At 37.8% G+C, this 288,358-nt stretch overlaps 3 protein-coding genes and 2 long non-coding RNA genes across 8 annotated transcripts; 1 reads left to right on the forward strand and 4 right to left on the reverse strand.

Annotated features, from left to right (window-relative positions):
• Positions 1-15,055: 15,055 nt before the first annotated feature.
• LOC113057242 (uncharacterized) lies at positions 15,056-27,077 on the reverse strand. The gene is made up of 3 exons (XR_003277786.1): positions 26,994-27,077; positions 17,196-17,283; positions 15,056-15,927 (listed from the first exon to the last, which is right to left on the reverse strand). It is a non-coding gene; the product is annotated as an uncharacterized LOC113057242 (long non-coding RNA).
• On the forward strand, positions 24,171-28,121 carry LOC113057241 (peripherin-2-like). Its single transcript, XM_026224484.1, has 3 exons — positions 24,171-25,138; positions 25,985-26,231; positions 26,967-28,121. Exons 1-3 carry the CDS (start codon positions 24,558-24,560, stop codon positions 27,165-27,167), a joined length of 1,029 nt encoding a protein of 342 aa, XP_026080269.1. The 5' UTR covers positions 24,171-24,557; the 3' UTR covers positions 27,168-28,121.
• LOC113057243 (uncharacterized) lies at positions 27,145-29,830 on the reverse strand. Its single transcript, XR_003277787.1, has 3 exons — positions 29,562-29,830; positions 28,381-28,458; positions 27,145-27,220 (listed from the first exon to the last, which is right to left on the reverse strand). It is a non-coding gene; the product is annotated as an uncharacterized LOC113057243 (long non-coding RNA).
• A 1,298-nt stretch (positions 29,831-31,128) lies between these two features.
• On the reverse strand, positions 31,129-68,532 carry LOC113057244 (E3 ubiquitin-protein ligase UBR2-like). 3 transcript variants are annotated; one of them, XM_026224485.1, is made up of 47 exons: positions 68,389-68,532; positions 66,175-66,434; positions 61,364-61,442; positions 59,919-60,029; positions 59,551-59,681; positions 57,344-57,482; positions 54,944-55,006; positions 54,427-54,547; positions 54,068-54,175; positions 53,420-53,508; positions 52,289-52,387; positions 52,107-52,205; positions 50,341-50,504; positions 50,133-50,232; positions 49,920-50,048; positions 49,654-49,837; positions 49,460-49,521; positions 49,267-49,377; positions 49,077-49,142; positions 48,104-48,226; positions 47,929-47,992; positions 47,683-47,807; positions 47,397-47,449; positions 47,214-47,316; positions 47,079-47,127; positions 44,640-44,794; positions 44,326-44,428; positions 44,145-44,254; positions 43,685-43,765; positions 43,420-43,601; positions 43,138-43,343; positions 42,961-43,054; positions 38,833-38,991; positions 38,584-38,754; positions 38,336-38,484; positions 37,045-37,100; positions 36,794-36,890; positions 36,634-36,701; positions 36,330-36,465; positions 36,153-36,249; positions 35,003-35,133; positions 34,811-34,919; positions 34,660-34,716; positions 34,502-34,579; positions 34,210-34,380; positions 32,604-32,705; positions 31,129-32,518 (listed from the first exon to the last, which is right to left on the reverse strand). In XM_026224485.1, the coding sequence occupies exons 1-47, from the start codon at positions 68,470-68,472 to the stop codon at positions 32,377-32,379; spliced, it is 5,370 nt and encodes a 1,789-aa protein (XP_026080270.1). In that variant the 5' UTR covers positions 68,473-68,532; the 3' UTR covers positions 31,129-32,376. The 3 variants fall into 3 exon arrangements, with proteins under 3 accessions (XP_026080270.1, XP_026080271.1, XP_026080272.1); XM_026224486.1 differs by lacking the exon at positions 52,289-52,387; XM_026224487.1 differs by lacking the exon at positions 52,107-52,205.
• An 8,010-nt stretch (positions 68,533-76,542) lies between these two features.
• Positions 76,543-200,320, reverse strand: prkn (parkin RBR E3 ubiquitin protein ligase). Of its 2 annotated transcripts, XM_026224488.1 has the most exons (12): positions 200,244-200,320; positions 165,350-165,513; positions 152,593-152,812; positions 148,644-148,762; positions 128,631-128,714; positions 127,877-127,992; positions 124,204-124,340; positions 90,711-90,772; positions 88,280-88,429; positions 79,215-79,301; positions 78,818-78,935; positions 76,543-76,837 (listed from the first exon to the last, which is right to left on the reverse strand). In XM_026224488.1, exons 1-12 carry the CDS (start codon positions 200,248-200,250, stop codon positions 76,728-76,730), a joined length of 1,374 nt encoding a protein of 457 aa, XP_026080273.1. In that variant the 5' UTR covers positions 200,251-200,320; the 3' UTR covers positions 76,543-76,727. The 2 variants fall into 2 exon arrangements, with proteins under 2 accessions (XP_026080273.1, XP_026080274.1); XM_026224489.1 differs by lacking the exons at positions 76,543-76,837; positions 78,818-78,935; positions 79,215-79,301; positions 88,280-88,429 and adding an exon at positions 90,040-90,504.
• Positions 200,321-288,358: the final 88,038 nt, after the last annotated feature.

The following is a 288,358-nucleotide window of genomic DNA, read 5'->3' on the forward strand; positions in this document are numbered from 1 at the left end:
TACAAGCAGCTCTAAGCAGTGTTGCCATTTAAACATGTTAATTACAAAAACAAAACGTTCGTTGTACTGTCTCTGGAAAAATCAACAGTGATTGATCAGCCTTTATTTATGTACAGTACTGTAGACATTATTACCTAGGCTAAGCAAAATTTGCTGAAATATAGGCCCCAGTAAGAGCGCCTGCATGGTTGTCCATCAGATGCCTGTCAAATTTGAGTTCGTTACTATAGCAACAGTAAAACTGTCATGTCGTTATAACGAGAAAACAAACATTCGTTATGTCGAGATAACGAGAAAAATAAGTCGTTATAACGAGAAAACGAACTTCGTTATGTCGAGATAACGAGAAAATTAAGTCGATATAACGAGAAAACAAAAAGGAAAAAAAATTATAATGCATGGCCGCTTAGAACTTCCATAAGTTTCACATTTTACAAATATACAATATTTTTGAACTTTAAAAAGGACACTTTTAAAAACAACAATGGAAAAATGCAAACAAAATAAATATTGAATTCTAACTGCTACTCAGGTTTTTTATATCAACAGGTTGTAGCTACAGTACAGCAGCATCTCAAATAATTTGAATATCATGGAAAAGTTCTTTATTTTTTGTAATCTAATTCAAAAACGTGAAATTTCTTATATTCTAGATTCATTGCACACAAACTGAATTATTTCAAGAGTTTTTTGTTTTAATTATGATGGTTATGACCTACACCTTAAAATTCAGTATCTCAAAAAATTTAAATATTTTCTCAAAGATCAATCAAAAAAAGATTTACAAAACAGAAATGTTCAAGATCTCCAAAGCAGGTTAAATTATGGCCTCAATACTTGCTTGTGGCTCCTTTTGCGTGAATTGCTGCTTTAATATTGAGTCCAACTCGGTATATTATTTACTACTACTGCCCGATCACTTTTGCCCAGGCCCTCCTGAAAATAAAATTCTGCCTACATCACTGAGTTGACCTCAGAGAACAGTAAAAAATTTGTAAAAAATTTAAAAAGGCAGTTCATGACCACTTTAATGTGCTAATATGAACCATTTAGGGCTAGATAGTACAAAGGTGTGTTTTTTTTTTTCAAGTATACCACCCCGTGAGATCTATCGTACCTGTATTTCTGAGAGAGCAGCTTTCTCCACAAAAAGAAAAGATGAAACAAGTAGATTGAAACAAGAAGAAAATGTGAATGGTAATCTAAAACCTATAACCTCTAGTCAAAACCTTTAGTCTAAGCTTAATTATTAAAATTATTAATATATACCTTAAGCAAGCAGCAGTAAAAACAGTAGCACTGAATATGGCTCTGATAGCTTGTGGCTGAGAGTGTGCGATTGTTTTGCGCTTACATGTGCAGGCCATATGTACATGTCATAAGTGAATGCTGCTTTCACTCTGCACTGTCAGGCAATAAAGCTCAAGTCTAAAAGCTGCTTTTTAATAAATGTGACAGACTGCTAGAGTGTGCATTGTATTGCATACAACATGTATTTATTTAAGTGTGAGGACTCTGTGAAGCTTGGCAGTGCATTTTCTAATGTGTGTGTTTGTGTGTGTTTATGTTCCTAGTCTGAGCCGCTTCCGATCCCAGTCACTTTCCCAGGATGTGGACCGAGCCAGCGCTGGCTGTTCACATAAACTCTAAGTGATGATAGAATTTTGAGTCTACACCATGTAGACGAAGTGTATGCACACGAACGCTGATATACACTCACACACGCTTAAGCCAAGAAAAACAAAAGTCCAACCCGCATATAAACAAAGCATCCAGAGGTGCTACACACTGGCCGCACACAACAAAAATAGATGTGGCTGTAAATGACCCATGCAATCGTGTGCGTATGTTTTCTGTCAAACTTTTCCAAGCATAGTGGTGCAACATGCAAAATCCCCTCAAAAACCACTGAAAATGGATTTGACAGAGAAAGATTAATTTAATTCATCTAACAAAAGCCTTAAAACAAGTAATGATATGACCATGGATGCAGAAAGTGCCAAAAACATGGTTTATAAAAGGCACGTTTACAATGCAGAGATCAGACTGCTCTGTGCCTGCTCAAAACTGACTATGGTGCAGTACGCTTAATTACGGTGGCCCAGTAGTGCACAACACAACAAAATCTCCACTTCACATCAAAAACTCCACAACATAACGGAAACAAGAGAAACACAATAAAATTAGCACAACACAATGGAAAAAGGCACAACACAATGAAATTAGCACAGTACAACAGAAACAGCCCACAATACAACGAAAACAAGTGCAACACAACATAATTAACACAACACAATGGAAACAAGTCACAACACAATGAAAACAAGTGCAACACAGCGAAATAAACACAACACAACAGAAACAAGTCACAACACCATGGAAATTAGCTGCAACACATTGGAAACAAGTTACACCACAATGTAAACAAGTCACAACACAATGGAAACAAGACACAAAACCACAGAACTGCGCTGCAACACCACAGAAACAAGATACAACCAAACAGCATCCCCCCTGTGAAACCACCATCCCCCCAACCATTTACTTCAGATTAATAATGTTGTGTATTATGTACAATTTATCATGCAAATTAAAAGTTAAAATGCTCTACTTATGATAATTCATTAACTAAATAATGGTGATTGGCCAATCAGAACTCAGTGTTGCAACAAGCTGCTACAAGCTGCTACAAGCTGAGGCTGAAGAAGTTTAAGTGCAAATTTTGAAGTTCTTTAAAAGTCCCCTTCTTCGTGATTCCATGTTTTAAACTTTAGTTAGTGTGTAATGTTGTTGTTAGAGTATAAATAATATCTGTAAAATTCTAAAGCTCAAAGTTCAATGCCAAGCGAGATATTTGATTTAACAGAATTCGCCTACAAAAAACGACCCGTTTGGACTACAGCCCTCTAGTTCCTGTAGTAATGACGTCACTAAAACAGTTTTTTTGACTAACCACCGCCCACATGAATTCACAAACAGGGGGGCGTGGCCCTGTTGCGCTCCGATGGAGAAGAAGGAAGAGCTGTTTGTTTTTGTCGCCATGTCGTTGAAATGCTGTTTTTTCATCTCTGAGTCCAATCACCTTTGTTTGGGCTTCCCAGGAACGCTGTACTTTGAGATTAATGGTTACAATTTATGTTTAACTCGGTTCCCGAAAATTATAATGCACATGTAAAACTATGTGCAGCTCATTTTGCTGAGGACAGTTTGCTGAGGACAACTTTCTCAATCTCAATCAGTTTAATGCTGGATTTGCACAAAGATTATTCTTGAAAGATGGAGCAGTTCCCTCTTTGTCTGGAGAAGGCGTTGTTTATGGACCACAACTGGTAAGTGTATTTTATTATTTAAGTTGGTGCGTTTAACAGTTTCTGTAACTTATTACACAAAGGGCAATGCTGTTTAGCTTTGTTAACTTGATGTTAGGGCTGTGCAAAAAAAACAAATGCGGTTTTCATGCGCATCTCGTCAGTAGAAACGCTCCTCCTCTGACTATAAATACATCTCCAGCACGTGCGTTCTAGTCCAATCACGTTACCAGGAGGTCAGCCTGCTCTCAGCTGCTGTCGAATCACAGCACAGCTACCGCTGACCCAATCAGAACTCGTTACGTATTTCTGAAGGAGAGGCTTCATAGAACAAGGAAGTCATCAGCCCGTTTTTGTGACAGTGAAAACAGCAGTATACAGATAGGTGAACTGTGTGAAAAATACTGGGTTTTTTTACACGCGAAACATGAACACATGTTATATTGCACATTGTAAACACAATCAAAGCTTCAAAAAAGCGCGTAAAACGGGACCTTTAAAAGAAGACAACAGGTATGATTTTACCTTCATTCGATTTTAAAGACATTGCCCTGACATAATATCAATGTGCTGTATGTGTGACTGTGAGGGACTGAGAGATGATAGTAGAGCTGACATTATCGAGTCACTGACTTTGCAAATCAGATGTTTTGAACTGATAATTTGATCTGAATGATTCAATAAATAATTTATTAAAACAGGAATTTGCTGCCACCTATGGGCAGTTTTAATTGTCTTTTTTTCATTTATCCATGACAGTCCTATACCAGCCAAGGTACCAGCACAAAAACACCATTAGCAAAATACTGTTTAATTAGCAGTAGTGATCCAAATTCCTTAATTTCAGGCCCCAAAGAGAGAGAAAAAAAGCTTATTAATGATTTTTCATTAAATAAAAACCTTTTTAGACAAACTTAGGTAAATTAGCTATGGGACAACCCCAAACCCCCCACCCCCCAAAAAAGTAACAATTCGATCACTGTTTACAACACAATGGAAACAATTTACAACGCCACGGGAATGAGCCGCTACACAACAGAAACAGGCCACAACACCGCAGAAATGAGCTGCAACACAACGGAAAGGAAACAAGCCACAACACCACGGAAATGAGCAGCAACACAACGGAAATGAGCCGCAACACAACGGAAATGAGCAGCAACACAACGGAAACAAGCCACAACACCACGGAAATGAGCCGCAACACAACAGAAACAAGCCAGAACCCAACAAAATTAGCACAACACAACTGAAACAAGTCAAAACCATAGACTGTATAAAATCATGGACGTGGTGTCCGTGATGTCACCCATTGGTTACTAAACAGCGCTTTTGAAGCCAAAAGTGGATGGAGGCGGCTGTCGCCATCTTGGGCTGCAACACAACAGAAACAGGCCACAACACCACAGAAATGAGCTGCAACACAACGGAAACAAGCCACAACATCACAGAAATGAGCTGCAACACAACGGAAACAAGCCACAACATCACAGAAATGAGCTGCAACACAACGGAAACAAGCCACAACATCACAGAAATGAGCCGCAACACAACACAATGGAAACAAGCCACAACACCACGGAAATGAGCCGCAACACAATGGAAACAAGCCACAACACCACGGAAATGAGACGCAACACAACAGAAACAAGCCACAACACCACGGAAATGAGCCGCAACACAACGGAAACAAGCCACAACACCACGGAAATGAGCCGCAACACAACGGAAACAAGCCACAACACCACAGAAATGAGCCGCAACACAACATCACGGAAATGAGCCGCAACACAACGGAAACAAGTCACAACACCACGGAAATGAGCCACAACACAATGGAAACAAGCCACAACACCACAGAAATGAGCCACAACACAACGGAAACAAGTCACAACACCACGGAAATGAGCCGCAACACAACGGAAACAAGCCACAACACCACGGAAATGAGCCGCAACACAACGGAAACAAGTCACAACACCACGGAAATGAGCCGCAACACAATGGAAACAAGCCACAACCCAACAAAATTAGCACAACACAACTGAAACAAGTCAAAACCATAGACTGTATAAAATCATGGACGTGGTGTCCGTGATGTCACCCATTGGTTTCTAAACAGCGCTTTTGAAGCCAAAAGTGGATGGAGGCGGCTGTCGCCATCTTGGGCTGCAACACAACAGAAACAGGCCACAACACCACAGAAATGAGCTGCAACACAACGGAAACAAGCCACAACATCACAGAAATCAGCTGCAACACAACGGAAACAAGCCACAACATCACAGAAATGAGCTGCAACACAACGGAAACAAGCCACAACATCACAGAAATGAGCCGCAACACAATGGAAACAAGCCACAACACCACGGAAATGAGACGCAACACAACAGAAACAAGCCACAACACCACGGAAATGAGCCGCAACACAACGGAAACAAGCCACAACACCACGGAAATGAGCCGCAACACAACGGAAACAAGCCACAACACCACAGAAATGAGCTGCAACACAACGGAAACAAGCCACAACACCACAGAAATGAGCCGCAACACAACATCACGGAAATGAGCCGCAACACAACGGAAACAAGTCACAACACCACGGAAATGAGCCACAACACAATGGAAACAAGCCACAACACCACAGAAATGAGCCACAACACAACGGAAACAAGTCACAACACCACGGAAATGAGCCGCAACACAACGGAAACAAGTCACAACACCACGGAAATGAGCCGCAACACAACGGAAACAAGCCACAACACCACGGAAATGAGCCGCAACACAACGGAAACAAGCCAAAAACACCACGGAAATGAGCCGCAACACAACGGAAACAAGCCACAACACCACGGAAATGAGCCGCAACACAACGGAAACAAGTCACAACACCACGGAAATGAGCCGCAACACAACGGAAACAAGCCACAACACCACGGAAATGAGCCGCAACACAACGGAAACAAGCCACAACACCACGGAAATGAGCCGCAACACAACACAACAGAAACAAGCCACAACACCACGGAAATGAGCCGCAACACCACGGAAATGAGCCGCAACACAACGGAAACAAGCCACAACACCACGGAAATGAGCCGCAACACAACACAACAGAAACAAGCCACAACACCACGGAAATGAGCCGCAACACAACGGAAACAAGCCACAACACCACGGAAATGAGCTGCAACACAACGGAAACAAGCCACAACACCACAGAAATGAGCCGCAACACAATGTAAACAAGCCACAACATCACGGAAATGAGCCGCAACACAACGGAAACAAGTCACAACACCACGGAAATGAGCCGCAACACAACGGAAACAAGCCACAACACCACGGAAATGAGCCGCAACACAACGGAAACAAGTCACAACACCACGGAAATGAGCCGCAACACAACGGAAACAAGCCACAACACCACGGAAATGAGCCGCAACACAACGGAAACAAGTCACAACACCACGGAAATGAGCCGCAACACAACGGAAACAAGCCACAACACCACGGAAATGAGCCGCAACACAACGGAAACAAGCCACAACACCACGGAAATGAGCTGCAACACAACACAATGGAAACAAGCCACAACACCACAGAAATGAGCCGCAACACAACAGAAACAAGCCACAACACCACGGAAAAGAGCCGCAACACAACGGAAACAAGCCACAACACCACGGAAATGAGCCGCAACACAACGGAAATGAGCCGCAACACAACGGAAATGAGCCGCAACACAACGGAAACAAGCCACAACACCACGGAAATGAGCCGCAACACAACAGAAATGAGCCGCAACACAACGGAAATGAGTCACAACACAACGAAATTAGCACAACACAATGGAAACAAGCCACAACACAACACAATTAGCAAAACACAAAGGAAACAAGCCACAACACAATGAAATTAGTCCTTTGTGGTTTTCATACAAAAAGGCACATTTTTGTCATAATTTTATCAATGTCATGTCATTTCAAACCTTTATCCCTTCAACTGTTTTTGAAACGCATGCCACTATAAGCTGTATAGTGGAATTGTGTTACTGAGTGTAGAACGGAGGGAAGGAGAGAAAATTGTGAAAGGAAGACCATTATCCAGCAATCCATATGAAAACACAGTGCTCATTATGTCCTGAACAGCCAATGCTGGCTGCGGATTTATGTACTATTTATGTTTTTTGGGAAGAATTAAGATTCCAATGTGGACAAGACTCACCACACTATCCACATCTCAATACACACATGCGAACCAAACACAGAGCAGCACAGTCTGCAAACACTCATTTCAGGTTGTCTGGGCCTGACAAAAACACATGTACAAACACACACAGCCTAAACTTCAGCAACCTAAACACAAAATGGATTGCGACATTAGCATGAGTGCACTGATCACTGACACACAGAGGTGTTCATACTGTAACTGTAAGGAGTTCTTGAATATGGCTTCATCTGCAGAATATGTAATTCTAATGCTGATGTGAAATAACATCTGCAACTTTAACTGCCAGAGAAAGAATGTGTGGAGTTGTTGATTCTGTTGTCGTTTGTATGTCCGCAGTTTGTGTATGTGTGTGTGTGTGTGTGTGTGTGTGTGTGTGTGAGAGAGAGAGAGAGAGAAAGATTTTATGGAGTGTGCTCTTTGGAGCCAGCATGCATATGTGACACATGTGACTGTGATGTCATGTTTTCACCATTCAGACTGAGATCTGTCTTTTATTTTAAACACTCTCCTCTTAAGAGCTGCTGTTAAGAGAGACGCTCATGTTCACTGTTACCTCATTCAAGGAGCAGGTGAGATCAAGTTATTATGCTAGACTTAGTCTGACATTTCCTGCAGTGATTCTGTTTGTTTAGCATTTACATTTTTACATAAACTAAGCATCACTTTTTCACATCTACAGTGGTAATTTAGACTGTATATACAATCCAGCAACATTTGCAGATTTGCAGTGTTTAAATAAAGCAGCCATACAGTTATCTTAACATGAAAAAGAGTGAATGAAGCAGAGTGTCTGATGTGTGTACAAAATACTGTATATCTTAACCTTAATATTGTGTTAGTAACACATCCTGATATATATCACTACTGTTTGTCACAATTAGATATATGATTTTACTGCAGTCTGAACTTTTCTTCACAAGTGATTGTGTGCTTTATTTGACCAATCAATTGCCTGTGAGGTGGGATTTATACTTTAATACTTAACTGCTTTGAGGGAAAAACACACATTATTAACCAAGGTAAAATGACTATAACAGGGCTCATTCAATACAAACTGAGAGTTGTAATTACTGGTTTAATAAATGCCCCATTGTTTCTGAGCATTGATATATTATTGATATCACTGGTAATCTTTTGTTATTAATCTATTAATGTAAATACCATTTGTGAAAAATCCATCCATCCATTCTCCAAACTGCCTGTCTCATACAAGCGAGTGATTTGTCATTCATTACCTCCTAAATACTCTTTGGCTGCATTATATTGATTTCCTAATTCAGAATATGTTCAAGATTGCTTTAGTGGATCTGATCTTGGACTTGTTATATGGCGACATGATGTTTCTGTAGCCTTCAAGGTATACCATGACACAATTTGTTGCCAATAAGCACATTACCATTAACTTTGAAAATTTTATTTTCATGATATGTGTCACATGTTTTGACTTTCTTCCCGCTCAGTCCAAGCATGGCTGCATTAAGTGTGGAGTTTCATTGACTGTGTGTGCTGAAAATCACAGACTGGAAGTCACAGACTCAATTTTAACCCATATCTAGGTGAATGGCTAAGTGTGAGACTTATAAAGTTCTTGTCAGTTTGGATCTGATCCATGATCAGCTGTGTAGCTGGACTGAAATGACTTCATCACTGTAGTTAGCGTTGTAATGTCTATAAACAGAGAAGGGAAAAGGGCCCGAGGCTTGTGTTAAACGCTCCTGTAGGTATCATCTTGTGACTGAAGTGTGTTTTACTCCCACACACACAGATGTGCTCGAAACCCACCCAGGAGTGCCCACCCAGAGATTGGCACGAGAAAGGTGCTTGAGGTTTTGGGATTAGATTTCGTCAGGCTGGCACGGGTTTCCCTGGCATCCCTGTGTGGCACACTCATGTGTTTCTCTCGGCTGCTGAATAATGGCCTGTTGAACTTGGCCGGCATTTATCCTAATATCCTTGAGCTATCTCGGGATGCTAGTATGGGAAATAAAGGATAATATTTCTTTCTTGCTTCATCAATATGCATACTTTACTAGTGCCTGCCAAAGCAACACTAGAAAAATATGCGTAAGTATTTTTAATTTGGGGGGCAAATTATGCCTCTAAGGATGGCCCTGTGATGGATTGGCTATCAGTCCAGTGTGTTTTTTCTGCCGATGACCCAAGAAGCTGAGGTGAGCTCCTGTGTCCCCCCAATCCTACACAGAACAAGCAGTTTGGAAAACTGAAGGATGGATTTAAGAATAGGCTCTTTTGACTTACCAAGCACCTAGAACATAATAGCAACCACCTAACTACAACCTGTTAACCACCCACTGTTAAAATCCTTGGCAACCTGATAAACTTTGCAGTAAAGTCAAGTTCTTATCAGTTAAGGCTTTAAACTAAAGTTAAGACTTTTTTGTCAGTTAATGATTCTTAAAGGCTTATATACTTTTTTTTAACAGACTATTGTAATGCCTTCTATGTTGGTCTCAACCAAGCATCTCTCTCACGCTTGCAGTTAATGCTGCAGCTCGACTTTTAACTCCAACGTGTAAACGGGAACACATTTCCACCATATTGGCTTCCCTACATTGGCTTCCGGTCTGTTTTAGAATTGATTTTACGCTTTTAGTGCTTGCTTATAGATACTTAAATGGCCTAGCCCCATCCTACCATTCTGATCTTATACAACACCACATTCCATCCATGTCTCTGAAGTCTGCTGACCTTATGTTGCTGGTAGTCCCTTGAGTAAGCCTGAAGCACAGGGGAGATCGTGGTTTTGCAGGAGCTTCCTCTAAACTCTGGAATGCACTACCATTGTCAGTGAGGATGGCCCCAACTGCTTTTAAAACCAGTCTTAAAACACTTTTTTAGTAATTGTCATTTAATTCAGTTTGGGAGCTGTGGTTTTTGATTCATGACCCTTTATGTACATCACTTTTGTCAATTACTGCTGTTTATAAATGTGCTAGAAATAAACTAAACTAAACTTGAAACCCAAAGCACACCATTGTGCAAGGCAATGAGATCTGCATGACTAATATCAATCGCATTTTCTTTAGAAAACATAAAAAACCATAAACATAAGCTATACAAATTATTTCAAAACAGTATAATTGAAACTTCTTTTGAACATTTATAAGAAGTACATGTGCACATTATGGTAAATTACCGTAAAAGTGAATAGTCTTTTCCAGCAAATACATAACCAGCAAATACATAAAGTATATGTCATGTTTGTTCTGTATTTCTGTTTTGCTTGAATTAGACTTTGTTTAATTTTGCTCTGTTCCCAGTTCAGTTTCATGTGTTAATTCATCTGATGCCATCAAGTGTAAATAGTAACTGAAAACCATAAAAAAAAAAAAAAGTAGATATCGTACAGTGGAAATTACTCCACTACACTTTACAAGTCATCAATTCCAATAACCACTACTTATGTATGCTGATTATAATAAATATAGACTCAAAGATGCACTGGTCAACGAGACATGCCTGTGAAAATTGTAACATTGTGGAGAGGAGAGGGAAAACAGGCAGAGGCAAGGATCTATGTGCTGGTATTTAATGGGAAAACTACAACAATCAATAAACCAAAAACCACAGGAGTTTAATATAGAATGATGGGCAAACATACAACCACTGCCTTCGACAACTTACAAGGAGCTAAAGAAACACTAGGGCTATATATATATATATATATATATATATATATATATATATATATATATATATATATATATATATATACAAACACACACACACACTTAACAAGATAACAAGACACACCTGGGGAGACTTACCAGGGGGATCTCCTAAAAGTGTAATTTGGAGAATTTGGACAACTTTGATGAACTTTGTTTGATCCACTTCAAATGTTGACTACTATATACACCCCTCACAAATAAATCTAGCAGTTTTATTTGTTTTTGCAACCCACCGCTGACAATATGCTGTTCACACAAGCAATGGCATTCTGTCTTTTTTCTGGTAAGATACCATTTACACACAAAATACCGGTATGTGATATAAATTATGAGAAATTGAATTTAAACACTGTGCCATTTTTTTACCCACCTTTATTAATGAATATATATATATATATATATATATATATATATATATATATATATATATATATATATATATATATATATATATTTGTTTTACTTTTGGGTGACAGATGCATGGGGATAATCACAGAACACAATGAAAAAAAAAAGGCTTGAGCAACTCTTGAGCGTGAGACACTGAAAATGCTGTGATAACGGTCAACCGCCTGTCTATCATTACAGTAATTTACTGGTTATTTAAGAACTTCTCAAATAATAATAAAAAATTAAATAGTAAAAAAAAAACAGTCAAGGCATCAGTAGTAGGATGATGGTGAGATGGTCTCCATTTTCCTAAATATACTTTCTTGACTTCATGCTATGATTCAAAATTTGTGAGGCTATCACGTAAATATCCACACTCCAGCATATTCTAGCGTTCATCTTTCCTCCGAGTCTCGCCATTATCTCCACTTCCTCTCCAGACAGTGACCTTCCAGCTTTCTGTCTTTCTATTTTCCTCACTCTCTCTCCCCCACTTCATTTTTCTGTTCCCATTTTTCTTGGCAGATGACATCTGCTGATGATCTAATGCAGCCGCTCATGTCCAAATTCAACAGAATAAAAGCAGAAGTGCTCACGCCGAACGTCTTTTCTCCTCATTCGTTTCAAGACAGACAGCCTGCCTGGCCTTTAAAACCTCACTTCAGTCATTTTCATTGCTCTCTAAATATTGCTGATGATGCGCGTTGGATGTGGGATCCAAAGATGAATTTTCCACTGAGTCAAGAGATCTAGTGCAAAGAAACACGTTTATGTGTGGGTACACTGCCTTCGATGCAGTAATACCCAGCACAAATGAAGCATCTCAGTTTATATGTTCATTTATAAACTGTGCTAAAGAGAAAATTGGATGCATTGCTAAATGTGTGTGTGTACCCGTAGACTTGTTCTCACTCACCTTCCACAACAAAAGAGAGCATTGTTATCCTGTAGTCCCTTACCCCACCCCCTCCGGCTGGTCCCAGTGCAGTTCAATTGGGAGCACTCCGCTGGGACCACACTTGTTTACTTTTCTGGGATCAGTTAAAATCATGCATGTAATAAGGAGAAAATGGCTTTTAAGCCTGCCTGTAGGAAACGGTGCCCGATGAACCATTATCCCTTATTAAAGACAGAGCCCGCAGTTGGAGGAGAGACAGGAGGACACAGCTGCCCACAGATGGAGGGTCTTACTGCCCTGCTGATCTCTGTTCAGTCTGACGGATTACAAAAAATGTGAAAAAAAAAAAAAAAAAAAAAAACATGCCAGGAGAGCAAGTTACTACTGAGGTCCAGGGATGTGTTTCATTCAGAACTTAAAATGGTGCTGTATGTGACTGTTTGACTGTATTAAAACATAAAAAAAAAACATGTTTGCTGATATTTATTCAACTTTGAAATGTGCTTTCCATGTAAGAATATGCTTTTGTCCATGTGATTCCGCCTACTGCAATTTAGCCAATAATATTTTACCACCCTGGGTTTCCAGTTGCTGGACAACACAGGGTATTGCAGCCACAGAAGCCAAAGAATTAACTGGGTCAGAAAGAAATGACAGATTCTACCCGACAGATTCTCTGCCTCAGCATCCATTTAAAAATCTTTAGACCTCAGGCATATTAAAAAGCTATATAAACTCATCAACTTAAGTTTAAAGGGGACATTAGATGCTAAATTCACTTTTACATAGTGTCTAAACATCAATGTGTGTTGGCAGTGTGTAGTTTTGCAGTGTAAGTTTTTTTTTTTTCTTTTAATGAATCTTTGCAAATCTTAATAATGTGCTAGTTTACAAATGGGGCTAAAGTTTACAGTCTCTCAAAGGACTGCTAGTTACCCCACTGAAGAGAGGGGCGGGGTGAGCAGAGCTCATTAGCATTTACAGGGACATGCACCGAAACTGATCATACTGGTTTTAACAATGTAAAAAGGGTGTTGTTTTACACTATCATTAGCATCATACCAACTTGTGGAATATTGGCATCTGATGTCCGCTTTAAGGCTCATCACCTTTTATTGTCAGTTGTGCTTTCTTCCTGTTTCAGGTCCTCAATCTGGCAACCCACGAGAGTGATGAATCTAAGGCGGGGTGGGAGAAACAACTCTCTCCAGAATTTAGAATTTGGACTGTTTCAAATGCATGCTGTCATTTACTGCATTACAGCGCCTTCAACTAAATACCAATTACTGAATATCCAAAAATGAAAATTCCACTTTTTCACTTATCTTAATGTTGTTTGAAACTGTATGACTTACTGTCTTTCTAGGAACACAAAGTGAGACATTTTAATACAATGACGATAAACTAATTCAAAATCCTTACATGTAAAATCACCATCAAAATATCATAAAAGACATCTATATGACTTGAGCTCTGTTTACCAAGTCTTCTGAAGCCATCTAATGGCTAAGAGAAGCACAAACTAAAATTGAAGTAGTCATGAACATACGTACTATCTCTAGGAGCCATATTTAAAAGAGAAGCAGCTTTTCTTATTTGTGAACAAATTTCACATGAATCATTTTACAATGAATCAGTTGATGTGGTCCACAAAATCAGTCTAATTGAATCTCAGTCCTTATAGAAAGGAGATTTCTGACTGACATGCACTGAGATAAAGATCGGCTCTACAGCAGGACACTGTATCAGCTGAGTGCTTGATTGACAGCCTAATAAAGCCTCTTTTGATAAGACATTATACTCGGAATGCTTGTAATACTTCTTTCAAGGTAATATCTTCTGAGCCCAGTTTGACAGATTTTTCAATTAAGATGTATTTCAAGAATAGAAACAAAAAGCTGTCTAGGGTGGACGCCTGCTGATTTTCCTGTATTTAAACTATTATGAAAATGTGATTGGATTAGACTTAAATGACTGTTCTGTGTCTTTCCAAAAGAAGTACAAACTTATGAATCTCTGAATTTTCTTTTAACAGACAACTTGATTTGCTCAAATTTTAAAGACAAACATCACATTTATTTGAATTATTAGTCTATAGATTTTAGTTACAATGCATATCTTTAAAAATTATTTTCTTAAAATGTGATTTTTTTTCTCCCGCACTAAGCCAGAAATCTCCACATCAGAACCACTTATAATTCAGTTTTATTCCAATCCAACCTTTGAATCAAAAATGTCAACAACAAAAAAAAAAAAGATTTTGAACCTGGCTTTGTCCAGTGATGAGTTTATGCTCAAATGCATGCACATTAGTGCACATTTAATTAGATAGTGACTAATCTGCATATTTAAACCAAATTCAAGTAAACATAAAAAAATAAAATAGTATGTCTACTTTGTAACACATGCAAAATTTTCTGAATACATGGAACACCTGGATAACCTACTACAATCTAAAATATGCTAGTGCATATGTAAATGTGCATTTCTGAAACACAGACTAAATCTACTGTGCAACAAAGCGGACCTGAGCTACTGCCTGCACAACTGAAAAACAGTTTACTACTTTCACTTAGTTATTCCCGACCCCTGCCTTGTGCATGTGTGACAGGTCTGAGATAAGACCGCTCAGCCCTGCTGCTCATTAGAGCTTAATAAAGAGCAGAGGTCAGCCCGGGGGAGTGAACGCATCATCAGAAAGCGCCCCGTGCTCCTGCTGTCACAATGAAGCCTTTTTTCCCTTTATTAAACAATGTGCTGAATCCTCGCACACACCGTTTTGAGCGGGTCGAGTTGGCTGAGCAGGTCTGTAGGGCTCCACAATCCAAATATGTGTGTGTGTGTGTGTGTGTGAAATGTTAGGATCAGCCAGGGGAGACAATTCGGAAGGATGATTTGGTGGGAATGATTTATCAAAAATATGCAGAGCAGAACTTGGCCTCATACACCATACAGTACATCTTTATTGGATTAAAACAGGAGAAAAAAAAAAACATATCCTGAGAACAATTTTATGAATATATCATACTCTGTTATTCCACGCAGTTCAACGCCCTGCTTGTTGTAGAGACGCCATTTTTAGCTTTGTGATTCATTGGGGTCAAAGGTGCAAAGCCAAAGATCAAGAGCGGCCATGTTGTTTCCTGCCCAAGTAAAACCAGGCCAAAGCACGCACAACAGGTTTAGGTCTCTTCTCAGATAAAGTCTGTCAGATTTATTGCTGCTCATTTTCACCTTCGCTCGAGGCCAGACATTCAGCTGTAGAGTGCTCGCTCTCATTTGGTTTCTCTTGAGGGAAGTGTTCAGTGCCTGCTCTCATCATTTCAGTCCACAATCTATTTCTTGTCTCATCTCTGCTCCTCTGCATCTCCTTCAAGTCTCGTTTGGCTGCACACGGAATCTTGGAACGGAGACAAAGAATATAATCTGAGGCCCAAAGGTGGCTCCCCTTCCAAGGCCCCTTCTGGCAATTGAGAGGATATATTCTCAAAGCAGGAGTGTAACTCAGAATGTAACAAATCTCTTGGAAGGCACTCAAGTGCAACAGTCAGGTCTCCTTTCAGCTCAAGATAAGGAGTCTGGAGGCTAAAACAGACTGCTTTCCATGTTTTTTTTTCTCTCTAATATTTTAGGACTGATGTCTTCTTCTGTTATTCTCCATTTTCGTTCAAGCCTTTTCCCAGCCAGTCTTAGAGAACATGTTGGACATTCTACCATATACTGCATTGCTAGCATCCATATCATATGGATAACAAAATACCAATATAAGAGACCAGATCTAATGCTAGATTTTTGATAGACTGAACTTTCTCAGCCGCTTTGACATGACTTTTAAGCAAAAACTTTCAAGGTGATTTTTTGGAGGATGTGATTTTGCAAAGTAAGACATGTTCTTGGATCAACATTAATGCCCAAAAATATAGATTTAACCCACACTTACTCATGTTGCTTCAAACCCGTAAGACCTTTGTTCATCTTTGGAACACAAATGAAAACATTTTTGTTTAAATCCGAGAGCTTTCTGACCCTGCATAGACAGCAAGGGAACTACCATGGTCAAGGCACAGAAACATACTAAGGACATCATTAAAATAGTCCATGTGACATCAGTGGTTCAACTGTAATTTTATAAAGCTACAAGAATACTTTGTGCTCGAAGAAAATAAAAATAATGACTATATTTTCGACAATTTATTTTCTGCCGGGACAGTCGTCCGCCATTATTGAATACCACCACGATACCTTTGCTTTCTATGGAGGGTCAGAAAGCTCTCAGATTTCATCAAAAATACCTTAATTTGGGTTTCAAAGATGAATGGAGGTCTTACAGGTTTGGAAAGACATGAGGGTGAGTAATTACAGAATTTTCATTTTTAGGGTGAACTATCCGTTTAAATATTGTGATAATATTGTGTACTGCCTTTTAAAATTTTTGCTAAAAAAAATAAAATAATAATAATAAAAATATATACGTACACACACACAGTAATACAGCAATTATAATTCAATTATAATTCAATTAATTATAATTAATACTGAGAATAATGAAAGTCTCAAACTCAAACTCACACACATACAAAAATAATAATAATAATAATAAAAAGTAATAATAGTAATTCTTAAAAGATCCTAAAATAGGCTTAATTTTCTTTAAGCAAAATAAATTACCTGTAGGTTTCTCAAGCGTTTCTGTCTCCTGCTCTTCATTCATGCTTTCTGCACTCCTTCCAGACAGCCAACAATCCACTGAGTGATCCTACAAAGACGCGTTTGTGAGTGTCATGGATGGTATTAAAATCTGTTCTATATGTTGTTGCAGCTGTATGGGAACAGCAGGAGGCTACAGTGAGTCACTCTGTCTCTGATCAGGAAGGCACGAGGAATGTGCTCTGACCTTGTGTAGAAACATTTAATCCATCTTACAAGGAGCGCTTTCATCATATAAACTGATTCTCTTGTATCTGTGCATCCTTAATTCTTGGAATGTGAATTTATAGGAGAGAGTTTTCACAAGTTTCACTAGATTTACGTGACCATATCCTAGTATCTATGAGGTGTGTTGAGAATGTTTGCTGTGGCAGGCCCCCAATAGCTGGGTCGAGAGTGATAGACAGTAAAGTGCTGGGCCCATTAACAGCTTTATTCCACCCCTGACATAAAACTGCCTGACGGGGCTCGGCTTCACACAGCACTTTTTGCCGCCTATTTGAGCAGTTCATTGTCAGAAACAAGGTGAGAGGTGTTCTCCAATGACATTTCTTCACCCTTTCCTTGAATCAACTTATTCTTGGCTCATCTTTGTTCACTGGAATGTTCACACATTCTCAGAAATGTGTATTACAACTTATGGCATTTCAGAATTTTGCTTTTTCCAATGTTCTACAAATGTTTAAAATTGTTTTAAAAGGCAACTGTAAAAATCAAGGTTCCAAAAGGTCTCTTTTTTGCAGTTATGTCATAGAAAAACCATTCTGGGTTCCAAAAAGAACCTTTCAGTGAGCAATTCTTAAAATAACCAACTTTAAAAGAACATTTTAATTATCCTTTTGTGAAATGGAAAGGTTCCATGGATGTTAAAGGTATATTATATATATATTTATTTAAAAGAGTCTAGGTGTTAGGGTTAGGTGTCAAATGTTACCCAAACCATGAATATATTACAGTTGTGCTAAATTAGTCGTGTTGCGACTTGATTCCATTGTGTTGTGAAGATTTCGTTGTGTTGCGGCTTGTTTTCTTTGTGTTGTGCCGATTTTATTGCGTTGCGGCTTGTTTCCGTAGATTTAAATGTGTAGTCAAGATTTTGTTGTGTTGTGGCTTGTTTTGTTGTGTTGTGTAGATTTTGTTATATTGTTAGATTTTGGGCCACTGGAACATTTCCATCGTACAGCAAAAAAATAAAAATAAAAATAAAAAAGAAAACCATTAAAGGGTCAGTTGTTTTGAAATTTTCTGCCTATGAGATGTTTTCTACAGAAGTCACATTCTTAGTCACAATTGGTAATGTCCACCCCCCCACACAACCTCTTAACCTTCTAGGGTTAACTTAATGTCACTCACGCTGACATCAACTCGACGACCCGCTGGATATTTACAAGCAGGGGTCACGACAGGAATGAGCAGGTAGACCTTGAAACAGATTGACAGGCCAGAGTGACGATTCAATATGTACCCGAGCGGCAGCCATGTTTGGACACTGCAAAGATATTCACAGGCACAGATACACACCCTGAGAAACCCTTCTCACATGTACGCTCTGAGTCACGCTAAAGAAAAATCTGCCTCTTTGCTGGACTGGCTGTTCGTTTGTTTTCACTGGACACAAATTTTCCCCAAATTGATGCAATTCTATTGATTAAATAATGATCCGTTTCCTCCCATCAGACTGTCACTCTAAACGCTCCAGTCTTTCACATGTGTCAGCCAGTCTGGGGGAAGGACTGAGGGCTGGATGTCCATCTAGAACACAGATGCCTTTTTAACTCCTTATATATTTCTCTTTCAGTGTAATATCTATCAAAGAATCTATTGTACACCTTCAACGAAAGTTGCTTTTCTTTTGAAGGTCATAAAAATGAACCTTTAAAGAGTCTGGAAGGTTAAAATGTTAAAATGCACATACATTTCAATGTCACAGTCGCCATCTAGTGGACATGAAAAATGTGAAACTAAAAAAAAAAAAAAAAAAAAAAAAAAAAACAGAAGAGAAGAACAAATTTATATATATAATATATATATATATATATATATATATATATATATATATATATATATATATATATATATATATATATATATATATATATATATATATATTATTTTTTATTTTTTAAGATCTTTTAGTTTTATAAGCAAATATAATGTTATTAAAGCTATATATAGTCCATTATTACCATAATCCATTGTTTGCATAGTTTTGATTAATTTGAAATGCTATGTGAAACATTATAAACTATTGTGTACCAAAACATGTGGTTGGAGTGTATTTAATATGTAACGTAAATATACACAGGACAGCAAACACAGTAGCAGATTTCAGTATGAGAGAAAAACAAGCAATATACAGCGATAGGCTGTGGGTTTATAGCAGAGGAAGACGAGGTGAGCGAGGAAAGGGGCTGCAAGAATAGCTTCAATGCCTGTTACAACAACCCAAACTACCAGCCTGTAAAAATAAATCACACATCTGCTTCCAATGAACCCCTGACATATTAATGCCCTTGTGCTTGTTATGAAATTCTTGTAATGCCCCCACTACCCCCACCCCACCGCTCCACGTCCAGGGCACAATGTGCATGTGTCACCAATCCTTCTCTTCAGCTTCCTCTGTCTGTTCATCATTACCTCCCACTTTTTCACTCTCTGTCATAAAGTTACAGACACAGACCATCTATATCTCTAATGTACTATCTATCTATCTATCTATCTATCTATCTATCTATCTATTTATTTATCATGTGTAAGAATAATAGGCAGTGTGGGCTGGCAGAGAAATATTTGAAAGCTCATGAAAGCAAGCGGTGTTGCCTTCATGCATAAAAAGGGCTTTCAGTGCAATAAGATTATGAGTAAACAGATTATGCAGTCTGTTCTTAGCTCTCAGCATTATCTTCTGGATAGCAATCCAGAGCAACATGTGGCCCTTGTTAAAAGAAAAATATCTAAATGAAACACAATAGCAGGAAAAATGAAGCTGCAGCCCTTTGAAGTGAGCGTGAATCTGAACTCCGCAGCTAATTGTCCACAGACAAACTGACAGGCCCTGTTTATTTATCTGAGAAAGAACGGTGTCCTGCGAGGAAGAGTGGAGTCATGTGCTCCTCTCTCAGGAAGAGACACAGCTCAAAACTACTCAAATGCCCAAACTTGTATTTCTTCATATGTTAAGTTTTCATATTTTATAACAGAGTTTTTAATCCATTTACAGAAATTGACAGTCTGAACTGATTCACATTCTGCAAGTAATTTACCAACACTACAAGCATTTTTGCTACTGAAATCAGCGATGTTATTAAAGCATTAAAGCATCATTTACAATTTTCAAGAAACTAAGGACTTAATTTCACTTTTTTTGGAAAATTGATGGCCAAATACAGGTCCTTCTCAAAAAGTTAGCATATAGCGATAAAAGTTATTTATTTTCCATAATGTAATGATAAAAATTTAACTTTCATATATTTTAGATTCATTGAACACCAACTGAAATATTTCAGGTCTTTTATTGTTTTAATACTGATGATTTTGGCATACAGCTCATGAAAACCCAAAATTCCTATCTCAAAAAATTAGCATATTTCATCCGACCAATAAAAGAAAAGTGTTTTTTTAATACAAAAAAGTCAACCTTCAAATAATTATGTTCAGTTATGCACTCAATACTTGGTTTGGGAATCCTTTTGCAGAAATGACTGCTTCAATGCGGCGTGGCATGGAGGCAATCAGCCTGTGGCACTGCTGAGGTGTTATGGAGGCCCAGGATGCTTCGATAGCGGCCTTAAGCTCATCCAGAGTGTTGCGTCTCTCAACTTTATCTTCACAATATCCTGCAGATTCTCTAAGGGGTTCAGGTCAGGAGGGTTGGCAGGCCAATTGAGCACAGTAATACCATGGTCAGTAAACCATTTACCAGTGGTTTTGGCACTGTGAGCAGGTGCCAGGTCGTGCTGAAAAACGAAATCCTTATCTCCATAAAGCTTTTCAGCAGATGGAAGCATGAAGTGCTCCAAAATCTCCTGATAACTAGCTGCATTGAACCTGCCCTTGATAAAACACAGTGGACCAACACCAGCAGCTGACATGGCACCCCAGACCATCACTGACTGTGGGTACTTGACACTGGACTTCAGGCATTTTGGCATTTCCTTCTCCCCAGTCTTCCTCCAGACTCTGGCACCATGATTTCTGAATGACATGCAAAATTTGCTTTCATCCGAAAAAAGTACTTTGGACCCACTGAGCAACAGTCCAGTGCTGCTTCTCTGTAGCCCATTTCCTGCACACGCCTGTGCACGGTGGCTCTGGACGTTTCTACTCCAGACTCAGTCCACTGCTTCCGCAGGTCCCCCAAGGTCTGGAATCAGTCCTTCTCCACAATCTTCCTCAGGGTCCGGTCACCTCTTCTCGTTGTGAAGCACTTTTTCCTTCCCACGGACTTCCCACTGAGGTGCCTTGATACAGCACTCTGGGAACAGCCTGTTTGTTCAGAAATGTCTTTCTGTGTCTTATCCTCTCGCTTGAGGGTGTCAATGATGGCCTTCTGGAAAGCAGTCAGGTCGGCAGTCTTACCCATGATTGTGTTTTTGAGTAATGAACCAGGCTGGGAGTTTTTAAAGCCTCAGGAATCTTTTGCAGGTGTTTAGAGTTAATTAGTTGATTCAGATGATTAGGTTAATAGCTTGTTTAGAGAACCTTTTCTAGATATGCTAATTTTTTGAGATAGGAATTTTGGGTTTTCATGAGCTGTATGCCAAAATCATCAGTATTAAAACAATAAAAGACCTGAAATATTTCAGTTGGTGTGCAATGAATCTAAAATATATGAAAGTTAAATTTTTATCATTAGATTATGGAAAATAATGAACTTTTGTCACAATATGCTAATTTTTTTAGAAGGACCTGTAAAAGGGCTAATTACTATCATTACAATAGTCAATCAAAATGCTGTTTTGTTATAATCTCTGTGAAACAACAAATGGAGAAGTTTCTAGAACCTGGGCCACTGAAAAAGTTGTGAGAGAAACTTTAAGAGCTTTGAATATGAACCTCTCATATCATCAGTCATTACAACTATATACTGTAGTACTCTCTCTAGTATATATAAGAAATTACAGCAATGTACAGTTTAAAAGAAAAGGTTGTTTTACACATTTGAAAGGCACTTTTGGAAGGGGGTACTATTTGTATTCATATTTATCCCTTTAACAGTATAATAAAAATGAACTCCCATTGTTAAAACAACTCATGCGGTGATTAAAGCCCCTCTGCATTGTCATGGTAACATTTCAGGTGAGGATAGTGAGGGAATTATGTTGTCTTTCATTGCTGCCTTTGCCAAGGGCGATCCAAATGGCTACACTGACACGCAAGTGCCCTGCTTCCTCCAAGGTGCCCACTTCATGGGTTCTGCCTTTCAGTGCGAGTAGGGCATAATAATGTTCACCTCCATTGGAATTTGCCCACTATACAAGAGGTCATCACAAAAAGGAAAACCGTTTATGCTGCTCATGGCATATATGTTGAGTTCAGAATGCCTCAGATTAACATCAGACAACCAAAAGAGTCTCCCCGGCTCACCTACAAACAGGAATACACATGCACCCTTAAGCCTCAATATAACAAGCTACTCCAACATTTCAGTTGCTGAGGTAGAAACATTGCGTGCTATTCATCCAGTGCCTACGTGTCCCTCTAAATAGATCGGACAGTAAGTCACTCAAATACTAACGGTACTTCTAATCTTGTCACATGTGACCAATGCACGCTAATTACAGTGGTGATGCCCACCCTTTGGGTTCTCTTATAGACACAGCTGCAAGACAACTCTACCACTCAACAAATGAGCTCTTAGCCTAAAGTCAGGTCAACTGCTCTTACAAGAGACCCTACAAGAGACTTGGGGTCAATCCAGCAAAAGTCTTAATCGTCACTTACTGCCGCTGAGCCAGAATGTTTAGGTATTTGATTAGGCTTACGCAAAGTGGCGAAGAACTTAAAGTTCACTACTAATTAGAAGAGCTTGTGATTGCTTCAAATAGGGTTAGTTACAAGCATAGAACATTGATTTTCTCTTCACGGCAAATGAGCTCATTGCTCTTTGATAAAGTACGTCAGATTGACATGGGGGCAAAATCGGTCTGGATGGGTTTTACAACTGGAAGCTTCAGTCTTCCCATGAATTGTTGAGAATTAAAAATGAGCAAACTACTGACATCAAAAATGTGGCTTGATCACAGTTCATCATGTAAAAACCACCTCTAAGGGAAGAAGAGATGCTTCTGTCCATAGCTTTAAATTTTATACGAGAGGCTTGACCAGGCATAAGGATTTTTCAATTACAATTCTGGGTGATAGAAATCTTAGGAGACCTATACAACTTTGTGTGGATTTAGGATAAACATTAGGATAAACGCATCAGTCAGGTGAGGGTCAGATAAATTCTTTGATACAATCTTCTAACCTTGCAATTGATTTGGTTTGTTTACATTTAGCAGAAGTACAGTATCGTGGCAATTAAATGTCCCCCTTTTAGTATTTCAGCAAAGTGGATTAAAAAATAATAATAATAATAGTGCATTTGATGATTAAATGTATGATCATTATAAGTTTTAAAAGTTCTTCTAAAATAAAGCGGCAGAAATTACCCATGTTTAAATGTGTTATTTGCGTAATGAGTATACTAATATAATAATCACAGACCCCCAACGCGTGATTGGAGTTACTTCCAGTCTGAAGACTACCCAGAGATACCCCAGAGCCAGGCAATACCAGCAAGTAAAAGAGGAAACTGATGCTAAAGTAACTAACCAATTACAGAGTAAGATAAGGGATTAGAGTCCTCAGCTCATCTGCAAATGGGATCAGCGCTGATTAGTGGGTTTTAGGATGACGTAGAGGAACTTGATTCTACAATCACACAGCTCCTTAGCCGGCCACCCCCTTTTGCAGGGAAGGAACCATCAGGAAAAGCCACGTAGCCCCCCAGCTGGTCAATTTGGGTGGATTTATGTGAAATCTCAAAGGAAAAGGGCAACAGCATGTACTTTCTTGAATTGTGGGTGGTCAGAATGGATAAGGAAAGGGGAATTCTTGCTACTGCACATTCCACGCTTGATGACGGATTACTAAACTAAACTTCTGGACTACAACGTTTCTGTTCAAGGTCTTCGAGAATTTCCACAAGGGAAAGACAAGTTGAATCATAGGACAACTTGAATCATACCTCTGAAACAAAGGTAATCATACTAAAGAAGAATAACTCTGAATATATTGTTCTGACTCATTGAATCACAGAGAACAAAAAATAAATACAAAATGGCTTTGATGCCTATAAAATTTGACTTGGCCAAGCGGGTCAAGCTGGCCCAAGGACTGTGGCTCCTGTACTGGCTCTGTGTGATGGCTGGGATCCTCATCTTCAGCATGGGGATTTTCTTCAAGATCGAGCTACGCAAAAGAAGCGAGATGATGGATAACAACGAGAGCCATTTTGTGCCCAACCTACTCATCATGGTGGGACTCGTGGCCTGTGTTATCAACGCTTTTGGGGGCAAAGTGTGCCATGACTCCCTTGATACAATCAAATTCACCAAGTGGAAACCAATGTTGAAGACCTACATGAGTGGGTGTGTGGTTTTCTGCGTCGCCCTTTTTGTCACGGCTCTGCTGTGTTTCTTGATGCAGATCTCTCTGCATTTCGCCCTGGCTGAAGGCCTGAAGAATGGAATGAAGTACTACAAAGATACCGACACGCCAGGACGATGCTTCATGAAGAGAACCCTAGATATGACCCAGATTGAGTTCCGCTGCTGTGGCAACAACAACTACAGGGACTGGTTTGAGATCCAGTGGATTAGCAACCGCTACCTGGACTTCAGCAATGATGAGGTTAAAGAGTGAGTACTGACTTTAGTACTGAGTACTAGTGGAAATGTGTATAAGATGTGGAAGAGATTCTTGATCATTTATATACATTTTCTCTTTCATCTGTTGGCTCGTGACATCTGAATTTCAGTCTATCATTATCATAGCAAAATGTGTAAAATAATAACTGTTACCATAGATGTAGTCAAATTCAAAAGGCATCAGTCACTGGACATTATTGGGAGGAGGTAATGAAGCCTGATATTCACTGGGTTTTGAGGAAGTTTAAGCTTGATTGAGAAAGTAAGGCACCTAAACGGATAGAGATCAATTGATGCATATTTTACTCTGACCAAGAGACACTTTATTATGCAATAATTTTATGATAACCAAGACAAAAAAAAGTATATAACAAATGTTCTAACAATGTTTTCAAAGTCTCACAGCAGACCCCCTGGAAACTGGAATCAAATTTCAGAGTTTGTTTTGAGAGATTCCTAAGTAGATTATTGGCTGGTGGGTTTTATAAAGAGGGAAAGGGTTAGAGGGGGCACATGGGTCCATAGATTAGATAACATGTCAGGATCCTGTTCCCAAGTCCTTTAAGCTTACCTTCCACACCAATCATAGAATTGTGCAATCTACTGCCTCCCATAGAGTTGGTCTCAATTGTTACCTCCCATTTAATTTAAAAGAGGTCTTCTTATTATTATCAGAATGGAGTCCTGAAGTTAATATGGATATACAAATTTGTTGAGTTATGTTTCTAAGCCTGCAACTTTTGAAATCTTAATTGCTACCACAAAGAATATGTCCCAGTCAATATAAATCAAATATCTGCCTGACCGTTCAATCTTTCAATCTTCGCAATTTCTTAGCCGGGTCCAGAGCAACGTGGAAGGCAAATACTTGATGGAAAGCGTTCCCTTCAGCTGCTGCAACCCTGGCTCTCCTCGCCCTTGTATCCAACATCACCTGACCAACAACTCCGCTCACTACAGCTATGACCACCACACTGAGGATCTAAACATCTGGACCAGAGGCTGCCGTGAGGCCCTGGTGTCCTACTATGGGGGCATGATGAACAGTATTGGTGCTTTTGTGCTGTTGTTCATTATTATGCAGGTGGGTGTGGGAGAGGGAATTGAACCCAAAGTTGAACACAGCTACCTCATGACATTTGACTTTTTCACTAGATTACACTCTTGGTGGGTAACGAGTGTGCTGCTAGATTATAAAGTGAGCCGCTAGATTATAAGGTCAGTTGGTTCGTAAAGCGTAATATAAATAGGTCTGAACGAATCAGATTAATTATCTACTTAATTGATTTGATTAACACACTGCGTTGATGGCACGACATGATATAGGTGACAAAGCAAGTAAGAAGTTTACAAATAACATGCACTCGACATATTTACATTTTCCTTTACAGAACTTGTCTACATTACTACTACCTCCAAATACACTGAAACCATTTAACAATGCATACATAGTTTAGTAGATGGGCACAGCAAACTGTTGTTGATTGCATAATGGGACACAACACCAAATGTGCAAAAAAAAAAAAAGTAGTTCAAGAGAGTTAACCTTAGCTTGAACCGAAGGTGTAAATCCTAAGATCTTGTTGCCAAACTGGATATTTCCTGGAACTCATGTGGGTCAAAACATCAGAAGCACACAACAATGATGCTGTATTGAGCATATGAGAAATTTCTAAACATTCATCAACCTAAGGAAACCCTCATGTGGGCATAATATATTCCAAAGACGTAATCACTTCCAAACGGAAATAATATATGTTAAACATGTTTAGTTCAACTGTGAAACGAAGTTAAGTTAACCCTGAATGTTTTGCCACAGGCTGTCGTGACTGTTGGTTTGCAGTACCTGAGCACCTCACTGGAAACCCTGGCAGACCCAGAGAATCCTGAGAGCGAAAGTGAGGGATGGCTGCTGGAAAAGAGTGTGAAGGAGACACTTTCTGACATCATGACCAAGATCACGTCGCTGTTTAAAGGCAACCAGGTACAGGAGGCAGATGCAGAAGCGGCTCCAACATAAATCTGAGAGAGCCATGCCCCCTCCGTCCCCATCATGTCTGTGGATACTCCCACCTTTGGAAGAAGGAATGCATGAAAGTACACCTACATTTGAAGGAGATTCCAATCGATGTGGATGTACACACTACAATGTAAATACAAATAAAATGTATGTTTATTTTTTAATATTTTAAGAAATATATCTGTAAATGTTCTGATATTATCATCTAACCATATCTGATATTCCGGCCAAATAAGCCTCACTTGTCCACGTCTGTCTGTAGCAGTATAGAGTTTGATCCTTATATTTCCAGTTTATTGGTTAAGCGGATGTTTAACCCGACAGCCTCACACATACAATAAGACATTTCAGCATAAAGCCAGCAGGCGCTATTATAAATCACTTTTCAGTAAGAAATCAGTTTTCTTGAAGGGGTCACACGGCAGCTTTTTAACCGGCAGCTGAGGAAAATGTGTGTTTTTGTAAACGTTCAGTCACCTCCGAGACCTTAAAGTGATGGAAACAGTGGCACACCTTGCTTTGTACACAACGCTGCCTTTAACAGGCCTTAGGTTGTCTGACGATTTTCAAAAGCACGTTGATGGTGATCTACTGGAGAGCAGAACTCTGTAACAATGGGGAAACTATTCTGTAACAATAGAATATTGTACTCAACATGTTCACCATTAATGTGTGTAGGTCTCGGGTTAAATATCTGCCTCACAAACAGGCTTTGTGCTTCAACTTCAGTGCTCTGTTGGACATACAGTTGTGGGACAACTAGCTTGTAAAAGATTTTAGTCAGTTGTGTGTGATTTGTTAATCTAAGTCAGACAACCCAATCAGTTGTATTCTTTCTTTCTCTCTTTTTTTCATATAATTTGTGTGAATTTTTAATTTTCACAGGCAACTCTTTCTGTATATTCGATCTTGACTTTGCATTAATGTCAGTTTTTGTGGATTGAGCAGATCATGTAGGAAACTCCGTTTGTGAGATAAAGATGTTTAATTAGATTCTGTGTTAGTTATTTTTCGCAATATATATATATATATATATACTATATACTATATACTACATATACTGCCATTTACTTTGGTGTTTAAAATACTTAAAAGAGTATATAAAAGATTTAAATATGAGGGGTGAATGTAGGGTAAGGTAATAAGTGGCTGTAGAGCTGGTCACAGGTGAATGATGTTTGGACAGCAGTGGCCCAGCGGGACACAGCTTTACCTGATTGGATGAAGAGAAGGAAATGGATTTCTCTAAATGAGGCTTTTGTCCTGCTCAGAACACCCATCCTCAGAATACCTTTGGACAAAAATACAACATTAACTCAAATGCTTTTTCAACATTCATATTTTAGTTAACCTGTATAAATATGTATAAGGGAACATGAATTATTTAGAAACATTCTGTTTGATGAAGTGCAGAATGGCACACTACAGTCAATGCTTTTCAATGACCTCGTTACATTTATATATTTTGAGTGCGTAGGGAGACTGACACGATTTACATAATTCGCAGTTCTTCATGACAAAGGGCAATTTCTGTACAGCAATATTTATATATTGTATTATTTAACATAACCAATTCCACTTTTAAAAAACTGCTAATAAGTGACAGAGGTCTTCTACAAGATAGCAAGATATGCATATATCAGCATCTTTAAAGAGATATTCCACCCACAAATTGAAAAATTCATTTACTCACCCTCGTGTTGTTCCAAATCTGTATGAGTTTCTTTCTTATGTTGAACATAAAAGATATTTTGATGAATGCTGGTAATCAAACAGTTATTAAAATCGTATTTCTTTCCCTATGGAAGGAAGTGGGGAGCAACAACTGTTTGGTTCTTCAGAATTGTTCAAAATATCTTCTTTTGTGTTCAACATAAGAAAGAATCTTATATTGGTTTGGAACGACAGGAGGGTGAGAAAATGATGGCAGAATTTGTTATTTTTGGGGGGTAAAATATTCCACTAAATAAAATTCTTGTTAAAACATTACTTTCCGTTTGGAGAAAAAATGAATGGAGGTTGGGAACCCCGATGGTTACACATTGGTAAATTTCACAAAACCGGTTTAGAACGCGACATAATTAAAAACCCAGTCAAGATTTTTTTTTTATTTAATTTTATTTTAAAGACAATTTATTTATTACATTGAGACTTTGTTTTCATCATAATTCCACACAAATAGGCTACTCAATTCAGTAAAATTAATCCATCCATTCTAGGAGAAATGGACTAAATTGGATATTAATATTTAGCACTACTTAACATTAAAGTTAAGTAAAATTAAATAGGGTGAAAACGTCTAACTTTGGGTACAGTTAGTGAGCACTAACAGGACATGCGTCACCTCACACCTGGTATTTTCTCCAGTCCTGAAGTCCATAAAGTGTGACTGACCTGATAAGAGCAGTTAATCAGCTTTGCAGAGCAGCTTACCCTCCCAGGTGAAGCTCTGGGACAGGTGGGTCTCACACAGGAGCAGAAAAGAAGCACTACTGGAGCATACATGTAACCCTAGCCTCTTGTACAGGAAGTTGTTTTTGAACTTCCCAAGATTAGCAGCAAAGACCAGCCAAAAGATTAATGACACAAACCACTGTCAGTTTTCTGAACTTTGACGGGTGGCAAAGGAACCGGGTCAGTTTTAGGAAAATTTAGACTAGGGGTGTCAAACTCAATTCCTGGAGGGCTGGAGCCCTGCATAGTTTAGATTCAACCCTAATTAAAGACACATGATCCAACTAATCAAGTCTTTCAGGCTTACTTCAAAGCTACGTGGTATTTGTGTTGAAGCAGAGTTTGACACCCCTGATTTAAAGCTTCATCTTCAGAATCTAAAGTTATAATCTGCAAAAATGAAATTCCCTTCATCAGTTGCAGCCAGCATTTCATTTTCTATCTTGCTAGTCAAAACACATAATGTGGCAAAAAGGACCAATAAAGAAACAGTAGATTTTCAAAGGCGAACATTCTTTATCTGTAAATTTCTTTAAACATGAGATTAAAGATGTAAACTTAAATGTTCTAATTGTATGAGAATAGGTAAGTTTACAACTAACGATAAAAACACAGAGAAACAATATTAGAATGATTTCCCCTAGATGATTAACCATGATCTACTACACTGATGGTCATGCAAAATCTGACAAGACGTTAACAAGCGAATGTAGTAGCTAAGTCCATTGTTTTTTTGCATAGTTTTTTTTTTTTTTTTTTTTTGTAAATTTTTGCATAATTGGCAATATTTCAACTTTTGACGCAGGTTTGGCATAAAGCATGCATTATAATATTTGACTGAAATGTTTGTATTGCTCCGTTAGCCAATTTACAAAGATGTTACATTTTGTGAGGAAGGGGTACTGGATGTAAGATTATTACTGGTCTATTGGTTTTCTGTTCAGTTAAACTGTGTTACGCATAACAGTTACTGTAAAATCAATTTCAGTTATGAAAGTGGCATATTTTGATATTGGGCCTAGTTTTGTAAATCAGATCTGGCAAACATGATTAAAAGAGCAATTGTTCCTGACGTGAACGGGCAAACATCCTTTGCTCACCCAAATAGATCATAGTGTGTTGGTGAAATATATGCAGAGATAATTGTTTATTCTGGTTAATTATGCCACCAAATAATAATTCAGTAGTTCACAATTTATAGTTTCAGTTCGAACACAATTACTTTTGAGGAACTGACTTAGTCAAAACCTGGTCTAAGACTCAGCGACTCCACGCCGTCAGTGAGCTGGAAAGATCTAATCCTCTTTATTGCAGCGTTCCTGGATGCACAAGAGATTTAGATAGAACTGGAGCACAGTTAAGAAGAATTGTAGTCAGCAAAATGGGTCACACATTAGCTTGCATGAGGCCACTAAATCTACCTGTTCTGGAACACAAAGAACTGACTTTACAGCATTAAAACACTGACAGGTAATCAGCTTATTAATAACTCACAACTCATTCATTGTGTTTCATTCACAACACAGCACAGAGTCTTTTTCTTTTTTTATTTCATTAATGTTTTACAATATAGTACAGTGTACCCATTTATACAAGCATTCACATATTAACAAGTCAGTTCGTGATGTGATACACTTGCTGCAGCCACTGGAAGTGTCTCAGGAAATATGCTCACCGCATCAGAAACAGGCTTTTCATCGGAATTGCATGAGACTTGAAAACTTGTTTCTGAAAGAAGCAACGGTGTGTTTTAATCAGTTTCTGCGTCTGACAAATCAAACTTTTGATTTGGAATAAAGCCCCAAGCTAAGGCCACTATAAAGGAAAAAAAAAAGAAGTCTAAAGCAGACCAAAGTCGAAACTGAAAATGTGCAGCAGTGTCAAGAAACAAATTGTCCAAAATCACAACACGCGTCAAAATCATGTTTAAGAGTGGAACTCAAGTTCAGTTTGTGGAAAGCATGATTCCATAGATCAAGGTCGTATACAACACACAGCCGCGAGAAACACATAAATTACATGAGTCACAAAAGAACGAGAAAACAAACAGTCATAAAAATGGACCACCTTAGAAATCCATCATATTAGAAACATACAAACTAAACCCGTACGTAAAAACTCACTCGCGCAAACACATACAAAACTCAAACAAACAGAAACCAGGCATTCAAGGACATATTCATGAGCTCCCGGATCGGCTTGCAATTGTATGAACATGAGAACATTAATTACGTGGCCTTAACAAATGTATTGCAGCATGCCAGATGACGGGGGCAGAGAGGATGCTGTGTATTCTACAGGTGCCACTATCACTGCATGGGCGTTCAGGGACATCTGTGCTTACTTCAAGAGCAGCACCACCAGTCAATTCCCAAGTGATAAGAGAAACCTTCATATTTAAACAAAATACTTTGAAAATAATTTAATATTACTTGGAGAAGAAATTAAATAGCATTCCTATTAAGAATATCTGTGTTTTGCGAGGGAACCCATATTGATGGGGTTCAATACCTTGGCTATATGTCTTTTTAAATATGTATTTATATCATATTTAAAAGAAAATGGAAAGAGAAATCCCCCCCCCCCAAAAAAAATGCAAAGAAACTTCATGCATTCATCCACTGTCAGAAAGATGGAGAAAGGGGTGGAGGAAGAGCAAGAGGCCTTGGTGACATCGTGGCAACCCCTAGCTCTGCTGTGCGGGTCCCCTTATGTGTTAAGGGTGGGCGAAGGTGTGAGAAAGCATCACGTGACTTCACAGGTGCTGCCAGTCGATGCCCACCAGAGTCTGATTGGCCTCCTGAGCGTGGCCGATCTCCTCCGTGATGCTGTGCTGGCGCCACAGCTTCTGGATCTTCCTGTAGCGCTCTTGGCACAAGTGTAATGGGTTTCCCCGCCTGAAAAATGGAAGAACACAACAACCGATCTCACACGTCTGTCAGAAATAATCACATGCATGAAATATCAGCGATAGAGGCATACCTTAGCCCTTGGTCTGTTTCCCCATAGTCGTCCAGGTATGGGGGAGCATAAAAACAGCCCTTAGTTCTGCCAGCCAGGAACAGGACCTGGCTTTCCCGCACCCTGACAAGAAACACATTCAAATGAAATGCAAAAATCCACAAGGTTGAGATGCAGCGATTTGACCACAGTTGAAGAGCATGACAAAGTGATGGTCTAAAATAATCAATGCTAAAACCACTGTAACTGTAATGCATTTATGAAACCGCAGCAACAGCAATATGGCCAATAAAGCCTGCTTTGAAAAGAACTGGTGTAAGATTTACACTGAAACCATTTTTTACAAAAAGGTTCAATTTGTTAACAGTTAACAAACTTACAATGAAAAATACTTTTAAAGCATTTACTACCTGTAGTTAATGCTGATTACAACATGACTAATACATTATTAAAATCAAAGGCTTTATCTATGAATGTTACTTGAAGTATTTAGAAAATGCGTATAGTAATAAATACTTAAAAAATACGGTAAAAATGTATTGCTCATTGTTAAAGTTGGTTAATGTGTTAAATAAAATATCAAATGGAACCTTTTTGTAAAGAGTGACAGTGAATTTTTACAAAGTAGCAGCACTGCCTTGCCGAATTTAGACAGTATTTTGCAAAAACCATTCAAAACACAGAGTGTACACTTACATTGCGCGAATTCTGGACTACTGTGTGTTTAGAGTGTGTTCTTTCACTGCATGATTCAGTGACAGTCTATTAAAATGCATTTAGAATGATCACAGATTCAAGACAGGCTGAAGATCTAAATTTATACCACTTCATATAGTTAATCATTATCACAATTTTCTCCAAATATTACCGTATTTTTCGGACTATAAGTCGCACCCGAGTATAAGTCGCATCAATCCAAAAATACGTCATGATGAGGAAAAAAACATATTCAAGTCGCACTGGACTATAAGTCGCATTTATTTAGAACCAATAGAAAACATTACCGTCTCCAGCCGCGAGAGGGCGCTCTATGTCTTCTATGCTGCTCAGTTCTCCTGTAGTCTACACTGAAGACATAGAGCGCCCTCTCGCGGCTGGAGACGGTAATGTTTTCTATTGGTTCATTTCTCTTGGTTCATGTCAATTTAATTTTGATAAATAAGTCGCACCAGACTATAAGTCGCAGGACCAGCCAAACTATGAAAAAAAGTGCGACTTATAGTCCGGAAAATACGGTACCATGATTATAAATGTGATCTGGATTTTTTTTACGACAGTTCAAGAAACAATTTTTACTCTATTTCACCAACAAAAATAATTCTAAACAAGCACAACACTGTTTCACGTGTCTGAGCATCATGACGATGTTTCGTTCCTGAATGAATCACCTGTTTAAATGACTCGGTTATTAACAGTGACTTGCTGCCCACCTACTGGCAGTCTGAAATTAACATTCAAGTATATTTTATTATTTAAATAATTTCAAATATCAGAATTCAACATTTAGGTTTTAATATATCAAAATATTATTTATGCATTTGTAGCCACAAAATACATCAGGACCCAGACACAAAAGGGTAACCCAATAATCGTTTTACCTTATCCTTTACACAACAGATGCACAAACCTGAGGAAGATGCCGACTCCGGCTCCGCAGGCGAAAGTGTGTGCGGTGCATGCGCCCACATCCTCTCCTTCCAGCTCGGTCTGACAGCAGTAGCTCTGAGAGCACAGCATAGCACCACACACCAGACACAGAGTAGGAGCGCGAGACTTATCCCCTCCAGATTTAGGACACCTAGATGCCACCAGGATCAATAGATCATCGTCTTCACAGAACTAGGAGCGCATGACTCCGTAGAGAGCCGGCAGGTCTTAGCTAGTAATCGCATCTGATTCATAAAACGGAGGTGACTCACGTGAAGCTGGAGGCCTGGTTTATTAGGGCGCTGTAGTCGCCCGGCAGCTCTATGAGATTATTAGACTCTCTAGGAAACCTTAAATAGGAAATGGAATAATAGTGAACACTTGAGCATCGGCTGCAGTAAATTCTTGAGCGTTGAGGAGCGGGACAGACCTGATGAGAGCCACGCTGCTCTGAAGACCCTGCAGCACACCTGGATGAGAGCACCACCTGCAGAGCACCATCACACCACGATTCATTAAACTAACATCTGATCATCATGTTACAGTTTTCAGAGATGCTTTACTAGATTAGTGACGGTTACCCGTGCAGCAGAGGTTCCATGAGCTCCCGATTGTTGTAGAAGAGCTGGAGCAGGTTGGAGGGCAGACACAGGTATCCACACAGAGCCTCCCATTCACCCGCACCTAGAGCTGAACACACAGTCAGCATTAGATATTATCCCGCGAATGGAAGAGCGAGCCGGTAAAATGTCTGTATTGTCTGAGTCCTTTACTATGTAATTCGGGTGGTGTTGGAGCTCCGTTGAGATGGTGGAAGAAGAGAGCGGCTGCCCTCAGATAAGGCAGGATTCCAGCTTTCACACAGCGCCACAGATGCCAGCCTGAGCTCACCTCATGCAGGCCACTGAAACACACATACAGCACCACAGATTAGGCTCATACAAACCTACCGTATTTTTCGGACTATAAGTCGCACCTGAGTATAAGTCGCATCAGTCCAAAAATACGTCATGATGAGGAAAAAAAACATAAGTCGCATTTATTTAGAACCAAGAACCAAGAGAAAACATTACCGTCTACAGCCGCAAGAGGGCGCCCTGTGTTTTCAGTGTAGGCTACAGGAACACTGAGCAGCACAGAGCGCCCTCTGGCGGCTGGAGACGGTAATGTTTTCTCTTAGTTTATTTCTCTTGGTTCATGTCAAATTAATTTTGATAAATAAGTCGCACCTGACTATAAGTTGCAGGACCAGCCAAACTATGAAAAAAGTGTGACTTACAGTCCAGAAAATACAGTAGTAGAGGTGAAACAGTTGCCCTAAAAAACTAATCAAAGCCTCTGACAGTGGCAATATTTATAAAACAGACATCACACGTCATCATCATCATCATAATAAACATGGCTAACAATGCAAAACGTCTTGATTTTTGTCAAATGGGACTCATTAAGTATTGGTTTCATTTGATTATGTCATGAAATGATATAGCTACCGTAATTTTTGGACTATAAGTCGCACCTGAGTATAAGTCGCATCAGTCCAAAAATACATCATGATGAGGAAAAAAATATAAGTCGCACTGGACTATAAGTCGCATTCATTTATAACCAAGAGAAAACATTACCGTCTCCAGCCGCGAGAGGGCGCTCTATGTCTTCAGTGAAGGCTACAGGAGCACTGAGCAGCATAGAGCGCCCTCTCGCGGTTGTAGACGGTAATGTTTTCTATTGGTTCATTTCTCTTAGTTCATTTCTCTTGGTTCATGTCAAATTTATTTTGATAAATAAGTCGCACCTGACCATAAGTCACAGGACCAGCCAAACTATGAAAAAAAGTGCGACTTTTTGCATCTGGAAAATACGGTATATGAATTATAAAGTTGGTCGCACTGTGGCTGAAGTGTGTGTGTGTGTGTGTGCTTTCACCTTCCCAGATGTGACCTGAGTGTGTTGTAGAGCATACACACTTTCTCCTCCTCTTCCCTCTCTGCTCCTCCACTCTCCTGCTCCATCTGCACCTCCTCTGATGGAGTCAACGAAATCATTTATGAAGTCTCTATGAACATGTGGCTGCTTTGAGAAGGGGAAGGATGAGGCTCTCACCTGGTACGGAGCTTAGGAGGATCTGGACGACGTGAGCTGCTGTGACGAGATGCAGGAAGTGCAGCTGCGCAGTGTCTGCGCTCAGCCCTGAGGAATCCAGGGAGAAAACCGCTGGATGGGACAGCACCAAGCTCACCTGTCACACACGTTAACTGAGGTCAGAGGTCTTTCCCAAACAACGGGCTGAGTCCGAGTAGGCTCTTTTACACATGCAGTTTTTGTTGTTTGAAGTTGTGAACAAGATGTGTTGAAGAAATGCTGTCAATTTGCCAACTTAAATTGAGTTATCACATTTTGTACCTACCAGCAAATGAAACATGTCTATGTCCAGAATACATGGTGTATTCTCCACCCGAGGATCAGGAACAAGGGCTGAATCAACACAGATGTTCATATGAACGAGGTGGGAGTTGTCATTGATTTCTCCTAATAATTGATTCAGAGACTGTAGCGCTTCTTGTTACCTGTTAAGAGCCTAATAAAGTGATTCTGTACAGTGGCCTGAGAGGAGACGGTCCAGCAGGCCGAGCCGAACCGAGTCAGAGAATTCAAACAGTCATCCTGCATGCACAATACATTTGGGTTATCAGACAAATCAAACTCAAGATTCAAGATTTGAAGAATTCAGAGGCTACTCGATTAGGACTAGCTATTTATTGATTTCCATTAGAGATTCAAAGAAATGTTCAATGGCGTGCATAATGAGTTTGATTACCTGTCTGCATGGTAAACTTCCAAACAAAGGCTTCTCTTCATCCACCAGCAGTCTCTCTGTTTGAGACCACAATTTTAATATACTTTGAGTATTTCCCATTAAGCATTTTTACAATTTTAATTTTATTTCCCATTAATTAAAATTTTCATATGATTTTTGCACATCCGTGGGTCCATTTGGACTGACTGGAATATACATTTAAATTAATATTTTTTTAACTAAAGCTGAACAATAACTTTTGAAAAGAGTGAATGGGCAGAAAATTCAAAGTTAGTTATAACCATGTCATTACTACATTCTACCGATTTGACTAATGATACTATTCTGAAATTTCTAATTTAGCATAAATCAAAAAAAAAGTATAGCAAAAACTTTTTTTCAATATTTCTCCATATTTAGTTATATCGTTTCATGAAATATGTACGTAAGAACATAACATTTGAAAGTTACTATTATTGGGACTGAAATCAATGGACCTAATTACATTCCATTAAAATGATTAAATATTCCTTTGTCAAAACATAAATACTATTGATATTTTATTTTAGTTGTTTAAATTCACTTTTAGATGTAAAAGATAATGAATTTTTAAGCTATAATGGTTCATCAATATGCACACATATTCATAAACAATTCGGTGTATGCAAGTATGTGAGACATGAGAAAGAGGCTAAATATATATTTTTTAGATAAATCTAACCTATGTGTGTTAAAAATAAATAAATAAAAAAAATAAATCGGCATAATGCATTAGGTGACCCTTTTAAGCTTTTCATTTGCAAAATTTGGTTCTTGTTTTAAAAATGTTACCTTTTTTCCCTAAAAATGTGTCCATGGACAACGAAATCAGTCATAATTAAAACAGGGATATTTGTAGCAATAGCCAACAACACATTGTATGGGTAAAAATGATTGATTCTTCTTTTATGCAAAAAATCATTAGGATAATACGTAAAGATCATGTTCCACAAAGATATTTTGTAAATTTCCTGCCATAAATATATCAAAACAAAAAAATGTTTTTGCTCACTCAAAGATTCCTGATTTTCTCAGTTAAATATTGTCCGATCCGAACAAAACATATATCAATGGAAAGCTTATTTTTCTAAATTTACCCTAATGGTTTACCTGACTGGTTTTGTGGTCCAGTGTCACATATGTGTCTCCAGATCAAAACAGACAGCAAATATTATAATTATAAAGGTAATAATCACAATTTTAGAAACTACTTGATAATTCCGGGTTTTCTATGATTATCAAAGGAAATGGTTCAACACTTTCTTGGACTGACCTATGGACTGAATGGTGTAGGCACAGCTGCCCCAGCACATGATTGGCACCCGGGGGTCCTGCTCATTTGGGTGCACTTTAAGACCCACTTTATATGTGGCTGTCCCAAACGTGGTCAACATCTCCTTTATGGTGCTGGAGTACGGGTTCCTGCCAGAAACAAAAGCCTTTCATTAGTGATGATTTTTAACAAGGAAGCTTAAGTGCAGTGGAACTACAAATCGCTGGCAGTTTTTTAAGTGGTTTTACTTTGGAGTGTAGTCCAGTTTGAAGCCTTCAGGTGGAGGACAGTCATTAACACCATCCATATCATCAACACCATCAGCATCTGCAGCCTTGGCCTTCCTGTGAGCAGAGAGCAGGGCCTTCATCTGCAGAGAGGTGATGTTCAACCACCGGCTCAGATCAGGCTGCTCAGAGCTGCAACAAACACAAACGCTCAATCAAATCCATCCAATGCCCCATATTTGAATAGGAAGTGTGTGTTTGTTGCAGTACCTGCAGCTGGTCTTTGTAAGAGGCAGCAGAGGAATGACAGTGTTACTCAGACATTCACAGAGTGGACACAAGAACTCTCCGTTCTCCACGTCGTAACTGGTGTGCACACGTAGCCTCTGCTGCCTGCGCTGCTCTTTAGCCTGCACCGCTTCAAAATACCTGCAGGGGTGACATTAGATACAGTTACCGAACAAACCAATGCTAACACAACAAAAAATACACAACACTAGCACTTCAGGGTTTTACTGTACTGGAAAAAACCTGACACTGATGTCATTTTGTAGGTGTGTGCATCGGAGTAGAAAAAACGAGCTGGGGGGGGGGGGGCTTTTTGCACTAACCATCCTTTAACCCTCTGGAGTCTAAGGGTATTTTTGGGGCCTTGAGAAGTTTTGTCATGCCCTGACATTTGTGCTTTTTTCAGTTTCTTATAAATATCTAAATGGGTAAAGTCTAATATCACTGTAATCAGCACAAACTGGGCTATAATAATATGTGAAATGCATGCATGTACATGATTGTATTTTTGAGAAAAAAAATGTTATGCATGGTTAGTGAAAAACTAAAAATGTTAAATCACTTGAATAAGGCAATAAAACACATACATAAAATTGGTTGCCGGAAAAGTTGAGAACTGGAGCTTGTAGCCTAGAATTTTTCTTTCTGAATGATGTGAAAATCATCTTGTTTACTCACTCACAGAAAACAATATATTGATTTAAATTTTCTAAAACACTTTTTGTTTGTAAAAGTCATATGCGAGTAGGCGTCAACTATCATGAATATCATTGTGATTTACACCTGAGAAGACAAAGGCCTGCATAATGAGCTGCATAATGAGCCTCCCATTCAACTGTGCCACTGAGGGAGGACTTACAAGAAAGAATGTGAGAACAAAATAAAAGTATATAATTTTATGTTTGTAGTTTATTAAGAATATATTTAATTATCCCACAACATAATTTGATATCCACTTGGGGGAGCAGTTAAACAGTTTATTAGGGACAATCAAAGCTGACTATAAAAAATTTTTGGCATCCTTTCTCTAGTCACACAATCCTTCAGAAATCGTTTTAACAATCTTATTTTCTACCAAATAAACCCCATTTATTATCATCATCATTATTATTATTATTATTATTATTAATGTTGAAAAGAGCTGATAATATTTTCAGTTTTTTTTAGGGGGAATAAATCGAAAGAACTGCATTGTTTTTACATTTGTTAGAGTTATCTCTATTTGTCACATTTATATTATATACATCAAGCTTTTGAATGGTATAGTATTGTATATTGTTATTGAAACTTCATAATGTTTCACTTGATTATACATTTAGTCAGGAATTATAGTTTGGAAAAAGTATTTGGAAAAAGTCTAACTAGTAAAATGTTTACACGTTATGTGAAAACTAGTACAAATAAATAAAAAGAGACTTACTCATGTTTATGATCTCTGCTGAATAAAGTGGTTCATTCTTTTTTCTGAGGAAATCCATTTCTCAAATCCTCAACCACATCACATCTTTTTGGGGTGAATTATGTCTTAGTCCTCTCATCGCGAAGCAAACAGTAAAATAAAATAAAAACTTGAAGAATAGTCTCGCTGCTTTTTCTTCTGTGTGGGCGTATTCAAGCCGCGCGCTTCATTTTGAATCTGAATAGCGCGTTAAGCGCGGGGGCGTGGTCACATTAGATATAATGAGCGGAGATATGAAAAATAGACATTGCGTTGTTTTCATATGGATTACTTTATCTCAGAATATTTGTTTTCGGCAGCACTTGTTTAGTTTAAAAGTAGACATTCCAGGCTTTCTATAGATATCTCTCTCATGTCTCTTCGTTGAGTATTCACGGAGTTACAGTTCATTTTAATGAAATGTTTGTACATGACGATCAGCGGAGACAAAGACTGTAGACAGCGCACCTTGTTTGTTATCTTTATTTTATAAGTGCACAAAGGTTTTTTGTTATTATGTCTGTATCCAAAAAAAACTAGACCCTTTACAGATTCGATTGATGTATTGCTCTTATCTGTACGATTAAAACTGAGAGTGTAATTTAAGTTATTTTCGGGGTTATCAGGTGAAAATGACTCAAAACGCATATATGCGTTAATCGACTCGAAAGGGTTAAAGGTTTAAACGATAAAAAATAAATACAAATAAAAAGATTAGGAAAAAAATCAGGGATTTCGCCCTTGGGGATACGCTTTAAAATAACCAAATAACCCAGAAAATAATTATAGATACCCAATTTAATTTCATGTAATGTTGTCAAAATGTCTATAACTAGAAAAATGGTTGGCACTGCTGATGCACGTTACAATCCCAAATAAAAAAAAATCCTAAATAGTTTATCTACAATTAAATGACTTCTATATCACTAGGGATGCATGATCATGATTTTTCATGGCCGATTCCGATACCGATTTTTTTAGAAGCAAACTGTCCGATTCCGATACCTGACATTTTTTTTTCTTTAAGCAACAAACAAGAAAGAAGGAAAGTATGCATAAACAAGATGTTTATTTGGTATTTAATAGGCCAAACTGGCTTTTAGCTATTGAAAACAATAACCGTAACAATCTAAGATTAACGGCAGTATCTGCACAGTAAGTAGACTACATTCAATACTAACATAGATGATACAGACATCAGCATTTAGCTTTTGTTTTTGAATTGGGTTGAAACTACATAGAACTGGCCTTTAATTAAAAGATTAACTTTAACCATGTGAAATTAAAATGCAATAACTGCATAGTTCTACAATCCAAACAACACAATCAACACACATTCAATAAGATGTTTCTTGATCAGCATGCAGTATTTGTTTTTACATTTGGTTTAAAAAAAAAAAAAAAAAAAAGGATTTACCAGTGAGGCTAAATAAAACTATGCTATATAAATTAATTATTTAAAAAAATGTTAAAATCAAATAAATGTTGGTTTGAATAAAACAAAGATGCAAAGTGTTTCATTTGTCCATTTAAAATAAAATTAGGGTAATGATTCACATCTATATTTTTTTACTTGAGCCAATGAAAAATAATTTGTAAAAATTTGTCAGTGCGCTACAGCAGGTGATTTTTAAACCAAATTAAGTCAATGTAATTTTAAGGTAAAATAAAAACAATCATCCTATACAGAACCAACATTTACTTCTGGCTTTTCAAACATGTATGCAAGTTCTACTTTACAAAAAAAAATAAAAAATTCATTTTTTTCCGTTTCGTTTCTCATCCAACACGTGAGAAGTTGAGCTGAACACCCTTCTCTGTCTCTGCTTGTGCAGGGCGGGACAAGTACAGTACGCTCGCGCAGCTTTAGTGAGCAGGAAAGGCTCTCATTTGTTTGCAACTTCAGTGAGCGCAGGAAAGGGACTCTTATTTGTTCACTTCCTGCTATCTGTGCCTCAGACATCGGCTGCCCGTGTCCTGCGAAATACTTCCACACAAATGACATGATAGTGAATGATTACAATGTAGTCTGTGCACGCGGATGCAGTTCCGGAAAAATCAGCAGAAAAAAAAAAAAGAACAAAAACCGGCCGATTGCGATCGCGTATTTTTAGCAAAAAACGGCTGGTTCAGATTTATGGCCGGTCAACCGGTGCATCCCTAGATATTTCAATACTTTATTTTATACTTCTGATATGGTATGTTACAGTTCTACAGAATAACTTTGTATGACTGCGATAGAAAAACAGTATACTGATTTAATAGTAAAAAATAAAATAACAGAGTTATGACCTCTGGGATAAGAGTTAGACGAGCCTTTGTAAACTACTGTTAGAGAACAGACCTTGAGGAGTTAATTAACAAATCTATTTAAATATTAACAGAGGGGTGTCAAGAGTTTACTGCATGTTTTATAGTATCACTTTTATGCAACTGCTAAACACTCTAAAATGCCAAAAACTTTTTAAAGGATGATGCTCTTTTAAGCACTAGATGATCTAAATCTTACAACAGGTGGAAACAATTTAATAATAAATGAGAAAAATAATCCTGAAACCAAGGCTGCTGAAAAGCAGGCAATTATAGTTACATTCTTTTGCTCCTCTGATAGGAAGAGCACATTTTTCTGCATATGGAAGCATGTGTTTCTCATTTTTCATGATGATTCTTACCTCTGCCAGCAGTGCGAGTGCATGATGTGTCCGCAGCTGCCTGTGTGCGTGCCGAACGACAGGTCAGGGTGCATGAAGAGAGGGTCATACTTATCTGCAACAAACACAATGCATTCATTAAAGCAAATGTGGACTCATATGCTGCGATGACCAAAAGACACACAAATAAAGACATGCCTGGGTTGTGGGGAGGTCTCTTGCGGTTTTTGGACATGACTGTGGAGCGCTGGACAAAAGCAGCGAGCACCATGGCTTTGCCGTCAGTCCTGATTTCCTGCTCCTCCTGACACAGGATACACGTGACCACCTGCCTCCTGTCACTGCCGCCTGCACGCCACCGCCGCGGTCCCACACAGAACAGTGTACTATCACTCGAACTGGGGCTATGAAGTAAAGAGAGAGAAATGAGAGGAAACTCGTGTCTGATCTGTGACATTTTCAGGCGGGAAGCCTGTGTACCTGTGTTCCAGTGAGGAGGATGTGGAGGCATCGAGCTCCTCCAGGCTCTGCTGGAACAACTCTTTGTTCTCGTTGATGAAGTGTCTTTGCATCTCTGACATCTGAGCCATGATCTTCTCCCTTCGGAGACGCGCCATCTCTGCTTTCCTCTTCCGCTCCGCCTTATCTTTATCCCGCACCGTCTACACAGACACATACATCCAGTCTGACAACAATGCAACTTCAACAGATCATGATGCAAGTGTGTTACGCTTCCGATGCTCACCTCCTCTTGACTGTGCCCTGAGCTGTCACTAGGGGGCGCACTGGCCGTGCACTCCCGCGTGGTTGTGATGCTGGCCACAGTCTGCAAATACACGAGTAATATTAAATATGAACACCTTTTTCATGTTTAGATTTAAATTACAGACAAATATAGCAAGAAATACAATTAAAATAAAAACAAAAAAAGACTAAAATAAATGAACAACATGATAATCTTACACAAATAAATACATTAATATAAGATATATCAATATTTAACTAATAAAAATGTTAGTATTGTATCAAAATAAATAAATATTATACAAAAGGACATTTTTAAAATACCAAACAAGTCAAATAAACTAATAAAATAAATAAACAAATAAAAAGTTATTTTTGCTGCCCCCTTTTGGATAGCGGAGACACTTACACATTCATTCTAGTGACAGGTGGCTTTGTAATGAGATTTGGATCCGCTTTACCTTGAGGATCCAGCGGATCATGTCCTTGTGCACCTCCAGATGAGGAGCGTTCTGCAGGGTTTCCAACAGAGCCAAGATACTGGGAGTGTTAGCAGGAGCCTCACCTGGTCCTACAATGAAGAGATTCGATCAGCTCAACTCGAGAGGTGTGTGTGGTTTCTGAGACAGAAGACAGACATACTGGAGATTTTGAGAGTGAAGTTGAAGTTGGTATCATTATCTTCTGCGCTGCCGATGAGATGCTGCTCTTCTTCCACCAGGCCCATGCCTATGAGATGCAGCACCTGCAGGACATGTTCATACTGAGCTCTGACTTGGGTGCGAGGCAAGAACATTGTCCAACATCACGGTAAATCCAGTGACTTAAACACTTTAAGTTAACAGTACTCAAAGAATGCTTATTATCAATTTATTCTCTATCAATCTATTATGCTCTTTTATTAAAGAGAGGTCCAGCTTGTGGAGGTTCTCGCTGCCCCTCAAACACAGACGTACCCTCTGAAGCATGGACTCAGACCAGTGGCCCCCGCTGGGCTCCATCGCCCACTGCAGCACAGCTCCCAGAATCCCGAGCAGCACGTCACACTGCAGTATGTTCACCAGGCTGGCAAACAGCGGACAGAACCGAGGCAGAACAGGTGGAGGCAGAACTATAGCAAACACACATGAAAATCAGTTTTAACACTGCCACTGTAAATCGCATAACAATTAATCAGAGTTAGCCAAAACACATTATTTAATTAAATTCATGTCAGGGCTCCACACTAACATTTGAGAGCAGCGGCACCAGTGTCACTGAGTTCTACAAATGATGGCACCAGGAGCAGATTCGGTAGGGCTGGGAGTGGTGTGTGGGGGTATTCCAAATAAAGATAATTTAATCATAAAATGACAATCGTTTTGCATTAATAAGTGCAGTTTAGAGGTCGACCGATATTGGATTTTGCCGATACCAAGTTTGGACCACACTGGCCGATACCGATTAACCGATAGTTTGTTACTGGAGAAAAAAAAAAAAAAAAAAAATTTTTAAAAAAAAAAAAACGTACTGAACCTGTTACCAAATTCTGTCTTAGCATGTCTAATTATTTGAATGCATAACACAACATAATTATTTTTTTCTTAAAGAAGCCTAATGATTTTTTCCCCTCAAAAATTCTGTACGTATTTACATTTTTATTGTCAAATCAAGGTAAGGAACATTAATTGTATTTGTCTTTTAATTACTTAAAATTAAGCTAACTTTTTTTTTGGCAAACAAAGGGGATTTACTATTAAAATTAAAACATTGAAAAAATGTTGTGTGATTATTCCTTTAAAAATCATGTTTGTTTCATTTTAGTAGTAGTAGGCTATGTACATTCTACTGACTTCAAAACGGCTTTTATTTTGACAGGATGCAAAATAAATGAATACCTTTACAATTCTGTGCATGTGATATGATGCTTTTGCTCAAATCAAACTGTCAAATGCTCATGAAGTGACTCTCAGAGCAGTTCTGGAGATGTTCTTCATGTGTTTTCGTCTTCATTTAGTGAGAGGACGGACGCTGAATTCACCATTGATTTTGAAATAGAATTCCATTTTTATGAATGGATTCTAAGACTCCGTCCGCGTTTTCTGCATCGCGGGAAACATAGAGCCATACAATTATACCAGCACAAGGTTTACTCTCACACTCTAACTGCTTCTATTATTGAGCATTTAATGATTGTCTAATCAATATAAAAGGACGGTGCTGAGTGTAGGCTAGGACTCTGAGAACTCACCTGGAAATCCATGCCGATAACAGATTGTTCCGGCAATCAACTATCGCTGCCGATTAATCTGTAAAACCGATAAATCGGTTGACCTCTAGTGCAGTTACTAATAATATTACATGTTCATTTCTTGTTTATTGTTTATACAGATTTGACAGCAAGATGAGTTAAGGTGCATACAAAATGTTATTTTATTAACAACAGTAACAGATTCAAAATCGACTTTTTATATACAGAAAACGTATACATCATACTCTTATTAAAAGTACCATTATTTTTCTAGCATATAAAACTGACCAACTTCAGTATGTGGGATTTAGTAGCAGATTGAAGAAAAGTTTGCGACTTATCTTACTTCATACACAAAACGAGTGTAAAATTCTGACAAAATCTGATTTCTTGATTTAATATTTTATAATAAGGAAAAGTAGAAGTTAACTAACAAGCCAAAAATTGCTCTGCTGCTGTCTACTGGTTATAATTGTGATTTGATGTATTTTTTCAATTTTACATAAGTGTTTGTTTATCACAAAGTAGGCTATATTTTGTTGATCACATTAAAAATAAAATTCAAACCGGATCATCTTAGAGCTTTTAAGTGCTGGAAATAGTTGAAAGTCATTGAAAAGTGCTTGAATTTCTCTCAAAAGGTTGTACAAACACTGAAATGAATTATATAATGCATTCGATTATTTCTACAATACCATGGTTACAGTTAGTGTTACAGCTTCTGGTTTCCAGACGTATGTCAGCGCAGTTTATAACACTGTGCAGAATTTAAATGATTCTCACAAGATCTCGCAGTAACCTTATCATTGTGCGGCAAAAGTCAAACGCTTCTAACTGGATCTTGCAGCACTGGTGCATCTGTGCAGTAACAGTGTCACAAAATCAACTCTGGCTCCTGTGTAAAGCTGTCCTGAGCTCGGACAAGTTTGTTTGCATCACACACCGAGCTAAAAAACGGTCTGTGCTGCACAGCTGAAATGTAGCGCGGTTTAGTTTCGCTTTCGTTTGCCGTTTCTCAATTGCACTAGTTCTGAGATGAGTTGGACAACGTGGTAATTGTGCCACCGGCAGAAGAAATAGTTGCAGCCTGGAGCCCTGCATGTGTAAGCAGCTAAAGAGATTATGAGCAAAAGAGATGCTTTTAAGTAGGGATGTCATTTTATACCTGAATCTTCCCCATTTTGCCTCTTTATTCTTCTCTGGGCCTCTTCAGCCTGGGGGACAAAAACAAATAAATAAAGAAAATAGATTTTTAAAATATTGTTCTTTGTGAGTTTCAATTTCGATCATGCAGCATTACCTTAGACTGGTCAGCTCTGGAGTAATGGTGGAAGTAAAGGTTGAACATCTTGGCACACTCTGGCCTGAGTTTATAAAGTCCTCTTCCAGTCACACCAGGCTTCCTGTAAGACACAATTCACACAGGCTTACACACAGGCAAATTCAACTCTTTGGACAACACTTTATTAGTCAAGACACTCACTTAAACAAAGCCACACTGTCGATGACCCTCTCCATGCCGGTTTCTTTATTATCCTGTGTGCAGAAGGGTGTGCAAAATTCATTAGCAGAAACAACCACTAGGGGGCAGTCAAAAAAGTTCTGCTCATCTGTGCTGCTTTAGATCTACGGGAACTTTACAACATTATCGATCCTTAGTTTGTAAGTTCTTATACGAGCACAGAGATTTATTGTAAAGCTATTCTCTGTTTAATACAGACCATGATCAGGGACGGGATTTGCACATAATTTAATGATGGCTGACTTACATTCTCAGGCAGGGCTTTGACCAGCTCGCTGTGGGCCATGGGTCGAATGCATAGCTGCTGGACGATCTCCCGCCTCGTCTCATCAGAGCTCTCCACCTGACCTACACCTGCTGTGTATCGCTCCCCTGCAGGAAACACACAAACAAAGCAGGAAAGACATTTTTGAAACTTTCTTTGGTGTCAAATGAGTTGAATACATCCGTATGACAACTTTTGAAAGATGCGTTTTGAGAAATATTCTCTCACCCACGATCATAATGACCAGATGCAGCATCTCTTCGATTAGTGTGTTATTCTGATGAACCACATCCTGAGAGACAGAGAGAGAAACACGTCACTGGCAAAAGAAATGAGTGCAAGCAGAGAGAAATCAAGGAAAGAAAAGAAATGGGGACAAAAAGTGGTTTGGAGGCAAGCAGACCTTGCTAGCGTTCTCTCTGCCGTATCTCTTTCTGCAGTCTGCTGAGCTGAAGATATGAAAGAGCTCAAAACGGCTCAACACGATCATCAGAAAGTGGTTTGGGTCCATCATAGAAGCTCCAGCCTAGATCCAAAAACAACAGGAATAAGAACTTGCATTTTACCTTAGAGAAAATTAATCAAATTCTTATACTTAGCTTTCATAATAAACAAGCATGTTTTCCTGCTAAACTGTCATTACTGCAATGCATCCAGATGTCTGATATTCTCCAGAGATTCTTGATTCTCTACCATTGCTACAATTTTAATAATATGAGTGTTTCAGCACTTTATCCAATGAATTACAATTTCCATAGTTAACTAATGGCATATTTTGGAGAGATATATCGATCAAATTAGTGTTTGAGCATTAACATTCTTATTTAAAAAACAAATTGTACAAAGCAATTCATTTCTAATAAAATTAGCTAACTCCCATTCCTAATTATGATCTATATTAAGCAGAGCTTTATCTATGTGCTGAATTAGCAGCTTACATATACACAATGATATTTGTGCAATATTTTCAAATATAACAAAGGACTCAACACGTCCTGAAAGCCCTTTTGGTATTTGACTTAACTAGAAAAAATGCTTACTGACTACAGACATTTATATAGCTTAAGGCAGAAGAAAAATAACTTGATTTAATCAAGGTTTTCATCACTGTGGACTATTTTGCACATTTTTTGCACATAACAAAAAAGTTATGATAACTTTAGGACATTTTCAAAAATATATTTTCTGTATTGCAACATTTTTAACTCATCACACTGAAGCAAAACTATTTGAAATCATAAATCAAAATGAATACAATCCATTAAAAAAAATAAAAAAAATAAAATAGATTTCCTCAATTATAAATAAATGTTTTTGTATTAATTCTGGAATTAAATACTCTTTGGTTAGTAATTTTGGAATTCTTCCCCACTGACCTGAAGCATGCTGAGGTCTTTATCGAACATCTCCACTCTACACTTCACATTATGATAATAATAGATCTGCAAAAACAATCCAAGAAAAAGCACAATATATTTTATGAAAAGGCATTAACACTAGTGACCACACTGCTAATGTATTGACTATTTAAAAAAAAATAACAACACCCATTTATAAGCTTCTTACCTGATTGACTAAAGAGAATCCATTTCTTCTCCACATCCCAGCATGCACCTGGGCACAGAGTACAAGGCAGCGAAGCGGATGCTCGATCAACATGGGTGGACTCAGTTCACTCTGTGAAAGACAACAATTCCACCCATGAAATCACCAAGACTGTTTAGCAACAATTCTCAGGAACCCAAACCCGCACGCTTACCAGTGGCAGCTGCTCAGGGAATCGATAGGCAACCTCAGTTTTGCTCAGCAGAGCATGTAAACCTTACAGGAAGAGAGAGTTGCGGCTCAGTTAATTTGCGGTTACTTCCATCAACCACTGCAGTTCCAAAAGAGAACTCTTGTATTCCATACACACACAATGCTAATTCAAGGGAGCAACCATGTTGGACTGACCTGCTAAAAGCCGGGACACAGGCAGGTGTATGCTGACTTTCTCCTGAGAGACGCAGAAGCGGATGGTGTCGACGGAGTGGCCGCACATGCTGAGGGTTATGGGCTGCTCCCCATCTGTGAAACCACTGTGGCAGTGAGTCAGCGCGCTCAGGCACTTCTTATAGGCTTCGATCAGCACTCGCTCCTGTATATGCGACAAATAACACACACTTCTATCAAGGACCCATGATGCATTATGGGTACTAAGGTGACTAACCTGCACTTACATCACTGGAACACCATTCCTGGATCATAGAGATGATATGTGTGAGCTTCATCTGTAAGGTAAACGCTGCCTCCCATTCTGGCTCCATCTCTATGTGCTGCCCCACCTGACGCACTACTGGGTCCATTCCCTGCAAAGAGGACACACAGCGTTGTTTCAGTGCCCAGTTTCAAATACCACTGACACAATCTTAAAATCAGATTGGTATAGTCACCTGCATGCATTTTAACAACTCCAAGAAAGCATCGAAACCTTCCAGATACTTTTCCCTGAGTTGGTCGGTCCACTCTGTTGGACGGCTTATCAGGACGTACCTGCATCCCAGAGAAGAACATCATGATATGCCTCTCGAGGAATAGGAATTTTAGACAAAAAGATGAAGTCCTTCCTGTGTAAATGGGCGGACATGCTCAGTGTCTTACTTGAGGTCTCCTATGAGGCTCTGGACTCGGCGGAATTTGAAGGCCTGTTGTGCGGTGTAGCGTTCGAACTGAAAGTGGCCCTGAAGGTCTCGGTGTCTGAGGTGGTCCATGAAGGTGCGGATGATGGCGGTCATCAGGTTCTCTTCTGTGATCAACATCCGCGCCTGGAAAATATCACATACACTACTGCAACATCTGACAGACCGCTGGAGGTTTGGGTGAAAATTCACATTTACTGAGAGGAGAAGATGAGACAGAAGAGAACACAAAAACAAAGGCAAGGGAAAGGAAGAAAGAAAGGGAGGGAGGAGAAAGCAGATGTGGAAGTGCAGAGGAATATTAAAGAGGATGTAAACAAGAAGAGTAGTGAAGCAACCGAAAATACATTTTTGGTTTTGGCAAACCTAAATTATTTACTGATGTTTTTATTGGTACTTCTCCAATGATGCATTTTGACTATGTCAAGCTACAACAGAAACCTGCCAGCTGTTAGGACAATACTGATATCTTCATTTTAACGGATCTACAATATTGGTTTGATGTATGAACAAAACTTCTCTAAAATAGTATTTGTCGCGTGCATACCATCCAATAATCTCAAATTCTATAATAACTTAATAAAAAAAGAAATAAAAAAGAAAATCAAATAAAAAAAACTTGTAAACTGTGTCAAGTAACTTTACATTTACCTCAAGAAAGCCATTCAATGTCCATATCTTATTTGTCAGCTACAAAAAATAATCCTAGAGGAGTTTTTTGCTAAATATATGCACTTCATTACACATTCGATATATTCTTTACCTATTAGTCGTGTTTATTGTATGTTTCAGTACATTTGTCATGAGTTATTACAGCAAATTTAAATAATTGTATTTCAACAATTGTATAATCAAAAAATTTGACTTCAGTTATGTGCAACTTTATATTTGCATAGAACTAATTTAAAACTTTGTATTTGCATTTAGTTTATGTGTGTTCATTACTAAGTGCATAGATTTTTAAATAATATTTATGCTTTTTTGTGTATTTTCACATTTTTCAGAAGGTGGTCAAAAAAAATGGTGTCAAATACATATTTCATAACAATACGTCAATGTGTTCATAAAATACAGCATTTTATAACAAAATTCAAAATGGCTGATGCCCAAAATGGCCATTTTTGTGCTTGTTATAACGCACACCAAGTTTGGTCTCAATACGCCTAACAGTTGCAGAGAAATAGCCTCACATCCATTTTTTCCTTTTCATAGAATTGGTTTGTGCATTATTCGAGTACAGTTTGACTAATCAACTTGATTTCCATAACTTAATTCCAGAACCATAAAAAAGGGGGGTTTCCTTCTGTGCCTCACAGTTCAAAAGATATTTCCATAAACATGACTGAAATTTTGGACAAGTCTTGGCGCTAGAGAGTTTGAGTTAGAGACTCCAAACTTGCTGTGGTCATCGTTGAGACAGTCCTCTATCCGTGTGCCAAATTTCACAACTTTCCCACAAGCAGTTCAATGGGCTGCCATAGATTTCCAGAGCGGAAGAATAATAATAAAAAGAATGCAAACGGATACAAAAGGTGTATCTAATTTCAGTGCTTAACAGTAAAGAGGAAAGAGAAAGGAACCAAGAGAAAGGAAAGAGGAATTAACTATTGTAAAAAGGAACAGGAAAAATGGAAAGGGAAGAGAAAAAGGAAATGGAAGAACAGACCAAAAACCCAAAATGACAAGCCTGTTCCTCACAGCAGGCCGTCTCTCCCTGCACATACTTACCAGAGAAGGCACGGTGAATATTTGCACAGAAAGATCAGTGACTGAGAACTCCCTGTCATGGTCGTCCTTCACGTAGTCACTCTGCAAGCGCTCATAGTTCTGCAGGAAGTAGTGAAGGAGGCAGAGGAGAGAAGAAAGAGGCAGAAGAGAGAGGAGAGGTGTGTGGGATTGGCAGTACTCACCACAGTAGGGGCGGTGAAGAGCTGCACTGACAGAGAGGTCACTGACACTACACGCTCGTGATCGTCCTCCATAAAATCTGTCTGGAGGCGCCGGTAATTCTAAGGGAAGGGGGCAGATTCACCTTCCAGGTCAGAGGTCAGGGGCATCTGCAGTTACGTCCCCCGACTCGGCTCTGTATCTGGCGCATATAAAGTTACACTGAGGCAGTGGGGCACAAATAGAGCCAGGGGACTCGAGCTAAAGCTAAACTCTACACACTGACTTTCTAGAGCTGTTTATGCTAACTGAGTTAGGGCCCTATGGTTTCTGCAATGTGAAAAATGCAAACAGAATTGTGGAATAGAGTCATAAAAAAATAACATAACGTGGAGTATCACTGAGTACCAACAACACAGAACTTCTTAAATATAAAAAAATAAAACATGTTTCAGGGTCAAATTATTAAATAAAAAAATAATAATTTTATAGATGTATTTAATTATTATTAACACAATCACAAATTATGAATTATTTGTAATAAATTAAGTAGAAAGAAAATGTAATCCAGACATATTCAAATGAACAAATTTGAGGGAAAAAAAATAAAATAAAAATCACTCAAACAGATTTCACAGGGCCCTACATCAGAGTGCACTCTAAGAGAAAGATTTCCTGCGGTCACATGACTCGGTCGGTTGGAGGACTGCAGCTGGCAGCGAATCACAGACAGCAAGAGCAGCTCCGCTAACTCATAGTATTACCCTAGTATAGAGATATATTACACATGCTCTCTCCCTGAGACGATAGCCCTCACTGAGCAGCGAACGGCTGCTCAAACTCTCTTATCCTCCCAGATCAGCTCAATCAAACTGAGTGTGAAGTGAAAGTGAACTGGATATTCAAGTGTCAACCTCCGCACAATCTAACAGTAATTCAGTTTCATATAATGATGCAGCAATTTTAATCTACAACATTTTGAAGATAATTGTGAGATAAAGTCACAACCACACTGTTTTTGATCCCATTACTCAGTTATCATGAGAACGCAAACTTCAGTGGGTAACTGTGCAAAATCTTCTCCACTTTTTGAGCCTTGGTGTGGTTAACTGTCAATATAAAGACATTTCTGCCATAGCAAAGTGAAGTCTTACCTTTGCAAACTGAATTGCAAAAAGTTTCTTGTACTTTGTATCCATGAGTAAGCTGCTCATAAAGAGCTGGTGGTAAACATTTCTCGCTCCTGCAGGAAACACAAGATTAGATACTTAAATTAGAACTTAACTTGGAGAATCTCACAAAACCCATCAAGGATATGCTCCGGTCATAATTCACCCCGAAAACAAAAGAATCAAACAAGAAATTATGGTTACACTTAATTTTAAGAATATAATACTTTTAAGTATATAATTAAGTATTGAGCGATATTAATTAACAACATGTACTTATATATAGGGTAAGTTGCTTTTAATTAGATACAGTTTACTGTAATGTGTAAAAAGAACACCAAGAATGAAAAGACATTCAATTAAAAATAATGGAAATAAAATGTAAAATGTACAGACACATGACAGTAATGAGCCGTGTTAGCTATGAAATGCAATAATAGTTGGAAAATGAAGTATATTTTAGGACAAGTGAAATTTATTTGGAGCATTTATCCAAGAAAACTAATCAGTTTTTCTTTTGGTTTTGGGGTAAAGTGTGATATGAACATGCTTCCGTGGCATTCACTGGGCTGTGGGTTTGTCCAGTGCTGCAGAATCTCAGTAGAGCTGAAGTCTGTACATTCATTCATTCACCTTTCCACATCTTGGAGTCGCAGAGCATGAGCGTGTCCACTAGAGAAGAGCTCTCCCCCTCCGGTCCTTGCTGCAGACCCACCTGACACAGGATCCTCCTCAGAGCATCTGATAGGAACAGCAATAAACTCAGACACTGATTCTTCACAAACACTGACGCAAGGCACACTGCTACAAAAGAGGTCATGACAAAAATCTAATTTGCCTCCACATTATGTGCATGTGTGTGTGTGAGAGAAATGGCTGACACTAGCCAACACTGATGCATGCACCGTGCATGCAAGGGGGGACTGAAATGTCATTACCCATTTAAACACCGAAAACTGGTGGTAGCGTTTGGTAAACTGATAATAACTGACCTGAGTATCTGATGATTTGGCCGAGCCAGGTGAGGGCTTTAAGTGCGAAACACTGATGAGCCACTACTGATGAGTGCATGACTTGAACCCGCAGAGGTTTTGTCTGTCGACTTGTGTTCCTCTGCAAAACAAGTGTCCAAACAAACAAACTACATTTACAGAAACATTTTAATGATGCATTAATATCCTTCCTTGAATGTCAGTCAATGGGTCTGAATGCTTAGAGGTTTTAAGTCACATGTATGTAGCAAAACAAAGCGAGGACACTCAAGAAACCAAAGTTTGGTATTTATGTCAATAATGATAGTAAGATAGTGATGTTTGTTTAACCAAACACATCTAACAATCTTGTTTGTGTACTTTTATTATTGCCTGATGCTGAAACTGCTGTATGCAAATTGGGGAGCATTTCTGCATAAAACTTGATGAGTGTCCTAGTTAACCAGACCTTTCGGCACAAAGAGTAAAAAACAAATCTGAGGTAAACAGATGGGATATGTGATTGTTTAGGACTCACCACAATAACGGATTTGGCCTGCTCACAAAACTGGAAGTCCCCAAAGCGTACAGACTTCCTGCCCTGAATACAGTGAACAGAAGTAATCAATGGCCAAAAGCACAAACAAGCTGTGCTTAACATTCAGGGTGAATCGTGGCACTGTGGAAATAGTCTCGCGTAGCCAGACTTTCAGACTGACAGCTGAAGGTCTGGAATCCTTGGCATCCAAGGCCCACCCCTTAAGGCCGTTTGACTGACATGTCTAACGACCAATCACAGTTCGTTTCATTCAGCGTCACGTTTAGAAAACTTTGAAACCAGCGTGGAAATGTCGCCACAATAACAGACCGATGTCTAAAACTCTGGGACATATTTTAAAGATTCTATGCGTGAACTTTGAATTCTTCACATTAGTGCTGACAAAAGATTCATCGCAATTAGTCACATCCATAATAAAAGTTGTTGTTTACATAATGTGTGTATACTTATGTATATATAAATACATGCATGTATGCATTTAAGAAAAATATGTTATGTTTTTATATTAAATATAAGAATATATAAATGTAAATATTTTCAAAATATGTGCATTTATATACACACACATTACACATACATAATGTAAACAAAAACTTATTATGGATACGATTAATCTAGGGCTGGGACAACGCGTCGAGGTCATCGATGACGTCGACGCAAAAAATATGTCGATGAAAAATATGCACATTGATTCGTCGACCTGTTTTTATTTCTCTAAAAAACGTTTGCAAAACTTTTACCTTATGTGTGCTGAATATACGCGATGGCCGGATCAACATTCTGTCCAACGTTATATAACCAATCCAGGGGTTTTTCTGCATTGATCTCTTTTTTTGGCGGCTGTCAAAGCCATATTTGATCGGTGAGTGATGTAGAATAGAATGACTGACAGGGCGCGTACGAGAAAGAGCCCCGGCTGCGCGAGCACACTTACGGTCTTCAAACAACACGAGCGCTTCTTGCTCTCTCCCTTGTGCATATTAATCAAAATCATTAAACACGATAGAAAAAGGGCGAAACACCAGAGTTTCACGCGCGCTCGCGCACTCACAGTCTTCAAACTACACGAGTGTGGTCTTTTCTGAAAGAAGAACTTTTTTTCAGTAAGCTAGGCCCTATGTGTTCAGTAAGCTATGTGTTTAAGGCTTCAAGGTTTTATTGAATGCCATCTCTATACAAGTGCAAAGTAATGCATTCTTAGTCAGTCTTTTATTTTGTAACTTTAAGAGCAATAAACATATATTGCAATGTTAAGGAATTCATGTTTTTTTCATTCAGATATGTAAATCAACATGTATAAATTGTTAGTAGTCATTTAATGGGGAGATAATCGGAATCGAATCGGTCTGGAAAAAATTAATCGTTAGATTATTCGATGCATCGAAAAAATAATCGCTACATTAATCGTTTAAAAAGTAATCGTTTATCCCAGCCCTAGATTAATCGTTAGACTAGAAGTACTATTTCACATACTTTTGAAGATCCAGCACTCGTCCTCACAGTTGTAAACACGACGGCTTAGGTCGATTTGGCATCACAGCATTTTTGTTTCCAGGCAAAACGTTAACTCTTTCCCCGCCATTGACGAGTTATCTCATCATTTAGAAGACAACACTGACAAGTTTTTACGGCTTTTCGTGTTTTCACTGTTGTAAACTCAGGGGTGATATTACACATCTTCTGAAAGAGTACAAAACCTCCCGAACAAAAACACGTGAACAGGATAAAGAAAGATCTCTCTTATGTAAACAGCAAAAGACAGCATATAAAATGAAAACTGCATAATGTTACAGAGCAAAATGTTGATCCAGGAAATGGTATGTGTCTGTGCAAGCCTTGGAGGTATTGATGGAAGCGATTTACTGGATTTATGCTTTAATAATCCTACTGAATATTGTCCAGATGTAGTTTTTGACAAAAATGCGATTTTCTCAGCTTTTTGCTCAAAATTATGCATTTTTATGAAACCTTCCTATATTCAAATGTTGTTCAAAAAAGAATGCTTTAAGCTAGAATAAAAAAAAAAAAAAATATATTTAAAAGTATAGGCTCTGATCTTTATTTTAGTGTATTGCATATTAAAATATTCATACAGCAAAATATACTGGAGTCCATCAAATTTGAGTGAAAATCGTCAAAATCACTGGCGATGGCTGGCAACTTTTTTTTTTTTAAATGCATGCGGTGAAAGAATTAAAGAACGTGACACACACAGGTCTCCCGGAAATCCTGTATAATTCAACCAATCAAATTATGACTTCGAAACTCCTGAACTGTTTCCACTTTTGTTTGCCCTACACATCAGATGTTCAGCCAGCAGTCCGTGGTCGTGACATCGGAGGCGGAGACTACTGTGGAGCTAACAGCAAGTGAACTTACATCTCTGTCCACGATGGTGGCGAAACTGACGGCTTCTTTCTGAGTGCAGTTCACAGCTTTCTGTAGTGTATAGATGACCTGCTCGTACGTGTGGACCTCATCATTGAACAGCATGCAGTAGTACGTGTCTCCACGTGCCCTTGACAACAAAATAAGCAAGTTACATTTCTCCCAATATACAAACATGCAGTAGTCAAAAGCAATCATACAACCAAGCAGTGAGACTCACACCTAACCATGCACAGACAGAGATCGAGCAAAAAGAATGTATATGACTGTAAGCAATACTTAAAAAATAACACTTCAAAATGAACTTTGACAAATGATAGTTAGATAATAGACATTTTCAAAGCATAAAATCAAGAATTCTTGTGCAGCATTTGGATGCATAGTGTAACAGAAATGAGTAAAACCAGACAAATTAAAGAGTCTATCAAAGCTGTATGCATTGAAACACGAGAGCCGAATTCCTCAGGAAGTCATAAATCAGTTCTAGTGCCACAAGAACCAAGCAAGATGACCAACCAACTTGTTCACACAACAGCTTTCAACATGAACACCACTAGAGCAATTATTTACAATTTCAATTCGAATAAGAGATTGTCAAATTTGTTGTTCATAATTGAAATGCAACGCTGGACATCACATGAGAGTTTCCATGAGAGTACTGCACAAGTCCCATTGATCATATCCAAAATTAGACCCTGCCAGAGCAGGAACATTGCTTGGTAAGATAAACATATGATTTATGATACCCCCCGAGCCAAGACAATATCTGATTGGTCAAGACAACATTTGAGGTGTGGCCAACAGGCCAGTTTAAATACCTAGGACATCGTAAAATCTTTGCTTTTAGTTCTAGCATTGCTTGTGCTATCAGTCATGCCTTGCTTTCAGTCTGCTTTTTAGTTTCTGCTATTAGTCATGCCTGCTCTTAGCTTTTAGCTTGTAGCTTTGCTACCTAGCTTTAGCTTGTAGCTCCTAGCCATGCTGTGTAGTCATCACTGTTCTTTGAGCGCGGTTCCAGTGTGCCTGCCTGCTGCTACTATGCCACGATGAGAAGGAACACAACCTAGTCTCGTCAAACTTTATTTCTTTTCTTTTCCGTTTGAGAGTGTCGTGTTCTGAGTTAAGTTTTGTAACGTCGAGTCTCCGACGCCTGACCTCGGGTGCCCGTTCAACTTCGACCAGCGCACACGACTCTGCACTTTCAGCCAACGCCCAACAACCACAGGCTTCCCAAGACGTCACCTCACTACTGAACTTCCAGCCAATCAGCGACACCGGGATACCCCTTTCAACAGGAGTCCCTTTCACAGGAAACGAAGGCAACGTATCCCCAGATATTTGTTGTGCTGGTGTATCTAATATAATTTTAGTCACATTGAGGAACTCAATGCGAGGGCTAATTACGTGATTGATGGTTGTTCATGTCTATGCAATTTAACGTATTGCTGTAAACTTGGGATTCCATATTTCCATTCTCTTAAACTCATCTTTCCCTAACTTTCTATCTTCCTGCAACTTGTGTGAATGTGTGAGTGCTTGCGTTTATGTGTTAGATTAGTTTATATGTCTTAGATTTATCTAATAAAGCCTTATTCATATTGAAAAGAGAAGTATCTTGTGTTTTGTGCTTACAAGTTAATGTCTTAAACTGCCGATCTTGTTACTGTGCTAATTGATAGTGTTTTCACTATAGTTTGGATATTAATATCCAGCGCAGATTTGATGTTAAACGACTCGTTCAGTGAATCGCAGTGATCAGCCGTGAAACAGTGATTCTGTTCAAATTCCCTTTAAAATCTTAAATGATTCCCTTTGAGCTAAATTGACCTGTTTCCCTTACAATAGAAAACCTCAGCCATCTACTGGCAATTAGTGGAATTTATTTATTTTAGCCAGATGGCAGTAATCTGGCCAAAATTAATGATAAATTCATATATTTTCTTTGTTAAACTTAAAGAAGTTTTGAGTTTAGGGCCCTAAATCTAAAGAGCTAAGCGACCAAAAATCACAACAGAAGTAACTTCAGTGAAATTAGTTTTACGTAATTTCATAAAAAAAATAAAATAAAAAAAAAAAAAAAAAAAAACTAACACTCTTACTGTTTCTGGTCAAAAATGATAACGAACCACCAATATGTGACCCTTCTTCAAACACTAAAGAGGGTTCAGAGACCTGGTATGAGTGCTAATGTGTCTTACGGTGGCTCAAGGCCTTCAGGTAGCTCGTCCTCTTTTTCCCAGGTGAGCATGTCCACAGCATATTTGAGGATGATGGAGAAAACATTATATGTGCGAGCAATCATCTCATCAGACAGATTAGCCAATGGATCCTGCCAAACAAAACAGGGAACACAAGGGTTGGTTTCCAATTAAACTCATGTTCTGTTCTAATAATCCTCAAGATTTAGTTAATAGGATGTAATGTTGTGCCTATGACTATTACATCATGCTGAAGTATTGAGATATTGTGATTGAGAATTAAGAAGTATTTCTAATAATTTGCATTTAAACCAGATTCATTAAATTCCTTATTAATTCCCATTCCTCTTGTTGAAGAGGTGTGTTACCTTCTGGGAAGAGTCACTGATATTGGGCTCGTGTTTCTGGCAGTAAGGGCCCTTCTTCCAGGCCTCTGTGTCGCCACAGTCGCAGAAGCCTCCTCCTCCTGAGGTGGTCATCTACAGAGAGCACAAAGAGCCACTTACTCACAAAGACAGCAGCACATGACAACTCAGAGCTGATCTCAAGCCTATTACATCTGTGCCTTAGAAATAACAGACCTGTCATTGTCAGGAAGGCATTAGTCAAGAGACTCATGACTGTCTGATTTAGTGTTCCTTAAAACAAACTCACTTTCTTGCACACGCTGAGAGGGTTAAATCACAGAGACGCCACAAACTTTGGGACACATTATACACTTAACCCTATGAGCCAAATAATATTGCCTGACATTTCAAACAAATCTCTATTCTGATTTTTGCAAAAGGTAAGAGTCATTTTTATATTGTCTCTAATATATGGACACTTACTGGACTGAAGCAACTTACTTGATTATCCATACATCATTAAAAAAATCATGTTAAATTGTGAGCATCAAATATGATCCGGCTTGTGGTTAATGCTTATTTGTTCACCTTATTTGTTATTTTATTGCACTGCATTATATGTTTTGCCACCACAATAAAAACTACAGAGACTTAATGATTAAATTAAAAATATCACCTTAGTAAGACAATACAGAGATATAGAGTGAAAACCAATATTACTCTGCATTTTTGTCAGTAGTCTGCTATAAAGATCTCACTGACCTACATTACAAGCTATAAAAGTGTCATCTTTCTTTTTGGCTTTAAAAATATTAGCAACTGCACCAAATTGAATTTTTCCTCAGTTTGGTAGACATGTTTTTTTTTTTTTTGTATGAGCCAATAAAGCTTGATGCATCAAATATGATACTCCACAGAGAAATGCAGAACTAACCTTTTCCAGTCATTTTTCCAACTACCTTTATGATTTTTTTTTTTTAACTTTTTTTTTTTTAACTTTTTTTGTATGACATCAACAACATCTCAAACAAAGCTGCTACTAAAATCTGAGTCGGGGTAAAACTGAAACAGCACTTAAATTACAAAGAAAGCTGTTCATTTAGTTTGATCTTCACAAATAAAACAGCTTCATCTGTCCTGTAACCTTTACAAAGATGTGCAAGCGTGAGTCACAGCCCTCAGTTTAGAAAATTGTTTTTAATTCATCATTTTGGTTGAGCCATAATGACTTCTCTGACTTAGTTTGGTTGGACAAATGTGACCAAGAATGTTTTGTTAGGAAGTGGTCAGGGTCCACGTGGCACTAGTGCAGCCAGCTTCTACTGCTCCAAATAGGACTGACCCAACTCTTGGTATTTGACACTTTCTCTGCAGTTGTCACACCAACACAACATGCCGTTACATACCTGACTGAGATGTTTAAGAGCAGTAAAGTGACTACTGTGTATGTCTCCATTTCCTCTTACCCTGTAGCGATGCTCTTTGTGAACGCTGCCTAGGAAGCACTGCATACACAGCACGCAGGTCGGATCGGCTGCACACTCCCTGAAAAAGGAAAAAAAATCTAAATGAATTACTCCCGGAGTAGAACTGAAGCTGAACCTCATTTTGGGCCAACTCTAAGGCAGCATGGCACTGAAATAAGTATCTTAAAGGTACCCAGACAGTTTACAATTTACTATATAATATATTTTATTTATTTCCATACAAGGGCTTTCTACACAGCCTTTTATCATTTTTGTGTAGTTTCAGTTGTTTGCAAATTTAGAAGAAAAACTAAATAAAAATAGCATGAAAGCTACACATGAATCATGATTTGTTTCATCAATAACTGTTGAATAAAATTAGTAGAGAGATTTCACTCAGATGTACACATTTAGTGAATGAGAGCCAATGACTCCTCCAAATAAAATAAATAAAGCCATCTCAGAGCAAATACCAAAAAAACTAGGAGAACTAGGGGTTTGGATCGGAGACACATTACATGACAGGATGGAAATGAACACCTGCACAAATTCTCAGGATGCAAGATATTTTTCACACAGCATTCACATCAGCCAGATCAGATTCAAATCTGATAATACCAGCATGATGAAGCATTCAGGATGTGTGTGAGCCCTTTTAATTGTTTCTCGAAGAAACAGAGCAGAACAGTACATGCTCCAGTCATCTCCGGCCTCTTAGCCGGCTTACAGTGATCTTGCCTAAAGGACTTAACCTCACAGCAAGCTGACCTAATTCAGCCAAGACTTCCATGTCTGTGGGAACACACTGACCAACAGTATCCCAGGTCAGACGGCTACAACAACTTCAACAGCATACACGCATGGCTAAAGACTTGCATAGAGAAATTCATTGTCACTTTAAGAGACAATGAATGCATCCAATATAATACACATACAATTTTTTTCTCACCCGTTTACTTAATACATAACTGACAGTTTTTTCGAACATACTATCCAAGGCGGGTATTTTCACATTTTTTGTGTATTTGTCAGTACAAGAGCAAAAACAGACAAATTCGGTGTTCAAGTGTTTTGAGACGTCTGTCTCTTCGTGAGCCCTGAACACCAGAACACCGCGGTGCTGAAGTGGGCTCTTACACATCCTTTTCTGTTTGTTTAAACTGAGATTTGTTTTGTTCGTTGAGGTGCAGGAGGAACTTAAAGGAGAACTTTGCAAACGAGAGGTCGGTTCAGTGTTGCTGTCTGTGAGACGCAGCTCTCTCTCCGCGTGCGCACCGAGCACAGTGCGCGAATAACCAGCTACTCACTTCAGCTTTTCCGCATCTTGTGTTGAATGCTTTAAAGTCTTTCGAATGGTTACATTTGCAAGTGGCAAGGCTTAAGGCTGGTTCACACGGCAGGATAATTAGGCCGATTTTAGCCCCGATTCACCCCTTCCGACAATCTTAGGATGCTCCGATTATCGTAAAATAATCTGATCAAATATTCCTGCCGTGTGTGGTGTGTTAAGACCGCTCTCCTCTGCTCGGAAGAACGTCCGGACCGCTCCGATCTCAAATCGGGGATATCCAACATGTTGGATTTATTTGGCCCGATTTCTTCTCGTGTGTGGTGTCCCGCGAGGACAAACAATCACGCAGCCTGTGGACTGTGGCGTGTAGCCAATCAGAAAGCGAGGTGACGAGGCGGTGAGTAAGTACCGGGAAACAAAATCAAAACAGCCGGCGTATATAATATAACAAATACAAATAAAGTCGATGGACATAACTACATCCACAACTGCAGTCCACCAGAGTACATGGAAACGAATATATGAACGTTTATTTCAATGGATATTAATCTGTGTAGTACGTCTTAACATTTCTATGAGATAAAACAACAACTTATCTCCATATCCTGATGTAGCAAGAATAGTCCATGCTCGCGTTGTCTCCACCTCTTGGACCATTGCCTTTTCTTGTTTTTCTTATGTTTTATTTCCGTTAAAAACAAAGCACAAACTACGGCCATTGCATCCTCTTCGTCCGCCATGATAGTTTACTCTGAAATCACGTTTGATCTCAAATCGGTTCGTGTGTGGTGTGTTGATATTGCCGTGTGACTGCACACCACACACTGAACGACCAAAACTGTTAGACCCGTGATTTTTTATCGCCATGTGTGGGGTCTCTCAGGTTTGGAAAATCGGCCGACAATTTTAAAATCATCCCGTGTGAACCAGGCCTTAATAACACGTGAAAATGTGAAATGTGTTGAACTGGCGTTCACCTCCGCCTTTTGCTTTAATGCCACTGACTGGCAGAATCATGTGGCTACACACGCTTTTAAGGGGGAAGTATTAACAGGAATTAACCGACATGGGAAAATTAGGTCAGTTAGAGGTTCTAAATATTGGTTTTCGATTACTTTTCGATTAATCGTCCAGCCCTATTACAATTTAAAAGGAAATATTCAAACAGAAAACCAGTTCCAGTGATGCAAAGCTGAATTTCCAGCATCATTCTTCCAGTCTTCAGTGTCATAGGATTCTTCAGAAATCACTCTAATATGCTGATCTGCTGCTCAATTAATGCTGATGCTCATTTTTAATAATGGTTCTTAATTAGGGATGTCAACAATTAATCGATGATCGATTAATTGTCGATAAGAGATGCAATCGATTAAGGCTATCGATGGTCGGTTAACCGATTCAATGTTGGGCTGCGTGTGGCTCATGCACACTCAACACGTGCGAGCGGCTGTGAGTGACGGTGACGATATATAAAAGCATCATCATTCATTCACAATGTACAAATTAAGCTTTTAATGTGATTTAAACTTTAAAGTACATTAAAATAGAAACAACATAAAAGTTCTTCAACATTAAATGCAATAGAAATGTAGTTACTAATCATTTCATCAGATAACTGTTTTATATCGTGCGCTTTGCAGGGCTGCGGGACACAGTGACAGGACAGGTAGTCTATTCATTCCTACAACTTGTTAATTCATTCCTACGAATTATTAATGTGGCAAGTGTCCATGTTTCATTAATTTTGTTCCCTAAATAACCCATGATTTAAGTGAAATAAGGGAACAAATTAATAAATCGAACGAATTCTTAATTCATGAAATCTTTAATTTCCCTTCCCATGTTTACCACAGTAAGAGATGCGAAAACAGTTATTAAAAGCGAAAGATAATAAAATAAACCTGGGAAATTAGAGGGTTAGACTATGAAGATTTAGGAAAAGAAACAATGCCTAAATATAGCCTACTGAATTTGTGGAAATTCGTGACCAACCGGCAAACCAGAACAAAGCCGCGTAAATGAAGACTATGGGGTCCAGTTAACCTATTATTCCTCTAATAAACAAAGCTTTTATACCACACTTGTCATAATCAGATCTTATCATTTCTAAATAAATAATTGCTGGATTCAAAACAGCGATTAATAGGCGCTGTGACCGACACATTCCTGGAGCATTCACTGCTGTCACTAAACGATGACGCCGAGCATCGTTCACAAGTTTCTGCATGGACCTGACTAGGGCACAGATTCTAAGCCCTGGGACAAAATGGGATGCTTAAAGGAAAATGTATAGCCTACTAAGTAATAGGCCCAAAATAAAAATAACAATTTGTTTTCATGTTTTTTTTTTTTTTTCTTTTTTTAAATCGGCTATGCGAAATATATCCGACTTAAATAGGCTAATTAAGATTAACGGATTTAAAACAGAAGTGTGGGCGCGTTTTTGCTCATATGAAGAGGATCATCTTTTCCGTCTATATGCGAATGCGTGTTAAGTACAAGCCTAGTTTACATTATAAATAATAGTTTAACATTCAAATACATTGCGAATATGGAAACATTTCTATTTGTGCCGAATGAGACATGAGCAATAACCTCCAAATAAATCTAGCCAAAGCCGCGCTCGCTCATCCTCGTCTGCACGCATGCACTGTCACGATCTAATGCGCTGTATGCCGGATTTTTAAAAATCTGACATTTTCTAGGACAGAATCCAGCAGGATCAAATTAATGTGAGCAACTGTGTTTTGGTGCAGCAGCGCCGATGTAGTTCACTTAATGTGCAGCGCAGTCACACGTGCTCCACATTTTGGATAATTTTATACAATAATGTCAGTTGAAAACATTGCAATTGTGCTTTAAAATACAACAACGAGCACCACAAAACCATTTAAAGAGGCGCGTTCAGCGTTCTCCGTGTGGGATTGGAAACTGTCAACAAAGTAAAATGACCTCAAAAGTATATAGACGCAATAGACGCATTTTACAGTATTATGGTTAACGATTAATCGATTAATTGATCGTTAATTTAAACGACGATCGATCATGAAAATAATCGAAATTTGACATCCCTATTCTTAATATTAGCTTTTACTGCTTAATATCTATGTGGAAAACGTGACTTTTCTCAGGATTCTTTGATGAATAGAAAATTCAACAGAACATAATTTATTTGAAAATGATTTCTAAAGGATCACGTGACACCGAAGACTGGAGTAATGATGCTGAAAATATATTGTATTAGAAAACAGTTCTTGGAAATGGTAATAACATTTCTTTATTTTTGATCAAATAAATGCAGCCTTGTTAAGCACATGTGACTTCTTTCGAAACAAATATGCCAAACTTTTGACTGGTTCCAAAACCTATTAAATCTTGAACGAGCAGCTCACTACGTTTTGGAACAACGTCTTGTCTCTCCTGCCTTTTGAAATCAAACAAATGAAGAATCATTGTGAAGTCTAGACGGGAATCAACCCTTCTTTGGATGGATCAGAAAGAGATGAAGCATTGACTGTACCTGCAGGAGTACGTTGGCTCTCCCACTTTAAACACATGGCCACAGAGCTGTGAGGGCTGGTTGTTCTGTTCCAGCTTGGCCAATCCCACGGACGGCTCTTCCCCGCACAGGTACCACTCCAGCGGGCTCTGAAGCAGCAGCGGAGCCAGCAGGTCCTCATTCTGAGGGTTCAGGTTGGGGCCCAGGCAGTAGATCTTGGGGACGTAGCAGGCCAAATGTTGGTACACCTCTTTGGGCAGGTTGCTCACCTGCAGCCATTTCTACACACACACAAAATAAATAATTAATCATCTGCTAATCAGTGCTATAGAGGAAAAGCAGACACAGAGAGCCCAAAAAATAAATTAATACGATAATTAGCAAAGTAAACAGGTCAGCTGGACAAAGGTCAGGTTTGAAAAGAGCACTAGTGCTCAGGTGGCAGGTCTCTGATTGCACTGCTGTTTTATATTTGCATGTCCTGGAACATGGTCAACTTCTATTTCCCACACAAGTGGGACAATGACACAAAGATCATTCTAGAGGTTTGTGGTATGACCAAAACCTTATTTCACAATAACAGTATTCTTTTTGTGGGTAAAAAAAAAAAAAAGTTGCAAATAATATTAAATATACACATTAGTTACAAAACCATGTGTTACAGCTTATTTCCAGATAATTTAATGGGAAACAAAATTACTCTCCTTTTCTTTTTCAAAATGTACTGAAGTTCAAGCATCAACCTTCACATTATCTCTTGAATTAGACACAAAAGTATAATAATAAAAAAATAAATACATACACAATATTCAAATAATCTTACCACAAACTTCAGCAGTACAGCTTAGGTTTTTTTTTTTTTTTGTGGGGGGGGGGGGGGGGGGTTAGATTTTGTTTTAAAGGAGCTTAATTATTTAATAACACTCAGCTTTTAACCATCATGGCCATGAAAAAAGGAAACAAGGTTGCATTAAAAAAAAATATATATTATATATATATATATATATATACATATACATATATATATATATATATATATATATATATACATATATATATATACATATACATATATATATATATACATATACATATACATATATATATATATAAAACTGAATTAGACATTTTATAACAGAATAAAATATTTTGAATTGAGAATTACAAACCCAGAATGCGCTAGGGGAGAGAAATATAAATAAATAAATAAATAAATATATATATATATATATATATATATATATATATATATATATATATATATATATATACAGAAATATATCACGCATGCAGGAACTTGTTTTCCTTTCTCTTCATGTAGAGTGTTTTATCAGTTAAGATGCCGCATGCTTTAGAAGACAGTCTTAGGAAGCACAATATGTTATTCCTAAAGGAAATACTGTAACCTAGCTGATTTCCAACAGCATGTATGTGCCACAACACCCACCTGCTGTGAGGAAACAGGGATTACTAATGCACAGCCAGCAGAACCTGGCAGTCTTTGTCACTGTCTACATCGCCCTACTAACCTGGAGTTACTGCTAGGGTTCATTGATAAACAATCCAGCATCTGTAAAAACATACTACTTATGTGTTTGAGACAAATGTGGCATGTAAATGTAGCGGCTTAGCCAATTTACAAAATGAAAAACTTGTAACGTTAACTGGGCTATAAAATTAATGTCTAGTTTGTAAAGCACAACACCTGATATACCAAGAAAGAAACCACAAATACAGCTTACACCAATTTTTTTACAGGAATGCAGAAAAACGACACAGATTTCCAAGCTCTGTTCTATTGTTTGCTTTCCTAAATCATTTTTTTTTTTTTATTATAAAAGAGCTGTTTGTGAGGCAATATTAATTACACCGTAAACTACATGACGTAAAGACTATGGACAAAGCTGCCCAGTTGTTTTTATCTAACGTTAACTCTTGACAGATCTCTTTGAACGTCTATATCTTTGTCAGCAACACCAAAAGTTCAAATCAAAACGCGAGAAACGAAAGGATGTTTTACTTGCAACTATATTAAATACATAATCTCGTAAACAGGGTGTCAATCTCACAAGGCTAGCTGTTAGCGCGTTAGCAGAACGACACTGAGCAAAACAATCCGAGACGAGGAGCGAGAAAAACAGAAAATTCATCGCCAACGCATCGATTACGGAAAACAAATGCATATAATTCAGCAGGAGAGACATTTTAGAGAGTCTTTTTGAAACTGTCGCCTACCGCAGCGGTGTCCTTTGCTGAGAAATGGAGGAATTGGCTGCAAAGAGCGGACGGTGCATCACGATCTGGCTCGACCGCCGCCATCTTTACTTCAGTGACCAGCAGAAGCAGCAGAGGAGGAAGCGGAAATCAGCAGCGCGCTCTGCTTCCGTCAGAACAGCTGACTCATGGAAAGTGTCCCAGCTGTTTCCCTGGTGACGAGGCACAACGATAACCGCGCCCTCTCACATTAGACATTCTCTGCATGTATTTTAAAAGAATTGCTCACGTAATAATTGAATTGTCCCTCACAACCCTGTGTTGTTATTTCTGTATTTTCCTACATATACAGTATTTTAAGGTGTGAAGGCTTTGAAGCAGCTGTTTTTCATTCCACTGCCGTTATTTATATGTGTATGTATGTTATCCTTTAAACGACACATACAGGGTAACAAAGGATAAAAGAGAAGAGAAAAAAAGGCAAAAATAAAAATCATATATATATAATCATATATATATAACATTATCTATATATCTATACCTATATCTATCTATCTATCTATCTATCTATCTATATATATATATATATATATATATATATATCTATATATAATTTAAAATAACTGTTTTGTATTTGAATATGTAAATGTGAATTTTCAGCATCATTACTCCAGCCTTCAGTGGCACATGATCCTTCAGAAATCATTCTAATATGATGATTTGGTGCTCAAGACACATTACAGTTTTTACAGTGGTAAAAAGCAAAACAACAACTGTTGGTTGCAAAATTATGACATCCTTTCCTAGTCTTGCTCCTTGTGGATTAAATGTTTATTGCTGTAGTTCATTCGTTAGTTGCAGTGTTTTTACCGTCTGCTGTTGGTTGCATTGTCACTGAGGGTTTCTTGTCATCATCAGTAGCTGCAGAAACACCATTGACAGTCATTTTATATCAATGGCAGTGTCAATAAAAATGAACAAATATTTACAATGAACCCATGCATATTTGCAAATGTTTTCACAGATGTTCATTATATGTGCAGAGGTCAGAAAGCAGAGCAATCAGTAAATTGACACAGAGAATAGAAGAGAGAGCCAGAAAATGATCAACAGAGCAGGTAGGCCATCACTGAATCCACATCAAGCATGGCATCACACTCATTCTGGTCCACCAGCCTTCAGAAGTGACTGAGCAGAGGGTGTGCAAACCCCTGCGTCCTTATGTTTCTATGATTACCGTAACACTGTCCATGTGATTTCATTTACATTTTACAGACAAGGCTGCAAAATTTTATCAAATAAATGTGGACACATATAATGTTTACATTTTATTTTTAGATTTTAAACGTTCCTTTATATATATATATATATATATATATATATATATATATATATATATATATATATATATATATATATATATTAAATAAAGTAGCAATACTTGTATTGTGTCTGTCTTGGATTGGTTTTGCTAGTATTTTAAAGTCATGTTGGAAGTATCTGCTAAGTGAATACATGTACCATAAATGCTGCTGATTAACTTGTTCTGAAATAAATTACAATCCTTGATTCCTCACCACGGGGGTCATTTTAGCAGTCATGGCAGTAATGCAGAGCTGTCTATCTGAGTCCTGGACCCCAGCATCTGCTCCAAACTCTGATCTGTACATAACACACAGAAGTCGAAACATGTCTTAGACAGCAGTCATGGTTTGTTCACTGTTAGAGCTGGAGAGCATACACAGATCAGGCCTGACTTATAGAATTATAAAAACCTTACCAAAGTCAGCAGCCGTCTGTAGAGGCGTTCTCTCTTTGTAGTCTTGCAAAATGATGTCCGCCCCATTCTGCAGTAAAATCCTCACTGCCCCGACAGCGTCATTCTTAGCAGCAAAGTATACAGACGGCTGATTAAAAAAAAAAAAAAAAAAATTTCAAGGAAAATATACCGGTCAAAAGTTTGGAACCATTAATATATTTATTTTAATGTATTAAAATAATTAATTTTTTAAAGTATCTTAGAAGTCACATTTGTTTTGATCAAAAATACAGTAAAAACAACAATATTGTGAAATATTATTACAATTTAAAATAATTAAAAACTTAAATTACTTTAATCTGATATTTCAAATATTTTAATACATTTTGAAATGTTATTAATTCCTGTCATGGCAAGGGCTGATTAAAGGACTAAACCCGAAGTACCGAATAAAGGTTAAATTCTAAATCACAATCATGAATGTACAGTGCATACACACTCAGAAAAAGCACACAAAAGCTGTCACTGGGGTACACCTTTTCAAAAGGTATATTTTAGTACTTTATTTATCCCTAAAAGATGCATATTAGTACCTCAAAGGTACATATTAATACCTAAAGAGTACATTAAATAAGAGTACATTTAATACCTAAACAGCCTCTTTGACAACTTTTGTACTTTTTACTTCTTTGATTGTAAAGCCAGTTCTGAATTTTTCTGAATTGGTAACACTTTAAAATAATGGTCCATTAGTTAATGTTAGTTAATGTATTAATGAACATGAACAAACAATGAAAAATACATTTATTACTGTATTTATTCATCTTTGTTAATGTTAATGAAAATACAGTTATTCATTGTTAGTTCATGCTAATTCACAGTGCATTAACTAATGTTAACAAGCACAACTTTTGATTTGAATAATGCATCAGTAAATGTTGAAATTAACATTAACTAATATCGATATAATGTAAGCATCAACTGAACATTTAAATCCCAGAATGACATTTTTAATGTCATATATGTCTTAGATAAACAGTCAAACATTAACCTCATGCAGGGCCATTTACCCATATTTATCTGCTGAGTTTGAGTCCGCTCCATTCGTGAGAACATCATTCAGAAAAAAGAAAGAAAGAAAAAATCAATATCATTGTGTGATACTGACAAATACAACATCATGTTCTCCCAAAGTTCACCAAAGTGGAGCCACATCATTTGTTTCACATTACCTCATCTGTTTCTTTACTGCGGGACACCAGGACTCAAAAGTGATCCAGAAGCCTTTTAATCAGCTAGATCTTCCTCTTCTTCTGTCCAACAACAGTGTCTTCATCTGTTGCTGGACCCTTATATTTGGTGCTTACATATTCCTCTAAAAACACAATGATTTAGATTTAGGACTGATATTAAACTCACAACACGTGTATCATTATAACTTCAGTTTTAGTACAATCTAAATATATCTCGATATAATCTTGTGATTGCTTGCTCTGATTTAAATAGTCAGGTAGACTAAACAATATCCATCATTTTTAACGTAAGAACATGTACGACCATTTGTAATTAGAATGTGATTCTGAAATTCAGTTTATTTTAGCTGTCCAAAATAAATAAATAAATAAATAAATAAATAAAACACTCCGTGATGTTGCTTAATATTTGTTATCATCATATAATTATTTTAATATATTACAGTAATCATATTTATGTCTGTGTTGCAAAATAAGGTAGATGAGCTGGTCCTGCAGCACTATTAGTGTTTCTCTGAAACCCTCCACCTCCACCAGCTCCACCTGTCTAGATCTGTGACAGGATGTCATGTATGCCTATTAATGCAGCAGTTTTTTTTTGTTTTTCTTAAAGGCACGAGAAATCACATTTTTGTGGCATAAGAAATCAAATTTGCCTTGATCTGTTGGCATATAAGAGGTCTTTGGCCCATTAAAACATCCATGGCTGCAAATGTCCTTCTCATTATAAACAAAGCATTTATTTTATCAAATTAAATGGTTTGATTTCAAGGTGACGTCACCAGGGCACAGTCGTTCACATAAACACAGTCTCCAGGGCAAGACATTAACAGAGTCTTCTTCTCAACATAGGCCCCACCCACCAGCATTCAGCCGCTTAACATCTTCAAACATGATTCAGGTCATTTTAGACAGAGGGCCAGAATGAAAATAATATTTTTCCACATATTTATTTATTTATTTATTTTATTTTGTAAAAAAAAAAAAAAAAAAAATACAGTATGTAATTATACGCAAGTAAACATATTAAAACATATCAACCTATTAAAATAAAAATCCATGTCATGACCCCTTTAATGCACTACAGTATGTGTGGTCTGTGCATGTAAATACCTGTGAATGTGAACCTGTGAACTGTATCAGCATGTCTGCGTATTCATTGACAGTAAAAAGTCAATACTTTCTCTGGTGCATTAGTAAATTGTATATGTACCACTGTAAAACATTCATAGTCATATGAAGGATGAGGCGGGAACCAACGAACATTCAAATAAACTTTAATAATAAAATAAACACAAAACAGCGCGACAGCCCCTCACGGACGACTGCCGCACACAAACCCAAAATAAAACCCATGCCTGGTCCTCTCTCATCCTTCACTGTTGTTACTCCTCCCTTTATCCTTCCGGAGTTCTGTCCCCATGGCTCACGGCCCTGTCCCACTAATCACAGTATATTATTTCAAATTAGGCAAACCAAAGTATTGCCCTCTCATACCATCAGTATATATTGGTACAGCTACAATACCTTTTTCTAAGGGTAATCAAATCTAAATACTAATAATTTTTAAAGAGTAGGCTATTTTTATCAATACCGTCTTCAAAATCACATGTTACAATGCAGGTATAGTGTTTATTTGCATGGCATTTTGAAGGGCATATAATATGCAATGATAATAAATATCTGTGGGTTTCTGACAGACCTGTGGGCAGCATGTTTCCAGCAGCTTCAGATGCCACAGATACTGGAGAAGCCATGACTGGCTACACGGACTACAGCAAAACATACAAAAGAGTTAAAACCACCAAGTGGCACTGGCACAATAGTTTACAATAGTTACAATGGCAAAAGAGTGTAAAAAAATACTAAGGTAAAATCACATGGTAATTTATTAACAGTAAGTGGTTCATAGTTTTTGGAAGTGAAAGAAAAAAAAACTCATTTTGTAATTTACAGTGAAAAACCATAAACTGACATTCTCAGAATGCTCTTTGTGTGTAATGACGAGTCAGTGGAGTGAGGATCCATTTGTAGCTTTTAATAAAAGTAAACACAGTCGTACAGGCAATGGTCAATGAATGATAACAGGGTTATCAGAGACTAGACAACAGCAGAGTAACAAGACAGGCGAGTGATCAGGGCTGGCGGCAAGCAGAGTAAACAGCAGTCCAAAAAAAATAAAAAAAAATAAAACAAGGCAAAAAAAAACAAGGCAAAAGAGTCAAAAGGCAGGCAGCAGGGAATCCAAAAACAAAAGAACACAGTATTCCAATAGAGAAGATGATAACTTTTAGAAATGTCAGCTGGGGCAAAACAAGACTTCACAAAGAGTGAGTGTGAGGCAGAGGCTTAAGTAGTTTCATAAACAAGCATCAGGTGAGCTTGTAATGAAAGTCAAGTACGGGATGATGGGAAATGGAGTTTCATGGGAAAAGTCAATACTAAGCTGATTCAGGTGGTGACGATCAAGGGGAGTCCTCTGTGGTGTGGGCGTATTCGTTACCCTCCCTGCGAGCTGCTCCTGACTTAAAAAGGCAAACAACACAGGGGTCTTCTGCGAGGACGGGGTGCTGGCTTATCCAGATGGGTCCCGTGAAAGTCAGTGGTAAGTGATGGGTCAAGAACATCCTTGGATTCGACCCAGGAACTTTCCTCTGGCCCATTCCCCTTCCAGTCCACGAGGTATTGCAGAGCTCCACAATACACTCAGGCATCCTGAGTAGAATAGTCTCCCAATTCATAATCAGAACATCAACTCCTCCGGCCCCACTTTGGCCTCCTGACCTACCTCTGTTTCTAGACCTTTCTCTGAATAGACCTGGACCTGGCCCACCATCCCTCCCCGTGGTCCGCCTCTATCTGGGGTTAACTGACTTTTAGCTTCTGGTATTCTCTCATTAGAAGAGAGGTAATGTCATAGCGTCTAGTTGGTGTGCCCATATATAGCCACTAGAGGCCACACTTCTTAGTTTTATTTGTTTCCCTGGACTTCAGTTCCCATCAGCCCTTGCCAATCCTTATTACTTTAACCTGTGTCCCATTTACCTTGTTAACTCATCCATATAAGCCTGGTTTTCCTTGTCTTTGGTTGCTGGTTTATTGTTTACTGTTACATGTTTTCTGTTGCTTTATTTTGCCCTTATGTGAATTACTCTTTGTTTTATGAACTCACATATAAATGCTGCATTTTGATCTTCTCGTTTTGGAGCATTCCGTGACAGAGGGATCATGCAGAAGGCATGTAATTGTTTTGGTACTGACCTGAATAAGAGATTTCACATAAAATATGTTTACGTACATATAGTCCACAAGAGAAAATAATAGTTGAATTCATAAAATGTATTCCGTTCAAAAGTTTACATACACGTGCTTCTTAATACTGTGTTACCAGAATGGTCCACAGTTGTTTTATTTATTTATTTTTTTTTTTTAACAATTTTTAAGTGATATTTGTTCATGAATCTCGTCTGTCCTGAACCGTTAAACTGCCTGCTGCTCTTCAGAAATAAAATCTCTCTGGTCCTCAAAATTCATTGTTCTTCCAACATTTTCGTGTATTTGAACCTTTTCCAACAATGACTATGAATTTGAGATCCATCTTTTCACACAGAAGACTACTGAGTGACATGTGTGTGTGTATATATATAAATTCAACTATTTTCTCTTGCTGACAATTATGTGAACGTCTATTATGTGAAATACCTTATTTAGGTCAGTACTGCTAAATAAACAACATACTTTTTTTTATAATCCCTTGGTAAAATGATTAACATTTTGCAGATTCTGCAAGGTGCATGAAAACTTGGCTTCAACTGTGTGCACAATAAATTAAGAACCATCAGACACAGCTGTTTGGTGTTTTACCGTACATTATTATTGTTAGTTTTTTTTTTTTTTTTTTTTGAACACCGAACAATTCAGGGAAAAAATATAGCAGATTCGAGCAAAGACAGAGAGCTGTTTCCTCACCTGACTAGAGACTCCATCGGTCAGTTCAAGCTCAAGGTTTTCAAGTCTGTCAGGTTTAGCTCCCCCGAATCTCTTCGTTCTTCTGCTGTGTTCAGCTGAGAGCTCCTGAAGATCTTCTCTTCCTTCTTAAGTTGCTAGAAGAGTGAACTTACAGCTCAAAACATGAACTAAGCAGAAGTGCAATGCAGCCAGTAGAGCAGAAAATCAGCAGTAATGGACCGTGTTTGTCTACAGATGATTTGTTTGTTACTCTTTTCTGTGAGTCATTAATCACATGTGTGTTAGACATCCAGTGACACCCTCCCATAAATCATAATGAACTAACATTTATCTCATAATGTTCAGCTAGAGGTCACAGGGCACAGCAGAGGATTATGTTTAGGGTCCGTTTATGGCACCAGTACTGAGTGTCCTGTTTAACAGATAATAACCATCAAGGGCCATCTAATCATCATATAAACCAGAAAACACACAGACAGGCTTGTGTGGACTTGTTCTGAAACATAGCTAGCATCGTAACAAGAATCACCAGTGACAGATTTATAATGGTCTTCATTACCAGCATCTATTTTAAGTAGCATAAACTAGTTATTGATTTTTTTTCAGCCTTGGAGTGGATTTGAGGGCCTTGGTGTTCATTTTCTCTGGACACTGGCCCCGCTGGTTCGGTTCATGAGCAGACAACAGCGAGAGACTGCAGCGGTAAAGGACTGACATGACAGGAATGCAGTGACATCATGCAGTAACAGATGTCAAATGACATCAGCAATGGAAAACAACACAAGCAGACAAGCTGAACTTCATGCAAGTAAACATACACCGAGAACAGGTGGATGCCTTATGTTTTTTCTACATACAGTTCTTAAGCATGAAGCCAATTTTTCCCATTTTGGTCATGAATCATAATGAAGTTCTAAAATCAATATTTCTTGAGCAGCAAATCGTCATATTAGAATGATTTCTGAAGGATCATGTGACACTGAAGACTGGAGTAATGATGCTGAAAATTCAGCTTTAACATCAACAAAAATAAATGACATTTCCAAACCAAAAATAAAATACAATAAAAAATCTAGATTAGGGTGAAAATAAAACGTGAAACATTTCATTGCGATTATAAGGTGCAGTCAGTAATACTCCTGTCAGCAAATCAATGTTGGAATTCGATGACTTAAAAGAAAACATGACTCAGTATTTCATTAAAACATTTTAATAAGACTACAGTTTTATTCCATCAGATACTTGTGAATGGCAGCAGCATGATATGTACCTCACAACAGTGCTAATGTTTCGACAGTGCTAATGATTGGCTAGAGTCCTGCCAGGTTTCCATTTGGCTTCATTTCCTGAGTTTAGTTCATGGTGAGAGTGTATCTGGCTCATCCGAACCAGTGGTTGCCCATGCATTCTCTGTTCCACTCCACACGACAGAGCCAGCACCATTCAAACTTACACTGCGGACGCGGACACACCATGTGCATACAGCCACCTGAGCAACACAAGAGAGGACGAGATCACAAACTGGATCTTTACAGTGCACTTTTCAAGCTAAAGGATAAAAACAAAGATAACTTATCAATGGCATACACAGTATTACACCAAAATTTTTTAAATAGTGCACTCCCTTGAATATAAGATACAAGAGGGGTTTTCACAGTGATTAAAAAAAAAAAAACGTTACTGATTGGAATAAATGGTTCCATTTAATATTTATGCACAAACTGGGAATTAACATTTAAAAACTAAAATTGTTATCGCACAAAGGGTTCTTTATTGTGGCGCAATTTTTTTTTTTTTTTTTTTTTTTTATGATTATTAATATTTTCTTCACATTAAGATTTATTTTTAAAGAACTGTTCACTGAAAGGGTCTTTGGGGAAACAAAAATGTTCTATGACAATGTTGAGAAAAATATAGACCAAATAAACATTCCTCATTATGCATGTTTAATTAATTATTATTATTATTATATAATACATTTTTATTACAATGAATATTTTTTAAAGGTGAATTATATTTCAAAATATTAAAGTAAAATAATAATGAAGAATCAGATTTCCCAGAATATAATGTAAAAATCGCTGATATTTTTCCAGGTTTATTTGTCACAATGGAAAAGCAAGATTTATATAAGCGCACTGCATTGTGGGATACAGTTTTTCACATGGTGAGTTCGGTATACTGCTCATTGTGGATAATGAATTAGATTAAGGGTTAGATTAGGTATTATATTCTTTGTTACCAACAACATGAATTGTATTAAACATGACATTTTGTCAGGGTTTCTCAAGTTCATGAAGGAACTAACAAGGGGTTCGTACATTGAAAAAACACTAACAATCATTTAAAGGGACAGTTCACCCAAATATTATCATCATTTAGTCATCCTCATGTTAATCCTAACCTGTATAACCTGTTTCTTTCTTCTGCTGAACACAAAAAAATATATTTATAAGAAAGTTGATAACCAATTAACAGTAGCCATCGACTTCGATAATCTGGGCAATAAAGAAAGAAAGAAAGAAATACTATGGAACTCAATGGCTACCATTCAATTTTTGGTTGATATCTTTTGTTTTCAACAGAAGACAGACACACATACTGGTTTGGATCAACATGAGAGGAGTAAATTATGACAGTTTATTTTTTGGTGGGTGAGTGGGTGAACTGTCACTTTAAATCACAAAAATGTAAGATAAAAAAAAAATAAAAATAAAAATAGAACAATTAATTATTTACCTGCATGTCATGTGACCATTAACTGACCGTGAACATGCAAATGTGTTTTCAAATTCCATAAATCAGGAAGACTTTTCAAACACAAATTAGCCATAGGCATTTTTAAAAAAGGACAATTTTAAAAATAAAAAGTCTCTGAGGGGTAGGCATGATAATGTATATGACAATGTTAATGCAGTTGGTTTAGGTGGAATAGATCTGCTACACTGCTGCTGCTACAGAGCAAGTAGTGAGACTTGCTACTGACAATACATCCACAATATGCTGCTGTGAGCATGTAAGAAATACTGCTGCTGCACATATAACATGAATAACCCCCGCAGCATATGATCACCCTTAGCAGATCTATACAGGTGGAGTTGGGGAAGGTGAAGGGTTTCTGAAGCATGCTGCAACTGTTACAGCAAGCATTAGTCATATAATTGAATGCTGAGCAGCAAGCTCATTGGCTACAGTTACAGGAGAGAACCAATCAGCTGTGCCATGTGATGATGTCATTATGTGGGATTGAGTTAGACCTATGGGGCTGCGCCATCTAGAGTTTCATGCCAGAACTTTGTTTTTATTAATAATTTACTGCCATTGTGTCAATATTATGCAATCATGTAATAAAAGTAAGTGACTCTTAAAATATAATCTAATTAAAAGCACTTTCAGAATCTGATTATGTAATCCAGATTATGCGAATCAGTTACTAATAGTACGATAAAAGGTAAAAAAATATTCATACCATTTTTTTCCACAGGAACTTGGCATTTGGGGCAGGGGAGAGTAGTTTGGGCTATAGTCTCCTGTGAGGCCTGTTCCCAGCGAGCACGAAGAGCTGCCTCTTCATCTACAATATAACCCTGAAACACACACACACACAGCACATTGAGAAAGACAGATTTGATCTTCAAGAGCTTTAAATTCCTCTCTTATTTGATTCTTTTATGAATCAGGTGATTTGTGAATGGCTTGTAGGCATTGTCCTGCACCGACACCATTACGACTAGAATCTCTGGGCTGTTCCAGAATATTTAAGCAGATCTTCACCTTGTGGGATAACTGATGATATCTAGCCAATGTAAATTGAACTGTGTCCATGCATATGTGATGAACTAATATTAAAAGTGTGAAGTCCTCACCTGTAGGGCACTTCCTGTTGCCGTGTGTGTCCTCTGTCTGCAGGGGCCCTCGTGATACTCTGCCTTACACTCCCTGCAAAACACAAACTGACACAAACAGCAAACCACTTACTAGTACTGACCGCTACAAGTCACAGCTTGTTAATGGTAAAGTGTATGCTATTTAGCATTTTATAATTATGGTAACACTTAAATGTGAAGCCTTTACGCATAATGACCTATACAGATATCCTAATGCAAGTTAATAGCCATTACATCTTTTCATAAATAGTTGTTAAATTAAAGCATTTGTACAGTCCATCTTACATCTGAAATTGGATGTTAGCCATGTGTTTCCATGCATTATTCTTTAGAAAGGTGTAACTCTGAATATATAAGTATTATAATGCATTACAACTAAGCTCATGCTAATACAACATATAATTAATGCATTCAAATTCAATATTTGTATATTTCTTTAAATTTAAAGGCTTAAAGTCAAGCGTTATCTTAATGACTACTTTTCATTATGTGCATTTTTAACCTTTAACAGTCTGATCAAATATTAAAAGATTGATGCTAAATAAAATATATATATATATACATAAACACATACACGCTGTGAGATGTTATGTTGTCTTTACAGGTAAAATGGAGGATATTTTAAAAAATAAAATAAATAAAAATACTCTCACTATTCCAGCTTAATGTGAAGAAACAACTAGAAGTGTTATTTTAGTATTATTCATAAGCGATTATAGTATTTGTTATTGCTTCTGAAAAAGCTTTTTTATATTTATATTAAAAGTTTCAGTAATCTTATGATGTGCTTTTGTCATTTTCATTCTTTCCTCTTGTAATATTTCTATATATTTTATTTTAGTACTTAAAGTTGTATTTCTAATTGTCAGTGAAGCACACACAAGGGGGCAGCCTTTCTCCATGCTCGTCCTGTCAGAGAGCGTTTTAAGTGAGGGAGTATTACTCTGGGGTTTAGCATACTCTTCCTCTACAGCTCTTTTAAAGCTCCACTGATTTAGTATTTCTTCAGAGATCCAGACTGTGAAGTAGGGAAGCATCACATCATCTTTTTGCTTTATTATTTCTGCTGCTCATGACAGATCCTCCTCTCAAGGTCTAGAGACAGATGCTTCTTTGTTTTCCCCTTCCTCAGTAATGATGAGAAAACAGAGTTCTTTTGACAGCCACTTCTTTCTACTTTCTCCAGCTCTGTTCTCATTTGTCCTCTCTCAGATGTGCCACCATTCATGTTTATTACGCACATGGTTTGTGTCCTTCTCCAGCGCATTCATTTTCTGTGGTGTGAGAGACGGGAAGGATGTATTTGATGCGGAGCATGGAACATTGTGAAACCCTTCTTAGTGTGAAATTAATGCCACTTTGCAGTCCAGAACAAAGTGATGCGCTGTTTTTACTTTTTTTTTTTTTTGTGATATCTGAATTAAGTTGGGTCTCATCTCTAATGTACATTTCAACATGGGAATATGTGAATGCAGAACGCTGTGTGTATGTACGTATGTATGTATGTGTGTGTATATATATATTTATTTTGTATATATATATATATATATATATATATATTTATATATATAGATATATTAAATACTTCTTCAACTAAGTAATATTTAATTTAAGATATTTTGAAGAACTGTATATATAACTTCTAAGGATTGATTGATTCACCTTGAAATCAGGAACTAATGCTAGATTCGAATGGGAAACAACTGACAATTGCACATTTGTATTGATAGTGCTGTTTTTAATTTAATTTAATTTAATTTAATTTAATTTAATTTAATTTAATTTAATTTTTAAATCAGCAGAATGCTACACAGTATTAATATATTGGAAAATATTATTCTATTTTAAAATAACTGTCTTCTTATCTGATGTTTTAAAATGTAATTTATTCATGTGATATCAAAGCTGAATTTTTAGCATCATTACTCCAATTTTCAGCATCACATGGTCAGAAATCAAATGCTGGTTTCTTGTATTAAAGACATTATTATTATTTTTTTTAAATAATTTATTATTTTTTTCCGTTTTTTTTTTTTGTGGAATAAATTAAATATATATTTTAATACATTTTACATTGTAAACGGTTATAATAACATTATTTTTAGTGTATTTTTTTAAACAAAGCTTTTGTGAACATTCTTTCAAAATACAACAATAATAACAACAACAACAACAACAACAATAATAATAATAAAATATTTATTCCATTATTGGTAGCGCATTATTTGATTTGATTTGCTCTGGGTTGATTGATTGATGGATTGATGGAAGGATGGAAGGATGGATGAATGGGGGAAAAATGCTCAAATTTTAGTGTTTTTCCTCATGATTTCTTACACGTTTTATATATATATATTTTTTATATATAGTTTTATTTAAAATGATCTGAAAATGTTAAAATCAATTTTTGATACAAGCATTTTATTGTATTACTTGATTTAATTTTACTTAAAATCAGCAAAAAGAATGTGGAGCATGCAACTGACTATTGCTATCTGACATATTTAATTTATTTATAATAGGTGCATCTCAATAAATGAGAATGTTCTGGAAAAGTTCATTTATTTCAGTTATTCAACTCAAATTGTGAAACTCGTGCATTCATTGCCAAAGAAGCTGGTTGTTCACAGAGTGCTGTATCCAAGCATGTTAACAGAAAGTTGAGTGGAAGGAAAAAGATAAACAACCAATCAAGAGAACCGCAGCCTTATGAGGATTGTCAAGAAAAATCAATTCAAGAATTTGAGTGAACTTCACAAGGAATGGACTGAGGCTGAGGTCAAGGCATACAGACATCTCAAGGAATTTGGCTACAGTTGTCATATTCCTCTTGTTAAGCCACTCCTGAACCACAGACAACGTCAGAGGCGTCTTACCTGAGCTAAGGAGAAGAATAACTGGGCTGTTGCCCAGTGGTCCAAAGTCCTCTTTTCAAATTAGAGCAAGTGTTGTATTTCATTTGGAAACCAAGGTCCTAGTGTCTGGAGAAAGGGTGGAGAAGCTCAAGCCCAAGCTGCTTGAAGTCCAGTGTTTCCACAGTCCGTGATGATTTGGGGTGCAATGTCATCTGCTGGTGTTGGTCCATTGTGTTTTTTGAAAACCAAAGTCACTGCACCCGTTTACCAATAAATTTTGAGCACTTCATGCTTCCTTCTGCTGACCAGCTTTTTGAAGATGCTGATTTCATTTTCCAGCAGGATTTGGCACCTGCCCACACTGTTAAAAGCACCAAAAGTTGGTTAAATGACCATGGTGTTGGTGTGCTTGACTGGCCAGAAAACTCACCAGACCTGAACCCCAGAGAGAATCTATGGGGTATTGTCAAGAGGAAACTGAAAAACAAGAGACCAAACAATACAGATGAGCTGAAGGCCACTGTCAAAGAAACCTGGGCTTCCAGACCACCTCAGCAGTGCCACAAAACGATCACCTCTGTGCCACGCTGAATTGAGGCAGTTATTAAAGCAAAAGGGGCCCCTACCAAGTACATGTAAATGAACATACTTTCCAGAAGGCCAACAAATCACTAAAAATGTTTTTTTTTATTTTTTTTATTGCTCTTATGAAGTATTCTAATTTGTTGAGTGAATTGGTGGGTTTTTGTTAAAAATGAGCCAAAATCATCACAATTAAAATAACCAAAGACTTAAACTACTTCAGTCTGTGTGGAGTGAATTTATTTAATACACGAGTTTCACAATTTGAGTTTAATTACTGAAATATATTAACTCTTCCATGACAATTTAATTTATTGAGATGCACCTGTATACTGAATTGCAGTTGATAACTGTACAGAAATAGCTAATGCAAAAGTTTTCATTGCAGCATTTTCTCATATGTTGTCACTTTTTCATTCTGCACACGAACAAAGCATTGTGGGCACTGTGCTATAGGATGCTTTGATCTATGCTCCAGCATTTATAAATTCAGTCAACTCTGTTTGTGCGCGTGTGTGTAGACTTAGACAGGATCTGACAGTGGCAGTCTGATGTGTGTTAAATAAGAACGTCAAAGTGAAACGCTGAAAGAGCTCTTAGAGAGAGAGACTTCTCTGATCATCTGCCAGACTGATCTCTCTCTCACAAACACACGCTCACAGCCCTGACCCAAATGTACAGCTTCAAGGCAATAATAGCATCTTTCTGACACCTGGCTCATTGTCCCCAGCGCTTAGAGCAGCTCTAAACACAGTGCAAGAGAAAGAACAGAGCAAGAGACACAATGAGAGAACAGACCAATTGTACAGAACAGCTTCTCACTCCACAACCATCCAATAACATGCCTTTTTTGAAAATCTAATTACCTGACATTTCCCACAATTAGGGCACAAAATAGGGCTTGGAACTTTGAGACATAAAGTCAAGTTTTTCTTTTTTTCCAAAAAAAAAAAAAAAAAAAAAAAAGAGGAGTGAAAAGAAGATGCTTAACCTCCGGTGCATAATGTCTTTTTTAGATTTAGGTCAAAGTTAACTGAATTTAGTCATTTTTATTTTGTTTTATTTAAATGTATTTTTTTTTATTTACATTTCTAGTCTACTACAAAACCTGATGTGTAGTAAAAAAAAAAATAAAAAAAATAAAAAAAAAATAATAATAATAATAATATATATATTAGCATTTTAGGGGCTAAATATAACGTTACTGGTATTGGGATTGCTTCAAACTGCGGACATGAAAAACAACCGCAGACTTGGCAACACTGGATCAGGTGGAGCAGCAGTTACTACACAGAGCCGTAGTCCACCGACAACTAACACAAAATTGCTTTCAAAATCAACAAAGAATCGCCTGCAATTTTAACATCGATTTTGTGTAGATTGTCAGTGAATTACGGCTCTGTGTAGTAAATGCCAATCAGTGTTGCCAAGTCTGTAGTTGTTTTTCATGTCCCTTCCAAAAGAAATTATATTTTAACCCTTCCAAAAAATGTATATTTTAACCCGGGAAGCAAATTTTATCGGGGAACCTTCCGGAAACGCGATTCTTAGTTTTAAGGAGCAACTAGGCAGGATTTGTTGTGAAAACCTGGCAACCCTGATCTGAACGCAGGTGCTGGAGATATACTTCTTATTACAGGAGCATCTTTACTGATGAGAGGTGCATGAAAATCGCATTAGATTTTTTGCACAGCCCTATTTTCCACATTTTATTTTGACTACTCACTTTGAAATAGTTTTAACTCAGAAAACACACACACACACACACAAAAGACAAATAAAAAGCAAGTAACACACTGAATTATATAAAACTGAAATTTTAAAATAGAAAAACTGAAATTGTATTTTATTGTAAAACATACTCCCATAATGTGTTTTATTTCCTTTTTTTAAACTGTTGTTTCAATAGCTCAATTAGTCCAGCAAGGCACTTCCATCAACAAGGTTGCCAGATTTTTCTCTATCACTAGAGACCGCTGAGCTAATCTTGCTTCTCATGATGCTGAAAGCTGATAGTTGACACTTATTGTACACACACAAACCACAGCAACAAACCCTCCCAAAGTCATACACACTAAAAAAACTGAAATTGCTCTATTGCCAGCAACATACAGTGAGATAAACTCTAATATTCAACACACAGTGCTGATACAGGGCCCCTAAACCCCCAAACAAAAGAGAGGAAGGCTCTATAATACGGCAGAAGAGATACAGAGGGGATATATTGATTTTTCTGTAAGCAAAGTAGGACAGGTAGGTTGTGAGGTGTCCCTCAGGTCCAGAGAGTGTAAAAACTGCTCGCTTTTTGGTTCTGTGTTTTTATGTGCCATCGCTGGTGTATGTGTGTGTGCTGGTGCCAACGGTTCATTAACGCCAACTCCAATAAAGCCTTTATCTGCGGCTCACAGACGCGGTGCTGACCACGCTGTCACTGTCAGAAACCGGACACACACTTTCCTTCTCACACTGCTCTCAAACTGACACTGTAAAAGCAGGTATGGTTAGAAGATAAGGGACGAGCTCTCCAAATTCTTTGAACAAACACAAAAATACACTCTAATCCACCAACAAGAGAAAGCAAAGCTGAAAGTACACCAATGCACAACCATTAGACAATGTGATCTTGTTATCAAAAATGCATCAGCAAAAATGATAACATTTACACTACTGCGCAAAAGTCTTGGGCTATTAGTATTTTCACCAGCAAAAAAAATGGTTTAAAGTCTGTTGTTTCTGTCATTTGCTGTAGTGTGTCAGTAGGAAATATCAGTTTACATTCATTTTGCTATTTCCAACTGACACTACAGCAAAAGAAATACATAACTGGCTTAAAACTGGCTGGCTTTTGTTGGTGAAAAATACTAATGGCCTAGGACTTTTGCACAATAGTGCAGCTTGTTCACCATAGATATGCATCAGTAGATCCCACATTCACAGACTGGACTTGACCGATCCAATATGGTCTGTAGCTACATATAGCAGCACATTGAAACAGCCGCTAATGAGGCGCATATATATATATATATATATATATACATATATATATATATATATATATATATATATACACACACACACACACACACACACACACACACACACTATGGGGCCCTTGAATGATTGAATCTGATTGGCTGACGATTCAATTATGGCGAACGTAGTTCCAGGCAGCTCTCGACCTCATTACATATTAAAACCGTAATAAAGGTCACGCAGTTTACACAAAAAGGTCTTGTCAGCGCTGCCCTGATGATTTTATCAGTTAGCATATATAGTGTAGCAACTTAAAGACTACACATTACATTTCTCACTTGCGAGGTAATAACAGCGATGTTTAGAGACGCTGAAGCATAAGAGTGTTTAGAGACGCACAAAAGTACGTTAGCCTAATTCACACAAGCTCTCTCTCTCTCTCTCTCTCTCTCTCTCTCTCTCTCTCTCTCTCTCTCTCTCTGTCTGTCTGCCGCTCTCGCTCTCTTTCTTTTAACTTCATTAATAACTTCACTAATAGAATGCTATAAACGGCTCAAGCCTCCGTTACCAGCTTTAAAACAACGTTTTGGTACTAGCAAAAGAGGCATTGGATGAAATGCGGAAGAAATAGTCATACAATAGCGATTTAAGTAACTTACAAAAACCAGACGAATCCCTTTAAATAAATTATCGGATCGATGTAAAGCAGCGCCGCCATTACTGCGTGCCTTGCTGCTAAGTAGCGTGTCGGTCCCATAGGCGGCTGTAGCAGATGTCAGCTGTACGAAAATAATTTTTATTTCGTTTTTTTAGTACGTAAGAGCGTGCTGTGTGGTTGGCTGTTTTGACAACAGCACAGAACTACAGGCCTGTAATAAAACCTTTGTTGCACATTGACTGCCCATGGTGTCCTTTATCAGTAGGCTTTATATTTATGCTCAACATGAAGTATAGATATTGTTGTCGTGAAGACAAGATCCTGGTCTGTTGGCGGTCTCCCTCTATGCGTCGCTTCAGACACGATTCTGGTGTGTAAAGACACAGAAAACGTGAAGCAGCCGTCATGCAACTGGCACCCAGCAGAAACGCCACGCTCATGCCACGCAGTGAGATCAGCTGCATGGTGGGATTTGCACTGAATGTGGAGACTTCCGCCACTTAATATTTTCATTTGGAAACACGAAAATGTACCTATGTTCCACACACAAAATATTGCATTCGGTCATTCGGTACACACGTGCACCGTACCGAAAGCCCTGTACTGAAACGGTCCGGTACGAATACACGTACCGTTACACCCCTACAGTTGGGCCACCATGTTTTTTTGAAATCCTGTTACCTAATTTATTGTATTTAGAAAAATGCATCAAACTAAATTACTAAATTCTGTTTGCCCAACTTTTTATTCTTCATTATAATTTTTTTTGATCTTGATACCAAATTAATTTTATTTTGAACTCTTCATGCAAAACCATGTTAGAAAAAAAAACAAAAAAAAAACAACAACAACAACAGCAGCATCAACTTTTTTTTTTTTTTTTTGCTTTGTTTTGCAATCCTGTTACCAAAACTGTTTTTCATTTTTATTTCTTTAAATCAATACTTATACAGTATCAACATAATTAACTGAATTAATCCTCAGGCAAATACACCTTTGTCTAATGCCCATCTACAGCTCGAAAGGTTACATTTTATTTTAAGATCCGCTTCCCGCTATTAACAAACCATTAACTTTGACTTTTGCCTCAATAAACTGCTAATTTGATGCTTATTAATATTTAGTAAGTAGTTAGTAGGTTTAAGTATAAGGTAGGATTAGGGATGTAGAATATGGTCATGTAGAATATTGTTTTATAAGTACTAATAAAAAGCCAGTGTGTTAATAATAGGCATGCTAATAAACACCTAGCTAATAGTGAGAATTGGACCCTAAAAACCCGGCTTTGTATGAAACATACAAAAAACTGTGTATTTAAGGAAACACATCTACTGTAAGTGTAATGCCTGTCTACAGCTCAAAACCACTGTCCATGACAACTAAAGACTATCAGGCAGCACTCTGTGATGCAAGCTGCACCTTTGACAGAGACAGACAGAAGCACAGATACAAGGTTTCGTCCCACTGGAAAGATGATGTTTGTGTTTGCAAACATGCAATCAGTCAGCGCTAATGGCAGCTGAACTGAACCCTAATCTTTAATCGACTGGCTAATTAGAAAACATCATGCAAATTGTGTGCTAATTACATCTTAATCGTGCCGTGATTGGACGAGTGGAGTATGCAAGCGATAGAGGGCAGGAAAAAATAAAACTCTCACACATGAATGGCATCCCAAACTGGGATATACTCGGTCAAAGGTAAGGTTTATAAACGGTTACAAAACTCTCTATACAAAAGTAAACCCAACATATATTCAAGCTGAAGTGTGTAATTTCTGCACCACTATTGTCACAGAATAAAATAATTGCAGAAGTAATGACTTTTGGGGCTGGTGGGGATACACAAACAAAGTTTCAGTTTCAGTGTTTTAATAGTGTCACAGAGCAACAGTGATTATGCTGATATGGCTTACTGATAGCAGTCTCTGCATATTATAGTGAAAGCTGTTGTGAGGTGAGTGGAGAAGGTCTTACCCCACAGCCGAGTCCATTTCCCAACTCACAGGAGACTCTTCTGCTGTCATCCACAGGAAGCAGTCCGGCACCACATCCTGGAGCGGGACACAGAACGCCTCCCATCTGAAGAACACACTCCTCCGCTGCGTACCGCTGGTAGCGCTCATACTGGATAACAGAGATGGACGGAGTCTAAAAACAGCCTGGTAATGTTAAACCAGAATAGCTGACCCAACAATTGCTCACCTTCATGTTGTTCCAAACCTGTTTGACTTTCTTTTTACTATGAAGATATAGAAATGTATTTCAAAGAATGTTGGAAACTACAAAAAAAAAAAAAAAAAAAAACTGAGACATTTCTCAGAATATCTTCTGTTACGATCCACAGAAGAAAGAATGTCATACCATTTTGAAATGGCATGCCGGTGAACAAATAACTATTTTTTATTTTTGGTCTAACTATCCCTTTGTGTGTTAAAGACTCATAAAAAGTCAAACCCACATTCAAACACTGGATAATGATAGACTTTTCAGTAGAGATGCATCAGCCAATCAATTTAGGGCTGTCCAGGTTAAAACAATAATAACGCATAAACTCACTACCGTTAACGTAGGTTCATGAGGTATGTTGACAGATAGAGTACAGCTTACTGAAATTTATCATGTGTTATGTAATCTTTCAACCAAAAGGAAGACGTCAAATAAAACTGCTTTATTCAGATGCAGTATACAAATCTAGAAACCTCCCGCTCTCGTTCGTGAAACCAACACTGAAGTGACTTAAATTGTAATTCGTCAACTGGCCTCTTGAGTCTGGATACAAAAGGGAGTCAATCCCATAGACTTCCCATGTTAAAATGCCCAACTTCACAGTAGAAAAAAAAAAACATGTTTACAGCCTGGTTCAAAAAATTATTGTGGTCTATATAGCTAACTTTGCCCTTCATGACGACTGTGCTGGGGGGTGTATTTTTTTTTTTATAATTCATCCGTTTAAATTATATTAAGCCTTAAAATTCTGTATAATTAAGGGCGTGGCCACTTGAGTGACATGTGGATTGCCGCTGCTGTCACCACTGTTGTGCTAGGTGGGCGTGGCTTCAGCAACCAGCCCCCTCCTTTTTGCCCACTTTCGATTATCTGGGACTGACGCGTGATGACACGCTGCCAAGATCTACGCCCACTTTGAGCTTCAAAAACTCTCTTCAAAAACTCTCTTTGTGACATCATGGACACTACGTCCATGTTTTTGTACAGTCTATGGTTTTGGCACGTGTGCAAATGATTTTGTACAATTTGCTCAACAACAAAATGCAGTGTATTACTTTTGGAAAGTTTCCAGAAATGTTCCACCCATTTGCAACTCTACTTGAAATTGTAATGAAATAGGAATCACAATTTTGCCAATCAATTAAGTTTGGAAGCATTAATATGTGAAAGAGCAGAAGTAAGATACGTAAGAATGTGTGGTGGTGGTGTTAGATGAAGACAATCATGTGCGTAAAAATTAATAAGTAATAGTGATTTTTTTCAGTTTACCTTTAACACATTTCTGCAAAAATAAATGTACTTTATAAATTGCACTTAAGTTTAGAGAATTTTAAGACTGTTTAAATGTGCCAAAGCAACTGAGAAAAACTGTAAATGTAACAGCATAGAATTTTTTTTATTATATTTGATACATCAGTCTTTTATGACATTTATCAGAGTTCAAACATTGAAAAACACCAATGTTTTTTTAATTTATTTTTTATTATTATTCAGAGGCACAAAATATGCAATTTGGTGTGGTTGCATGTATTTACATGGCCAAAAAGTAAGATGAAATTCTGTAATTGTGGTTTTAATGTAAACCAATGAAATCTTTGTAACTGTATAACAGACTACTTACATAAGCTCCATATACAGAAAATAACAGCTGTCATTCTATATCTCTCAGTAATATGCCAGAATAAATTTGGTTTTGATATTTGGCCCACAAGCCCACTGTCCCAACAGGACAGGAGAGAGTGAGACGAACAGCATGCACACAGATGTCAGAAGAGGCCACTTGACATAACAACATGGTCGGAAGCATAACACAGGAACATCCCTAATGGTGCTTCACAACGGTGTCGCATAACAGCTCCAATTGGTGAGAAAGGATCAAAGACAAAAACTTGGTGAAGATGGTAAGAAGGATGAAGAAACACACTGAAAGGAACCCGATCCCCACTGCAAGGATGACTGGTGATGGTACGGAGCTGTGGTTTGGTTGTGAGCGGAGGGTTTAGTGAATGGCATTGGGGAACAGCAGATAGGCCAATTAAGAGCCTCTCACATGTGACAATCTGACAATCGGTATGAACTTGGATTTCTCCTGAGCCGTGATCAGGACAGGGAAGGTTGTTTAGAGTATGTGTGTACATGTGTGTAAATGAGACCTGAGGATCTCAGAGTCCAAACCTACCTGCTCATCTCCCAGGACTCGGAAATGATGCACCTCTTTAATGAGCGAATCAGGACAGCCGGCTGGAGACAGAGAGAAAACAAAAGTAATACAGTCAGAAGTATAGAGTTAGCATGGACTGAAACAGCTATCAAAAGCAGATAGTTCACCCTGAACTTATTCCAAACCTAAAAGACATGTTTTATTCCATGGAACATAAAATAAAATATTCAGAAGAATTTTGGGGTTCACACTGTATTGGCCATCACTGACTTTAACTGACTGGACAAAGAGATGGGTAAGAAACGAAGTCATGCAGCTTTGGAACAGCGCTCAATTCACCCAGAAAATCCCAATGCGACATATCTCTTTAAAATCAACATGAAATCAAAATGAAACAGAATGCTTGTCATAAGCTCCCATGAACAATCAAGTCTCAAATCACAGGTTTTTTTAAGGTTATTTTTTCCCCTGATGATGTAAAACCCAGAAAAACTGGATTAATTTCCCGGTTTAAATAGATCTCTATGAATTCAATGCTAGCATACAGAATAATATTTACAAGGAATTTTTACTTTTGGTGTGAAGCCAGTGTGAAATCTCATCCTGCTCAATGTTACATTGCAAATTAATGTTGTTGTTGTTGTTGTTTTTCTAAATTTTTCTTAAAAAATACATCAAAAAGGCAATTGCCAATTACATAAATACGCCATTTTGACATTTATCATTTCTGAATTTAAAATCCATTTTCATTTATTAATTGCTGTGGGCATAAAGTCAAAAATGTCAGGGTTATGTAACTGTCCTAACATCTTAATGAAGTATAAAGCTTCTTAAGCCATTCGCATTCCCAAAATAAAATCATATTAGGTAGTTTGGCATAATCTTTTATTATTATTAATCAGAAAAAAAGCAATGTAGCAGTTTTGTTAAAGTCAAATGTGCAACCTAAGTCAGAAACATGCAGGGAGAAAAATAAAGACATACAACAGGAAATGATATCGACTACTGCAGACCCACATGACTATGTGTGCATATATATATATATATATATATATATATATATATATATATATATATATATATATATATATATATATATATATATTTTTTTTTTTTTTTTTTTTTTTTTTTTTTATTGAAATTTTTCCTTTTTGCTGACCCAGAGTAACCACAGCAAAACATAGCTGGTGAAATTGGTTGACCTGACCTTTCTCTTCTCGCTTGTAGACCAAGCAAGCATTGGTCATCTTATTTTGATGTAGGGGAAAACCATAGGAACGTTTTGATTGGGCTAGTTTTGAATCGCCATTGGACTGGTTTTGTTTTGCAGACCTGGCAACCCTGCGCCAGCATCCAAAACACAACATACGCTGGTGATTTCAGCTGGGCGTTCCTCATCAAAATGCAACAGGAAACGACAAGTGAATATATTATCATACATTACGCCCCATGTCCCGTACTCGGGCGTACACAAGCGCTAATGAGCGCCGCTCGTACAGGGAGGCCCACCACTTACGATGCTGATAAGCACCAAACAGCCACCTCAGGGTCACACTCCAAGAGGAGAGGCCTTTCATTTGAGCCGCCTAATCTCCAGGAGGACAGGAGAAGCACCTAATGGGGAACAGAGCCAAACAGGTCCCTCGTATTCCCGCTCTGCAGAATCAACTCGCTGTTAAATCCACACAGATAATTATGGACGGCAAATGAGTGAAGATGAATGTGTGTGAGCTTAGGCAGGGCCCGACCCCGAAGTGGCAGTCCAATCCTCTCCTCTAACAAGCGTGGTGTAATGATGTAGCCCCTTTTGTGGGGAAACGTTTTGCTTTGGACCAAAGATTTCTGCAACACACCAATTATCCCTTAGGAGACTAATGACTACTTAAATCTGCATGTGATGGCACTCACACACACACACATCCTTGGACATCTTGTAGTGGAACTTTAAAGCACAAAAAGTGAAATGGAGTGATCTCTAAAGATGAATGTAGATATAAAGGCTGATAGCAGCTGAGTGCATGTAGTACAAAACAAGCTTATCAAATCGGAGAGAAGAAATTTCACATCACAGACATTCTGCTCCCTGCCGATTCGCTTTTGTGTGAATAGATAAGAGGAAATATGCCAACTGTCTGGGTTCATTTGAGACTATTAAGTAACATCTTTACAGCCACAAAAGAGAGAAAATTTAACCCTGAACATTCATTTTAATCTTAATGTAATCTTAATATCAGTTAATTTTATAATCTTAACATTGTTTATATATATATATATATATTCACCCAAAATTCGTAGACGTTGTATATTTCTCCCCTTAAGTCATTCCAAACTAATAAGACCTTCATTCATATTCAAAACACAAATGAAAATATTTTTAATGAAATTTGGGAGATTTCGGTGCTTCGACTGAAGTTACTAAATTTTCAAATAGTTAATAAAAACACTGAAAATAGAATACATATGAATTAAGTGACTTATTCCTAAGTCTTCTGAAGAGACAAAATCACTTCGGACAGATTTAAAATAGACTTATTTTCATTATAAACAAACTTATTTTTGTATAAACAACTGATCAGTGCACATAAATCAAGCACATGAAATATGGTAACTGGAAGCACAAACATGCTTACGTGATGTGCAAGAATTAAAGGAACAGTTGTACTCATGTATTCATCCTCAGGCCATTCAAGATGTAGATCATTTTTTTTCATTAGAACAGATTTGGAGAAATTAAGCATTACATCACCTGCTCACCAGTGGATCCTCTGCAGTGAATGGGTGGTGTCAGAATACAAGTCCGAACAGCTAAAAACATCTCAACTCCTGTTCATCAATTAACGCATTTCGGAGTGAAAAACTGCAAATCCATCATGACAATTTAGCTTGATGAAGTCTTCTAAAATCGCTTTCTTCAGTGAAAAAAAGAAAAAAGAAAAAGTAATCTTGTCTGGATCAGCAATAGACTATGAACAGATCAAGCTCCGTTTACAAACCAACACAGTTCTAAACTAATAAGTTTAACAACTAATAAGAGGACAACAGGAGATGGAGTTTTTCTTTTGGAGGAAGCAATTTTATGAATTATGGACGCTGGATTTGTTTATTGTTATGTTTTTATTAGCTGTTTTTCTGACAGCACCCATTTACTGAGAAGGATCCATTGGTGAGCAAGCGATGCAGAGCTAAATTTCTCCAAATCTGTTCAGATGAAGAAACAAACTCATCTATATCCTGGATGGCCTGAGGGTGAAATACGCCTTTAAGTCTGTTTGTCAAAAACAATTGTGTTTCTTCAGCAGACTTGGATTTAACCGCTCAATTCATATTGTTTCAATTACTTTTTGAACTTTTTTGGAGCATCAAAAAGCCCATGAAGGCCATTACACCATCGGCCAATGTCAGTTTTTCATCTTACCTGAGTATTCAAACTATTCTAAATATTCTCATAACGAGGAAGTAAAGTGAATACTAACTGATCAGCAAGCTTGATTTTCCAAATTGTTCTGCTGCATTCAAGTCCTCCTGGGAAGTTCGTGCTAACGAGTTGACAATCGTAATTTTGACGTTGGGTGCGTTCAAGTCAGTTTAGTCGGCACAAGATACCCTGTCACATTCAAATAGCTTTTTTTTTCATATAAATAAAAAACCTGAGAATGTCACTGCTTAATACCTATAAGTATTGACACCCCCAACTTGGAAACTCTGGGCTAAATGAAAATTTTGAGTTCCCCACTCATAATTATGACTTTGTGGTGGCGTTCGTGTCCGTTCAACTTGTAAATACGATCTATCCAACATGACTTGATTGCACTGTAAATGCTGTCTTGTTTCCAGTTTGTATATCCACAGACCTAGATTTGCTTTCCATTTTTGAACGATGAATATCGACCACTGCCACCTGCTGGTGTGGGGTTATTTATTTATAGTATATATCCTCTCACACAGATGAGGAATGTACTTTTGGGCCGAGACTCAGGTAAGGTGAAGCAACAACACCGAGAGCTTTCAGAGCCACCAGTTCTTTGATGCCGGTTTGGTGTGTCAACCTGTTTTGGAACAGACTTATTCTTAGGTTGTCTTATAGGTTTGGAAGGATATGACAGTAAGTAATTGATGACAAAAATGTTATTATTGGGTGAACTAAGCCAAGGTGACTTTACCTGCAGACTAAAAGTAAGAACATTCTAAACTAAAACTGAAAGTAAGACATTTGCAGATTTCCAACTTCGTTTACAACACACGTTTCCTATCTGGATATTTACAGCCATATTGCATTTATACCTTCATTCATAATGCGTTAGACTGAAAATATTTAAACACTGAAAAACAGCACAGAAGGTTGTAAAGGTCAGACAGCAGCAACCTGTAGCAGCTGAATTCTCCAGCGCACACACTTTCCAGCAGAGTGCAGAATGCTAATGTTGCTAATCCTCCTCCAGGGCTGCTAGCGCAAACGCCGCCTCACTTTTCTTATGCAAATGGAGGCAAGCGCACTAATCGCACTGGACCTGCCTGGGGACTCGATGGCTGCCAGCAAATATTAGAATTATAGAGGGAAAAAAGGCTCATATTTGTCTGAAAATAATTAAAGATAAAGACTAGAGGGATGACATGTTGTTACCATGGCAAAGAAGGAGCATACCATACTGAGAGGTGAACTTTTCAGGAAACACACACACACACACACAGACATATGGAAAGATTATTATAATCTAAAGGTTATAGCTGTTAGCATGCCAGAGATACGCTTATCACACGCTGATCACACAGGTGATACAAGTGTGTACTATTTCCATCCCATACACACTTTACTTCTGCAATAAAGAGGTGCGATTTTTGTATTTTCTTTTTTTTAATCTGTGAATTTTTTATAATAAGGATAAATTAAAATGATCTAAAGTGACAGAAAATACATTTTTTATTTGTATTTTTATATTTTGCCTAGATTCCTTAAAAAAGGATCATGGTTTTCACAAAAATACTAAGCAGCTCAACCGTTTTCAACAATGATAATAAGAAAAAAAATTATAAAATAAAAAATAATATATATATATATATATATATATATATATATATATATATATATATATATATATATATATATTCTTTTAACAGCAACACTATAAAGTAAAATAAATAAATACATACATGCATGCATAAATAATCACTAGCTGGAAAACAATAAATTAATCACTAGCCCTCAATGTTAAAAGCATTATCATATTTTTTAGCATTGTTTGCAAAACATCCACAAATATTTAGTTCTATCGACAAATAAGATACCAAAAACATACAGCGTCAACTTAATAGCAAGTCAATATTTTTCAGGTAATTTTTTTTATATATCTTTATAAATTAACATTTTAATGGGAGGGTTCCTTGTAAGAGGCTTATCATATCTGAGGATTCATGGCATCAATAAGTCTGCCAGTCAACGAGAACTGCCACTGCATAAAAAATGGTTCTTATAGACCTGCAAGAAAAGTTAGCGTTTAGCAAAAATAGATGCTTTGAGATGTAGAGAAGTACTGATCTAATGCTGCGGGCAACTGGTACCATTCATTTGACATGGTCAGCTCAGAATCATGCAGCACAATAAGACCTGAAACAGCAAGTGATACATCGCAATGAGGAAAAAAGTCACACAGGGAGACAAAGAAACTTCGATTGATTTGATTTTGTCATGCTAGAGGATCCACCATCTGCCAGGCACTACTATGATAAAACGTCTGCCAAAGAAACAGCAAAAAAGCCTGTACATCTTATGCTTGGCTGGTCAATATCTGTTTAGCCTCCTGTGCAATTAAATTGATCAGTTGTGCTATGTTGTACAATTCAATTTTACTTACAAAAGAAAGTGTATTACAACATAATGGAATCAATACAGACAACCGCTAATGACCGCCTTTGCCTCAAAACAGATATCTTTGGTTCGGTGTGTAAACGTGGTGTCATGACAATTGACAAAGTCGAAGTATAGTGCACTTCAAATCCTCAGAGCTCAAATGGTTTCTCATGTGTAGGGACCGTTTGGGAGGGATCAAAAGACGCAAAGAAGAAGAGGACGATCAAAGTGTAACTCCCACCTTTCTTTTTGATCTGTACCAAAAGACCTCTGCTTGCCAAACACTCGCTCACACAGAGTTACAAAGACGCCATCATAAGCCTGGCACGATTGTTAAAGCCTCATTTAGCTACTTTCATAGCTTAATTACTATTCGCAGTTTGCTGGCAGGGAGGCGGCTTAATATATAGTGCCTCCCGCTGACTGACGCAGCTGTTTGAGTCACGCTCAAGAAATGTTTTAGGAAATGAAACCAGCGGGTCCACAGCAACTCTAAATTTAATCCAACCGCAGGGGTTAGTTAGCTACTTAATGTGGATCTTATGGTTCCTGCACACTGCAATCCAGATAAAAAGCTTGTGTTACAAATACAATAGCATTGCCCTCCACAGGAGATAATGAGCCAATGAATGTTTCAAACTTGATCACGGGTTTACCTTCTTTTGCCTTTTCATATTAAAAGGTTATTTCCGGCAAAGTTTTAATTAAAAATAAGTACTATTATTTACACATCCTTTCATTTTAAACACGTATGACTTTTTTTCCTTCTGTGAAACACACACACACACACACAAAGAAATAGTGAAGAATGGTCAAGCTGCATCTTCAAATTGCTAAATCATATTCAGCTTTGTGTTATCTAAATATAGAGGGAATAGACTTTAAAATTGTCCAAATGAATTATTTTATTATTAGTCTTTTTTATATATATAAAATATATAAAGGTATTTATATATTTAGATTTTTATAATGACTTAAAGGGTTAGTTCACTCAAAAATGAAAATTAGCCCATAGATTACTCACCCTCAAGTCATCCTATGTGTATATGTCTTTCTTCTGTCTTAATGGCACTCAGCGGGTGTTGCAGTGCAACAGTCCAAAAGAAGTAAAAAAAAAAAAAAAATCACCATTGTAAACGAAAGCAGTTCTCAGCTGTTGACATATGGAGACGGCGCTGCACTGCTAAGAAGTGAAAAATGCGGAAGCGGAGGGGAGAGATCAAAACAAAACAATGGTCATTAATTAGAGGTACAAAATGAGGATTTGTAAAGAATAATGTTACAGGATTTCGATATAAGCCAAGAGGAGACTGGTTTTCCTTTGCTAAAGAAAGAAAACTTTGCTTCCTTTGCTCCTGTTAACAAACGTTGGTTTTCATGATGAAAACACAGCGCGTGCACAACACTGACCTCATACTTCATCCTCCCTGAGCTGCTTCCGTGTATAACTGTTGGCACAAGCTACATTAAAGTGATCACTACGTTTTGAATATGGATATTTTTCTTATAAAAATGCATCGATTCGCTACAGGAGACATTTGTTCAAACTATAGAGATTTTCTGATACACTTTTTCTCTTCCCGTAGCGGGTAGCGGCCGATACCGAGTACTGATCCGATACCTGGGTGTGTATCTGTATATACAGCTGTATATACTACTAGCCCTTTGTAAATTGCTAGAATTATTTTATGATGTGCCTTAGACTTATCCCTTAATAAAACATGAACAAATACATGGTGAAGGTGAACTACTGTATTTATTATAGTATTTTTAGTATCTGACATGAATTTGACCGTAATATTATTTATTTTTGTAAGCGAAAAATAACTTAAAATCAATGCAGCCAGAAATCTAACACCTCAAACTAAAAAAGGTATTTTAGTTTTATAATATAACTGTATAAACAAACTGCAACAAATAAGTCTAGGAATATAAAAAAATTATATATTAATCAGATAATCTCTTTACAACAAAACAAGTAAAAAAAACAAGCAACTGTCTAGGCATAATTATTATTATTAATAGAGACATATTATTATTACTACATAGAGACTGTAGGCTACAACAGTAGCTTAATATATTGTCAATTTGCTCACGTTAAACCGAACATTTATTTTGATGGGTTGCCATGAAGATCTTTGAGTGTCTATGTTTATGATATGACAGTTTTCTCAAAGGAAACGGTAAATTCTCATGAAGTGAAAATGAAACCGTAAATTCTCATGAAGTGACGGTTTATGCGTTCGTGTCCTCATATAGTGGCACACGGCAGAGACTACAAAACAGCAAACTCCCGCGGAACGCGCCCGTCACCCACAGAGATGTAGAATTTGCCGGAGTACTATTTAAATTGCGCCCTGCGCTCAGACTAACACGGAAGCGACTGAATGCAGTTGCGGGTACTGAATATACTCGGGAGTATGTAACTTACAGTACTACCGGTTCTACAGAGACGCTAGTATCACCACATTTTTTAACTTTCAGCACCGACTAAGTAGTGAAGTGCCAGTACTTGTGGCATCACTAGGCACTGTTTTACTGTCTGGTTGGTCCAGTCTGAAATACCGCTAAACAGCGAACATACTGCTAACCACTGATCTATAATATAGAAGCGGCTTCACTGTCTGTTGGCAGTTTAGAACGCGATGAGTGATCCAGTCATATATAGATCAGTGCTGCTAACGCATTTTCATTTCTTCTTTGCTGCTTTAAACAGGGGTTGCTTGTGACAACACAGCACAAGTTCCTGTGTTTGCAATGCATTCTGAGCAGCGAAGAAGAACCGTACAGCAGTTAGGCAAAGCTAGCAGTCATAACTAGGTCTTGTTTAAGAAAATGGTATCGGATCGGTATATGGGTTAATGTACTCGCCGATGCCAGAATTTGTTGTGGTATCGGTGATATTTCCGATACTAGTATCGGAATCGTAACAACTATAGTTCAAACCCCAACCCAAAAGTTCTATATGGCTGAACTTTCTTTTGCAAAAAATATTTTATATTTTATAACAGATATTTTGAATTATTTTGAACACTGACTTGAATGAATTAATGAATTAATAAAAATGTAACTTTTTTCTCAAAATGTCTGTGTTTTGCAGAAGAAGAAAAAACTTCATGCAGGTTTGGAATGGCACAAGGATTAACAAATTATGACATTAGTTCCACTCACTGGGTGAGCTATACTATTAGTACTATTCTGGTATCTAAAGCCCACTTTTCATAATTTGTTCTATTCAAATGGTTAAAATCAAATCTCGCCTCATCTTTTTCTTGCTGAACTTTCTGTTTCACTCAGAAATTTATCAGATTAAAAAAAGTCAATGGGTTGCGAATTACATTTCACACTGATTTAAAAATTCACATAAGTATGTCAAACACTTTAATCATTGTACGATTAGAAATTATGTAAAAATATTTACAACATTGTCAATAAAACATTATATGACAGCTTTTTACATAAATCTATGCTCAATTTCCTCACACTGGTATGAGTGATTAGGGAACACCATAATTCATATGAATGTTCTTTTTAGTAATTTAAAGTAACAGTACACATTATCAGATTTTTCAAAATTCCTTAAACATCAAATGAAGGATGGAACAAGTCTACCACAAAAAGCTATCATATGGATTAAGAAGAGTTGTAATAGAGATTTTTTTGGAGCCCTTTTTTTACTGCATGTAAAAAATCAGGATGAATATTCTCCAAATGTCTCCTTTTATTTTAAAAGAGAGAAAGGCATTAGGGAAGGAAACAACTTATAGGTAATACAGTATGTATATCAAATAAACTTGCATGAATCCTTATTACGAGAGATTTTATGAATGCATGATAATCTGTCTCGACCCTAAAGATATTGGTGACATCATAATGTCTCACGTGTGAGACGGACGGAAGACCCTGAAGACCCACATGTCTGGATCCACAATGATTCACCTCTTAGTCGTGACCCTTGACTCTGTCGAGGAATGAAATTCGCTAGAGCTGAGCAGAAATGACCAGAGCTCACAGGCACACAGACATTTTCATTTCAGGGATGCAAGGAGACACGGGACACATTCTGGGTTGCATTATTCCCCATGTGATCTCAATCTTAAATCCAATCTAATGTTTCTCTTTTAGCTGTAAGAAGATTTTCTTGGTTGTGCTTGCCTTGGGGAATTCAGTCAAAAAATAATATTACCTTAGATGATGAAACTGGCTTTCTTCTATTTGTTTTGATTGTTCAAATAATGGCAAAAGCTGAGGGTTTTTTTTTTAAGAGTTATAAGAAGCTTTTTTTTTCATGTCTGTTTTGCAAAAACACAAATTAACAGATATGCAAACAGATGTGAATGTAGAGTGGAGATCAAAATAAGAGAACTATTTATGAACTCTTGATAAACATTTGCATTCACCTTACATCTAGCTGTATAAGAGGCCCAACTCCTGCTACAGAAAACATCCCTCATCCATCATGACACATCCTCCTCTACATTTCACTGACTTCTTTACACACTTTGGGCTTCAGTCTTTCCTCAGTTTGATGCCAAACAAATAAATTAAACTTGCTCACATATCTAAAGTGAAGTTTGGAGCAGTTCTCTTCTGTCCACAAAACATGATTCTTTGTCATTTATTCTGCTGATGAGAGGTCTTGTCACTGCAAGGGTGCACTTTCAGTCCGACTTCTCTTAAACATAATGAGACAGAGCCTTACCCTGTTCAGCGCTGAACTGGCGAGCAATTCAAGCAGCAGTGTTGAATCGATTCCTCATTGAGATTCTCCGTATTATTCTGTCCTCACATACATTCTTCTTATGTGGACAACCAGTCTTTTTACTAGTGTCATTGTAAACCTGCAATATTCGAAAGATTTGGAAAGAACAGCTTCTCTTGTGGTGGTTGAACGGGTCGTCCCTTTTGCAGGGTTTCAGTCAACTTTGAGTTGTTGAGTTGTCAACTTTGCAGTCTCAGTGAAAATGCTGCCAGGGCTTGTCAAATAATTAAGGAAATTTGCCCCATGTGTCAAATTAAAGCTGGAGTCGGTAACTTTTGACTCTCTAGCGGTTAATAAACAGAGCTGCTTGCATCTTGCGGAATAACATCGTAGCCGGAACTACTTCTCTCTGTTTATGTTTATGAAGAATCACAAAGGTACTGGGTTACTCCGCCGCGGTATCCCCGAAGCAATCTAAAATAGTCCGAATATAAACACTTATTATAGGTGCACCCTAGTGATTCAGGACAAGCTAAAAACACGGTTTGGAAAATGGATTCATGGTGTACTCGCTTATTATATGCATTTTTCTACATTTTGAACACAAACAAAGTTACGGACCGCAGCTCTGATTAGTTGTTTTTTACCGGGAGCGATGGAGTTTCTGCAAATGGCAATAGGAGCACTGGGAGGAGCCAGAGGAGCTTGATTTTTTTCACAAATTATCTGTCTCATATTCTACTGTCAGGACATAATGACAGGTTTAACAAATATGTAAAAAATATATTTTACAAAAGTTACATACTGCAGCTTTAAAACCAATAACTTGGAGGTATCTGTGGGATCTCTGAGTTTTTTTTCAAGTATATCATTTAAGTTTTTTTTATAGTGTTTCAGAATACAATACATTTATGAAATATGCTTAAAAACTGCCCTTCTGCTCCTGCCAGGAAAACTTAAAAAAAAAAAAACTTAGCAGTTACTGACATTTAGGAAATTATATGTTGTTGCATATATTTTGATCTTCATGTAGGTGGGCTGTGTGTGATTTACATTTATGCATTTAGCAGACGCTTTTATCCAAAGCGACTTACAGTGCATTCACGCTATACATTTATTTTTTTACCATTATGTGTGTTCCCTGGGAATTGAACTCATGACCTTTTGCGCTACTACCACCGAACATTGTGATGCAATGACAACCATGACTGAATATTAATTTCATTAAAGCTGCAGTCGGTAACTTTTGACGCTCTAGCGGTTAATAAACAGAACTGCTTGCGTCTTGCGGAAGAACATCGTAGCCGGAGCGACTTCTCTCTGTTTATGTCTATGAAGATTCACAAAGGTATTGGGTTACTCCACCACGGTAGCCCCCGAAGCAATCTAAAATAGTCAGAATATACCATATTTTTCGGACTATAAGTCGCATCTGAGTATAAGTTGCATCAGTCCAAAAATATGTCATGATGAGGAAAAAAACCTATATAAGTCGCACTGGACTATAAGTCGCATTCATTTAGAACCAAGAGCCAAGAGAAAACATTACCATCTCCAGCCACCAGAGGGCGCTATATGCTGCTCAGTGGTAGACTACAGGAGCACTGAGCAGCATAGAGCGCCCTCTCGTGGCTGGAGAAGGTAATGTTTTCTCTTGGTTCATTTCTCTCAGTTCATGTTAAATTAATTTTGAGAAATAAGTCGCATCTGACGCAGGACAAGCCAAACTATGAAAAAAAGTGTGACTTATAGTTTGGAAAATACGGTAAACACCTATTATAGGTGTATCCTAGTGAATAAGGACAGGCTAAAACACGTTTTGGAAAATGGATTCATGGTGTACTCGCATATTATATATATTTTGTCAATTTTGAACACAAAAGATGTTACTGATCGCAGCTCTGATTGGTTGTTTCTTACCGGGAGCGATGGTATTCCTGCAAATGGCAATAGGAGCACTGGGAGGAGCCAGAGGAGCTTGATTTTTTCACAGATTATCTGTCTCATATTCTACTGTAAGGACATAATGACAGGTTTAACAAATATGTAAAAAATATATTTTTACAAAAGTTACCTACTGCAGCTTTAATATTAATTCATACTTTTTAAAAAATGTTTTAAACTTTTTTTTTTTTTTTTTTTTTTTTTTACTATAATAAGGATTACATCCTAAACTCAAAGAATTGAGCTATTTTATAAATTGCCGTTGTACTAATTTGTATGATGTGAATGCTGTTTTTGTTTTTGTTTTGAAGTTCCACCCCTGAACATTAGCATCAATGGAGCACATGTAGACAATACAAAGATGTATGATATGAATGAGATTGCACAAATTTACATTTAGCAGATGCTTTTATCCAAAGTGCCTTACAAATGAGGACAATGGAATCAATCAAAATCAACAAAAGAGCAATGATACACAAGTGTTAAAACAAATTGTAGTACATGTAGCAAGGTTTATATATATATATATAGATAGATAGATAGATAGATAGATAGATAGATAGATAGATAGATAGATAGATAGATAGATAGATAGATAGATAGATAGATAGATAATAAAAAGAAAACAGAAAGAATAAAAAAATAATAGAGAAAGCTAGTTTTACGTGTAAGCGAATTTAATGTGCATTGCTACTAATCTGAAGCATTTTCTTTTCTTTGAAATGTCACAATTTTGCATAAATAGATTATATATCAATCTGATTAAAAATAATGCAAATGATTTACAATTTAACACTAGAACATTAAGACATTATATATATATATATATATAATGTCTTATATATATATATATATATATATATATATATATATATTTTTTTTTTTTTTTTTTTTTTTTTTGCATAAATACATGCTTAATTTCCTCACACTGGCCTGAGTGATTATTGGAGGTTGTAATTATTGCTAAGAGAATACTTATTTTGTAGCAAAAATTATTATTAAAGGAAGTATATTATTCTTTACTATTTAATAATTCCTCAAATAAAATAGCATTTCAAATCATATAACAGTTAATTTGAAAATATTGGTCAATATCATTTCAATTTATAAGAACATATTATTTGATTTGTATTCAACATTAATGATTAATTTGATTTTTTTATTTTTTTTTTTTTGTCACATTCTTCTAAATCCAATGACAAATGGGACAAGTAAATAATAGACTATAGTAAATTATACTAGGAATATACTTTTAATGGCAGTAAACAGAAAAACATTTTTTAATACCTTCCCAGGTATTTGCAACCCTTTTCTTCATCTACTGTATCAAAATGTGGGCCGTTGAGCTCTTTTGGAGATTTTACACTCAGGAGAGAAAGCTGAGACCCCTGACAAAGACTCATAAACTAGTCTCTATCATCTCTGGCCTACGGCCTCATAACCTTTGATAGCCTGGCACAGGGGCCAAGGTCATTGATGTAGCGGGGTCCATATCTGACACCTCACATCTGACAGGCCTTTGTTGCACTACCCTCTTTTCTCTCTCTAATTTTTGGAAACTGGCTAAAATGCAAGAGGTCACCCCTGCAGTTCTGCCATACTCCTTCAACATCAACCTTATCCCAACAAATCAGGCTCCGATTGTGCCGTGCTCTTAGACAAGCGGTCAGAATTAGCATTTGAAAGCCCAATCAAAAGCCAAGTACTTAAAGAATGCTTAATTATGTAGATAATCAATACCCCCCGAACCTCCTCCACCACCCTGTGAACCCATGACATTTACAATAAAGAGCATGCATAAGAAATGACAGACATGCCAGCCAGCTTCTCCTGCTCTCCAATCAAACAGCCCCACAGTCACCGCTTATTGATAGCCAAAAAATAAATAAAAATCAGGCAGAGACTGCTAACAAATTCAGTGTGCAGGTTCTTAGTACCCAGGGCTATTGGCTTATTTTTAAAAAAGCACTCAGTCCATGTAAACACTGCAGCTAAACATAATATCACATAATCTCTTTGGTTGATTTATCATACTTTAAAGATTATAATAAAAGTCTGGGCCTGGTTATATATGCTCTATATAATCGTGTATGTGACTAATAAAAATCTTGAATCTTGCACAGGACCAGGGTGAAATAACCATTTCTATCCAAAATAGGCATCTTAAAAGCAACAAACATAAACGGTGAAGGATTCTACATTTTTCCAATTAAGTTTTATTGTGTATTTCATATAAGAAAAAATGAATAAATCCGTTACTTATAAATACATAAACTGTCAGTATCACTATTGCCAGTGAGAATTTCTTAACGTTTTTAGTCAAGTGAAAAAAATCTCTATTTTTCAGAGATGTCAGCGATATAAAGCTTCTCTGAGGTGATGTTACCCTTCAAATGTCTCTTTAAGGTTTCTTTAGGCATTAGACGTCTGATTAGCATGACGGGTGTTTAGCTGTCGCCACCCAGACTTGATGTGTATCTGATCACTGGGACGCTGCCCTGCATGCTGCTCTTTTGTGATAGCAAAGAAAGACACCACGGAGAACTTTAAGAGGAAAGGTTTAATCGCCTCAAGCTAACGGTGTCTCTCACACTCAGGTAAACCTGACGATACAGCTGCACTACTGCAGAGCTCTGCCGGTGGCTTAAAAAACTGAATTGTGCAAAGGGAATATGAGCGAGATAAAGAGAAAGCATGAGATTACAGGATGAGAGCAATGTTCCAGCGGATCAGTAATGACCCAATAGACCCGATAATACGCTTTCAGGCGGAGGAGACTCGTGTAAACCAGACTGCATGAGTGGAAACAAAGAGACAAGACTAATCAGTTCTCACAGATAACACATGGCTCGTTCAAATTCTGCAGAAATGTTTGAACTCGGTAACTAAAAAAAAAAAAAAAAAATACTTCTGTGTGCTTTAAGGCAGGTTTTCTATAAAAAGGCCACAGCAGACTTTCAGAAACATGCTCTGGTCAAGCTTTGGTAATTTTATTAATTAGATGCACAACGATAAACAAATGGACAAGATGTTTATAAAAAAATTATAATCCTAACCATTTACTTTTGATATTGTCAGAAAGTATGAAATTATGTAAAGTGAAATGTAAATAATAATAAAGAAATGAAATGGTCATATAAATATTCAAACAGAAACTGTTATTTAAATGGCAATAATATTTCTTAATATTTTGTTTTTTTACTGTATTTTAATGATATAAATGGAGAATTCAGAATATAAAAGACCTTCAAAAATGTTTTATCCATCATATTAGAACTTTTATGACAAGTGCATGAAGAAACGTGTATTCTGCATGTATATAAGAAGACAAAGGACTGAAATCTATCTACTCTAAAAGACTCTAGAGACTGGGGGATGTTTAGTTTCAAGGACATTGCCCTCTGGAGGAACCTGAGTTTAAGTGTCTTGCTCAAGGGCACAACTGCGATCACTATCAGTTGAAAGATTGTCCCATGCAGGGTTTCAACCTTTATAGACCCCATAAAATCAATACATTTTGAGGCTTTCAGACCATTTCTTCTAGCTTTGATCCATCTGTTCTAGTGTATTACTAAAAGTTGACCATAACCACTCATCTTGTTCACAAGGGTGATTTTTTTGACCAATAAAATGCTATCTAAAATGAAAATGTCCTCACCCTCTAAATTATAAGTTTGACTTTCATGATGTGTCTCTTTTTTTGGCCACTAAAATATGCCACTTAAAAACTGAAAAACAATAGGAAATGAACTTTTATGATATATATATATATATATACTGTTTTGTTCTGTTGTTCAGCTCATTAAAGACAAATAATGAACAAAGTAAAACCATGAACTGTTGAGATGCTTAGTAGGATCTGAAGTAGGAATTCCAACGGTATTTCATGTTTAATACTTTAAAGCTGCTTGCTTTACACTTACATTACATTTATATTTAGTCATTTAGCAGATACTTTTATCTAAAGCAACTTACAAATGAGGACAATAGAAGCAATAAAAATCAACAAAAGAGTAATAATATGTAAGTGATATGACAAGTTTGGTTAGCTTAATGCATACATAATTCTGCTGCATATATATCATAAAAAATAACAATAAATAATATATAGAATAGAATAAGAATAGTGAAAGCTAGGCCTTTAAAATAAAAACAAGCAGTTGGAAAACAAACAAAGTGCAAGTGTTAGAGGGTCAAAATTTAATTTTACTTGTTCAATGTTAAATCAGTCTAAATTTGAGCTGACGTGATTCGACTGGAGTGCCAAATTGCAGAGCTGGTGCAAACATATCCATATTGCTATGATCAAATGCTGTTTACTCACTGGCTGTTTTGTTATTAAAAGCAAGGAAATAAAAAAATTACATGCATTGAGTATATCAGAGTCTTTATGTTAAGTGTCTAACTTCAATAATTACAATTCAGAAGGGGCTTTGTACGTTCTAAAAGTTGCATTATAAGAACTCTATATGAGAGAGGTTTATATAAAAACCTCTTACATATGATTCTGGCCTGGTAAACATCAATTCCAACTTTTCTATATAAAAACCAACATTATGTTTTGTTCAACAGAGAGCGGCCAGTCTAGACGAGGTCAAGACTTTGACAAACAACCTCAATTACACCCACATCTCCCTCCTGACTCAAACTAAAACCAGCGAAGCTTCAGAAAGCCCATCAGTTAATCTCGAACTCACACAAACAGCGGCGAACAGAAACACTGACAGGACGAGATCACACACGCTCGCACTAGTTCCCCCGTTCCCAATGTTGTCTACACCGGATTTGAAGCAGCGACCGAGTACGTGGAGGTAAACAAGCGAGCTCGGAGGATGTTTCTGCGGTGGTTTTATCAAATCAAACCCTTCTGCTTCCGAAAGACAGCAGAGAGTGAGAGGCTCCTGGGATGAGAGAGTGGAGACTGCCAAACACCAGCCAGCTCCAAAATGAGATTATTTCTGGAGGAAATAGGTGTAGAACAAACGCGAGCACTTTGGCGCATGTGGAAAATCCACTTGTCGGCTTTCAAGACAACAGATACACAGAAACAAACGTCAAAAGCAAAACCTTTGAGAGGGAATATGACGTTGTGAGTTGATTTGAGCTGGTTGGAAACCATCCTCAGATTTCTGAGGGATATGTTTATGAAAAAAAAAAAACAGACAGGAAAGAAATAGAGATGGATGGCTTTCAGTCTTCCACAAAACACAAAACCTTGTATAACAGGTAAAGAGACTCGCACACCTCTTAAATCTACAGGACAGACCCCGACTGGCTTCCAAAGATGCTCTCATATTACAGGGGGCTCTTTGTGGATGGCAGAGTCGAATCGTTTCCATGGCAATACATGCAGCAAGAACCAATTGCCTCCACTTCAAAGGCTGAACCACTTAAAAGCGCCGCAGCCCGAGAGAGAGAGAGAGAGAGAGAGAGAGAGAGAGAGAGAGAGTCAGAGAACACCTTATCTCCTCTCCTGATGGCAAAACCGTTTACCAAGCATTACTTTCACGGCCGCTTCCTGTGCAGAAAACGCCCAGCTCATCAGGCCAAACACAAAGCCAGCGCAGACTTTACCTTGTGCTGACAGGATACACTCTCTCTCCCTGATACCTTTGTTGGTGAGTTAAACTCTGCTCATCATGATACCATCCACAACTGTAACAAGAACTGTGTCTTATGAAAACTCTGGTAAATGGTTTGAGGTAACATAAGGGCAAAAAAAATACTTCTCAGCATACTGAAGTAAAGTGACATCTAGTCAAGTATGGTGACCCATACTCAGAATTCGTGCTCTGCATTTAACTCATCCAAAGTGCACACACACAGAGCAGTGAACACACACACCCACACCCGGAGCAGTGGGCAGCCATCTATGCTGTGCACCCGGGGAACAGTTGGGGGTTTGGTGCCTTGCTCAAGGGCAACTTTAGTCATGGTTTTGCCGCCCGAGACTCGAACCCACAACCTTAAGGTTAGGCTTAGTCAAACTCTCTAACCATTAGGTCACAAATTCCCCAATTGTAAGTGCACAGTCCTGTTGTACATACTTGTTCACCTGTGGAGGCTTGGGGAAAATAATCCACCAAAATGAAAAAAAAAAACAAAGACAAGGGGGCAAATAATGCTCGTAGCTGAATACGGCAGACTTTTGTCCACAGCAAGTATGAGCTAACTGAATTCTGCACTCAAGCTGAAATTCTCTCAGCATGAACAACAACGCGCAGATAGGATGCAAGTAAGATTCCTTTGGTAGTTTCGAAATCTGCAGTGTTTATAACATGAGATTGCAGAATTTGGTGAACTTGACCGCTTCAGTCAGCCATTGACAGTTTCAGTGATGGGGAACTTTCTTTGCTTGCTGTTCTATATATAATGTATTCCCAGTTTGAATAGCTGTTTTCTTCTTTTACTAAGATATACAAAGTAAAATCTTGGTTTTCTGATGCATAATAAGCAATAAACCATCATCATTACAACCAACAGCAACAATCAAAACTAATTATTTGTCATTATGTTGGGGTTCTGCCCTGTAGTGAACTGCTGGTGTGTTGATGCTGCTAAAACCGTATTGGTTTCAGTATATAGTATTCTGACTGATTGACTGAAGTAACTGATTACATGTAATATACTTCCCTGGAAATCAGATGTGTCAAGGGGAGATTGTTGGATTTTGAGCGGGTGCGGGACTCGTGGAAAAGTTACTATTTTAGTGTTACTGAATTTAAGTGTTGATTATTGAAAATAATACCATGGTCTGTCTCGATTCTGAATGGCTGACAAGTATTCCCAAGTCAGATTAATCACTGTTCTATATTAATGCATTGCTTTCTCCACTCTGTGCCGGGTGATTCTTTGCCTCCATGTCATGCATTAAAATCATTTAATGCACAGCTAGCACCATTTTAAACATTCAAGTGCTCAATTCAAGTGCCCCACCCCCATTTTCCAAAACAAAATTCAGGCTTTGAAATCCATTGAAAAGCTTCAATGCCCACAAGAAATCTACCTGCAAAGCTACAGTACTGTTAAAAGTCTTTGGTACTTGTTTAAAAATGCTGTAAAATGAGGATGCCATCAAAAACAATGTGACAAATAGATTTTCTTTATCAATTAACTTATATTTACTAAATAAAAACTATTTAAATAAATAATAAATATTATTATAAATATTATTATTTATTATTTATTATATATATTTATTAAATAAATATTATTATTAAATAAAAACTAAAAATATTTATCTTGCTTTACGGTGGATCGCAGACGTATAAGTGCATTACGGCCACCTCGCTCTCAAATGGCCCATCGACACTCTACAATCTCAGGAGTGTCAATGGTCCATTTGAGAGTTAGGTTGCAATAAGTCTACGTTCGGCCGTAAAGCAAAAAGAAGACGCCTTACGCACAGACTGAAGAAGAAGCGAACGTGCTCAGGACATGATTCCCATTATACGACTGACAGACCGCAACAGTTTGAGTTAAAAATCTCAATTTTGTATCAACTGAAGAAACAAAGTCACCCACATCTTGGACACCCTGGGGGTAAGCAGATAAACATTGATTTTCAAATTTTCATTTAAAAAAAAGGAACTCTCAATTTAACCACATGACACATGCAGAATGACTGTGAATAAACACATGCAAAGAAATGGATGAGGTGAGACCGGGAGAAGGAGAGACAGAAATGAGGAAAAAAGTGCAAAATGGGCCCAAACACGCTACTAAAATCCATCAGAATTATAACTCAATTTCCCCTTTAATAACTCGCTGAAACAGATAACAAAAAAGTGGCTTTTTCATAAAGAGAGGGGCCAGTGAATCAATACCCATATAAAAGCATGGTTAGTGTCTCCTCAGCAGATAGACGCACTATATTTCACCGGGCCTCCTCACTGGCCATGCCTCCGGCGCGCCGTCCAGCAGTGATAAAGGGGCCTCCAAATCTCATTTTTAATGTCCTTCTCCAGCATGAAGGGCAACTGACCAGACAAAAGGGCCGAGCATTTGCATTCACCATGAGAATAATGATAAATGGAAATGTCGCCCGATACGAGAGAATGCGTGGATTTAAAGAACATAAAAGTCTGAATTAAAATTCAAGCTTTGCACTCTCCATTAGAGATAACAACAATTTAATGTGAGCTACTCCTTCTTCAAATGGACTAAATTATGATTTAATATACTAGATTTTGCTCTATTGGACTAAATTATGATTCAATAGACTGCGTTTATGAATCCTCCTCCACTGTTACTGACAATTACATCTCAATGTTGTTACACTTGTGATAGTTAGCATGAAGTCAGTTTAGTGTAATCAGATTTTGATCAACTTTCTTGATCTAATAGAGAACTATACCTGCTTAGACAGGAGCAACATGTTTGACTGGCATGTAAAGCAAACAATCAAATTTTGTTTCGTTTTTAAATAGCTGAAGCTACTTTAACACGTTGTTTATGATCTTCGTTTTTCCCCCTCATCCCTTCATTGTGACGAGAGACGGGTTGTTTTCCCAGTCGTGTGGAGGTGAACGCACACGTATACCTCCACACCTTCCCAATTCCCCTGACAGGTGGAGACTGACTCCCAGACAGATTGTGCCTCAATCTGGCCTCTGATGGAGGAAGTAAAACGGTTTTGTCTTTTTTCTATTCCTTGCCCAAATTTCCAACCCACTAATTATCTCCTAATTATCTCTTTGATTAAGGAGAGAGATGAGGATTAATGGAGCTGTTGTTCCACTGAATGATGTAACAATGATGCCACTGTGAATAACGTTTGTAAACATTCAGATTTAAGATGATTACAAGCATAAAATTACAGAATCAAACAAAGTTATCTTTGCTAATATGGGAAACATATAATCTTGCTTGTATATCTTTCCTAGCATCTTACTATAAAATGAATTATATTGCAATATATTGCAATATTTTGAAAAATGTATTTGGCAGAGTAAGATTTATTTTAAGATTGTGTCTGTTGAAATTTAATTTGCGATTTAAATTTAAACATTAACAAGTTACTGATCATGTGATACTGAAGACTGGAATAATGACTGCCCAAAAAGGAATAAATTACATTTCAAAACATATTAAAATAAATAAAAAATAAAAAAAGAGTAATTTTAAATTATAATAATCAGAGTGAGTAAATTTAAATAATTTCAGTGAGTCAGCTCAAACCATCAATTTCAATTTAATTTGTTTTTATCTTCATTCAAAAATGAGTACTGCAGTATTATTTCACAAAATTACAGTTTTTATTGTATTTATGATCAAATAAATGCAGCTTTGGTGAGCATAAGAACCTAAACTCTAATCTTTTATACAGTAGTCTAAGTACATATGGCATTTTTGTATTTTAGATTGTTATATTAGTGCATGTAAGTGAACAATAAGCATTTTTTGTCTTCATTTAGTGAAAAACATCATGAAAACAAGTATTTTAAATAGATTTGTGCTGTATATTGCTTCTTGTTAAAACATTTTGAATAAATAATGGTTGCTTGGATGTTCCCCTGACTGAAACAAATACAAAATTAAAAAAAAAATATAATAAATAAACCATTTTAGACCCAATACATAAGATTTACACTGACTATTACCAAAATGTTGAAAACCGATTATTTCCCAGGATCAACATAATCAAAGCTCCTGGACATATTCCAAAGGTATCAGAGTTTATAAAAAGGTTATGTTTCAGTTCAGCCCTGTCTTTTAACTAAACTATTCAATGTTATTCTTGAAATTAGGTTTTCCAAATCCCCCGTGCAAAAGAAGCACATTAGCAGCAGTGTTTCTATATAACGTGGCGGGTTTCAGCAAGTGCTACACATTAGAGTATCAGGTTTTCAGTGTCAGCTGCAAGCTCCACATCAACAGCTCTAGTATTAGCTGGCCCATAATGCCCTGCTGTCAGTGAGTCAGCTTCGTTTTTGTCAGTAATTGGGCCCTGAGTTGGTGTTTAAGAGACTCTACTGAAAACCCTATTGTCACTTCCCTCATATGAATGTTAAAACAGTTTCCATTGTATCCTAATAAGGTGCTTCTAAGTTCAGCAATCTCAACATCTCCTCTAACAGAACTGATTGGGATGAAACCATTTCCAAACGAAGCGTCTTTCTGATGTCTCTATTTTAACATTGCATGACTGAAATGTCATACTGTACTGTTGGGAGCCCGGCGTACACTTTAACATTTATCTCATGTTCCTCGGAAGCCTGCTGTTAGGACGCTGGTGAAAGGGTTCTAGATTGGTTCCTGCCCTGATAGGTTTATGTTTGTCAGTGTAGAGTGGCCCTGAAATTCACCCTCAAATGAACATTTGCTGAAAATGTACTCACTCTCAGGCCATCTTATATATAGATAAGTTTGCTTCTTCACTGTAGCAGATTTGGAGATTTTGCATTGCATCACTTGCCCACCAATAGATCCAGTGAATGGGTTAAAACAGCTGATAAAAACATTACAATAATCCACAAGTAATCCACAAGACTCCAGTCTATCAATTAATGTTTTATGAAGTGAAAATCTGTGTGTTTGTAAGAAACAAATTCATGATTAGGATATTTTTAACTTCAAACAGTTGCTTCTGGCTAAGATAACGAGTCCTCTATATTTCTTTCTCTGAAAAAGAACTCCTGAGTCAGGTGAGAAGTATTCACAAATCAAGCACAATTTACAAGTGAAACTGTCAAGTTACAACATCTTGATAGATTTGTTTCTTACAAGCTTTTTGAATTACAATGATTTAATTGTTGGACTGGAGTGTCGATTACTTGTGGATCAGCTGTTTCGACTCTCATTCTGATGGCACCCATTCACTGCAGAAGATCCACTGGTGAGCATGCAGAATTCTGAGATGCAGAATTTCTCCAAATCTGTACTGACATGATAAAGAAACAAGCTCATCTACATCTTGAATGGCCTGAGGGTGACTACATTTTAAGCTAATTTTCATATTTGGGGGAACTATTTCTTTAACCCTTTCACACGAGTTTAAAATACTCTACAATTGTTATTTTAGATTGTACCGACTTAATGTTTCCATGACGATGCGTCATGCTTGTCATGTGATATAATGCAGGCACAATAGATTCAAAATATTCATAAATATGCTCACTATATTATGAGATATCTGATATTCCGATTCTGAAATCTGTGCAAGTAAATATATTTTGTAGCTTAAACACTTTTATATCGACTGTGTTAGTTGATCTATACTGGGTGATTGGCGCTGCCATGTTAGTTTGCGCTGAATCCGAGCTGTGGGATTTACAAAATGCAAATTCATCCTCTCCTCTCGAAACACGTTAAAGTAGGTCTCTGTTAAACTGGGAGAAGAGAAGAGTAAACTTCATAGTTACCTACACATTCGGTATATGATATCAATAAAAACATGTATTCAGATTATTTTTGTAAGGACATTATTGCTGTTTCCATATACATCAGCGTGCATTTCACAAACTGTAAATGTATGGTTCTGCTAGTACTTATGTGTATTTAAATGTCTGAAACCTAAATTAAGCATTATATGGTTGAAAACACTAAATATTTGTGATAACATGACAATCGCTCAGCGTGTCCGGTCTGGCTCTGTGTCTCACCATCTCCTCATTGGACGCGCCTTTAGAGAGTAATACATCTTTACGGATCATGATTATAATGAAAGAGTTTTTTATTCTTTTCTTTTTTCTTTGTAAAGTAGTAATTTAAAGCTTTATATAGATATATTTGTCATGTATATGAGGCATGTATTTGCAGAGTTTTTGAAGTGAAGTGAAGCGTGCCTCTTCAAGACCGAGACGGCAGAAAGTGCATCGTGTTTGTTTTCTTTATTTTATAAAAGCACAATGTTTTGTTGATATTGTGAGTGCACACAAATAAGGCAGACCCTTTACAGTTTCAAATGATGCATTACTCTTACTTTTATGAGCAAAAATGACAGCGTATTCTAAGTTGTTTCCACTGAAAAAATGCAAGTGATCGTGCTGGTGCCTCCATGTCCTGCAAAGTGCACTTTAGCTTCCACTCTCCGCACAAACTATTGGATATAGCACACATTTATCTAGGTTTAATGTTTAAAAATTGTTATATGCTTGAACTATATATATATATATATATATATATATATATATATATATATATATATATATATATATATATATGTATATATATAGATTTTATTTTAGGCAAGACGTGATGATTTGAGGAGGCTAAATTTATCAAACATAGGCTATGATCAGCTCACTGTCTACCGCTGGCCATTTGGTCATTACTTTAAAAAACAAAAACTTATTTACGGAACGGAAGAGGTATCATTACTTTCAATATAACACCCGTGTTTACATTAGATTTTACAATATCTGCCCTTTTTTAGGTGTTAATAGACGGTTATGCGATCTCAGCGTCAGCGCGGAAAGTGGGGAATAAACTGATTTCTGCTTCATTACAGTTTGCACATAACGTGCGTCATCACTTCGACATGGCATTAGATTTGGCTTTTGTTCACACAGCGCTATCCCGGGTTGAACCCGGCAATGTTACTAGGTCCCCGACCCGGGTTCAATGCCGGAATCAATCCTGGGACAAGTTTGCTTTCACACAGAAGGCGACCCGGCAATGTTTCGGCAATTTGCCGGGTCCGACATGCAGTGTGAAAGGGGCTTAAATGTTGTCCAACCAGGTATAAGGGGAATTTACTTATTCACAAAGGCAATACAAGCCTATATTGGATATTATCATCATCACTCAAATTTGCACTACATTAAATCTCTTCAAAAATCTCAGCTATTTTTATTTCTTCAAATAGGCCATATTGGAGAATATCATAATATCACAGCCCTATATGAGCATGTGTTTCACTTATGCTAGTGTGTCACATTGTCACCTCAATATCTGTGTGAACCCCGCATGAGCTGGATGACTAGCTGTTAGTCAGTGAGCCAAGGTATCATATAAAAGAGCTGTTTTTCTTTCATACATCTTTCACTGGCATGGATTTTGGGGAAATCTAAGAATTTTTTGTATTCTATTATTCAACGGTTGGGTTTGCCCCTCAAAACCCTGCTCGCTTTATCACATTATACATAAAACACAAAGAACAAGCATCCACTGCCACAGAGGCCAGGCTTTGAGCTTCACAAGTTCAAAGACAGTCGACCTACAGAGCCATGTGGGTGTGTGTATAACAGAGAGAGACGGCTGAAAAGCCTCGCTGGAGCACCGTAACTCATTTGTCTGAAGGGAGAATGTTTATTATTCAATGCCAAACTGTAACCTTTTGCATTCAGCCAACAGGGGCGTACACGAGCTCTGCTGCAATTCTAGGGTTTGTTTGTATCAAAGCCCATACGATGCGCTGTGGAAATGTATGCAGTGAATGTTTGAATCGAGAAGATCAGTCTTTTGACAGCTAGCCCTACTCAGAAAGAGAGTGAGAGCAAAAGAAGACAGATATGACTAATTTAAGTCAGCAATTTTCTACTCATGATATTTCAAGTATGAAATTGGATCTTTCCTGTCTTGTGCTACTTAGCTGTCTGGATACTAAACTGTACACAAAACTGGAACAAAAGTGTTGAAAGACACTTAAATTATGCAGTCCTTGTATTGTTTTGTCAACTATGTTATGCGACTGCACACATGATAAAAATTTTGGTGGAGCAAATAATATTAAATAAAACATAGGAATCAATGATTTTGTGTCTGAAACTGATTATTATTATTATTATTATTGCATTATTATTATTATTATTATCTTTGCATATCCACAGAAATATGTTAAGTATATATATATATTATTTTATTTTTTTAGAATGTCTGTGCAGTTTACAACAATTACACTAACATAACTCAGTAAAGTAAATATTATAGTGGGGTGAAAATGAGGATCCACTTTGTCAGTGTCACAGTGGCTTTATGCAAATTGGTTTGCAAAACAGCATGTGGTGCACCCACGTGAGCTTTAAGAAGTAGCATCCCATATAAAACAAATAACAAAAAACCAACAACACTTCTATTTTTGTCTACATACTGTACACAGTCCTTGGCCAGAATAAAATGTGTTTCTCTCTAGAACGGGGTGTCCAAACCTGCTCCTAGAACGCCACTGTCCTACAGAGTTTAGAATATGTTGATTATTATCCATTAGTATTCCCATTCATCTAATCAAGCTAAAGGCACCAAAAGAATACACTTCAATTTAGAAATACAACAAAACTAAACAAAACACATAACAAAAATATATGGCACTGATAACACATCTACAAAACACAACTAAACTTAACCTGGCACAACTAAAATAAAAATAAAAAAAATAAACCAAACAAACAAGCAAACAAAAACCCTCGTCACTAATAACATCAAATACAGCAGAGGGGAAAAAAACTAAACAAAAAGCAAAGCAAAGGAAAACAACACTAAACCTGGCACTTCTACAACAAAAACACAAAAACAAAACAAGAACAGTCCTAAACTCTTCACTAGTGACATCAAATACAGACAGGGAAAAACAAAAACAAAAAGCAAAACAAGAATACAATCCCACACTCTTCAATAGGGACATCAAATACAGCAGACAGAGGGAAACAAAAATTTAAAGGGGGGTGAAATGCTATTTCATGCATACTGAGTTTTTTACGATGTTAAAGAGTTGGATTCCCATGCTAAACATGGACAATGTTTCAAAAAGTTGTACGTTTGAAGGAGTATTTATGTTCCAAAAATACTCCTTCCGGTTTGTCACAAGTTTCGGAAAGTTTTTTTTCGAGTATGGCTCTGTGTGACGTTAGATGGAGCGGAATTTCCTTATATGGGTCCTAAGGGCACTTCTGCCGGAAGAGCGCGCGCTCCCGTATAGCAGAGCACTGAGAGCACAACAGACTTCACTGATCAGAGCGAGAGCGTCGCGAAATGTCACAAAAGGAGTGTGTTTTTGGTTGCCAGGGCAAGACAACCCTGCACAGATTACCAAAAGAGAAACATCATTAAGGGACCAGTGGATGGAGTTTATTTTTACAGAGCATCAACGGAGTTGTGCAAGTGTTTTTGTTTGTTCCCTGCATTTCGAAGATGCTTGTTTTACAAACAAGGCCCAGTTTGACGCCGGATTTGCACATCGTTTATTTCTTAAGAATAATGCAGTCCCAACGCAAAAGGGTCACGATCGTGTGTTGGAACCGCAGGCGGTGAGTAAAACTGCTTCAAATATCTCTGTGTTGTTAACTTAGCTATCAGCGTGTAAGCACATCAAGTAAACAACATGCGATGTTGTCATCAAACTGCACTTTCCACATGTACAGCTTAAAAAAAAAAAAAAAAAGACTGAACAAAGTGGAACTTTGGAACCGCTAAGCAAATATATACAGTTTCAGTACATACCACATAGAGACGTCCTGCTGTAGTCGTTGCTGCTGCTGCTCTTGTTAAATTTCAGCCTGATCTGATTCTGGATCATAAATATATGCTAAATCTGACTGTTAGCCATGGTTTGTTTTGGTTGGTTTTGTCCTCACGGTAATGTCACGCTTCCAAACGCTCTCAACGCAAAAGCCTACTGGCGCTCGTGATTCTTTAGCTCCGCCCACACGTCACACCTCCAGCCGGTCTTGTTTTTCCGGGAAAATCGGTACAGACTATCTTTCTCTTATGAATATAATAGAACTAAAGACTTTTTGGAGTTATGAAGGATGCAGTACTACTCTATAGGTACTCAAGATTAACAGGATATTGAGTGAAAACGAGCATTTTACCCCCCCTTTAAGTAAAGAATACACAATCCCAAACTCTTCACTAGTGACATCAAATTCAGCAAACAGTTACCACTAAAACACATACTATATATATTTTAATCCCCCCCAAAAATAAAATAAATAAAAACCTATATTAATCACAAAAATGGCACTGCTAAGACACCTGCTATATTGAAATATTACATTTCCTCTGTATAAAGAATACAGTTTTTCATGAATGCTTGTCAAAGGTCTTGAAAGAAGACAAGTAGCCCACGGTAACCAGCCAAACCTTGACCCCCCTTTTGTTCCTTGCCTTATATTCCTGATTATCTTCTAATGCAACCCTCCTTCATCCAAGAAGTGACACTTTTATAGTTTATTTTATTTTCACGACCCTGTTCCCTTTGTAGAAGGGAAATGAATCTTCCCTGAAAATCTTCCAGAACACCTGGAGCAGCACAGGCCTTTACAGAGACATACAGACCTACAGATCAGCAAAGAGCTGATGAAAATCTCAACAGGCCTGTAAATTTACACCAGATCACGCCATCCGTACAGGAATACTGATGTACCATGTACAAAGTTCTAGGATTATTCGTCTAAAGCGGATAGCAGATTATTTATACGCCAAAGACATTGATTCTTATATGAATACTAATAAAGGCCAGAAGCAGGATTTCCATGATAATCTCCAAACTCAATGCACGGTCCTGCAGAAGCATTAATCAGTTATACAACACACACACATATATATCCCCCTAAAGGACCACCAATCGCCCCCAGATCCAAGTATAGCGGCAAAGAAGTTTCAGTTGGATTTTTTCCTGAGTTGACTCTCTGACTGGAGTTAGGAGTGGCTGTAGGCAGTCTGTGGTATTTAAGGATATTTTTCTGAGATGATAAAATGTCAAGGTTGACTCCAACAGGTGTAGCAGCAATTCCACCTTATCTAGCGTCGCACCAGCCATCGGTGGCTGAGCCGAGTTAACATGCAACTCGGCTCATATCACTGTCTGATAAGTGTGCCCACACAGAGACATGCAGCCAACCCTTCACTGAGTCACATTTACTCAAATTGGGAATTGGTAAGTGTGTGTGTGTGTGTGTGTGTGTGTGAGTGAGACAGAGACAGTTTCTTTAGAAGTAGGAGGATCCGATTTTTTAAAACTCTCAAATCTGGACCCGCAGGTAGTAGAGGGCATCCCTGTGAATTTTTTCGTGGGAGGCGGCCATCTACTACCCATATCTGAAATAATGACTGGAATAATAATGTATGTAGATGTAAAAGATATAACAACTGTAATTTCATCTAAAACGAGAGAAACTTTCATACAGTATAGAAGACACATATCTGCAGTTCAAAGTTGCGACGGAATTATCAACATTTAAGTATACATTAAGAAAATTAATACATTTTAAATGTGCCACACCACTTTAAAGAACTTCAGTTCTTCCAAAAGTTAATGTCATGTTCCTTTCCTTACAATATAAAGGAAATAAACTTGAGAACTGGATCCATCTGATTTGTGAACAAATCATTAAGAAGATCCAACTCACGTAAATGAACTGTTCACAAATAGGAACTTAGTGGAACTTATATTTCAGTCTTTTCCTCACACAAAATTTAGAAGACTTGAAACAAGTCAAATTAACTACTTTTGTAGTTATTTTATAATACTATTTTATACAGGCCTTTCTTTTTGTCATTTTTGATGTTGCTTTGTGCCAATTTGTGGACTACTTTTATAATAATATTTTGTATTTGAAACCTTTTGTCGTCTGGGTAACACTTTATAATAACTGCATGCTATTAATCATTAGTTAAGCATTAGGAAACAGTTAATTCATCATTTATGAAGCATTAATAGACATTTATAAGCAGTTTATAAATACATATATAAATGCTTTATACCTGATTTAAAAGCATATCTATAATGTATTTAATAATTGTTTTTTCATACTTTATTAATGATCAATTTATCATTTCTACTTATATTGTTAATAAATGGTTTATTAACATGTATTTCTACTGTAATTCAGGGTTAATTCATGTAGTTGTTAAATATTTTTGTGAGCTCATCTAAAGTGAGGACTATTTATGCCTTGTAAAGCTTTTACAAATGAGATTTAAAGGCTGTTAATATTTCTATGTTCTGTATCACTGTGTTGTGTTTGTTTCTGTTTTTTTTTTTTGTTTAGAAGATAACTGAGCCTTTAAATATCCTTTATAAATGCTTTACAAGGCATAACTAGTCCTCACTTTAGATGAGCTCACATAAATAGTTAACTGACCACTACTAAATGCTTTATAACTACCTGAATTTTCTGAAAAAACAAGAAAAGTTTCTTGTGATCTTATGAATCACTGGCAACTCCTAAATAACTGGTTTGTAAATAATACTTCATTGAGAAATGATAAATTGATCATGAATAAAGTATGAAATTACACATTATAGATATGCTTTTAAATCAAGAATAAAGCATTTATATCTGTATTTATAAACTGATTATTACTGTCTATTAATGCTTTATAAATTATGAATTATCTGTTTACTAATGCTTAATTAATGATTAATAGTGTGCAGTTATTATAAAGTGTTACCATTGTCTGTAATTTTTTAGTTTAACAGCTAATTTGTGTATTACTTTTATAATATTACTTTGGCATTTTATACAAAAGGTGTTTATACAAAAGGTGTTTGCTTTTTTGAGTTTGAGAGCCAATTTGTGGACTACCTTTATAACACACACACACACACACACACACACACACACATATATATATATATATATATATATATATATATATATATATATATATATATATATATATATATATATATATATATATATATTTAATTTTATAGCAATTTTTTGTCATGTTTGAGTTTGAAAGGCAATGCGAGACTACATTTATGATACTAATTTGTCATTTTATATAGATATTTTTTATAAATTTTGAGATTGAGAACCATGTGTACAGCATAAATACATAAATCTGTATAAACAAAAAAACAAATTTTAAGGGTTACATTACAGAAATATATATGGTGATTCATGCTTTTGATGTAAACGTTCAAAACCCACCCACATATATAATTTGTAATAAACAGAGCAAGATAGCAGTAGATGTATATAAAAACGGGAACGTTTGGTTGCACTTTTAGTGTTTTTATTTGAATGGAGAATGGGCGGCAGAGTGAGGTGGAAGCCTTGTTTATATTCTTTCAATCAAATTGTAATGGCCAGGAAAAAGCTCACCTTCTCCAAAGTTATCCTGCTGAGGATAAAGTGATTTTTGAAATGGGAGCTAGAATGACACTGACAATTCTTTATTAAGTCTTTAATTAGTCAACTTACAAGTTCTGTATATTTCAGTAGAGCAGGTTCATATAATACAACTAACTCGTTAAAGAGATCACAGAAAATGTGTTTTGTCATGCTACAGTGTGACCCATTACAAATAATGGCATGATCCAGTGTAGCATCAGGCGCAGGTAAATTACTGTCCAAATTACTGCTGTAATTTTCAGCACATTTGCATCAGTAAAATTCAACTTGTCCTAAATGCTAATGATTCACACAGACCAACAGAAGAGGAGGAGATCTCGTGCCCTGCACAGGATGCAGTCTGCTCTCCTCCAACGAAGGTGTGTGACTAAATGTTAAGTGGAGATTTTGTGCCTTTGAGGTCAGCTTGTAATATGGTGTTATGTTAAAGCTCATTTCAAAAGAAGTTTATGGGTGCACTGGCTTATGCTGGATTTTCGGAGAAAAAAGCTCCTTGAGCTCACAAAGTTCTATTTATCGGAGGCAGACGATCATTCCTTCACATTTCATGGATGTGACTGGCCTCTTTCATCTGCGCCTTCTGGACAAGCGTGTTTTGGCTGGACTGTTGAAAGTTGTTTAAAAGTGGAAATGGCATTTGAGGCTGATGTCTGACCTTTCTACACAATCTCCAGTCTGCAGCCACACACACCATGATAGATGGCCACAAGAACATGCTGTCACAACAATAACACACACACACACACACACACACACAGTTTTCTATCTGGAGGTACTACTAAAGCTGAGTTTTCAGTATCATTACTCCAGTCTTCAATGTCACACATGATCCTTCAACAAATCATTTTAACATGATAATACAAAATCCATGATTGAAACTCTTGTGCTGCTTAACATTGGTTTTGGAACTTGTGACACTTTTTGTCTGGAATTTTTGATGAATAAAAACTTAAAAAGAACAGCATTTATTTAAAATAGAAATAATTTTTGTGTGTATATATATATATATATATATATATATATATATATATATATATATATATATATATATATATATATATATACAGAAAATTTGAAATTACTACTTTTATTCAGGAAAGTTGATAGTATAGTATACTAGTATATTATAGTGATAGTAAAGACTTCTATTGTTACAAAAGATTTGAGATGAGGCATGAGTTCATCCATCAGATATTATAAACCACCACCAATGGCTTTAAATGCTTTGCAATTGAGTGCATGTTTGAGTATGTTTCAGTTCCAGTAGATCTTTGTATGAATACAATGCATTTCTCCACCCCCAGAAAGTTTTTAATCGAAAAACTAAAATGTTACTAAAAACTGTGTATTATTTTTGATTATTATAATGTTAGAAGAAAAAAAAAATCACCAGAATCAATTATTCGAAATAAAAAAAAAATCACAAGTACCTGCAATTTTTAGGTAGATTTGGAATCAGAACCTGAATTACTAAATTCTCCAAGACTCACATTTTTACCTAGAGTGAGCTGTAGACATTCAGTTTTGTTTGTATGACCAAAGCAAGACTGTACTGAGAGCACAAATTGAGACAAAAAATATCAGTGAAACAGAAAACGAAATGAGGAGAACGACAGCAAAACAAATGAAGGAGTACAAGGGCAAGACAGTGGTAGATACAGAGAGATACAGTGCGTGAGAGATTGGTTGGGTGTTCTGGCAGATAGGGGGTCAATGCTTCTCCCCGGAGCCCCATTACCAGGTGGCATTAACAGATGTGGTGGGCCAATGGGGGCATGGCGAGGGCCCAGAGAGAGTATGTGTATGTGCAACTGTGTGTGTGCGAGAGAGTGAAGGAGAACAATTTGATAGCATCTCCTCTTCACCGCAGCCACCAACACACCATCATCAATCACTGCCAAACACAGCAGTGTGTGCACACACACACACACACACACACACACACACACAAACACACCAATAGTCATTCACATCGGTGAACATTTAAGTCATGTTTACCTGTGCAGGGCAGAGAGTAGCCCACCAGCGGTTCCTGGATAAACTGTCGCTCATTGAGTCTGGTCACACAGTACAGGTGGAAGCACTCCAGGCAGATCACGTGACGCTCTGCACACTGAAACACCAGCACTGGAGTCCTGGAAGACATGGTGAGGCCTGAGTCACACTTACAGTCTACAGTTACACAACTCCTCATCATATGAGTGTTTACAGGAAAAGTACTACTAGTTTCCAGCAATTATGTCTGTCCACACTGAACGCAACAATGCTGTGATGTAATAAAATCACAGCGAATTAGAACATAACTGTTGTGCATACACTTAAATATCATCTTACTAAGACGTAATAATGGGAATGATTGACAACTGATATTTATATGCATTTTATTCAAGTCTGTTATATTGTTATAAATATCTCAGTGATTACATGATACTTCATCTTACTTTTTGGCCATATATATATATATCAGCATCTCTACCAAATAGCATATTTTTGCACAGTTCGAACCTCTGAATAAAAATTAGGTTTCTTTTCCTCCTTGAGTATGAGCTTCATATCATACCATATGAGCAATAAAACCAGGTTAACATTTAGGGCCCTATCATACACCCGGTGCAATGCGACGCAATGAGCAGCGCAAGTGTGTTTGTTAATTCAGTCTGGCGCCGTTCACATTTTCCCGTCCAGCGCCACATCGTTTAATTAGCAAATGCATTTGCGCCCATTTGTGTGCCCATGGGCGTGCTGGTCTAAAAAAAACGAGGTGTGTTCGGGCGCAGTGCTGGCGCAGTGCTGGCGCATTGCTGGCGCATTGCTATTTTAAGGAGCTGAAAATAGACTGCGCCATAGACCAACTCAAACCTGGTCTAAAGTCTGAAGTCAATGGCACAATATGCTTTTGTTATTTAAAGAGCGCGCTGGTAGAAAATGCACCTCTGGGAGGGTACCCAGTGCACGTTGACATTGCTTATTACACACAGGGATGCGCATCACACAAACATGCCAAATATTAAAAACAAAAGGATTACAGTGTAAAATAATATTATTGTGTAGGCTACATAAATATAAAAATGTAATGATGGATAGTCATTGCATGTACCTATTTGCAATTCATCCTATTACGACTTATAATGATGAATGAAATTGGCGAATTAATTTAACAATCCTGCCAATTCACACACATATATATTAAGTGACTCATCGCATAGAGCTTTGGTGGATTCCTGCTTGTCCCGTAGGTGATCTGCTCATGTGCTTTAACTTCGTGCACGAGCATATAGGTTTCTTCTCTTGAGAAACGTTCAGCTTTTCAGTCAACAAATCCCACCATGTAAATAGCGATCCGCCATGGCGCGAGCGCATCTCGCTCTTAAAGAGAATGGGAGATGACACTCTGGTTGGTTTATTGAACGTTACGCCCATTACTCATTAAGAGAATAGGGACAAACCATTCTAAAAATGCGCCCTGGCGCACGGACCATTTTTCCGTCATTAAAATAGCAAAAGTGGATTTGGACACACTCTGAGTGCACCTGCGCCATGTGCTTTACACTTTGCGTTTAGATCGTTAAAATACGGCCCTTAGTATGTTGCATTGTTGCATAAAAAAAGTACTGGTTGAGTTTCACACTAGTCTGAATAAAAACAGCAGACAGGCTGAATGAAAATGCAGATTCACTCTCTGACAAGCAGGCAACACTTATGAAAAAATGGATATATGTCACATAGAAAATTTGTCACAAGAATTTTGTTAGGGAAAACATGTCCAGGTCACATTTTTCAATACACCCCCCCCCCCCCCAACCAGAAAATAAAGAAAGAATATGGGCTCAAGACATGGAATAGGGTCTTGGGGCAAAAATGCCACTAAATTGGACAAAAATGCCCCTGCACAAACAAATTAAAACTATTACATCTGTTGCTAACAAAGTGTAAATTAATAGAAAGTTCTGACTGTTGAGCTTAAGAGATGCAATGGCCAATCATATACGTTCAGATGAGACATTGTTGAAACTGATTTGGCTGCTTTTAGCCTTACCCTGGAGTTGGTTCACCCTCCGCAAATCACAATAGAATTATTTAACAATTTAAAGGTTTTTTTGCATTATGGCAATTATAATTTTTGAAGGGAACATGCTAAACAGTCATTAAAATAATGGCACAATGAAATAAAATATAATGGTCCAAAATAAGAGTTTTATAGTCTTTCTGATTTTGGGATGAAATATGATCTAGAGGGTTTTCATGAGATTTGATGAGGAGAAGGCTTCAGGGAAAATGGGGGGAGATAGAGAGCTTGTTTAGGTATGCTGCTTGTTCGAATCCTTCAGAAAACTTAAAATGATCTCAAAGACCCTTGATACTTCAGTGTAGTAAGCAAAGAAACAGCCGTCTGAAATCTCATGACAATTTCTCCAGAAGTCCCCCTTGACTCTCAAACACAGACTCACTTGACTGGAAGTCAACTTGCTAACACAGTGTTCCACCTCTCTGACCCTCTCTCCCGCTTCTATTGTAACAGACTGGCTGCGTCCTTGTCAGTGCCCTTTTAAACAAATGGAGATCTCTGAGGAGGAAGAAGAGTGGAGAGCAGGATGGGGGAAAAACAAAGCTCTACTCAGGAAAGTAATTGCAGCGCTACTTCAATCAGTCCTTGATTTGAATGGTGGTTGTTGGTGATTGGGCTCTATTGTCTGGTTCTCCAGGCGCTTGCCCGCCCGACCCTCTGTGCGAGAGCAGCAGGTAGGAACGTTCCACAAGACCGCCCCGCTAATAGCTGACCTTCATTGGCAGGACACACTTAGCACTGGCTCTTACTGAAAAATGTCAACTGCCGATTGAAGGGCCGCACAGCTGGAGGCGCATGTAGGCTCAGGTGTATGAGCAGCCTGTCTTTCAGAATGTTTGTATCAATCTTTAGTTTACTTGTACAATGTGTTGCAGGTATTTCATATTTTCTTACTGATGGATCAATCAGAAAGTCTCTGCTCTGTCAAATTGTTTTGAAAGTTACTTTTCCCATCTTGTCTATGTCTGCTATGTTTCCATCCAAATATGCAAATTTAACTTATGTGCAAAACTGGAATATTGCATAAAACTTTTACGAATAAATTAGACCAAAAAGAACAAAATCATCACTTTCTGATAAACTGCCAAAATACATTACTTGTCATTTATTTGTAATTGTTAGTAAAATTTGTGAAAATTGTTTCAAAGTAAATCCTTACATTGAAAAAAAAATGAGGTAGGAAAAAATTCAAATTGAAAGTAAATTTTATAACTGACAGTAAATTTAACAAATGTAGAAAGACTGAAATAGTATTTTCTTGTCAAATATATTCTAATAATCTTTGATTTATTTTATTTTTTTCCTCCAGTGTTAAAGTTTTTTTTCCATGTTAACATGACTATATATATTTGTAGCTGTTGTTTTTTATTTATAGGTTTTAATCAATTCACAGCCCTAATAGAATCCAATAGCATTGTTTGTAATTGTGGCTGGTTAGCACAAAAGCTTATATCGTTTGTTGATTTATAGCATCAGGCTTGTTTAGGACGTGGTGAGATTAATGTTGTAATTAACTGTCTGATTGGTTCATTGTTGTGTAGACACATTTCGACCTCTATAATGGGTTTAGCTACAGACACATGGGGAAAACCAAGAGCTACTCACATGATGTCAGTGCAGGCGATGCAGGGCACTCTGCGTGTGTTGGGCATTATCAAGTCCAGTGCTACTGAAGTGTCATTATCACAGGTGGGGTGGGCAGCACATTTCAGGTAGAACTCCTGCAAGAAGCGCAAATGAGATGTAATCATGCCCTGCAAGCCCCCACGAACAGTCTCAAACAACCCAACTGCAGTGTTTTTTATGGATTTGCAGTTTGAGGGTGGTAATATTGGACCCAGCTGGGATAAAGCTACCAATTTAGTCCAACCAGTGGACGGTCATTTTTGTCTGCCCAGCAATACAGCACTAGATGGACAAAAAGGCACAATAAAAAATGGTGTCTAGACTAAAAATCTGGCGTTGTAAAAATGAATAAATTGTGGTTGAATGTAGTATGTTGACAGCTTTGGTAAAATGTTAGTGACTATGAAATGATAAAAAGTGTGACCTTGAAATTTTGGTTTGAACCCAGGGTCGTGTTGCAGGTCTATTTCCAATGTCTTTCAAAGTTTCCTATCCTCAATTGCTTTCTCTAGCATTAAAAAACTCCTTCTTCCAGCCAACCTGATTTTCAGTATCCCAGCCTCACCAACTTATAAGTGCCTAAATGTACTTTAATACCACAAAAACAGTCCAGCCTAACAAGCTCGTCTAGTCTCAACTAACCATCTTTTGTTGGTTTAAGGGGCTTTTTCATTCTGGAAAGTGGCACATTAATACTTAACATAATAATACAATAAAAGTGTTGCAGACTCACCGCAACTGTGCCATCACAGTCCTGTGACTGACATACTCCATGAATCTTGTTAGGGAGAAGGACATCATCCCAGCAGCATGGCCCCTACAGACAACACACAGAACATCACAGAGATGATGTCAGTCACAAGAAGATTTAGAGAACTTTGGTAATTGGATGACAAGTAAAGAGCAGGAATGTGACGAGAGAAGGGTCAAAAGAAAGAAGGAGAGTTTAACTCTAAAGTTTGAAGCTAAATAGATCAAAACCCCACAACACTGGTAAATCATGGCTTTAACTCCACATGAAAAATAACTTTTATTCATTATTTTTTATTCTCTAAAAACTGCTGGGGCAGAGCATATCCGCAAACTCATAGAAAGATAACCAAAACAATCCCAGGTTTTTATTTAGCACAGTGGCTAGATGAACAAGTAATCAGACGTCACCCAAACTAAATATTCACTCACAGTTTAGTAGTGAAGACTTTATGAATTTCTTCACTGATAAAATAGATAGCTTTAGAAATACAATAACAAATGTAGAATCAACAGCGTCTTGTAATTCAGCTTCATTCATTGCACCCACTATAAAACTGCAGTGCTGCACAACTACAGGACAGGGAGATCTAAATAAACTTATCACTGCATCTAAACCAACAATTTTATTAGATCCTGTACCCACTAAATTACCGAAACAGTTGTTACCTGTAGCAGAAGAACCACTTCCCAATATTATTAACTCATTGTTATCTCTAGGGCACGTCCCAAAACCATTCAAGCTGGCAGTTATTAAGCCTCTTATTAAGAAACCACAGCTAGATCCTAGTGAACTGGCATATTACAGACCAATTTAAAATCTTCCATTTATGTCAAAAATTTTAGAAAAAGTCACGTCTGCTCAATTGTGCTCCTTCCTGCAAAAAAAATTATATCTATGAAGATTTTCAGGTTTCAGGCCCCATCACAGAAACTGCACTTGTTAAAATTACAAATTACTTGCTTCTTGTGTCAGACCAAAGCTGTATCTTATTGCTAGTTTTACTTGACCTTTTGCTGCTAAAGATCATGAAATACTCATAGATCAATTACGAAACTATACAGGTATTCAAGGGCAAGCTTTAAGATGGTTTAGATCCTACCTTTCTGATCACAATCACTTTGTCTATTTAAACGTGGAATAATCTCAGTTAAATCCAGTAAAGTATGGAGTGCCATAAGGATCTGTTCTAGGCCCTCTGCTGTTTTCAATAGACATATTGCCCCTCTCTAATATTATTATAAAATACGGGATTAGTTTCCATTATGCCGATGATACTTAACTATATCTTTCAAAAAGACCAGAATGAAACTTCTAAATTATCTAAAGCCCGACACACACTGAACGATTTTGGTCATCTGAAACAAATTTAGAAAATCCTAAAAGATTCCTATAATCTTAGGCTAAAATCTGTAGTCTTTGATTGTTAGTTTGTGATGTTCACCAACTTTTGGCAGCGTCAGAAGATTTAGTGCACAGTCCTGCAGTGTGACATCTCCTATGACAAATGTCAAACTAATATGATCATAATTAATGCTAGACATTTATTCTAACCGTATAAACTCTGGCGCTCTCGTCCTCTGCTCACGGAATTCATATAATTTGTTGCCTTCGCTATGATAAACACCGGTTGTGCTGCTGCTCGCAGTCACTGAACTTGTATGGGTTGATAATATAGAACTCCAGAAAAGGTTTTTTTGCATGTCGTACAGTCTAACATTACTGACAACTGAGATCTCACAATGTGACATGATCATCATGCTCGTACAGTCTGACAAGTACAATCCTAAAGGACCTTTAAAAAATTGCACAGTGTGAGTCCAGCTTAAGCAAACAGTGTGTTAAAAATGTAAATGACTGGATGACCAATAATTTTCTCCTATTAAATTCAGACAAGACAGATATTACTTACTGGACCAAAAAAAACAAAAAAAAAAAACAGCATACAGAATCTCATAGATTACAATTTGCATCTAGACCGATGTACTGTTTTTATACAGTCAAAAATGTGGTTGTTACATTAGACAGCAAATAGTCTTTTGAAAATCATATTTCCCATGTTACAAAAACAGCATTCTTCCATCTTAGAAACATTGCCAATTTACGGAGCATGCTAACTGTCTCTGATGCAGAAAGCTAGTTTATGCATTCATGACCTCTAGACTGTACTTGACTGCACTGCTAGGTGGTTGTCCTGCATCTTCAATAAACAAACTACATGTGGTCCAAAATGCAGCTGCCAGAGCCCTTACCAAGTCAAGAAAATCTGCACTGCTACCTATTAAGTTCCGTAGCAGTTACAAAATATTACTACTTACTTTTAAGGCCCTATATGGTTTAGCTCCTGCGAACCTAACCTAACCTAACCAAACCAAACTAATCTTTCCAACTCCCTTAGATCACAAAATTCTGGAATCTTGGTAGTTCCTAGGATAGCAAAGTCCACTAAAGGAGGTAGAGATTTTTCACATTTGGCTCCCAAATTCTGGAATAGCCTTCCTGATAATGTTCCATCTCTTTTGCCAAGCATTCATAACTAAAGTATTTCATAACCTTGTACTTCAGTTACATCTGATCAAATGCACATAAACATTCTTTTGCTTGGGTCGAACACATAATTTTTCTGCTTAGTTGTAGCAGCTACACTACTTTTTTTCCTTCTCTTTTTCTGGAAGTTACTAGGTTCTGGTTACTAGGAATTAAACAAACTTCAGTCTGGATCCAGCACTTAAAGGTGCCATAGATTGAAAAAAAAATCACTTGTTTAAGATGTTTGAACACAGCTGTGTGGCCACAGTGTGTGAAAACAACCAGCCTATAATGGTAAATATCCACTCACTAAATATCCTCGGGGAAAGTCCCACCCATTTGTGAGACTCTCTGCCATATTAGCATATGCACAGCCCTGAATGAGAAGCTGTGGATGGTCCGCATTTACTGTTTTCTTGCTGTAACTGCTGGAGAGACAATGTCAACTTCCAAGAGCCATTAAAATGTGTTGTGTGTTGGGATGCACCAATGAACATAGGAGTCTCCATAGACTACGGAGGACACAGGGGTTACATTTAATTTTAGAAAGAAATGTCCCAGAAAAGTCCTATACTTTGTGCTAATAAGTTTATGCTGGACTGTCTCACAAACAAGGGTTAGTTCAGTTGTTGAAACCTCCAGACAAAGTATGCATCATGCATCATATTTTGTTTTCCAAAAGAGTTTCTTCGCCCTCTGTAAGGCTAATGTTGCTAAAGCTACCATTGTCTCTATCTGTTTTCACTAATGCTGCCTTCACGTGCTAACAAAGTGATCTTTTTATTAGATCATTTATTATTTACTTTCTCTCATGTCTCTTAAAACATGTCTCTTTTACCCCCCACGGAAACACGAAGAGACATTCTGAAGAATCTTAGTGCAACAAAACTTCATAGTGATCATTAGGGGTGGGACGATGAATCGATGTGTAAAATAACCACAATATTTCCAGCCGTGAGACATTATTGATACTCTGGCACCAAGAATCAATATTTTTTTTAAACGTACAAAAGATCAAAAAACATAACTTCACAGTGGCTGTTTACCACTCTGGCTTACCGGAGCAGTAGTATCTCCAAATTACTTGCGATTGGGAATGGTCAGATGAACAGAAACTGTAATTCACAGCGAAGAAGAAATACGAGCGTAATGGTAGACCAACAACAGATCAGAGATGCACTGGCCTTTTATATATGTATAAATGAGAACTAAAAAACTGCCTCGGAAAAGCTATCAGCTTGGAATGTAGGCTGGAATGTTAGGTTTTCATTGCAGAGTGCATATTGAGTCCGTGAGTAGCCTAACCTCTCTGCTCACACTTTTTGTGCAGTTTTCTATCAGTTTAAACTTTTTCACAGGTATTTTGTTTTCATAGACATATATTGTGATGTATCATTATAGAATTGTCTAGCAATATATAAATTATTGCAGAATCGCTGTATTCGTGATATAATCGTATTGTGAGCACTTTACCGTGATTCGTATCGTATCGTGAGGTACCTTGCGATTCCTACCCCTAATGATCATGTAGAACTCCTAAAACAACCCAAAAATGTACAAAAAAAAAAAAAAACTTTTGTGGAACAGAGTTGTGTAAAGAACAATGCACATTTGAAACAACATGAAAGAAGACCAAATAATGATAGTTTTTCATTTCAGAGTGGACTTTCCCTTTTAAAATCACCAGCATCACACCGTACTCTTTCTCTACATGGCACCTTCATCACAAACTCTTCCTTGTCTTTCTGCCAGATTAAGACACTCTCTCCATCCATAATTGTTTTGGGACAACGCCCCCCCCCCACCCACTCAGACCGTGCCTGATTAGCATAAGCATTTAAACATTTTGACAGGACCCTTAATAAGCAAGAGAAAAGGTTAAGAAAATCATTACTCGCCCACAAGGGGAGCAGGAGGGGGTGAAGGGAAGGGAGGGCGGAGGGATGAAACCGCCGTGCCGTGGTGGAGGAGCCCAGAGATTACACGAAGACACCTGCTTAGAGACAGCAAGGAAAGGTCACACAGACCCCCTGCATGTCGGCTCAAAACAAACGCACATTCACAAACTCACATACATGCCACTGCGGGTGTAAATGATTAATGAGAAAAACGGCAATGATTTATTCAACAACACACCTCCCGCATTGTTCACATCAGTCTCACTTCCCCACCCTCTCAGGACGTTTCTTTTTTTTTTTTTCTCCATGGAAGAGAATCAACATTGCAGTCGCACAAAGCCTTAATTACATTATTGTTTAACAAACAGGGCTGTGTCTGTGAGCCAGCTGTGAGGATTCTACTTCCTGTATTCAGCAGAGACCCATCTGATACACACTGACCTAACTCGAAACCCTGGTTGGTCGACAGCACTTGCGTTCACCACACTCAATTATAGACGTTTGAAGCCAATGAAAACACAAACATGGCACACATCCAGAGAAAACAGGGTTGAAGCACACACAGCAAATACTCTGTGTTTGAACACATGGAGGGAACAGAGCAGTAAACACAGTGACATCAATCTCTGCTTAGATAAGAAACCATCTTTGGTGAAAATATCAACTGCAGTTACACTATAGGCACAACGTTTCAGAGCATTTTTATTCTATGTGAAACATCCCATGCTTTTGTTGCAAGACCCATCAGATATGTCTGAAAATGCTTATAAAATATAAAACTAATATACACAACCCATTCTCACTCCAAAGGCGTCAAAAACCGAAGCATGGTCAAGCGCCCCTAGCGTCACTTTTATGACGCCAAATGTGCCTCTCGGCGTCGACTATCGAAGCACTACGACCTTCATTGCTTTCAGTGGGAAACTTTTGGCGTCAGAATTCGACACGAGGACATGAGATGTTTATCGCTATGAAATCACGTTCAAGAAGTCTCATTCAGCACACATCGCGCGATACTTGCTATCAGTTCCACAGTTTGGGTGAGTAGTCGTATATACGCTCTTTTAATGCCTTTTATCAAATGTATTCTGTCTTCTTTATTAATCAGATTAGTGCCATATGTTTAATCGCTGTATTATATCGGTCATCCGCGGCTGTCTTTGAGTTTCATTGCGTTTAAATAAATGAACACAGCTGCTAATTAGTGTGATTAAACTCTATCTGTCACGTGACGTGCCATAGACCTTCGATCCGTTTTATATTATTATTAATTTCAGGATCAATGATGTAAGTTGTATTTGTAGTAAAATCATGGTAATCACGACACAATAGTAATAAATGAATTGTGAAGTTAAAACACAGTAAATGGGACATTAGTAACTGTAACTGTAGTTTTACTATGATATATTAATAATCAATACAACAATACAATAATCACCAAACCAGCTATGTTTGTATCACTGTAATGTTAGTGTTTTTATGTGCTTTTATATGACAGAAATCACAGTAATCATGTGTTCTGTACCATGCTTTTAATACCTTTTAATGTGAATCCAAAAAAAAAAAAAAAATCAAATTAAAAATAAATAATAAAACATGTATTTTTCCATCTTGCAGTTCATTCATATCAGTTTATATATATATATATATATATATATATATATATATATATATATATATATATATATATATATATATATATATATATATAAATATTTTGCTCACAGATCATTATTAACATTCTGTATATAATTCAATTTTATTTTCTCTCCCCTTTTTTATTATTTTTATTTTTAGCTGAAAAGACGTAAAGGCAGTCAGCCCAGTGGTGTTTCTGGAGAGGGATTCCTTCAGAAATGGAGAAGACAGAAAGCTGCGGAGGCAGATATTTGCAGCAGTAAGTCTGTGATAGTTTGTCTCTTTTATCAAAAATTCCTGCTGTTATAATTTGTACAGCATTTGTTGTTTCTTAAACTGTTGCACTGTCCAAATACCCACACTTGCCATCTTTTCACTTGACCACTTGATTACTTATTTGAAGTCTTTCCTGTATTTGGCCTAGTGTTCGAGTGAGCATGATGACCACGAGTGTGTGTCGAACTTTTCATGACCTGATGACTGTGTTTCCCAATCCTGATCCTGGAGAACCCCAGCACTGCACGGTTTTGGTGTCTCTCTTATCTGCCTTGGAGTCTTCACTGATGAGCTGATGAGTTGAATCAGGTGTGTTTGATCAGGGAGACATCTCAAATGTGCAGTGTTGGGGTTCTCCAGGACCAGGATTGGGAGCCACTGCCTTATGGGACACTTATGTGTTTAAAGAGATTTTTAATATCTAATTATCAATATTTCACATACTGTACTAAACACATCACAGTCTTAATAATCCAGTTTAACACTTGTATGATATTGTACAAGCCCCAGGACGGTCTCATCTGACACTATCAAAAGAATTCATATGACTATAGCTTGTTATTAATTACTTGCTTTCAATAATGGATTCATTTAACATTTAATTTTACAGCATCTTTACAGAGGCTGCTTTTATGGTCTAAACAAAACACAGTGTAATGTATAAGTTGAATGTAATGTAATATTTCTGTTTTACAGGATTGTTTGAGGATAACACTGCAGTTCTCCATCATGCACAAGGACTCACCTCGTTAACTCTTTATCCCCCACACACACAGATATGGTCCCTGGATCAGTGATTAGACTTTGCAGTGGTTTGATTTTTGCAGAAGATGTAACTTTGTTTTATTTATAAGCTCATAATGAATACATTACAGAACCAGTGATGAAAACAATAGTTAAAAATAGTATTTTTCGTATTGATAAAGCATTTTGTTCTCTTTTTCAAGCTTCATACAGTGAACTTTTTAGACTTTAATTAAGAGTTTTAGTAAAGGAGATATTCATACACAGTCATCCCCTAGCTCCAGTCATGAAGTGAATTCATGATGTTATTGTCAAAGCTAGCAGGTGTTTGTTTTCCTGAACACTTTCTCTGTCTTCCATTGTTCAGACAATCAGTGTTTATTTGATGCTGTGCTGATTGAGTTTTAAAGATGATATTGCACACTTGACATGCATGTCTTCATGGTGTTTTTTTTGTGAGTTTGAAACATTTACATTGTGTTGGTCAATTTAATTTTTTTAATAAAATTGATCTTTTTCCAGTGTTCTCTGAAAGACATACTGTATTTACTGTTTTGTTTTTTAATAAAAGCATTTTCATTTGCATACTGAAAATAGTTAATGTTTACAACATAACTGCCTTTTTATTCTTTATGGTGGCAAAAACGAGCTTGGTGACAGAGGATGCAGTGTAGTAATTTGGGCATGTTGACTTTAAATGAGTTTGACATATCAATAAATAATGGAAGATCCTTACAAAAATATGCATGTTTATTATGCTTTATGTATTTATTTGTTCATTCATTCATTCATTCATTTATAATTTCTGTTTTTATTCCTAGGGTTCAAATGGTAGAGAATGGTAAATCACAGAAACACAAATGTGAACAATTTTAACTTTAAAACACAATGTAATATACAATGTAAATTTTAGAAGCACGTCATTTGATTAGTAAATATATTTGTCTTTGGTCAAAAAAAAAATATACAAATCTTAAAAATGTGTCTTATATTTAATGAGAGGAATCTATCTGTTGGATACAACTGCGACTGCTGGGCATGTGCACATCAATATTGCCCAATTTTTGTCAAGCTGAACAACGGAGGAAGGTGAAGACGTTAATAAAACAGAATCTAATAAGTAGCAAGCTTAATCTATTGTTAACCGAATCTATCCCTTCAGCCGAAAAACGAAAGACATCTGTCATACATGGATAAGGAAGTGTGACGCTGCTGCTCAGCTTAGATGCCATTGGCTATGACTTTTCAGGACAGTCTGTGGTTGGACTATCTTTTAACCCATATTAAACAGCGCATCATGTTAAAAAGTATGTTTTGCTCCTATCATCACATTAGTAATATATTAAGTCAACAATGAAGTGTTGCTATCTTGAGAAAAATGACATCTTTAGCGAGATCCTAATCCTAACCCTAAGCATAACTTCAATGAACTACAAAAACAGCCCCCTAGTGTTGCCTTTGCATAGATAGAACGACGGAGGCTTGTGGGTAATGTAGTTTAAAACTTTTTATTAACGAAACTAAATAAATTATTTATTTTAAGGTAAACTGGATATCTAAATATGTTTATTGTGCAAACCTCTATGATATATTTGAGAGGCAGGCTGAAATGTGGTATTTTACAGTGAGCAATATTTAAAATGCTTTTATGCCAGCTTTCCACTTATTTCTGAAAACTGAGCTCAACATTATTTTATCAGCATAGCATAAGTAATAATCCTGCCCATTTTCTCTTTGATATGTTAATTGGACTCTGATTTACAGCCATTTGAAATGTACAGTTTTGGGCTCTTCCGGGGGGTGCTACTGGGCCCCTGGGGGTAGCAGGGCAGTAAAACCTACATATATGTATTCTCCTCATCATGAACAACAAACTGAGCTGAGTCACATTTATATCTGACAGTTTTCACAGTCCTCTGTTTTCTATTCTATTCATCATGGCTATTATACCTTTTGACAGGACATTGTGAGGCCATCTGATGAAACATGGAAAAATTATAAAGAAATGATTTAATAATGAAAATAATAGATTATTTCTTTGATTTTTGAAGTAAATGGCAAGAAATATAATGGATGAACCTGCAACAACTTGCCATTATCTATTCCCCACTGTAAAGCAGTAATCAAGGACAATGTATACACATTGTGATACTTCACTATTACACAAGGACAAATTCATGCAGTGCTAAGAATATTAATTTATATATATATATATATATATATATATATATATATATATATATATATATATATATATATATATATATATATATATATATATATATATATATATATTAGCATTATATATAACTAATTAGCCGAAATCAGTGTAAAAATGTCCTCCTCACCCCCGTATCTTGCTCCTCATGTGCTGGACATCAGTAATGTGCGTGCTCTTGGTTTTAATGCAGTACAAGATCCACGTTGATCATTCCTGCTACATTCTCAGTTATCCGTCAAGTGCTTGTAACAATAAAGCCCATGGCACCATCTTGTAATGCAGAATAATTAATCTTGTAACTCCCTGTATTTCACAAAAAATGTGCATATTTGTTACTAAAATATAAAAAAATTACTTTCTGGTGTACTGATGTCCCAGATGTTATTAATCCGATCAAAAATGTTCATGTCTTAAATAAAAAAATAATCCCAATAATTAATATGTCGTTTTTCCAAGTCTAAAATAAACACATATGAGCCTACCTAGTAAAATGATGTATTTACCAAGAATCTTCAGAACACAATATTCACCATTTTCATTTTATTGAAGCATAGACTATAAACTTGATAAAGTAGCATCAAGACAAATAAGATTCAATGAAAATAATTATCATTAAAGATACATTAACCTCATATACAGTTCACACAGATGAGTGATGAAATGTCCTTAAAAGTCACACAGTCCCATCCAGTCAACTGTGATACAGATCATGTGATACATATTAGACATGTGATACTGTTTCAGAAAATAATGATTCCCATCATCACATCTAAACTGGTTTCATCTCCCCATCGTGATCTTCTTCTCTCGTGTCTGGAAACAGTTTGTGGTTGATGTCCAGCACTGATGAGGTGTAGCTTGTTCTCAGCCAGATGATCTCTCAGTCCTAAGATCCCAGACCTGGTCAAAGTGAAACAAACAATGCAGAAGAAGTTGTTTAATGGACAGAGAGCGCAGCTTATGTTCTGTGTGGTTTTAGCAGGGTGAGTAACTATGACCCTTGTAGTACTGTACACTTACCATTCTTCAAGCTGTTTTAAGATCTTTTGAGAAGCTTTTCTCTGAAGACAATTTACCACATCCTCTTCTTTCACTCCTTTCAAGAGCATCACTTGGTCAAAACCCCTCATTTGGCTGATGAGATCATCTGTACAAATAAAAATACTACAATAAATATGTCATTCTGCAAGAATTAAGAAAAAGTTACAGAAGCAAAGGTCTTGCTCATGAGACATTAGCATGTGTAGTTCTCAGAGACTCTAGAATTCATCTGTTGTTGCAGTAAATGTGTTTTTTTCCTCTAGAATCTTTCTCCAAAGTTCCTGACTTCTCTCACAAATGTGTTTTAGTCTGTGCAGTGTAATGCCTGGCTTCAAACCAATCCACTATCAATTCACAATTAATAACATAACATTTACAAAACAATGAAATAATGTCAATTGGTGTTTATATCAACTAAACCAATTTCATGACACTTGTCTGCTAATAAAACAGGTGGTGTGTTTTTAAAAACATAATATTAAAAATGTCCAGTCACACTTTGCTAACATGCTGTAATTGTAATAGTATAAAACGAAATCAAGGCTGACATGACCAGTTCTGTGAGAGATCATCATAAAATGTTGTATAACATTGCTTCAACACACACATACCAGAGGACTTCTGTTTGTTTGAGCTCAAGATGGCCATCTTCATTCCTCATCCTGAGCAAATCATATCCTTGGTCTTCCTTCTCTTCTGTGAAACAAGATAATCTCTACTTACTCTCTGTGCAATTAATATTGCTCATTAAACATAATTAAGTTAATTTAAAGTAAGATTCAGACCAGAGCATTTTTGGAGTAAACAAATGTACCTGGGAAGAGCTGATCATGGCAAGATTCGCTGAGACTCAGTAATAGCTCTTTTAGGTTTTAGGAAGGTTTGTGAGGGTTGGCTCTTAAAATAGCTGTTGAGCTCGATATTTTAGACCTGAAAAAGAAGAACAGCATTATCTGGAAAAAATCCTGTAAGACAGAAGGAAGGACATATTATTAATTACGTGCAGCTTGTACATTACACCTCTGTAAAGATGCTGTATAATTAAATGTTAAATGAATCCATTATTGAAAGCAAGTAATTAATAACAAGCTATAGTCATATGAATTCTTTGATAGTGTCAGATGAGACAGTCCTGGGGCTTGTACAATATCATACAAGTGTTAAACTGGATTATTAAGACTGTGATGTGTTTAGGGATCATTTTTAAGACTTTGACCCCGTCCAGATACCCACACTTGCAGTCTTGGCCACTTGAGAGTGTGTGTACGTGACAGTGTGTGCACAAGACTGTCCCCGGTCTTAATAATGCCATAGCACAGCGTCCTTAACACACACTAAACCTCTCCAATACTGCTCCGGAGCGCTATACAAAGCTTAGTGTATCCCATCATGCATCATGTTTTGGAATAAATCGTCAGACTTTTTGCCGAGATCTCACAAGAGGTCATGGAAAGCTGTCCAATGTACAGTATGTGAAATATTGATAATTAGATATTAAAAATCTCTTTAAACACATAAGTGTCCCATAAGGCAGTGGCTCCCAATCCTGGTCCTGGAGAACCCCAACACTGCACATTCGAGATGTCTCCCTGATCAAACACACCTGATTCAACTCATCAGCTCATCAGTGAAGACTCCAAGGCAGATAAGAGAGACACCAAAACCGTGCAGTGCTGGGGTTCTCCAGGATCAGGATTGGGAAACACAGTCATCAGGTCATGAAAAGTTCGACACACACTCGTGGTCATCATGCTCACTCGAACACTAGGCCAAATACAGGAAAGACTTCAAATAAGTAATCAAGTGGTCAAGTGAAAAGATGGCAAGTGTGGGTATTTGGACAGTGCAACAGTTTAAGAAACAACAAATGCTGTACAAATTATAACAGCAGGAATTTTTGATAAAAGAGACAAACTATCACAGACTTACTGCTGCAAATATCTGCCTCCGCAGCTTTCTGTCTTCTCCATTTCTGAAGGAATCCCTCTCCAGAAACACCACTGGGCTGACTGCCTTTACGTCTTTTCAGCTAAAAATAAAAATAATAAAAAAGGGGAGAGAAAATAAAATTGAATTATATACAGAATGTTAATAATGATCTGTGAGCAAAATATTTATATATATATATATATATATATATATATATATATATATATATATATATATATATATATATATATATATATATATATATATATATAAACTGATATGAATGAACTGCAAGATGGAAAAATACATGTTTTATTATTTATTTTTAATTTGATTTTTTTTTTTTTTTTGGATTCACATTAAAAGGTATTAAAAGCATGGTACAGAACACATGATTACTGTGATATCTGTCATATAAAAGCACATAAAAACACTAACATTACAGTGATACAAACATAGCTGGTTTGGTGATTATTGTATTGTTGTATTGATTATTAATATATCATAGTAAAACTACAGTTACAGTTACTAATGTCCCATTTACTGTGTTTTAACTTCACAATTCATTTATTACTATTGTGTCGTGATTACCATGATTTTACTACAAATACAACTTACATCATTGATCCTGAAATTAATAATAATATAAAACGGATCGAAGGTCTATGGCACGTCACGTGACAGATAGAGTTTAATCACACTAATTAGCAGCTGTGTTCATTTATTTAAACGCAATGAAACTCAAAGACAGCCGCGGATGACCGATATAATACAGCGATTAAACATATGGCACTAATCTGATTAATAAAGAAGACAGAATACATTTGATAAAAGGCATTAAAAGAGCGTATATACGACTACTCACCCAAACTGTGGAACTGATAGCAAGTATCGCGCGATGTGTGCTGAATGAGACTTCTTGAACGTGATTTCATAGCGATAAACATCTCATGTCCTTGTGTCGAATTCTGACGCCAAAAGTTTCCCACTGAAAGCAATGAAGGTCGTAGTGCTTCGATAGTCGACGCCGAGAGGCACATTTGGCGTCATAAAAGTGACGCTAGGGGCGCTTGACCATGCTTCGGTTTTTGACGCCTTTGGAGTGAGAATGGGTTGATATACATTAATCATTTTACAAAAGATTTCTATTTCAAATAAATTCTGTTCTGAATTAAATTCTGCCCGAATTAAATTTCTGTTCATCAATGAATCATCAAAAAATATTTCCACACTTTAGTAGTAATACTACTACTAGTACGAATACTACTAAAAATAATAATATGGACCATGTGACACTGAAGACTGGATTAACGACATTGAAAATTCAGCTTTGTCATGACATAAATGTATATATATTTTTAAATATATTAAGATAAAAAATGTAAATTTGAATTGAAATAATATCTGACAACTTTTACAGTATTTTTGTTCAGATGAATGCAGCCTTGGTGACCATAAAGGCCTGTTCACACTAAGGATGGTAACTATAAAGATAACAATAAAGATATAGTTCAAAAAATTGTTCTTAATATTTAAGTATAGCAGAGTCCATGCCACAGCTATAGCAATAAATCCACAAATAAATAATATCAGTGGAATCACTTTCAGAAAAATTTTTTTGACACCCAATCTGAATCCATGATATTGTTCATTACTGTGAACGCTAATATGGTTTATCTTTATAGTTGTCTTTATCGTTAGAGTCCTTGGTGTGAACAGGCCTCAAAGGGGTAGTTCACCAAAATTTTTTAATTCTTCCATTAATTACTTACCCTCATGTAGTTCAAAGCCCGTAAGACCTCCGTTCATCTTCGGAACACAAATTAAGATATTTTTGATGCATTGCGTGATCTCTCTGACCCTCCCATAGACAGCAAGTGTCATTACACGATCAAGGTCCAGAAACATAGCAAGGACAAAGTAGTCCATGTGACATTAGGGGATCAACCAGAATTTTACGAAGGTACGAGAATACTACTTTATATAACAACTTAATTCGACAATTTGTCTCCTGTGCATCACACTAGCGCCATTTTGGAGAGTATCCACATTCGTAAATTATGGTCGAACCCCTAATGTCACAAGGGTTATTTTACAGATTCCCTTGCTATGTTTCTGGACCTTGATCATGTAAGGATCCTTGCTGTATATGGGCGGGTCAGACAGCTCTCGGAATTCATCAAAAATATCTTAATTTGTGTTTTGAACGTGATCGAAAGACTTACGGGTTTGGAACAACATGAGGGTGAGTAATTAATGACAGAATATTATTTTTTGGGGGGTGAACTATCCCTTCAAGACACTTTTTACAAAAACATTCCGAAACTTTTGAATGATAGTCTAAGTTTATCAATAACTAATTTATTTTATTTGATACATTAATATATGTTTTATATTTAATTTCCATGTGAATTGAATGTTCATTGCCATAAAACCGCTGTTGTATTTAGACAAACAATGGGAAATCCAAAACCCAATTTTTTGGTACTTTATTTGAATAAATATTTGAATAAATATTTGCCAGGAATTATTTATTACTTACTATTAACATCCAAGTAATAAATAGCCATTAATCACAATTCTAAAGGCCTTTTAATGTGATTTGTGTCAGTGTTTCGCAGTTTATTGAACTGTGTGGAGCGAAGCATGGGGCCACAGCATTACCCCTGGCACCGTGTTGCAAGCAGGTGAAGCGTTGTAATGCGATGCTCAAAGCTGACCCTGTTTGCTGTTGACCTTTCGAAGCGCAGCCAATGATTACCAGATAATTCACATAAGGTATCATTATGTGGGCTTTGCCACTGTAAAAAACAAAAACAAAAAAATGAAATGGAAGAGAGACAGATTTTCATATTCTGACATTCACAGGGGAAGAAAGAGAAAAAAAAAAAAAACATTCCACAAATTCTTTGTGTTCTGTAATTATAGAGGCTTTATTCCATGGACTGTCTGAATACTGGACTCTGATTGGTTAGCAGATATGCAGTAAAACATCCTAATGCACAGGTCAGTTTAAAGGTCAAAGTCAGTTTAATCACGGTTCCATATTAATGCACTGCTTTAATTGATGCACACAAACCCACACACACACACACACACACACACACACACACAGAGAGAGAGAGAGAGAGAGAGAGAGAGAGAGAGAGAGATCGCAAATAACCTTGTCAACACTTCCCCGCGATTTGTATTAATAAAATAGCCTAGATACTAGAACGCTACATTATATTCCTCAGCAACAGGGTGGTAATTCCTCAGGAGCTGTCCACTTAATATAAAGTGTAACATTCTGGACACCAAACACGATTTATATGTAAAGCCTAACTTACTGACTGCTGCTGTGTAACATCAGAGAAAATTACATGATAAATCTAATATAAAGTGTAACACTTTCTTTACCAAAAAGTGCTGTTAGTCCTGTAACACATTTGTACTTTCATTACCAAAAAGTGTTGTTACCAATGTCCTGTTACACATTTGTACACATACCATTCAGTGGGTTTTTACATGTGTGTATTTACACAAAAATTACAGCAGTAGATACCATGTACCAATGTGTACTTACACTGTGGTTACATACTATGTACACATCTAGTTACTATGTAAGTACACAGGTATTAGGGACTCTTAATATAAAGTGGGACCAAAATTAATTAACAATAAAAAGCAGCTTGCAAATTAGAGAAACAAACATGACAAAGAATCATGATAAAAACACAAATCCTGATATTACAAAAAAAAAAAAAAAATTGTAGCCGAGGGGGAACAAACCCATACACCTCGATTTATAACAATTTGAGGTAAGTAAATGGTAATTTTTTTCAATTTTTAGGTGAACTTTATGGAAAATACAACCAAATAGCTCAACTTGATATACAATGTACGACAAATATTAAATCTGAAATGCTAAGCCTGTAATGTAATATCTATGGGGCTGGGGTTTCATTACCATTGGAACAACCCGAACATTATAATTAAAACTTCTAATTAAAGCCTTAGGGCACATTGCGATATTTATAATGCCAGCAATGTAGTCAAAACTGTATTTCTCATAATTGTGTTCTAGAGAAATGTAAGCCAAGGTTATTTTCTATTAATGTTCAAAGCGCAAAGAAACTCGTAACAGCAATAATAAGCAGGTTTTCCCCCCTCAAGGCCTAATTCAGTGATGTAGGTTTTGAAGATCCTGGTGGAAAAGTGTCTACATCATGCACACAAATCTTTTAAAAGCCGAAGCTGGATGTTTAAGCTAGGAGTTGCTGATGGAGATTAATGTATTTGATTGAAATTGCTCCTAAGTCCAATATCTCCAAAGGTCCAAATGAAGTGCTCTGACAGCGAGTGTGTAAACTTTGCAGTCTTCTCAGCATATTTGGAGAAAGTTCTCTGGAGAGAGTTAGATGAGAAGAGCTGGAAACCATTTCAGGCCCGAGGATGTTAAGAGCCAGACGCATCACAAGATTGGCAAAGGAATGGGGCGGCACTGGCACCGAGACAGTGGACAAACAGATTCTCAGTGCCGAAGACCACCGCGAGCGAAAAGAAAAGGCAGGTGCGGCTTAGCGACGTGTCAGTCAGCCTTCCCAAACAGCGGCAGAATGCGGAGAGGTGGGAATGCTGCCCACGCATTGGGACAGAAAGTCCATACGGACCGAAAGATAAAACAGGCCACGGGCGGAACTACAGAGGGATGGGGCTTATGACAGCCATGTGGGGGCAGCGAGACGTGGGCTTGTGCTGTTCTGTATTCATACTTCAGGCGAAGAAGTGTCACTGTTAGTTAGTTATGAGACTTGGGGCAACAGAGCAAATGTTTCTGGTTAGGTTTTTTTTTGTTCTTGTTGTCTCAAAGCGCTTATGAATGTGGACTAAAGAACAGCAATAATAAGCAGGCTTTTCCCCTACAGTCATCATTCAGTGATGCAGTTTCTGTTGCTGGAGCATGAGGCTGAATTATAATAACCCGCCACAGCTTGTTTAAAATGAGTGATTTAACCAGAGTTGCAAGGATCTAACTATTATGATACAATTAACCATAATAAAGAAAAGGGAAAATCTTCCCATGGCAAATTCTTAGAAATGTATTTATTGTATCAATGTTGGATTCATAATATATATTGGATTCAGGAAAGTATTATATTTACATATATAAAAAGTAATTTTATTATATATATATATATATATATATATATATATATATATATATATACAGTATTGTTCAAAATAATAGCAGTACAATGTGACTAACCAGAATAATCAAGGTTTTTCGTATATTTTTTTATTGCTACGTGGCAAACAAGTTACCAGTAGGTTCAGTAGATTCTCAGAAAACAAATGAGACCCAGCATTCATGATATGCACGCTCTTAAGGCTGTGCAATTGGGCAATTAGTTGAATTAGTTGAAAGGGGTGTGTTCAAAAAAATAGCAGTGTGGCATTCAATCACTGAGGTCATCAATTTTGTGAAGAAACAGGTGTGAATCAGGTGGCCCCTATTTAAGGATGAAGCCAACACTTGTTGAACATGCATTTGAAAGCTGAGGAAAATGGGTCGTTCAAGACATTGTTCAGAAGAACAGCGTACTTTGATTAAAAAGTTGATTAGAGAGGGGAAAACCTATAAAGAGGTGCAAAAAATGATAGGCTGTTCAGCTAAAATGATCTCCAATGCCTTAAAATGGAGAGCAAAACCAGAGAGACGTGGAAGAAAACGGAAGACAACCATCAAAATGGATAGAAGAATAACCAGAATGGCAAAGGCTCAGCCAATGATCACCTCCAGGATGATCAAAGACAGTCTGGAGTTACCTGTAAGTACTGTGACAGTTAGAAGACGTCTGTGTGAAGCTAATCTATTTTCAAGAATCCCCCGCAAAGTCCCTCTGTTAAAAAAAAGGCATGTGCAGAAGAGGTTACAATTTGCCAAAGAACACATCAACTGGCCTAAAGAGAAATGGAGGAACATTTTGTGGACTGATGAGAGTAAAATTGTTCTTTTTGGGTCCAAGGGCCACAGGCAGTTTGTGAGACGACCCCCAAACTCTGAATTCAAGCCACAGTACACAGTGAAGACAGTGAAGCATGGAGGTGCAAGCATCATGATATGGGCATGTTTCTCCTACTATGGTGTTGGGCCTATTTATCGCATACCAGGGATCATGGATCAGTTTGCATATGTTAAAATACTTGAAGAGGTCATGTTGCCCTATGCTGAAGAGGACATGCCCTTGAAATGGTTGTTTCAACAAGACAATGACCCAAAACACACTAGTAAACGGGCAAAGTCTTGGTTCCAAACCAACAAAATTAATGTTATGGAGTGGCCAGCCCAATCTCCAGACCTTAATCCAATTGAGAACTTGTGGGGTGATATCAAAAATGCTGTTTCTGAAGCAAAACCAAGAAATGTGAATGAATTGTGGAATGTTGTTAAAGAATCATGGAGTGGAATAACAGCTGAGAGGTGCCACAAGTTGGTTGACTCCATGCCACACAGATGTCAAGCAGTTTTAAAAAACTGTGGTCATACAACTAAATATTAGTTTAGTGATTCACAGGATTGCTAAATCCCAGAAAAAAAAATGTTTGTACAAAATAGTTTTGAGTTTGTACAGTCAAAGGTAGACACTGCTATTTTTTTGAACACACCCCTTTCAACTAATTGCCCAATTGCACAGTCTTAAGAGCGTGCATATCATGAATGCTGGGTCTTGTTTGTTTTCTGACAATCTACTGAACCTACTGGTAATTTGTTTGCCACGTAGCAATAAAAAATATACTAAAAACCTTGATTATTCTGGTTAGTCGCATTGTACTGCTATTATTTTGAACAATACTGTATATATATATATATATATATATATGAAATTCATGTTTAATTGAATTAAAGTTAGGATTGAGTGTCACATCAATTAAACAAAAAAAGAAAAAGAAAAGATATGAAAATACTTTAACGTTGATTACCTTCAAGGGACAGTTTACTCAAAAATGAAAATTACCCTATGATTTACACTTCTTCCCCTTAAGCCATCCTAGGTGTATATGACTTTCTTCTTTCAGAAGAATACAACTGGAGTTATATTACAAAATGTCCTGACTCTTCCAAGCTTTATAATTGCAGTGAATGGGGATCGAGATTTTGAGCCCTAAAAATGGCCTCCACACGATTTAAAAAAAGCAAAAAAAAAAAAAAAAAAAACTACATATGGTTCTGGAGGGTTTACAAAGGCTTTTTGAAGTGAAGTGAAGCGTTTTTGTAAGAAAAATATCCATTTGTAAAACTTTATAAACCTTAATATCTAGCTGCCACTAACTGTCATACTGTCATGTTCGCAAGACAGCGGGGCTCTTAGGATGGCTTGAGGGTGAATAAATCATTGGGTAATTTTTGAGTGAACCATTTTCCTTGAAATAACTTTTTTTGTGTGTGTGTAGTAAAAAAAAAAAAAAGGTTCGATGGGTGTTAAAGGTTCTTCATGGAACCACGAGCCAAAAAAGAAAAAGAAAAAAGGAAATATATATATTTTGATAAAGGTGAGAATAAAAGTGATATAACTTTTGTATAATAATTGTATCTAAATGTGTTCTGAATAACAAACAACAAAGATACTAGTAAATTGGAATCTTTGAATTAAGAAGAAAGTTTCTATGCAAAGTAGATAGTTAGGATTAGGTGTTCTAGCAATCAAAGAAGCATATACTGTGTGTACATATACGTACCCTGCTGAGCGTAAGAGTGCCTTCTTTGCAGACTCTGCAGCGAACACGTAGTTTTCCAGGCTGAATGGCCTTGCAGACCGTCTTACAGAACACATAGAAACTGCTCTGGGCTTTAGCTTCTGTAAAAACAACCATAAACATCATGAAAACCATGCGATAACACTAAGTGTGGTTTATTTTGTGGTTTACTGTCCCATCACAGTTACTCCTATCCCAGTACACAGTAAATCATTTGTTGGTTAGCATCGAGCATGTAAAAACTTAAATTATTATCAGCTGGTCAGCAACTTTATTAAGATTTGGAACATAACACATGGTTTACATCACTTACCCTTGAAATAGAATGAGAGATGGGAGATATTTACATCAAATACTGTCTACTGACGTGAACTAATGTCGAAATTAGGGATGTCAGTGATTAATTGATGATCCATTAATTGTCAATAAGAGACGCAATCGATTAAAGCTGTCTATGGTTGCTTAACCGATTTAATGTTGGGCTGCGAGCGGCTCATGCACAAAACACATGCGAGCGGCTGTGAGTGACTATATAAACACATCATCATTCATTCACAATGTACAAATTAAGTTTTTAATGTGATTTGAACTTAAAAGTACATTAAAATAGAACCAACACAAATTCTTTAACATGTATAGCAATAGAAATGTAGTAACAAAGTCATTTCCCCAGATAATTATTTCATATTGTGCGCTTTGCAGGCCTGCGGGACACAGGACAGAAAGGCTGTCCTACAACATGTTAATTCATTCCTACAACTTATTAATTTGTGGCAACTGTCCATGGTTCTTTAATTTTGTTCCTTAACCCATGATTTAACTGAAAGCATAGTCACAATTAACATATTCCAGCTAACCTGTTATTCCTCTAATTAACAAAGCTTTTATACTACACTTGTCATAATCAGAGTTTATAATTTGTAAATAAATAATCACTGGATCCAAAACAACAATTAAAAGGCGCTGTGACCGACATTGATGTTTTCCCAAAAACTCAATGATGTCACTAAACGGTGCCACAACAAGAATCATTTACAAGTTTCTGCATGGACCTAACTAGGCACAGGTTTTCAAGCCCTGGGACAAAATGGGATGCTTTAAGGAAAATGTATAGCCTATATAAGTAATAGGCCTAAAAAAAAATCTGTCTCATCTGTGAGTGGCACACGACTTGCACTTGTCACTAATATGCTAGAAAACATGCACAAACATATATATTTTAATACAAATATTGCATAACACAGTTGTTAAAAAAAGATTGTGAGATTATTTTTTCATTTTAACAATGGCAGACAATAAGACTGTTTGGGAAACCAGTTCAGAAAAACACATTTTTTAAATTCTGTTTGATGACAAAAATTACACTTTTATATATCCAGTGCATTCCTTAATTTAAGAATGCATGAATGGGACCAACTGAGCAACTTAACTTTCGTTTCCATTGCTTCTTGTGCTCTTTTAGTTTACAACTGTGGAGTGTTTTGAATGGGATGCAAGTAGGTTGGTTAGACCACTGAGTAGAGGATAAGAACAAGGTGCAGCCGTGCTTCAGCAAACCACCATAGACCCAGGACAAAGAGCCCACGGTCCAATTAGCCAGAAAAGACGATCCAGACATCTTCCTGGCAAATGATTTAGTTTAAAGAGGACTTGTCCTATCAGTCTGTCCCATACCAGTTTAAATCACTCATGCACACACCCAAGAGCAGCATTCTCATTAGAGCTAAAAGCATGGGGCACCGAGGAGGTACAGTACACGATACCTTGACACGGCTGACAATAAATCGAGCGGAGTGGGTTTTATAAGACAGGCACCCTATTATTTATGATTTCTGCAGGATTCCTCCATTACGCTTTTACAGGAAGAAGGGCTGGATAAAAGAGGTGTCATGATTGGACTAAGTAGCCGAGTGGGCCGCTAGCCAGAGCGAGGTTGAAAAGGGAAGGGCGGGCAGAGGACAGCTTGTAAAAGCGCTGCCATTGTGGCAAATGACAGCATCCACTTCACCAACCTGTGCGCTAACAAAAACATTCAAACACTCTCTCTGAGAGCTGCATATTACTGCCGAAAAGGAGGTCACCAAAGCCTTAGTGGTGCACACACTAATGTAAATGAAAGGATATACAATACAAAAGAATTCTAGTTTGGTGGGACTGAAAGCGTCACGTAGAAAGAGAATCTGAGGCAATTGCTTTAAGACGGCACAGGAAGCATCCATAAAATATAATATATTATTATTTATTTATATGCATGATATATCGGCCACCATATCGGTATCGGCTGATCAATGTAAATTCTTCTGTTATCATTATCAAACCGTTAAGAGAGTTTGGCCAATATCTTAGAGCAGATAAATAATGGATTATTTCCTGCAGAGACACAGATGAATGTCATAAACATAATATTATAAAGAGAATATTAAGTGATAAAATAAGTTGTGAATTATTTGGGTTTATTTGACATTTTTCAGCTCGTTGTTACAGGAAAAGTCCACGACACATCTGATTATTCTGGGATGTAGCACGGGTGCATTGCAATATTGGAAATAGGCTACTTCTGTTTTAAATCATGTAAGCGAGCCAGTGGATATCATACAAGCAACATGCAAACTTTGTGAGACTCAAACTTATGCTGGTGAATGCCCGCATTATCAGAACCCTTTAGAGACGACGAGAGACAAATCTCCTAATATGTGGTAAATATAACTGTTTTAATTTATTTCGTTAATGTTTCTCTTCTGGCCCGAACATAGTGAAAACAATGAGAAGAAATATATATATATATATATATATATATATATATATATATATATATATATATATATATATATATATATATATATATATATATATATATATATATATATATATATATATATATATATATTCCAGCATCCAGAATAAAAGTTTTTGTTCATGTAATATATGTGACCACATGTTTTGGTCTTGTTTACCATAGGCCGCACGTTGAAATAGGCCATCCTGAGCGGTGGATCACTCACTGTTTGAAGTCCTCCGTTTAGCTGGCACAAAAGCTGTGAATGCACTCCACTACGACCAAACTGGGGAAGAGGGCATAGCATAGGTACAATAGGCGGAATCCAATGGCGGCGGTAGCGGCTTTTAGTCTGTTAGCAACACTACCTCGTTTGCCACATCTCCTGTGGTGTTTCTTTTGTAGAAAAACAATGGGCCACCAGCACAGGTGGTCAGGGATATTCATCTGGAACGGTGAGGAGTGTGAATGAAAATCACTCCTTAAGTTGTTGTCCATGTTGATAATGGATTTTCTGATTTCTAACAGTACTTGCTGATCATAAAACAAAGGTTGCTGAACAACTCCTTGGCAATACTCTTGGAGGTGGCTTTTCGGAGGAAAATGGCTTTAGGATACCATCTGTGTGTTATTAGATATGGCCAAAGAAGCCAGCGAAGGCCAAGTTTCCCGACACCGATCTCTGATTGACCATGTGCAGGAGATGAGGGAAAGAACTGACAAAATGATGCCCTTAGTGGAGGAGCACCTCATCGAATCACAACGGGTCCAACAGCGAGTGTACAACTGCCCCACTCAGCCACTTTAGTCTTGTGCAAGGAACCATGCAAAAATAAGTCTTTATTAACTGATAATCTTTGTTAGTGTTCTGTTGGAAACTGCAGTGAGTTGTATGCATAGTTTTTTTGTATAGTAGATAGAAGCACATTGTTTTCAATTAGCCTATGTTGATTACTTCATGTTCAGTAACATTTAGACAAAAAATTATATAAAAAAAAAAAAAAAATGCTACACGTTGCTACATTGGAAAGCGAAATTGGTGCTTCTTCACCATTATAAAACATCAGCTAGCACTGGATTTAAAATACATTCTACAGTGGCTCAAACATACGCACAAAACAACAACAACAACAAACACAGAACTACGCCCTGTACCTGTGTGTCCAACGAGGTTCCCTTGTCTGGACGCATCTGTCTCCAGAATGACAGCTAAGCCTTCAGACACGCTGGTCAGCCGGGAGCCACTGAGGTCAAGTCGGGTCAAGCTCTCCATCCCTCCACCCGTCCTGTGCTGCTGGACCAACTCAGAGCGCTGGCTCAAGGTGGATGGGGGCAGAACCACATGAACCGTGCTCTGCTCGGGGAGATCACAGCCCTGTCACAGAAGATGACAAGCAGATAGTACTTCAACACTCTTCACAATAGCCTCATCCATGTTTAATACCACTATACCTTAGGGATTCTCAAATGTTTTTGGTTTGTGACCCATTATGCACCACTATATCTGCTATACACTTCTCATGTTCTTTAGAAACATCTACACTTTGAAGTTTGGGTTTCATTCTGAATAGATTAATTATAATTTAGATGTAGAGGTGGTGGATGTCCTCATGTAAATTAGATTTTATGATGATCAAGTTTGTAATAGTTCTCACTGGTTCACTTATAATAACCAATTAATAATTTATGGTGATTATTAATGTAAAAACTAAAATGTAAAACCCCGCATCAGAACAAGAAGTGCTTAAAACATGTTTTTTTCTTAGACCAGCCACAGCGACAGGTATATGAATAGTAATTTTATGGTGCTGTAGTCTCAAAAGCGCATAAGGAGATGATCTTTTCATCCGGTTGTCTTTCATTTCTGTCTCAAGCATGAGGAAAGAAAGGATCAAACTTTGCCATCACAAGTACCTTCACAAATGCAAGTAATCAAGCTGGCACATACGCCGCAGGATTTTAGAGCCGAAAAAAAAGAAAAAAAAAAACGGTAGAGAGAGAATAAACATGCCAATCACTGTAAGACACTGACAAAGGGCAGAAAAAATATAAAATATATCATACAGTATGAGACATTCTTTAATACTGTACAATTCCATTAGGTATTCGCTTGGTTTCAGAGACAGTCCCTTAATTTTCCTTCTGTATATGACTAAAGATTTGGTCTCTATGCGTAGAGATGCGGCAATGTTCATAACTTGATTATTTTAGCAATTTTTTTTGCTACTTTTATGTGAATATTTAAAGAAACAGTTCGATCAAATGAAAAATCTAATGATGCCAATACACACTTTTTTTTATTGGTGTGTTTTTATTACAATGACAATTTATCTGCCAAGGTTAAAAAGAAAAAAAGATGTAAATTGTAAATGTAAAATAAATAAAATAAAATAAAATAAAATAAGCCCATATGACTTGTATGATATATTCCATACTTCTATAAATGATCTAGAAGTATACTCTGGTTATTAATTATTATTATTATACTTTTTACAATTCCTTTTTAATGAATAATTAATGCACATACCAATTATTTAAAATGGCAGTGCTTTTTCATCTTTTAGTGGTATTCAAAGTAATCTAGGTCACCCAAAACTGAAAAACCTTATGCAACATACCCTTTTTTATACAATGACAGTTCAAAGTGACCACATCTGCCAAGCTGCAAATAATAATATTTCTTTTTAAGAACATCCAGAGACACATTCTGCATTTTTACCCTTGTTTTCCAATACTGTTTAATTCATACAATTTTATCAAATTTTCTTTAGCACATGTTGATTCACACAACAATTATTAAACTTTAATGCTCTAACCATTTGTATTTTCCCCCATTTGTTGAGTAGAGACCCATTTCTAGATGGATAACAGCAGAACATTTGATGCAAAGCATACAAAAACATTCCTTTAAGAGAAAACCGCTTTGACAGGGAAAATGGTTCTTTTGTCTGAAACCATCCTCAAACAAGTATTTATTTCTTGGTTTTAGCAACATAGACAGACAAAATGAAAGATGTGAGTCTCATCTTGTCCATTTTCCCCAGCAGTCACTGAGGGTTGATTTTTCAATGGCACAGCATAAATTAAAGAAAGACCCTCTCGCTCCAGGTGATCGAACCAACAGCTAAGCCTTATCACATTTTCCTGCCATAAAGGAGACTTCTAATACAGGCTTTAACAAAGATGGGCCACGTGCTGGAAAACGAAGCGGCCATAGCAACACAATACAAGATCCTTATCAAGAAATGCAGGAATGGAAATTAGCATTAGTTACATGAGGGATGCTTTAAAGACCGCTGTGACATAAAATATGCTGGTCAATATCAATTTAGTACAACGGCAGTGTGTTTTTGACTTTGCATTTGTATTTCAAGACAAAAATATTAAACAACGGTGCAAACAGTGAGATGACCCTTCTGATTCGAATGGTACGTCTATGGTCTATACATGCGATAACCTCTAATTCACATTAATGGAGCCAGCATTTTTCCTGATAAACCCTGTTCTCTAAAGCTTTGGGCAAGAATAACGCTGCAAATGCACTCTGAGATAAAAAGCAATTTCCAGGATGTGAACTCGTGACATTTAGAAAAAGCATTGATCCAAACAAAACATACACACACACACACAATATGAAAACTGAGCACAAAACTAAGAAGTGGGAAAATCAGCCATAACCTAAGAATAGAGTCTCCCCGGCAAGTGCATTTGATGTTGTCAGCTGCCTTGACGCCGACATTTATTCATGTTTTTTTTTTTTTTTTTTTTTTTTTACAATTTCAAATCCAGTTACTTTGGGGACAGAGTGGGGCTTGTATTCCTGATGAGCTGAAAGTGCCTTCATTTTATACACGTGACCTTTTTCAGTTGAGACATTCTCTTAGGGGAGCCTGATCAACAAGTCAGTCTTTTTAAAAGACAGGGACATTGTGCATTAGCAATGACTTGGCTCTTTAAATTTACACAGTGGCTGAATTTCAATACTGAAAGCATGGAGACAATCAATTTGTCTTTCATCCGGAGTCATAAGCAGCCCCAGAGTCTGGACAATTTCTCAAGGTCATTTACGGTCATTTTGCTGGCATCAGGGCACAACATATTCATATATTTTTCATCATACAGAGACAATGGATTAGCTTTGACTGTGAGCTGAATACCAATTCTGTGTGATTAGCAGACAGTTTAAGAATTAAAACTGAAAGTTTTTTTTTTTTTTTTTTTTACTTGTAAGCATATTTAAAACAAGAAGAGAAACTCTAAAGAATGTGCTGATTTGCGGGAGGAAAAAAGACAGGGTAAACTACAATTTACTGACAAACCTAGTCTTGTAGCTTTCAAATCCCATTTATACTCTGCATATCCCAACTTGGTACGCCACCTAAGAACTAACAGTAGTGTTGAGTCCATCTCAATTCTGAGACAGTAGATTCATGGTCTTGTCATGGACTCTGGAGCATTTGGAATTGGTTTTCTAAAAGCTTTGTCTATAGCAAATACATTAAATTAAACCAGTATTTATTGAAAAACATGATCTTTGTTGCTCTAAAATCCCATTTGCACTCTTCTTCCACTTGAGTCTATCTGGAGTCCATCTTGTAATGGACTCCGGAGCATTCTGACTCAGTCTAGACGTTGACTTGACATTCTTCAGGTTTCCATTTTGATTCTGACTCAACAAATTAAAGGGGTCATGAACTGCCTGTGTTTAATATTTTGTACTGTTCTTTGAGGTACACTTATGATGTTTGGGATCCCATTGGGATCAGAAGGAAGGTAACGCAAAGACTGTTTTTCCACAGCTTGGCACTGCCAAGCAACTTGTTCGTCAGGGCCATCTTTATTTTTTGGATTCTGCGTAAACCTGCGCCAAGTTCATAAAGCAGCAGAATATGGTTGTCGGTCCTGTTTTTCAGTCCTTAATAGAGCTCGATCATTATGGTTTTTTTTTTGGGAGGCGATATCGATATTAGGGAGTAATAATATAAGTAAGGCAGATATTCTTTGTGTACAGTATATTATAGTACAGTAACAGTCAAAAATGTGGACACTTTCCCATTCATTTGTCCAAACTTTTCACTGGTACTATATTTAGAATACATTATATACATAGAATACACTCACCGGCACTTTATTAGGTAAACCTGTTCAGTTGCTTGGTAACACAAATTGCTTGCTTGCTTGAGTTGACTTGAAGTGTCTGTAATGATTTGGAAACAAGCAGAGTACGGGTGTTTTTAAAGTATGCAGTGCCATCTGCTGTTCATAATTAATCTCAGAATTGATTCAAGAAAGAATCGCGATGCATTCTGAAAATCTCAGAATCGATGCTGAATCATTTCTCGATTCACGATGCATAGATTTACTTTCCCAGCCCTAGTTGTACAGTATGTGATGGAGGCGCCAGAACTGCAGCTGACAATGTGCGCTGTAGCATGATACTACGATATTTGGAGACCTTTTTATCGTCCACGATCAAAAATCGTCATATCGCACACCCCTACTGCAACTCAATGCATTTAGGCATCTAGATGTGGGGAAGACGACTTGCTGAAGTTCAAACTGAGCATCGGAATGGGGAAGAAAGGGGATTTAAGTGATTTTGAACATGGAATGGTTGTTGGTGCCAGACGGGCTGGTCTGACTATTTCAGAAACTGCTTATCTACTGGGATTTTCACGCACAACCATCTCTAGGGTTTACAGAGAATGGTTAGAAAAAGAGAAAATATCCAGTGAACGGCAGTTGTGTGGAATGAAATGCCTTGTCGATGTCAGAGGAGAATGGGCAGACTGGTTAGAGATGAAAGAAAGGCAACAGTAACTCAAATAACCATTTGTTACAACCAAGGTATGCAGAATACCATCTCTGAACGCACAACATGGGCTACAGCAGCAGAAGACCACACCGGGTGCCTCCTGTCAGCTAAGAACAGGAAACAGAGGCTATAATTCACACAGGCTCACCAAAATTGGACAATAGAAAATTGGAAAAGCAATGCCTGGTCTGATGAGTCTTGATTTCTGCTGCAACATTCAGATGGTATGGTCAGAATTTTGCGTAAAGAACATAAAGCATGGATCCATCCGGACTTGTCTCAACGGTTCAGGCTGCTGCTGGTGGTTTAATGTGAGGGATATTTTCTTGGCACACTTTGGACCTCTTAGTACCAATTGAGCATTGTTTAAATGCCACAGGCTACCTGAGTATTGATGTCCATGTCCATCCCTTTATGACAACAGTGTACCCATCTTCTGATGGCTATTTCCAGCAGGATAATGCACCATGTCACAAAGCTCAAATCATCTCAGACTGGCTTCTTGAACATGACAACGAGTTCACTCAACTCAAATGGCCTCCACAGTCACCAGATCTCAATCCAATAGAGCAGCTTTGGGTTGTGGTGGAACAGGAGACTCACATCATGGATGTGCAGCCGAACAAATCTGCAGCAACAGCGTGATGCTATCATGTCAATATGGACCAAAATCTCTGAGGAAAGTTTCCAACACCTTGTTGGATCTATGCCATGAAGAATTAAGGCAGTTCTGAAGGCAAAAGGGGGTCCAACCCAGTATTAGAAAAGTGTACCTAACACAGTAGAATATACGGTAATGACACGGTTACATTCACACACAGTTTGATTACTTATGGGCGTGATATACGTAATCTGTAACTGAACTCACAACTGTAAACTTTCTGTACTCACAACCGCATTCTTGAAAAACATGCACTGTGTGAATGGAACAGGTCTGGACAACAAGTTATCTGTCACGTCATAAAGTGCGAGAGAGAGCTGCTCTGCCACACAAATGTGCTTCTACTGTGTGTTTCGTGTTCTCATGTGTGTTTTTGGTAACTTACAGTGAAAGAGAGATAATGAGCTGTGTGTCATCTGAAAGTTTTAAATTCCGTCAGTTTTCTACCGAAAACCGCTCCCGTCAGTTTTGTGTTGTGCGCGATTCAAATGATTCAATGGAAAGCTCCTGTCGGTTAATGAAGATTTGACTAAATAACTCACAGACAAGTATTTGTGTAAGCTGGTTTCGACTACAATACTCCTAATTTTAATTAAAACAAAAGTAATTTTACTAAGGGTTTTCAAGTTCCAAAAATGAGAAAAATGCACCATAAAATCGTTACAAACATTTTGTGCACTACATTTTAAATATTATAATAGCATTGCGTAGTGAAAATACATAATGTTAAACCTTTATTTACTTATAATAATTTACTTATATTTACTTATAACCAAGTCTTGTAGCTCTCAGATCCCACATGCACTTCCATGCAATCAAACTTGTTGTTGGCAGTGTTGTAGCACTTCAGTCCATTTCAAGTCATAGACCACATTTTTATGGTCTTATCATGGACTCTGGAGCATTTGGACTTTGACCCTCTCCAGGCCTCTGTTTTTACTAAGATTCAACCTACTGAGGTTTTAACAGACTCAAATAAGCTGGGTTTGATTAAAAATTTTGGTGCTAGGCATATTTGAATCTGAATATGTGAAAGTACAAATGAAATTTAAGAGCCGAGTTTTTCAGTAAATAACATTTTAATAAGATAGCCTCATAAGACATACAGCTTATAAGAAAATAGCGCACAACACTACTTTTATAATACATCACCCAGATCAAAGCTGTGTTCCACAGAAGAGTACAGTAACATTACTAAGTTCTAATTTTTACTTCTTCAAGCAATGAATTTGCTGGCATGTTTGTCAAAACTGGATATGACCATGAAAAACATACATTGAAATACCATATAACAGCATTTAATATAACATAATAAAGCCCACTTTCAAATTAGCATTTTATAAAATACCCTATTAAAGCACCACTAGGGAGCCAGTTAAAATCCACTACGTTAGTTCTATCAGAGATGACTAAGCACCTTTGGAGAACACTGACAATGTGAGTCTGGCTCTGCTGAGACACTTCCCTATGTAGACAGATGGTTTGGAGAGCTGGGCTTGAAGACACAGGGCCTGAGAGGACACTGTGACTAAAATGTGCCAGGAGTTTCAACCACCTCAGCACTTCATTTTGCAAAAGTGGGGAGGATCAACATTAGAATTAATTTCCAGGCTATTTATTGCTGGTTTTCAGTGGTGAAACCTGTAAATCAAGGGCATCCTGCTGGTTAAGCTACTTAAGAAGTCTAGGACAGCATCAGCACGGCAACATCACATGCCAGGAACCAACATCCTCTTTGAAAACGCCACAGAACCACATTAAGTATTTACAAGGGGACTCCGTCCTTGTGATGCATTGACCAAGCATTCACGCTTGCATACTTGCGCTGAGTATATTTTTGGCCTGCGCAAACACGTGGGGCAAAGCTGAAATAAGATGGTGATTGGCTCCTTGGTGAGGTAGTAGGCAAGGGTGAGGATGACTCTCAGACAGCCAGAGTCCTTGAATGTAACCTTCAGAGCACTGGCGTTTATCTGTATTGCTCCTTCAGAGTGTGGGGAGTGTGAAAGGAGGGGGACGAGACAGAGAGAGAAATGGGAGAGTTGAACACTTTAGAAAACAGAGGTAATAACAGTGAGCAAGCCAATGGGTCAGAGAGGAATACAAAAGAGTGGCAGAAAAGACATACAAAAACAACAGAATAGAGCAATGGATGCATACAGGAAGCAAAAGAATGAAAGACTGACAATCAACTAGATCTCAAAAAAAAAAAAAAAAAACTGACAGAAACATGAACTCTCTTGAGCGAACTCACTAAGAATGATCTGCAGACATTGGTAGTGTTGTGTATTTGCACATGCTGTTTACATTGTTTGATTTGTACAGATAATTATGCAAATAAGGTGACAACACAAACAAGCCAATACATTCGTGCCAAATACAATCTACATATTCAGACAGCTCCTAACTTGCAGGCTCTGAGGGCTAAATTGTGGCAGATGCAGCAAATAACCACAATCTGACATACTTTATTGACTGTTATTTTTATAGAACTTTATTTTTACAATTTTTTTTTTATGTTTATATGTGGCTTTAATTAATTTATTTTTATTTTTAGTCATTTTAGTAGGCCAACTTCTGCTTCAACTAAAACTTTATTTAAAATATATATATATATATATATATATATATATATATATATATATATATATATATATATATATATATATATATATATATATATATATATATATATATATATATATATATATTTCTGTTTAGGTTTCTCATCTAACATTTATTTTTTTTAAGAATCTGACATGTACTGTGACTGTTATTTTATTTACTAATATTTTGAATATGCTTTTTTATATTTAAAGTTTATTTTAATTTTAGTTGAAGTTTTAGTAATGTTATTTTTCTTTTTTGTTACTTATTCATTTTAATTTTTAGCTTTAATAATTTTTGTACTTCAACAAAAATATATTTCATATAAATTAGCAGTCTAGTTTTCTAGTTTTCTAGTTTTCAAGTTTAAGTTTCTTTAAGTGTTTCATCTAATATTTATTTCACTACTATGTTTTCAATCTAATCTTTATTTTATTTCAATTAATGCAAACTATTTTTTTAATAGCAACACAAACAGCACAATCAATCTTGAGCCTAACAGGCAGATAAAGAGCAGAGGCCACCAGCTTCACAGCTCATGACAGGACAGCATGAGTTGGCCACAAGCTCCCAAATTAACATTAAGAAAATGAAATTAAAAACTGCACTTGGCCAGTAGTGTATGTCTAAAAAGTGTATTTTTCATTCTTACGTAAATAAATTAGAAAGACACAAACAGCCATTTTACTCAAGCAAAGCTTATAGTAGTGTTGTTTTACTCAGTATTAAAACCTACAGTAGATATCAAAACAAACTTTTAAGGCTAAAGATGTTACTTAACTTAAAACACTATCAGCACTTTAAAAATAGCTAATTCTTGAATAAAATAAAACACTAATATTTAATTGTGCTAAGCAGTCTGTTTATATGTGTTAAACGTATGACTGGCACAGAGCAGGTGAAATTAAAGATGAGTTGATTACAGCATCACATATATAACGTGAGACCCAGGAGCTATGAGCTGTGCAAATAACCTATTACCCGGTTACATTCTCTAGAAACACTCAGTACAATACACACACACACAGACACAAGGCCAACTCTTTTTAATTAGTGCAAGTTTTATCTGTGCTCCAGTAAATTCACTGCACAATGAAGCAGTGGTAAATATGGATGAGAGACATGTAAATTAATTTTGAGAGAAGATGAGAGCTTATTAAACAAATTGAGTAAATATACAGCATATTGATTCCACAGAGCAAGGTGACAATCTGCTGCGGGTGTCAACACCTAAGAGCCACTCGAGAATAGAGCAGCAGGATTTTTTACAAAACTACATTTCCCATCATTCTCAGTGGCAGCACATGCACAGTTAAGGCATCAAATTCACAGTAATGAATTGACTGCTGTTTGTTTTGTTCCAGGGATACTACATAGAAAGTGAAAGAAGGAGAAAGAAACATGAAAATGTTAACTTGACGAGTGGACCAGGGCCGAGAGCTGTGGGAATGGGTCGAGGTCACTGGAGTAATTGGAAATGTGCGACAACTGCACCACTCACTTGTCTCAAGGCCCACGGAGGAGCTCCGGAAGGATACAAAAGAGGAGTTACGACAGTGAAGGACGAGAGAGGACCAGGCCTGGATTTTATTTTGTTTTGGTTTGTAAGTGGCAGTCGTCTGTGAGGGGCTGTCACGCTGTTTTGTGTTTATTTTATCATTAAAGTTTTATTTCAATGTTTGCCAGCTCCTGCCTCCTCCTTCCCGTGACTATGAAGGTCTTTATAGCGTTACAGTTAATTTTATTTTAAATCACTCGAATGGTCATCACACTGTAATTAGACTTTTATATAAAGCAGGATAACATCTGTAGAGACAACCACAGTTGTGTCAGTCAAAACCTCAAATAAGACTAGAAACAGGCAGGGAAATGTGTAAACTATCCAAGTGTGTACTTTTCCATGTTTCTCCCCTGATTTATGAGCCCTAGCGTGATTGAAATATTACTGTAAGTAGCACAAATGATGTGCGGATGATTTTCAGTGGAGTTATGAGGTGGGAAGCTGAGCTCCACACAGCATCTGCTGCAGCTCTTACACACAGCAGGAGTTTCATCAGTGAAAATGAGGTACCGTGAATCACAAGAATGTACTGTGCTTTGTTCAGACTCTAGAGGCAAAAACCAGACAAACCTTGACTTTGACATATACACAGAAGAGCACAAGGCTGACTTTCAAAAACCATTTCCAAATTTACGGCAGGGACATTCAAAATGTAGATATTTCCCTGCCAACCATTTCAAAGTATGAACTGCTAGACTTTTTATCTTTTTTTAAAGAAATCCATTTTGGATTGATTTCAAAAATGCACAAGGTGCATTTTGAAATCAACTTGTTCTTTATGAAATTAAACATCTATTCTAATAAATTGTATGCACTAATAAACATCATGTAAACACTGCAGAAGGTTTTGCCACAAACTCAACTGACAGGCAAGTAACTGCACAAAAATTATAAATGGTATAAATAATAATAAATAATAAACAACACAAATATACCTTTAAAGTGGAAGTGAAGCAGTCAGTCAAGTTTTTAGTAAACGGATTTCCACTATAATAAAAAATACATATATAGTTAACATGATTAATGTATCAATTTAAAAGAATAAAGCAGTGGTTCCCAAACTGGGGGGTGCAGCAAGGCTTGAGGGATAGTTAGGATCCTATGAAATCCATTTTATTTTTTCTAAAATGTTGTTTTATTTTATTTTTTATTATTTAGTTTTTCATTTAATTGTTCTGTATTTTTTTCCTGTTACAATTTTTTTAACTCCTTTTTCATAGTTAAATAAAATGTTATCAATTAAAAAGCATATCTAATTAAAATCATGATGCGTATACATTTTCACATCAATTTATTAAAAGTTTAACAAATATTTCATGTTTAGGACCCTATGAGGTATAAGGTTTTGTTTTTTCTCACTATATTATTAATATTTGTTATTGTTACCAAATTCTTTGTTTAGCGTGTCTAATTATTTGAACGTATAAACAACTTAATTTATTCATTTTATTTTTATATTTTAGCTTTATACATTTTTTTCCCATGTTGAGTATTTAAATTTTTCTGGTTATCAAATTAAGGCCATTCATTTCATTTATAATTTATTTTTTAATTACTGATAATGAAGAATACCTTTACAGTTCTGTGTGTGATATGACGCTAGTTTTACTCAAATCAAACGGTAAAAGGCTCATGAAGTGACTCTCAGAGCAGTTTTGGAGATCATGTGTTCTAGTCCTCATTTTGAGAGACGACAGACACTAAAATCACTGCGAGCGACAGGCGTACTTCAGTATATGTGTAGTAAATGTAACCATGAGTCTGCGCCATTCATTAACAGAGACACGCAGAACATACAGGATATACACATCGTGATTTGATTTAAGTTTAATGACCTACTTTTGATTGGTTAATTCTACGTTTGACAAATTCCGTGACATTTCCGCGTTAAACTATGAATTCTTTTTTTATTACTGGATAAAGACTAAACTGCGTAATTTTCCCGCATATCATGTGTCCACTTGCCTGATGTGAATATAAAATACCTTGCATTCCGTCTCTGGTGAAAGAGCCAGTATCATGCAAATATATTTGAAAGGTCTGGGCGAGCACCTAGTCACGTTCTCGCGAGACATATTAAATCTTGTGAGATCTCGTGCCACATCACACCCTACAAATGAACTGTCCAAACACAATTTCAAAGAGTGAGAAAGTCAAAAATCCAAACCCTTGTCAAAAAGAAGCAAGCTTAATCATATTAAATGTGCACTAGTAGTTTACTTCAGTATTTAAAATCTGAACTTTCAGATAATATAACAATGAAATACAAGGTCACTTAAATGTAAGTGACTATATTTTTTGACAAAATTAAGTACACTAAAGTGCAGCTCGTAATAATAAAAAATTTGATTTTTTTAAGTACATTTTAATCATTATTTTAGAAGCTTTTGTTGTGTATACTTTTCTGATAACGCACATGATAATAAGTTTAACTGTGGTCTAGTGTTATTCAATGTTATATTTAAAGTAAATAGAAAAAGAATAGAACTGAAAATGACTTATATTTTAGCTTACCATTACATTTGGCAGATCTACTTAAGTGTGTAAAAAAAAGCGCTCTTATGTTCAAATTATTGCATTCAATATAGTAGTAGTATATTTTTATTTAATGCCATGTCAGCATTTTAGGCTATTTTCATGGCAAAAACAATAAAAAAAAAACAGCAAACAAACAAACACAAGTTATACTAGATATATATATATACTAGATATATATATATACTAAATAACTTAAGTGGGTTTGCATTTAATTTCCAGCTACATTGTCGACTTGATTGCACAGAAAATGTATAAACTCTGATGATTACATCACTGAATTCAATGATGAACTGCCTTTAACTGAAAATTGAGTGTTTACTATTGTCCTTTTACATTATTTACACACTATTTTCCTATTTAATACTTTAAAGCTGCTTTGACAGAATCTGTTTTGTTAAAAGCGCTACATAAAGATGACTTGACTTTAATATACATTTTAGAAAGAAATGCTGAAATTATTAAAATAATTATTAATAATAACATTTTAATAATTTCAGCATTTCTTTTGTCTTGTGGACTAAATGTTAATATCTTTTATGCACAATATCTTACTCAGGACAGTACTAAATAAAAAATAACATGCATTTAGTATGATCTCTCTTATTTTTTGAAAATTACTCATATTTTCACAGATTCTGCAAGGGGTGCACAAACTTTCGAGCCCCACTGTACATTTATTTCTAACTTCTATTCTTTTAAAGTACAATATTTACATAAGTACTCTTTTCACCTGAAGTGTGGATTCATTGCAGAGCTCTCGTCCAGCGAAGATGACCCGCAGTTGATCAGGCTGTACTCCTTGCAAGCGTCCCACAGTCTCTTTCAGCTCAGCTACACTCGCACCATGTTCCAGTTCCACCGGGAACCCATGGCTGGAGTTAAACCGCACATTTACTAAGAGAACAGGAGAGACCATGGGAGAGATCTTGTCAAATCCTGGTCATTTTCAAAGACAGACAACAGGTTTATTCCTGTGACAGTCAATAGGCAATATATTAACAGTATATAGAGTGAAAAAAGTTTTGTAGTCAAGAGCAGACCACTCTTAAAGCTTGTCTTCATAAAACCAGCCCTTTAGGTGAAACAGATTAATATCTTGCCTTTGATACAGAGATATTTTCTCTCTTTTTTACATTTGGATTAAAATTATTCTGTATGTACTCTGATGCAAGTGTTCCTTATCAGTACATAAACATGAAACTAGAAAAGAAAAAAAAAACACGTTACAAATTGTATATATATATATATATATATATATATATATATATATATATATATATATATATATATACACACATACATATTTAACTATTTTAATTTAAAAACAATTTTTTAAATAACTTCGACTGGATTCGTATGAGGGAAAAAAGTAATATACACCTAGGATAGGGATGTCAACGGTTAATCGATGATCGATTAATTGTCGATAAGAGATTCAATCGATTAAAGCTATCAATGGTCGGTTAACCTATTCAATGTTGGGCTGTGTGCGGCTCATGCACAGAACATATATTAATGCATCATCATTCATTCATAATATACAAATTAAGATTATAATGCGATTTAAACTTTAAAAGAAAATTAAAAACAACACAAAGTTCTTAATCATGGAAAGCAATAGAAATGTAGTAACTAAGTAATGTCAGATAATTGTTTCATGTTGTGCGCTTTGCAGGGCTGCAGGACACAGGACAGATTCATTCTTACAAATTGTTAAATCCTTCCAACGACTTATTAATTTGTGGCAACTGTTCATGTTTCTTTTATTTTGTTCCCTGAATAACCCATGATTTAACTGAATTGAGGGAACAGATTAATAATTCTTAATTCATGACATTTTAAAGAATTGATGAAAAATAGGATGCTTTAAAGAAACTGCATAGCCTATGTAAGTAATAGGCCTAAAATAAAAATAACAGTTTGTTTTAATAAAAAAAAAAAAATAATAAATAAATTAATAAACACGAAATATATCCGATTTAATTAAGATAATGGATTTAAAACAGAAGTGTGTTATAGCACTCCATAGACAAGAACATGGAAATTAAAGGATGACAATGCGCGTTCTGTTTGTTTTCTATATTTTACAACAACACAAATCTTCTGTTTTTTATTGTGAGTATGCACATTTGCTGATTATATCTTACTCCAAAAATGTTTTTTTTTTATATTTTATTTTTTTTTGTTTTTTTTATGTCTCAGCTGTTCGATCATGCTGGCACCTCATATGCACATCACACCCCCCACATATTCTAGCGATTCAAACTTACATCACGGTGTTCATTATCAAAATAAAATACAGTCAACCAAACATGTAAAAGGTTACACTGGTCAGTTTAAATAGACTTTTGTATACCGATCCAATCTGCTGTTATGCCAAAGATGTTTTTGGTCATGTGAAGAGGATGATCTTTTCCAGTCTAAATTCCAAATCTGACATTTCTGGAGCAGGATCAAACTAAGTACTGGTCATAATACTCAGATAAAAATGTTTCATGTGAGCAACAGTTTGTCTTGCAGCAGCGCCGATGGAACCATGAGATAACATTTATTTTAAATGCCATAAAAAAACATTTCAATTGTGTTTTAAAATACAACAACAAGCACCAGGAAACAATTTAAAGAGGCATGTTCAGCAGTCAGTAAAATTATCTCAAATGTATGGTCCACCCTCTTCATTTTATCAAATGATCATAATCACATCTATTCATTTTATAATCGTGCTACTAGCATTTTATTTAAACTAAACCCCCTTTAATTTGCGAGAGAAAGCGTTTTTTGTTGTTGTTTGGTATTATGAGTGAGTTTTGCAAATCCTGTCTAATCTGCTGCCAATAAGTTTAATGATTGATCGATTAATTAATTGTTAATTTAAACAATGATCGAACATGGAAATGATCAAAAATTGACATCCCTAACTTAGGATGACTTCAGAGGGAGTAATATATGGCTTAATTTTTATTTTTGTGTGAACTAACCCTTTAATGCATCGTATTTCATTCATGAGGATCAGTGAATGTTTGAATCTTTTTTAATAGTTCTGTTTGAGTTCCTCCATTGTCCTCAGTGTTAATATCAAAATCATACAGAAAACTGAAGAATCCGCAAAACATTGAGGATTTTTCTGAAGAACAGTTTTTAGTTTAACTGTTCAGAGCAAACAAGGGACTCATGCACAACCATCACAAAAACAGAAAGACAGTCGAGGATCATCCAGGTAACAGCACACAGTATTAAGAACCTATCAACAGAATACAAGGTAGAGAAAAGACACTATAGACCCTTTTGCGTGGACGTCACAGGTACGTCACGGCGCTAGCTGGAGGCAGGGGCGTCGCTAGGCCCTTTTTAGGGGGGCTTCTGCCTAAAAGCGAACATCAGAGAGTACAAGGTGTGTGTGTGTGTGTGTGCGTGTGTGCGTGCGTGTGTGTGTGTTCTCGCATCCAATACCAGTACGTCTTCGCTGCGTTCACTTTCAGCCTTTATCACGGCATTTCTTCCAACAAAAATGAAGCGATTAACACCATGAAAACATACTTTAGAAAACGATCATGATTTATTTTAATTTACTTTTCAAAATTCAAAACATATTATTGTGTATTTCGGCATTACATTATGCAGCCATTCACAGAAATGATTAAAGACACACATCATTGTCTGAAAGTACTAAATGTCACAGAGAGAGAAACATCATGTGGAGTTATTTTGTTTTGTATTATTAAATATGATTTTGTATTAAGTAATAATGAATCATTAGTGTATCATGATACATATATTAGAGTAAGAGTAAAGGGATCTGTGATTTTTTTTTTTTTTTTTTTTTTTAAGTAATTGATTTATAGAAGTGGCAAATTGATAATGGTGTTATTTTTAATAAATAGAAATAAATATAGAACAGATTAAACATATTGCCAATAGACAATTACATTAATACATGTTTTGTCTATATTCTTAATGAATATTAGCTGGTTAGTTAAATGATTTGAAATGAAATTAATTTCCAGGGGCTGACTTGATGTATAACCAACCGTATTGTTGATTATAAAGGCTAAAAAGCTAAAAATTAATAATAATAAAAATAATAAAATATAATAATTTATTTTTCATTGTAGATGGATATACAACATTTTTTTGTCGTGCGGGAGTAGGTCTGCAAATGAGCAACAGTCAGGTGAGAATAGAACAGACAGCCTCACACACACACACACAATACCACTGTGTTCCCAAGATTCATTGCAGTCATTGAACCCTTATGTTGTTTTTAATTTTCTGCCAATTTCCACGTACATTTCATAAGAAAAAGCTGTGGTATCATCAAAGGATAAACATGAACGTCCTAATACTGAATCAGGAAGTCTTTATTGTAAAAATCTACATTCCCAATTCAAAATTTTCCAGTGACTGGTCACATCTAAAAAACTGTATTAGTTTTTTTTTTACAGTGTTGTATATGGCTCAGTCAGTACTCCTACTCCTATATATGAAATACAGGGAATACAATGGAATAGTGGATTGCAATAAGGTTAGTAGTATACAACCCTACCGTAATAGTAAAATAATATTTTTTAATCATACCCTTATTGGGGGCTGAGCCCCCCTAAAATGAAAATCTTAGAATCGCCCCTGGCTGGAGGCAAAACAAACGGAAAACTGGAGGCGGCTAATACAAACCAACATAGGGTCGGCTACTCAAGGAACTTAAAATGTCATCTTGTTGTGTTGTTGGTTGCCAGAATCAACGGAGAACATTTTATATACATTGTTGTGATTAATTGTGACCGGAATTTAAGAACATGGTAAGAAAGAATAAATACAGAAAGTTTATAATTAATTTGCAGTCTTCAGAATTTTTATTTCTAGAAACTATTTATATCTTAATCATAATTTTACTGTAATGTCACTCTTTAATCTAAGGATTTATACGCCCTGTTTCTCTTTACTATACAAGCTCGGTTTCTCTATCAGGTAAGTGTAGATGTCAGGCCACTCAATCGGAGGTAACTTAATCCTGTCAGACTCAGATCGTCCATCCAATAAGTGATTGTGTACGGGTCGACCAATCTGGTTCCGTCCGTTAAAGTTAACTATTTCAAATAATTATCACGGTCCCGGACAGTGCGTGACCTTAAATATTCAGATAAAGAAGATATATTCAGATTTTCTCTAGCCATTGTTAAAAAAAACAAGCTAAGAAAACTCGCAAGCTACCATTTGTTCAAGTGTTGAGGGGAATCTTTCTGCCTCCAGCTAAGCCCCGCCCACACAAATACGTCACCTTGTTTACCAACTGTAAAAGGGTCTATAGGATTAGGATATATAAAATAGTACAAAAAAAAGGCTACATAAAAGAGGTACAGAACAGGCTATACAATAGGGATGCACAATAAATATGAGCTGTTCTGATATTTATTGATATCTAAATAAAAGCCGGTTCTGTAATCAGCTGTAAATCTCTACACGTGTGATTTCATGTGGAGCACCATTTACTACACAAAGCCGTTGTTCACTGACAAGCGGCGGAAAACCAAGATCATATTTTGCGCGTTTTTTTATTTTTTGTAAATGCTGCTCCACGTGAAATCAGGCATATGTGTCATGCATCCCTACTATACAACACCAGACAGAAAGCAAAACGATTAAGATAAATCAGTGAAACAATACAAAAACTCAGTATGGCATAATCACAATGCGTTAAAGTAACAGACAAACAGAAAAGACTAAAGACTGGAGTCAAAGATAGGACAAAACAGGTGACCGAGAGAGACACAAAGGGACATGTTCATTAAGTCTGTGCACCCCACTCCACCCCGAAAAAAAAAAAAAAAAACAGCCCCCTTCATTAAGTTGACTGTGATTTGGCGCAGAAGGACTTTTTCTTGTTATCATGTAGGCTTATTATTTTAATTGAAATGACTCAACCTTTTCAAAACCCCCAGAGGCATAGAGATAAACTCAGAAATGGAAAAATGACTGATATTAAAGAAAAAATCCACATTAAAATTGCACATTACGGGGAAAAAAATGTGAAGGGTGAGAGGAAGGCTGTGGAGGTGTTTGTTCTCCACACTCATATGTAATTAGCTCAAATTAAATATTTGTTCTAATTGGATTTGAGTATATCAGAACATGTTAATGCACATCATCACAAATCAAGCAGTTAGAAATCAAAAGTCAGTTTGGTTATAGAATTCTGTTTATATCTGAACTGTGTGTGAACAGAAACATATTTAGCTTTAAAACAGTAACGACAACCATATTATGCATCTGTATAAACAGCCTTTTTTTTCAGAAACACAAACATACTCAAAAAAGAAAGCATGAGAGAGCGGGGTTTCGGTCATGCAGACTCGATAGCACTCAGCAATAGCTCTTCCTGAAAATTGCATCTGGTGATATTGTTGACTTAAACACAGAGGGGGCAATGCTTGCACTGATTGCTACTAAATGACAAAAGCTGAGGGTCTTGCAACACTCTTTAAGAGAGGTTTGAGTGATTGCTTGTTGTTAAAGCGTGACATTCTCTAATAAAGGCATCCTGTTGACCACATTTGAAGACAAATGACACTTGAGCCAACAGCACGCTAAAAATACAACAAATCATATCAGAGAGAATGGAGAAGGACAGAAAAAAAACCTGGACTTGGAAGGTTTAGAGCAGTGGTTCCCAACCACGTTCCTGAAGGCCCTCAACACTGCATGTTTTCCATGTCACCTTAATCAAACAGACCTGATTCAGATCATCAGCTCATTAGTAGAGACTCCAAGACCTGAAATGTGTGTCAGACAAAGGAGAGAAGCAAAATGTGCAGTGGTGGGGGGCCTCCAGGAATGAGGTTGGGGACCACTGGGTTAGAGGACCAAATACAAGCAGTTTTGCATTCGTAATGTTAAGTTTAATTCACCCAAAAAAAAATAAAAAAATAAATCATTTACTCACCCTCATGTCATGCCAAACCTGGGACGCATGTCCCAAACAGCTACTATATGTCACAACTGTTTCCTGAAACAGAGTGACATCCATCTTTTGAACAACGCTATTTTAACAATATGGAATTTTCTTTTTTCTTTTCTTTTTTTTTTGTAAACTGCACTACTTGGTGGTTATGGTTTCTAAAAATTATGGTTTTGGAAAGCACAGAAATTGCAGCTATATTTCTGGAATCCAATGCTGTTTAGGACCCATTATCTTGTTTTATTTCTAGAGAGGTAGTCATACATGCTTGGAACAACACAAAGGTGAGTATAAAGAAGTCAGAAATCAAACTATCCCTGTAATGTCACAATAAATTCCATTGCCTTTGTAAAATGTGCCTTTTCCTTCTTTATTACACACATCAGTGCTATATTTTTTATGCTGTATCACCAAGCAGGCTTTAATGTCAGGGCAACTGGTCAACTACTTTTACTGATTACGCTAAGAATAGCAATGACTGCGCTGACAGTTGAGACAAAGATAAGCCCATACTGAGCGCAGAGCTGCAGTCAGGACAGGTCGAGGGTGACGTGTGGTGTCGGGCTGATCTCCATAATGTCTCTCATTGTTTTGTCTGCCTTCCACTAGGATAACAAATGAGTAAGTTCTCCGTTTGTCATGTTTCATCACAACAGGAGTCAGTTTTGCAAGCGCATCTCGATGTGCCTGGACTGTCAGAGTTTTTTGTCAGTCAGCGAGAGTGACAGAAATCAATCATTACCGCGCTCTGGGTCCGATTGCAGAGCAATGAGGCCAAACTATAGAATGTTACATTCAAACCCTAGTAAGTTCAACTCTGTGACTTTTTTTTTTTAACTAATGATTGACTGTGGTTACAGTGTTATGAAGCAAGAGTATTATTTAGGCACGGTTGCCTTGAACCAAGCACGATTATCCCCCTCCCCACTCTCCCGCTGCCCTGCATTCACACTTGCACTAAACTTTCTGGGCCAGTTCACGCTTACATCATGTATGAGATAACAGAGAAAACAACTTTCGCTAATATTCTGCCGAATAATTAATAATAATTAATTAATAATTTATACCGTGCAAAGATTTTCACTTGATGAAATAATAAGAGCTTTTTTCGCAAACTACATTTCCTGTTCATCAAAAATGTAAGTACCAGAGCAGTTATAAACCTAAATATACTTGATTTAATTAAATTAATTGAAAAGTGTAGTGTAGTAGTAGTAGTAATAGAATATGTTTGAGGCTGTAATGATGACAGTAGTGCACACAAAACAGTATCTGCTCCACACTCCGGCAAGGTTAGCGCTCGGTGAGCGTGAGTTTCACCAAGTAAAACATGTTCCTGGACAGTGTTGGGGAAAGTTACTTTTAAAAGTAATGCATTACAATATTGCGTTACTCCCCCAAAAAGTAACTAATTACGTTACTTAGTTACTTTTTATGGAAAGTAATGCATTACGTTACTTTTGCGTTACTTTTTAAATATGAGCAGGGCTTGATTGTTTTTAATATAAGAAGTTCTATTTATAGCAAATGTAAAAGCCCTTTCACACCAAGAAGTGTGAAGAATAAATCTCAGGCTGAAGGAAAAGTAAATTCACGTCTGTACAGTAGCACACAGGAGACACACTGTACTCTGATTTCTCTCAGTATGGGGACAGGAGACTTGTCAGTCAATAAATGGAAAAACAAAGAAACTGGCGTTACTTTTTTGAAAAAGTAACTCAGATATTTCCGTGTACATTAAAAAGTAATGTGTTACTTTACTAGTTACTTGAAAAAAGTGATCTGATTACGTAACTCGAGTTACTTGTAATGCGTTACCCCCAACATTGTTCCTGGATCAACATCCTTGTTCATCCTGGAAAAACATTTCAATCAACCAATCAGAACTGAGATATAACTTATCAGAAAATATTTGTTTTAGGCTTACAACCAGGTTTGGTGCTTCTACACCCTTGTTAATCAGCTATCATTTCCCACTGGTTTTAGGAATAAATTATGGGTAGGGTAGGGTTTGGTTTAGGGGTTGGGATTGGGTTAAGTCTACATTTTTGGACAATAATGTTGATCCAGGAGTTGCTAGATAGGATGTAAAGTTGACCTCCCTACTATGCTTCACTGATTTTTTTGCACTTTAATTTTTCTTCCTCTTTCTCTGTATAAGTGGACGGCTTCATGGCATCTGTTTGCACATAGTTCTTTTGAACCTTGACTTGTGATTTATTTCTGAAAGTGAAATTAATCTGAATAAAAATGTTGATCACAATAAATAATAATGTTGATCCAGGATCATCAGAAGATGCTGATCCAGAAAAATGTCTTACTTTGCAAAATCACAGTGACTGTTAGCACTCACACTGCATTCATTCTGCGCCCAAGCCCAAACGAACTGTGCCCTGGACCACTTCTTCCAACTGAGCCTGGACCAGCTAAATGAGCCACGAGCGCTTACACTAGTCAAACGAACCAGGCTTTGGGGGTCAAACGCGCTCGGACGCGGATCAAAATGCCTAGTGTGAGTACACCCTTAATGTACCACTGTTTCTAGGTTCAAACATTCAGTTCAGATCCTAAAAGCAAACAACAAACTGTGCTAATATACACTCACAATATTTTGTAGCACTACGAAAAAAATCATGATCCTAACCTTTATCTCCTTTATAGCTAAACGATTCATTTCATTCATTTTTTTTTTTTTTTTTTTTTTATGAAACATTAAAATATCGCTGTCTGGGATGCGCCTGAAAACTGTAGTGTACACTATGAGTTAAATTTTTTTTTTATAAAAAACCATAGCTTAAATCAATACTGTTCATAAACAGCAATTGAGAGTAAACTCAATTGAAACCAGCTTGAACCCTAAAGAAAATATAGTAGTTGAAAATAAAGAACACAAACTAAGAGAAGAAATGTTCACTGATAATATGTTTACTGATAAAGTTGCTCGGAGATTAACAGTTCTGCTTTGTCTTTATCTTCTGGTTGGTAAAATTGAGCAAAACAGACAACATTGTGTCTAAAAGCGACATTCTTTAGGCTCCAACGTAAGTCGTTGCCCTGCCTCAAATTAGTCATCAGACGACTGTATGAAATGGCAGATGATCTGCATAGATCTACCAGCAACATCAATGGACAAAATATCTTCTGATTTAGATGAGGAGTTACAATTAGTGGTGAAGTGGGTATGGAATAAAAAGATGGTTCTAAACAAACAAACAAAAAAAACTAATTTGCTTATTGAACAGGTAGAGGAAATCAGACTTCTTGGAATTATGCTAAACAGTAGGCTTAAGTGGTCAAAACAGATAAGAATAAGTAATATGGAAAAAGGTCTCTCAATCATTAAGAGATGTGCAACATTTTTACCACAGTATTGCATCTCTTAAAATGTGCAAACAATGGTTCTTACTTATTTAGACCATTGTCCAGTAGTGTGGTCAAATTCATCAAGTAAAGACTTTTTAGAAAAAAATACAGTTAGTCCAGAAAAAAGCTCCATTACTTACTCTTTTCTGTAACAGAATGGTTAATATTATGATAATGCACAAAATTCTAGGTTGTCTACTTGATAGGAAAATTATTTATCTGCTTTGTTTTATATTAAATATTTCAGTGTCTAGACTTCCAAGTGTACTGTGCTGTCAACTTCTGTATAGTAGTGGCAGTATAATGACTGTATAGTAGAAGTCATAATTTTAAGACCATGCATCAAAAGAATATATTTTGCTTTCTGTTTCAAAAATGAATCCAAAGCATCCCACTGTAATATATAGAGAAATAAAAATATGGAATGATTTGACATCGGACATTAAATGTTTTTTTAAAGGTGCCATAGAATGCAGAAATAGTTTTTATAAGGTGTTTGAACACAGTTTTATGGCAACAGTGTGTGAAAACAACCAGCATATAGTGGTAAAACTCCACCCACTCATTGTTTTATAATCCTAATAGTCTCTCCACACTAGCAGTTCCAGATTTCTCACTACTATGACATTATAGGCGGGGAAAGTCCCACACAATTGTGACGCTCTCTGCCCTATTAGCATATACACAGCCCAGAGTGAGAAACAGCGGCCCCCCATTACTGTTTTCTTGCTGTAACTGCTGGAGGTACAATGTCAGCGCACCAAAAAGCCATTAAAAGTGTTGTGTTTTGGGATGATCCAATGTACATAGGAGTCTCCACAGACCGCTGAGGACATGTAAGTTAAATTTAATTTTCGAAGGAAATGTTCCAGAAAAAAAAAAAAAAAAAACTGAAAAGTCCTTTATGTTTGTGCTAACATTTTACTGCGAGGGTCAGTTCAGCGCTGGAGTTGTGCAAAGATTGCTTCTAAAAGAGAGATTGATATCACATTTGTGTACAAACTTCCAGACTCCAGACAAAGTAAGCATTATGCCTCATATTTTGTTTTCCAAAAGAGCTTCTTGGCTCTCTGTAAGGCTAATGTTGCTAAAGCTACCATTGTCTCCACCTGTTTTCACTAATTCCACCTTCACGTGCTACCAGAATGATAGGAATGTAGTAATGAAAATTGCATTTGGAAGTAATGTAAGGATCAGTAACACAATCACCACCAGTTAAATCCAAACACTGGTATGCCCGCAAGCATGATCTCTAGAAGCTCCACACTCACCTGAAAAGGGAAGCGGAAGAACCAGCTCATTTTCATTTAAAGGGGACAAACACACACACACACATACACACACACAAAACCCTAAAAGTGGTAATTTCAACAAGCTATAAATCATTATCTGTGGGGTATTTTTAAGCAATTAATCTGTGCAAGTTAATCATTTGTTTGTCTTCATAATCTTTCATCAAATAGCATTTCTTCTCTTGATGATGTCAGTATGACAGCTTGTGCAGAGTATCCTTGTTCACGCCCCTCCAACTCCTAGTTTGCTACGAGCAAGAGAGAGAGAGGAGCACAAAAATAAAACCACACCCTCTGTCACAATACTAGTAGAGTTAGTAGCAAATTCTGTTCTGCAAGAACAACTGCAAGAACAACTGACCATCTGTACAAAGAGTCACATGACCAATGTCAAAACTATTTTTTTTTTTTATTAGGGCCTTAAGTAATAGTTATTTTATCTCCATTTTAGGTGACAAAGTTCTTTATTTAGCATTTTTCAAAATACTAAATTCTGCTTGTTTTCAGGATTAAATTAAATTTTTGGAATCACAGATTTGTAATGTAAACCCTACTTTTTGGCCTCCATGAGACATTGTCAATGTAAATAGAGAAATTTGGATTTCTTTATTAAAAACAATGATGCCAGCATTTTTCATTCAAAGAAACAACTAAATTCAGATGACGTGGACTCAAATGAATCAGCCAGGCCAATGCAATCAGCAGAGTAGCTGTTGAGGCAAGATTTAAACAGGCATCCAGGGTGATCATCAGTTCAGGTTGAGTGGTATTTGGATTCGGTTATCTTCATATGGGAAAATGCTGTCTCACAGAAGTGTGTTAAGCCAAACAAGGCTGTCAAGGTTCAGTGCACACCTTCTGATGCTGGGATATTTTCATCTCATCGAAGTTCCAAAAATGTCCAGCTGAAGCTTTGCCTTCATCTGAATGTCAGACTGCAGCAATAAAATTTCATCCTCCAGGGCAGATGCATTCATTTGGAAAGCTGACGCAATTTCTGACGCCTGTTTACAATTGCTGGGAAATGTTCTGGTCATAAAACTAAGCCTGATCTAAACTAAGTCACAAAAAAGAAAAAGGCAGCCTGCTTGAACACAAAAATTATAGCTATGTTTGCATGGGTATACTGTCAAATCTGCTCAAATAACTCCCATCAAACCAAATATTCACACTGTAAGATGGGAAATCTGGTTGGAACTGGCTGCAAACCAAACCCATGCCATGACCTTGGTGCTGTAGGTCCCAACAAGCTAAATACAACTAACAAAATCATGAACCCCCAGTTCTGCACCTCCGTTATGTCCGCTATCTGAGACCTCATGTCTAGGTTTCATTGGACCATGACAGTGGAAATTACATGAACCATCTAAAATAAATTTGGGTTAAAAGAGTAAACCGAGCACAGGGTGAAATGAATAAATAAATAAATAAATAAGTGGAGAGATTGAGAGAGATGTATAGAATGTGTCAACCTGAACGAAATGTGCAGGTGATTGAGAGTCTTATTGAATCTTACAGAATGTGTTCCTGTGGTTTTAAAAGGATCTCACTGAAAATTGAATCTTTGAGATGTTTGCCTTCAGATCAAACACTTATTTACTGAATATAAACCCTCAATAAATTCTGGTTTACTGTGAAATGTCATCCTTTCATATTATAGGAAAGGGACCAATGTGACGTGCTCAAGGCAAACATCTCAAATATGTAGATTAGACATTTTCAAGGTGGGCTCACATCAACCGCAGATTGCCTGATTCAACATGTTGAACCGGTGTCTGGGGTCATCCGGGAGAGTGAGAACTCTGATTGGATATTCAGTTTAGTGAATGAGTAAGTGTCATAGAATTAAATGAATACTATTAAGTAAATGAAGGTGGAACAGACAGAAGTCTGTTCTATGTTATGTGATCTTTCCCAAGCATTCCAACATACAGTAAGAATATTTTCATAACAACATGTTTAAAATTTAGAAAGTTATCAACAAAACTGATATTCAAAATGATACGCAAGGGGCTGCTTTGTTTATATTCCGTTTATCTGCTTACATCTCATATATCGTGTTTCGGTTTCTCATTGATAGCTGCCTATATTTGCGGCTAATTGCTCTAACGAAGGCACATAATGCACGTGTTAGTTTGCAGTCAGCTGTATTCTGTATGGTGAGTTCAAACAGCTTTTTAGTCTGACACCGCCGACGCAAGGCGACAAAACCATTTATGTTGTCTTTGTTGGCTTATGTTGTCGCTAGTTTTTTAAAGTTGGCTTGGTTTGTCCCAGCCTTTAACTCAAACACTCCCGCGAACAGAATCAGATGTGTTTTGTGGTCTGAACCGACCTGCGCATATGATCTGCTCAGTATTACCATGTCTCTCTGGCCATGTGCACGATCTGTGGCTTATGTGACACTGATGCAAAACCAGGCTAAATCATTCAGACCCTCTTTAGTTCTCGGTCTCGACTCAGACCTGACACGACAAAGCAGCCATTAAAAATAGTTCTATATTATTGTGTCAGTATATCATAAATTGAACGACACATCATTTTACTGACAGAGATTTGTTGTGCGGAATCCAGTGTAGACAGCATCTCTGATTATAATGACTTTTATATTATTTTGTCGCGCTACGCTACTTGTGTGAAGTGTAGGCACGGTGTCCTAGTATGTCATGCCAACCTACTAATATTGTCATGAAAGCAGAAAGATCTCATTATTTGATGGGACTCACATTTGCATGAAACTGCGTCTTTTCTTTAGAGCACCTCTGATTATTTATGTATGTGGCCACAACATATATGAGCAAATCTATAACCAACAGTGAATGCATCCCCTGAATGACTAAAGAAAATGACTCTACTGAGCAGATCAGGAAGAAGAAAATGTACCTGCCAGCCATCTTATAATGAAATGTGTTATTTACAGATAACATGCCAAGACTGTAATTCCGAGAAAGCAGAGAGTATAAAAGAGTGCAAGATAGACGAGGCAGAGCGCTGTCAATCAAAAGAGGGGTGACCAGGGTTTCATGACCAGCCAATGATTTGTGTCCGCCTGGAGTGGCAGGCAGCCAGATCAATCTAGGCCGCACACAGGCAGTAATATGAAGACAGATTGGCTTAATTCTGTTCTGCAGCTTCTGAGAGAAATAGAGTCTGGGGACTCTTTAGCGCTGGAGCCAGACAGAGAGAAGGAGGAGAAGGAGGAAGGAGACAGAAAGGAGGCAGGGTCAGAAGAATATTTTACACAGGGAAGGATGTTCTAATGTTCTAAGGAGTTTTCAGGAAGGTCAACTAGTTGATTAGTCATCCAACATCTGATTGGTTTATCACAAGGAGGTATACAATCTTAAAGGGATAGTTTGCCCAAAAATGAATTACTCACAGACATTTTTGCTTCTCTTTGAAACACAAATGAAGATATTCTAATGAAAGTTTGAGAAATTTCTGTCCTTTCCACCAACAATTCATTAAGTTTGTTAAGAAAATGTAAAAGCACATTAAATATGGTAACTAAACATGTTCTTGTGATGCACAAGAACAAACCTCATTGACTTTCAATGGAGGGAGGTAAATCTCACAAATTTCATTAATAATATTTTAATTTTTATTGAAGATGAATGAAAGTCCCATCTGTGAAACAACATAAGAGTGAGTCAATTATGAGAAAATGTTAATTTGTGGGTGAACTAACTCTCTAGGACAGCTATCCGTTAGCACTTAGCACGTAAGAAAATTAGGTTTTAACCAATCAAAAAATCATGACAAAATTATGTCATAACGAAGCTTATTGGCTGAAGGTACCAAAAACTGAATTTTTTGTTTGTCTGCAATTTACCTTCTAATACTTCAGCAGCAGTGTACTAAAGAGGATAAATTAAGAAGCACAACATTTTGGATATGGTTTTAGCGCACTGACAGCATGCTGAAAGTTCAGTTTGTGAACAGTCTCCCAGTGCTGTCAGAACTGTTACAAACTCTCTTAGAAGTTGCATCTTTAAATTCATCCACTTTAAAGCACAGCTGCTACAGATGAAAGAATCTTAATTTTTGAGACCAATCCAATACCTTCAACAATAAACGTCAAAACATTAACGCCTTCTATTGGTAACGTTCCTGTTCCTTTTCGGGAACTCGAGCTGCGTCGATATCGCTTTGGGGAACGTCCCTGACGAGACCGGCTCTGAACATCGTGTGCAATCTGTCCAATGGAAGGGGGCGTGACGTCACGGAGCGGGGTGACGTAGCGACCAGGAAGCTATATAAGCATGTGCCGTGCAGCTGGCTTCAGCTTCGCTCTGTCAGCAAGCGCTCTGTGTGTGCATGTTACAAAGTCTGTCCCGTTGGTCCTATTTATTGTTGTCTGTCTTCTAGCCATTAAAAGATCGCTAAAACAGCTCAATAATGCCAAAAGCAAAACAAAAGACCAAGTATTTAAAGGGCGATTCCAAGCCGCGTTACAGATTGTGTGTTCCTCCCTGCCCTCGCTACATCACGAGTGGGGATACACACAATCTGTGCGTGGCTTGCCTGGGATCGAAGCACGCTGAGTCGGCTCTCGAGGGGGCCGACTGTCCGCATTGCGAGCAATTGCCAATGCGGGCGCTTCGATCCCGGAGGGCTCTCTTCGAGGAGGGAGCCTTCACCAGCGTTCCTCGCGGTGCTGGCCCCGCTTCTGCCGAGGCAGAGCGGCTGCTGCACTCGTGGGGTTCGCAGGTGGATCTGTCAGAGGGAATGGAGACGTGCCAGTCCTTATCTCCTTCCTCATCTGCCAGATCAGGCGCCCAAACCCTGGGTTCGGAAGCACGCTCGTCGGTTTCTTCCCCCCAGGGTGAGGGATCAGCTCTTCGCCTCTCTTCCTCCGAGGAGGTTGACGTGGAGACTGTTGCTGGGGATTCGCCACCCCTGTCGCCCCAGTAAGAGGAGCTTTTGGAGGTGGTTACACGTGAGTGGCCTGCAGAAAAACACACTGAGCCGCAGAAAAGCAAGCTAGATGAACGCTTTCTGCGGCCGAGGCAACCACCTCCACGCCGGAGTCTACCATTTTTTCCCGATCTCCATGATGAGTTATCGAGATCGTGGAAACACCCGTATTCGACCCGCCTCTTTGGCCCCGATTCACTATATTATGGCAACGTGATGGGGCTGGGAGAGCGGGGTTATAGGACGTTGCCACGGGTTGAACAGACGCTCGCGGGCTATCTGTCACCCGGCTCGGCATCGTCCCTAAAGGCTCCGGCATTGCCCACTAAGCCGCTGCGAGTTACATCATCGCTTGTGGGCAAAGGTTATGTGGCAGCAGGTCAGGCTGGGGCTTGCCTTCACACCATGGCAGTCCTTCAAGCTTATCAGGCCAACCTGCTGGGAGATATCGATGAGGGAGAGGGGATTAAGTCAGAAGATATTGATGAACTCAGAAAGACCGCTGATCTCTCCCTCCGCACCACTAAAGAGACCGCTCGCGCAATTGGGCGGTCTATGGCAGCCTTAGTGGCCGCGGAGAGGCATTTATGGCTGACCCTGTCAGAAATTAAAGAAAGAGACAGGGTCTGCCTTCTGGACGCCCCGCTTCAAGCCTCGGGCCTGTTTGGCGACACAGTCAACACTGTCGTCGACAGGTTCCAGGAGGCACGCAAACAGGCGGCGGCGTTCCAGAATTTCCTCCCTCGTCGCTCTCGTGGTGCATCTGGGCGGAAGATCACCACGCCACATACCGGCTCCTCATACCGGGAAGCTAAGGAACAGAGCGTCGCCGCTCGTGTTCCCCCACGTCGGGACCGAGGGCCTCAGCGACGCCCTGAGTCTGGGACTTCCAGAGCAAAAAAGCCTGATTTAAGAACAGTTATCGAGGCCCGGAAGTCCTCGACGAAACAATCCTGACATCAGGGTCCAGAGGGTAGCCCCTACTGGGGTAGAGCGCGGTCCACCTCAGTATACGGTGCCCGCCTCACCTTAGTGCCCTCAGGAGGTCGGTCTGCCAACCCTGCCAGAGCTTCAGGGCGCAGCGGCCTCCCGCGAGCACTACTCCCAGTTATTTCCGCCCGTGAGCGCAGCGGAGCTAGGAGGCTCGCCGCCCCTTCGGGGGCCTCTTACACCAGAGGTCAGTCTCGAGAGACTGATTCCCTTAGTAGATTATTTAGCAGCGTGGAAGCTACTGCCAAATGTATCTCGTTGGGTCCTGCGTACAATAGAAAAAGGCTATTGCATTCAGTTCGGTCGTCCAGCACCGAAGTTCAACGGGGTTACACCGACTGTGGTCGGCCCCCGGCAGGCTCTGGTTATGGAACAAGAAGTGAATACCCTATTAAGGAAGGAGGCCATCGAGGTGGTCCCTCCTCTAGACAGGGAATCCGGATTTTACAGCCGGTATTTCATAGTTCCAAAGAAGGATGGGGGGTTGCGTCCGATCATAGACTGACGTGACCTGAACCGCTCAGTTATGTCACTGAAGTTCAAAATGCTCACTGTCAAGCAGGTTGTAGCTCAAATCAGATCCGAGGACTGGTTTGTCACCATAGATCTCAAAGACGCATACTTCCACATATCCATCCTTCCACAACACAGGAAGTATCTGAGGTTCGCTTTCGGGGGCAAAGCTTATCAATATCGAGTACTTCCCTTCGGCCTCGCACTCTCACCCCGCACGTTCACGAAATGTGTAGATGCGGCTCTGGTATCCCTCCGTATGCAGGGCATCCGCATTCTGAATTATATCGACGATTGGTTGATCTTAGCTCGATCAGAGCAGATGGCGGTTCGACATCGAGATGTCGTTCTCGCACACATGGGGGAGCTGGGTTTGAGACTAAATGCCAAGAAGAGTGTACTTTCTCCAGTTCAGAGAACCACCTATCTAGGCGTAGTGTGGGATTCAACCACGATGCAGGCACGTATGTCTCCTGCTCGGATCGAGTCGATCCTCACTTCAGTCGAGAGAGTCAAAGAAGGCCAGTCACTCACTGTCAAACAATTGCAGAGATTGTTAGGGCTCATGGCAGCTGCGTCCAATGTGATACCTTTTGGCCTGCTGCACATGAGACCCCTACAGTGGTGGCTCAAGTCCAAGGGCTTTTCCCCGAGGGGAAATCCACTTCGAGTTATCAAGGTCACGCGGCGATGCCTTCGTGCCTTAGACATGTGGAAGAAACCTTGGTTCTTGAATCAGGGCCCGGTGCTGGGAGCTCTTCGTCGCCGTGTAACGCTAGCGACAGACGCGTCCCTCACCGGTTGGGGTGCGGTCATGAGTGGCCACCCTGCCCGCGGTCCTTCTCTGGTCCCAGGGCAAACTCCTCTCGATCAGAGCAGTGTATATTCCTGGGAGATTGAATGTGGGAGCAGACATACTGTCGAGGCAGGGGCCGAGGCCCGGGGAATGGATGCTTCACCCCGAGGTGGTGAAGCAGATATGGAGAGTGTTTGGCAAAGCTCAGGTTGACCTCTTTGCGACTCAAGAGACATCGCAATGTCCCCTCTGGTTCTCTCTAGTTCATCCAGCTCCTCTGGGACTGGACGCTATGGTACAGACCTGGCCGAGGCTTCGTCTGTACGCTTTTCCCCCTATCGCTCTGCTCCCGGGAGTTCTGGCGAGAGTACGCCAGGACGGGGTCCGTCTGTTGTTAGTAGCCCCGTTCTGGCCGGGCCGAATATGGTTCTCAGATCTAGTCTCGCTCCTCGACGGCTCTCCGTGGGAGATACCGATCAGGAGAGACCTACTCTCACAAGCGCAGGGCACGATAATCCACCCTCGCCCGGAGGTGTTCAAGCTGTGGGTGTGGCCCCTGAGGGGGCACAACTGTTAGCAGCTGGTCTCTCAACCGAGGTTGTTGAGACCCTCCTCCAGTCCAGAGCTCCCTCTACGAGGAAACTGTACGCCCTGAAGTGGTCATTCTTTACTTCATGGTGCAGAGATCGCCACCTTGACCCTGTTAACTGCCCAGTTGGTACAGTTCTGGAGTTTTTACAAGCTAGGCTCTCTGCGGGGTTATCCCACTCCACCTTAAAGGTGTACGTGGCGGCCATAGCTGCTTTCCATGTCCCTTTCAATGATCAGTCAGTGGGTAGACACCCCCTAGTTACACGTTTCCTCCGAGGTGCATTGAGGCTGAGACCTCCAGTACGGTCCCGTATTCCCCCATGGGATTTGGTTGTGGTTCTAGAGGCTCTTTGTAAAGCTCCATTCGAGCCAAGGGTTAGCCAAAGCATTCTTATACCCTCGAGCGGGTTATGTTCCAAAGGTTCCCTCTGTTACACCACAGCCTATCGTACTGCAGGCCTTCTGTCCTCCTCCCTTTCGGGAGCCAGACCAAGAGAAGCTAAACTGTATGTGTCCAGTGCGAGCACTCGACGCATACGTCCACAGAGCTGCCCTGTGGAGAAAATCCGACCAATTGCTTGTTTGCTACGGTCCTACTAACAAGGGTTCCCCTGCCACCAAGCAGACCCTTAGTCGTTGGATAGTCGAGGCTATCAATGAGTCCTATGAGTCCTCTGGTCTTCCCCCTCCTTTGGGGGCCAAGGCTCACTATACTCGGGGTATGGCGGCCTCCAAGGCCTTCTCAGCAGGTGTGTCCCTCTTGGACATCTGCAACGCTGCGGGGTGGTCCACGCCCTCTACATTTGTCAGATTCTACGATCTTGATATGCGAGCCACTCCGGGCTCTTCTGTTCTCTCGCCTCAGCTGTGCTCTTCGGACACACACTAGGCAGGGATTTGGTAGTCTGGCAGCGTTGGCACATCGTTCCCCAAAGCGATATCGACGCAGCTCGAGTTCCCGAAAAGGAACGTCCCAAGGTTACGCATGTAACCCTAGTTCCTTGAGGGAACGAGACGCTGCGTCGCAGAGCCATACTCCCGGCACCCCTGCCGGCGCTTGCTTCCCTACTCGAAGCTGAAGCCAGCTGCACGGCACGTGCTTATATAGCTTCCTGGTCGCTACGTCACCCCGCTCCGTGACGTCACGCCCTTCCATTGGACAGATTGCACACGATGTTCAGAGCCGGTCTCGTCAGGGACGTTCCCCAAAGCGATATCGACGCAGCGTCTCGTTCCCTCAAGGAACTAGGGTTACATGCGTAACCTTGGGACGTTATTATGCATCATTTGAAGCTCTTCAAAAAAATTTTTTTTTTCACTATTGTGCATTAAAAATGAAATATTTTGCCTATATATTCAACACTGAGCCCTTATTGTTCAGATCTATTAATTCATTTGGAAATAAATTATAAATGCAGCACATATAAAGACTTTACAAAACCTTAATATTTGTTATGAATTAATATTTCATGAGAATTGTAAATATCATGCTAATATCATACATACTGTATATATCATTACAATTATGCATATAATAAATTATATTTAAAACTGTTCTAAAAATATTTACTAACATATTCATGTAGCTTTTTGTGTTCTATTTAGCTTTTTTTTATATAACAATGTTTCCTGTGTGTAAGAAACACATCTGATTTGGGTCTAATGGACCCTAATTAACAAGACTTCCTTAAAACCAACTAATTGACTACTTGATTGACTAACCCACTGCCTGGTCGATTTTGAAAATATGTCATTTTGCACATCCCTATTACGCTCATGGAAATAAGAAGGTGATTACTGCAAGAACGGCAGCTGACATTGCAGGCCACTTTCCCTGGGCTCGGGTCAGTCTACTTGTCATTGATTAGCAATAAAGCACCGCTACAGCGCTGACAAAAGCACCATAAAATACTGCCAACTCCATTGCCTTTAATTTCCCCTACCATAACAATAAAGAAGATTGATTCTTCCATTCCAGAACTCCGTTTGAGCAATTAAGGGAACAAATACTGTAAGGCTTTTTCATTCCCCGCCTCTAGCTTTTAGTGATATGACTGGAAGGACAAAAATAGACAGCGTTGTTTGGGCCACAACTCAGTGGTCATGGTCCAGAACTACCTATAGTGCTATCTATCCATGCAAACAGAGGAAAGGAGGGGTGGAGGAGAGTGAAGGGGGAATAAGGAAAAGGAGAGAGTACAGGAGCGAAAGATGAGAGGCCCGCGGCTCTGTCTAGAGGAGAATTATCCGCAGACCAATGGCAAAATTGATTCCGTCGAGCACCGTTCATCAGGCACCCACTAACACTAGGAAATATTCCCTCCTCCATCCGTCCTCACCCATTAACACCATGGAGGAGGATTTCTTTTTTTCTCTGGAAAGTGCTAATGGAAACATGCAGTAAATCACCTCAGAAAGGAGCATAGAAATCTACTGCTTAAAAACAGCAGCAGAACAGAAAATGTAAACCTGATTTTAAATATCACCACAACTATAGCAATAATGACACAGAAGAACAATAGCATTGGAATCCCTTAATGAATCATTTTATTTTATTTTTCAAACATGATGAATTATAAAAACACTAACATCCAATCAAAACATAAAAGAATAAAAGAACTCAAACATTTAAAGCAACAGATAAGAGTTTATAATATAACAAAGTCATCATCTACTGGGTTGGATGTTATTATAGATATCGTTCTTGGTGTAAACGGGCCTTTTACACAACACATCACACCCATTCTGCACCTGTGTTGTTAGTAGATCACCAGCCCGTCATTATGATTATGACTTTAAGCTGATTTGCGCTGTTCTTGGTAGATTGCATTTGTAATTACGGAAATAATCTGGCTGCGTCTGTGTTTTTAATTTGCACACTGTCAGTAAAACCCGCACCCACAGAACTTCCCAATTCTATCAATGCTTTAATGGGATTGCGCTCTCATGCTAATTTGCCCTGCTTAGAAAATCTGGTCCTATAATTCCAACCAGCCTTTAGATAGTGCCATTAACCAGTAACAATTAAGTAATAAGTAACAATTTCAAATTTGGCGTATTTTTACTTATTTTAGGACTACACAAATCTGACAATGTTATACATTGCAATATTAAAAAAAAAAAAAAATGTCAAGACTTGAACAGCTTCTTTTTTTTCTTTTTTTCTTTTTAAAGAATAAATCATTTTAGAGTTAGTTGGGTGATTTTGTTGAAAAGTGTATCTGTACAGAACATTAAAAACAATTTAGTAATTAAAAAAAATTAATTAAATTGTGGTGCATGCCAAAAGTTTTACTAGCCCTGCCACAATAAGTAAATGAACAAAATCATGTCCAGTAAAAGTTACAGTATATACTGTGGTATCTTTAATACACAGATCAAATGTACTGATACAGTACATATCAGATTTTTATCTCAATCGTTTACATTCACTTAAGACACAACCAAACAAGAATACTTGCCAAGACAGGTATTTTGACATAATTTTGAGTGTATTTGCCTGTTCAAGTGTAAGCAGACGCGAAAGAGAATTCAGTGTTTCCATGCTGTCAGAGACACATGTATGCGAGCTTTGGGTGTGACACAGCAGCACTAGCTCAGTCAGCTGTCCTGAATGTCTTGCTATATCAGAGACTCAGAACAGCTCCATTCACAGTAAATGAGTCAAGCCATTCTTAGATGCGCTGATTCAGAATCACTCAATCATTCATGAATTACATGCATGTAAATGCCATGCTTCAGTCTATAAATCATATATTTATTTTGCAAAACTGCAGCCTGCACAATGTGACGAACCCACTAAGCCACATTGTGATACTGATTTTATTTTAATATATCAATAAGCCCTAACTTAATTATTTTGACATTTTTATACTAGTTTTTGCACACACCCACTTATAGCATCCTCTGCGGGTCCACATATCCAAGTTGGTTTAAACTTTGAAGCAGAGAGAGACCTTTGTGATGAAACAAGGGTTAAATTAAACTTTGGTTTAGACTAAGCCATAGGAGCAAGTGTGAAAGTGTCCAAAATGATGTCATGGGCCATTCGATTGAGATCTGTGTCCCCGGCTGGTCCCTCAAATCAGATTATGAACATCACTGATTCGCCTTGACATCCACTGACATCATCTCTGTGAAGATAAATTCATATACTGCTCTTGGAGGCAGTAAACTGACAGCCGGACCAAATGGTGCTGATGATTTTGGACACAAGAGCGTGACTGTCTGTCTGTCACGGCCCATCACAGAGGAACAGGTTGAGCAGAAAGGCACATCATTAACAATGGTAATTAAGTAGTGAGACTCGGCCTGTGCCTGTGGCGCCATGGCCAGTGCACCTGAGGGGCCACCGAGAGACATTTGCACACAAAAATGACTTCAGCCCACCAGCCACTTAAGAAACAAGCTGATAGATGCAAAATGATGAAGCACTTAAAACAGAAAGAATGAGGCAACGTTAAAAAAAGGAAAAGCTAGGATGAAATTTTGAAAATGCTAGATTTCGCTTAAGAGCTCTACATGAAAAATGTATTGTTTATTTAGCATTAAGCTGCTGTCTCTTTACAGTAAGTGTTCTGTTTGCCTGAATCCAAGAGGACCAAGAGGTAAAAGCACTGCACAAGTACTCATCTTCACAACCACTTCCAATAAAACAGTAAAAAAAAGTTAAGCCAGTTCTTAGATCTCTCTCTCTTTCTCTCTCTCTCTCTCTCTCTCTCTCTCTCTCTCTCTCTATATATATATATGTGTGTGTGTGTGTGAGTGTGTGTGTGTGTGTGTTTCTATGTATATATAAATATGTGTATGTATGTATGTCTCCCCTCATCTTTTCAACGCACCGGAGTTTTTCCTATTTTTGTGATGTTTCCAGTGAGAAGTTTTTCACCTGCGTCCTTCACGTTGGGCCTGGGGCTGCTGCTGCCGCCGTCTCACGTTTGCATGAGAGCCTGTGTAACCAATTCCAATTTCAGGCAGAATTTGTTTTCCAGACCTCATCCTCAAGTTTTAATTATAAAGTGAGGCGTTCAGAGAAGGAGCCCGGCGTGTTTCAGGTGGCTATTCACTCACCGTCACAACTGAACCATGAAATTATTCGTAGGTCTAATCATTGACTAAACAATAAAACATTAATTCAGGGAAAATGGATAAAGTGAGGTGTTCAAGAACGGGATTGGGGTCCTATGAGCAGGGGGGGGGGGACGCATTATACCTGCTGCAAGATTATATACACAAATATTAGGTATTTTACAGACAATGCCGAAAAATAAAGGTTTTATGCTTGGTGGAAAAAAATATAGATTGCATATTTTGCGATGTTAATAACTTTTTCAAATGTTATGGTGCAAAAAATAACAGTATAGAATATGTATTTTGACACATCAATGTTGGGATAGATCGTAATGTATTTATTTAAAGCCTATTTGACTGACTTTCTTATGTGGAACATAAAATTTGAGATTTAAAAAAAATGTCCTGGTTGTTCTTTTCCATGCAATTGCATATTAAAATTAATGGAATCGTACTCTTTCAAGCTTTCCATATTATACATGTCCTCATTCTCACTAATTTCAGGATCCTTTTGGGTTTCAAAAAATTAATAGTTCAACATGATGCTATTTATTTATTTATAATATAGAATTTATTGTAAATATATACAAATCTAATAGGGCTGCTCCGATCACGATCGGCTGATCGTTATGCGCATCTCATCAGTAAAGCCGGTTCTCTAATTCCATCAGGTGCGTGATTTCACATAGACCAGCTGTTACTACACAGAGCCGTTGTTAACTGAGAAGATGCACAAATAAACGCTGAAAATGAAGTGGATTTGCGCATCTTCTCAGTTAACAACAGCTCCATGTAGTAAGAGCTGCTCTATGTGAAATCACGCACCTGATGGAATTTACCGCTGATTAGAGAACCGGCTTTACTGACGAGATGTGCATTAACGATCGGCCGATCGTGATCGGAGCAGCCCTATAATCTAAGCATATATATGTAATATATATAAGACAATAAATGAAGACACCTCTTCTATGCTTCTATTATTCTAAACATGTTTTCAATTTCTGAGATACTATTCTGATATGGTGAGGAAGAAAAAATACTCATTAAAACAATGAAATTTTCTCTTATGAAAAATCTTCATAGCTTATTAATTTCTGGAAAACAATATAGCATAAGCTTAAGAGTTTAAGCTGTAACCTCTTGGGGTTATGGTGTTATTTGACAGCATATGACAGCATTCAGGACATAAATGACCTTGTAGACCCTTAAAAGAGGCCTAATGATAGACGTTGAGCTTGGGCGACAAACATTTCTGTGCAAATCCAATGACCCAATGCTAGTATTGATTGACAGCAGTACAGTCATTATCCTGTTCAATTTCACCAAAGGCTCTGGATTGTGCGGGGGTAATTAGATAGCAGCACTTACACTCTGCTGTTGTGGTATCTACCCCTTTACTCACTTTCTCCAACCTATGCTATTTATTGCCACTCTTTGCTTTCAGCGTCTCCATCCATTTCTCTGATTCTCGTGACAGCTCGCTTGGAGATATGAAAACCTGTGATTGACACACCAATTTCCTTTCTGCCAGCACACGCCAAAGCTACGATTTCTCAAAGTCTCTTCTTTTTCTGAGCCTCGGGTGGAACCAATAAGCGGAAATATGACTGAAAAGACATATCAGGCTTCAGATAAAGCGCTAAAAGAGCCACTGAATGTTAATGTGTGATTAAAATACGCTATTTGAATTCCCTCTTGGCAGCCTGAAAAGAAGTAAATAGTCTGGCCTTAAATCTCAAATTTGTTCTCTTTAAAGGTCACCGGGTTATTAAAAGCTCTGAGACGTTGAAAGATGTAAATGAAAAATTTGTAATTTCCATGTTTGGCGGGAAATGAACCGACTTTCTATGAAATGAAATATTAAGAGTTCAGGTCCAGAGAGAGATACTGTAGCTCACGTTTGAAAATGAAGATTGTCTATCACATTTGGATTTTAACCTTTAACCCCAAACCTTGCATGATAATTACATTCTCTCCTGATCCACATACTATCAGTCCTAAACGAAGTGTGAGATTAGAATTAGTGTGTCCATGATATCAATGGGTTTTCAAAGCACACGCGCTGGCTAATCACGGTTAATACTGTCACAACTGAGGAGCTTGTGACAGTCAATTTGTGACCTTTTTTCAGCTGCTGCCACAGTAGTTTTTAAAAATGAATAGTAAATAATTTTATGTTAATGGATTAAGCTAGATGCTAACATTAAATGCAAATTGAAACAGTATGTGGCTAGGAGGTCTGTGGCATTGATATAAATGCTTAGATTCTGCATTAGCAACTGTTGCTAATTAGCGCAGTGATCATTTTGTGAAAAGTCCAGCCTGATTACTTGAGGCTTCTAATTAAAGCAGTGGGACTAGTGATTATAAACTCTAAAGACTGAAGCTGTGTGATTTAAAAACATTTATGCTATATTACAGAGCTCTACCGTGCAAACATTTGCACATCTGACACCGGATTAAAAATAACATCATAATTATCTCAGATAACGGCATTAAAATAAAAACTCTCTAATTCAGCTAACCTTATAGACAATTATGCAGGAACTTTCTATTCATTTAACTTGGGTCAGTCAAAAAACAGGTCCAGTCAAAAACATAATTAAACATAATTATTCATGAGCTGCAATTTCCCCAGATTCTTAATTCAACAACTGATTAGCACACAATGTCTCCCTGTCATCCAATAACTTACTTAATGTCAAGTAATGTCATTAATATTCATGAGAAAAGCAGAAACCTTAGCAGGAATTGTAAATTCCAAAATACAGATATCTTTACAATTTTATCATATTTACAGAAATATACTTATATATATATATATATATATATATATATATATATATATATATATATATATATATATATATATACATTTATTTCAGTAATTCAACTCAAATTGTGAAATGTGTATTAAATAAATTCAATGCACAAAGACTGAAGTAGTTAAAGTCTTTGGTTCTTTTATTTGTGATGATTTTGACTCACATTTAACAAAAACCCACCATTTCACCATTTCACCATTTCAACAAATTAGAATATGGTGACATGCCAATCAACTCAAAACACCTGGTTTCCTGAGCCTTCAAAATGGTCTCTCAGTTTGTTTCACTAGGCTACACAATCATGGGGAAGGCTGCTGATCTGATAGTTGTCCAGAAGACAATCATTGACACCCTTCAGAAGGAGGGTAATCCACAAACATTCATTGCCAAAGACGCTGTCTGTTCACAGAGTGCTGTATCCAAGCATGTTAACAGAGAGTTGAGTGGAAGGAAAAAGTGTGGAAGGAAAAAGATGAACAACCAATCAAGAGAACCGCAGCCTTATGAGGATTGTCAAGAAAAATTGATTCAAGAATTTGAGTGAACTTCACAAGGAATGGACTGAGGCTGAGGTCAAGACATACAGACGTGTAAAGGAATTTGGCTACAGTTGTCGTATTCCTCTTGTTAAGTCACTCCTGAACCACAGACAACATCAGAGGCGTCTCACCCGGGCTAAGGAGAAGAAGAACTGGACTACTGCCAGTGGTCCAAAGTCCTCTTTTCATATGAGAGCAAGTTTTGGATTTCATTTGTAAACAAAGGTCCTAGAATCTGGAGGAAGAGTGGAGAAGCTCATAGCCCAAGCTGCTTGAAGTCCAGTGTTTCCACAGTCTGTGATGATTTGTGGTGTAATGTCATCTGCTGGTGTTGGTCAATTGTTTGTTTTTTTTAAAGTGAAAGTCACTGCACCCGTTTACCAAGAAATTTTGAGCACTTCATGCTTCCTTCTGCTGACCAGCTTTTTGAAGATGCTGATTTCATTTTCCAGCAGGATTTGGCACCGGCCAACACTGCCAAAAGCACCAAAAGTTGGTTAAATGACCATGGTGTTGGTGTGCTTGACTGGCCAGCAAACTCACCAGACCTGAACCCTAGAGAGGATCTATGGGGTATTGTCAAGAGGAAAATGAGAAACAAGAGACAAAACAATGCAGATGAGCTGAAGGCCACTGTCAAAGAAACCTGAGCTTCCATCCCACCTCAGCAGTGCCACAAACTTTTTTTTTTTTTTTGGTCTTATGAAGTATTCTAATTTGTTGAGAAATTTGTTGAATTGGTGGGTTTTTGTTAAATGTGAGCCAAAATCATCACAATTAAAAGAACCAAAGACTTAAAATACTTCAGTCTGTGTGCAATGAATTTATTTAATACATGAGTTCCACAATTTTAGTTGAATAACTGAAATAAATGAATTTTCCACAAAGCTCTAATTTACTGAGATGCACCTGTAAATGTGTGAGTGTGTGTGTGTGTGTGTGTGTGGTAGTTTATGTTCACCTCATAGAACATTAAACAAATACATTATTTAATGCTTAATAGTATACATTCAGTTATTTAATTTATGTATAATGTATATATTCATTTATTTATACACTTGAATGTTCTTGAATGTGAATACTCAAACAAATGTACATTATTATACAATATTTTATTATTAATATACTGTATTTTAGTATTACGAAGTTTTATCCTTTAGAGCTGCAAATATTCAACTTAAAATAATGTTTATCTGCAGTGTCTCTTCACGGAAATTACAAAGTATGCTACAATATAATGATGCTACAAATTCAGCCTTGCATCGCAGGAATAAATTAGATTTTAGTGCATTTTAAAATAGAAAACCCTTTTTTCACATTGTAATAATATTTCACATTATTATTTTCTTCTGTATTTTTCATCAATTAAATGCAGCCTTGATGATTAGAAGCAACGTTTCTTGCACGATAATCTGATATTTGAATAAACTATTCATTATATATATGGCATGTGCTGTATAATAAAACAAACTGTAACTCCACCTATTACTGGCACAGTAATGTCTTCCTACATATTCCAATACATGTACTTTCAACTCACCACTGAAAGTTTGCATAACATGTAAATAGAGACGCTTGCAACTGGAGTCCACTGCTGTTCTGTGGCCCTCACTTCCTAAAATAGCACTCCTAATATAAGACTACTTTAACATTAAAATTCAAATTCAGTTACCAGCGCCAGCCTCAACAGATCTGAGTGAAATGCAATGTATAAGATTTCACGCCTGCAGCATTCGTCCACTGGACTCCTTTCCCATGTTCTGCATTCAGGATCCTTTAAAACCACTTTTCATCCTCCACACACACACAGTTGGTCCAAGTGCTGACAGCGAGAATATGTCAAAAACGCTGCGTCAAAGACACTTTCCGCTTTGGACATGGAGAAAAAGAGGTAAGACGAATGTGGATACATATTAAAGCAAATTATTCTTTGCCCACAGTCAGTCTAGAGGCAGGAAAGACACTTAACTGCAAAAATCAATAGCAATTTATTCTCTCCTTGGACTCCAAACACAGCGAGTAAATAATCCTGTCCCCTTGCACTGCCATCCTGAGAGAGAGGACCAACATGGCGCTCTCACTCTCTCTCTCTCTCACTCTCTTTTTCTCCATCCTCTCCCCCTTGACACTAAATTTCTCTCTCTTTCGGACTGAGTTTATAAGCAGACCTACCTGACCCCCTGATCACTTCCACTTTGAGCAGATATCCACTGTCAATCTGGCTCTATCCGTCTCCACCAGAGGACAGCACAGGAAAAACATTAGCACCGAGCCCAATATAAAAGACCCTTGTTCTGGATCTGATGGACCGTCCTGATCCGACATTTACTTTACCTATTTTTTCTTCTCAGAGTCGGTTGATTTTTCCCTGATAAAATCTGCTGTGGGAAAGGTACTACAAAACCATACGATGAAATATTGTTATGAGAAGTACTATCCCATTTTTATCCCATCTTAAAAATGCAGCTAGCAATATATATATATATATATATATATAGCTCAGATATCACTGAAATGGGTTTCGGTTGGTCTCCATTACAGTCCTCGACCATGTTAATAGCAAAGACGAGTAGGTGAGCAGCCCACAACTTCAAAAAAATATTTTAAAACGCTCTCTGCCTGACAGCAGAAATTAGGAAAGCACTACAAAAAAAAGGAACATTTTGCACTCTATGCATATTAATCATCTGAAATGAATAAATGGCCATCTTTCAGTCAAATTAAGCCCCAATTCCCATCACAATTTTCAAAACACTGAAAGCCATACAAATTGATGTTGATATCAGCACAACCAAAGGTAAGCTTCGCTGTAAATATTCCTCAAATTCGCAGCGATGACATATTTTTGTAAGTCAACCCAGGAGTTTAGCATCTCCATGTTTCCATAGACGAAAAGCGAACAGAATTTTCCACTGGCTTTTGGATTAATGCTGAAAATAAACTCTGTGACAAACAATAGTTTGAATCTTACGTTTTCTCAATTAAAGGTGCACTAAGTGATTTTTGCCAAACAATGTTGATATCTGAACGCACCAAAACAAACACGCCCATTCCCCAACAGGACCTCACCCTCTATTTTGATATCTCCGCCCCTCACGTATGTACACAACCACGGCAACAGTGATCGCGGAAACAAGTGAAGATGACACACAAGTATATTCAAACAAAAGCCAACACAGATAAGTTGTGTGAAACGATGCAAAATCAACGGTAATCACCTATCAAGAAAAAACAACGCAACCTTTGTGTCCGCTTCCAGGTCTTCCCGCTCGGTTCACTCCACTGCTGAAAAGCTGTTCCGGTGAGGGTCCTAGCTCTTGCCTGATTATAACCCTTTGTTTAATGTTTTGTTTCTTTGATCAATTTTTTTTATCTGCCATCTCTCTCTAGCTATAGTCGATCTGCTTATATCCATCCTGTGCACTCAAATTGCACACTCTCTTTTCTCTATCAATACAAGACATGCCCCCTTACTTCTGATTGGCTACAAGTCTGTTTTGGGACAACTCACCACTATGACACTGTGGTCAAAAGCGTTTTTCAAAAATCGCTTGGTGCACCTTTAAGAAAATAAACACCCCTTTTATTCATGTTGAAGCCTGAACACAATTGCAAGAAGAAACATCTGTATGTTTTAAACAAACTACAATGTGGTAAACTATTCCCAGCAACTATTTCAATATCAATCTACATTTATTTATTTTATTCACTTTTTAACACCATCCCAGCATCAAGGCTATTTTCATGGCGATCTCTGAATAAATTCTACAAGGTCTACAAGCTGTAAATTTGGTTTTAAATAATTTGAGAGCTTTGAGTGAGATTGAAAACACAATAAGGCTGTAAAAGGGACTAGTGATTAGATTTAATTTTCTGTTTAGCATGATAACGATACTATCTAGCTACTTGAAAAAAAAAAATCACAAGTGGGATATTAAAGATGTATGGGTTGCACTTTATTTTACAGTACATGTACTAACATTTACTTATAGTGTACTTACAGTGTATTTATCTAAGAAAGTTCTGGTAATACAAGGTAACTACATGGGGTAGGGTTAGGTTTAGAGGTAGGTTCAGGGTTAGTACCTAGTTATTACATAGTTATTGTAATTACTATAATAAGTGCATAGTATGTACATGAGGAACAGGACTGTAAAATAAAGTGCTACCGTATGCAATAGTATAAAATGTGAAAATATCTTGAGCTTGTGTAACCACGGACCTTAGGGCACTATGATTTCCGCGTTGTGGAAACGTGGATAGAATTGTGAAGGAGATTTAGTACTAATCACAGAACCGGCTTTATTGACAAGATGCCCATTATAAATCGTATTCAAGGCTATTTTATAGGGCCTTAAATTTTTTTTTTTTTGTTAAACTTTTAATAAATTGCTGTAAAATTGTGTAAATTTCATCATTTCAATTAATTAGTTAGGCTTTTTTAATTACAAATTTCAACTAAAACCTCATAAAAACTAAAACAAACTATAAAAACAATAAAAATGAAAAAAACACAATTTGGAAAAAAATAAAACTTCAAAAAAGATTTCATAGGGCCCTACCTTATTTCAGGCATTTAACCAGTAACCCATTCAAAAAACCCATTGGTTTCAGAATGATGGATCTAGAAGTTCAAAAATGCTCACTTATTTTAAATTTTAAAGGAATCAAACCTGCAGCACACTATTACTGGTGGGATTTGCGAAGGCAAGGCATAAGTATCACCACATTACATCCAACTCGTAAAATATGAATTTCCAAATTCCTACAAGAAAAAGTGCAACAAAATACACTTGAAATCAAAGCCAACTGAAATAATGCAGCATGACAAAACGCAGCACCCAGTTAATAAAGTAACATAATTAAATGCATATCTTCCTACAATACACATTTCATACCAGGTATGAAAAAGCCTTCAGTAGATAATTTGCAAAACAAATGCAAGTGCTACTCAATTTTGTTTATGCTTAAAAGGTAACAAATTAAAGACTTTTGATTTCAGCCAGGAACCACCTAAAATCACCTAATAACACCCAAGTAAGCACCTACAGTCCAACATTTTGGTGCACAGCTGCACAGCAACAACACATGATCGCTCCAGCTTTGTGGCAGTGAGTTCTGAATGGTCAAGCACCGCATACATTTACTCAGAAAATGTTAAAACCAATTTATTTATCTTTATTTAATTTTTATGGTCAGAGTGACAAACAAACATGAAATATTTCAGACACGAAAGCTGTTCATTTATCTATGAGGAGAAAAATAGCAATACAACATTCTACCACAGCATAGGATGCTATGACAAACCAGACCAGAAAGTGTCTCCCAGCTTCCAACAGTGAAGTCACACGGACAGCAGAAAGACAAGATAGGACAAAAATGACTATACATCTGTAGAAGGAAGTTTTATACATGTGCATGCTTTAAAAAAATGATAGCCAGTGGGAAAATGCCTCAAATATGGGTGAATTTTGAATAAGACCACAGAAAATGTGACTCCTTTAACTTCTTGTAGCACCTGTTCTGTTCTCTGGGAAGGCAGAAGAGGACCTGAGAGAAGACTCTGCTCTGACACAAGTCACTGCATCACTTCATTTCTGAATTCTGAGCAAGCACAGAGCTGTCTGACAGCTCAGGAGTAAAACAGCCACTTTATTTTTACATAATGACTTCAGAGGACAAGTTGTATGGACGAATTTTATAGTGCTTTTTTTTTTTTTTTTTTTTTTTTTTGACAGTATAAAACAAATTTGACTCGTATGGACAGTAGAAGCTCAGAAATTCTGCCAGATGTCTCCTTTTGCATTTCACACAAGCCAAAAAATAATAATAATAACTGAGTTACATTAATGATTTCAATGTTTGAATTTTTTTGGGGTGAACTTTAGTAACATTATGATCTAGAGGAGACGTGAACCATAACCACTGTGCTTTTGAGACAGACACCCTACCACTTAAGGAACGGTTCGAGTAATAAAGCATCAGCTAAAACATCAAATTAGCAATTAATAATGTTGCAGATGATCAGAAGAACATTTAGATGTTCTTTCTGTATTCTCAATTGAAGAAATGGGTATGGAATGCAATATTTGAGCGTTAAAAATGACATCTTACTTACACAGAATGATATCTAATGCTCAGTGTAACCTTATTGCATCCAATTCAAGCCATTTTAAATATTTTCTAAATGAAAGAAAACCTATCCAGATTCAATGATGCAAGCGAGACAGATTCTGTGGGGATGAACATGCTCTAGCCTGGTGAGACAAGAGTCAGTTCTCCTCACAGCTCAGTCAATATAAAAACAAGCTTACGTGACATGACTATTGGCACAGATATTGTTCCAAAAGCAGGAGACGCTGCGCCTGAGGGTGGAGGCGTGCTGCTCCATTCATACTCATTCTGCCAGACAAGCGCCAGTCAGTTCACTCAAACCAAATCCCTGTCTCGCGGGGATCAGCGAGCCCCGTTCTGACGCGCTGGAGACACTCAAAAAGACACAATCAATACTGTACGTCTTCTTCAGAGCCCAGCAGTCCAAAGGCACACGAGCAGGCTGAGAAGCTCTAACGATTTATTTCAGATTCAACATTGATATCATTTTACACAGATAATCTAGGCAGGCATGAGGAGGTGGAATATGACAAGTTAGAAAATTATGCCAGACACCTAAAAAAAAAAAAAGAAAAAAAAAGAAAGGATGAGAGTAATTTGCTTTGGAAAAAGCATCTGCTGAAAGATGGGAGAAAGTTTTGCCAGAAACTATGGTACAATCCTCCATATAATTATTTATTATAACTTTTTACAAAATAGTTTTTATTAATATAGCACTGAAGAGCATTGATCAAATATGATGCTAACGAAACGAATAATAAAGCATGCTGAAAAACAATCACATGAATCTGGAACAAGTAAATGATGAGATGATTTATTTTAATCTGGAGAGGTAGCAAAAATATGATTTCCTGAAAAAAGGTATTATTGTATTCATTTAAGCAATTTCATTTGTCTTTATATCACATCTTAAACCATCATTATGTGACTTCTAAAATATTCTTCAACATATACATTTTATATTTAATATTAATTTTTGTAAATAAAATTTGTATTATATTTTTTAGTAGCAGTTAGGTAAGAAAGTGAAGACAATAAAAATATCAGGTAAGCTGTCACTTTTTTATGTGTTTAAAGCTGATACATTTATATTTAAATTTATACATTTATACAATTAATTATTTACAGTATTTCTCTGTCCCCATTATTAGCATTCTTATTACGTTTTTTGCTTTTTCGTAAATTGCTGTTTGTTTCCTAACCTTTTTAACGTACGTGTCTCTGTAAATAAAATTAATTTTAAATATAAACCCACCCTGAATAAAAGAGTCTGACAACGATCCTTATAATAATAATAATAATTATTATTATTATTATTATTATTAAAGATTCAAATGCTAGGCTATTTGTCAAAACACTCTCACTCCCACTCTCTCACATTTCTTTGAATTGGCGTAATTTATCTTAAACTTGGAGCTCCGTTTTTGCCTACAGCCGTTCACTGAGATGCATTTTTGCTGTATGTTTATATGGTAATTCCTCACATTAACGCTATGATTTTAAGACTGGCCGCAAGTCAGCTGTCATGTGAAGGTGTAACTTAAGGCACAATGTCAAATGACGCTACATCACCTGCATGAAATCAGTTCCAACATGAAATAAAGACATTGCTAGTACAGTTTACGGACAGAATTAGGTAGTCACTAATAAATAACTGCTTACCGATCATAATGTGATATCTGCTGCGGCCCGGATACACTCCAATGTGTCTTTGGTGTTTGTTGACATGTCGCGTGCGCGAACAGAGCCAAAACCGCACGGGATCATGGGAAATAGAGTTCAGCAGCCCATGCTCTTCACCGTAAGAACACAGTTAAGTGTAGGAGATGACAAACAGCAGGCTTATGTGAATTTATCTGAATTTAATAATTCAGCTACAACATGAATGGTTAAAATTTAAACGAGACTCATAGGTAACAGTGCTTAGACGTGATGGATGAAAAACTACATTTCCTGGTTGGATAAACGTCAGAGGAAGTTGTTGTGGTGAGGGGAATTTACACGTGGATTATTGCAGAAGTGTCACCGAAATCAATATGATGATATTCCGGTCATTCCCGAGGTCGCAGTTTGATGTTGATGATCAAATCAAGTGCATATAAAGTCAGATAAACGATGCTATTCATTAAATTATGAATGTCAGTCACTGAGCATTTGCTTTTCAATCGAAAAAGGTACACATATTATTTATTTGTTTGTTTGTTTACGTATTTATATATTGTTTAGTTACATGCAAGGAAATACCTGACTTGGAAATAATCTTGTTTGCCTTTTTCACCTTTAACCTGTACTCGATTTTTAAGTCTTAAAAGTAAGTGAAATAAAAATAAACAAGAGTTTTAGGTCAGAACAGCTTTAATAACTACAAACTGAACCATGAAGAAAATGTCCATATTCTACTTTCATATTATCTTGTAGCATTACTTTTGAGACATTTACATTTTCCGTATTATTATAAAGCCTGTATATGTTGAATAAGGTGCAAAACCCTTCCAAATTGTTGCACTATCACAAGTAAAATATGAACTGATAGTGGGTTTCTCATGAAAAATTTGAATTTTTATATTGCCCTTTTGAGGTTCTCATATTGTAACATTGTTGTGTCTTTGTTGAACTTCTAAGAGTGGGTTTTCGTTTACTTGACTTGTAACTCTGAAGTTCAGCGCATATTTTGATTTGCACTGTCAATGCATTATTCCGTTCAAAGACACAGCCATTTACCTCTTCCAAATAGGATTTGGTCTGTCCCAGAATTGCTTGCCCTGTTTGAAGATCAATCTCACGGAGATGTTTGTTACACTTTAATAAATGCTAGAACCTGTTAAATCTGAAAGAGCAGCAAATTATTTAAACCTCATTAATATTCAAATTGAAAAGGCATCAATGTTATGTTTTCTACATCTCTACAAATATGATGTGGCATATAACAACCTAACTCGCATGGTAAAATGACTGACTAAACAGAATTCAATTTGCATATTAATGAGCTAGATGACAGATTATAATATTTTGCCTTTTCCCTCAAGGGATGGAATCCTTTTTAGATGTTTCTTTTTATAGGAATAGCTGATTGCTTTAAAGAAAAAAAAAACGTATAACTTAAAGAACAATAGAAGGTAATTTGATCTTGTGTTCATCAGGTAAACATTTTAGTCCCATTTGAGATAACAGTTGCATTTCAGAGGTACTATGGAAACAGTCATGCATCTTTTCAGCTTGTAGCCTATCGTATGTGAAGTCATGTTGGATTAATTGTATTTATAAATGTTAGCATACAAATTTTATTTGTAATAAATCTTATAAGGAAATACAACAAATTTGTTAGATTTTTTTAGATTTGCGCAACAAAACTACATTTCTCATAAAGTTTGGCACAGAAAATTATAAAATGCATTGATATAGCATAAATTACCCACCAAAATCATATTTTATTTACTAGTGCTTAAAAAAAACTTACTTTGGTGCTAAGTGAAAAATGCCCATCAATTGTTTTTTCAGAAAAATGCACAGCAGCCCTATGTAATTATGATTTCTGAACCTGAAACTTCCCAGAACAACATAAAGGCATTCTTTTTTCAGATTCCTCTGTTAACACTCAAAAAAATATTTAGGCCCAATTCTTAAGATTTATGTATTTCAATTGCATATAAAATTTCCATCCATTTTGATTACATATTTTTAACCTAAACAAACTAATAAACTTTAAGTGATGCAAATTTGCCAACCTTATGTAAATGAAACAAATATCATAAGCTTTATGTAATAGTACCAATAAATCCAATTTGTTTTAAATGCATCAGAAACATGTTTACTAATTATTAGGTAATAAACCTGATGTATTTAAAATGCATAACATTTGCATAATTTTTATCAATAAACCCAAAGTATTTAATTTATTTAATCCTACCCCACCCAATCACACTGTGCTACAATAAAATCTGGCTACAACACACAAAAAGAACAGCAAGGCCACTTTGTTACATTATATCAATTTATTGATGCTTTAAAGCATTTGGCTATATATGATCTAGCAAGACATACTACATGTACTTAAGAGTTCTTTGGTGACAGCTTGGTTGTATCCAGGATTTTCTTCAAACATGCACTTGAGCTTTGTTGCGTAGCTTCAGTTACGCACATAAATCAGGCCAAAAAGCATCAAACACCCAAGAGTGACACTGCAGAACTTCCATAACCAGCACCATCTGCAGGTTGGTCTCCAGAACCAACACCAGCACCCTCTGAACGAAAGATGTACATGGCCACTGCTGTCTGTGCAACAGGATAAACAAAGAATGAATATTGTTCCAATGCAGTCACAGTGTGTCATATTCTGACATTTTAAGGGTAAATTGTTTACAAACTCTGAAATGTTTGATATGTAGACTCATTCAAATGTACACTGCCTGGTAATACATGAATAAGAAGTCACTATTTTATTTAAATAAGCAAATACTGAAGAGTCTAGAATTGAATGATTATTGCAGTGATTTTTATGTTTCCGTCTTGTTGTATGTTTGGCAATTATTCTTTTAGCCCAAACTGATGCAGTGTGTAGCTTTCCATTTCTTAAACAACCATGTCGGAGGACGTGTTAATGTACACATACATTCCAGCATGACAACAACAACATTCATCAGGTTCAATTTGTGAAACAGTGGTTCTATGAGCACAAGGAATCATTTTCATGTATGGATTGATCACCAGTCCTGAGCTGAACTCTACTGAACGTCTTGAGAATGTGCTGGAGTCCACTTTACAGCGTGGCTAGATTCTCCCATTGTCAATACAGATCCAGGAAGTCGTGGCCTAATGGTTAGAGGGTTGGACTCCCATTCCATTTGTATCTAAACCAATCTCATACAATTGAACTAATTGGATCTGACTTGTTTCAGAGGCAGCTGTATTTAAATCCTATTCATAATGTTTAACTGATTAAATCTAATAGTTCTGACAGTTAACAGATTTATATTAATTCTATGTAATCGGAGTGCATATATTTTTTTTATACCGATTATTTAAATAAAATCAAATAGATGCCAATGTTTAATAAATAATTGTGCCAAGAATAATTTTTTTGAGTCCTTTTTAAAATATGAGACATTTCCTTCTAAATGTTGGCTTTGCTGGGAACAAAGCGCCCTTCTCAGAACTGTTATTTTCTCTGTCTGTCAATTTAAAAGTTAACATAAATTTGCAAAACAAGACTGTTGGCCAGGAAGTAGTTTTGCATTGTCAAATGTCAAATCTTTTTAAAATTACATAGTTCCGGTAAGGAAAGAATACAACATAAAAAAAAAATAGGGAAACATTTAAGAGCATGCTTTTAAAGGATTTTTATCTTTTATATTTATTTATGTATCGAGGCAATAACACTGAGTTGAAAAATTATATATGTTAAGAAATCTTTTTAAGAATGTTTTTTTTTTCTTTTCTTTATTTATTTTTGCTTTATTGTTCTCTTTTGTACCTCCTTTACTTGTGATTTCTCACAAGTGCCAGCAGCTTGTTAAGCTCCAGTTCTCACTGTGACACTACTAAAACAGAGTAGAATCTTTATTTATTGCCACACGGCTGGAGCCTGCAGAATTTGTTTCCGTCACTTTCACGCAATGTCACCATAGAACAGCACATGAGCTTATTACAGGGACAATTCCTCTGGAGCAACTTGGGGTTAAGTGCCTTTCTCAAGGGCACAACGGTGATGGCTCATGGCTCACTCGTTGGAGGGACTGAACCACTTCTACACACAACATACACACGAACATGTGCTGGGAGACCTTTAATCAAGATTCACTTACAGTGTAATGGCACTCTCACATTGGCACCTCCTTCAGTAAGACCAAAGAAGATTATCTAGGAGAAGCTTCTACGCTCACCTGACTTGAGGAACACATAGTAAGATGGTTGACCAAAGATTTGAAAGATTTCTATTTACTGAAGCTCACCGATGGGTGGCAGCCAAGCAGTCGTGGTGGGAATAGGTTTTCCAGGTTTTTTCATTACCATGTTCAGTTTCTTATATTTCAGGTTCAGGTACTGACAAGAGAGAAGGATGCAGAAAATCAATTGCGCAATGTCATATCAGTAATGTAAGGAATTATAGAACGGAATTGTAATTCGAGCGACCTTAACTAAGCTGTAAGTGGGAATCTGCTGAGTGAAGTTTGTTATTAATGCTTTGTGCCCAGGAGGTTTATAATGCCTATAATGGAAAATACCCAGGAGCTTTCCAGTTCATCTCAATGCCAGTTGCTAAGTTGATGAAGTACCTAAAGAGGAACCTGTAATTTCCTTATCAGTTATTTTCCATTGTTGGCAATCAAACACCACTTCTTCTCAACTTTGTGGCATACTTTGGCAGCAGTGTAACAATATTATTCAGTCATTCTCTACAATTACGAGGTCAAAAAAGAAGATCTGCACTGCATCTTCTTTTGAATAAGTTATTACTTTGCGACCATTACAAAATATGTTCTATATAGTTTGAATGTAGTGTAATATTAATATAATTCATGTGTATATTCACCATAATGTCACTGTAATGTGGCCTACCAGTGTCAGTTCCATTGCATCAGATGTGGACTTATGAATCTCATTGGAAGTCTTTTCGCCTACTGTTCAATGAATACTGTGACAATGGCCATACAGAACTATTTTTCAAATGCTGTTTTTCAGTGGACATAGTACTTTTTAACATTCTGTTTTTCACCTACTCTGTAATAGGGAAGTATGAGGATTGGACTCAGTCCAGAAGTAATGTGAGTTCCCACCGATGTCACAGGACCAGCTCAGACAAAAGTTTGGGGGAATAGTTTGGAACCAAGATTTGGGAACTGTTCCAGGGTTTTTGTGTGGAAAAGCTTGACACTAGATGTGCATTGTGTCTGGAACCAGCCCCAGTGGAAACGCAGTATCACAAGGTCTACAGAGAAATGGAAATGCTCTCTTTGTGCATTCCAAAGAAGACAATTAGAACGACAACAGGACATGAGCTCACATGAGGTTCTTCAGACTCTTAGGACGATGATAGAAACTGAACTGTGCACATATAAGTCCTTTTCACATGAACCATGTAAACGCAAACCGGTGCTTTGAACCTCATAGGTGAGCTTTACCTTCTCAACAAGTTCTCAACTATTTAATTTCACAATAATCAATGTAAAATCTGGGTCCAAGTGACAACGACTGTTTAAAAGTACTTTCTCAGTTTCTAGCTGGAAAACACCAAGAGCATCCAGAGACAGGAAGATTTTATCGATTAGGGTTCAATGAGTCTTGATTTTCCCTCTGCGGTGTATCAAAAATATTTCCAACTCAAACACAGTTTTTACAGTGTGCATTCCCTGTTACTATCTACTTGTAAACTCATAAAATTACCCATCCATGATACTATCTGCAAAGCTTTTCATGTGGAGGTCAAAGCAAAAGCCCCGAAGTGAGTCATGTGAAAGAGCCTTCAGAATTGCCGTCTCTCTTTGGCTCAATCTTTTGAAAACCTGCACACAGATCTTGCATAATGGTACTCAAAATCTTACCGCAAAAGTCATATTCTTTCACCTACCCTTCTGAGAATGATGAATGGAAAAATATCTTTTGCAGTGGGTGTCATCTATTTGTAGAGTCAAAGATTGAATGTCAACAGAATCGGCTGTGTTCTCTTGTGACAGGTGATGAATAACTAGAAACCTGTTCTTCCCGTCGTACGCTCTTTGTCCTCTCGCTGGTCACTCTTCCTCTGGGAGCCTCGCTGAGCTGTAGTAAGATAAAGGCAGGTGCGAGGGGATTCGGTCAATATGTGGATCGATGCCTCCACAGGCGAAGCAGCTCTCACTCACAGTTGGGGCTGCCTCACCATGACTGCCTGTGTGTTTGCAGCATCTGTTTCACATTCGGCCTTTCCATCACTAGTATCTTTTATACTGCACTTATATGATCCTGACCTTTTCCAAATGTTTTGTTTTCTCAACGTGTTTCTTTCTTTCTTTTCTTCCTTTATTGGTTCCATTTCTGTGGGTACTTTTCCCATGCTTTGTCACTCAACAATTCTGTTTTGTAGTGCTCTATTATTTATTAAATTCATCAGATGGGGGTACATCTAGGCTCAGGTGTTTACTGTGCAGAGCACTCTTGCCTGGAGGCCAGAGCATCAAAGCAGAGACATATAAGAGAATTGTAATGAAATGCTTGACATTGTGGCTGTATGAAAGGATGCCCCACCTGTAAAAAAATAAAAAGAATAAAAAACAACTAATTGGCTTATAGATGATTGCTGGGTATTTGTACTTTTTTCAACACTTTAAAACTGGTTTTGTCTGTAGTTTATTCCTATTGAAAACAAAAAAAGCATAGGTGCTGGTTTAAGCTGGTCCTCAGCTGGTAATGTACTGGTCCTAAACTGGACCTTAGCAACTAGCTCAGGACCAGCACATGACAGTTTAATGACCATTTGAAAACCAGCTCAAACCAGCGGCTAGCTTCAAAACATACTTAACCAGCATATGCTGTTTTTTTTTTTTCAACAGGGATTTAATGTATATATCTATATTACTTTACATAAGAGATTACATACCATACCATTCATTGTATTGAGACGTCATGCAATTGTTCTATAATAAAATAATTAATAATTTTCTAGAATAAAATGAATTTAAATGAAATAAAATCATTTTGTATGCTTCTTTTCACATTGTTAGCTTAGCAACATGCTAATGTCATACTCTAAAAAACATTGCAAGTCAAGTCTCTCTGTGGAGTTGGTGCCTGTGTAAAAAACTTCAAATCAATCACCCCTGAGGTTTCGTGACCGTTGAAGGCAGCTGCCTGTGTAATCAGCGAGGCAGGTTGCTACGTTTTGGAACACATCCAGTTTGCTCCCCTGAATCCCTTCAAACTCAGAGTTATGTACAGTAAATATCTCTACTAGATTTGGCACCACTCTGGTTCAAAACAGCGAAACAAATTCTCTTAGCTTTTCATCATGACTTACTCTCAGCTTGCTCTTAGACTCCTGCCGTTGTGAAGTTCCACTCATAGGTGGATGCTCTTATCCATTTACTGTCTTTGATTTACAGTTCCCATCCACTTTCATAAGACCACTCTATTCATTCAATATCTTTTCAGCTATTTTACGTCCCTATAGATAGAGGCACGGAAATACTCTTTTCTGTGACTGTTATCACCATATGCAATAATTCAATTTCTGACACCAAATCATCAACACATCTGCGTGCATCTCTGAGGTGTGTCAAGAATCGGAATGCATCGGGATGTGAATGATCTGAGAGGAAAAAACCCTTCAAAAGCTGAATGAGGATTGAGAGTGGGGTAGCTGGATGATGACAGCCAGGGGGGCTTTTTCCGACAGGCTGATCTCTCTCATTCATCATCATTTGGCTTTTTAATGGTCTGACAGCTCTGGCAACGCTGAAAAACTGCTGTGTGGCTCTAGCCGTCCCTCTATCTCACTCATGAGCCTCCAACTGTTGTCGCAATGTCGCGCTCCCCCTCTGCAGATGCCATGCTGGCCTGTTTCCCGTTGGCACGGAGAGGCCAGATTGGTACCGGGATCAACTCCAAGCTGTCAGAGATCTGCTTCAGATCCAGAAACTGTAGCAGGGCGGTTGCAACTGACAAATATACTTTGCGCATTGGAGAAAAGAGACTTGTTCTATTGGAAAGTTATTTAGTTATAAAATTATTATAGAATTGTGCTATAATTACTCCTATAAATACACCTAATTATATACACTAACACTCAAAAAGAGACAGAAATGTAGATGTTTTTGGAGATGCTCATTTTTATACCATACCCTATTTATTGCATCAAAGTTTGTTAATACTATATGTATGGGGTGGATAATTTTATCAGTTGTTTCAAGGTTATTTTTATTATTATATTATTATTCAAGAGTCAAGATTACAGAAGACAAAAGACGGTGATCACCGCGAGATGCATGCCGGTTAGAAAAGTGTCCGAGTTACGGCCGCCTTGCTCTGATGTCATGCTGATGTGTAACAAAAAAGTCTTGCTACTCTATTGACCCCTCCCCTTCCTGCAGCCGCCTAATCTCGCCTACATTTCAGGCGAGGCAAGGTACATCTCAAACAAGCCAATTCACTTCGGAAGCGACTTGCAGCGTGTGTGTGTGTGTGTGTCGTGGAGCTTTTTTTTGGGGGGGGGTGATAAATTATCACTGAGGGTTTGTAGGAAGTTTATAATTTACAGAATGGTGGTAATTAATAAAGCAGCATTCCTGCCTAAATGCACTAAAGAAACGCAAAAAGTAGTAGATCCCTGAGGACTGCTAGCTGTCTTCCTCTAGTTATTTTTAGGAATTCAATCACCTTGACAGAACACACTGACACTGACACACTGTTAACAGGTTCTGTGTTCAATGTGAATCCATGTATAATCCAAAAAAAAAAAAAAAAAAAAAGAGAGAGAGAGAGAAAGAGAAAGAGAAAGAGAATTTTATATAGCATTGTGATTATGTAGAGATAATTGAGACTTTTGCCACAAAGTGCCTACCTTTTCAGACTGACACAGGAACACTCACAAGTGTTTCCTCAAGAGGTTCCTCCCCACCTAACAAACTGAGTTCAGGTTTGTAAATGCCTGTCCTGAAGGGAGTTTAAGAGAAAAAAATTACTCCAAGATTATAATTAAATGAAACTCCTGAGCTATGAAAGAGCAACTTTTGTCCTCCTGGAAATTTTTGTCATGAAACGTCAGATGGTACAGGCTGATAATAGTAATGTAGTGTAGTGTTTGTAATGTAGTAGTGTTTGCTGTAGCAGCTGCAGCGTGCTTTAGAAACACTCCACCTTCCCCAGCTCCACCTTTATAAATCTGCTAAATTGTGATTTCATGTGTGTTATATATATGAAGGTTGTATGTGCAGCAGCAGTATTTCCTACATGATAACAGTTCTGTTATTTCCACCAAGATCAAACACATTAACACTGCCATTTACATTACAATAATTCAGTTGCCACTTATGGGGCGCCGTTTGTAAAGTGGCTCACGCTGAAAATAACAGCAACATTTGGTCACATTTAGCTTCAAACAATGTTTAAAAAACTGTATGCATTTTTGATGGTCACTTTTTAGCACATTTACAACAATATTTGTCAACTTAGAGATATTTTAAATAGTTACATATAAATATTAAATGTTACACCTAAATGTTAAATGTAAATGCTAAATCTAAATCTTAATGTTAAATCTAAATGTTAAATCTAAATGTTAAATCTAAATGTTAAATCTGAATTTAAATCTAAATGTTAAATCTAAATGTGAAATCTAAATGTGAAATCTAAATCTAAATGTAAAATCTAAATTTTAAATGTGAAATCTAAATCTAAATGTGAAATCTAAATGTGAAATCTGAATGTAATGTTAAATCTAAACTTTGGAATTCTCTACTCATTTTTTTAGGTTTGCTTTTAATTGATCTATTGTCTTTTATGTTTATTTTACAGTGTATTATGTCTTTTTGTGTGTTGTATTTTCTTTCTTCTTTGTTGTTTTAAATTTTTTCTGTACAGCGCTTTGAGATGTACATTTAAAGGCGCTATAGAAAATAAAGGTTAATAATAATAAATCTAAATGTAAAATCTAAATGTTAAATCTAAATCTAAATGTTAAATCTAAATGTTAAATCTAAATCTAAATGTTAAATCTAAATGTTAAATCCAAATCTAAATGTTGAATCTAAATGTTTGGGTTGAAATTAAATATTTAGCTAATATGTATATTCTAAATGCCAATAACCAGAAGCGCCCAAATAAAAGCTCGATGAGGTCAGTGTGTTTATAGCATTGTGTCAAATAAGCAACGGATAAAAACCATCTTATCCGAGGAAATTCACTCTTGGACATGCATTATCGTCATAATGACTACCTAAAATAATAAAATAATAAACACATTTGGAGAAACTATATTTGAAGAGTAGGCTAGTGTCACTTTTATGAAAATATTTGCATGCTTAAACACCAGCAAGAGCCTATGCTCTCGGCTAATGCCTATTCGTTGGACATTTTGAACGACAGTAGCATCAATAGTTACCGTACCTGGTCAGGGGCAGGCGGGGAAATAGGCTCTTGCTGGCTTTTAAGCATGCAAACATGACAGAGAGTGATGACATGATGAGTGATACAGTCTATGGTGAGGACATAACATTCAGTCAAAGTGAGACCCCTCGTGGCTGGCTATTGTGGCTACAGGTCATCATAAGTCCCACGCTTTTCATAAAAGTGACACTAGCCTACTCTTCAAATACAGTTTCTCCAAATGTGTTTATTATTTTAGGTGGGCATTATCACGATAATCCATGTCCAAGAGTCAATTTCCTCGGATGGAATGGTTTTTATTCGTTACTTATTTGAAACGATGCACACACACTTATCTCATCAAGCATTTATTTTGGCACTTCCAGCATTTTGAATTTGCATATTAGCTCAATATTCAGTTTCACCCAAAACATTTAAATTCAACATTTAGATTTCAATTTAGATTTAGATTTAGATTTAACATTTAAATTTAACTTTTAGGTTTAGATTTAATATTTAGATTTATATTTAACATTTAGATTTAAATTTATATTTAACATTTAGATTTTACATTTGGGTTTAGATTTAATATTTAGATTTCGATTTAACATTTAGATTTAAATTTATATTTAACATTTAGATTTTACATTTATATTTAGATTTATATTTAACATTTAGATTTAGATTTAGATTTAACATTTAAATTTAACTTTTAGGTTTAGATTTAATATTTAGATTTATATTTAACATTTAGATTTAAATTTATATTTAACATTTAGATTTTACATTTATATTTAGATTTAGATTTTACATTTAGATTTAGATTTAGATTTTACTTTTAGATTTAGCATTTAGATTTAACATTTAAAATTTAGGTGTAACATTTAATATTTAGATTTAACTATTTAAAATATCTCTAAGTTGACAAATATTGTTGTAAACGTGCTAAAAAGTGACCGTAAAAAATTCATACCAGTTTTTTAAACATTGTTTGAAGCTAAATGTGACAAAATGTTGCTGTTATTTTCAGCATGAGCCGCTTTACAAACGGCACCCCATAGCCTCTTGCAGAGTTCTTTGGCCAAAATGGAAGCTGTCCATAGTACATCAACAATCTTTCAAGCACTTTCAAATGCTGCCTCTTTGGAAAAGGACAGCACTTCTGAGAAAGGACAACGTTAATTCATATTTAGGGTTTTCCGGAAGCCTTGTAGAAAACCTGAAAAATATGAGACATGCTCTCTTTGACCTGAAAGCAAAGTGCTCTTTTCAACACAAGCTAAATCCAAATACCAAGGTACGATCATCCCTATCATCAAGTGTAATGGTTGTGGCAGCATCATTGAAGGCGCATATACTGCTGAAAATAATGTGCACTAAACCCACTAACAGTAGTTGTACTAAAGGCTTGTTGCTGTTTGTATACACAACTGAAGAGAAAAATTTGATATTTTTCTATTGATTTCTCTGAGATTTCAGAGAGTCTCTAGTAGGGGTCCCATTACCCAGCACATACCCCTTTTCTTTTCTCTAAAGTGGAACATTAATCCTGACTCCCTGAGGGTCTTACAGGCCCCTGTGTAAGGTACCCTCAGGAATACATTGTAGGTGGAAAGTGAGACTCCATTGAATTACATCCACTTTATGACATAATTAATCAAGACAGTTTCCTTTCTCCCTGAAGCATATATGTTCCTGTGGTTGTCGTTTGTCAGAAGAGAGGTGAAATTTATCTATGAAACAATTATCCTTAATATTACAAAAATTGACATTGTGGCAAAATTATAATAGGATATGTGGTAACTTCACTTGATTCTTATGAAAGAAACTGAGCACAATAGTGTGTAGGGTTCTTACCTGAAATTCTAAGTGCTGGTGACATGCTTGTACTTTTGGGAAACAACAGACACCTTCCTGTAGAGTTTTTGTCCAACTCTAATTGAACACATCTGAATCATCTAATGAAACTTTTCCGGATTAATTTAAATGTCCAGAAAGATTGGAGATAATGGTGTCTGAATGCTTAGGGAGTGTTGTTGCCTCACTTAGACTTGACTGCCTCTTTATCTACATTGGCCGAGAGAGCTCAACGCTAGGGCTGGACGATATGGCTTAAAACTGTATCATGATATAAGTGTTTCATATCTGTCGATATCCATAATTATTGATATTATTGATATTTTAAAAAAAATAGGTCAAAACAATAAACAAAATTATGTAATTAATAAGTCACATTTCTGTCGGACGCGTCCGATTCGAGAACCGAGGAGCTGATGATACTATGCATGTGTGATTCAACGTGAAGCAGACTGACACACCGTCCCCTGACAGACCCTTCTGAAACGAACTGATTATTTTCCCCCGGGCATGGGGCTCGACGCTCTGACTTTCTTTCTCCAAGGAGATTGACAATGGAGGGCGTCTGCGAGCTTGTAGTTGCACAAACATAAAGTTGCATAAGCACCAGTATACAACAAACCATGTTATGCCTAACATTATACGGGCATTGTTAATGAGCAGCTATTTAATCTCAGAGGGGATTAATATTGTTTGTGTGACTAAGCTATTTGCGCGCTGTTGAGGCGATGCGTATATTACATCATTTTCAGATTTATGTGAATATTTCCACACCTGACGCTTGTCTGGTTGTATAAGCTCCATTTAATAAGGAGGAGTTAGTTATAAAACTTCAGTGTGTACTTTAACACAATCTAGACCGCGTTTACTTATCTGATTGTTTGATTGCATTAAATTCTGAGAAATTTAATGACTTTGAGAAGTCAATATATCACTTCAATGTGTCCTTTATCTCAATCTAGACCGTGTTTACTTGTCTGATTGTTGGAGTGCATTAGATTCTGAGGAATCTAATGACCGTTATCTAACTTCGAGAAGTTCAATATATCACTTCAATGTGTATTGTATCACAATCCAGACCATGTTTACTTGTCTGATTGTTTTATTGCATTAAATTCTGACATTCATAAATCCCTTCGGGGGCCTCTTACACTAGAGGTCATTCTCAAGAGACTGATTCCCTTAGTAGATTATGTGGCAGCGTGGAAACTACTGCCAAATGTATCTCAATGGGTCCTGCGTGCGGTACAAAAGGCACTAGTCCGACACTAGTCAGCCCGCAGCAGGCTCTAGTTATGGAACAAGAAGTGAATACCCTATTAAGGAAGGAAGCCATCAAGGTGGCGTTACGTCCAATTTTAGACTTACGTCAGCTGAACCGCTCAGTTATGTCACTGAAGTTCAAAATGCTCACAATCAAGCAGGTTGTAGCTCAAATAAGATCCGAGGACTGGTTTGTCACAATAGATCTAAAAGACGCATCTCCATCCTTTCACAACACAGGAAGTTTCTGAGGTTCTCTTTTGGGGGCAAAGCTTACCAATATCGAGTACTTCCCTTCGACCTTGCACTCTCACCCCGCAGGTTCACGAAATATGTAGATGCAGCTCTGGTTTCCCTCTGTATGCAGGGCATGCGCATTCTTAATTATATCGACGATTGGTTGATTTTAGCTCAATCAGATGGCGGTTCGACATCGAGATGTCATTCTTGCACATATTGGGGAGCTGAGTTTGAGACTAAACGCCAAGAAAAGTGCACTTTCTCCAGTTCAGAGAACCTCCTATCTAGGCGTATTGTGAGGTTCGACCACGATGCAGGCACGTCTGTCTCCTGCTAGGATTGAGTCGATCCTCACGTCAGTCGAGAGAGTCAAATAAGGCCAGTCACTCCCTGTCAAACAATTTCTAGGTCTGATGGCAGCTGCATTCAATGTGATACCTTTTGGCCTGCTGTACATGAGACCCCTACAGTGGCCAAGGGTTTTTCCCCCGAGGGGGAACCCACTTCGAACTATCAAGGTCACGATGTGATGCCTTCGTGCCTTTAGACAGGTGGAAGAAACCTTGGTTCTTGAATCATGGCCCGGTGCTGGGAGCTCTTTGTCGCCGTGTAGCACTAGCAACAGACGCGTCCCTCACTGATTGGGGTACGGTCATGAGTGGCCACCCTGTCCGTGGTCTGTGGAGCGGTCGCCATTTAACATGGCATACCAGTTGTCTAGAGATGATAGCTGTGCATCGAACATTGAAATATTTCCTCCCAGACCTAAGTGGTCACCATGTGTTGGTGCACACCAACAACACTTTGATGATCTCTTATATCAGTCACCAGAGAGATCTGCATTCACGTCCCTTGTACAAGCTGGCACACCAGATCTTTCTGTGGTCCCAGGACAAACTCCTTTCATTCGGAGCAGTTCCTGGCAGATTGACTGTGGGAGCAGACATACTGTCGAGACAAGGGCCAAGGCCCAGGGTGCTTCACCCTGAGGTGGTGAAGTAGATATGGAGAGATTTTGGACCTCTTTGCAACAAGAGATATCGCAATGTCGTCTCTGTTTCTCTCTAGTTCATCCAGCTCCTCTGGGACTGGATGCTGTGGTACAGACCAGGCTGAGGCTTTTTCTGTACGCCTTTCCCCCTTTAACTCTGCTCCCGGGAGCTCTGGCGAGAGTACACCGGGACGGGGTCCATCTTCTGTAAGTAGCCCCATTCTGGCCAGGCCCAGTATGGCTCGCAGATCTGATTTCTCTCCTCAACGGCTCTCCGTGGGAGATTCCGATCAGGACAGATCTGCTCTCTCAGGCGCAGGGCAAGTTAATTCACCCTCACCTGGAGTTGTGAAAGCTGTGGGTGTGGCCCCTGAGGGGGCACAACTCATAGCATCCGGTCTCTCAACCGAGGTTGTTGAGACCCTCCTCCAATCCAGAGCTCCCTCAACGAGGAAACTGTACGCCCTGAGGTGGAAACTCTTCCCCTCATGGTGCAGAGATTGCCAGCTTGACCCTGTTAACTGCCCAGTTGATATAGTTCTGGAGTTTCTACAAGCCAGGCTCTCTGCAGGGTTAACCCACTCCACCTAAAAGTTTATGTGGCGGCCATTGTACCTTACCATGTCCCTTCCGGTGATCAATCAGTGGATAGACACCCCATAGTGACACATTTCCTCCATGGTGCAATGAGGCTGAGGCCTCCAGTACAGTCCCGTTTTCCCCCCTGGTACTTGGTTGTGGTTTTAGAGGTGTAAGCTCCATTCGAGCCAATTCAAGATATTTCAGATACACATCTGATCCTTTAAACTGTAGGCCCCTTTTGGTGGTCCCTACCTACCTAGACTTTGCACCAGCATGGCCAAAGCACTCTTATACCATTGAGTGGGTTATGTTACAAAAGTTCCCTCTGTCACACCACAGTCAATAGTACTGCAGGCCGTCTTCTCTCCTCCTCCTTTCTGGGAGTCCGACCAGAAGAAGCCATTTGTATGTATCCAGCTCGAGCCCTGGACACATATGTCCACAGAACTGCCCTGTGGACAAAGTCGGACCGACAGCCTGTGTAGCATGGTCCCCCCAGAGTGGGATATTTCCTGCAACTAAGCAGAACCTTAGTCATTGCATAGTTGAAGCTATCAACGTTACCTATGGGTCCTCAGGTCTTCCCCCCGCTGTTGGGAGCCAAGGCTCGCTCTACACGGGGTATGGCAGCATCTGTCTATCTGTCTGTCTGTCTGTCTTTCAATTAAATTAAAAAAAATTGCTTTATTGGCATGAATGTCAAAACTTAGTGTACCTACAATAAAAATAAAGTAATATTAATTTAACAATAATTAAAGTAACTTCACAGTAATATAATTGAATATTATAACATCTTAGAATATTAAACTGTCACAAATTATTATTAACAAATTATTAGGGGCAGGTGTGGCCAAATGATTAGAAAGTTGAACTAGTTACCAGAAGGTTGCAGGTTAGAGTCTCGGTGCTGGCAGGAGTTGTAGGTAGTGAATGAACAGTGCTCTCTTCCAACCTCAATACCCATGGCTGAAGTGCCCTTGAGCAAGGCACTGAACCCCCATATACTCCCTGGGTGCTGGATATATAGCTGCCCATTGCTCCGGGGGTGTGTTCACTTCACTTCACTATAACGTGTGAACATTTGATACCACAGTCTTTAACTTACATAGAAACACACAAATACAATAAAGATCACTGTGGTGAACAGTATGGTAACACACTGAGGTCAGACACACTCACACATTCACCTGCTCTCTCTCTCTCTCACACACACACAACACATACATTCACCTGCTGTCTGTCAGGCTGTGGCACATCCAGACGTATCTCGCAGCAAGTTCTGCTGTCTGTCCCTCTCCTAATATTATCTTTATTTGTTATGTTTCACTAATGGCTGTAAATTTCTTTATTTAGTTGGTGAATTAGTTGAAGTAGAGGTTTCTTGTGGATATGTATTTATTACAGGGAAGGAGGAAGTGCGTCTCTGTCTCGCTCTCTCCTCTCTGACAGTGAGCACACACCCTGTGCTCTCTGGGTAACCAGCTCTTTCTGTGTCTGGGTCTCGATGGCTAGCCCATGCTCACTGAGTCTGTACTTGGTCAGGATCCATCTATGTTTGTGTCTCTGATGCTCTGGAGATAATCTTCCAATTCATAATCTGATTTTAGAGATTGATAAAATTGTATTTACTTTTGTTTTAATTTCATGATCCCAGTGTTCCAGATATGTATTTTTCGATTGTTTGATAGTTTGATTGACTTTGATATTTGGGTGAAAAGCAGTGCTGGTTTGGGACTGGATAGTGTTAGTAGAGTTAGTTGGGTTAGTAAGTCTCAGAACTAGCTGACTGAGTGGACTCTTTTCAGCGCTTTAAAATGTAGCGATTCTGTGGGACTTGATTTAAGATATGTAGCACTTTGTTTTACATTTATCAGACGCTTTTATCTAAAGCAGCTTACAGTGCATTCAGGCTATATGAAATGCTCTACCACTGAGCTACAGGAACACAAGATGCTTCCAGAATTTGAGGGATCGTTTATGCATTTCAATAATCAATGGGAATCGGCCTAATTCTGCCCTACATGCATTATTGGCAGGGGCGGGTCTACGTGGTGGCCAGGGGGGGCACCGGCCCCCCCTGAAATTCGATTGGCCACCCCAGGTGCCCCCCCTATAAGATGTCTTGTGATTGGTTCATTTTATGGCAAATCAGTCTTTAGAGAAACAACGCTCGTCGCGATCTTGGACTTAATTAATTAATTCTTGAACTGGGTCTTCAGTCTGTGATTAACTCAACTCCTGTCTGTCAAGTCTTCGGGTTCAAATCATTCCTTAATCACGTGACAGACCCATGCGCTATTTCTGACCTTTCTGTCACTGTGTTTTTGTTACTGTTTCTTGAGGATCTGTGGTGCTATTATTTTTTAAATAAATAAAACCTTTTTATAAATAAAATATTGATTAATTTGTCTTTTTGACTGTCTATCAGTAAATAAACACTAGGCTATATAATAATATAATAATCCAAGTTTTTATAGCCTAGTTTAATTTTTAATCCATTTTTAATAATATATGTATAAGATGCTTGCTCAAAAAGGACATAATGACATAAATTAAAAGCAAACAACATTTTGAATCCTAAACGAGTAACACTACAGTTCTATAGTCTAATCTGAAGGGTGAACTCAAAAGACATAAATCATACAACACGGTCATTTTTGAAGATTAGAATCCACTGTAAAAAAAAAAACAAAAAAAAAAAACAATCAAAGTGATGTCGCCGTCATAAAGACGACTCGTTCTTCCCTAGTCACATTAAAGATTCGTCGTTCAAGAACGACACATCACAAGACACCAAACAAAGAGCTGGTAGGTAACCTTTATGTATGGTTTAAAATGTTTGTATGGTTTTCTCAGATCAATGTTTTTACCCCGTCAGGCTCTGCTCGCGTTGGTCGTGGTTGATTTCAATCGAACGTTCAGTCAACGTTTAATAAAACACAATAAAAGTAAAATACGCTGGGGGCTATCAAACAATAAACAGTCATGTTGATTTGCATATTTTGTATCAGTTTATTTTGTGACAGTGACCACATATAGCAAGATTGCACCAAATGACAATATGCACAGAATGTTCCATAATAATAATTGTCTGGTGACACGTTACTTGTTAATGCATGAGAGTAAGTCAGTTAGAGAGTCAGTTAAATTGTCAGGCCTAACTTAGCCATTTACACATGAAATGTTGTGGATGCATTCTGTGCATTTCATTTACAATTTGATTTCTTTCTTTTTTTTTCTTTTTTTTTTTGAGATTGAGAAAAACAGACACACATAAGTGTTTCTTTTGAAGGCAGGGAAGAGAGCAGTGGCAAGCCATGAAAAGAAGTAAAGATATAGGGAGTTTCTTTCAATGAAAAAAATAAATAAATATATGTATTCTCAAATTTAACTTAATGGATATATACAGGGATGACAAAAACTAAATTAATCAAAAATGTGCTTTATTACTGCATTTGTTTACAAGTAACTTATTCAAGTTAAAAATAATAATATAATCAATAGGATATACGTAATACACTTTAGAATTTTTTTTTTTTTTGGGCACTGGTGGCCACCCCATTAGGAGGCAGTGCCCCAGCATGGCCCCCCCACTGAAAATGCTCTAGACACGCCCCTGATTATTGGGTGTTTTTCTTTGTAGTTTTAGAATCTTTTTGTCGAATTTTGTGTTTAGGGTCTTCTGTTGGACGTCTGTCCCTCCTAGTGGATCACTGAGTGGACCCCAAACCTCACTTCCATACAGCGCTATGGGCTGAATCAAAGATTTTTACACCAGATTGGAAGCAGTATTTCAATATTTTGATTTTTTTTTCTTAAAGGCATATAGAGCTCTTCGAGCTTTATTTTTGAGAGCATTCACTGCCGAACTGAAACTCGCAGATGCAGTGATGATCAAGCCGAGGTAAGTGTACTGTATCGTGTGTTATGAGGCCGCTTAACTTCAAAAATTTAAATATAGATCGTAATAAGGTGCTTGCACCAATGACCTACAGTATATGGTCGTTTTTTTGTTGGAGGACAGGCTCATCTGTCTCTCTGTCTGTCTGTCTGTGTATCTATCTATCTATCTATCTATCTATCTATCTGTCTATCTATCTATCTATCTATCTATCTATCTATCTATCTATCTATCTCAGAGACAGGAGACCAAAAGAAGTGTGGGACAGAGAGAGGAGAACTTTCTTTCTTTCTTTCTTTCAATTTAACCTTCATTTCACAAAGCTTTTGTACAATTTCCAGGCCAATGTCAAAGATGAAACATCATGTCATTTTTCTAGTAGTACATGCTCATAACATAATTTTGCTGTTTATTTCAAACGTGTTATAACAGTTTAAGCATAATGATTCATCAAACAACAAGAATCTGAAAAAACTAATTTCCAACTGTCAACTATACCATCTGAGAGTTGAGGAGTATTTACATTCACATTTTTGTAAAGCATCTTTCTGCTTGACTGCACATTCGTCCTGTAATTTCCTGTCAGTTGAGCCTGGGATGATTGTGACCTCACAAAGTCAAAATGCCTTTTTGATTCATTTTGATGACTATGTTTTCACCTGGTCTCAAGGGAATAAGGGAAAAGAACAGAAGAGGAAAGTGCAGCCTGGCATTCACTGCCGAGCAGCTGTGATGTAAATGTCATCCCAGTGCAAACTCTATACATTTAATTTCCATATCTTTTCATTTTAACTCTCATTAATGCATTAAAGATCTTGAAGGTCAGCAATAAAACATTTGATGTTGAATTGCGTCTTTAAGGAGTCATAACATGTCAGATGATTGAAGCTGACATTAAGAAACATTCCTCTGTTCAGCAGCTGAGGGCAAAATGTAATTTGGCAATTCAGCATCACTCCAGGCTGAAATCAACTGATGTCTGTTTAAATGAATGATGTGCTGACCAGTTTAAAACAACAGTGCTCTTTTATCTAATGGAAGTTCTGTCATCATTTCCACACTCTCATGTTGTTCCAAACCTGCAGGCTGTAAATTTTGCTATGGAATGCAAAATGAGAATTGTTGGTGTTCTTTATTTAAAATTAAATCGTTTAAATATTCAGAGGACAAGTATGTTGCACACAGCATCACTTGTAAATATGAACTGAACTTTATTTTTTGGAGTTTCAAGATATAAAGTTTCATGGTGTTTTATAGCGTGTAATAGCTTTTCCATCTCTCTGAGGCAAATTGGGTGTATTGGAGGGAGTTGATCTCACGCTCAAACTCAAATTATTCCTGGTGAACGGACTCAGATTGACTCAAGCTGTAGTGCAGTTCTGTCCGCAGGGGTCCTTACTCACCATTTACCTCCTCTTCCTCCATCAGCACAACCTTAATCCACAGAAGCACTTGAGCCTCATGTTTCCAGCTTCAGCTTTCCTCTCTTCTGTCCTTCCGTGTTTATTATCTATTTTAATTAAAAGACAAGCCCTGTTTTATCTCACTTCAGTCCTGCCGGTTATCTAAATCTCACCTGATGATCCTCTCATTTGTTCACTGAAACAGACTCAAAGGGATACTTCATCCAAAAATTAAAATGGTGGCATGATTACATTAAATGCCACACTACATTCAATCTCAATATATGTCGACAAAATAAAAGAAGTGACTTTCAGATTTGGAATTAGTATGTTTTTTGGGGGGTTGAAAGAAATTGATTCTTTTATTCAGCAAGGACACATTAAAAGTGTCATTAAAGACACTCTATTGATATAATGTAAAAGGTTTTCTTTTCAAATAAATGCTGTTCTTCATAAAATAACTTGAAAAAAAAATGCATCTGTTTTAAAACACTTTTTTCCTGGTAATAATTGTAAATATTGACAATATTGTAATATTTTTTCTCACTATTGTAGTTTTTACTGTAAGTTTGGTCAATTAAATATATAATATGGTGAGTATAACAACCCACACTTTTGATTGCATAAGTAAAATAAGTTGAATAAATGTAATGGGATCGTTTCCTATCACAGTAAACCAAAAACCCAATATAGAGTATGACACACCACTGACTATAACTATGAGACTGAATTGAAGTCTCTATCAATATTTATTGATCATCTGCAGTGAACCATTGCAACAGATCAAATTAATTATGTTGATAATATAATGCTAGAGGGTATTTGAAATAGAGTGCAGTTTTCTGCAGTTTTCATACTTCTTTTTTATTAAGATGGACTCCTCAGTGACTTGGAATAGAGTGTTTGAGTCATATGAACAATATTTATGGCATTTAGGTTCTTTTGTTTGTACTTTATTTAGAGTTTGACAGCCCCCTGTTAATATTTACTTTTGCTGTATGGAAAAGAGCAGCTGAAAAACTTTGTGTGTGTGTTCCACGGAAAAAAGAAACTACATTTGGGTCTGAATTCCACTTTTGAGTCTAAAAATGAGTCTACTAAACATGCCATGTAAATACTGCCCTAAAGAAATTTTTCCCCTTAAAATTTAAACTCGCAGAGAGTTTACTCATCTTCAAGCCATCCAAGATGTAGAGGAGTTTGTTTCTTCTTAGGAACAGATTTTGAGAAATATTGGAGATACCACTTGCTCAACAGATCCACTGCAAAGAATGGGTGCCGTCAGAATGAGAACCCAAATGGTTTATAAAAGCACCAAATAATCCATAATTTGCATGTTTGTAATAAATATATACATCATTTTGGCATCTTTAAATTCTGTTGTAACTCAACAGACTCGGGAACAGAAGGTCAATGATAGGACAGTTTATTTTAAAACATGAATAGAAGCAAGCAGAGATTCAGGTGAGTAGATCTGCAGAAGGCTTTGATTATGGTTTTGATGACTGGAATTGACATGGGATATCTCTGTAGCGACAATGGGGAGACCAGGATGGAGCAATCATTGCACACACCTCGGGGGTAACACTGGTGAGGAGATCATGGAAGAGGGATTGCTGGAGGCACGTTGGAGGAACGATGGAGAAACACAGGAGAATTGGGCTGGCAAAGAGGTAAGTAGAAAGGTTAGTATTAGAGTCACTGCAGGTAGCTTGAGACCGGAGTGGTTCCTTAAAGTAGCTACGAGATCAGACTCAGAAAGTGAATGAGGTGTGTGCTTTTATGTGGTGGTGAGTGAATGAGATCAGGTGCGGGTGATTAAATGATTGGAATGTGAACAGGTGCTGGTGATTAATAGTCGAGTGAGGGAGTGCGCTGTGGGTGATGAACCTGACCGACTTATGATAGTACTCCCTCTTCTCACAAGTCTCATCCCGAGCCGTAACACCGGGGGGGGGGGGGGGGGGATGGGGGGGGACTGCCTGGAGGTTGGTGCAGGACCAGAACAGGGTGGAGCCGAGGAGGTCCTCTAGGGCAGATCTGGAGACTGGGGAGGCCATGGCGGAACTGGCTCCGATGCCGCGGCTCCAACCCCCGTCATAGCCTCTATGGCTGGATCTCTACTGCCCCTCCCCCCAAAAAAACACTTGGAAAAACTAGGTGGATTATTGTGATATTTTTATCAGCTGTTTGGACTCTCATTCTGATGGCACCCATTCACTGCAGAGGATGAGCAAGTGATGTAATGCTAAATTTCTCCAAATCTGTTCTCATTCAGAAACAAACTCATCAACTTCTTGGATGGTCTGAGGGTGAGTAAATTCAAGGCATATTTTCATTTTTGTTCTGTTCCTTTATTATGAACCCTCAACTGTGAATAGTGAGTGAAATCATGGCGATGGTAACTAGCCTTTAATCGTGTGAGAGGACATGCAGCATTCACTCACAGAGTCATCATTCTGACTCTTGCACGAAACCTAAATGCCACACGTACGTCACCATAAAGCCAGACATCGATTCATTCAGCCCGGCAGTCCAACACATCTCACTTCAGCCTAATTAATAATTTAATAAGTTATTTCTTTGCCTTGCTTTCTTTCCTTATGAAAACAAGCTGCTTCTTGGTTTTGCTGTGGTCTATTTGTTATGTCTTTCATGAAAAAGCAAAAGGAAACAAGCATAAAGGTCTTGCCGACATGTCCGTACTGCTCGCTCTCTACGAAATCGATACTTTGCCTCTGATGCTTTTATTTGTCTGCATGAATCAAGATGTGTCCTCTGGTTAAAGGCCGGATGCGCCGCATAGCCAGAGACATCATCAATAATCGCTGAATGGCAGCGCAAAGGTGAAATCATAATACCAAAGTGGAATAATCTCAGGGAAAGAGAGACAGGCAGATAGAGCATGCAAGGCACTCTGGGATACGGTATAATTCCCACATTCTGGAGGAAGATAACATAGATTTTATTTTACAGGCGTGAGGTGTTTATTGATAAAAGTAATGCATGAGCTTTTATAATGTGACACTATGGATTTTTCTTCCTCTAATCTTTTGGCCTCAAAATGGGATTATGCAAGGATTTCACCCACATGCTATTACGATTAACATAGAAAACACAAGATGTACTTGATTTGTTGATGTTAATCAGACAGATTTGTATTTATATACATATATAAATATGTATTAAACAATTTTATCCCATTTTATAGTAGATATATGCACCTATTATGTACCTACACAACTTATAAGTACAATGTATTGCAAAATATTTTAGGAATATTGGTAGAGTTAGACAGATATTATGGTTATTGTTAAGTTTATGGGTGGCTTATTCTGTCGTTTTAAATAAGAAATTAATTACAAATGTATGCAGGTATTTTTTTGGTAAAACTTCATTTTAAGGTGTCTTTGTTACACATTACATGTACTTACTATTATAATAACAATAAATTACGCATAATTACATGCAAGTAACCCTAAACCAAACCCTAATCCCAACCCTAGTACATGCAGTTTATTAATATTACTCAGTACTTAAATATATAATTACACTGTAATAATGACACCTTAAAATAAAAATAACCACTTTTTTCTTTTTTTTTTAGATATAAGTATAATAATATAAAAGCATTTATTTAGACTGTAAGTTCAAAATATCAAATGTTTAGTTTACATGTTATGGCATTGTAGTCACTGCTGTAGTTTTACTGTGCTATAATACTTGATTTCATCTGGGCCTCATTAAATCATATCATATTATGATCAAAGTGGCATTTTCAGGTTACAAACTAATTTTTCTGGTGTCCATCTGAAACAGTACATGCTGGATATCTGCTATCTTCATTGTTTCTTTGCTTCTTTGTAGAAGCATTTGTTTTCAAATGAGGGTTTCACATTTCAGTCTTTCTTTTCCTCCTGATGCCCCAAATGGCACAGTTATGATAAATAGTCAAAGAGTAGATGCTTTTCTTTCTATAGTCTTGCAGTTTGTAATTTTACCACCTAATAACAATGATTTTCGACCCCCCAAAAAATGAAAATAATAATAATAATAATAATAACAATAAATAACGTAAAGGGCTCTTTGTGAGAACCGAGCATCTTATTTCAAAGAAAATGTCACATAGATCTGCAGCTTTGTCACAAGGTTATCTTGAAGGTTTTGAATCCACTTTTGGGATTGTAAAATTTAGGAGGTTTGCCTCAAGGATGGTAATCAGGCCACTGGGGTACAAAAGCTCTCCCTCCAGTAGATGGCGACCTAAGTCTGGTGCTGCCAAGGGGTCACTAACATGTGGCCTGAGTCGTGGTGGTCATTTAAATGTCAAATACTTTAAATGCATATCTTTTTTAGTGAATAAACTGAATGTTTGATCATGTGAAGTGGCTCCAAACTGAATTTAGACACTTAAGATAGACTATAAATAGAAGTAACTGCATTAGATGCAACATATATATCTAACTGATATCTTTTACACTAGCTTTTCTACTAACTACACTTTACTAAGACATTTTCATCAATGACTTTTAATCAGCTGGTGATTATTTTAGTCGGATATATGAAGTCAGATCTCCTGATGTTCACACAGGTGTAAATTATCACATTATCCAGTGTATGACCTCCAGAAAGCATCCTAGTAATTTTGCCTTCAGTTTAAACAGTACATCTATTGTTTATCATTGAAAATCTAACTAATGTGTATCATTTTACACAAAATATTCCGATTAGATTTGATATCTTGTCAGATTAGAGCTTATATGTTGTGTTTAAAGTCATTTTGGGCCACTAAAATCCAGAATTTTAAACGGAAAAGTCGACTTTAAAAATGCAAATTTTAATATGCAAAATGTCCATTATTCATGGATGTTCTAATCTCTCCGCAGATTTTATGAATTATGCAATAATCGTTTAAAACATGATTTACTTGGCCAGAAACACAGATGACGGCTTTGGTTTCGTTCACCTCAAAAACTCATTTGCAAGTGTAATAACATTAAGGAGTTTGCTGCAGTCATCACGTTATCCTATTAATTATTAAAATAAGGGCTCCCAGGGTTCTCCCATTAATCACTGTTGGCTTGAACTGGAGTCTGTCAAGACACTCTAATCATTATAACAGTAAATAATTATTATTCAGAATGCACGCTGGCAAATCACTCACTGAGCGCATAGATCAGTGTAGCGGCAGCGATATCCTGTATGGGCCCAGCGGACCTGTTGAATACTCTCCAGACAATGAAGAAAAGAGCATTTTAAGATGTGCGCATGGATGGATCCTCACACATGTGACAGGCTTTCCTTATGAACGTGTCATCAACTTGTCATTTGAAGACAAAACTCTTTGTGAGCGGATGTTCAATGTGACTGGCTCCCCTCTGTGTGCAGGGGACTGTGCATGTATGCAAGCCAGAAAGGCAGAGATTCGAAGCCTCCTTCTTTTTGGCAGTACCACACGGATCCCTCAAGTTTCCCATGTGTCATTCAGGGGACGAGGATTCAGGCCTTCTGCAGCGGCGTGGTGGGGAGCGAACGAGCGAGCAGAATCTTAATGCTGAAACCTTTGTTTTTCGGTTGGTGACTGTGGAGATTCATATTCAAATGGAAGCGGGCAGTGAATCGACTGTTGACACATTGGGAGTCCAACACGCCCCCTTTCCCCTCCCTTTCAGAAAGCATCACACCCCCCATGATTAAGGCTAATTACAATGACGAATGCGCTCCTGTGAGAAAGCGTCTCAATCCGGTAGTTGTCCAGGCATGAAGTCTGCTTTTGCTGCCTCCAGCATGCTGTGATCCAAGTGCTAAAAGAACAGAGGCTAGAATGGCACAGCCTTCTGCAAAGAAAAAAAGACCAATATGGAATTTTCAGGACAGACGATAGTAACCAGCCACAGCTTATACAGAAACAAGTGAACAGTATTTGTATGTTTTGTGCTTTAAACCTTTCAAATGAATTAATGGTAAAATTAAGAAAAAAAAAATATATATATATATATTCTTTTTTTTTCTTTTTTTGAAGGAAATTAATAATTTTATTCAGCTAGAATGGATTAGACTGATCAAAGGTGACAGTAAAGACATCATGCAAATTAGCGTATTATAATGATTCCTGAAAAATCATATGACACTGAAGATTGGAGTAATTACTTGAAATAAAATATGTTAACCGAAATAAAGTACATTTATTTTATATCAGCAACATTTCTAATTTTTATTTAGTTGAACTTGAACTAAAATAACTAAAAATGAAATAAAACCATTTAGAGATATTATTTTTTTATATATAAAATATGGATACACTTTATTTTAATTTCAAATTCTCTGCATTAACAAACTATTAACTATGACTTTTACCTCAATAAACTCCTAATTTTCTGATTATTAATAGTTAGCAAGGTTAGTTGTTACATTTAGTTATTGATTGGGATTAGGGATGTCGAATATAGTCATTCATAAATACTAATAAACAGCCAATATGTTAATAATAGACATGCTAATAAGCTAGTTAATAGTGAGAATTGATCCCTACTAAAATGCTACCAAAAATATAAAATAGGAAATATGAAATAAAAAACAATTCAGAATATTTGTGAAACTATAGTAGAAAACTATATAAATTACAGTACATTTTAAAAAATATATTAGAATAAAAAACTGTTGTTTACAGTATATTGTAAAAAAGTATTTCACAATACTACTGCTTTACTGTGTTTTTGATCAGATAATAAAGGACATCACAATGTTTATAAGTGATTTGTTTACCTTAAAACTTGGCTTTTTAATTATGTGACATTCTAAATGTTTATTTGTTGAAATATGTTTGTAATAATCATAAGTATGTGTATAAACACACATAATGTTTTTACATATTCTTATGATTATGTGTCACGATACCGCAGGGGGACGGGAATGAGAGAGGAGGAATTCTTCAATGAACAGTTTTTATTAACTCAATCCCTGGGAACATAGGGAACATAGGAAACACTGAGCACACAAAGTGACATACAACAGCGGAAGGGAAACGAGGGGCAGAAGACACTTTACATACACAGAAACTAATGGGACACACCTGGGATCTAATGAACTGAACAGGGAACACATGGAACAAATGAACATAGGGAAAGGAACAGTTTCGAAGAGTATAGAACCTGTATGTATAATTAACTGCTATCAATAATAATAATTTTTTATTTTAATCAGCAAATTCTTATTAAAAATATCTAATCTGAGCTGTGCTATGCACATTTTCATTTCACACCTCTACACGCTTTCTGTATGTCAGTGTTTCATTTGTTTCCATGTTATGTCTCTTACTGAATTCTGTGAGGAGTAGAAGTTGATACTCAAACTAAGAACTCAGTTATGTCTCCAGAGCAACGAAGCAGCAACTTTTCACACCAAACAATCTTCTGTAGGTGAGACAGACCTTCTCCATGGAACGGGACTCACAATTGCATCAGTGCTATATAACAAACCTTTCATGTGCAATGTCAAACGCAGGAACGTACAGGCGTGCACTTCATTTCTGTCTGGGCACTTGATGTTGCAGCCGAGAAATAAAATGAAGATGCTTCAAGGACAGGAAAACATGACATGTCAAGCGCATGGATGCAAGCTTCAAAAGAATAATGATGATGGCAGGTCAAGGGTCTGATGCTGAAACTATGGCCGTACATCAATTTTTCAATACATCTTACACTCAAGCACCTGAGGTGAATATGTGTGTGTGTGTGTGTGTGTGTGTGTGTGTTATCAAAAGCATGTGAGTGTATATATTTTCTCTGTTACACACAGTCAGTGTGCATGTACAAATGTTCACACTTATAGTGGTGTCTCTACTCGCATCGAACCTGAACGATTCCTTCTGTCCTAGTGACCCAACCTTCCCCAGGGTCAAGTCTCCACTGACAGAGATCAGATTACCTGGAATCCTTCAGAAGTCTCCTCCGAGCCAAGCTCCCCTGCTGATACACCGGGGAATCCCTGGCAGAAGACACGTTACTGTGGTGCGGTGGGCAGCCGTCCGCTTCATAAATCACATCTGGTCCGGGAGGGGAAGGCTTGAAGGTCAAACCTTTTCAGCACTCGCAAATTATTTGAATCCTCGGCGGAGAGTTTTCATTACAGCTGCCTCCTCATCTGAATAAATGCGGCAGCCTGCTACATTCCTCGGAAGCTGGCACCTTCACTTCCACAGGGTCAGCAATTCAATAACAGACAGGACATCAAACGAGATCCTGTCCAATTTTATGTTTTCAAGAGGCGTACAATTTTCATACAATAGGAGATCGCTCTGAATTCCGTCGGAAAATGTTGTGTTCGCTTTTGTGAGACAAGTGACAGACAGCAGGAGACAAATAAGTAATCTTGGAAATGTGTTTCGATTAAGCTAAGTTACACTTTTGGAATGAAATACTGGCATACTGCTGACTGCTGACTATATACTGCAGGGCAATATCGGTCCTAGACGTCTGGGAGCACTATGCAATACTTTAGATTACACTTTAGAATAAGGAACACATATTCATTATTAATAAAATTGCATTAAACTGTTAATTTAAGTAGTAGAATAGTTAGTCGTATTAGGGGATCTAAAATGTGGTCATACAGAATAAGACAGTAATATGTGCTTTATAAGTACTAAATAACAGCCAATAAATTAGTAATATGTTAATAAGCAGCTAGTTATAGTGAGAACAAGTGAGAAGTGAGTTCTTAAAATAAATACTTTATTAGAGGGCCCCTGTGAGTTAGGGTTAGGGTTAGGGTCAGGGTTAAGTTAGGGTTAGGGTTAGGGTTCATTCATTTGTTCTTTTGTTCCTTCAGAGCAGCTTCTCTTTCAACCAACAACAGTGAGTTCAAACAGTCATTAATGCAGTAAAAAATAAAACGTCATGTTATGCAATTGTGACTGGTTTGGATGTTAAGGGTGAAAGCACAAAGAAAGATAATAATCACTGGAAGTCAAAAAAAAGAACGAAACTAAAATTATATTGATTGCACAGCTCTAGTCTTTAAATATTATTTTAAAAGGTTTATTTATGGGCTTTTTATGCATTTTTTCAGACAGAACAGTTTAGAGCAGACAGGAAAACACTGGGTGGATTCACAAAACTGGATTCACACTCTGGTTGCCACGTTCAGCTGTGCTGTATGTAACCGTTAGGCTGTTTGTGCCATTCATTAAAACATATTTGACAGCAAGTGGGGCCTCTGGTGTTTTGGAGGACCTATTCAATTTGTGTACTTTGTGTATAGGGTCTGCTGTGAAAAGTATATGAAACAACAAATGGTGCAAACATTGTAGATTTCATTGTTCTTACTTGACTTGAATTCAGCAAGGCTTGTCAAGGTCCCTTTATGACAAGTCCTTTTACTTGGTGCCCAACTTGGCAACTCTTTTAGGGGTCAGCGATAAGAGGGAGTCGAAGGGGATAGAAGTAAAGTGAGGTGAGGTAAAGTAGTCCTCAGATGTTTGTTACAGCAGAAAATCTAGGCTTTGAAGAAAGCTGCTGACTGACCGAAACGCACGTATAACCTACGGGATAAAAGTGTACACCAATAACATACCCCATGTTAACGTGATTTAAAAAATAAATGGCTTTCTAAATGTTTCTTGTAAATTAACTGTAATTCTCTAACATTAATTGCAAACATGAACTGATTAATTAGTAAAAGTTCTTACATCACCACCTTTATGCCACGTCAACTGCAATCATATATATTTGAACCTGGTGATGACAGATGTGCAAACATGTTACATTTATCAGAAAACAGTAAAGACTACCTAGTTAATTTCTCCAATGATGCATCTATGGTAGTTAAGCAGCTAGTTAAAAAGATGGATCACCCCAAAATTAAAATTTGATGTTTATCTGCTTACCCCTAGGGCATACAAGATGTAGGTGACTTGGTTTTTATTCATTTATTTCAGTATTTCATTGGATGTAAAATGTAGGTAATGACATTTTTTACACTAATTCAAATGAGATCATAAGTCATTTACAGGTGTTGCTGTACAGAGCGGGAAATGTGTGTTCATACAAATAGTTTCTGCCTCTGATTTGTTAGCACTTAGATTCATTGATTAGTTATGAACCATGTGTTTAGTTTATTTCTGAGTTTATTAAATGTGCTATATGCTTTGTTGCCTAATCAGAAACAAATTAGGCTCTGTAAAGAGTAATGAAATTTAGGAAGTGTTTCCTATGCTATCCTATTCCTATGCTTTTTAATAACTATAAAAGGAAATAATTAACCCTGTACTCTGTAACAATGGTCTGTTGTTTATTTATTTGAAATTAGCTTATTGCACAGTATAGTATAGTATAGTATAGTATAGTATAGTATAGTATAGTATAGTATAGTATAATATAGGAGAATATAGGAGAATATGGAACTCATACTCAAGGAGGAAAAAACTTAACTGGCCTAAACTGAGCATAAAATCGGAAATTTGCTGTTGCTGATATTTATAGGGACAAAAAGTAAGATGAAATTCTATTATCTTGTAATTTAATGAGCTACGTAAATCTGTATAGCAAAAAAATTCATATAAATATAATATTTCACTCTATATCTCCCAATAATATGAAAGATGATATGTAAATGCTTAGTTTTATGATCAAATCTCTGTTGTTGTTGTTTTTTTATTGTGAGGCAAGACATATAAAACAATGATAAATGAAAGATGAAAGATGAGCCTGGTGTATCATATTGTTCCTTAATTTATTTTACTGGTTTAAAAAAAAAAAAAATCATTTTAGAACAAAACAAAGTTGCTTTGCATTTCCTCTTCTTCTAGGTGGTCCCAGGGTTGCCGAGTTCATGATCGGGTGGGCAAGACCAATCTTGTGCCCCCTATAGAGCCAAGCCTGGTCAAATATGTGAAATAACTCTAAACGAGACTTTAAAGTGCAGAACAAAGCATGGGGAAATATTTAGCCACACCTCATTTGTTTTCTCTAAGGTATTGACGGTCCTACATTATAGTTTTTCAGGCATCACACATTGGAAATGAGCGTTATAATGTAACAATATTTTGTGGCTGTAGCAGCAGTAGTTTGGCAGTTTTGTTACATTAAAAATAGAGGAGTGAGGCTATAAAAGGCAGTGCTGTGTTGGTGGCTCCCAGCCACTGAAAATAATCCCTGGTTAGACTCCTCTACCCTAATGTCTATGAAATAATTATGAAAGGGCACATGAGGATAGACGTACAGCATATGTGCCAGCTAGAAGGTTAGGAATGGGGACGGTAGGTCCCTCCTCCAGAATTGAGTCGTTCGGGTCCTGAGTGAAGCTCTAGCAATTTATTCATATTCCCTTTTCTTTTCTGTCTATCCTCTGAAGTGGAACACAGCGACGATACAAAAGTGTCTCTATTATATAAAGACATTTTATGGATTGACAGCTGATTTTGGGACCTGACAGGGCACTTTTTTAATCTACAGTTGTATCTCTGCAAACAAATTGTATATTTGACTTTATTAGATATATTTGCTATTTTACTTTTGTAATGTGCCTTTTTTTTCCGAGTGAAACAGGATATTCCACTAATTAAGATAGGATTGTTTTTTTTTTTTTTTTTATCCCATAGCAAGTGTTAATGCCTTCAATGCTGACTATTTTTTTTTTGCCAGCCATTGTCAGCATGTTTATCATTATACACATTACACTACTTTTCAGTAGGAAAAATCACAAACAAATCATTTTGTCTGCAAACAACATTGCACAAACAAATACACCCAAGAATTGATACAGGAAGTAAGATCACACAAGAGACAGGTTTTCTCGCACAAGAATGGATATACAGTCACACCAAAAATTATTTAGACACCAGATTTAATGTTTATATTATTATTATTATTATTATTGTTATTATTATTACTAATGGGTGCAGGACACTATAGTTCTTTTATGTAAGTGAGGATAGCAAAATAAAGTAATCTGTGACATACCCAAAAATTCTTCATACGTTGGACTACCGGTAAAATGGATACAAATCTGGGACCAAAAATAATTCAGACACTTTGACCTGACCATGTTTTTCTTTAGTAATTGCGTATGTTACCTTTTTACACCACAGACTGAACAAAATTAAGCATTGCTTGGTAATTGGTTGACTTAAATTGCTATTATCTAATTGTGTACTTAAATTTAACAGCTGACAGCTATGTAGCCTAATACGTTACATATCTTTCTATCAAAGTTATGACATTATCAAGATGAATTTGTTCTGACACTCAGTTTAACTCTGAGTTCTTGTCATATCTTATTACCATTTTGTAAACTGTAGTAAATAAACTGTGATAATACTGTGAGAAATGTTGAAGGTGTCTGAATAAATTTTGGTTTGACTCTGTTCCTGTCAAAAACAGCAGCCTGCAAAAAGCTTGCAACCCAGGTTGTCTGTACACTGATTTACAGTGAAAATAAATAAATACATAATCAAAGAAGAATATGAAGGAGAGAATGGTTGCTTGTTGATGCTCTGTTGAAGATCTATTGTGACTCCTCCCATTGAACTTACCCCTGCCCTGTATCGTGCTCTCTCATTGGCTGTATATGTTGATGCCGATGTCATTTCCAGTCAAACCACATTTCACATTACAGGTCCAGATCATAGACTGTATAAAACATGGATGGAGTGTCTGTAACATCACCTGTAGGTTTCTGAAGAGTATTTTTGAAGCCCAAAGTGGGCGGAGCCAGCCAATGTCATCTTAGCAGTGCTTCACAGTGTGTCACTCCTGGATAATCAAAAATGGGCAAAGAGGCATGACATGGTTGGAATAACCCCCTCCCCCATCCCCTACAGTTGTCAAGAAGGACAGAATTAGTTATATAGACCAATATCACTTTTTGTACCAGGTTGTAAACATATTTTTCTGCTGTAAAGTTGGACATTTTAACTTTGGGGTCTTTGGGATTGACCCATTTTTGGAGCCTGTCTAGAGCTGTAATCGGGCCTTAAAATTTAGGCCCGACAGGACCCGAGCCCGACAAGTACATTTTGATTGACAGCTTTTTTAAAGCCCGAACCCGTTTACAGCCCGACATTATTCAAATGTGCGCACGCACACAGCTCTTTTGCCTTTTGTCAACAATGAGTAATTTTATTCATGTTTTAACATAATTTACTCATGACTAACGTAGACTAGACCACTTGGAAGTTGGAATAAAGAAATAAAATAAGTCCTCTGTGACATCGTAACATCTCAGCATTCTAGACATAGGCTCATTTAACCTATAAATAGACCAACGCACCAATAAATCGAGTCATTTAAAAAAAAAGAATTAAGATACATTTTAAATTAAGATGGGTATTTGGCAATAACGAAATTAAGATAAAGGCTCCGCCAGATTTGCTTTATTTAATAAAATAATGCCAACATTAGCGTAAATACTCTGTCAACATTATGCATTTAAGACTCAATGAATATTTAGTTATTTGAAAAACCTTTACTCACAGAGATTAGGCTCGGTCTACATGTTTATGTGAAGGAAAATGATTGAATCCACTGTAGATGTCTTCAGCGCGTTCCTGCGCTCACTGATGGTGCGTCAGCGTCATTATTCACTCATTATTCTCATTATAAGCATGGTCAAAACTTTTCCACACCTCAGAGTTTGCTTTAGTTGCTGGTGCAACCAAAACGTAATCACCAGAGGCAAGCCTCCGTTACACCTGCTCAGCATTCATTTTCGCATCTTTCTCGCGCTAATCGAAACGCATCACATGACCGCTCGTTTACCTCGCAAACCGGAGAGCAAGCCCGAGCCCGGCCCGAGCCCGAGTAAGATGATAGAAATTAAGCCCGAACCCGACCGAATCCGTCGGGTTCCGACGGGTCCCATCGGGTTCGGGCAAAGATCTTCAGCTCTACCTGTCTCTAGCGGCCAGTCAGTGAATTGCAGTTTATGTAATTTCCGTGTTCAGAGAATGTAAGGTTGCCACTTGGTCCAGATATTTAGCATCCCAGATATCTCCCAAGCATCGGTGACATGTCGGTGCTTCTCTCAGATTGGGTATTTGATAACACATACTAGGTGATTGTCACACTCATGAACAAGCACTGATTTGCCTCATTTGACTGCAATTTCCAGATAACCGTCGGCGAGTGAAAATCAGGGCTAAAATCGCCATTAGGGTATTGCCAAATTTACTGTTGCCCTGCAAAATACAATCATTTCTATAGCAATCTGCGCCAGAGGTTGAGCAATTGATCGATTTTGTAGAAGAACTGGCACTGATAGTTGATTGCTGGAATTATCGGCAAAAATCGATGCTGATAGTTTTTCCGGATTGCGTCTATTGCTGGATTGGTTGAGAAGGGTCAGCTGTTATTATACAGTGTGCGAGTGGCCTCTAGAGGTGGAAAACACAGAAATCGCAGAGCCAACAGAAATCCTGCCGAGTTTTCCATTGTAACATTATATTTTCCCAAATCACACACTTACTTCACCCTAGGATGTAAAATAGTGTATTATGCATTTTTCAGCAAAACGTTTGTCTTTCTTTGCATCTTATAAAGTATGCTTCATTTAGAGAGCTTTAATATAGATAGCGCCATTTGCTGTTTTTTAAACACAGAACTTCAAAGTCACCTATGCCACTTTGTTCTTTCTTGAAGTAACATTTTTCTTGTTTGTTAATTAAATCTGTTCATTTAGACCGTCGCTCGAGTTGAACGTGACACGTCTAGTGTATATGAGACCTGTGATTTCTCCTAGACGCGCAGCTGCCCTTTCCATCAGTGAGGGACTGCCCTATTCTAGATTTCCTTCAGTGTCCATTTAAAAAAATTAACAGCTGATTTATCGGTATCATCAGTGTGGCCCAACATAACTATTGGTATCTTTAAAATCCACTATCGGTTGACTTCTAATTTGTGCAGTTTGGGGTTTTGCATGAGGGGGAAAATATTCCCAATGCAGATTTCATTCATATTCAAGTTGGTCAAGCATTTGTTTCACATTGACCAGCAGAAAGCTGCTTGGTTTGAAGGTGACTTCTGTGTGAGCTGTGCGTCATATATCACTATGCTGTTGTTGACTGATGTGTACGAAACTGCCAAACTTTCTCTAATGTGATCTCATACAATACATACCAGAATGGACCCCGCCCACACTGTAATGATGATGTCAGCTATTGTTTTAGAGGCAGAGCAAGTTATTTCTATTATATTACATTTAAAGATTATGCTAGTTTTTTTTTTTTTTCCATGAAGTACTGTTTATGATGAACTGTTCACAATAAGAGGTGCCTTTTATTCATTAAATGACTAATGTTGATGACACTGTAAGGAACAGTGCTTGACTGGAATTTAAAATAAGGTCACATTCAAATACATTCCAAACATCATGTTGCTCTCTTGATTCTTGCTGTGCTGTTTTTTAGGGAGGCAGGTCAAAGTCGCCCCAGGACTCAGTGTTTGCATTCTCCATCCTGTGACTTTTTGCGTTATCACATCCTGTGAACCGTGCCATTCTGCATTCCTCTCCACACAAAACCTCTCAGCTCAAACACGGCTGTCTCAGCGTGAGAGATGGTGGCGATGGGATCACAATTTAAAAGACGAATGACGTATTTCAGCAGCGATGGTGATGTGTGCAAATGATGGTGTATGTCATATACTTTCTGCTTCAAAGTAAGAAAAAAGGGGGAGGTGTGTGCAAATTTTAAAGTAAACATGAAAATGATAATTCTGTCATCATTTACTCTTTCTTCTTTATAAAAAATATGAAGATATTGATGAAAACATCCTAGCTTGTATATATATATATATATATATATATATATATATATATATATATATATATATAAAAATAATGAAAATTGATGAAAATAAGGCAAAACTCCAAATTAAAAAAAAAAAGACATCTGAAGCCATTTGATTGAAACAGCAGTCATTTGCACTGTTTTTAAACTACCCATGACATTTTGAGAACCAATGGCACTTGACATCTGTAGAAAAAGAAAAAAAAATGGTGAAAAGGTGCTGAAAAGGTGCTGTACCTGAACACATGTGTGAATGAGATTTGTGAGCTCAAGCAGAGGGTAAAATTATCAGTGAATAATTCTGATTTGGATAACATCTACTTTTGTGTGTTTTTAGAAAAATGAAAAACAAAATAAAGGTTTGGGACAAAATGTATATTTTTTTTTTATAATCTTTGTGAATTAATTTTTTTTTCCACTTAATTTCTACTCAGAAATACAGTAGCTAGTAAATTTAACAATGAAAGAATTACTTAAAAGCAAAAACTTTGAATTTAACATGAAATATTGAAGTAGAAAGACTAGAAATAGAAATTTCTTTTAAAATTGCTATAATCTTTACATTGCATACAATTTAAATTAATTTTTTTATTATTGATGTCAAATGATTAAATGTGATTAATCAATTATTATTATTATTATTTAACATACTATATCTATTTTTAATGTGTATATTTATTATGTATATATTTATACACATGCACTTACAGTATATACTTACAAAAATGTGTTATGTTTATATATTAAGTATATTTATATATAAAATAAATTATATGAATACAAATATATGTAAATAAATGTAAAGTTTTTTAAAATGTATATTGTATCTGTGTGTATTTTTTTATACATAATAAATATAATTATATTATGTGAACAAAAACTTTTATTGCAGATGCGATTAATCATGATTAATCGTTTGACAGCACTAGTTTCAATTAATTTATTTATTATACTGCAAACATCATCCAGATTGCAGTTTCTAATGAAGAAACGGCAAGAACTACGTCCAGAGGGCCCAGCGGGATCATGTGAGGTTTTAACAAATAAGAAAAGTTAGTGGTTGACCACAGAACAGCATCACTGAAGCAGATCTTTAAAAAAAAATGTACATAAGATACTGAGCGGATTAAAACCTTTTCATTCGAGGCTTCAGTGACTTGATAAACTCTGAGAGAAAGCTTGACATGCCTAAAGAAGCATTCCATCTTTGTTCAAATGCGCCGTTTTTCCTTTACACCAGCAAAACTAGGTGTCTTTCCTAAAGCACTGCCTATTCTGGTCTTCTTTTATTTCACCTCTCTCTCTCCAGTGCTCTCGTACCCTTTTCTCTTTTTCCATTAGCTAATGTAGATTTTGCTACTGGGAGGCCGTCAGCACATAGGGAAATTGCAATAGGTCTGAGATACGGGTGCTGCATCTGTAAATGACAGCTCTGCGACAGCTCTCTGTCTCTCTGCAGGCCTCGCCACCCTACGTGGAAAGCCATCAGAGATAAGGAGAGAATAGACAGAGACAACACACGCAGCCAGTCAAAACACGCATTGGGAGATGCTATCGGCTCAGACTGTATGGAATCAGCTGAGCCCAGAAGCTAGAGAGAGAGATAGTGAGATGGTGTTGGGGGAGAGAGAGTGAAATATTGAGTGATGTGACCGGCCTACAAGAGACAGCCGCTTGTGTGTGATTTCTATGAATTCACATTTTTGTGGGCTTCATGGGTTTGTGGCTTCTCAGTGTTGGCTTAACAGAGGACAGAATGAAGCTTGTGTGAAACAGCGATGTTTACAAGGGTTATATTATGAAAAATCTCATTGATCTTTTGAGATGAAAGAGTTCATTGAATTAGGAAAATATACTGTTACTTTTAGAACTCCAAACTTCCTCCCTGATCCAACACAAGCATCTTTTGAAACTTAGTAGCAGCTTTTTAATGTTAGACAAATGAGTACACAATGAGCATCTACATTTAAACGCAAGGTAATGAACACTTGCCGGGTAGAAAATATCATCAATAAATATAAAGTGAATTTTTAGGATCATGTGACACTGAAGACTGGAGTAACGATGCTGAAAATTCAGCTTTGCCATCACTGGAATACATTAAATTTTAAAGCATATATTGAAATAGAAACATTTTATTTAAATTCTAATAATAATTGGAATAAATGCAGCCTTGGTGAGAATAAGATATTCTTTCAAAAACATTAAATCTTATGTAATATATAATCTTATTTAATTTTTTAGGGCATATTTAAATTTCTCAATTCACTCATCATTGGCGAGTTTGGCAGATATTAATCTTGAACCCTGTTTACACATCAATGACATCATATTGGCTCATTGTCATTACATAAATGCAGCATAATGCAAAAGTAAATTTCACTTACTGATGCCATTAGAAATGCCCTATTCATATCACAGTCAGCCATGATTGAGCTACCCAAATATTATTAAACTGGTCATGTACCTGTAAGGCCTGAGACAATCTAATCCTTGTGAAATAAAACAGCTTTCATTGGGCTACTGATATGAATAAAGTCTTTTTAAAAAGTAATATTCACTTCTTTAGGGGTAAAACTTTTTAATGAGGATAAAAAATTACTGAGTAAGTAACTTTTAAAGTCTTCTCTGCTTTAGCATTGCTTCATATATCTCTGCATGGCGAAGCCAAGTATTCTCTGTTGACAATATATTTTCTCCTTAACACGTTGCCATTGCAGAAGATTATGTTAAACAGGGCTTAACTTGTAATCATTCGAAGCTTCTCTCACGCCCCTGTTATTTTCCTTTGATTTTGTTGTAAGGAACTAAGCCCTTGTAAAAGAACCCATCACACCCTAGTGCTCTCTGTGTGTTTATCCCAGGCAGGATGAACCCGAAGACTTTGGGCTGAACATAAAGCACATCTGGGTGTGAGGCAGTCCGAAAACAGGGGACGGATGGATGCATGAAAAGAAAACCAAAGAAAGAAAGGCCAACATCCAAACTCAGAGCCGCTGTCGTTTGGCCCAGCCTGAATGTTGCTTCATTCTACGTGAGCTGGATGCCAATATACAGTTTGCTTGCTGAGTTTAGTACCGGCTTCATTTAGAAGTCCACTGCACAATTGGCTGCTCATAAGAATTCTGGGAATATGAATGCTCTGGAATGTAATGCCCCCGAATGATTTAATAATAGTATTTTGTGTCTGTGTAAAATGATCAGCCACTCCTGAAGAATTATTTACATCACTTCATATTGCACTATTTACACATTATCAATATTTTGGATTGGTCACAATTGGTGAAACATTGGTTGTTTTGAGACCAGTGCAGCAAACCACAAAATTGTGCATTTGGAGCGTTGTGTCAACTTTTAAGAGAAAAGAAGAAATGCTTCACATATTTTGTTGTTGCGGTCAAATGAAAATTGAAATCAAACTACAAAAGACTCTTGGCAGAAGCCAAATGAGAGATTTTGGCATGGACGGGTTGTGTAACATGCCCTCATCCACAAAAGAAAAAACATAAACAAAACACAAGGTAAAAGACAATACTACACAAAATAGGGGTTTATGGATTTACACCACTTCTTTTGGTGTTGGGTTTACAAGGGTTGAATCCAAATCCTTAAAATCATTATAATATGCTGATTGGCTGCTGAAAACTGAAGTAATGATGCTGAAAATCCAGCTTTACATCACAACAATTAATTACATTTTAAAAATAATATTTAAAACAGAAAACAGTCATTTTAAATTGAAATAATTAACAATATTACTGTTCTTGTCTGATTAAATAAATGCACCATTAAGAGCGCTAAGTACAAGTGCCCTTTACAGTAAGTAGAGCAAGGAAATTTTCAGTTTTCCTCTTCAACATATGTAATTTAAAGAGGAGCTGTTTGTGTTGTGCTTTTTTTGATGAACAATTTTGGTACTGCGATGGGTGGACACTTTAAGTCCATTGTTAAATCAGATTCTTAATTTAAAACCAGATGAGAACCAATGATCTGATAAACACAGAGCTCTGATTATGATTTTACACACACCTGCTCTATTTTCCTGGCACAGTTTCAGCAGAAGTGCAGTATACCTACAGAATATCTGGCAACCATCGCTGCTCTATTTGTTTCAGTACATGCTGTCTCCAGTGCTCATATTGGGTATTCTTCCCTAGTGCTGCTGTCAGTGTGAAGAGCCATTTTTGTCATCGTGTATAGGTCACCAGCTCAACAGTGATTAAAAAGAGTTTTGGCCTTTTACTTTTGTTTTTCTATCTCCATTTAGGCTGCAGCCATATTGCACGGCTCCCAATTCATCCGGCTGTCAGAGCACATTAAAAGCGATCTTCATCATTGAATCTTGAGCAGCCGTTCTGATTCCGTCTGATGTTCCCTGGCTAACCGAATCAGTTCTATCTCTCGGAAAGGTAAAATGTAATTACCTTTTCTGTTTGATTGTTGTTGCTTCTCATTTAAATGACAATGATCTATGTATACCGCAGCTCTGACAGCAGGTAAACATGTTTCCCCAGGGCTAGTTAATAGCCCTTTCCATCAGCAACGCAGTGCTTTCTGAGAAATAGGCATGCACACACACATGCCCAGCATCGTTTTGATTGGGCCGAAACTTGGCGACCCCTATGTGTATGTGTTGTTGTGTATTTTCAAAGAGACGCTGAATAAAGCAGGCCTGACTTTGATCTTATGTGACCTGCAATTGAAATGGATTCGTATTATGATTTGTCTATCTATCAGTTAAACAGACTGTGCAATGCTTTTCTCTAGAGACAGACTGAGGCCTCTGAGTCGTCTTTTCTGCCTTTGAACAATCACATTGCCTCTAGCTGCCTGCACCAGAGTGGCTTATCGAGAGAGGAAAAAAATGTTCTGACAGTAATATTTCATTCTTGGTATTTATGCTGCAGAATGCCGCAACAATTCAATCACGGTGCATTTGACTACATTAAAGACTTGTGGAGAAAAAAAAAAAAAACATTTCTTCCTTAGCTGATGGGTTTAGCTTTTGAATCTTTTAGTAAAGTATGCCTTTATTATATGAAGGTCAGTTTGTCCTTTGAAACAAAGTGCTCTCTAAACATTTCCCAAGCTACTTTAAATATTTCAGATTCATGAAACTCTTGCAGTATTATTGATGTAAAATCTCCCACAATTACCTCAGCATGTGCCGATATAAATTAATGTTTTTTTTTTTTTTTATGGATGGATCTCAGTGAAGTGTTTCGATAAGCCAAAATTCTGATAAATACAGACACATGGCGGTCCCACTTTTTATTAGGTGTCCTTAACTACTATGTACTTACATAAAAAAATAAGTACAACGTACGTTTTGTGTTCATATTGTATTTTAAAACACTTTTGCTGCTATTGAGGTGGGATGGGGTAAGGTTAGGGAGAGGGTTGGAGGTATGGGTAAGTTTAAGGGTGGGTTAAGGTGTAAAGTATGGGTCAACAGTGTAATTATAAATGTAATTACAGAAATTAAATACAGATGTAATTACGTCGTTTTTTTTTTATATATAAGTACCAAGTAAAAACATGTATGTACAAAATAAGTACATTGTACTAAATTATTAATTAAAATGTAAGTACATAGTAGTTAATGCCACTTAATATAAAGTGGGTAAAACCAAAATATTTCCCAGTGCACAAAATTCAGAATTCTTTATATAAAAAGTTTACTAATTCATTCCCTTGAAGTACTAAAACGTGCAATTTACATGTTCTCTCCATTTATAAATCATATGCACAATTTAGCCAATTGAGATAACAAATTAGTAAATCATGCACACAATTTAGAAATTGAGAGAACGAAATAGTTAATTATGCACACAATTTAACCTACTATTTTTTTTTTGTCTGTATGCCATGTATGGTGCTCCGCAATACAGAAACAAAGCTCTGCAATTATTCAGTTGTCAGCAAAGAAAACTTCTAGCAAACTAACTGCATTGTATACTGTAAAAGCAATGCTAACATGGAAACACAACCATAGTTCTATAGCTTTCCCCATGGGGTTTCCAAGTCCTACGTCTTCAGGTTTTGTTCAGTTGCAGTTTTTCCAAGTAATACATTTGAATCTAATTTAATTTTAATTTTGACAAAGTCAGAATAAAACCATTTATTTTAGGCTACTGGATGACTGGAGTCTGTTAAAACTACTGCTAATTTCTGTATGTCTAAAACTTTTTCATGAAGTACAAATTACTGACCTTTAAACCAAACCCATAATGCCAAGCTTTCCTGTCAGCTTGAGTGGCAGAGCTGTGAATTCAGTGGAAGGTCCAGGTCTTTTCCTGCAGCAGGAACAGCTTGATGTGAGCGAAGCTCATTCAAAGCCTCTTAAATCCCGGGGATTCACAACAATCGTATGCCACTCTTGAGGTGCAAGCGACGGGAATGATAACAGAGATCAGATTCTTTTGATTCAAACGTAAACCCCCTCTTCTGTTTATCCCTGATGACCTTGTCTTCAGAGCAATAGGTTCATCGATCTGCCTATCATCCTTACCGCTGATCAATAATCAATCAGCTTTGACCTGTCAGTCTCTTATGCTGTGGAATTGTACCATCAATAGGGTGAAAGACTTGATTGTTGATTCTGAAAGAACAACATCTCATTTAAAGACGCTAATATGTGATCAAAAGGGATAATTCATTTAAAACTCATGAACGAGACTTTCTTTTGTCCAGAGAATACAAAAAAGACAAAGTATCATGAGACTATCCTCATGACTTGTGTGTTATGCTTCAGTCTTCTGAACATGTTAAATCTGAAACGTTGAATGAGATTATTGATTAAAAGATGAAGAGAGGATTGAAAAGAATTGCTTTAGCAGAGGTGAGTAGAGATAGGAAAGAAAGGATTAGGAGGAGAAGTGGAGCTGAAGGATAAGATGGGCTGGTGAGCAGTGTTGGGGCTAGTTACTCAAAAAAGTAATATATTACATATTACATATTACTCTCAAAAATAGTAATGCCTTACTTTACTTTATTACTCCCTGGAGAAAGTAACTAGTTATATTACTAGTTATATTACTAGTTACATCTTTTTTTCTTAATTACTCTATGATTGCCTGAGATGCATCAGATGGAGGGAGAACATACAAAGGAGGAGTGTTCTTTAGGGTCTTTATCAGTGGCGGCTCCTGCCAATTCTCTCAGGGGGGACAAATGTTTGCTCTATTAATGAGGATAGGTCACCCATTCAATTAAAAAATTAACGGGTAGTTAAAGATGTAAAGGGAACCGAACTACTGTAGTATTAATTAAAAATAAACTGACATTAGGAATCAATCTCTTGCACTCCTTATTTTTCTATATCCGTGTTAACACTATTCAGCAGCATATGAAGACTAACACCAGGATGTGGTTTTTCCAAAAAATACTTTTTACTTTTCGATTTCAGTTTAATAAGAAATAATTGAAGTCACATAAATCACTGTTTACACAACTCACTTATATTACTGCTCGTCAGTACACCTGTTCTCTAATCAGCGGTTAATTCCATCAGGTGCGTGATTTCACATAGAGCAGCTGTTACTACACAGAGCCGTTATTAACTGAGAAGATGCGCAAATCCACGTTCATTTTCAGCGTTTATTGGCACGGTTGTATGAACATATGGTTCACGCACCTGATGGAATAAACCGCTTTAGAGAACCGGCTTTACTGAGATGCGCATTAACGAGCGGCCGATCGTGATCGGAGCACTCCTACAAAATAATTACTGAATCTCCACCCGTCGAAACTAGCTTTCTGTTGCTGGGAACCTTCCTCTGAAAAAGAGCTTGCCGTTGTTGACGCTTCCATTTTTCCCCATCTGTCTGAGCGTGCCGCTCTGCTGCCGGCTGTCGACCAATCAGTGATGGTAAATGATACCTCGTGCCAAACCCAGACCAATCACTGTTCCATTCACGCCCTCCTTCCCTTCCCTTCTGTTCTCTGTGTTGTGTGCCTTGTGTGTGATGAAGGTGCTACTGGCAAATGTAACGCAAGTAACTAGCTTGGGAAAACTGTAATAATATTACCATTTTCAGACGAGTAATGCCTTACACTACTAGTTACTGAAAAAAGTAATATTATTACAGTAACGCGTTACTTTGTAACGCGTTACACCCAACACTGCTGGTGAGTGAACTAATGAGACTTGAGATCTCTTCTGTCCCAGGGGTCTGGAAGCCTATCAGTAATTACAATGTTGTATAACACTCAGGGCGTTTTTAAAAAAGTTTTAGGAATACGCAACATTGATTTCAAAACGATTCGCATTTACACATATCCGCAAAAATGGCCAAAAATGCTGTATTACATATGCCAGACCAGTAGTTGGTGATTTCACCGTGTTAGTAAACAGTACCTGTAGGGAAGTGACGATTATATGATGTATATGATGCATCTCCGCTGTTGGTTCTGATATTGGTGAAGTAAACCCCCACTTTCCTGAAGAAGTGTTAGGAAATTCTTTAGCATCAACAACAGTACCATGTTCTCTGCCATTGTTGTGTATGTACAGTATGTTAACGCTTGCCTTTCACGAGTTCGCACTAACATATAATATGGTAGAGCAATTAGTAGCATATTTGGCATGCTGTCTGGAGGGAGGGCTCCAAGCTCAGGAGAGAACCCCTCATTCCAAAAATGGGATGAAATTAGATTAAGAGTGAGGTGCTGGGGTGGAGGCGGGATGCTGGAAGACTGTCATGAAAGAGAGGTAAGTTGGCTGTATATATACCCATATTGTGCTTGTTAAGGTGAGCTGACGAGCTCCAGACTGATTATCGGATCATGCTCCTCCCAAACCTTGTTAATAAAACATCATTTAAAATCAACACATACTGCACATGTCTCTAACACGTACTTCGCACACGCATGACGTCATCTTTAAAAGGTTCCCATATTGGATGTTTACATGGAAAGATAATGGTGGTGTTTTTAAAAACTTGCACTTTAAAGCCTGTTTTCAAAAATATACATTTTCAGTCCCCAAAGCACTGTTGTAATGTAAACAAAACATTTTCCCGTTTTTGGCTGAAAACGTTGTCATGTAAACAGTATTATTACAATAGTTTTCACATTCCAGCAGACATTTTCAGTTTTTGAAAACTACAGGCAATTTTATGGAAATATTTAAATGTTAGCATAGAATGTCCATATTTTGAAATATTCATACTACTGTTCGAAAGGTTGCGGTCATTAAGAGTTATTATTATTATTTTTTATTTTATTATTATTATTATTTTACATCTCATTTAGCATGGATGAATTTAATTGATCAAAAGTGACAGTTTATAACATTTATAATGTTACAAAAGGGAAATTAGAAATTTTTCCATTTCAAATAAATGCTGTTCTTTTGAACCTTATATTCATAAAGAAAACCTAAACAAAAATGTGTCACAAAAATGATTAAGCAGAACATCTGTTGTCATCACTGATAACAATAATACATTTTTCTTGAGCTGCAAATCAGCATATTAGAATGATTTCTGAAAGACTGTAGTGAAACTGAAGGCTGCTGAAAATCCTGCTTAAAATCACAGGAATAAACTACATTTTATAATATTTTAAATTGGTAAACACTTATTTTATGTTTTTTGACCAATTAAATGTAGCCATGGTGAATATAAGAGAATTAAACAGATGAAAACATTTTAATGACTCAAAATTATTAAATGGTAGTCTGTATTATTGACTAAAGGACTAAACTGTAAATGATTAAATGACTTGCTGTCTTATTGCACATACTTTTCTATTATTTTCCTCCCTCTTTTAACACGAAAGGAGCTATTAGGCAGAATGTCAACACTGCTCTTTTTTCACACAGTGAAAGCAGGTGAAAATTTATACTGACAACTTCAATAAAAGACAGAAAATTCTGTCCATATGGATCTTGATCAATATTCTTAGTACTTTGAAGTAAAACAGACTGAAATCGAATTGTTATTCATTTAAAATATTCTCCTTTTGCTGTAGGGTTTTTTGGGGGGGGGGGGGGGGGGGGCAATGCTTGGGCTCAATATCTCCTTATAAAGTAATATGGTGTGGGATGAGAGTATGAGTTTCAAACATTTTATTTTTAAATATACATTCTTATGAAGACTAAAGGTATATCTGAAGCTTGTGCATGTTTCAGTTACATCCTTGGCATAATATGCAATAGAAATAATAAAATAACGGTGTTGATCAATGGATGTTTTTTTTTTTTCATCATGTGATTGCTTCATATTCTATCAAAGTAATAGCCCTGAGTGCCTTTGCCTGGCAACTCCTGGCTAGCCTCTATATCAGTCCAGCCTCAAAAGCAGGCACTGAAATGGACGGCTGTGAAACTTGCATATTATCCCGATGGTCCTTTCCCATGGCCCTCTCAATCAATCACAATGAACCCCCCCCCCCCACACCCTCCACCAAATGGTCTTCCACCGGCCCCTCCACTGTAGCCAGTAAACAGTTTTCTTTTACTGAGAGGGAGGGGTGGAGAGAGACCTTTGGGGAAACAAAAGAAACAGGCCAATTATCCCTGGCATGAACACTGCCTCTGTCACAACTAACCACTGCTTCCCCTTTAAAGGTACTTAGTCTGAATACAGCCGTTCTTCCTGTTTGAGTGCCTGTGCCTTTGATTTCCCACTGCGTCTCTACTGTGGTATTGTCATCTTTGCTTTTCATTGAGGTCAAATGTGACAGTTACAATACAATCCAGATACAATAAAATTATTGAAAAACAAGGACAAATATTATTATTGAGAATATACTGAACTCATGTTTTAACAAGTCAAGGCTTATGCAGATCATCACTGAATTAGCAGAAGTATAATGACAGGAGAGCAAGAAGACTTGTATCTGTAAGCCCTATTCACACCAATACCCACGGCTGCGTTATCCTTATGGGCAACATGGGTTGCAGCCCAGGGCTCCAAACACTAGGCCCTGCCAATACCTATAAAAATAAGTATAACTATAACTGTATTAGCATCCACACCAACAGATGGTAACACTCAGTTTATTACATTTTGTCGTATGCCACTTTATATGCTTTCACTTTTTATTCTTACTGTGTCACGAATCCGGTCCATGGATTTCCATCCAGTTGCCTCCAATCGCTCGTCCATTATATTGACTCTTTCACTACACAGACTGTTACACAACACCACAGAGTACATTTCCCATGCTTCACTTCACTAATTACACTCTCTAATCTGCAACCAGTGACACACATTACTATATATAACACTCACTCAGATATATAACTAGTTTGTTGATAGCTACCTTACGGAGCCTGTTTCCTGATTCCCTGTCTTTAAGTCTACTCTAGTTCCGTTATTGCTTTGCCTTCCTGTGTCTCGATCAGCAGCCGTATTTTGAATTACCCTCTTGTCCTGTCATTTTGGATATTGTTTGCCCCTCGCCAGGACTCCAGCCAGTGTTTGGATTATTTTTTCGCCTAGCCCTCTGGATACTGTTTGGCGCTGTGCTGACACACCCGTCTTTGGAACATTCTTTCGTCTTGCCCTGTTCACATCTGTCTGCTGTAATTTTGACCCGTGCCTGTTAATGACCACGCCTATGTTGAATTAAATGCCTGGAAGTGGATCCGTACGTCTCTCAGTCTGTTCATTTCGTAACAGAATACTTGGCCAAACAAGGATCCAGTGGCTTTACCAAAGGACATTGGCCGGGTATAAAGACAGTGGTTCTGCTACTAGCTCTCAAGCAGGGCACACAATCACTAGAGCAGGGATAGGCAACTTCGGTCCTGGAGGGCCACCGTCCTGCATAGTTTAGCTCCAACCCTAATTAGACACACCTGAACAAGGCAATCAGTGTTTTCGGGATTACTAGATAGATACAGGCAGGTGAGTTTTTATGAGGCCTGAAGCTAAACTCTGCAGGATAGTGGCCCTCCAGGACCGGAGTTGCCTATTCCTGCACTAAAGGGTTACATTGTGGAATATTTGGCTCTGGCTAATTGCTCAGAATTACCAGACTGTATGTTAATAGACACTCTCTTTTTCTGTGATTGCCTTAACCAGCCTTTAAAATCAAGAGTGATTCATGAGAGTCCTCTTTCATCACTGCATAGTTTTTTTTTTTTTGGATTATGTTTTTGTAGACTGTTGGTTCAGCATTCACTGTGGGTGTCGTGGAGGAACACTACACGGCACTCACTTGTGTAATGGCGTCTTTTGAGCTCGCTCACAAAATGGCGGTGACAGCGGAGACTGTTTACAAAATGGCAGCCACAACAATGTCCCATTATGTCACAGCTACCATTCCTGAGTCAAAACAAGTCACTGTTGATCTTCCTGAGTCAAGTTAATTCACAGCTGATCTTTATGAGTCATGTCAAGTCACATGTTATCTTCATGAGTCAAATCAAGTAACAGCTAATCTCTACACGTCTCTGCTGATCTTCCAGAGTCACGTCACATCTCAGTTGTTTGTCTAGAGTCATGTCACATCACAGCTGATTGTCCAGAGTCATGTCATGTCTCAGGTGATTGTCCACAGCCTTGTCACATCTCTGCTGTTTGTCCAGAGTTTTGTCACGTCTCCGCTGATCGTCCGGAGTCTTGTCCCATCATGTCTACCACACCTAGAAACACATAGTCAGTCCCAATGCATTTGAGACAGGCATCCAATTGGAAGATCCAACTCTGGTGTCTGTACAAGCTGTGGGTTACATTGTGAATTATCCGCTAATGAACCATGTAGACTCTCTACTCCTGAGTCATGCAGACTCAATGTTCTCGAGTGACACTGTTGTTATGCTCTCAACCCTGCTGGCTGCTACTCACCCCAGCTCCCCAATCACAGCGCCATGAGTCTCAGACATAGACAATGTACTCTATGTCCTGCCAATTATGGCTATGGTCATTCTCTTAGTTTGGGCCACATACACCAGCTTTAGTTTCCCCAGAGGTTGCAGCTTCCATTGCAGAACCTCCCGAGGTGGTAGCACCCACTCTAGTCTCTGAATTTACCCCTGAGTTCCCTCCAGCCCTTAAATCCATTCCTGAGCCAACTCCAGTCCCTGAATCTGCTTCAGAGCTCACTCTGGCTGACCCTCTGATCTGGATACAGACTGGATCTGGTGGCTATTGTGACCTCAGAATAAGAGAGAAACTAGCTTAGCAGTAGCATATTAGCGTAGATGCTATTCCTCTAACGATGTAGCAAGTACATTGGGTGTTATGGGAAGTGTTCCTAATAATCCCCGGTTTACCTAATTAATGCAGCCTAAAAATAATTTAATGGATATGGATATTGGAAGCATATTAGTGTGTTATGTGTAAAGCAGGTTAAAGCGATAGGTCTTTAATCTAGATTTAAACTACAAGAGTACATAAATTACTCCGGGATATTGGTTTGTTTGAACTTAGAGGGAGTGTCAGCCACATTAAAAAAGTTAACAGCTTAAGTCATTTGTGGATTAATGCGTATTAGAGATGCGAACCGTTTAAAACGATTCAGTTCGATTTGGTGAACTGAATGATTCGTTCGCGAACCGGATATCCAGACTGCTTTGATTTGAACTCTCTCTCACACAGACACGGAAGAGAAGACCATGCTGAATAAAGTCGTCGTTTTTGCTATTTTTGGACCAAAATGTATTTTCGATGCTTCCAAAAATTCCAACAGACCCTCTGATGTCACATGGACTACTTTGATGATGTTTCTCTTACCTTTCTGGACACGGACAGTGTACCGTACACACAGCTTTAATGGAGGGACTTTAAACTCTCGGACTAAATCTAAAATATCTTAAACTTTGTTCCGAAGATAAAAGGAGGTCTTACATGTTTGGAACAGCATAAGGGTGAGTTATTAATGACATAATTTTCATTTTTGGCCGAACTAACCCTTTAAGTGTGCATAACAACCACCCAATAAAGCATTACAATAATCAAACCTTTAGGTCATAAACACATGGATTAACATTTCTGCATTTGACATTGAGAGCATAGGTCATAATTTTGATATATTTTTGAGATAGAAAAATGCAGTTTTACAAACGCTAGAAACGTGGCTTTCTAAGGAAAGATTACTATCAAATAGCACACCTAGGTTCTTAACCGATGAGAAAGAATTGACAGATTAGCCATCAAGTCATAGACAGCATTTTAATTCAAGCCTATGTTGAATGAAATGCCTGCAAATGGATCCGTAAGTCTCTCAGTCTGTTCACTCTGTAACAGATTGGCTTGAAATGTGTAATTCTTTTTTTTTTTTTTTTTTTTTTATCAAATGAGGAAAAAAAGTGATTGAAAGAATATCATTGCTGTGTCATTATCATTGTAGATGTATCATGGACTTATTCTCATTGAATTGTCAAAATTATTAAAACTTTAAAGCCTAGTTAAATCCTATTTGCACCAAGTATAACTGAGAAGATGACTTTATCAACATTACACCAAAAGACAATAATGTTCTGTTCATCAAAATTATTTGCTTTATATAATTGTGTTTATATTTATATAATTATTGTCATTTACCACTCTAAAAACTCTTTTAAAGTCAGCTGGAATTAAATTGGCTGCATGTTAATATTTTTCTTTTCTTTTCTTTTCTTTAGAAGAGTAGACTGTAGGTCTAAACCAACTTACAGCATTCAGGACTTAATTATGCACACTTAACATGATGGGAATCAAAATGAGGAAGACCTGAAGCAATTTGGTTTTATTTAAATGGAAGATTTGTATTCAACCACACGACATTGCTTCAAATACAGACTGATGGCACTATAAGCATAGCTTGGAATATAACACTGGAATCCATGAACAACTTATTCCATGTCAATATTTGGGAAGCATTAAAATAGAAATTATGCAAAGATACATAAATATTTATATCACTGACACAAGAGGAAAAATAGCATTGGGGGAAAAAAAGAGTTAGCAAGAGAATAGAAAATAGAAAGGAAAAGCTGAAAGAACATAGCGCCTCAGGCACATCAGCAGGGAATCCTAATAAGAAATATTGATTTCACTGTTTTCTTTAAATGGGCCTGAAGCCCCGGCTGTGCAAAACACAGTGTAACCGTTTTAAAGGTTTGTGTAACGATCGGGATGCTACACATGCTGTGTGTCTGAGGGATTAGACTCCTAAAAGTGGGAAATGTGTGTGTGTGTGGTGTGGGGTGGAGTGGGGGGTGGGGGTGGGGGGGGTGTTCTATCATCTCAGAGAGAGACACAGGAGATGCATTAGGATCATTCTAAATTAAACAGAACACTCTAATTTTTTACCTTATTTTGGAATGCTGGAGTGGAAGGGAGGAAAACAAAGCAAGAGACAAAAGAGGAAGAGGTAGGAAGCACCCTGCTCTTTGTTACGGCATTGTTTAGCCTCATGAGTTTGCTCAGCTTATTCAGCAGCACAGTCCGGGCTCTGTTCTGATCTCTTCCTTTGGGATCGTATAGGAATCTGAAAATTCGCTATTGTTCGATGAACGAGAGAACAATGCTCACCCCTCCCATGTAGACCCACAGCATGAAAGTCATGCGCTCGCTGCAGTGGGTGATACCATTCCATTAGTGCCCCATCCCTCTCACATAGATGGAACTATGTTGACCCCTCAAAGTGCCTGCTGTGAGGACACTTGCTCAAATTGTACCAAAGAATGTGGTAGGCGAATTTTGACTATGAGCATGTAGTCTGGTACAGTTTGTTGCCTGTTGTGGAAAATAATTGCCTACTTAGTAAATAAAGGTCTGAGTGGCTGACTGACTGAATGTGGTCAATCAAACAAAACAGTGTTTTGTTGTTGTTTAGATGTGGTTTAAAGGTAAGATTTTCTGAAAAAGCTGATACCATTCTGTCCATCCAATGGTACCATTAATAGAAGGATCAGCTTAGTCTTGGATATTAGCTTTTTTTGAAGGATGATTTGATGAGATATATTTGAGTATGAAATCTCTGACCTTTATTTCAAAGGCTGGCAAATCTTAGCAAGTCTGAGACATTGCTGAAATCTTTCGTAGAGATATATGTAAGATTACCTTTTTTATTTAGATTTTTTGATCTCAGAATAAATGTCTGAGAGATAGGAGCTCTGATATTGTAGCTGCACTGTAAAAGGTGATTAGTTGACCACTTAAAATTATTAGTAAATGAACTTCATGCATAATGAAAGAAATAAGTCAAGTAAACTTGACAATTCTGAGTTACAAAGACAAATAACAGTTAAAAATGTGTTGTGTTCACTTTTTTTAACTTAGACTAACTTAAATTTATTTCAGACAGGATCACTTTGGCAAGTTACCTGAGTTTATTGAACACATTTTATCTTTGGTGGTATGGTTCCTAATGGGGGTTTTTGCTCCCAAATTAATTGAACATACAAGAGCTTAAACATTAACACCTCCGGAACCATCAGCTTGGAAATACATGACGATTAAGACACTTAATAAATGTCTTTAAAAGCAAACAGTGGTAATCGTGTAGATGTGGCAGTGGGACGTCTATCCTGTAGCTTGGTTATGAGGGTGAGTGTCTCTCAGTGGACCTCAGTGAGGTCCATGCCAACCAGGACTTGAAAGCCTTAGTGATCTGAAACAAATAGACGACAACCAGAAGGTGCAAGGTAATATGCTCATGCCTATAATGGGAAGGGAGGAAGGGTTGCAAGCCATTTGAGCATACTTACCGAGCAGTAATGCCATGTATATATATCCTGTGTCTAATTGGAGAATGGTAGTGATTGGAGCCATTTGACAGCTAAACGCATCAGCTGGTTGCAGCCTATGCCTCCGTGGCCTGACTGAACTAATACCGCCCTCAATTTCAGACAAGACCACTTTGGCAAGTTACTTGAGTTTATTTAACACAATTTACAGTATCTTTGGTGGTATGGTTCCTTATGGGGGTTCTTTCTCCCAAATTAATTGAACATACAAGAGCTTAAACATTAACCCCCCCAAACTTAATGAAAGGTATTACTGCCTGAAGAAGAACCCCCCCAAAACCATCCTTGTTCCATTCCTGCAAAAGAGTTAAAACAGCAGAGGGTGTTTTTCTTTTTTGAGGGGTGTTCATACCTCGCTGAGGGATAGAACAGCAGGCCCCTGTAGTTATAGCAGCAAGGGTGTTCTCTCCAGTTGGAGAAACCAGCAGGCCCTTTTTCTTTTTGAGGGGTGTTCGTCCCCTCGCTGAGGGATAGAACAGCAGGCCCCTGTAGTTATATAGTAGCAGCAGGGGTATTCTCTCCAGCGGGAGAAAACAGCAGGCCCTTTTCTTTTTTTGTCCCTTGCTGAGGGATAGAACAGCAGACACCTGTAGTTATAGCAGCAAGGGTGTTCTGTCCAGTGGGAGAAAACAGCAGGCCCTTTTCTTTTTGTGGGGTGTTCGTCCCTCGCTGAGGGATAGAAGAGCAGACCCCTACAGTTATAGAAGGAAAGAGTGTTCTCTTCAGCGGGCGAAAATAGCAGGCCCAATTTTTTTTTTTTTTTTGGTAAATGCACGTTTCATACAAAATAACCAATTAGGTTATTTACACACATGAGGTGGGTTCAACTTGAAGCACGGTTACAGATGACGATCAACGAGAGCAACCACTTGCAGTTGGGGGTGGAGTTGAAAACAGAGATGTCAAGCCGGACACTTTCTGCTCCCATTAGTGACACTCACGCTGTGTTTGCATACTTTATCACAGATGAAGTAAATAAAATGCAGTATTTGTCAAATACACAGACGTTTCATAAACGGTTTTCATGAACAACAGAAACACTTTTTATATACTGCTTAATACAGCGCCATATTTTCTAGAATTAATTCGACGTAATCATATTATTTAAATGCTAATACAGTGGTGTATATACGCTTTTATCTGTGTTGTATGATAAACGTGACTCAATACAACAGTGCGACTAAATAAATAAAAAACTTTTACCATTCTAAAAACACTGTGGCCAGTTGTGGCCATTATTGGAACTGCAAATGTTGAATAAACCCTGAAACACACATGATCGTTGCTAAGTGTTAAATCCGGCGTGAAACAGCTGTGTCATCATCAGTGCTCCTGCAGCCACTCTGGAAAAACTGTGGTGGAGTCAGCCGGCTGCTCTCAAAACACTCTTGTGGTACTTTGATGACACACGTGACAGACATGTGGCGCCGGCACCTTCTCAAGTTGGACAAAATTTTTAACCGACATGCACTGCTTCAAGTCAGATTGCAATCGGATTACACAGTGCTGTGTGAGTTGAAAGCAACTAATGCCTGATACTCAGTGAGTCAGCTGCCTAAAGTATCGGCTGCAGCCAGTAACTTCTCACAGTGATTCCTGATGGTTTTAGAGGACGATTACTCCTCGTCGCCCCCTGTTTAGAGAATAGTACACCAGGGTCCTTACACCTTCAAAAGTAAAATCCAAGCAATTCCAAGGACCTTTCAATTATCCGGCACTTTACAACTGTGGTAAATTACCTGTTAACATACATACTCTTGCCTAAGTTAAAGCACATGCACAGATACAATGCAGCCACACCATACTTTGTAAACCGTTTAGATTTTTGAAAGCACATTAGCAATACGCATTGTTCTAAACAAAAAGCAGCAAATTGCCAGCAGCTGTTTATGATGATGATATTCGAGAGAGTCCAGTCCAGTGAGCGCATGATCTAATCACAACTGTAGCGTTCAACGCCGTGTGTGATTAATTGTAATGCCAGTAATACCTACTCTAATGCTGGGGAACCATGCATAAAGATCGTATTGTCACGGGGTGAAGAATCACTCGACAAGAGGTGCGTGAATTAAATGCCCCGGAGGGTGGATTTATTGAACAGTGTAGGGTGTTTGGTGAAGTGTGCTGATCCGCTTTCTGGTGGCTGGTGCTTCCTGTGTGCTCTCCGTGCTCTTCAGTTGCGGGGGCCCCGTGTAGGCCAAAGGGAAGGTTCCGGTACTGCCAATGGCCACTGGGGGTGGAGAAGGCAGTCTTCGGCTTGGCGGCCTCGGAAAGCGGTACCTGCCAATAGCCCTTGGTGAGGTCCAGGGTACTGATGTACTGGGCCCTTCCTAGGTGGTCCAGCAGCTCGTCAACCCGAGGCATAGGGTACCCGTCGAACTTGGAGACTTCATTCAGGCACCATCCGACTTTGGGACCATCACAATGGGGCTGGACCACGGACTCCGGGATGGTTCTATTACCCCCAACTTCAGCATTTGTTGGACCTCTTCCTCAATAGCCTGCCGGCGAGCTTCCGGGACCCAGGAGGGCCATTGCCTGATAACGACTCCTGGGGGCGTTCTGATGTGGTGCTGAAGCATGTTGGTCTGCCCGGGCTGGGAGGAGAAAACATCCTGGAACTCACTGACCAGGTGCTGCAGCTCCGTCTTCTGGGCAGCCGAGAGGTGGAGGTTGACGTCCACAACCACGGGCTTGGTGAGGCTCAGGGCAGCTACTTGGTCCCGGGTTCCCACCCACTTCTTCAGGAGGTTGATGTGATAGAGTTACTCCGCCTGCCGTCATCCTGGCTGTCTCAGGCGGTATGTGACTGGGGACCAGGACCATGACGTGGTCTCCCGGTTGGAACTCACGTGGTTGGGTTGCCCGGTCGTAGTGACATTGCTGCGCTTGCTGGGCCCTGGTGAGGTGTTCCCGGACTAACGGCATCACTCGATCGATCCATTCCCTCATCTGTCGGACGTGCTCGATGATGGTACGATGGGGGACAGGCTGCTGCTCCCATGCTTCCCGGGCCACATCCAAGAGGCCCGAGGTTGACGGCCAAACAGGAACTTGAAGGGGGTGAAGCCAGGTCAGGCATGAGGAACTTTGCGGATCCCAAAGAGCACGTAGGGGATCATGAGGTCCTAATCCCACTTGTCCTCCGCCGCCACGCGTCTGAGCATTTGCTTGAGGGTTTGGTTAAATCTCTCTATGAGCCCATCTGTCAGCCTGCAGAGGTCTGCCATTAGGCGGGACATGAAGAGGGTTCCCTGGTCCGTCAGGATCTCTGAGGGTAGGCCAACTCGGCTGGCCAGCAGAAACAGCTCCTGGGTACCGGGTGGCATAGTCAACGATGACCAGGATGTGCTCATGCCCTTGGGCAGACTTCTGCAATGGCCCCACAATGTCCATTCCAATTCCAGGAGGGTCACTCCTGGACCACCCTCCGGGGGAATGGCGGCAGCCAGTCCCCTGCCCCGCTGTGATGGACAGCATCCACCAGCTTGATCACCTCCACCAGTTCCCGGACGTTACTTGGGTTCCTCATGCCGACGGCCTGTCGGTGGGCGCAAGGTAGTGCGCGAAGGAGGCGATCGACTACCACTCGTTCCGCTACCTGTGTTGGGGTGGGGTCTCCCTCCAGCAACCAATGCTGGGCGATGCGGCTGAGTTCGGCCGCATGGGCACAGGCTGGCACCTGGGGCTTGCATTCCCATTCGTGAAACTGCTGGGCGGTGCACACAGGGGAGAGGCCAAGCCCTTGCCAGGATCTCTCGCTTGACTTCGGCATAGTTGTCGGCGGTCGTCAAGGGGAGCGAGAAGTAAGGCCCTCTGTGCTTTACTGGTGAAACCGCTTGTCTCCCTGTTCCATCCTCACTGCCCTCAATGGTAGGGCAGCCAGGAGGTATGTGGACATTCCCCAGGTGGAGAGAGCAGTTGAGGTGCAGTTGTGCCCGAAAATGCTGCCACTTTATCGTCCGCGTCTCCCGTCCTAAGTCTCCTGTGTAAGATGTCGGCGGCTCTCTGAACTCCAGCAGATCTCGGTGTGTTGATAATGCAAACAAAATCCAGTTCAATGATGATTTAGTTATGTCGTCTCAGTTCAGTATCTGCTAAACTCTGCAGGAAAGTGGATCTTGTGGGCCAGATTTGAGGATTCCTGCTCCAGAACGTTAAGATGCAGTTCAGATGTTGTCAATGTTGACGTATTTTCAACATCTTGTAGTATCATCTGCTGTCTCATTTAGACATAATTTATACTGTTTCTTTGCCGCAAGAACACTCTTAAGCCATGGTCACACTAGACTTTGAGCATGCAGAATTGTTTTGCATGCTGCAACGGTCATGATATGACATCACGCTGTGTGCAGCGTCTTTTTTAGAAACTTAAATTCAACATGTTAAATCTAAAATATAAAAGCATTCAGTCTACTCCAATTTCCTGCTGAGCTGCAGTTTTAAATGTATATTCTTTCATTTAGATAAGAGGTCATGCTGTGATGTAATCAATCTGGCGTTGGTCACATGGTATCACGCGATTCAGTTTTATAAGGGGTATGCGTTTACGGCCTGATGCATTTGCATGCGTATAAATGAAAGTCAATGGAAGAAAAGTCTGTGTGACCACGGCTTTAGGCCGCAGCCTGCATTCAATTAAAACTTATGCAAATCAACTCAGACTCAGTGTGTTTGTATGAAAATCAAAGAAATAAAAGAAACTTCACTCATCACTTATACAGTGGATAACAACAAAAGTTGGGTTTAGTTGGGTCCAGTATGTTTGTGGTGAAAAACTTCTAATTCATTTCAATTTTTTTTATTTCAAAAGCAATTAACAAATAAACTCCCTCTGAAATTATTGATATATTGTATATGATATATATTTCAACATAGTCTTCATTAATAAAATTAACAGTAGTACTGTCAAACGATTAATTGCATCCAATTGCATATATATTATTATTATTATATTTTTTTAATCTTAATTATTTTTATTATTATTATTATTTTTTTGCCATGTAGGGTATTATATAATTTTGGGATCAAGGCAAAAATGTATGATATTACTGTAATGAGATCTATTCTTGGGGAAAAATGTGAAATTAATGGGCTTTTAGAAGAAGAAAAAAAGTGAAGAATGAGTCTCCAGTTGCTCTCATTACTGTGTAGGAGAAAATAATTCTTGATATTGATCATTCTTACTGGAATACCCCCACGACAAGGAGGAGCAAAGGTTTACAATGTGAATTTGGCCACGTAAAATGAGAAAAGACTCATCCGAATCATGCCAGGCATTTCAAAGAGGCCAGGAAAGAAGTGAAAGGCCCTTCTTTGTTTTGTTTGCACGACGCACACCCAAATCTGCATTTATGTCTTTCTGTTCCACACACACTCTGAGTCTCTCCGCTGGGTTTGGTACACTCAGACCATTGTGTGAAGGTTGTGAGAAAGGCTGGTCTGTTTAAGCTGAGGCAGAGGGGAGGACAAGGAGGGGGTTGATAAGTGAATGACTGTGTGTGGATGTGAGGATGTGCCCATCGGTTCCACTGGTGAGCTGGTACTGGGCTGCGCACCAAACAAGCAGTGCATTCTAATGCTACCGTTTTCTCTACCCCAGTCCGACAGTGCAGTTTATGGATGCCGGTCTGATGATAATCTGTTTCTTTATCTCTGTCATTAACAGTAGCCGACAAACTTGGTCTGAATGTGTGTGTGTTTGTGCTTCCTCTATCTTTCCTGACAACCAGCAACTGTCTCTATCTCTGTCAAGATCCTTCCTCCTTCCATGCAGCTGCAGGGCTCACTGGTCTTCCCAGAGGAAAATTTTTTTGTGATTCATTCTACAGAAGGAGTTAGTTGACCAAAAATGAAAATGATTATTTATTTACCTGTATGTCACTACAAAGCTGTATGATTTTATTACTTCAAAACGCAAGCAGATGTTTGGCAGGTGGTACAAACAGCTCTTTTACATATGCTGTAGATGAAAGGTAACAGAGGCTGTCAAACTCAAAAAAAAAATAACTATAAAAGAACCATAATAGCAGTCTACATGAATCACACATTATATTACAAGTTTTCTGTAGACAGAGAAATGGAAAGAAATTTAAGTATTCACAGAAAGTTTCATTTGTGCAATTTAAATATTTGCATATTTGCATGTGGTGCATCATGACTGGTTATGAAACGTGGCAACCAAACATTGACATTAATCCTGGTATGTATGAAGAAACAGAAACATAAAGAAGATTTGAGAGATGTGATGAAGGGAATGACTGCATGATGACTGCAATCTCAGTCTGCTCTTCATACAAAGCTATGTAGTGCATGATTAATACAGTTTGTACGATAATTTTATGGTGCTGTTTGTCATATGAGGAGCTTGACAACCTGGTCACCTTTCAATATCTTTCTTTCTTTTTTAAAGCATTTGTTTGGACTCGTCTTTCACAGGAATCATATCTGAGCACTCCACACTGTAAGTGCAGTGCTGAACCAGGTGAGCTACTAAGCAAGTTTTCTAGAAAAGCCTAATGGAGCTAGTTATATAATGTAAATATAAAAATATATTCATTCACAAATTATGCATTAAAGTAATCATGCATTAAAGTTTATTTTTTTTAGGTCATATTGAGGTATTGTATAAGGAACTACATGAAAATAAGCCTTTATAAATCAATTACCTGTCTAAATAATCATAATATGTGTGAAAAGGAATCAAGGTAATGCCAACTGTTTATTTTAACTAAAACTGCAGTTAATTTAATGTAAATCTACATTTTGCAAATAGGTAGAGGCACTTTTTTCAAATAGCTTTTGTTGGGAATGTATTTAAATGTATATAGAGATATAATTTGTGATTTTCCCTACTGCTTGTTATTCTGCTGTGGTAATAATGAGAGATGTGTGTGGAAGCATTTGAGGTCAACATTATTACAAATAAATCCTTTTTTATTTTTATTTTTTTTATTTTTTTGTCGTCACAGTCTTAGTCAGTTGCTGTTTATTCTCCCAGAGATGTATTAGTACCATCATTTCCTGAGATAAATTATATATTACACATCTGTATTTTTGCAACGGCTGCCATTAAATGCCACATAAAACAGATTTCAAATTATGCTTCTTTTTTTATTGTGGACAAGAAGTATTTTTCTGTCCTCCACAGACTCTGAGCGGCTTTGATGAGACAAAAACAAATTAACAGCGTCTGAGTGACTGAGTTCAGCTTCACACCTGCACACCTGTGGCCGCCCCCCATCCCTTCAACGGTCTCCACGGTGACAGTGAGAGGACGATAGAGCAGAAGAGAGAGAGAGAGAGAGAGAGAGAGAGAGAGAGAGAGAGAGAGAGAGAGCGGAAAATGATGCTCTTCGGGCGAGTGTTTCTGCACGCTCCTTTACACACCCTCTTTCACATCTCCTAATGGCCTGGAAAGGTGTTAATGTGTTTTTTCAGTTAATTAACTACTTCAATTAGAACTGGGGAGCAGTGCTGGAACAAGGGAGATGGAAAGCAAGGGAAAAGAGATGAGTGCAAATAAAGAGAGAGAGAGAGAAATGTAGCGGTGGACGGGTAATGCTAATGCCCTCGGAGGTAGACATGGAGCGTGTGGTTAGTATGTTCCCATGGCAGGCGCTCTGATTAGGATAAAAGTGAAATTAGATTTCCCCTCATTAATTTGGAGTCTCTCTAATGACCTGTAACTTTTCTAATGTTCGACTTGACTGTTATTGTCTAGACATTGTTGCAGGTATTTAGGCATAAGCTTAATAAATTGGTATTATGATTAATCCTGAAAATGCCATTCCAAGCACAGTCTCATTTGCATCGACAGAGTCTTTGAATGATTTGAAAACTCAGAATTGCAAAGTGTGAAAGCTTTTTCTTGCCATTTGCACACAATGTATTGTTTTTTTTTACAGCTTTGCCTTTAAATCTAATTGGACACAGTGAATTTATCATGAGTAAAGGTGTTCTTATTAATAGGTTCTTATTTATAATTGTTCATTAATAAAAGGTTATGAGTTACTGTGATTTTACCATGGGTATGAAGTGAGTAATACAATTAATTCTAACATAATTCAGGATGAGTGTCAATTAAGGACATTTTAAGATAGACCAGCAAGTTGATGCAACAGCCAGGTTTTTAATTTATTTTTATTTAAAAAAAAATTATGGAATGTTCTTTATTATTAATTTATTTATTTAGAATTGTTTAAAGCATGTATAAATGTATAAATGTATCAAAATATTAAATAAAATAAAAGTTACAATTGCTATGGAAATGTGCTGCAATGGGAAAAGGGTCCACTGTTAATTTGTCATGATACAAGAGGCGGTGACAAAATCTAGTGCGATGTGGGACCAGGGTCTCGAAGGGATCGGCAGCGGATGAAGGATCCCATCTGGGGGTCTGTTAGGATGTACCGGCCGCCAGGTGTAAATAAGACAATAGGGAACAAATTGCACAGTTCAGAGTGATTTTAATCCCCAGGGTGCAAAAATAGTTCTCCAGAGTGTGCAATGTAGCAATAGTCAAAAACAAAGCAAAAAAAAAAAAAAGAGCAAAACAAAAAGTTATTTACAATATACCAACAAATGTAAATTTGGCTATGCCAACATCTAGGCCCAAAAATACAGGTGTAATTCAGCCTCTCCATACAACCCACCTCTCCCCTGAAATGGCTGCCTTTTAAAGCTTTGGCTCATCCTATATTTGGAACATACCATGTTAGAAGGGGGGGGGGGGGATTCTATAATTTACAATCAGGTGATAAGATAAAACCATAATAACATCATTATAGTTTGGCTTTACAACATACATCACCTATATCTATAACAGTTTAAAATGTTCAAAGACAATAAAGATATGACTTACAAGGAGACACTTACATACATGGTGTTCTCCCTCCCCTATGAGGTCAAAACCGGATGGAGAAATCTGCCATGAGCAAATGTTAGCTTAAATATGGCTACTTCCCATGTGGACAAGTTTGCCAAAGTGAGGGATGCAACAGAAGGTATGTCTAGCTGTTTGAAATGTATTGAAGTTACCTTGATAATTAAATTAAATGAAATAAACACTTATGTAAAGTATTTTGGTCTTCTTTTCTTGTGCTGAACACTAAACATTTAAACAAATAACATTTAACAGACAAAAACAAAACTAACTACTTGAGGTGAAAACTGGGATGTCACAACACCAAAATTAGCGCTACACACATACAACTATATAAGGATGGTATATTTTTTGCCGGCATTTAGTTTGTATGTGTAATGGTGGAAAATGTTTGTTGCTTGCACATGCCCATACTCAATCCCTTCACAATAAAAGTCCTAGGTCACAGTCAGTCTGTGACATTTCCCCCTCCTTCTCCAGACACCTCTTGAGGTGTCCTTGATAGAAAGTCAGCTGTGCAATTTTAAGACCCAGTTCTGTAAAGAACTTCAAAATCAAAAGGCTGAATAGCCAGATACCACCTAGTGATTCGGGCATTGGTGTCTCTCATCTGGCCTAACCAGGCCAGGGCCCGATGATCAGTCTCTAGCCGGAACTTACATCCAAGCAAGCAATAGTGCAGAGAGTCCAATGCCCATTTTACTGCAAGGCATTCCTTCTTCACTGTTGAGTACTTTGTCTCCCGAGGAAGGCGCTTCCTGCTGATATAGGCAACTGGTTTTAGATGTCCTTGTTCACCCTGCAACAGCACAGCTCCCAGGACTTTGGAGCACTGGTTCCTTACATAAAGAGTCCTTCAAATCATTAAAGGCCTTTTCACAGTCCATAGTCCAATTCACCTTGTTTGGGAGGCATTTTTTGGTGAGAGTAGTCAGGGCAACTGCCCGGGCTGAGAAGTTTGGCACAAACCGTCGGTACCAGCCAACCAGTCCCAAAAAGGACCGTACTTGTTTTTTGGTCACAGGTCTCTCAGCATTCTTAATGGCTTCGATTTTACCAACTTGTGGTCGGACCACACCATGTCCTAGTACATACCCCAGATATTGGGTCTCAGCCTTGGCCAGGGCACACTTATCTGGGCGAATGGTCAATCCAGCAGTCTTTATCCTTTTTAACACCTCTTGCAAATGCCCTAGGTGTTCTTCCCAGCTCTGGCTAAAAATAATAATATCATCCAAATAGGCTGCAGCAAACATTTCTGTCCCCTGGAGAATCTGATCCATCATTCTCTGAAATGTTGCTGGAGCCCCATGAAGCCCAAATGGAAGAACTTGGAACTGAAAGTGTCCAAACGGGGTTTTAAAGGCTGTAAGCTCCTTGCATTCTGGCTTCAATGGCACTTGCCAATATCGCTTGCAGAGATCAAGAGTGCTGAGGTATTTTGCTCTTCCAAGTCTTTCAACCAGTTCATCCACTCTTGGCATGGGGTAGGGGTCAAACTTACTGACACTATTGAGCTTACGGAAGTCCAGGCAGAAACGGAGCGTGCCATCCTTCTTGGGTACCAGCACAATAGGGCTGCTCCATTCGCTGGTGGACGGTTCTATTACCCCCAGAGTCTGCATGGTCTCCAACTCCTCTTTCATCACTGGCAGCAGCCTTTCAGGCACGCGATAGACGGGCTGTCGGATGGGTTTAGGGTCATTCAGGATGATAGAATGACAGATCAGGTCTGTCCGACCAGGTGAGTCCATGAAAAGCTGGTCAGGTAAGCATCCCTTTAGCTGTTGTCTCTGGTTCTCAGTCAAGTGATCAAGATTCAACTCACTCTTGCCTGGATGTCCAGGAATGTATTGCTCCTCAGCCTCCTCTTCCTCTTCTACTGCTCTCACAAACATAGCATTATCAGCCAATAGGACTGGCGTGCCCTCGGCCATATTTGATGGAGGTATGCGGGAATGCCATCTTTTTAGCATGTTGATATGGAAGACCTGCAGGGGCTGGCTCCTTGAAGGAATCTCAATTTCATAGGTCACTGGACCCACTTTCTGCTTCACTTTATAGGGACCTTGCCACTTCGCCAACAACTTGTTTTCTGATGTCGGCAACAGCAAGAGGACCTCTTCACCAGACTGGAAACTGCGTGTTCGAGCTGCCTTTTCATACCACTCTTTCTGCTGGGATTGTGACTGGAGCAAGTTCTTTTGAGCTTGCGCTGTGGTCTTTTGAAGCTGCTCCCTCATCTTGAGGACATAAGTGAGGATGTTTTGCTTATGGGGCTTATGTGTATCCTCCCAGCTCTCCTTCAGTACATCCAAGGGTCCTCTAACATGATGGGCATAAAGGAGCTCAAAAGGGGAGAATCCTGTTGAGGCCTGGGGTACTTCACGATAAGCAAAAAGAAGGAAAGGCAGCCACTTGTCCCAGTCTTTGCCTGTTTCAGAGACAAACTTTTTTAGCATGGATTTGAGGGTCTGGTTAAAACGTTCAACCAGACCATCAGTCTGAGGGTGATACGGGGTGGTTCGCACTCTCTTAATCCCTAACAGTTGGTATACCTGGTGTAGGGTATGGCTCATGAAGTTAAGACCTTGGTCAGTAAGAACCTCTCGTGGTATGCCTACTTGTGAAAAAAATCTCAAAAGTGCTGTGGATATCTGTTTGGCAGTGACCTCTCTAAGTGGTTAAGCCTCAGGGTACCTTGTGGCATAGTCACAAATAACTAAAATGAATCGGTTCCCTGCCTGACTTCTCTCCAATGGGCCAACAATATCCACTCCTATCCTTTCAAATGGAGAGTCAACAACAGGCAATGGTATGAGCGGGGCATAAGCAGGGGTACAACCAACAGCAAGCTGACACTCAGGGCATGTCTTACAGTACTCCTTAACCTCAGTGTACATTCTGGGCCAGTAAAACCTCTTGGCAATTCTCATCAAGGTTTTCATAAATCCCAAGTGACCTGCCCAAGGGATGGAGTGTCCTAGGTCTAATATCTCCCTTCTCTGTGTCTTTGGTACAACCAACTGCATGCCATCTTCCTTACTTTCTCTGTACAAGAGTCCATTACACAGCACAAATCTCTCACCCAACAAAACATTCATCCTTTCCTTCTCCCTTACCTGCCTAAAACAGTCAGCTAAGGTGGGATCTTCATTCTGAAGCTTAGCAAGATTATTCGAAATGACAATGTCTGTATCACTCAATTCAGGTTCATCTGCCTCTACCTCAGTTTGTTCTGTGTTCTCCATTAAACTTTCAACATGCTCTCTACGTAGCTTTAGCCTATCATCATCTGTAGGCCTTGATTCAGCAACAGTAACCTCAGAATAAAAAGGCATTGATTGAAGTGCCTCATCAGTATATTGGGTTGATGTGTATTGTATTTGCTGCCTGGCCTGAGCTCTTGTCACTACTCCACACCATGCGGTCTCCTGTACCAAGTCAACCAACACTGGCAAATTTGTGCCTAACAGAATGGGGTATGGTAGACTCTGAGCTACTCCAACCTTCATGAGATATGGCTGATTATGCACCTCAATGTAGACTTCAGCTGTTGGTAACTTAGTACTATCCCCATGAACACAACAAACAGTCACAGTTTCCTCTTCCCTCCAGCTATCTCTGGGTAAATATTTGGCAGCTACCAATGTGTGGGCACAACCCGTATCTTCCAAAGCTGGAAGTGGTTTACCATTCAACAAGACAGTGACAACTGGCTCTAAGTCCTGTTTAGGGGTTGCATACTGTACTAGCCGTGGAACATAACAGAGACTTGCTGTCTTGGGCTTTTTTAAGGGGCAGTGCGGTCTAGTATGACCTGGCTCACCACAATTATAACACACAACTTCATTTTTGTCTGTAGTTTGAGGTAGGGGTGTTGTGGGTCTAATGTATGTGGATTTCAGAATCTTAGATTGACTTTGAGAGCTTGAACACCCCCCGAATCCCTCAGACTTACCCTTGGTGGCCTGCAGGATGCCAGCATACTGGAAGTTTCCTGGACCCCTCCTTGCCGCTATATAGACCTCCACCAGGTTAGCAGCATGCGCAGCAGTGGTTGGATTCCTTTCCTTGACCCAAGTTCTCACCTCTGGATGCATGACTCGCAGGTACTGTTCAAGCACAATAGCCTCCATGATATTGTCTTTGCTGCTTTTGGTGAACTGGACCCACTTGCAAAACAGATCCTTGAGACGAGTGTAGAGCTCTTGTGGTGACTCATTCATGGGGGTATTTAAAGAACGGAACCTCAGACGATAAGTCTCAGTGCTGATCTCATACTTTTTCAGTATGGCTTGCTTCAGCTGGTAATAATCCTGTGTTTGAGAAGGGTTAATTGCCACGAAAGCACTCCTGGCCTTGCCTGTAAGTAGGGGGATAAGGCGTATAGCCCAGTCTCCTTTCGGCCACTGGTAAATTTCAGCCAGTCTCTCAAAAGTGGTCAAAAAATGTTCTATATCATCTGTATCCTCAAGCCTGGCCAATTTTGGCTCATGGCCCTTCACCCTGGCTGCTACACCATCACTGTCGGTACCTGAAACTCTGGTACGCTCCATATCCAGCTGCATTTGGTTGACTTGATGGCTGAGGACTTTGTAGTGTTGTTCTCGTCGGGTCATTTCTCGCTCCTGCCGTTCGTCCCGCTCTCGCTGATATCGCATGAAGGAATCGAACATGTGTGCAAGAGTCGTAATTGCAGAATCCCCTCCAGCTGATGGAACCTCAACAGGTTGCAAACTTGCCTCCGAGGTACCTTCTACAGCACCCTGATCCATGTCCTGAACTGCGGCTTCCTCAGGCTGACTCCTTAGTTTGGGAGGCATGTCAGAAGAGGGAAAAAAAATCCCCACTTGTCGCTCAACCGGTACATATCCCACTTCTGACACCACTTGTTAGGATGTACCGGCCGCCAGGTGTAAATAAGACAATAGGGAACAAATTGCACAGTTCAGAGTGATTTTAATCCCCAGGGTGCAAAAATAGTTCTCCAGAGTGTGCAATGTAGCAATAGTCAAAAACAAAGCAAAAAAAAAGAGCAAAACAAAAAGTTATTTACAATATACCAACAAATGTAAATTTGGCTATGCCAATATCTAGGCCCAAAAATACAGGTGTAATTCAGCCTCTCCATACAACCCACCTCTCCCCTGAAATGGCTGCCTTTTAAAGCTTTGGCTTCTCCTATATTTGGAACATACCATGTTAGAGGGGGGATTTCTATAATTTACAATCAGGTGATAAGATAAAACCATAATAACATCATTATAGTTTGGCTTTACAACATACATCACCTATATCTATAACAGTTTAAAATGTTCAAAGAAAATAAAGATATGACTTACAAGGAGACACTTACATACATGGTGTTCTCCCTCCCCTATGAGGTCAAAACCGGATGGAGAAATCTGCCATGAGAAAACGTTAGCTTAAATATGGCTACTTCCCATGTGGACAAGTTTGCCAAAGTGAGGGATGCAACAGAAGGTATGTCTAGCTGTTTGAAATGTATTGAAGTTACCTTGATAATTAAATTAAATGAAATAAACACTTATGTAAAGTATTCTGGTCTTCTTTTCTTGTGCTGAACACTAAACATTTAAACAAATAACATTTAACAGACAAAAACAAAACTAACTACTTGAGGTGAAAACTGGGATGTCACAACACCAAAATTAGCGCTACACACATACAACTATATAAGGATGGTATATTTTTTGTCGCCATTTAGTTTGTATGTGTAATGGTGGAAAATGTTTGTTGCGTGCACATGTCCATACTCAATCCCTTCACAATAAAAGTCCTAGGTCACAGTCAGTCTGTGACAGGGTCGATTGGAAGTCTTACCAGTGGCACAAACTGAGCAAGCCAAAACAAAACTGTGAACGTTGCGAGCCATACGTGGCCACCAAAATCGTTGCTTGACTAAAGATGTAGTGCGACTGTCTCCTGGATGGCAAGCCACATTGGAACAATGCCCCCACTGAATAAAGTCGGACCGTAATCCCTCTGGCACTTTACCCCTTGTAAGGCCGTCTTTACCTTCGATTAAACCTCCCATGAGAGTGTGGAGATAATTAGGTCTCCGGAAAAATGCACTCCGGAGTAGACGTGCGATCGGAATGGTCAAAAATGCGTGATAATGAATCGGGCTTGATGTTCTTGGAGCCCGGGCGGTACGAGAGTGTAAAGTCAAAACGTCCGAAATTCAAAAGTGCCCTCTGGGGATGTTAAAAGCAGTCTTCCATTCATCTCCCTTCCTGATGTGGACCAAATGATAAGCATTATTGTGACGAGTGGGGCGGGGCCGAGGGACGTGGGAGGAGTGAGGCCGGTGGAGTGATTGGAGATAAGCTACACCTGTTCGACCCACCGGTCTCGAGGCCCACGGAGGAGACGGAAGGATATAAAACCGGAGCGACGACAGTGAAGGACGAGAGAGGACCAGGCCTGGGCTTTTAGTTTATGTTTTGCTTTTTATTTGCGCGCATCAGTCGTCCGTGAGGGGCTGATGCGCTGTTTTGTGTTTATTTTGAATAATTAAATGATGTTTGCTTGTGTGCTGGTTCCCGATGATTATGGAGATTTTATTATTACAATTACGTAAGTCCAATTTAGTGAAGATCGATGCTCTCTGCAACCTCTCGAAGGCTGAAGACATCAGCGGCAAAGTATAAGTATTCTTTACCGTGATGCTGTTCAACGCCCGGTAGTCAATACAAGGTCGCAGAGATCCGTCCTTCTTCCGCACAAAAAAGAACCCCGCCCCCGCTGGAGAAGAGGAAGGGCAGTAAACCCCACCGCTACAGAATAAGAAATATATTTCTCCATAGCCTCTCTTTCTGGAGCAGAAAGTTAATATAACTTGCCCTTAGGTGGAGACGTACCTGGCAGTAACTCTATGGCACATAGGGACGATGCAGAGGGAGAGAAGCAGCTCGAGACTTACTGAACACTTCCCTCAGGTCCTGATACTCCGTGGGCACGTTTGACAAATCCACTGCTTTCTCCTGAAATGCAGAAACAGAAGAACAGGTAGACACAAGACAGGACTCATGACATTTACTACTCCACTCCAACACTGATCTCTGCTGCCAGTCAATTTTAGGGTTGTGTCTGATGAGCCAAGGGTGTCCTAAAACAACGGGTGCGAGGGGGGAGTCCAGAATGTAGAATGAGGTAGTCTCAGTGTGGTTGCCAGATATGATGAGTGAAATGGGTCCAGTGATGAATGAAATGTCAGGGAGGGCTTTGCCGTTAAGGGCGTGAACAGAAATGATGCGGGTGAGAGGTAACAGGGCAATCCGAATATTGAGTGCAAATGTGTAGTCCATGAAGTTACCTTCTGCCCCGGAGTCCAAAAGTGCTTGACAGCTGTGAGTGTTGGCTGACCATCTTAGTCTTACCTGGAGGAGCCTAGATGTTGAAGTCTTCTCAGCGGAGATCCCACCCGACAGTAGCCTCAGATTTACTGCCGGGCTTGCCCCTTTTACCGGGCAGTTGTAAGCGAAATGACAAGCCATGCCATAGTAAAGGCAAAGGCCCTGGGACCTCCGCCTTTCCTTTTCCTCCCAGGAAAGCCGAGCTCGCCCGACCTGCATGGGCTCGTGATCGTAGACGGGGTTGACCGTATCCCCGCCGCTGGATCACGTGCTCTCAGCTGCTCCAGAGAATCGAGTGAGTAATCCAAGACAATCGACTCGAGAGAGTCGGGAATCCACACGAAGTGCCAGTTCAATCAACCCATTGAGTGTGGTAGGTAAGTCCAGAGTGTAGATCTCTCTCAGGACGTGGTCAGCCAACCCATGCAGGGACATGTCCCACTGTGCCTCCTCGTTCCACTGACACTCTGCCGCCAAAGTCCAGAACTCAATAGCGTAATCAGATACAGATCTTCTGCCTTGTTTGAGGTCCGCAAGGATCCGAGCCGCTTCTCTTCCAGCGACCGCACGGTCAAACACCCTTCTCATTTCAGTGGTGAGTGTCTGGAATGAGACACAGCATGGATCTTGGTTCTCCCACACCGCCGTCCCCCATAGTGCTGCCCTCCCAGTCAGTAGTGTGAGTACGAATGCCACTTTGCTTTGTTCAGTGGCAAAGGTCCTGGGCTGCAGAGAGAAATGCATCTAACAGCGTGTTAGGAATGCTCTGCAATAGTTAGGCTCATCGTTGTATAACTCGGGGACCGGTAGGCGGGCTCTGACTGGGAAGTGATATGTGGTAGTCCGTGAGGAGTGGTTGGTGTGGGTGGTGCAGTGGAAACTCGTAGATGTTGCAATTTCTGGGCGAGCTCGGACACCTGCACCACAAAAGCTTGTATAGCCCAACCCGACTCAGTCATGTTCCTCTCCTGGGCATCTGTCCGTGAAATGCTGGCCTTGATAAATTCTTCCAGAGGAGAAGAGGATCTCCTTGCTGCTTCCATCGTCTGGTTAGATCGTTTTCATGATACAAGAGGTGGAAGCAAAAATGCAAGTTAACTCTTTATTAAGAGTAGAATAAAACACAGAGAAGTACTGGAGCTCGGGTGGGCTGGTGGTGCAAGGACTACATGGTCAGCGTGCCGGTGAAGACAGGTGACAGTGAACATCCAGACAAGACAACGAAAACCACAGGGACATCGAACAGGAACTAGGAACCGAAACAGGACTGGAACAGCACACAACGAACACTGTGGACACCAAAACAACGATCTGACAAAGAGAGGAGAGTGCGATCAGTTCTTATAGGTGAGTGGATAGGTGGCAGCTGGTGTGATGAATGAGATCAGCTGGCATGCTGATCAGTGGAATGAGCGGTCAAGCCCACTCATAACACAGAACAACAAATACACGGGACATGAAGAAACCAGTGAATACATGAACCATGACAGAATTATTTTGTGCATGGACCCTTTTCACATTTACATTGTTCTCAAAAGGGACCTCTTCATAGCTGGGTAATATTAGTGAATTCATAACATTCCAAAAGAGGAAATAACATAGAGACATTGATCACGTTAATCAGATAAGAAAAACATCACAATTTACAGTCACTCAAAAATGAGATCTCTATAACATCTAAAATATTAATCCTAGACAGAAATGAGGTTACTTTAACATCAAATGGAGACTTTTGCTTGAGTCTTCTCACACTTGTCTCCTAAGACAAAAGCTTCAAACAAGATCTCAACAACATCACACACTCACTGTGTTTCTCCTTAGCCAGAGACTATGGATCTCTCACATCTGTCTCTTCTCAAGTTTAGAAGGGATCTCAACAATTTTTACGAACTGTGAACAAGTCAATTATTTGATAGGCACTAAATAGAGAAAAAAAATAAAATCTATAAATTCAGAGTTTAGAGGAGACAAATGTGAGACCCGGAGTCTCCTGAGGTTAGGAAGAGCAACATTTTAACAATATTTTTTTGCTCTGAGCTCAGCCGTTGAATTAAAACACTCACACATCAGCGTAAACCAGTTAATATATATTTTTTTGTGATTCTTTCTACAAGTTATTTACATTGTACCACCAGTAGGTGGTATTGGTAACTTTAAAGGTAAAGGTACTTTAAAGGTAAAATATTCAAAAAACACTAGGCTAGTATTATTACTAACAATATCTCTAATGTTTTCAATTACTTGTAAATCATGAGAAAATTCCCATTCTAAACCATGACATGGGGCAGTACAGTTGACTGTAAATGATGTTAGTTACCCTTTGTTACCGCCTTTAGTGACGTAGAAACCACATGACATGACATGTGTCGTGGAAAAATGTGTAAGTAGCTTCGGGACAAACTTAAACTAGAAAGAGATGCCGATCTCTCTTATGTTTTACTCGACAGGTGAGTTGTTTTGATTCCTTTACAGAAAACGTATGCTATTATAACGATAAACAAGATTAGTATTATGGGGCATACAGGCCAAATGCGGGGCATCGCGTCTCTAGACCTGCCCGAGGATGCGTCTGATGCGTAGTCTGATCGCGTCTTTGCATTGACTTTGTATGTAATCTACTCGCGCAAACCTTTGAACTCGCATTAAATCCATGATTTATCTTTCCGTCTGATTGATGGCCGTTAGCGGTTGGGTGACAACAAATCCCATCATTCCACTCCTTCTTGGCGTCGTCAAACCACACGATTGTTATTGTTTTGATAGTGCGCCCTCTCGTGGCAGGTCCTACAACCTGTACCTTTAAGTGACATTAGGGGTGAATCATTTGATTCATTAACTTAACGAATTCATTCAACATTGCTGATTCTCTCAGGATTCAAACACTTCTGTGTGTTGTTCAGAAACATGACAACGGACGAAAATGTAAGTTACTTAACTAATTGTGCATTGATATGTATAAACACAAATTTCAATCATACTTCAACCTTGTTTGCATGTACAGCCGATAACAGCATTATTGCTATTTTGACCAATAGCAGGATTGCTAATATGATACTGAGAATGAAAAGACTGTTAAGTGACTGTGAAGAGAAACATGCAAATAGCACTATACATAAAAAGTTTGTTTTGAACAACAGCCAAAGTGCATTAAGCAAGCACAACAGAACACCGCAACAGTCAGGATGCTGAAGTAAAATCTCCATTAATTTTGTCCATAGGGAAACAGATTTTTAACAAAAACACATAATCTTTTAAAGACAGACCTGTTATGAGTGCCAAGGCTGTTAATCAATAGTATATGCTTTTGTTAAATTAATATGTTCACATCAATCCAACTTACTTGAAACAAATCATGTTAAATATGCAAATTATGGTAAAAAATTACATTACTCTTGATGCTGTACAGAAAATTTTCATAAAATTTTTTGCTTCAAATAAAAGTTAGTAATGTTGTGATTCTCTTATGGCTTACAGCCCTTGAACATATCTTTTTTTTTATCCCTATGTGAAAAATGAATGGAAGAAGATACATTCAGAACCAACAATGCTGAGAAAGTGGGCGGACACTAATGTACTCTACTGACCATTCCAAATGCAGAAAAGCTGTTATAAATAAAGCTTAATGCTTTGTATTTGCCCAGTTTTTCTGAATACAGAATGCTTATGGAGGTGCTGTTAGTATCCCAGTCAACATCCTCCAAACCTCCCCCTCCCCTCCGTCTCTTCCCTTCTTCATTCCCTTTCTCCACCTTCCTCATATATCTCTATGACAGCGCCTAATGACTGTCCTGAATGAGGTAACGTTTTTTTTCCAGAGCTCATTCTATCTCAGAGACGCTGTCAGCAGTGACACACTTTAACTGTAATGTCCGCAGAGGCCCACAGCAGCCACACACCATCCATTCATCCCCATTTACCCTGTCTGTCCGCGTCTTCTCGTTTTCTCATTCATGTCCGCGCGGCAGCCCGAGAGGAAGAGTTTTTGCATGTTTCCCCATGCTCAAATTCCTCACAGATTGGTGTTGATCGATCGCTGAGCCCTCAAACTGGCACGACCAACTCACTCTGACAGCCACTTGCGCCTAGATCAGAATTTCAGTCCTAATAATAGCCACTGACAGAAGCAGGACGGAGATGCTGCTATCTGAGGAGTCAGCTTTGTCTTTTTATGCAATTCTTCGTTTTGAATGTGTGTGAGAAGCTTCACAACTCAGTATAGACAGTTTAATCGTAGAAACATTAGTACAATTTATGATTTTATAGCTACATTTTTTTTTTTAATTTTGTTATAGACAGAAGCCTGATGATAACAACTAGTGTTGAATCAAATGCTCAAATGGAAGATTTGACTGAATCATATGCTCAAACAAATGTCTTATGGTGAATCAGATGCTCAAAATGCTTTGTATTGAGTTGTTGTGTTTAAAGGAGGCTGTTTGAAATGACACCCTTTACCCTCGCAGTCTTTCTCTGAGTTCACATGGTTGTGACATAATGGCGATTTGACTTAAGTGTGCACCAAGGACACAAGACAGCCACAAAAGTGGTGTTCACAAGAACCCTTCTGAAAGCTAAAATGACAAATGGGACACTGTGCGGTCTTGTGGACATGCACGTGGGGGCCAATTTAAGTCCACAACACCACATGTACACTTGAAGTGTGCCATTTGGGACAAGGACATCATTGCTTTTTGAATCTCTTTAGCTGCCAGTTTGGTCTTAATTTTATATGTTGGTAATAGTATTGGTAATAATCTTTTCACATTTTTTGCAGATTTGGATATACATCGAAACATACAATGTGAACGTATTGCCATCTAAAGCATAAACATTAGTATGTATTTATAGCTAAAGAAATTTAGAATGTTATCAATATTGAATATGTTAAGCATGTTTTGTAGTTACATTTTTACCATTTTACATATAGATTTTAGATCCCTTAACCCTACCCCCAAACTGAAACTTAACCACTTTTATGAAAAGTTTACAATTATTTCTATCCTGACAACTCTCTGAAGATTTTGACACAGTAATGGATATGAAAATGTTAATTGAAACTTGCTAGTGCCAATACATATGCAGATGTGCTGCTGTTAGTATTTAAGCCACACACATAAATAATAATCCTGTAGAAAATCTATACAGGTGGAGCTGGGGGAGGTGGAGGGTTTAAGAGGAAATCTGAAAACACGCTGCGAGCTGCTCTAGTGAAAGTTAACCAGTCATTTGAATCTAAAGCAATAAGCTCATTGACTGCATATGCATGAACCAATCAGCTTGTGCCAAGTAGTTTTACGCTGTGAATATCATTAATTTGCATTAATGACCCATCTGCCTGCGCCATTTAGAGTTTCATGTCAGAAATTGGCATATATAAAACAATGCAGACTACTAAGTACAATGCTAATTTTAGTTTCAATATAGCATTAAATGGATTTTCCTTTAAAATTTTGAGTCAATCTAATCCCACACCTACCTCTAAATCTAACCATGTATAAAGAAAAAATTAACTGACGGATTTTATTGCTTATTTCTAAAATACCAAAAAGCAGTACCAAAGTAGTCAAAATGAGAATGTGTTGCATTCACAGCCTTCTGTTCCACTGTGCAATATTGTTGTGTGAGGCACAGAGCAGAATTCAAGTTGTTGATCGATGAAAATCATATCCCGATTCACTCTGTGAAGTCACGTGTTTTTCGTTCAAATGCATACATCAATCAAAATATGGCATGTCGCAATTGGTGATAAAGTATCTATTCACCAGGAAGCATTTAAAATCGCTGATGGTTTTTGTTGTCAGTAATGTATAAGCAATTGCAAAAATGTAATTCATTTTAAGGTTTTAATATGTAGTATTGTTTAACATGTAATCCTTTGAAAAAAGTTGGCAACATAAAACTGAATGAAATTTTTGTGATTTTAGCTACGTCAGCTACGTCAAACAATCTAATTTCAAAGATTGTAAATACAACACAATGGACCAATAAGTTCCATGAATTCATAAAAATAAAAATAAAAATCAGTGCATGTGTGGTAGAAACACATTTTATGTAAACTACATACAAATACTCATGACATCACCATCTATCTCCTGTTGGACAGTCTAACCTCACAAAATGGAGTGATATACACAGCATTTGATGTAATATTTTGTGTTCATTTTTGGTTTTATTTTTGTTCTGTCAATTATCCACATTTTTTGGAGGAGACATCGTGTCCCTAGCCACTGAACAAAACATCCCTGCCATTGAGGCATGCTCACTGAACGGTGTCAAGGCTGTAGAAATTGCTAGATTGTTTGGTGTATCAGAGATGATTTTTTGATGCCAAGGGATGGTTGGTAATGATGTGGAACTCTGAGTTCGAGAATTGTGTTGGTGCTATGGAATAGATTTTTAAAAATAGCAAATCAGTACAGAGCAGAAGTTACTTTTTTCTTTATTTGTGAAACTCCACCCATAGTTCTTGACTGACATTTGCATGTGATTCATCTTCATTGCTGCTTTGAGTTAACTTGTTTTTTAATACTACACTGTTGTACTGAGGCCTCCTACTATTGCATAGCTGAATTTGTGATCCACAATATTTGGACTTCAGGCCATTTCGACAGAAAGATCAACACGAAGAGTGACCAACCGCAGTTCAGTTTGTTTTCACGTGCCGTTTGAAGGCCAGATGTGACCCCTTTGAAGGCCAAGCCCACTGGTGGCATGCTTTCGTGACCCCTCACATCTGTGTGTTTAGTACAGTGGGAAAGTATTGTGTGACATTCTATGGCCTTCGTTTAATTGAGTTGAGCTGAACTGTGATATTTGTGAAGTGCTGCACACACTGTGCTCTGGCAAGATAACAAGTGCTGTGGTCACTCAGAAGAGGTTCTGAGAAAGTTACAAAATTACTGAAAGATCCACATGAGAATCACAAATACATGGCTATTTTTCGGGATCACTAACTTTTATTTCCTAGCACCTAAATATACCCTTTATAGTTGCTTATGGATTTAACCAGGTTACAAAAAAACAATGATTACAATATTTTTCTACGTAGACTGGTATTTACAGTAAATGGAACTTCAAAGTTCTTTGGAAATTACCATTATATAGAGCTGTTTAGGTTGTAGTTCTAAAACCAAAATGTGAATAGGAAGGATTCAGAGTCTTGGATTCTGACACCTATAGTGTGACTTTTAGTTATAGACAGATCAGTATCTGTTGTTCTTAAAAGTGTTGTGAGAGGTGAAAACCACCAGATGACTACCAGAGGAAATGTGTTTTATTTTTTTATTTTTTTTGTCCAATCCCTGGTTCTGTGTTAAGAGCAGTGTCCATGGAGTAGACTATTTCTAATGTGTCCTGTTGTAAAAAAAAAAATATGTTCTGGATTGTTTTCTTTCTAGCAGTTGTTACTATACTCACTTACCAGAAATGTTGGCATGTCTTCCTAAGCCTGCTTAAATCATGAATCAAATTTATGGAGAGATATTTTTTTATTTAATTTTCTTCTTAAAAAGAGTTTTTGTTTGTAATAATCATTCATCCTTAATGTACATGAAAGGGAAACAAATCTGCAAACTCAAAAGTATTATAGAGGAATTAGAGTTGTAAGAAGAAGATTAACACCCCGCCCCCTTTATTTTACATCAGTAAAAATGTACTAGTTTACAATTGTGACGAAGAGGCTGAGGCGGTCGGATCCATCTGCAGTATTTTATTAACACAGGTAAGGGCAATCCAAGAATCGTAACTTAAACAGGCGTGGGTCAAAGGGCTGGCAGCTTAGGTTCACAAACGAGATTAGAGTCCAAGTCAAAATCACAAGAACAAACACGAGAAACAAGCTAGAGGCAGAGTTAGGGTAAATCAAGACTTCACAAATGAACTATCAGCAGAGCAGTCCAGATAAAGGGGAGCTGAGGATACACAGGTGATCATAATGCAATGCTAAGGAGATTAATCAGGAGATAATGAGCAGGTGAGTAATAGGCAAAGCAGTTCTGGTGAAACCAGGAGAAGGCGTTGTCCAGCGTTCCGTGACAACAATTATGTATGTTTTGTACTTTAGTACTAATACTTATATTGTTCACATTTTTATCTGTTTAATGAATGAATTGCTTGATTGGGTTTTATAGTATGTTTTTTTTTTTTTTTATAAATTCTAGCTAGTGGACCCACAAAGAATTTTATTTTATTTTATTTCTTCAACACTTACAGTATATGAAATATACACAAATAGCTGTAACACTACTGCTTGACTAATGATGTCAAATTCATTGAACAACTGTTGCTGTCCTTGACTGCAGCCTTTTCTTTTCTTTTCATTTATTTTCTTTTCTTTTAAACTCAATGGCACCCAAATTTACAAGAAAACACATGGCCAATCACCAAACTATCCCAGACTTCATTACTGACTCTATTAATGTAGTATTAAATTAATCCCATTGTACTTTTTGCAAATTGGTCACCTTTATGCTTACCAGATTGCTACAGGAGAAATTATATGCAGTATCTTTAGAATTTTGCAGCCTAAAATTGTCATACAGGGGGCAGGGGTGGTTTAAAAATAGAGTGTAAATGAATCCCGACTCTATGAGCTGTTAAAAACTGTCAAACACTTTGTGTCTTTTATTATTATCGATGATGTCAGACTAAGAAGTTTTGTTGCACAACAAGGAACAGCAACAGTGCGTCTCAATGGAATAATCTCAGTGCATGGATGAATGTCACACCTGAGGTATTCAGGCGCTCATGACGAGATGTGAAAGCCTCTCTCAGCCTTGTTTAAATGTCTACTGACCTCCTCTCAAATTATAAAGCCATTGCTGTACATCTTAGAATATTTATATACCAGCAGTATTTTCCGCAGGATTTGCAGAAATTTCCTTTCTTCTCCTGTTTGATTGGTTTGTCCTATCCTGGCCTATGTTCTTGACTGGAAAGCCTTTCAGTGTCTGGAATTGTAAGGGCTGTTCAGATTATAATTACCCAACACTTCAGCCGAGTCAAATGAAGAGGGTGAGGGAGGTTAATGTGGTCTCATCAGTAATATGATCTCTGCATCTCAAACCCAGATTGCTGCTAAAGCAAGCTGTAGTCATCACTTACATCAGGCTTAGGGTACATTCAGCCATCTGAGAAAACCAACTGCAAAGACTTTTGATTTATATGTGATTTCTCCACTAACTCACCATCTCAGGAGGTTCTGTGTTTGGTTCTGAGCAGTGGCGTGCACAGACCTCCGGATGGGCTGGGGACAAGCGACGTTACTAGGGCACAATCCCAGTCCAGGGGGGTCGGGGTTGGGGGTCTGTGTATGACAGGTGGTTGGAGGGGTTAAAAGTATTAGGACGGAAAATTACTCACTGTGGACAAAATTTATGCTTTAAGGTGGTCAGTTTGTTCTTCAAACGAGGTCTCAATAGAGCTACAATATTTAGCTACAATCACTGTAGCAAACATATTTCTGTGTATGTTGATGCTTTTCTTTGTTAGGTATTCAAAGGAGAGTTTTTAAGTATTGGTTTGGCTACTTTACTTGGCAAGTCTATTCAAGTTTGAATAAAACTCCAAAGAGAAGGGAGCCTGATTTTTTCTTGACATCCATATGAGATATCAGCAGTGTCCAAAAACCATCCCTTTCAGATAGAATGATGCAACTTAATAACCACCCAAGTTGAAATTTTAAAGCCTGCTTTATGTTACCCAGAATTTGTTCATCTCAAAAAACAATCTGAGAGGGGGGGCGCTGGAGCGAGATTGTGCTGTGCTCGTACTTTTCATGACAATGTCTGCACATTGATCCTAGTGTGTCCTGACATTCATGTCCAGCAAGAAGTGAGTCAATTGAGTCAGAGGTCACTCTCACTCTCTCCAGACTTAATTTATGATGGGAGATTATGTGCTGGTCAGTATCATGTTCTCCCGTTTCCAACAGGGTCTCTTGTGTCAGCAGCCTGCCCCTCAGACTTTCCCTTCTGGCAAACTCTTTAAAGAATCTGCTAGCAGGAATACATCTGGAAACCATGACTCAGAGGAGGAATACTTTCATTTACAATCCACAGTGTTGACCTGATAACAATGAGCAACCATGTCAGGGTCAAATAAGGCTATTCATTTTCAGTTTAATTTCTTTCTGACCCTGTAAATTATTTATTTCTTTTATGAAAATAAAAGAAGATGTTAAGCCCTGTTCACATAAAAAACGATAACTAAAAAGATGACAAAAGATGACGATATCTCGTCCACACCAGCGGACTATATCATCTGTTTATTCCAAATGCATGCTTGTCTGCCACTTAAATTCTCTAGCTTGTTATAGCAGAATCAATTCAATTCAAGTCAAGTCACCTTTATTTATTTAGGGCTTTAAACAAAATACATTGAGTCAAAGCAAATGAACAACATTCATTAGAAAAACAGTGTGTCAATAATGCAAAATGATAGTTAAAGGCAGTTCATCATTGAATTCAGTGATGTCATCTCTGTTCAGTTTAAATAGTGTCTGTGCATTTATTTGCAATCAAGTCAATGATATCGCTGTAGATGAAGTGACCCCAACTAAGCAAGCCAGAGGCAACAGCGGCAAGGAACCGAAACTCCATCGGTGACAAAATGGAGAGAAAAACCTTGGGAGAAATCAGGCTCAGTTGAAGGGCAGTTCTCCTCTGACCAGACGAAACCAGTAGTTCAATTCCAGGCTGCAGCAAAGTCAGATTGTGCAGAAGAATCATCTGTTTCCTGAGATCTTGTCCTGGTGGTCCTCTGAGACAAGGTATTTCTTTTCACAATTCACAATGTTTGTATTGTTCATCAGCTAGAAAAAAAAAACATTCTAAAATGATTTTGACAATATTGTTATAATTCTGCTGTGGCTGTTGGCCATACTTTAATATTTACTAAATGATTTTTAGAACAATTTTTAGAATCTTTATCGTTATCTTTCTAGTTATTGGAATATAGTGTGCAAGATGTTTGAGCAACTTTTATGACACTTTCATGGTTCGTTTTAGTGATAAAATCACTGTTCACTTTGGTTGTATGTAAAACAGGTGTTCTGCCTCGTTTTTGCATTTCATAAATAAATAAATGAATATTAAATTGGCTTTTTTTTTTTTTTTTTTTTTACCAGTATGTTTATAAGGTCACACTTTATTTTAGGGTCCAATTCTCACTTTTAACTAACCATTAACTATGACTTTTGCCTCAATTAACTCCTTATTTGCTGCTTATTATTAGTTTATAAGGTTGTTGTTAAGTTTAGGGTATTCATAGGATTATGGATGCCATGCATTATATGTACTTTATAAGCACTAATAAACAGCCTAAATGTTAATAATTGACAAGCTAATAAGCAACTAGTTGTGAATTGGACCCTATACTAAAGTGTTACTGTTTATAATTATGGCACTACACTGAAATAATCTGATAATCATTTTGCAATATCAAGCAGCGTACAATAAATGGAACAGCTAAAATAAATGGAAGCCAGTGACACTGGAAGCCTCACACATTCAAGTAACACATTCAAGTTAAAATAAGATGGATTCCTTAAATGTGTCAACTTCATCACTGTCAATCATTCTGGTTATCAAACTAGTCCCCACTCTTTTGAAACATTCCAGAAATCATAAGAATCATTCAGATCACTCAGTCTTCTGGTGAAACCTCAATTCCCTGATGCATGCTGGACTTCTCTGATAATTTCATCCACATAAATTCCACACATTTCATACAGTCGACTGTATGCTCAGAACCTGCATTCAAAGTCCCTATTTGACATTGTTTTCATTTTCAGTCATCAGTTTCTTTGGACGCATATTTATGGTGAATTTTAACTTCTTTTTTACTTACAAATCTAAGTATTTTAAAGCTCTTGTTATTGATATTGTTTAAAAAATGTTTTAATCTGCACTGGTTCCATTGTGAATAAGTGGTTCTGGTGTACTGATGCTGAGAGATAAGTTTATATTGTACAATCCATAGGCATGCCCGATCTCAGGAAGCCAAGTGAGATTTGACCTGGTTAGTACTTGGATAGGAGACTTGGGGAATACCAGCTTACTGGCCATAAATCCAGGGTGTTTTCCTGCCTTCAGACCAAGATGAGAGGATAGGAGGTTCCACAGTCCCTGCAGCCCTACACAGGACAAATGATTTGGAGAATGGATGTATGGTTTCAGTGAGAAAATTAATCAGCACATACCAATTATTCCATATTTGCACAAGTGTGTGATATTTGATGCTCAAACCCACAGGGAATCTGGGTACATAGAGTCTCTGGAGATTCTTGAGATCCTTCGTATTTGCTTGTTCGTTTGTTAAATATTTGGGCTAATCTGAATATGTTTTAAGCTACCAGGAAAAGCTTCGCTTAGCATATTTTACCATGTGTAAATCCTTGCCAATGAAATTTTTCTTGAAATTCAGTTGAGAAAATATGAAAAACATCAGATGATTCTGCTATCTGGTTTTACCCTGGTGTTCATCTGGCTTGTGTGTTGGTGGATACAGCCTAGGGGGGTGACCCCTTGTCCTATGAAATCCAGAATGGAGTATTCCCAGACAGCAACCAGTGCCAGCCCAGATCCGGCCCACATCTGGCCAGCATGGATTTCACATAGGCCAGGTATGGATTGGATCTGGGCCAATACTATGTTGCTGTCTGTGTCATCATTATATAAGCGGCACCACAGTCCTGTCATTTATCTGCCCTGCAGGGGGCTAATCACATATCTGCATTCTTCTGAGTAATCAAAGTCAAAGACACACGCATATGAACTTCTAAAAACAACATTTTGCATCTGCAGTAAAATGAAAGGAAAACAAAGATGCAAAATACTTAAACGCATCAGTGGATGGAGGTTTATTTTAAAAACCACTATAGCTGTTTATGCTATCTCAATAAAAAAATAAAAAAAAAATGTTACAGAGTGCTCTAATCAAAACACCACCAGCTCCACAAGCACAGAATAATGCAGGCAGGTCTTCTGAGACACTTATTCAAACCAATCTCCAAACTGATCCAACAAAACAAAGCCATTAGCGCTAATTAAAACCATTCAAAAGTACAGCTCTACCCTTACCAATTAACAGAGAAAAGAGGCAAAGTCACTCTTTTGAGACTGAGCTAATTCTACTTGAGTGCTTAAACTTTAGCTCTGGTAAGCCACCACTTGGAAAAGTGGCTGTCATGATACAGTTATTCACTGGAGGAGAGGCAACGACGGGAAGGCCCTTCATTAAGTGGCGCAGGGCTAAAGAGGCCCTTCATTAACAGTGCTAGCGGCTAACATTCAGAGAGGAGGGGGCAGGGCTCATCAACTAAATGAGAGAGCTGTAAGTGACCCACGGTTAAGAGATGTGACCCTGATCTGCCCTTGAACCTTGAACTCAAACTATTGAAAAGCTCTGATTTCCAAGTACGTCAGAGGAAAATTGCTTCAGCTAGCGACACTAATCTCTTTCACAATCTAGCCTAACATTCAAACGTGCCAAAAACCTCAGTCAAACTGAAGAAACACAAAGGCCGTGATCACTGAATGCTGCAAAAACATACACTGTTATATCAGCTCAAAGTGACATACTGCAAATCTATCATTCTCTGTTCATCTTTCTAGATTTCTGTCACTTACAAAGTGTAAATCTTGTGTGCTACAGTGGGTTGGAGATTAAAAATGTAAAGCACCCAATAAACATTTAATTTAAATGAGAGAGAAGCGTTTCCATGATAACTTTCCTACGCATCAGAGGAAAGCAATTAGACTTGCAGCGGTTGCCCCTACAACGTCAATCAGAGCATGTCTGCCTGAACCAATAATCTACATTAGAAGTAACTGCAATGTTGTTCGCCGACTGTGATTTCTAGACATTTACTTGACTATATGGTTGAATAAAAAAGTCTGAATATGAAGCAAAATTGCTTCAGATACATTTAGCCACAAGATGATGTCAATATATTAATTTTTGCTAATCTATTTGCTGATGAAAATTCTGAAGAACGGTCACTTCAGTACAAAAAAATTTAATTAAAAAATTGTTTCTATTAAGCAATGTTTATAGTTCAGTATTTAATCAAAATTAAATTATTTTCAGAGGTAATCAACAGCACATCACAAATGCTGACAGTAGACCTTATTTGAACTTGAACATTGCCGAAGAATGATACTTCCCTATTATCTATCCACCTTTTTCTTGTCGTAAAAATGGGGGCAGCAGCCATTTGTAAATTTTAGGGGTCTTAATATATATATATATATATATATTAAGAGCACACTGGTTTGTAGTGAAAACGGTTTTACCATTTACTGCACATTGTTATTCTTATCGTTAGTTACCTATAGCAGCTAAGGAACCAGAAGTCTCACCCATAGGCTTAGCCTACTTATGCATTGAAAAAAAAAAAAAAAACATTTTTTCCAGTCCCCTCAATCTGTAACAAAAATCTCCTTTCACAACCATGTAAGCAGGTGTAAGGTCAAAATGAACAAAGACGGTAAAACATGATCAAAGACTTCTGTTTTTCCTGTCCCAAACTATCTCGAGTAACAAAAGGCCCATTTGGCATTCCTGATGGCATTGAAGTGATGATATCAATCAAGGCCTGTAGGCCAGCATGTGTTTACATCGGGGGTCTGCTAATTGTCACACCTTTTGCACAATGGGTGAAGCTGTAGTCTGCTGATTGGTCAGGTTGAATGTCTCACATTTGGGTTTCAGTCACATGGTCAAGGAAGGGATAAAAGAAGACTGTGAATGTTGCTCTAGGCTTTTTCTCTCTTCTGGATTTTCTTTGCTGAATCTTTCCTTTACTGGAGATCTCTCCCTCTATTTCTCCCTGTCTCTATCTCCCCCTCTCTCTTTCCTTCTCAGGTAATATTTTGCATACATATTGGGTACAATTAACTATATGTTTTACCATCTTTCATCTATTTTGTAACCAATTCAAGTGTAACTGTAACAAAATATTGTTATTAAAACATTTCAATTATCAATTATGTGCTAACTAGTCTTGACTCAATATTAACTTTGAAGTACTACCTATTGCAATACAATAAAGTCACTTAATAGCAACGCTCTCCCACATATTTAGCTAATGTAACTGCGCTTATTTCCGTCGTTGGTATAAGTGGCAGTGGGTGGTAATAGACTAGAAATTTACAATTTTATAACATCGTGCTGATAACGTTTCTTTAGTCCTTTCGGCAATCCTACAGCCTGAACTTCTGTAGGCAAACCACCCTTACACAGGTAACGTTCGCACTTACCATAGCATACCGTACATATAAACCAAACTTCACCAACCAAAATTGTAATGCATATTCAGACAGATAATTCAACAGTTTTGAATGCTCAAATAACATAACAATAACAATATAGTATGAAACTATTAATACAAGTAATTTACAAAGTAAGCTCCATACTTATGTTTATTATCCTTTTAAAATACATTGCCCATAGACCGCCATTAATGTTAATGTAGTTTTTATGTTTTAACAAACCAAGGGTGAAAATCTAAATTATTTTCTGTGGTAATCAACAGCGCGCCACAGATACTGTCTATAAAGCCTTTAACATTTCTCTCTGTCTGATTTTAATCCTCAAATAGAGAGTTTCCGAGATGTGAAAAGGGGTATATAATCCTACTTAATTTCCACGCATTAACAACATTAGATGGGGAACTTTAATCATCTCAGTAATAAAAATCTGATGAGTTAGTTTGGTTAATTTAGAGCCAAACTGCTCATTTGAGGATGACATCAAAATGTTGATGGTACATTTTTATGAGCTACTTTCTGATTGTCTATTCGGGTTCACAGCTACACTACACTTGGTGAGCATATGGATAAGAATAACCCAGGCTCATTGAAAATGCATGCTTGTGGTGACATTTCTGGCCCCTGCAGTGACTCATACTTACACTATGTATGTTTTTTGGGGTTTTCCAAAACTGTAGGTAGAGGCACGTGTCTCCAATGAGCTTGGAGGAGATAAGAATCTCAACCAATCAGGAGAGCTTCCCTAAATCAGGTCTCCAAGAAATATAAAACATTTGCCACCATAATCAAGAAGTAAATTTCTTGTTGTGCAGCATTTCATAGATCATAGCCTGGTGTCGTTCTGCCCTCTTGCGCCTTCACCCTTTTAGATTAACAGCCATCTGTTTCCCATTACGGTTTGTGACAAGGGCGCTGGGACCTTGTGGGAGTCACAACTGAAATCAACGTGTAAACCCCTTGTTGAAGATGAGGTGCGAAATTCACAGCTGGTATAAATAGACCACACGCAAACATACGACCACACACCTGTAATTATAGCAGCGCTCATATACATGTGAACATTCTTAGCATGTTAATCAGCTTTCCTTCACCACACTTACATAACACATATAATCAAGTATATAAGATTCCACCAGATTCTGCAATGACCTTGATCTAAATACCCAGAATTATCCAGGTGCAGCAAATGTGTGGGAAAAAGGATTGTCACCTGAAGTATTAGCTGCCGGATGGTGTTATAAATATGACGTGCTAATGAAGACATGTGTGGTGCCTTCATATATTCTCATTTCTTATTAACCTCCTCAGTTTGTGGACAAAACTATCATTATTCTTCTGTAATCCACCCTGCTTGCAATAACTATTCTGTCATTTCTTTTGTTTCTGTGCAACACAGTGTGAGCTTTCTTTTCATCTTTCATGCAAACTCATGTTCATCTGTTTTGTGTGAGTGATGCCGATTAAATTATAGTCAATATTCACAGGACTAAATGACTTTATGAAATGTCTCAAAGACTGTTTTATATTTAGCTTTGCCTGTCTCTGCATCTAGAGTCGGTCCACTCCTAATTAGTAAAAACCAAACAGGAATATAGTGTGTTAAAATCAGCAGCATTTTTGAAGACTGCATGTGCATAAAAGTGTAAGGGAACCAGCATTAAATTAAACATCAACAGTGACAGGGATCAAAAATGGTGAAGTAGTTCTCAGATGCCATTTTCATTCAGCTCTATCTAGGAAAAAAGATGTTATGAGGAAAGCTGCTAACAGAATGAACTGCTTGTATAGCCTCCAGGAGTAAAATGTACACCAATTATATAGAGCATGTTAACATGATTTATAATAACTATAATAATCTGAATAATAATTACTTGCAGTCATGAACCGATAACTCCGGTAATTTTACAGATGCCATAGTTCTTTTACCATTACTCAGGTCAACCTACTAGAGAAGACCAATAGAATGGACAGCTTTGCCAAGAAAACAGATGGATGCCAAGGCTTTTTTAGGTCAGGTAATATCTGAAAATTCTAATCCAGTCCATTTTCTGTCTTCCATGGCTTCAATACGCTGTGTCTTTCACCAACTGGCAACCCAGGGGGTCAAAATATTAATGGGTAAATTAACAGTGGGCGGATTCACAAAGGTCAAAACAAAAAAAAGGATATTCCAACACAAGAGTGCACATTTCAAGGCAGAATAACTGGCTGCACCATTGTTTTCAGAGAAACATGTATGAGAACTTAGCATGTTTCTGAAATATCAGCAAACATATTATGGCAAGTGGTTCCCAGCCACGTTCCTGGAGGCCCCCCAACACTGCATGTTTTCTAAGTGACCTTAATCAAACAGACCTGATTCAGAGCATCAGCTCATTAGTAGAGACTCCAAGACTTGAACTGAGTGTGTCAGACAAAGCAGCGATGCAAAATGTGCATTGTTGAGGGGCCTCCTGGAACCTGGTTGGGAACCACTGTATTATGGTATTTTAATGCTTTACAACATTCACAAAAAATACATACAGCATTAAATTGTCACATTCTGAGTTTGTTTGTACTTGTTTATTCAGTTTTTAATCTATCTGGGGGGTATTCTAGAAAGCACGGTTAGCTTTCCATCTGTTAAACCATGAACTCTCGTTGATTTACCCACATCTTGCTTGCTCGAGGTATACAGGTTCCAAAAACTAGTCCAGGAGTAAGTTAATTCAACCCAGAGTATGTTCCGGTTAACAGGCATACATTCTCAAGAAATCAATGAGTCACATGGAAATGGATGCTAAGAAAAAGTGTGTCATGCTGCTTCTTTAATCTTTTATTCAGCGGTCATTTACAAGCTTAGTGTATATCGCCACCTATATATATATATATATATATATATATATATATATATATATATATATATATATATATATATATATATATATATATATATATATATATATATATATATATATATTTATGTGTGTGTGTGTGTGTGTGTGTGTGTGTGTGTGTGTGTGTGTGTGGTATAGATGATAATTATATTTTTAATAATACAGCATATAATATTATGCATCTGTCATTATCTGTCATGCCCACTGGAATCTTGTCAGCAGGTGACGCATGCTCTGATAGCGCTGAAGTGAATTAACCCTGAAACAAAGCCTCCCCCAGAGCAGGTTATGTTTAGAGAATATGTTGCAATGGTTACTTACTGGGGTGGAATGGTTCAACTTTTTCTAGGTTCGGTTTGTTTCACGGTTTTAGAGTCACAGTTTGGGTACATTTCATTATGTGCTATGTTTATGTAAAAACTATATTTTCAAAACAAAACAAAAAATTCAACTACAAGCAACAACACAAATAAACACAATAGAGTAAAGATACAAATAAAATAAAAAGTGATTTTAAGGAGTTTTTTTTTTGGGGGGGGGGGGGGGGGGGTTAGGTACAGAAATTTAAAAAAGTAATTAAATGTAAAACGGCATTACTTAT

Source organism: Carassius auratus, chromosome 38 (assembly GCF_003368295.1).
Source record: "Carassius auratus strain Wakin chromosome 38, ASM336829v1, whole genome shotgun sequence".
Taxonomy (NCBI): Eukaryota; Metazoa; Chordata; class Actinopteri; order Cypriniformes; family Cyprinidae; genus Carassius; species Carassius auratus.

Coding starts and splice junctions, on each gene's coding strand:
- LOC113057241 (XM_026224484.1), top strand. CDS start 24,558: ATGGCTTTGATGCCTATAAAATTTGACTTGGCCAAGCGGGTCAAGCTG. Junction 25,139..25,984: donor AGCAATGATGAGGTTAAAGA/GTGAGTACTGAC, acceptor GCAATTTCTTAG/CCGGGTCCAGAGCAACGTGG. Junction 26,232..26,966: donor TGTTGTTCATTATTATGCAG/GTGGGTGTGGGA, acceptor GTTTTGCCACAG/GCTGTCGTGACTGTTGGTTT.
- LOC113057244 (XM_026224485.1), bottom strand. CDS start 68,472: ATGGCGGCGGTCGAGCCAGATCGTGATGCACCGTCCGCTCTTTGCAGC. Junction 55,007..57,343: donor CCACCATCGTGGACAGAGAT/GTAAGTTCACTT, acceptor CACTGTATTCAG/GGCAGGAAGTCTGTACGCTT. Junction 32,519..32,603: donor GAAACAGACCAAGGGCTAAG/GTATGCCTCTAT, acceptor TCCATTTTTCAG/GCGGGGAAACCCATTACACT.
- prkn (XM_026224488.1), bottom strand. Junction 88,430..90,710: donor GAGTCCTGGGAGATGAGCAG/GTAGGTTTGGAC, acceptor TCTGTTATCCAG/TATGAGCGCTACCAGCGGTA. Junction 78,936..79,214: donor CAACAGGAAGTGCCCTACAG/GTGAGGACTTCA, acceptor TGTGTGTTTCAG/GGTTATATTGTAGATGAAGA.